Source organism: Carassius gibelio, chromosome A12 (genome assembly GCF_023724105.1).
Source record: "Carassius gibelio isolate Cgi1373 ecotype wild population from Czech Republic chromosome A12, carGib1.2-hapl.c, whole genome shotgun sequence".
Lineage (NCBI taxonomy): Eukaryota > Metazoa > Chordata > Actinopteri > Cypriniformes > Cyprinidae > Carassius > Carassius gibelio.
The window spans coordinates 7,168,108-7,456,465 of NC_068382.1; the positions used below are offsets into that span (position 1 = coordinate 7,168,108).

Sequence of the window (288,358 nt, forward strand, 5' to 3'; positions counted from 1 at the left end):
GCACCTAAGTTGCTTTGGATAAAAGCATCTGCTAAATGCATTATTTTAATATTAAAATGTTACCTTATTGTGTATAAATGTTACTCATTTTTTGTTCATTTAAATAAGCATAATACGATATTTCAAGTGTAAATACTTTACAATTTAAATAATGTCCTATTGTAAAAAAAGTATATCTTATTTATTTATTTTGACAAAACAAGCACGTTTTGTGATTATTTTATAGGCCTACGTCATTTTTGACTTTTGGAAAAATTAGGGCAAATATGTACCCAAACAAAACAGGGGAATCCTATTTAGAAGATAATCTCGGTGTTATGGGAACCTGTTGCTCACAGACTGCTTACATAGGTACTTGCTGATTTGCATTGAATTCGTTTGTTTACATGTGTGTTACACAAATCAATCATTAAATTGATCACTGATGCTTAATGACAAGCATAGCTGTTGTTAGTTGTTAGTCTGTTGTTGCTGATACTTGTACTGTTTGTTTATCTTTCCAATTGCTTACAGATCATCTTCGCACAGAATAGAAGAAAATGGCGTTTGCTGGTACAAAACGCTCTGCAACGATTTTGGATTGGTTACTTTTCAGTATGCTAATCAAAATAGCCCACTCCCATGTTTCTATGATATTTTGGTTCCAAGACAAAAGTGGGGCCCTCACACACTTCCCCAAATCCAAACCCTTTTGAAAAAGAAATGTGCTTAATTGTATTGAATGCGATGGAAGCATGTTTCCGTCACTAAATAAAAAATAAAACAAGGTAACTGCGATTTTTTTATCTCAGAATTCTGACTTTTTTTTTTTTTTGCAAGTTTTGCAAGTTATAAATTCAGAATTACGAGATATAAGCTCACAATTATGACTTTTTTAAAAAAAAGTCATAATTATGAGATACGAACTCGTAATTGTGAGAAAAAAAAGAAAGTCAGAATTGCGGCATATAAACTCGCAATTGTGAGACAAAAAACATTTTTATTTCGCAATGCTGACTTTATTTCTTAGAATTAGAAATCTGTCTATTTCTTAGAATTGTCAGACATTGTCAAACTCGCAATTTTGGAGGAAAAAAAGTCAGAATTTTGGATTATAAAGTCGCAATTACTTTGTTTTATTTTTTATTCAGTGGCGTAAATGAGCTTCCATAGAATGCAAATTTATAGTGTACCTAAAATCTTAAAAGTATATTTAAAAAAAAACAGGGTGCGCATGTTTCTCAACAGGCTAGCGAATGGCGTTGAACATTACATTAAATTTGCATGCAAGTATATTATTTTAAAGTATATTCAACTTTAGAAATATGCCTATATTATGCTTAAGCAAAGCCCAATGTTCTTAAAACATTTGTTTGTAAGAAACAATACCATGAAGTACACCAAAACTAAATGTCTCAAGTCAAAACACAAATGGATCAATGAATTAGTCATGAGGACAGTATGCTTCATTCTTTTTCTCATTTGCAGACTGACAAATGATCAAAAGCCAGACAGAACCATTAAAACCATTTAAAAAAAAAAAGAATATTTGTATTAAATGTATCATTCCAGTGACATCACAAAGCTAATCAGTCTGTCCACTCAGCATATTATCAGCATATGTCCCATCAGCGTCATCACAGGTGAAAGGTCCTGAAATCGAGGGCCTCTGACTTCTCCAGTCAACATGCAAACAAAACCAATCCATCTAGCCTTGAATAAAGTCCAACTAGAAAAGAAATGGTTGGATGAAGCCTGGCAGGCTGCCTTCGTATCTGCAGTTTGATCCCCATTCCTGTGCCCTGTGTCTGTCCTCCACATTTGCAGGGTGACCGTCCCGATCTCAGACTGCAGAGATGGACCTGCTCCACAGCTGGGGAGTGAACCTAGCCATCCATTTGCAGACGGAGTACCTGGACTACGAGAATCTGTTTCAGTGGGTGTCCTCTGTGGCCGATCTCCACACCACGTTCTTTGTGTTTTTTCCCATTTGGTTTCATCTGCGCAGAGACATAGGTGTTAAACTCATCTGGGTGGCTGTGGTTGGAGACTGGCTGAACCTGGTGCTGAAGTGGTGAGATGCTCATCAGTTTGTGTAAATAAACAGGATAAGATTATGCTGGATGAAAGAAATGACTTGGAACCAATTTGCACTCAGAAATGGCTAGTAAACTTCACAAATAAGATTAAGTAATGGCAAATAACATGTGAAATAAGTTTTATGGTTTAATAAATCGGTGCATTATCAGAAATCGAATAACTTAAATACTGCAGCACAAATAATACATTGAACACAGTTACTTTATTAATGTTTATGTAATAATGTATATACACAATGTTTAATGTTATTAGAAATAACTCATTTTTAATTGATAATTTAATTTATAATATTTCCAGTAGTTTCCACCAATTTTATTACACAGTAAAAAAAAATAAATAATAATAATTATTTAGAATTTTTTTTACAGTAAATAAATAGGGGAATTATCAGATATAATATAAATTAAATATTACAGCACAACGAAAACATAGAACACAATTTAATGATTTATAATGAATAAATATAAACAAATCATTTAAATATTAATGCTTAACTTGATAATTGAATTTATAATATTTCTGATAATGCAATTCATCCAATTTATTACACTGTAAAACATTATATTTCAAGGTGAAGAAAAAACATACATTGGAGTATGTTTTACATTATGTTATATTATTTTATTTAAATGAATTATTATTATTATTATGCTGCATGTTTTCTTTCCTATACAATTAAAACAAATGATTTTTAATGATGCATTTCCATATTATTTTATGATATATTCATAGGGTGCTGTTCGGTGAGAGGCCGTACTGGTGGGTACATGAGACTAGGTTTTATGGTCCTATAAAACGTCCTGAACTGCAGCAATTCTCCATCACATGTGAAACTGGACCAGGTATATTACAGTATTTATTGCACAACTATCTGAAATACTTGATTTTGATGGGTCTGTCACAGCCTTTTGTGCTCAAACGGGTTTGTATAATGGCTTTTTACTCTACAGACTCTTTTTAACTCACATAATAAACTTATTTCAACTAAAAATCATCATTTCATGTCTGGTAAGCCTAATCTTTTGGGGTGTACTTCACAAATAAACCATGGTTGATTGAATATTAAATCTCCTTCTTATTACGTTCATTATGTTGTGCATGAATCTCCAATTAAAACCTGCTACCTTCTAAATGGGTAGTTATGCAATTTAAGCAAGGTAGCAGTTTTAATCTTTCATGTGGAAACGGATCCGCCTCATGTTATCGTAGTGTTCCAGTTGAAGGGCCGCCTTTGAATGAAGTCATATGTGTTACTTACTACTGATATTACACATGTTGGCAAGTATCCACTCATTCTTGAACTGAAATAGTACCCCGCATCAATTAAAAAGGCCCATAAATGACATGTCCTGAACTGATATTTTATCTAAATAGCTGCTGGTATGTTGCCTAGGCTGGTTTGCTGGTCTTATCTTGTTTAAGCTGGATTTAGCTGGTCTCCCAGCCTGACAAGTGTTCAAGACTGTGAAACCAGCAGCCCAGTTTAGGCTCCTGTACAGATGTCTAATCAAACAGCGTTTGCTTTTACCACACAATCTCTGATTTGATATTTCTAATCTGTTATTATAATTCACGTTTGTTTAAATTTTGGCAGGAAGCCCGTCGGGTCACGCCATGGGTTCTGCGGGTGTTGGGTATGTGATGGTTACAGCAGTGCTTTCCATTGTGGCTGAAAGAAAACCACCTCCTTTACAATATAGGTGAGTTTGAGACATCTGTGCTTGATCATCTAAAGAAGACCACTGTTTTAATACAACGCCTGCCTCCAGATGTTTGCAGCTGATGCTCTGGATGCTTCTGGGTTTGGTGGAGTTACTGGTGTGCATGTCTAGAGTCTATCTGGCAGCTCATTTCCCACACCAAGTTATCAGTGGAGTTTGTTCAGGTAGGTATCTCCTTTATATATATATATATATATATATATATATATATATATATATATATATATATATATATATATATATATATATATATATATATATATATATATATATATATATATATATATTATTTATATAAAGTGGAAAATAGAAGAGAAAAAAAATATATAGTTTTTTCTTCTATTTTTTCAACTTTCCTTAAATTGTAAAGTTTTCTTTATTTGTTTTATTAATGTATTTAATGTATTGTATTAATGTTTTTCAGTTCTAGTTATTCAAGTACATCGAGTTGAATTGATATGAGAAATGTTGCTTTGTCATCCATCTCGATTTAAATTAGAAAATGTTTTTACATTTTATTTTATATTAGTTTATGTTTATTTTACTTCAGTAACTTTTTTTTAATGGTTTTAGTTTTAGTTAAATATAACATTTCTTAATTTTATTATTATCATTATTATTATTAATATTATTATTATTAAGGAATGAGGCAGTTTTATTAAAATTATTTTTTTAGAAATACTAATACACTATTTGGGCGTTTCTTTTATTTATTTTTATTTCTTTCTTTTCTTTCTTGTTTTTTTTTTATGTATTTATTTTATTTTATGTATTTATCTTTTATTGCCCCCAAAATAAATATCAAAACGACTTTTAATTCAGATATTAAAAACATGCTCATCTGAAAGATAATTGGTGTAGGATTTACTTTTAAACAATTTGTACTCATAAATTGCTTGTAAATTTCACTAACATAAAAAATTAATTGCAAGTAACATTGAACATTAAATTTTGAAAGTAAAAGTCTAAAACAGAACCTTTCATGTAAAACCTACTACAATAATATCTGTTTTATTTACAATTTGGAAAAGCACAATGAAAATGAGCACAACTATATCCACTTTAGTGCATCAGTGCTCACATAGATGGTCTTTTATTCCCAGGTATAATTGTAGCAGAAATATTTTCCAGAGTGCAGTGGATCTACAGCGCTAGTCTGAAGAAGTACGTCTGCGTGACTCTGTTCCTGCTCTTTTTCGCCGTGGGTTTTTATGTGCTTCTGAAAGCTGTGGGTGTGGATCTGCTGTGGACATTGGCTAAGGCCCAGAAATGGTGCATCAATCCAGATTGGGTCCTTTTGGACAGCACCCCCTTCGCCAGCCTGCTGAGGAACATGGGCACACTTTTTGGTCTGGGGCTTGGTCTTCACCTGTCAGGCTACAGTCAAACAGCAGGCCAGAATCACGGCAGCGTCTCGGTCAGGACAGCATGCATCGGCGTGTCATTGGTGCTGCTGCAGCTCCTGGACAAGATGACGTTTTCCTCAAGCAACATGTTACTTTTCTACCTTCTGTCATTCTGCAAGAGCGCTGTGGCCTTGGTGCTCCCCACTGCACTCATTCCTGGAGTCATATGTTGGATTTCATCAAAAAGCAAGCATGAAAAGGACATTTAATGCTGATTTAAAGTTAAATGCAGTGGCTCAGCAAACATTTTTGCAGTGCGCTCTTTATAAAATACCTCATATGGCATGTACAGGATGGGAAGCTGCAAAACTGCCCTCTGACCATTTATCAATTTAAAAGGAGAGAGAGAAAGAAAAGATCTTAGAAATGTAGTTCTTTGAAATGTACTTTGTATTCATATTGGTTCATTTTTTTGGGAGTCGCACCACATTACTTTCACAACCTCAACTTTTTTTTTTTTTATAATAGGTATTTTTCTGATGCAGACAAATGATTTTCAAATATTAATAAGCAGTGTAGCAGTTTTGTGAAAAATAATTAGAAAATAAAAAATAGTTTTATACAAGATTATGAGAAAAAAAGAACTTTCATAAAGCATTTCATCCTTTTAGTGATTTTTTTTCCCCTACAGTATGTCATTTAGAAACATTATTAAATATGAAAAGTTGGTCAGCATTATATATAAAAAACCTTTTTAAGGTATAGTTTTTAAATATTTTAGAAAAATGTTCTGCAATACATTTCATAAAGCAAGTGAAAATGTATTTGTTCATGAAAAAATTAGGAAATATTTTTTATTTTAACTTTATTTTTTATTTTATCTTTATTTTTTATTCATACATTAATAAAGAATAACAATAATAATTCATACATTTTTGGGAGTTGCACCATATGACATTTTACAGCCTAAACTAATCTAACATTTGCAGAGGTTTATTGACCTTTACATAGTCAGAGACAATTTTCTTTTTTATATCAAAAACCCATAGAAATAATTAAAGGTTATGCTAAACTGCTTAATAATTCATTTGAAAGAATTGCATCCTTTTAATGCAATAATGAGCTTGTCTTTTAGAAATGTTGGGTTCTGTACATTGTTCATATGACGGCTGTTAAAGGGATTATTCAGCTCAGTAACTTATATAAGATTTATAGCACCATTCATCTATGTATTATTTGGAGCTACACTTTAATATCCTACCAAAAACTGGCTTTAGATGAACAGCAGATGATTCACATTAGATTGCATTTTTTATTTTTATTTTTTATTTTTTTTGCAAATGGGTATTTAATTTTTTTAAATATATTTTTCAATTATATTGTATTACTTCAAATATTAAGATTATAAGTGATTGCATGCAGTAATAAATGTTGGATATCTCTTGGTGTCTTTTTATGACTTTAATTATGAAATATTGTGTCTGGGATAGATTTTTGTTTTTTTGTTTTAGTTGAATGAATGCATGCATATCTTTCAGATTGACTTACTAACTACTTTAACTGCACATGATGTTGAATAATGAAACAATGTTTGCAGTGGTGTTTGCTTCTGGTTCACTGATACTTTTCAAGCTTATCACCTCTTTCCAGTTCCAGTGAGTCCAGGTGCAGAGGCTTCCTACAGTAGTGCATTGTAAAAATGATTTTTTCACATTTGTAAATAAAATCATTATTTTACATTTTATAAGAAAATAGTAGTTTAGCCTTTAAAATATTACTTTTACAAGTGTTACTTGTGGTTTCTTAAGTTTAATAGCTTAATGTAATAGTTTCTGAGTAAAAGTGTTTTAAAGTGAAAATAAATCAATGCATCGTATTTAAAAAGTGAGTTTTAAAAATTTATTCAATTTATTTAGAACACTTTTTTTTCTTTGCATTTTTTTCATATTCACAGTGATTCATTTTCCCTTCTGAGGCCTACTTTTAAATATTAACTTGCATTGCCTACTTTTCACTAACCTCTTATACATGTTTAAAAATGTGTTCTTCTGTAAGGGTTAGTGACGGGCGTAGTAGGCCAAAGTTCAGAACATTTTGTTTATGCGGCTTGTGGCCTGGAGAATCTGTCCGGCCCGTTACATCACAGACTGCACAAACATCCTTATCAATGTTTTTCACTCCTTACTGAAGGTTACAGGTGGTACGTGTGCTGCACACAGCGCTGTTCTGTCCCAAACAATGCACCACTTGCTATTTGGCCATGCATTGGCTGAAAAAAAAAATATATATATTAGTAAATGCAAACATGTTTGTATTATTTGCACCCTCATATCATGCCAAACCTGTAAAACTTTTATTTCTTCTATCAGACGGTGAGATGTATTTCCATGCACTCTTGTGAAAAAGAAGTACACATTAGAATACTAATAAAAAAGTTATATACTTTTCAGTGTGAACTGAATAATGTTTTCATGTTATTTACAATTCAATAAATATGTACTACAGTTTAAATTTATATTAAATGCAATTAGTTTTCTGACCCACTTATGTAGGACGTCAGTACATCTTTATATGTCAATTAATAATTACATTGTTTTTGAAATACAGTAAAAGTGTACTGCCCCATGTAATGACAAGCATTTATGGTAAACTAAAATATACTTTAATGTAACTTCTATTGAAATAGGTCATGTATTTTGTAATTGCACATTTGTAATGATGAAGATGCAATTTTAGATCTTTAGATCAAATAACATTTATATATATATATATATATATATAAGAACCATCAAAAATAATTAAGCAGCAAATCAGCATATTAGAATGATTTCTGAAAGTATCATGTGTCAATGAAGACTGGAGTAATGACGCTGAAGATTCAGCTTTGATCATAGGAATACATTTCTTTTCTAAATATATTAAAATAGAAAATAGTTTTTTCTAGGTGAGCAGCTTCATTAAAAAAAAAAAAATCATAATATGTACACATTTTGGTAAATAGTGCACAAGATGGATTTGCTGCTTTCATAATACATTGATGCTGGCTTTGTGTCCTTAAAAGCTTCAGTTTCCAGTCACTGTACTGTAAAAGTTGATTTATGTAAAAGCACAACCAGTATATTCTTCCAAATATCTTATTTTGTATACTATAGAAGAAAGAAAGCCATTCAGTTTTGGAATGATATGAATGTAAGTGAATGATGACAGAATTGAAAAATTCTGCAAGAAATCACAATACACTTGCACTGTAATGATAAGATGTTTTGCTTCCACCTCAGCAATCATTCCCTCCTTATCATTTTTTTTTATCACTGTAGTACAGAGTCTTGAGTGGGTCTCTTCCTCTTTGTACGCACTGATAAACAAGATTTGGCCAGTGGACTTCTGCATGAACAATGATACCAAGAGTCATTTAAAGAGAGGTAAGGTTAATGACTGCTTGAGCTGTTTTCCGCTCCACTGCATGAATGAGCTGTAATAAAATGGCAAAAGCTTATCCAGACACACACACACACACACACATCTTTGCATGTTCTCTCGGCCTAAGTCAAGGGGGTCACTTTTTCCAGCTGACGTAAAGGAAGATGGCACAATCCTGTTGAATAAAAAGAGTTGAGCAAGTGCTGTCCATGCGTAACAGTAGTGAACGCTTGTGCTTGCAGACCTGCTGTGCATGCAAAAAACTAAAGTGGGCCTCTGATGCAAACTGTCCCATTTTCTTGTAGGAAATACCGTATATTCAGTGATGATTTAAAGCAATAAATTGCCTGTTGTGAGTGAATTAGCATTTATTAGCATTTTTTTTTGGGGGGGGGGGGGGGGGGCGTCAACAAACATAAAAAAAAAAATTACACTCAGAACATCCAAGACTTAAATTTGTTTGTCTCTTTGGTGGAACAGATTTGGAGAAATTTAGCATTCCATCACTTGCTCACCAACGTATCATCTGCAGTGAATGGGTGCCGTCAGAATGAGAGTCCACACAGCTGATAAAAAGCTGATATATAGTATAGTATAGTATATATAGTAAGATATATAGTACTGATATATAGTATAGTATAGTATATATAGTAAGTAATCTCATTTGAATAAGGAGAGAAATATGCACAGATCAGCACTGTTACAAGTGAAAACAGTTCTAAACAAATATGTTGATGTTGATGTGAGACCTTTTCACTAGAGGTTTTATTGATTATAGATTGTTTTTTTAGCCAGAGGGGATATCTTAAAGTTACTGCAAAATGCCTTCATGATTGATTTCTTAGAAACTGGCAGCTTTTCACTTCACAAGACAGTAATTGATGTACTGAGTAAAATAGAAAAGTTATATGTATGGTGTGTATATATATATATATATATATATATATATATATATATATATATATATATATATATATATATATATATATATATTTATATATATTTATATATATATATATATATATATATATATATATATATATATATATTAAACATTATAAAGCATCTGAAAAAACATTAAACATTTCCTTAGTTGCATTTTTTTTAATCACAAATAAATACACATCTAAATTTGTTTCTGACAAAGCAAGGATGATTTGTGACACTGAACCACACAACCAGTCATATATGTCAATTTTTCAAAATGAAGATTTATACATCTGAATAAAAAAGCTTTCCATTGATGTATAGTTTGTTAGGATATAACAATATTTGGCTGAGATACAACTAAAAAATTCTAAATATTTAACAAATTGCCTTTAAATTGGTCCAAATTAAGTTCTTAACACCACATATCAGAAATTAAGTTTTATATATTTACAGTAGGTAATTTACAAAATATCTTCATGGAACATGACCTTTACGTAATATCCTATTGTCATAAAAGAAAAAGCTATAATTTTTGACGTATTTTTGGCTATTGCTACAAATATACCCCCAGCGACTTGAGACTGCTTTTGTGCTCCAGGGTCACATTTGTTTGTAACAAAGGTTATAAAAGACAGTTACATATTACATACACTTACATGAGTCATTCATATTACACACACTAGTGTGTCTAGTCTAGCTCACAATGGCAAATTTATTGGGGCTATGTGAATTGGCTTTTACTGCTCATATAACATTTTAGAAAACTGTCCAGGCTCATCATGGGCAGTGGTGCTCTGTCAGTCACTCTATAAAAAAAGAACAGGTTTCATATGATGACCTCGATACAGAAAAGAAATAACTAAAGGCTGTATAACCATATGATACTGTATCAGATGCTTACAAGATTGTCCATTACATCCATTGCAGGAGGCTCTCTTTTGTACTTCGTTTTATTAAGCATCTGCATTTCAAAAGAGTCATTACATTTTACAGAAATTATTTAAATTTGTCATAAACTCAACATGCCACAAATTTGTCAGTGCATGAAATGATAACAGGTTGCATCACCCATCAACAGATGAAGTGACTTACATCCACATACTGCTTATATTCTGCAATGCCATCTTCCTCCTCATGTTCCCAGTCTCTCCAGTTAACAAAGTCTAACAGCCATGCATGCTGGCTACAACCACAAGGAAACAATGATCAGAGGAATGACATGGATGGATGGATGACAGACAGATAGATAGAGGTTACTGAAACATGTTTCATGTCATTAAAAATGTTCTCGTTGCACATGTAATATGCCTGCAGCGCCATCTGTAGAGTCTGTGCACGTTATATCAATATTTTGTAATTTACAACTAAATTCAAATGCACATTCAAAGTTGCATCATTGTTATAAAGTTTAAACCTTAAAATAAAGTACTGATTTCATGAGAACAGAAGAGGATATTCGTGTAAACATAATAAATAACCTTTTGAATTAAAAAAAAAAAAAAAAAAAAAATATCAGCCATTTTAACTTGTGGAAATAATATAGAGTTAAATAAAAAATAAAAAGTTTAATAAAATAATCACATAAAACATTGCCTCTAGTCTGAAATATTAAAAACACATTTTCGCATAACATCAATACGTTTTTGTAGGCTACACAAAACTTGGCAACAACATTTGTATTAGAACACTAGGATCAGCTGCATAAAAGAAAAATAAAACTTTTTTTATTATATTAGGGCTACTCTATGGCAAAAAAAAAAAAAAAAAAAAAAAAGTTTAAATGCATTTTTATTTCACATCATCTTTAGGGTTTTTGTAGTTTAAGAAAATAAACTCATTGTGAAATGAGCAAAACGTAGGTTTCACGCTGAAATACTTATATTTGCGTAATGTTCTATAAAATCCACAAATAAAGATGTTATTAACCAGAAAATCATGGTTTGTAGCCTATTTGTACGAGTATCGCTCCGTCATAACAAGTCCAAACTTATTTCTACACGTCTGTCCTCGCTGCTCGCGGCTCTACTCGCCGTATGCCATCGCTAGCACCCGTGAATGCCGTATGGGGGCATCATGTTTTTGATTCTGACGTCACTTCCGCTTTGGTTCGGTGTGGCGCGAGTCGCGAGAGAGTGAACAGTCGGGGAGAAGAGAACAGAAACACACAAACTTCTGAAAACACAGCTGCTGTATTACATCAGACAGAGGAAAACAGACATTTCCATTTGACAAATTTGTGTAAAGTGCAGCGGTTGGACTCGAGGAGAACATGCCGCGGAGAAAGGTGAGAGAAAATGCGAGAGCTGTGTCAGTAAATTAGCCTCAGCGCGCGCTAACGGCTAACTCAGTGTTTATTTACATTTTTGGACAAATATAGTTTCAATTAAAATATCAAGAATATTTGTCAACAGTATTAGCAGTTAACATTTTATCACGGAAGAATCGAAAACCACCGAAGTGGCTCCGAAATTGTGTGTTTTAAGCTTATAGTGAAGCTAGTTAACATTAGCTTGTTTGGCTTTAGGTGGGGATGTATAAAAACACATTTCAGACTGTATAATAGTGAAATATTTCTGTTTGCTTTTTATGTTTTTGTCTGTATTTATGTTTTCGGCAAATTTAATTATTCTATCTAGTCTGACTTGCTTACCTGTGCGTGGTGATATAGCTGTTTACATGGTGTTTGCAGAGAACAGCAGGCAGTAGTTCAGAAGGGACTGCTGATTCTGATGACTCTGGGGATCATGAGAAGACCGACAGCTCCCACAGTGAAGCCCATCAGCGCAATAACACCCGTCTGACCCGAGCATCACTGCGCCTGAGCCAGAGCTCTCAAGGTAGAAACACTGCTGATGTATTAGCACCTACAACAGTTGGTCAGTATGTAGATTTTGAAGCACTTCGGAGTGCCAGTTGTCCAAAACGCTTCAGAAAGTGTTGACTCTGATACTCTTTGGATAAATGTATGTGTTAAAGTAAAACATGTTAAAGAAAACGTATTGTTTACTATATGGTTAAAGAGAATAGACATTTGTGCCTGCAAAATTTCACCAGCATTACCACACCCTTAAAAATATTTTGATGTTGATTTACTCTTTAATAAATCAGAAAATCACAAAATTGGATGCTGTAATAATAAACGAATGTGTCCTGTACATTTTTTTGTAAAATAAATGTGTGTGTGTGTATGTATGTGATATATATATATCACACACACACACAGATATAAATTGCAGACAAATCTATATACATGCATATATACACGTGTGTGTGTGTGTGTGTGTGTATGTATATATATATATATATATATATATATATATATATATATATATATATATAAAAATAAACTTCTCAACAAAAAAAGGACAACGCTTTAAAATCAGCAAGAAAATGTCTAATCAGTTTATTAGTTTATTCACAAAGTTGGATGCTTTAAACATGAATGTATCCTGCCCAAAAAAAATTATATACATACATACTGAACATAATACATTACTGTGATGTGTTTTTCTTCTTTTATTCATGAAGATTACAGTTGTATTAAATTCCATGCTGCCAAGCTTTTATTCTTTTCTGTTTGACATCTTTACATGTTTATAAGATGTTCTTTCTGTTCCTAGATGCCCCACCAGATGTGAAACAAGTAGCAGAGAGAGATGAGTCTCCCCCCAGGACACCCACAGGAAATGCCCCCTCATCCGAATCAGACATTGACATATCCAGTCCCAATGCATCCCACGATGAGAGCGTGACTAAAGACCAGAAAGACTCTGGCAGCGATCCCTCCCATCGTCCAAAACGCCGCCGCTTTCACGAGAGCTACAACTTCAATATGAAGTGCCCCACACCTGGGTGCAATTCTCTAGGTAATTGCTCTTCAGATTAATTTCCTCTTGCATCTGCTTAATAATAAAATCCAGTGCTAATGGTTTACAAGAGCTTAATTGGAAAACAGCAATGTTCACAGTTTTTTAAAACATTTAAAATTTGAATGGATTATTTGTTGTCAGGTTTAAAGCTAAAATCTGTTTACTTTTCTGTATTTTTTTTTTTGTACAGGACATTTAACAGGCAAACATGAGCGACATTTCGCCATATCAGGATGCCCTCTCTACCATAACCTCTCAGCAGATGAGTGCAAGGTGCTTTAAGCCCAAAGTATACTTTTTTTGTCTGCTTTATTTGCTGTTATTTTTTATTTTGTGTATTTCTTGGATGGAATGAGCTTCGACAGTTAAAAACATCATTTTGTCAACCACTAAATTGCAGTGATTATTTTGCATGGGCATGTGTGGTTTATCCTTTTCCGTGTTGTGTAGCACGGTCTCTGTTGTTTATGTCTGTGTGCTTGTCGTCCTGATCAGGTGAAAGCCATCGAGCGTGAGAAACAAGAGGAAGAGCGCAGTCAGGGACAGAACGAGGAGAACAGACACGCTACTCGACATCAGGTGCTCGCCAAGCAGATGTTCACTCAACACTAAACAAACATCACACAAGTGTGTTAATGCCTCTTAAATGCATGCGTGCTTTTGTACTAAGATGACACTTGCGTGGAGGCCTAACATCAGCAGCATGGTGCCTTCTATTTTTAAGATGGGTTGTGATTGTTTGCAAGCCATAAATTCTGTGGTATCCACAGAGAGGTGATGAATGATGAGCTATCCATGAAGAGCTTTATCTGGATGAGACACAATGTACCTTTTAGGAAAGTGGGATGTAATATTAATTTGCATTACTCTTCCACAGGCACCAACTCCAAGACAAGTTCGATATAAAGAGAAGGTCATGGAGATGAGGAAGAGGAGGGATTCTGGACTGACAAAAGACCAAAAAGAGAAGTACATGGTAATAGCATCCATTCAGTGTTATATTCAAATGTTTCTAAATGCAGGGATGCAAACTTGTCACCTTTTGACAAAATTTGCCATTTTGATTCATGTAGATCTGGTGAGTTTGAAAAATTGTTTTGGGGGGTGGGGAGGGGCAGTATTTTTATAGAACCAGTAGTACCAACTCAATTCTGAACCCATTCGAAGGCAACCACTTTCAAATGATCCTGTGTGTGTGTTTTGGTTTCGAGTTACAAAACCAAAAGATTCTATTTATGTGTTTTTGCAGTGTTGCAGAGTATTATAGCTAATCACAGGCATCTCTGTTGAAAGCAATGGCCAGTCAGAGGTGTTTGCTGTAGGTTAGTCAGAATTCACTCTGAAATCATTTTTGTTTTCCCAGGTTCACAGAGTCCTACACACTAGCAGATCTTCCCATTATATTGAGGAAAAAAAGCAAGCACATGGTAGTCATTGATTATATCAATATAAAGATAAAACTTAAATCACCCTTTTTGATATGTCCTTTTTACGGCAAATAAAAAAAGTTTTTAAATTAAATCTAAAAATATTTTAAAATATTCACTACATTATTTAATTATTGTACCATTAATAACTTAATTTGTAATTAACTAGTTAAATATTTGAATAATTAACCATTCTAGGCTTATTGAACTTGCTATACTTTATATTTCAGTACAGTAAAAGTAAAAAAAAAAAAAAAAGTTATTATAGTCATCTTATAAGATTTTTGGATATCTTATAAGATGACTATAATAACTTTTTTTTTTTTTTTTTACTTTTACTGTACTGAAATATAAAGTCAAGACATAAAAAAAGCTAGGGAGTGGAAAGGAAACTTAGCTAATGTGTGATCCTCTGCTGCCATCTACTGGTTATAATGGTAATATCCTTTTCATCTTTAAAGTCTTTGTTTTCCACCAGGAGAGATATTTTTTTCATTTTATCTTTGTGAATGAAAAGTGAATCTTTAAAGGGGGGGTGAAATGCTCGTTTTCACTCAATATCCTGTTAATCTTGAGTATCTATAGAGTAGTACTGCATCCTTCATAACTCCAAAAAGTCTTTAGTTTTATTATATTCATAAGAGAAAGATAGTCTGTACCGATATTTCCCGGAATAACACGAGAGGCTGGTGGCATGACGTGTGGGCGGAGCTAAAGAATCACGAGCACCAGTAGGCTTTTGCGTTTGAGAGCGTTTGGAAGCTGTGACAGCTGTGAAGGCTGAAACTGCACGAGAGCAGCAGCAGCAACGACTCGCTCCGAGCGGGGCTCGAACCCGAGTCTCCGGGAGGGGAGGGGGACGCACTAACAAGGAGGCAGAGATATTTGAAGCAGTTTTACTCACCGCATGCGGTTCCAACACACGATCGTGACCCTTTTTCGTTGGGATTGCATCATCCTTAAGAAATAAACGATGTGCAAATCCGGCGTCAAACTGGGCCTTGTTTGTAAAACAAGCAACTTCGAAATGCAGGGAACAAACACTTGCACAACTCCGTTGATGCTCTGTAAAATAAACTCCATCCACTGGTCCCTTAATGCTCTTTCTCTTTTGGTAATCTGTGCAGGGTTGTCTTGCCCTGGCAACCAAAAACACACTCCTTTTGTGACATTTCGCGACGCTCTCGCTCTGATCAGTGAAGTCTGTTGTGCTCTCAGTGCTCTGCTATACGGGAGCGCGCGCTCTTTCAGCAGAAGTGCGTCAGGACCCATATAAGGAAATTCTGCTCCATCTAACGTCACACAGAGCCATACTCGAAAAAAACTTTCCGAAACTTGTGACAAACCGGAAGGAGTATTTTTGGAACAGAAATACTCCTTCAAACGTACAACTTAATTTTTGAAACTTTGTCCATGTTTAGCATGGGAATCCAACTCTTTAACAGTGTAAAAAACTCAGTATGCATGAAATAGCATTTCACCCCCCCTTTAAATGTAATTTTATTGCATGCCTGTAAGTTAAAATATATAAGTTAAAAATAATAAAGGATTAGTGTTTAAAAATACTTGGTGAGTATGCATCCCTGAATAATGTTTTTTTTTTATTTTATTTTTTTTATTTTTTTTTTTATAATGTGCGCCAAGTCCTGCAGTGATGTATTTTTGTGGGCCAACCCAATTTAGCTCTTGTTAAAACTTGTTATCTTTTAATTAATATATATATAATTCCATTATATTTTATGTGTTGGTGGTATTAATGATGTGTTTGTATATGTGATTGATCTACATCTCTTCTTTTTTGATGTATCAGGAACACAGACAGACACACGGAACCACGCGTGAACCACTGCTGGAGAACATCACCAGTGATTATGATCTGGAGCTCTTCAGGAAAGCTCAGGCCCGAGCAGCAGAGGATCTGGTATGAACAGACATGTCTCGTAGTTTACACACTTCTGACATAGCAGTGCATCTCTGCAGCTCAAATAATAATAAAAAAAGGACTAAAATCTCACCCTTTAGCTTCATCCCATCAAATTGCAAATGAAGATAATAGTCATTTTAGATGTCATAATTTAAGTATTTAAATTATGGTCATTGCAGCTTGGTTGTGTGTGTGTGTGTGTATGTATTTTTATTTTATTTTTTCAATATAAATAACCATATGATGGTATATTGTTACTGTGATTACTAGATTTTGGTTTCACCGCCCAAGCCTAGTTCTTATGTGTTATTTTAGCTAAATTAGCTTTTGTATAAATTTGATGTCTGAGGTTTTTGTTGTTTGTAGGAGAAGCTGCGTCTGCAGGGTCAGATCACAGAGGGCAGTAACATGATCAAGACCATCCTGTTTGGCCGTTATGAGCTCGACACTTGGTACCATTCTCCCTACCCTGAGGAATACGCCCGTCTGGGGCGTCTGTACATCTGTGAGTTCTGCCTCAAGTATATGAAGAGTCAGACCATCCTGCGCAGACACATGGTATAAAATTAAAATTTCCTAAAAAATCTGTTATGGTTGCATGTCTAAACATTTAGTTCAGTGGTAGTACTGGCTGAATCTATACAGGGGTTAAATTTGACATGTTGTCATATGTGATCTATGCAGGCTAAATGTGTGTGGAAACACCCTCCTGGGGATGAAGTCTACAGAAAAGGTGCCATCTCCGTGTTTGAGGTTGATGGGAAAAAGAACAAGGTGGGCAAGTGATGTTAATGTAATTGATTGGTTGTGGCTGTTTGACTGTAAAGAGTTCTGGATGCATTTGTTGATTTGTGGCATTGACTGTTTCCACTCTTACATGAACTTCTAGGCTCTTGATGATAAACATGAATTTTATTCCTCCCCTCCCCAACAGATCTATTGCCAGAACCTTTGTTTGCTGGCCAAGCTGTTTCTGGACCATAAAACATTGTACTATGATGTGGAGCCTTTCCTGTTTTATGTCATGACTGAAGCTGATAACACAGGCTGTCACCTCGTGGGATATTTCTCAAAGGTAAAGAGGTGCTTGAGGCTACTTGTTGTGAATTACATGATCTGGTCTGAAATGCACAAAAATATAAGCACTTTGTCAACACATTTGCATTTCAACCTTAAGATTAATTTACATAGTGTGTGAGCCAGCACAAATAATTATCTCCAATATAAAAAAATAAATATTCCTGCAGTACGTTAGTTTGATGAGCATCACATCAAAAGGAAGTGTTTTAAACTGTTGCCCCTCTTTCATTCTTAATTTGTTAATTTTACAGACCTCAACAAAAACTGTTGGTAGCTGTAACAGCTTTGACTGAACCATTGTTGGATGCAGCTTTAAATTAGGGACAGTTTATTTAAGACATCTGTTTTGATCTTTGAGGTTTTTTGTTCTGAATATGTAAATAAGGAATCAGGGATGGAGTGCCAGTGTAAGGACCAAATTATGTGAATTAAAAAATACAAATCTGAACCAGTCTTAAGTGTTTTGTGGGGATACTAACCAGACAGAAGAGCACTTCTTCACCCTATTGAGTACTGTACGTCTCGTGACCCAGCAGAACATGCTAATATAATGCTACTTTTATGAACATTTTTGAGAAATGTTAGCCTATGGTGTCTTTTAAGTCAAGACAGAAGAGTTGTTGTGTCATATGCATACTCTCCTCTCTTTGCAGGAGAAGAACTCATTCCTGAATTACAATGTGTCCTGTATCCTGACTATGCCACAGTACATGAGGCAGGGCTACGGCAAGATGCTCATTGATTTCAGTGAGTTCCTGTGTCATCTCTATATGAGCTCAATTCAGTGATATGAAGATCTAGATGGTAATCTAAAAGCATGTCGAATTAATTGAAATCATGAAACTGATACGGTGTAACAATTTAGTAAAAGTTTAACAAATTCATTTTAAAGCCCTGTATGAATATTTGTTTCCTCCAAAATGTTGCTTTTCCCAAATTAGTTTTTTAATTGTAATATTTCTGAATTTCATTTTAATGTTTTCAGTATATTTTAATAATCAAAACATATGTCTAATCAGTCAAAGTAATAAAATTGTAATTTATTATTTAGTAATTTATTGTATTATAAATTTGTTACAATAATAGGGCCCTATGAAAGATTTTTTTTTTTTTAAATTCTGTGTTGTCTGTTTCAATTTTTCTGGATTTAAACATTTTAAACCAATGTATAGTCAAGATAACTTTAGGCTTAAAACATTGTTTAACATTTTAAAAAGCAATCAAATTAAAATCAAACAGTTTTATTTTTTGGCAAACAAAGAGCCACGCAACACAGATTTGCTATTCAGATGTAAAATTCTGTGACATCCAATTGTATATCTGCAGTCTGCAATACCATCTGTGTTTTCACCAACACAGATATCATGAGCCTCTATGGAATCAGTACTTGACATAACCATTTGCAAGTTAAAACTGTAACCGTTCCCGTTAATATTGGAGTTATTTCAGAACAGTTGCAGTTGTGATGTCATAATCTCTGCCGCTGTTCTTCCTCAGCACTTGCATCACAGTCTTTGTTTGTCATGGTTCTAGGTTACCTGCTGTCAAAGGTTGAAGAGAAGGTGGGTTCTCCAGAACGTCCTCTCTCAGATTTGGGTCTCATCAGTTATCGCAGCTACTGGAAGGAAGTGCTGCTGCGGTATATGTGCAACTTTAAGGGCAAAGAGATCTCCATCAAGGGTAAGTTAAGTTGCCCCTGTCCCACAAGGAAGCGTTTGAAGACATCCATGTCACAGCTTCTTTTTTTATTTCTGGTCGTCTTCAGAGATCAGTCAGGAGACAGCAGTGAATCCTGTGGACATTGTCAGTACTCTGCAGTCACTTCAGATGCTCAAGTACTGGAAAGGGAAGCATCTGGTCCTGAAGCGACAGGTATCAGCAAATTTTTTCTTTTATTAAAACCACAGATGTTTACAGCCTGTAATGTGTGTGTGTATATATATTTTTTTCATTTATTATTTATTTTCTAGGGCTATTGTTTTTATAGAATGAACTACTTTGATGATGATGGATTAATCTTTCAAAATGTTTTTTTTTTTCATTAAAGTTTATTTAATAGCAATTACATTACTTAACGCATTACGCTGTTCTTGCAGAAATATTGCATTAAAATAGACATTACACATTTGTTTAATAAATAAAGAAATATTTAGACTAAGTTATTGTGTACACATGTTCCTGCTCAACCAATTTGACCAGTGATACAAATTTTTTATGACTTCCTTGTTAAAGCATTAGGTAATAATGAACTGTAAATAGTTTACCACTACAGTATGTCATTTTACAGTAAAAGTCAAATTTGGCTAGACTTAAGTGAAAACTATGAATCACAATAGAAAAAGGAGATTCCAAGAGGTCCCTGTGTGATTATATTTGTAGTTCTTCTTATTTGTATAATCAGTAAATGCACATTTGGGTGTTTTGTTGTTCAGTGAACGTTTATTGGATTATTTTAGTGTTGTGTGTTAGCCTAATGTTGTCTGTGTGAAGGACCCTGTGCATGTTTTATTGTCATAAAATGTGAAATCTCTGGCAAATATTAGCAGGATATTTTTTGCCAGTGTATGTTTGCTTTGTTATTCTTACTCTGGTTCTCTTTTGTTTCTGAATGGTACAGGACCTGATTGATGAGTGGAAGGCCAAAGAGACCAAAAGGGGCAACAACAACAAGACCATAGACCCCAGCTCTCTGAAATGGACCCCTCCCAAAGGAACCTAATGGACTTGCGTGTTACATTTCTTACTGCCGTTATAACTTTTTTTATGACTCCGTCAACAATGTCTTTTACAATGGCTTCAGCTGTTAGTGTCATTTTTGTCTCTTTATATCCCCCTTGTAACTCTGGAATCTCTCACTTTTGTTTTATACAGTGCTTTTTTTTCATTCATATTTTTATTTGGCCAAAGTATTGTCTATGCCCCAGAATGTATTTTTTTTAAGTACAATTATTTTTATTTTTTTTTTAAGCAAAAAAAAGTTTCTCATCAATAGAATGTAGTAAAATAAGGGGGGCCTCACACAAAAAAAAAAAGTTTCGGTTTGCTTTAATTACACACTTCAAAGTTTATTTCTTCACTTCTTTGTGAAAATGATTTCATTTAAATCAGAACTGGAGAAAAAACTCCTGTTTGATACTTTTATTACATCACATTTGATACCTGAAGCAAGACATTTCCTTGCTTAAAATTACTCCCAAATGATGTTCTTCTGAATTCTAATGTTGGTGCCAGCTAAGAGTCAAGAATTATTGTATATTGATTCACGAAGACTGGTGGAGTCTGTAATAGTGCTGGATAATGTCATCAGTAATACTGCAGTCTGTTCCATTCCTCTCGCTCATCTGCCGTGTCAAAAACATCATGATTTCACCTTTATATAAACTGCTGGTTCATTTCATCATGTTTGCATAAATACAGTTCTTCTTTCAGTGTTCTACCTGTTTGTTTGTTCAGATCTCCAGATTTGTCCATGGCTGTGCTGCTCTCTGGGATTGTTCTTCTGAAATCACCTGCAGATTAATATGAAAATCAGTTTTTCACCTTGAATCTAGCAGTGCTGTGTAAATCTGTGGGTTTTTACTTTCTTTGACCAACACCTGTAAGAGAGACTGTCTGAAAACATTTACTACCTGTGTACGTAGAGCAGAGGAAAGCCATACCTCCTGAAGATCTCTTGCCCATGAGTCCCACAAACATGTCCCCCTTATGCCCTTTGAGGAAATAGAGCTGGTTTTAATCAAGACATTTAGACCATGGCAAAAAAAAGTCTGTTGGGATGTATGGGTTTTCTGCTGGTCTTAAAAAGTCTTTGAAGGCTTTAGAGAGGTCTCAAATAGAAGCCAAAAATCTCAAATTCATAGCCATGGCATTAAATGTTGCGTACACTGCAAAACTTAATATCTTCCTCAATATTTTTGCCTTGATTCTAAGAACATCCTTAAATCAAGATCCATGCAAAATAAAGATATAACCCCAGTTTCACAGACAAGGCTTAAGCTAGACCCGAACTAAAATGCATGTTTGAGTGGTCTCGACTGAAAACGTCGTGCTCTGACATATCTTAAAATACGTCAGTGTCATTGTTCTGTCAAGATGCACAGCTTAATGTTTTCTTCTAAGGCAATTTTTTAAAAGTTGCTTAAATATCTTAAATTAAGTAAGGCCTAGTCCTGGCTTAAGCTAAGCCCCGTTTGTGAAACCGGACCGTTGAGTCTTGTTTTCTGAGAAATTGCTTGATTTTACGCTTAATACACAAACTATGCATCTTTCCTATATGCCATTTTGTATGAATATTGATTTAAGAATCGTTAGACATTTGCAATTTATGAAACATGCAATGAGGGTTATATTTTCAAACAGCGTTACTAATACAACTCCGTGTGTGCTCCTTAGACGTTTACACTTAGAGAACATTGAAATACTGCGTTCCCTTTATTTTATTCCTTAAATTTTCTTAATAAAAAAAGTTTTCAGTTTGCCCTCATAAAACCTGCACAAACCCTGCGTGTTGATATGTTATAAACATGATTATTATATATATATAGTAATCTAAGGAAGTATTTAATTTCAGTGAATTTACTCACTTCTTCGTTCCATTTTCACAGGCTGGAAAACTTCTAAAAGGTAAGGGACATAAAATCAGGTGGTCAAAAAAGTTTTTTTTTTTTATAGATATTGTAAATATAATAATTTACAAAGTTATTTGAGTAATAAAACAGCGAGTTATGCAAGAACAACTGAAATGGCACACTAATAGTTGATTCTTCTTAATTTTTAAATCTTAATACTTCTTTGAGTTGTTTTATCTTTTATTTTAAATTAGACACCAGTTTTTTTTTTTTTTGTTTTTTTTTTGTGGTGGTGGTAATAAAGTATTAGTAACTACAATGCAACACATATAACAAACTGACCAATGTGGAACCACCAGTTTTTTTTTTCTTTCTTTCTTTTTTTTTCAGTTCTTTTTTTTCTCTGTTTTGCACCCCAGAGCCAACAAAACCAAATCTTAAATCTTACTGGAGCGTTTGCCCATAAGTCCATAGAATGGATGAGATTTGGATCTTTTGAGTAGACTGGCCACTTGGCTGGCTAGTGTCTCCTCCACTGGTTCATCCTGTTAAACAAGAAAAGCATTTTGATGGATGTGAATACGACACTGTATATTTTGGCTTTACGCTGGAATAAAAAAAACAAACAAGTACCAATATTTGTAGTGGATAAAAAAATGCAGTAATTAGTTTATTAATCATAACCTTTATGATTCCTTAATAATAAACGAATCAAATAAAACCTGACTCACCTCCCAGTTATCTGAGATCCAGTGGTCTCTGTTAAGAGTGAAAGACAATCCTTGAACACTACAGGCAAGAGCAAGTATGGTGAGCATAAACGCTGAGAGTTTCCAAATCTCCATAAGGAACCAAAGTGTGTCAATAAAATGATTATGATAAGTAAAAACTACTGAAAAATGAGCTTAAAAGACAAAAGAAAAATCTTTCTCAGCTAAGAGATTTTTTTTTTCCCCCGTCAGTACAGTCTGTCCAGCCAGCAGGAGGGTCTTCTGAAATCACAGATCTTTTCTGTTCTTCAGATAGTGGCGGCTGCATTTATAACCATACGGCTGCCAACCCCCTCCCAGCTCTCAGACCCCAAAACCACCCTCGTCACACCATCTCTCTGCCATAATCAATTCACATAATGCATTTATTGCAAAATAACCGCCACTTGACTTGAGTGATCAGTGACTCCATTTGTTGTAGGTTTCCCAGGTTTTGATTTATCGACCCATCACACGTCAATGAAGATGCAAAATAATTCATGAAACAGTGTTTTATTTTTGATGTGTTATTTAGTCCATTATTAAGTAAGATTGGTAGTGGATATAATTTAAGAATACAAACAAATCATTGCTTCCAAATGAGCCTGGATTTACAAAAACTGTAAACTCTAATTGTTTTTTGCCATTGAAGAAACTGCTGCTTACTGTAACTTGTTATACCACTTAGTAGAATGTGATCTGTTAAAAGGTGGTTTAAGGATATATTCTGTTTAACACACTGGAATAAAACTGACTTACTTTGCTTACTTACACAGGGTATGCCAACTACCCAAAATGACTGGCCTACAAAAAATGTGCTTATGAATGTATCAGTACGCTTTATTGTTACCAAATACTGGATCAGTCTTTTTATCAGTCTGTTTTCTTTAAATTAGCACATCTCTTTTGGAACTGATTAGTCATAGTCCTTATTTATCTTACCCTTAAAAAAAAGAAAATAACTCAAAAACTTAAGCTAAGCTGAGGTGCACAAGCTTAGACCAATGAGGGCTAAGATCAATGACTTCTAAAAAAGCAATGCTAAACCTGTGCTAACCGAAAGAAGACAAGTTGCCGGAAATAGTCTATTCTATTATCTATAGGTAACTTTGCAAGTACTTTTACTTATTCTACTAACCCTAACCTAACAGTCTACAAATGTTCTTATTCATGCCTAAATTACATATAATAATAGCTTAAAGCCACTGAATGTAGATTTTTGAGTGGATCCACTGTCGAAAATATACCACTGTCGTAATTAGCATGGATAGCTCCCGAAGATGTGCATAAAAAGCTTTAAAAGGTACATATTGTTATCTAAAGTGTACATATTCGTACAAGTCTATGAACTGGTACTGTAGCTATTAAAATTAAGAAATTAGTGTTTGATTACGTCAACGTCTGAGAATCGTCTGGGAAACCATTAATTGTGGTTCTTTGAAGCAATTAAAATTCACTTATACAAAAGTACTTCAAAAGCTTGATGCATTGTTTGTGTTCGGTGGACAATTAAATGTGAAAGTTTTTTTTTCAAATGACTAACGTATCGTGCTTCACACAAACACCTCTCACTGAAACCTAGATGACACATAGGGTTTGTGCTCTTTGATCTCACCACAGGTGCTTAACAAAGCAAGAAACCAATTTTCGATAATTTCACCTGAACGCCACTCATGCGCTTCCAAGCCCACAGAGGTCTAACGTTGAGTGCTGAATCAAAAAGATTCAGAGGCTCTTCATTTGCATATGAAAACCGTTCATTCAATGGGGTCCGACAATGCTGACACCATATTACCATGTAATACTCAACTGTTTGCCCATAGTAGGAATAGATTTATGGTGGAATATACCATTGATAGTAGCTGATCAGTATTTTGACAAAAAAAAATATACAATAATAATAATAATTACACTTAATTTGACATTTATGTATTTGAATTGCTTATCAAATTTCCATCTGTTGAGATTGCAGTTTTTTAACAAAAACAGTTAAGAAACATGTAAGACTTCTGTAACAAACTATATTAAATTAATAATCTGAATGTGTTTTAAATATACAATAACCAGCTTTTGATATGTATTTTTAAATCCAATGAATACATTTCATGTATTAGTTTCATGTATATATATATATATATATATATATATATATATATATATATATATATATATATATATATATATATATATATATATATATATATACATATACATATACATACACACTGGTGCTGGTCATATAATTAGAATATCATCAAAAAGTTTTTTTTATTTCACTAATTCCATTAAAAAAGTGAAACTTGTATATTATATTCATTCATTACACACAGACTGATATATTTCAAATATTTATTTCTTTTCATTTTGATGATTATAACTGACAAATAAGGAAAATCCCAAATTCAGAATCTCAGAAAATTCAAATATTGTGAAAAGGTTAAATATTGAAGGCACCCTGTGCCACACTCTAATCAGTTAATAAACCATTAAAACCCTTTAAATGGTCTCTCAGTCTAGTTCTGTAGGCTACACAATCATGGGGAAGACTGCTGACTTGACAGTTGTCCAAAAGACGACCATTGACACCTTGCACAAGGAGCAAAAGAGGCTGGCTGTTCGCAGAGCTCTGTGTCCAAGCACATTAATAGAGAGGCGAAGGGAAGGAAAAGATGTGGTAGAAAAAAGTGTACAAGCAATAGGGATAACCGCACCCTGGAGAGGATTGTGAAACAAAACCCATTCAAAAATGTGGGGGAGATTCACAAAGAGTGGACTGCAGCTGGAGTCAGTGCTTCAAGAATACGCACAGACGTATGCAAGACATGGGTTTCAGCTGTCGCAGTCCTTGTGTCAAGACACTCTTGAACAACAGACAGCGTCAGAAGCGTCTCGCTTCAAAAAGGACTGGACTGGACAATCCACATTGCTTGAGGTCCAGTGTAAAGTTTCTACAGTCAGTGATGGTTTGGGGTGCCATTTCATCTGCTGGTGTTGGTCCACTATCAGAGCATCCTGGGCTCTCACAACACCTGAGCAGTGCCACAGACTGATCTACCCCGTAATTCAGGCAAAAGGAGCCCCAACTAAGTATTGAGTGCTGTACATGCTCATACTTTTCATTTTCATACTTTTTAGTTGGCCAAAATTTAAAAAAAAAAGCCTTTCTTTGTATTGGTCTTAAGTAATATTCAAATTTTCTGAGATACTTAATTTGAGATTTTCCTTGGTTGTCAGTTATAATCATCCAAATTAAAAGAATTAAACATTTGAAATATGTCAGTCTGTGTGTAATGAATTAATATAATATATACGTTTCACTTTTTGAATGGAATTAGTGAAATAAATCAACTTTTTGATGATATTCTAATTATATGACCAGCACCTGTATACATACATACATATATATATATGTGTGTGTGTGTGTGTGTGTGTGTGTGTGTGTGTGTGTGTGTGTGCGCGCGCGTGTGTGTGTGTGTGTGTGTGAACTATATATTGATTTCAATCGAAGACAATATATACAAGAAAAATCTTGAAAAACAAAAATATAAATTGAATTGATTTCACTGTTAACCTTTATTTAAATATATATATATATATATATATATATATATATATAAATATATATATATATATATAATTGATTTCACTGTTAACCTTTATTTAAATATATATATATATATATATATATATATATATATATATATATATCATTGTAATTATATATATAATTGTATAATTGTATAGCCCTGCTAAAGCAAATGAAAGTAAGTTTAGTCTTAAAGTAAGGCTTATACTGGGGCTAAGCTCTTCTCGCTCTCTTGAGGAGTGTCGTGATCTTGGTGGGAATTCGTGACTGGGAATCTGTATTTCTTGAGTGCATTCACTTTGACCAAATGACATTTCCTTAAGATCTTTCTTCCTTTGTGAATCATGCGATGGCTGATATTGTTGCTCTTAATAGATGTGACGAGACGTTTCTTGCTTTTGTATCTGTAGTTCAACTTGTCCTGTCTTTTCTGAAGCCTTTTTTGAACCAAACAGTTGAATCTGATATTTGAAATCTGTTGAAGATGAAGTAAGGTGATTTTTTTTCTCCTGTTGCAGGTCCAGGTTTGCATTTAGAGGAGCAGAACAGCATGTGCTGGAACAGGTTTTGTCAGCCTTTAAAACGATTCATTTTCGAGAATAAAAGCTATGGAAAGCTTTAAAGAAATGGACCAGCAGTTTGCTCTGAATGTCTTCTGTTAACTCAATTTGAGTGTCACCTTGTGCAAGTAGATCAGATATCTCTAAAATATGACGTTTGTTCGTTAACCGTTAATTGAGTTTTCAGGGGAAATGATTAGCTACAATCTAAGCAAAATATTTTTGTGTCTTTAGTGTTAAGCACAAATTTGGACAAATTCTGTTAAACCAGTTAGAATGGTTTGTGCTTTGAAGGAGTGACTGCCGAGTTGCCATATCCTTCATACTGATATTATATTATATTATTACATGATTTCTTGTTTGACTATTAATCAAGTTATAGCAAGAGTGAAATGTGTAACCTTATGTGTGCTGTATTTCTTTTCCTCAAGATTAATGTCCACATATTATGTGTGTGTATCCAACCGTAATGATAAGACGCTCGCCAGTGCTAGAAAGCCTTGAATTTTAGATAAGTTCTCTGTGTACGTGTGTTAGTATCTGTCTGTACAGGGAGAAGCTCAGACAGTCCCAGGACAAACGATCAACTGCCAGTGTCCAGCATATCAGATATACGTCTTTGGAGAGTTTTATCTAGGTTTTGGAACCAATCAGAATTTTGTTGACTCATGTATTGACGCAATTAGTATCCTCTGTCAGGGTATAACTGTGGTTGATTTTGTATTGTACTGGGGGCGGCCTGCGAACTCCTTTGAGAGTGTTGAAGCTGACTTCTGCTGATGAAATTGCAAACTATTTTCTTCAAGTAAAATTATTATTATTAATTGAACTCATCTCTGAGTCCTGGTCTTCATTGCGACATATCTGGTCCTTGGGTTTTAACTGTATATTCCCCTACAGTTAATGGTGGAGGATCGGCGGGCAATAGTTCTTTGTTGACATCCCTGATCAATCATCAAACCAAGGTAGGAAAGATTTTAGATTTAATATTATTGGTTAGGAACTGTCTGTAAGTGGAGGGGGTCGAGAGAAGGAGGAACGATAGACTCACTCAGACGTGAGGGGGTAGACACCAGCTCCAGGGTGGAGTAGGTAAATTGGTGTCACAATATACCTGTAAATAAGTAACCTTGTGAGTATAAGGGGTACAAGTACACATCGGTAGGTCTTGATATAAGATATTTAGAGATGTGTACAGTTACAGAGGGAACAGGTGCACACCTATAGGTCTTAGAGAGAGACGTAAAAATTTGTTTCTAGGTGTGCACAGTCCAGGGGGGGACAAAAACGCATTCTTAACAGGCATGTGAACCCGTAAAGGGCAGTGCTGGGTCAAGCACCGAGGGACAAGGGACACATAGGGCCGTAAATAGGCAGTGCTGGGTCAAGCACAGAGAGCCAAAAAGCACGAGAGGCCATAAAGGGCAGTGCATTTACGGCCGGGTAAGCCAAAGTAGGGGTATGGGAAATCCCGAGAAGAATGTAAGACGCTAGACGGGGGTTCTAGTCGTATCTCGCTCTTCCAACTCTCGATCACCCACCATTACAGACAGGGGCGCCCCGAGCTTAGAAATAGGCCAGGTCAGTGGTTAGGGAAAAGAGTATCCAAAATTAGTGTTTAAAAATAAATAGTGATAATTCATATGTGCACCTATAAAAATATAGGGATATATGCAAAGGGAAAGTATTGATTGATCTGGGATGCCTCAGGAACAACCCCAAAAGAGCTAAAATGTAGTTTTCATGACCCTGATTGGATTGGACCAGTATATGGAAATTCTGGAATATACTTTGCAATTTCATCACGCAGAAGTCAAGTGCTGTTGGTAAGATCGCCGCCTCAATATGTTTTTGGTTTATGATAGAAATATGACTGACAAATTAGGTAACCTGGTCAGCCCTGATAGAAATAATGAAACAGAAGAGAGCAAATGCTGTAAACAGTTTGGCTCTGAAGCTCTGACTTTAAAAATATATATATATTCTCTGAATTCATTTAAAGAATGATCAGTCTGAGCTTTAATTCTGATTGTAATGTTAAAACAAAAACTTGATTGGCTTTAAACTTAGAAAGAACCTGAGAAATAAACATTTATAAATGTATGTGCCGATTTATTAAAAATAATCCCATAAGTAACTGAGTGATGATTTAATCTGATTCTCTGTGCATAGAAGGTTTAAATGACAAAGAATGATATCATAAGACCTGTTCCAGCTCCTATATAATTGTTGAAAGTCCTGACAAGGAATACTGAACAGAATTCTGGGTTAGTGAAAAAAAAAAACTGTAGGCACACAAATTGGCAGTGGCATTTTGGAAAAACTTAGAAGCTTATGTTTTGTTAAAAAAGATAAAATTACTTTGACTACAATGAAGCCGTTGTTTTATCTCATGCTGGCCCCCACCATGACTCTGGCTTAAGCTTTGAAAGTACCAGAGACATGTTCTGAGTAAAAAAAAAAAAAAAAAATGTAATTCCTATATTTACTAATGTTTGGCCAAAAGAGTAATTTTATTGTTGGATTGCAAAATTGTAGTCACGCAGCATCATAAAAAAAGAAAAAAGAAGAGAAAAGAAAATTATTTTTTGTTTATGAGATGATAAAGTTGTAAACAAGTAACATAAACGGGGGTTTCAAAGTAACTTTGAAGACAGCATGCTAGCAAGACCCAAAGTAATATACCTGGGTCAGATAACCTCTGACAGATTTAAAACCAATGTTGAAATTCAGAAGCCATGGCCAGAATTAAGTGAATGGATAAATACAAGTTGATGTAAAAGTAATGACAATGACTGCAAAGAACTTTGAGAAACATTTGAGTTGCGAAAATAAAGTAAAAATACAAATATAAAGATGTTTATTTTTAAAATGCATATAATTTCTGACAAGTTTTAAACTAGGCTAGAGTAAAATGATAGTACAATGAAATTATGTTAAAAATGAATGAAAATGCATTGTTACGAGTCCTGAATCCCTCAGAGTTCTCTCTCTCTCATTCAAAGTAAGCTAAAATGCCGTTATCTGAGCTTATGTTTAAGTGATAAGATATTTATAGTACAGCACAGTGTTTCAGTCAAATCATAGGCACTGAGATGCTAAAGGACATGATAAAAAGAGTTCAGATTTAATGCATTAAGAGGGCAATTGGTAGTTAAATGTTCAACTGCCCAATGCATGTAAGAAATAAGAGATTATAAAAATAATGAATAACAATTTAGGAGCAATTGTTGAAGAGACATGAGGTCTTTAAAATCATAATACAGACCCTGAGCTATAGATGTAATAATTTTGAATAGTTAAACAGTTGTATTGCTATTTGTCCTATGACCAGTAACTTATCTGTCTTATTTTTAGTCTCCACCATCATACAGGGCCTGATGGCTGCAGCTACAGAAGCAACAGAAAATTACAATGAATGGACGGGTGTGAAAAATAAATTCACTGAGTAATCTCAGCATGATAGTTTGGAGGTATCCAATTGAGTTTAGCGATTAAATATTAGTTTGATTAACCTTTTTCAATGTTTTAACACTAGTAGGTGCTGTCAATGGCTCTCATGGTTCTTGAGTGCACCTTTCCTAAGCTGCAGGAAATACTGGATTCTGGAAGAAGACTGTCGAGGATGTTGCAACGGGAAAGAGTGGTTACCAGTGTGCATGAGGTGATTTCTCAATGACGGGTAAGATCCTCTTCTGGCCAATAGGGGACAACCTAAGGCAGGGGGTCACCGCCACTGGGCACCTGCCCTGAAGGGAGGTGTTATATGTGAGATGGTAGTGGAGTTGAGCGGATGCTTGATAGGCCTAGAGCATCATTAAGAGGGGAACTGTATGAAGTACAGCAATCTGCCTCAAAATGTGAGCTCCTCCAGACCTGATCACCAGCAACCGCATTCCTTGACTGATTGTTGTGACAAGCGTCCACAACTTGATGCAACTATGCCAGTGGATCACACCCTGAGGACAAGGAGCTTATTTATAAAAAGTTAATGGCAATGGGCTTTCAAGAACCATCTGAGACCATGTGATGACAGCCATTATTTTGAGACAAAAATTTCTTATGAGGCTAAAATGATATTGAAATAATATGTCTATATCATAGTCTTTACTCATGCAGGTCATTAGGCATGACACAAGATGATAACAAGATATGGTGGTGGCTAAAAATGAAGACTGCTTCTGCTTAATCAAGAGATGGTTTAGATAACAAAGGTTAAGGGAATTAAGCATGTAAGGTAAAAATAATTTTAAAGAAATGTTCCTAGCATTATGTATTTTAAACAGTTTAAACTGAGATTTTAGATCTAGAAACTTTGACATTTTTAACTTATTTGAATAATTTAGAGTTATATGTTGTAATGAATTTTATATTATAGTCTAAGTTAAAGTTTGGCAAAAATTGTCAAAATAAATAAATAAATAATATTTTGCACAGTAAGAGAGAGAGAGAGTGCTTGAGTGGAGGCAGGGATGGTGCTCTTCTTCTATTATTGGCCTGCTAAGAAAGAGTAACCAAAACAGAGCAATAATTTTAAGACCAAAACAACCCAGCTGATTTTTCTCAAAATAAAAATCATTAATGAACAGGCAAACTTTGAGATTAGATAAGAGATTAGGTACAAACTTGGTAAAATGCACAGACAATGTTTGAGTTTAAATCCTTCCGATTTAATACCAAAAGGAAAACCTTAAATATGAGCTGTTAAAATATAAATGTGTTAAGTATGTGCATGCATGAGGATGGCTATATATATATTATTGGGGGACAATTCTGTTCCTGTTTTGTTTCAATTGAGTCACTAACCTCTGGAATGAGTGTTTTATCATTACAGATGTGTTAAGTGAAATTACTTTACAGAAGTCGATAATTCTGAGTGAAACTAATGAAAAGACAATGCCAAACATGGGACGAGCTTTAAGTGGATTGGTTATCCAGCTCTGTCTGCTACTGGTAATAATGACTTGTTTTGTCTTTTATAATACTGATTTAAATCACTCTCTGGATTAATATGTTAAAGAGTGTTTATATGATTGGATTTGTGAAATTTAAGTTTGCCGTCCAAAATGGGTTTAAAATCCATGCCTAAATTTAAATGAGGGTCTAAATTTTAACAAGTTAACACTTTGTTGTTTGAATGGTGAAGGTAAATATTTTAGACTTGACGGCAGAAAAACAGTGACAGATTGGCTACGTCACTAACCAAATTATCCAGAGAGCACCCTCACATAAAGAAGCCTGGTGGGAAAACAAAGGAGTGAATCCTGCTTGTGTAATATAGTGCAAAAGCTTTATGTAGTGGTTTATGTAGAACAGAGATAAGTTGAACAAAAACATGTGGATAGCCCCTTAATGGAGCAAATCCATAACAAGAGGTTTGAATTAATTGAAATAGCACAGCAAAAAAAAAAAAAAAAAAAAAAAAAAAAAAAAAAAAAAAAAAAAAAAAATTTTGTTTGAACAAAACAATTGTAATAGGCTCTATGGAGCTGCTTATGAACACCTGTCAGGTCAAATCAAATTAATATTGTGAACACTGACAGGGCTTTTTGATAATGTATACTGTTTCAATACAGATTTACAGAAACTGAGGATGTCTCTTTAATAAATATTTGGGCGTTTAGAACTAAGTAATAGTATTGTTCATTTAGTAATAGTATTGGGAAATCTATGTGCTCTTTTTCAGTTTATAATAATTTTGAGTAAATAAATATCACTGCCAAATGACAAACATGAACAAGGGTTTTAAAGAAATTGATCACGTAGCTGATGTGTAAGCATTTATCACTGACAAAACAGTGAGAACTAAATTGACTTAATACGAGGTATTGAGGATTTGCTTCTGAATGTGTCATTAATATAATCGGAGTACAGTAATATGGTATGATAATTGACAAGACTTACATTTAAAAAAAAAAAAAAAGGGTAATAATAAGGCAATGAGTATGGTTAACAGTAATGTCCTGGTATAAAATACATGCATGACAATAAGTGGATAGGTTAGTTGTATTTTTGAAGTTAGACACTTCGATACTTAAAATGTAATTTTGATCAAATGTTGTTAACAATGACAAGTTTGGGTTAATGGTTAATGTATGTGTAAGCAGCATGTGAACTATGATGACTGCAAATGGATTCGTGGTGAAAGTAAAACTTAATAAAAGGGCTATTAAGTAATAAACTAGGAACTGCTCTAGGTTTTCGAGGAAATAATGATTATGATTATGATTATTTTTATTTTTTTAAGATGGCTCAATATTGATCTTACTTATTTTTGGTTTGTTTATTTTTGTGTTTTTAACACCAAGTTTGGAATGAAAGGGTAAAATGGATAATCAATCTCTATAATTGTACCATTGATGGGGAAAATTATAGATTTTCATAAAATAAGGGTATCTTTACTGGGATTTAGGTTATAAGCAATGTCTATATTTGGTATCTGTGAGGTGACTGAGGGTCTGACATATGTCAGGAATGCAATAACAGTGGTTATTCATTTAGCCCGGCTTCCAGAGAATAATATATATACGTTTATTGTAATGAGTTTATTTTAAGATATGACCAAATTAACTAAAATTCATCATAGTTGTATAAAACATGCTAAAAGAAAACAAATAAGGCAAATATCCTTCTTAAGGGTTAAAAAAAAAAAATGAATTGGTTATAGTGTATGCGGTTTTCTTTAATGATTTGTTAAATCTGGTTAATGAATATGCAAATTTAGTCTTGAGGCTGTTGGATAAATGTTTTGTTTTAGAGGGTAAGTGTGAAGTAGCTGTAGTAGGAAGAGAGGTATTTACAAAGATATGTTGATGAAAGTATATATGGATGGAGGACACTTTTCCAGGTTGAGGGACACACAGAATGATTCACTGGAAAAGACATTATGTGAAGAAAGACTAGTGCAAGTGCAGATATTGTGGGTTTAAGTAAGTAGATGAATGTATATGGGAAATAAAAATGTATATGGGAAGTATTTTGTACAAAATAATGTGTTTATTACTAGAAATGTCAGCCAGTACCAGAGATCTTAAGTATGCACATGTTTAAGTTGACCAACAGTCTGCATTCTTAGCATGCATCACAACTACACCTGACCTCATTTATTAGACCAGATGTGGGGTATTAGACCCCACATTGATCTAAAACGGGGGACTGAAGGAGTGACTGCCGAGTTGCCATATCCTTCATACTGATATTATATTATATTATTACATGATTTCTTGTTTGACTATTAATCAAGTTATAGCAAGAGTGAAATGTGTAACCTTATGTGTGCTGTATTTCTTTTCCTCAAGATTAATGTCCACATATTATGTGTGTGTATCCAACCGTAATGATAAGACGCTCGCCAGTGCTAGAAAGCCTTGAATTTTAGATAAGTTCTCTGTGTACGTGTGTTAGTATCTGTCTGTACAGGGAGAAGCTCAGACAGTCCCAGGACAAACGATCAACTGCCAGTGTCCAGCATATCAGATATACGTCTTTGGAGAGTTTTATCTAGGTTTTGGAACCAATCAGAATTTTGTTGACTCATGTATTGACGCAATTAGTATCCTCTGTCAGGGTATAACTGTGGTTGATTTTGTATTGTACTGGGGGCGGCCTGCGAACTCCTTTGAGAGTGTTGAAGCTGACTTCTGCTGATGAAATTGCAAACTATTTTCTTCAAGTAAAATTATTATTATTAATTGAACTCATCTCTGAGTCCTGGTCTTCATTGCGACATATCTGGTCCTTGGGTTTTAACTGTATATTCCCCTACAGCTTTAAGTGAACATCATACATTTTTAATATAGAAATGTACTTAGAGAGACTATAAATGTACAGCTATAGACTGTGTCTATATAGAATAAAGACAGGAACCCTGTCAACAGATGAAAACTGCCTCCTTTGTTAAAGAAGACACTGTTAAATCTTTGTGCTTTAGTTCTGTGATGACAGATTCCCTGTCAAATCGGCCAAATGCCAGTTTGGGCATGTGTGTGAGAACAACCATCGAGTCCATCAGACTCCATTTAACATTTATAAATATAAATGTCATATTTATAAATAAATTTATATGCCAATGGCTGAAATACAAATTATGCATCAGTCTCATTACTTACTGCTCTTGAAATAGATGGTACATGCAAATTCATTTTAAATAAATTATTTTATAGATTTACATAAATTTGTATTTAATTTTAATATAAATTTTATATTAATTTAATTTAAATTAATTTCCATTTACTGCATTCATTTAAACTTTATATATATATATATATATATATATATATATATATATATATATATATATATATATATATATATATATATATACACACACACACACACATTGGCATCGTGTAATCCACTTAGATAAACATTAGCTTCAGGTTCATCTCTAAAAATATAGACAAACAAAACACCCATGCGTGTAAGGTCAATAACCAAAATTTGTATATTTAGAAAGAACATTATGTACAATAAACACAGGATTTACATATACTCGTTATTATTCTGCTAAACCGGTTGGTAAATCGCTTTTCGTTTTGCTCTTAGAGGGATGAATACTTCAGCTTGTTTTTATTCATTTGATTTGACCAGGTATAATTGTTCACAAGATTTTCTGTGCCTTTCATGGAAATCAGACACCACTCAGATGCAGCTGTTGTGTATAAAGGCAGGATTGTAAACTTTTGCTTGGGGACAATTCCTGTCTGACAAGTTTACTTGGTCCTTGACCTTGGAAGATTTTTGAGGTCTCCTCCCATGGAGTCATCATATAACCAGGCTGAATGGACAAAGTAGCTTCAACCAATACCTTTTATCTTAGGTGTGATCTTACCAGGGTGAGGCCAGTATCTCTTCAGAGATGACACTTCGTTTTAGTCACGCAATTCATCATTGTCTTGACTTGTGCTTCAATAACAGCAACAGAACTGAACACTGTTACGCACAAACTATTGGTGTCTAAATTTATGAAAATCTTTGAAACCGCATATTCTTGGACTATGTCATACATGGATTATATTAAGTCATACAGGTTGGGTTTACACATTAAACAACGTTTCTATCCTGGAGTCCCACAGGGTTCAGTACTAAGCCCTTTTTTAATTTCTGATTAAATGGTTTCTCCTGCTGGTAGCAAACTCATTAAGTGTCTTAGTTTGCAACTAAAATGTTTCAACTCATGGGGTAGAGATCCTTATTTTCAAAATATATATATGCTTATGAGCATATGTGAGATTAAAATACTGTCAAGTATTAAAGGGCTAGTTCAGTATATATATATATATATATATATATATATATATATATATATATATATATATATATATATATATATATATATATATATATATATGTATGTATATATATATATATATATATATATATATATATATATATATATATATATATATATATATATATATATATATATATATAAACTCTGAAAACATCATATTTACCTCTCAAACATGCCTAGAAATTCTTTTATTTTTCCCTTTTACTAAAACCTTTAAAAATCAAGTTGCTCTTAGGTGACAGATTCTCATTTTACCGTTAGAGGGCAGTCTCGTTTCATTTGTGAAATGGTAAAAGCGTCCTGACAGGTCCATGTTGCCTTCTTTTTTTTCTAGAGAAGTCATGCTGTGTTTACCAACATTAGCTTGACTTGCAACCCATATTTAACATTTCTCTCTATCTGCAGATACACATTAATAACCAATCATTATCTTGCATAAACGTTAAGGACACACTTCAAATGGATTTTGCATTTTCAAAGAAACATGGATTGCATGTGATTACCTTCGGCTTAATTGTGAATGCTTGTGTAATTCCCAATCAAACTTCTTCTGTGACAACAGTGGCACAATCCCAACATTTTGATATATTAGACGTTCATGTTTGGATCATCTCCTGTAACTGTTAAAGGATGCATGGAAATATCCAGCAATGCTTTCATAAGAAGATGACTAGTCAGTGGCATTTTGACTGTACAGTTGTGGCTTATTTATGGTTGTTGTAGTTGTTTGTGATTTTACGGACTCATAGCATGTTTATGTCCTTTCACATTCACAGGCCGTTGACACTAAACTTATGTACTGGCAAGAGGCTAAAATGTGATGAGTGTAAAATTAAGCACAACCACACTTTTATGTAAAAAATAAAATAAAAACCACCTTCTTTTATCCTATAAGTTACTATTAAGACTCGTTGGATCTATTTGTTTTCAAAGACCCAATTCAAGCTGTTCCTCACTTCCATGTAATTTCACACCAAAAACTGCTTTTAGTCTTTCACCCCCATGGATAAAAACTACATGATGTTATGTCAGGTAATGGTGCCAAAATCCTCTCGGTGCCACGTTATTTAATGTTCTGGATTGCTAGCATGGTGCAGACAGTCTTAGTAAGTCACAATAGCGGGCGTAACATAGCACAGAGCTATAAATTGTCATCGAGAGAGAGAGTGTTCTATTGCATATTTGATCCCAAAGGCCTGATTCTCATGTTCCTTGAGTCATTTGTCTGTGATTTTGAGGCCCATGGCACATTATGTGGCCTATGAGAGCAGAAGGAGGCAGTGACATTGGTTTTTTATTTCACCAACGCAACCCAGAAAACCTCCAGATCCCACGAGACAGCTGTCATTTTTTTATTAGAATTTTTGTTGTCACACGAGAAAACAATTTACTGATGTTGCAAAGCACAAAAATACATTGTGCCTGAGAAACACATGAAGCAGATCCAAGACATGCAAGCACGGTCTTTTGATTATAAATGGCATTTTGTAGTATATATTTAGTATACAGTATAATATGTACTATATTGTATACTTAGTGTAGTATAAGAGCACCATAAAAAGGGGATGTGTATATATATATATATATATATATATATATATATATATATATATATATATATATATATATATATATATATATAGAATATAATTTAATACAGTTATTGTTAACAATAATTATAAAGAAATAGAATATACGTACATACAAAAAAAAATATTAATAAAGATAAAATATACATAAAACATATTAAGTTATAATTAAATCTTATTTGAAATGGAAAACACTGCGAATGTTTGGTCCTGAGAAAGACCTGGTGAACATATTAACCTATTTTGGTTATTTGGCATTAGTATTTACATGCCCACCACTTTACTAGGTGCAAACCAGGATGTTGTGCAGAGAACGGTTGCTAATTCAAACAAACATCAGACATGGACACAATGACATTTTCTCACAGACCTTGTGTGTTGATGTGGGTGCCTTATAAACAATAACCCGCATGCACTGATATACACACTCGACTCGTACACTATGTCATTAACAACAAATTCTCTTGCCAGCAATATAACAGTCATCACAAGCGGTTATTTACCATTTTTAACAGTCACTGACTTCAATTTGTCAGGCAAGCTCTTAGCCTGTTAGAGCTGATCACACAGCTGCATGCAGAAACCAAACCTGCAAGCTTGTTATCATGGTTATGTCCTAACATTTTTCCTTTCAACAGTTTGGAATTTCAATAGCATACATAATGAATGAAGTAAAATATTTTTTTCAGTCCAATCTTGTGGCTGCAGTGTTCACAACACCCTACAGTGCTCTGCTTTGCATGGTCAAAGTTGCTTACTTTGTCTTGCAGCCAATATCTAGCTTCTTTGGTGAACCACAGAGGTGCAAAAGCCAAGAGCATAATGGGTAGACTGGGAGCGTTGTACAACAGGACAGATGTCCACGATGTTCATAATGTGGCATTGTGTCAGTGATGTCAGAATAGATTAGTTCTTGACGTGTCCCTCATGTCTATTTGACCTCCTCTGTAATTATCAGATCTAGTGTGTTTAAAGTGCTCCTACAGTTACTACCACAGAGCAGTCATTAAAATGGATGTCACTGATTTAAACTCTAGGACAGGGCCATTCAGTTAGTTTCATTTGGGGGACGGATTATAGAATTGAAAATTTGAAGGGGGCCAAGGGCATCCCGATCTCTTTCTGAGGGGCCTATAAAATTAGAAATTTAATTTAAATGGATATTCAGCAGTAAAATCAACTAATATTACCAACACAAACATCTATAAAAGGGTAACATTAGTGCTGTCTGTCAGTGGTTCAAAATAATAATAATAATAATAATAATAATAATAATAACAATAATAATAATAATTGGACGTTTCTGTAATTAAACGTGATTATAGCATATTAATATATCGTCATAATTTCACAGTGAACCTCCAAATTAATGTAGAAACACACATAAATGTGCTATATTTTAAGTATGTTTAATGGGATCTCTTTAATTTATTATTAACAAAGGCCAGTATTTTTGATACCAATTCTGCAACTGATGTCTTATTATTTTAGCATTTAATTTATAGCCATTCAGCAAACTGAAAGCCATTATTTTTTAACATTTAATAGAAATTATAAATATAAATATAAACTGTAAATGTAAGTGAACTTAAAACAATCTTCACATAAACTACAAATTGTAGTCTATATGCATAAACTACAGAGATTAATCTTTATTCAAGCAACAAAAATGTGATATGTTTATAAGTCAACTTATATATCAATTTATATATGCTGATTAAACAATCGTGGAATTGTCGCACAATGGAATATTTTAGTAAAAGCAGTGCTAAACTGTATATTTGAACATTAAGCTACTCTTACATCTACTGCATTCTGTCTGACAGTTTACTTAAAAATAGGATTGTTTATATATACTTTAAAATAATATACTTAAGAGTGAACTGAATGTAATGTTTTCGGACATGGATTGCATATTTACAATAGATGAAAATGTATTATAGTTTAAGTTTATATTAAATGCAATTAGTTGAACTTTTGAGTTCTTTTGACCCACATAAGTAGTTTACATTGGCTTTAGTATGTTAGTCAGCACATCAAAACGAAAAGATTATTCAAAGATAATTATTTAAAATTAGAAATTATTACAAAGTGCACTTTTTAAGTGAATTTAAGTGTTCAGAAACAATTATGAAAGTGTACTCTCTTTAATTACACTTAAGTGCCCTTTTATTTAATTAATATTATATTATCTGCAAGAACAGTAAAAAAAAAAAAAAAAACTTAAATAAATACTTTTTTTTCCCACCAGATTTTTCACATCATTAGCAGTTATAGTAGCTATAGCTGCACTAAGTAATGCTAAATTTTGACAGTTAGCTATACTGACTTCCACATTAATAATAACTAGTGTCAAAATAATAAGGCTGTAGTGTCTGTCATGCTGCTAGGAGGATTTTTCTTTGGACTATTTAGCCTATTATAATGAGCCTGGATGTATGTCACAGATTAATATTTGATTTATGTGCTGTCCTTTTACAATTAGGTTGGGGCTTTTTATGAATAAATACATCCTGATTTTATTTTTTATTTTTGTAAATGCAGTGTTTATAATTTGCAACCCTGGTACAAAATATTATGACCTGTCAGATCGTATTTAAAACCTTGATATGTGTGCTTCATAAACATAAAATTTTTATATACAAAATTATAATATTATGAACATTAAACAGAATAGTAACAATACAACAGTGGTGAATAGTTGAGCTTGATGAATGCACACATCAATATTTGTAACATTTGGAAAAATAAATCATTCAGAAATAATTCTAATATTCCGATCCGCAAAAACGGTTTTAACCCTGATAATAATACTATGTTTCATGGGCAGCAAATCAGTATATTAGAATCATTTCTGAAGGCTCATGTGACACTGAAGACTGAAGTAATGATGCTGAAAATCATCATACATATTTTATATCAACATATTTTCAAATAGAATAGAGTTCTTTTGAATTGTAATAATATTTTAGAATAAACCTATTTTTACTGTATTTTTAATCAAATAAATGCAGCCTTGGTGAGCAGAAGAGACTTCTTTGAATAATATAAAAAAGAGTAGTGTAGTGTCGAATGACATTATTGACCCATCTTCACAACATTACATATAAAGAGTCTAAATTATGGCCTTGTGCAGACTTTTATGTGTTTAAAACGAGCTACCGTTCATGCTGTGGTAATGGCTGGATAGTAGATTATCTATGTAATGGTTCTGACTAATAAACACAACCAGGGCACCAAGTGTACTAGAAAACTATACCTGATATCTAACTATTGCTCACAAGCATGCACAGATTCACAGAGTTTGATGCCGTCCGTCGACTTTACAAGGCTTGTTTAATACATACGGTAAGTTTCTTCCCCTCCTCCGCTGCCTGCTGTATTTGCAGGCGGCTTTAGCGCCAGACACCCTGAGGCAGCGGTAGCGCCAGTGAGTCTTCCCACCTCTGTTTTTGTGGTGGAAGATGACATGTCGAAGCTTTGAAGAGCTGCAGAGGGAGGGAGGGAAGGACTGAACACATCACTCTGCAAGAGCACAGAAATGTCATGTGGCCAGCAGTCCGCCCAGATTCCCTCACTGTCTTAAGTGGGCCAGAGAAATGTAGACAGGAAGTACAACTCTCTCTCTCTCACACACACACATACACGCACAATTAAAAACTCTTGAAACCTGCAGTCCCATATTTCCGTCAGTTGTGCTGTTTGTCAGCATGGCAGTGCGATGCTTCAGTCAGCTCAAAGCTGTGCCAGAACCCACACCTTACACTCAGAACTGCTGCAACACATCACAGCTCCTTTAAGAGAGAGAGAGAGAGAGAAAAAAAAAGAAAAACTTGGAATGTTGAGTCTCTTTAAATACACCAAACAAAAAAAGAGACGCAGCACAAACAGACCCAGACGATCCACCCACCCACAGCACCTACACCAAAATAAATGAAGACACCGGGACAAACACAAATTCTTCTTAAGTATAGCACAATGCTTTCTCTGTGTGTGTGTGTGTGAGAGAGAGAGAGAGAGAGAGAGAGAGAGAGAGAGAGAGAGAGAGAGAGAGAGAGAGAGAGAGAGAGAGAGAGAGAGAGAGAGAGAGAGAGCGTGTCTGTTTGTCGCACTTGTAAAGTCATTTTGGGAATTTCTGGTGTTTTCTGGCGTTTTTCTGGCTATAAACTCCACAAACGCTCAGAAAAATGTTAAAAGTATAAAGTACGGCCTGTGTACTTCAGAGCTGTGACAAATAGGATCCCCCCTCGAATTTGGTCTCTCAAAAGTTTATATTTGTCAAGTACATACAAATGAAATTCATCTAAAATATAAAATTATATAGTGCATTATACAACAAATTGTAACCTCTTTCACCTGATAAACTGTTAATTATAACAATTATTGAACACCTTTATGTTGTTCTTTTTATAACTGAATTATTGCAAAAAAAAATGTAGGATAAAGTGCAAAGTGATTAAGCTAAGCTACCATGCTAATTGGGTATCTGTATGCTATGCTACAATGTAAGACATTAATGGACATTATAAATTTGTTCAAACATCATAATATGGTTTTGTAGGAATTCTAATCAGGCACTAAAGGAAGTACCCAATAAAAGTTATTTGAGCCAGTAGGATTGCTTGGGGTCCTAATGAAAATTTTGGTGGAGAACTTGCTTTGTTGTGACAGTGACTCACTGGAATACTTAATTCTGATTGGTTAGTCTGTATTCTGCAGTCTAATATTTTTTAATAATTCCACTAATCTGACCTTTGTCTCATGCAAATGATTTTCAAATGCGCTGTTTGAATAGATTAACCAAGTAGTGCTGTTTTGAGACTGACATGACTACAAATCGAATAAAAAGCAGATGTCTTAACTGTAACACGCACTTACAATAAACTGAACATTATCATCCGATGATGTGGACGGTAATGTAGTTATAGTTATAGTTATCAACCTTGGTGTGAACAGCCCTTTATATTGACACCTAGTTGCATGGATGAGGTGTTATGCAAAAGTGTTTCTTATCAAAACCATTATATAATGTAATGCTCTGTTCAAATGGTTCTCAAACAGGTGTCCAGGTCCCACTAGAGGGCCTCAGCAAACCTACAGGGTTATGCAGAATAAATATTGCGAAATAAAATGTAATACATCACTGGTTTTATTTTATGCTTTGTTTAAATCATCTCTTTAATATTTCTAATTCATTTTTGAAGAAACATCCATGTTTGTTTGGTGAGTTGGATGTGGGTACACCTGTACACTGAGACAGCAGACAGAGAAGTGCACCTCCCTCAGCCGTGCCACCAGCCCACCTCCGCATGGATCTCCTGTCTGCAGAGCCGACCTTCATTTAGAGAGAGTGATTAGAGAGGAAGCCCTCTGCATCTCTCATATAGAGATCAAACAGCGCCAAACCCACGTCTCCCATCATGCACTGCTGCAGTCTGGGTTACTAGGAGTTGTGCGCAGTTTGAACCACACACACACCAAGACAAATAAGCCATAGGATGTTTATACACAGAGCAGCAAAGACTCAGTGAGAAGACAATGCTAGCATGCATTTTCTGCATTTCACTTCTGCTGTAGTTTGTGTTCTACTTTAGCTTGACCGCCCGGTCCAAGAAATTGCTCGTAATGTTCCTCATTTGTGAGTTTCTTGGGTTAAACAGATGAAACCGTACATATTATGCAAAGATAAGTTTAAACCGTAATATGCTAAACTTTTATCACATGACCTTGTCACTTTGCATTCATTTTTCATTAATGCAAAGTGAGTGGAGCTAAATATTTATCCTGAAAAAAAAGAAAATCTATCTATCCATCAATCCATCCATATATAGCCTATATATGCACACACACATACACCACATTTTGGTCATGTGGCAATTCAGTGCAAATTTGCAAATTGTGTACATATTGCAGTAATAATAAGTAAGAGTAATACGGTAGTATGTGATATTAAAATTTTTATTTTTAATTAAATTTGTATGGCTCTTGTCAAAATACACATTGTTTCAATGATTTTTACATAAAATAATATCTTCATATCTTAAGATGTCTTATAACGTTCCCTTTTAGTTTGATTCAGACTTTTATCTGAATGTTTTCGTACTAATTACATCATATGAATACATCAGCTCTTTAAACATGTATGCTTTCTCATGGAATAAAAGTTGGCTATTCCAAACACTCAATGTCTGTGTTAACAAAGCACCAGAGAAAACCTACAGTATGGGAAAATGGCTGTGGAAATTGGCTGGTTTCTGATTTTCTTCAGATACCTGTTTGATTAGCTGTGGTTTAGTGCAGCTTTCATTTTGATTTGACAGTGAGTGATTAAGGAACTCTATTGGAAGACCTCCAAACTGTGTTGATTAGATTTTGATTGCCATCACCATCAAACATTTTGATAAGCTTCCAAGAGGAGGCCGACAGACTTGTGATCTCGGCTCGACATCGACCAGTTGCGTTTGAATTTTGAGTGATGGCTCCATCAGTTTCTTATCCGACTGAATCACTCTTTGACTTGCCACAGAATCCCAGACTGGTTTGTCTGCACCTGCAATTACTGCGAGTCTGAAGGTTCTTTAATCAGGATCTGGAGTGACCTCATCTGTAAACTCCGTCATAAACAAGCCTCGTATTTAAACGGCTTCTTCATAACAGTTTACTTTTCCTACAACATATTATTCTAAACCAGTTCATACAGATGTAAAACCATTAACTGCTATGAAATCTTTCTGAAACAGTTTGGCCGTGTTGAAACAAGTACATTAAGAGCTGGGGGGTGAAAACTTTTGAAGATCAAGGTAAATTGTACTTAATTTGTGTACCGGGAAACATACAAGTATCTTCTGTTGCTTACGAAGGGCAGAACTAAATGGAAAAAAATATATATTTCAACAAAATAAGACAAATTTGGCCATCTTCATCGTGTTCAAAAGTTTTCACCCCCCAGCTCTTAATGCATCTTGTTTCCTTCTGGAGCATCAGTGAATGTTTGAATCTTTTTAAATAGTTGTGTTTGAGTCCCTCAAATGTCCTCAGTGTGATAAGATGTATCTCAAAATCATAAAGTGACTGCTTGACAGGGTTCAAATATGCAAAGATGCTGGAAAACTGAAGAATCTGCAGGACCTTAAAGATTTTTCTGAAGAACGCTGCTCAGTTTAGCCCCACTGTATGTGTTTCACAAGAACCCAAATGGACACCTTTTAAAGAAATATATTGTAGACAGATACAGATCAGCATCTATTTATACCTGTTTGTGATATGTATTTATGTATTTAATTTTTTTCCTTTCTTTCTAAAGTTCTTTTCTTTCTTTGTTTATTATGAAATATTATAATTATTTCTTTATTCTCCGTTGTTATCAGTTTTAATTAATCAATCAATTAATTCTAAGATCAGTTATCAATATTTATTTGTTTGTTTATTATAAATTATCAGCTTTCTTCTAAGCTCTGATCAGTATTGATCTGTTTACTTATGTATTATAAATGTTTACCTTTTTTCTTTCTTGTTATCTGTATTTGTTTGTTTTAAAATATTAGCTTTTTCGTTTTTCGACGTTGTTTGTTTCTTTCCTTCTTCTTTCTAAGTTATCAGTATTTGTTATTTATTTATTAGAATAAGCATTAATTTATTTATTATTATTTGTTTCAGCATTTATTTGTTTGTTTTTCTTTCTCTTTCTTTCTTTTTGTTTGTTTTATTTGTATTTATTTAAGTTGTTTCAGCATTTGTTTGTTTTTATTCTAAACTGTTAGCTGTTCTTCTTTCATTCATGCCACTAGACAATACTATTAACATCATGGTGGAGAGTTTAGCACTGCTAAAGCCACTAAAGAAACACCACACACAAATGCAAAATTTTATTTTCATTCTATATGCCAGATCCTCGAGTGCGTATTGACGTAGTATTGCTGACGTGTAAAATGTCATGTCATTATAGTGAAAGGGCCGTAGTAAATAAACATATTACACACATCATTAGAGTGAAAGACTGTCATTATACGACTGGAAGTCAGGTGGGGTGTAAAAATCTAACTTACCCACTTTGCCAGATCAGCAGTATGTAATTTCATTAGATAATTATAGCACTCAGCAGCTGAATACTACATCAGTTCCCCTGAACGTGGCTCTCGGGCAGCCTACTTTACATGTCGCCCAACATGACGGTGTGCTGCGTTTGGTTTCTGTTCTCTTGCTCAGGTGAATTTGCCCATGAATGGAGCACCTGGACAAATGACTCAGCTTTAACGGCCACAGCAAACAAAGAAACCAAATGAGCAGAAACGACAGTTATAGATTCCTCAAGGGACGCCAGCTCTAACAACGTGTTGAAACCTTTAAGAAAATCACGAGCTGTCAGAAATGCTTATGAGCGCATGAAATGAACCCCTCGCAAGGGGGGGTTAAAAACCTCAGAAAACAAAATAACACCTCCACATCTCCCTCTTCCTGGTTTTTTTGGTTGCGTCTACATTTTCCATGGCTGCCGGCCCAGCTGCTGAGAGAGCTGTTCCTTGAAGCCGCAGTGTATTTAGAAACGAGGTTGAAGGAGAGCGCTTAGGCTCCGTGCTAGCAAACACAGACCTCTCAGTTCTGGGCTAAGGCTTGGCAACAGACCTGACCAGAGAGGCCAGGCATCCAACACTCCCCACAGCATGTGAAAGCAGGCCAAAGAATGAGCCATGTGTGTGTGTGTGTGCATGTGTGTGAGGGAATCTACCTCGGGGCAAGAGCTTCATCCAAGGTGTGCCAAACAGCAGAACCTGTCTGTCCTTGATTTACGGTTGCATGCATTACTTGTCCGGCTGATCTGCATTTGGAAAGAGTGACTGCCATAACTGTTTAAGACTTTGACCTCTACACTTTTCTGTATAATAATCATAATTGTCCGAAAGTGCGATGTGACGTGAGCGTGAACGCATGCTTGGGATTTTTGTCCAGTTGTGAGGCGTTCCTGCCCATGTTTTGGTCTCATTTTTGCTGTCTGCGTCAGGCTTTTGCGGTTTCTCAGTTTTTGTTGTTTCATCTTGATATGTAGGGGTCTGGTTGTTGTAAATCTGGAGGAGGGCCCAGATGTGTGCAGATTTGACACATCCGCACAGGAAGAGGAGAGGGGAGCGCGTTAAATTGGTTCCATACGTTTCGCTGACAGTGAGGTCATTACACTGTGTTACACGGGTGACAGTGTGTTTCTGTTTAGTGTCAGTATTAAAAAAATCGCAGCTTAAAAAGATGAGCATGGGTATTTGGAGTTGTAAACTATAGCTCTGTGCAGGAAAATACTACCATCTCTACCCAAGTCACAATGTTTGTCACTCTTTCGAAGCATGGGAATGACGTTAGTGATTTCTACCTTCATCACAAAGTCAGTCAGCTGTCCAAAAAAAATAAAAAATATTCAGCTGTCTAGTAGGAATATCCTCCATGGGGTCTGTGTGTCTGGGCCGCAAAATGCAAAAACCACTGAGAAGAAATAAATACAAATAAATGGCCTTGATTTGTCTTCTGTGCCTTTGTCTGTCTGGCACATTCAAGTCCGCAGCGGAGCATCTACATCTGGGTTTGGCTGTTCTTGTCTGCGAAAACCACAGGAAAAGGAAATGTAAAGCCCTCTAAAAGCTCAAAAAACATTGGCCAGAGTAAAAATGACTGTAAAAATGGAAACATAAAGTTTATACTAACATTTTCAAAAAAAAAAAAAAAAAAAAACTTGATGTGTCCTCTTTTTACATTGGTTTAGCTGAACCCACTGTTTTCATAAGGAAAATTCTGCCATCATTTATTCACCCTTTTTTTGATTGCTGTATGACTTTCCTCCATGGAATACAAAAAAAAGTTATTTATAACTGAATGCTGCTGTATTGAATGCCAAGCTGCTGTTTCCATACGGTAAAAAGTGAATGTTCAACACAACTGTCAAAAAGATTTTCAAGACAAGACATTCAGTGAATATACAGAATAATACAGTCACACAGTGGCCGCAGAAAATCTAGTCTCATTATATATATATATATATATATATATATATATATATATATATATGTGAAAAGAGCAACATGAAACATCTTCTTTTGTGTTCCATAGAAGAAAGTAAGTTTAGAATGACATAAGAATAAGAATTGTCTTTTAGCTTTCATCCCTTAAATGTCTTAACCAGGCGTCATTCTTTTGTGTTTCACACACATTTCCTCTCACGCTTCACACACGTCATGTATAGCCTCACTCTGTGTTCCCAACTATATTGAGTGTGTCCAACAGTCCTGGTGAATCAGTGTAGAGTCTTCGTGATGCTCCAGCGAGGTGGGCCATCTGGTCACCGCCGCCGGGCCCTTGAAGTGCTGTGAGAGAAGCCGCTGCGGTCGGCCATGGAGACTGGAGGTTTGCAGCACAGCACTTCCAGCCCTTGCGCTGACCTCAGAAAAGGAAATCTGGGTTGGAGAAACAGAGGGGTTGCTCCTGAGCTATTTCCAGAGCACTCTGCCTATCCAGTGCCACCCACGAGATTCCATATGACAGAGGAAGAGTCTGAGTGTGTGAGTGTGTGTGTGTGTGGGTGTGTGTGTCGAGCCCCTTAGTTTGTACTAATTAGGAACACTTGCATATGTCCTTCAGTAGGATAACATTTAGAATTTGATAAAACAAAACTTACCCAGGTAGTTTGGAAAAAATAAAAATAAAAAATGCCTGTCTGTATTTTTTCAATTTATTTTTGTTATAAGTTTTTGATAAAGTGGTAAAAAGCCATGATTCAAGCCAACCAGCTAACATTACAAACTTTTATTTGAAGAAAAAAATCATTTGAAAACTGGCCAAAAATATGTATTACATATAAGTCTTTCTAAGTGTTCAGCTGTGTCCTGTTGCATTAATTCTTCAGATATTAAAAGCAGGGAAAATGTTATAATTTGCTTCTGCATTCTAAGTCTTGAATTCGATAATGACACACACAAAATAGTATGAATATGAGGAAGCCGACATTCTTTGAAAGAAAAGCAAGCATTTGGATGCTAAAAGAAAAGATGAAGTCATTTAGAACTAGGAAAAACAAAGGCATGGAGAAATCAAGAGTTTGGAAACTACCGTCGATATCAGCAACCAACGACGACTTGATCAGCTGAGAAAAACAACAGTAGTTGATAACAGACAAATCATAAAAGCTGTGAAAATGAACCCTAAAATACATGTCTGTAAAACCACCAACTACCTCCAGAAAGCTGGGGTGATGTTCTGTCAATCTACAGTCCGCAGGAGAATTTGACACAGAATTACAGAATTACAGAAGCTACACAGCGAGATGCAAACCTCTGATCACCAGCAAAAATAGAAAGAAAAAACAAAAGTAAAAAGAAGTAAGTCACTTGATATTAACTTCTTGTTCACTGAACTGTGTATAAAAGCAAATGTCACTCTCAGTCAAGCAGTTCGACTGCAATATCTCAAAACAGGAGTCTTGCCAATAAGATTCAAAAATCTGTTTTTCTCTCATGTAAGGACATCCCTATTGCACAATTAATATGATTTGTGAGCACACTATCATGGAGTTATAAAAAAAAATGAGCTAATGTACGATATTTTATTCATATTGTCATTTTTACCATTGCCCAGTCTGTACTGTAATGCCCAGTTCTGTAGTCATGCTCTCCATACTGAATATACTGAGACTCTGTCCTCTGTCGTTTCACTCAGTTGCTTTGCACATACTGTAACAACAAAACCACAAAGTGAGTCTCAGCAAGTAACCATAAATCATAAATCACAGTCTTTTTTTGACGCTACGTTTTAGTCTGCATACCTTAACCTAAATTTGTAGGTTTGTATTTTCTTTTCCACAACTGTATAAGCAGTCGCTAGTCCCTACTGTTGATGGATATGCAGAAGGGGAGATCACGAAGAGAAATATGAGGCTTGTGTTACAAAGCACGAGACACACCGCTTGGTTCAGATGAGCTCATGGGCATCTCTGTTTCAACAGACATCAGTCGTATTCTGTGGTTTTGTGGTTACTTCTTAAAACTACCTTTTTATAATCAGTGGAAGTCTGACTGTGAATCTGTAGCTACTTTATATTTAGAATGAAAAGGCTGAGTATGCTTTTAACATAAACATGGACAGAAGTGACATTTGAACAGAAACTGCAAAGCAAAGGCAAAATCATATTTTTTTAAATCAAATTCGTTAAATCCCAAGATCAATATTTATACTCCTTTCAGTTGACATGTAAACAAAACTTTGCTTTGTTACAGAATATGAAACAAAGTCTCTGCTATGAATCAAATTCTGTCAATAATACATGTCAAACAATAAATGTTGTTCAGGTGTTCTTTAAAGCACAGTAAATAAGTTGGTTTTATTTATTTATATATAATATTAAACAAAGTCTCTGCTATGAATCAAATTCTGTCAATACATGTCAAACAATAAATGTTGATCAGGTGCTCTTTAAAGCACAGTAAATAAGTTGGTTTTATTTATTTATATATATAATGAAATATTAGCTTCAAAATCATTGTGATGGTTCACTGACTTCTAAAACGAATGATTTTTGTTTCTTTCCAAACATCTTCTATCTCAGTTTGTAAGTTCAGTGATAAAAGACGGATTGCTTTACGGCAGCAACGCCGTACTCTACCCATTGTAATAATTACGACAGTGGATTTCACTCACTTAACTGTAGGGGGCTCTAAAGTCAGTTGCTTTAATGAGGCGTGGCAGGTCGCTGTGCCATGTATCTATTTTCCTTATTAGTTATTGCACGAAAAAAATATGAATGAACATCGGAAGGTATGTTGAAAGAAACAGTATACAATTGACAGAAATGTATCGTGTCTCATGTAACGTTAATCACCCAGTTCCTGTTTTAACAGCGTAAATACGTCATGTATGCTATTACAATTAGTCACTTACCTCAGGTGTCCAAAGTTAGTTAAGTTAGATACGCACACAGAATAACATATTCATTAGCCTATATTTTTAACATGCTGATGTTTTATATAATGTGTTGTTAAATAATTATTGTCATGAAAATAAGTTTGTATGATAGCACCGTTTATGTTTACATTTCAAAAGCGAACCGGAGTAGTATAGAAATATGTTACACGTATATATCAAGTTATTATGTGCAAATTAAACGTGCCAATACAACTTGGTTTTTATTTGAGTGTTGATTATTAAATGCAATACCATAGGCTGATATCAAACTTACCTAATGGATTTAAACGTTTGGAATGTTGTTGTTCATTTTAACCTTTAATATTTTAGCTGTGTACCAATTGACAAGGTTCCCTGTATAGTTTACACTATTAGTTGAGAGTTTATTTTTCCTAAAAAAAAAAAAAAAAGATCTGTTCTCACCTGATGCATATCCAAATCAATCAACAAGATCAAGAGCTTGAAAATCGTATTTGATTCATGAAATCCTTCCAATTTCTCATAGACATTTATAATAAAATATGTTTTAATGTAGTTCAAAAGAGAATAATTTAAGAGAATTTCACTGGGGTATTAAATGGTTAATATTTGGCAGCCTAGATAGTGAATTAGATTTCATATGAATGAAAACAAGGCTGTGAGCAGACCTACAATTTACAAATAAATATTGAAAATACTGCCAAAAAGACATTTTCAGTTCTTTGTCAGCAAAAAGCCAGCGGTTGCTCTTTTTTTATTTTAGACATGTACAGGTGTCTTAGTAATTTTTTTATTTAAAGTATCAACTTTGTCTCAAATGTTGCTCCTAAAATTAATTGGAAGATATAAAAATTTTGTGAATTGTTGATTTAAGAGATTGTAAGATTTTTTTTAATCTCTCTTTCTATCTATCTATTTATTTATTCATTTATTTATTTTTGCAGTGTGCCAATCATAATTGCCAACAAATGCGTGACACTGATTCTGGAATCATGGAAATCATGTTTTTTTTTTTTTACGTGTCTTTATAGTCAATCAGGAGCCACCTCGCAGCTGAATGAAGTCCTGAATGAAGCGAGCAAGCCACCCAAGAGGACCTCCAGGAAGTCCTGTAAGTCTCCGAATGGAGATTTTTAGGTTAAAGTTATTTTAGGTAGCTTTGCTTAGAGGAAATTATAGCAGCAGTGGTAAATGAAGAGAGAGAGGAGGAGGAAGAAAAGGACAGGCGGTCAGTAAAGTGTATAATTTTCTCATTTCTTTCTGGAGGATGAGGTATTCCTCGAGAAGGCTTCATTAGATTTATGAAGCCTGTAGCCCAACCCACTGTCCCTAAATAAACAATGTCGGTCTTCTTTAGGCTGTGGAGACCGCGGTGGGGGCTCGTTGTCTCCTGCTGTAACCCTTTCTGCACGCCTGCGTACATGTAATATAAACTTCACCTCATATTGTAAAACTGTCAATACTGTTTACCAGTTCACCCATCATCATGTTATCTTATAGGGTCGCTCTATCATCATTGTACTATAATTTATATGTAGCTTGCTAACTACTCTCAAGAGAGGCTTGAATACATTTAGAATTTTGGCATAATATCCATTAGTTTACCACTAGAAAATAATTTCAGCTAACTCGTGTGAGCTAAAATCTACGGAAGTTCTAAGCGGCCATGCATTATAATTTTTTTTCTTTTTTTTTCTCGTTATAACGACTTAATTTTCTCGTTATCTCAACATAACGAAAGTCGTTTTTTTCATTATAACGACTTATTTTTCTCGTTATCTCGACATAACGAAGTTCGTTTTCTCGTTATAACGACTTAATTTTCTCGTTATCTCAACATAACGAAAGTCGTTTTCTCGTTATAACGACTTATTTTTCTCGTTATCTCGACATAACGAAAATTTGTTTTCTCGTTATAACGACATGACAGTTTTACTGTTGCTATAGTAACGAACTCAACCATGCAGGCGCTCTTACTGTAGCCTATATTTCAGCTAATTTAGCTTCGCCTAGGTAATAACGTCTACAGTACTGTACATAAATAAAGGCTGATCACTCACTGTTGATTTTTCCAGAGACAGTACAAGGAACGTTTTGTTTTTGTAATTAACATGTTTAAATGGCAACACCGCGAAATTAGAGCTGCTTGGATTAAACTCACTTTTCATTTTCCCTTTATTTGAAATAAAATTATATAGAATTTGTAATTTGTAGTAGTCATTATATGATGTGGCAGATATCATGTGTGTTAGAAGCTTCTGTTTGAAAAGAGCGTCCATGTGTACGTGTAGTGTGTGTGTGTGTGTGTGTGTGTGTGTGTGTAGAAAAAAACAATTACAACATTATAGAACAAAACTAAATTAGCCTATGGATTTTACATATACATCACATTTCTCATCAATATGGTTAACAGTAAAGAATAGTAATAAGGAAAAGAAGCACATCAGCCTACATCGTTAAATCCCGTCCTACTGTAGATAAACAGAATACAGTGATGTCAACCTTGGTTTTGATAAGCAGTTATTTTATGACACAGAACGCGTTGGTGAAACTCATGCATCTAGCAAGAACTTAATACACAAAATATTCATATTGATTCAAGCATTTAACATTTATGAATTAATTAAATGTCAGTAATGAAGACTGCACAAATTATAGCGATCACGAGGAAGGTCTGCGTACAGTAAAGTGGATAGTGTGCAACACCCCATCAGTTATATTCAAAACTATAGTGCCACCTGCTGGCGCAGTTTTGTAACTTCTTAGAGAAAATTAAGTCATTATAACGAGAAAACGAACTTCCTTATGTCGAGAAAACGAACTTCGTTATGTCGAGAAAACGAGAAAATGAAGTCGTTATAACGAGAAAACGAACTTCGTTATGTCGAGATAACGAGAAAATTAAGTCGTTATAACGAGAAAATGAACTTCGTTATGTCGAGATAACGAACTTCGTTATGTCGAGATAACGAGAAATTAAGTTGTTATAACGAGAAAACAAGAAGAAAAAATATTATAATGCATGGCCGCTTAGAACTTCTGTAAAAATCACTGTTACCGTAACACAACAATGAATTCACTACATATTTCTGCTTTTAAGCCATGCATTAGTCCATTTACTACAATTGTAAGTGCAAGCTGTCACTTTTGCTTTTGTAAAGAAACTGAGGGACAAGTAGAATAAAGTCATAATGCTCTAAAGGGTGTTCCTAGAGCTATTCCTAGAGTTATATTGAACCTGAACATTCCTTGATCACTTAGCATCATTATGCTGTCTCTTTCAGCTTTAATCATAGCCTTTACAGGGTTTACGTTCTGTCTCTTTTTCAGTAATGTTTTTTTTACTGAGTTTTTGCTTTGATCTCTATGACAGCTGGAATTAAGCTCATCAGCCTCTTGAACGCTATTAAAAGAAGAATAAATTTAACCCTTAATCAAAAAAAAAAAAAAAATGATCTGCTGTTATCCATTTAGTACACATGTCCAAATGCACTGAGCCTTAGTGCTCATGCAGACAACATTAGTTCTATCTATCTATCTATCTATCTATCTATCTATCTATCTATCTATCTATCTATCTATCTATCTATCTATCTATCTATCTATCTATCTATCTATCTATCTACCTATCTACTGTATATATATATTGAACATCCAATGATATAAACATAAAATATAGGGGAAGTATTTTATGCTTTTATGATTTTATTGTTTGTTGCAGTTTATCATGAGTAATTAGAAACCTGCGACACATTTTATTTGGCCATGACCATGACCAGTTGAATACTATTGCTGTAGGAGATATATAAGATCATTTGTGCTGTCAAACACATGGGGCTCAGTTTCTACAATTCAGATCGATGTTTTGGCAAACAAAAACTAATAAGCAGTTATTTTAACAAGACTTTTCTCTTTCCCACAACACACTGTGCTATGCGACTCCCAGTAGCACATCTATAAAACAGCAGTGAATGACATTAATAATGAGTACTGAATGTCTTTGGCTCTATTCCAAATCTAGCGAGCTGTCTTTGACTGATTTATATCACTCTACACGGGTAACAACTCAAGCAGTGGCACATGAATAGTGCTTTTCACTTGAGGCTTAACTAACAACTGAATTCAATAGAGTGGTACAAGGATGGCGTATATTTGTAGGCCCAAACCTGGAAATGAGTTAGCAGTTTAGTGATTCCAGTTCCATCGTCATTGGGATTTTTGAATGGGTTTTTGGTTAAATGTCTGAAATCAGGTCTGTGGTTAACACAAGCTCAAGATATTTTCACGTTTTATTTGATTATATAAGATACATCACTAATTCCCCCTTTTTTTAGTTTTTACTTGTCTTGAAAAAGCCAGTTGATAACAAGTGCATAACTAATTGGGACTACAGAGCTTGTTGGGGACATTAAACATCATCACACCGAAGAGCTAAACTGATTCACTCACAAACCTTGTTGTGTTTATATCCGTGCTCTTGTGTAATTCTGCAGTATTCCAGAAGCCAATGGAATGTTGTCAGTGTTGAATACTGCAACGCTCTATAGGGTTTGATATTAGAATTTTGCTAATCTAACGTCACAATACTCCAGCATTGTTTCCTAATCAGAAGCAACACAATAAAAAAAGTTTGTCCTAATCCATACTCTTTTAAACTTTTTTTTTTTTTGAGAACGTTTACTGCTCCTTACCTTTCTACAAAAACTGACTCTGAGAAAGGCTCAAGAATTCCAGTGTTCTTGTACTCAAATGTAAACATTTCAAATTCAAATCAATTAGAATTTTAATCAGTGGCAGTGCTGTCCCCGCCCTCTTTAAATCATCATTGGTCCAAAATTACACTTTTTATACACAGTGCATAACTTTGCAGTGTGCCTTGTTATACACATTCTTATAAGACCAAAAAAAAAAAAAAAAATATATATATATATATATATATATATATAAATATATGTATATATAAATATATGTATATATATATATATATATATATATATATATATATATATATATATATATTTACCCAATGACACTAGTGTCCTCTATTCTTTAATAAATTGAGCCTCTAACACTAGCTCTTTCTATCCCCTTTTTATTATTTTTATTTATTTAAATAAAAAAAGTGTCACAGCACTTATATGCTTTTTTGTTGTTTTCATTGCTTCTATTGTCCTCAAGTCGGTCTGGATAAAAGCATCTGCATATACAGTAAATGAAAATGACAAAAGACATTTTATGTTTTTGTTGTTGTTGTTGTTGTTATTTGCCTTGACTCATTCACTTTTTTTTCGCTGAGTTTGTTGCTGTACATAGACAAAAAAAATGTAATCAACTTAAAAACCTCAGTTGCTGCCTTATTTTTTGATTCAAATTACCTGTACAAGTCAACTGCACAACTATTTTTTGTTTTTCAGTTATAATTATCTTTTAAAAAAAATCCAGTTGAATCTTATTGAAACTCAAGTTAAAATTATTTTATGAAACAAATGAAAAATCTATACTTTTTTTTTTTTTTTTTTTTTTTTTTACAATATAATTGTATTAGCTTGTATTTGTGAAGGTTACAAAAAGTACAAAACTTAGGAGTGGAGAGTGCTCGTGTGTTGCCTTAAAATGCTGTCTATGTAGGCAGCTTACTAAACAGATGAATGAGCCCCTGCTGGAGGGATCATGGAGAGAGAGAGAGAGAGAGTATGGGGGAGAGCTGTGTAATTATGGGCCCTGTGCTGCAGCTAAACTGGCCTGGGCGGTCTCTGGAGCCAGTGGGTCTGGCACAGGGAGGTCTGGCCACAGACCCCAGTGGTGACGGCACAGAGTCTGGGACGAGTCGCAACACCAGCCCGGGTTTGGAGCATTCCTCACATAACCCTCCTCCTTCCTCTTCTCTCATTCCAGCCCTTTCCAGCCGTACCAGACAGAGAATTCTGCTGCGTGTTTGTGTGTGTGATGAACATTTATGTGTGTGTTTTGGCATGCAGGTGTGAATGTTTTTCATTTGCATGCACATATACACACACACACACACACACACACACACACACACACACATATATATATATATATATTTATTAGTTTTTAAGGTCTATGTGTCACATGTCTCTCGGGTATTAGATCTAGACTTGCCTGAATTTTATGGGGAGTTTGCTGGGACAATGGTAGAACATACCGCACAAATGGATTCTGTTGAAGTCAACATGAAATCGTATTTGCATTTTTATTCAATGATGTCATTTTCTGAGGATATGCAGTATAAAATGTAAGCAGGGCAGGGCCTTAGTTTTATTTATTTATTTATTGATGAATGGGATGCTGGAAATTATGGTCACTTGATTTCTGGCAATATTGTTGGCTTTGCCCAGGGACTATTTGAAGATAACTGATCATGAGTTGGTTGATGACATCTATGAACTGACTTTAACTGAAAAATTGACTGTTTAGTATTGTCCTCCTACATTATCGACACACTTTTTTCCTGTTTAACACTGTAAAGCTGCTTTGACACGATCTGTATTGTATAAAACACTATATAAATAAAGGTGATTTGAGTTGACTTGGTGTAGAAGGGGAGGGGCTGAAAAAATAATATATATATATATATATATATATATATATATATATATATATATATATATATATATATATATATATATATATATATAAATAAAAATGTAGAAACACAATTTGTATTTATTTAATTATTTTTGCAATAATTTACACAAATAGACCCTTTTCACGTGGTGTGATGGCATGTCATTAATATTGTTAATCTAGCATTTCATTTTTAAAAAGATTAATGTTAATTTATAGCACTATAAATTGTTTTATAACCATGGTGAATTACAGAATACTGGTTATTGCTGCTGTGTTGTATTTTTAGTGACTGAGGGACTGACAACAAATTTTACATCTTTCTTTCTTCTAACCAATGTATTCAATTTCTTATTTTTATTTATTTCTTATTTTGTTTTAGAAAATCATATACATGTGTGATCATTTTCTGTTGCTATTGGTGTAAATGGGAATGCAAAAATTATATTGGTTGTCATTTCCATTCAACCCAACTATAGCAACTTCTATTTCTGAGAACCCTGGAAATGCAAAAAGGGTTCATACTTGTGTGCAGTGAGACTAATACTGCATCCGGATATGCATACTTGCTGAGTAATTGGAAAAGCAGTGTGTTAAGAGTGGTTTGTTTGAATTCCCAGTATTTAACAAAATTGCCTGATTTCCTAGTGCTTTCTACATGATTCTGAGCTGTCCATCCAGTGGACACTTTACTATCCCATGTGGCATGAGAGCAATTATTACCTAATAAACTAGGATGTTCATTAAAAAGTAAAAGGGAATTGTATTTAACCTTAAAACTTTAATGAATCTGGTGATGTTGCTATAACCTTGCAGTGCATGAGAAGTCAGATGTGTGGAAGCTGGCGTTAATCCGTAAATGTCATAATTCATATTTTGTATGCTATTTTCACAAATTATTACAAACATGGTGCAGTTCAAGTGTGTGCGTGATAAAACATTTACAGTGCAGCTAGCATATGTGGCAGGTGTGTGGGCCATGAAGCTTGGTTTCATTCTACACGCCAAAAACAAGATCAAACAAGGCGACCCGTCAACAGTCATCTATTCGTGCACAGCTCATAGCATTCTTATCAACACCTTCTCTGTCCCATAATACCAAAACACACTCACATTGTTCTTCTTATTCTTTAAATGTTTAAGCCTGTGGGAAAAGAATACAACTCAACAAACTAGAGCTGGGCGATATGGCCTAAAAAAAATCATACCATATTTTTCACAAAAAATCAGATTTACGATTTAAATTGATCCCCGCTAAACATTCGAGCCCTACTACAAACTCAATTCTGCTGAGACATTTTCACGTTATCTATAGATTCAGGAGCTTGTGGTTTACCAATTCTGCTCAAATGTAGGATAAACGTCTAGGTCGAGATCAAAAATCCAACCCAAATGCTCTCTGTTGGAGACAGGCTGGTCATCTTGAATCTTTAATTGGGTTGTGGCAACATGGTGTAAGAAACACCTTACAGCTCATGGTGGGAGAGTAGGAGAAAGCATTGCTAAAACTGGGCAGATAATATCTTGCAAACTTTCCAACAACGTGTATTGTTGTTGGCGATGAGGGAGAAATTAATAAATAAAGCAAGTGGCAGTTAATTGTGCACAGCGCACAGCTCAGAATACACTGTCCTTAGTTCAAAACATATTTATGCGGGTTACACCAACATGAGTCAGTGATCCATATCATTTGTTGTGGCAACAACACTACAGTCCTTTAAGTGATATATTTTGTGGTTCATCATCAAGATCTGATGACTGTATACTGGTCACTTTCTTAGGGACACCTTGCTAGTACCGTGTTGGACCCTCTTTTGTCTACAGAAAAGCCTTAATTCTTTGTGGCATAAATTCAACAAGGTGTTGGAAACATTTCTTCGAGATTTTGGTCCATATTCACATGATAGCATCACGCAGTTGCTGCACATCCATGATGTGAATCTCCCATATATCCCAAATCTGCTCTATTGGATTGAGATCTGGTGACTGTGGAGGCCATTTGAGTAAAGTGAACTCATTGTCATGTTCAAGAAACCAGTCTTTGTTACAAAGATCATTATGCTGGAAGTAGCCATCAGAAGATGGGTATATGTAGTCATAAAGGGGCTGTGGCGTTTAAAAAATACTCAATTGGTACCAAAATTGTGCCAAGAAAATAGCCCCCACACCATTACACCACTACCACCCTGAACTGTTGAGACTATAGGCAGGATGGATCCATGCTTTCAATTCTCTTTACGCCAAATTCTGATCCTACCATCTGAATGTCGCAGCAGAAATCGAGACTCATCAGACCAGGCAACCTTTCCAAACTTCTGTTGTCCAATTTTGGTGAGCCTGTCCAAACTGTATTCTCGGTTCCTGTTCTTAGCTGACAGAAGCGGCACCCGGTGTGGTCTTCTGCTGCTGTAGCCCATCTGCTTCAGAGTTCGATGTGTTGTGTAATCAGAGATGGTATTCTGCATACCTTAGAATATATTATGTTGCTAACAAAACAGTTGCCGGTAGCCGTTGACTTCCATAGTAGGGAGAAATATACTCATTGTCAACCTTTAAAAATTAACATACAATTTGGATGAATTAATAGGTATTTTAATCTAATTTTTCTTTATTTCTTTTTCTTTCTTTTTTTTTTTTAGTTCAACAATGCAAAAGTACCCCTAAAGCCCACCTAAGAACCCCTTGTTGGGAGTCACTGCACTAGGCAGCATGAATTTAAGACCTCAACTAAAATGAGACTCCACTGATGTAGTCACGTACTGTACCGTTTCCTCTCTCTGCACATTGTGTGGTCTCCCTGATATGGAAAATTTGAAGTGGAACAGTCACAAGACTATTGGTAAAATCGATTCCTTACTGCCTGTGTAGAGGAACAACTCGGTTGCAAATCTTGAAAACAATACTGGAAGAACTGCATTAGCACACTGGCTGCTTTTCCATACTGCCTACGGTCATTGTCAATACATTATCTATTGTGAATAAGTAAACTGCGTTGTAAAATATCAGACAATGGGTATTTTGTTTTCACCAAGTCATGAAAATTAATTAAAAGATGCCTGGAGCTGTTGGTGTTAAAAAAGGTCTCTGCTTGCCAAAAAAGTTCACTATCACATGTGTTTTTGGATACGTTTGCACAAGGGATGAATTAAAAAAATAATAATATGCTGCTTCCTAGTGACTTCAGTATTGACACATTATAGGCCTAATACAGGAACTTTTCTACTCAATAAAGAAACATATTTTGCTTAGAAACAATTTAGCCAAGTCGTGATGAAATGGCAGTAGTAACAGTTCTTGTCTTCTTTATTGTGATGCACATCCAAATGTAATATTTGGATGGATTATTGAAAAATAACAAATGTAGGTCATATTTATAATGTGCATTTAAAATGTGACCTGAGCATGTTTTAATGGGTTTGACCCACAGACAAATGAACACTTATGTTTTGCATTTATGTATATGTGGACGTCTCTTAGCAACCGAGCACATCTTTTTTTAAAGGAAACCAGTCTGAGGATGCTGCAGCACACATAAGCAGCCAAAATAAACCCTTATACTGGCAGGCGGATGCCACAAAAAAAGAGTCCCTGTTTCTTTTTTCATAAGGTTCTTTATTTTGACAGGAACGGGAGAAATGGGTATTTATATCCCTGGCTGTGTGCTGTGGCCTCTCCACAATTACAGACTGTTCATCCCAGACTCTGAAGAGGGAGGGGCAGAGGGATGCAGGGAGGTGTAGTGAGATGAAGGGAGGGGGACCGCGGGACAGGAGGGGACACTGTGGGGACATCTCAGATGTGCATTGAGAATCTTTGTTTTCTAAATTAATGTATTTATTGACCAAACAAAATTTTTTAAGTGTCAAATTTATTCAGCCTCCGTATGACTTTATTCAGATTTACAATAGGCATTAGTGAATGTACTGGTTTCAGTGCAGTTCAGGACATATAAAAAAGAAATAAGTGAAGTCTAGAGCTTTTGAATTAAAAAAAAAAAAAAAAAACATACAAATATGCCAAAACATTGTCCATATGACTAATATACAATACAGAGTTATCTGAAGAATAGCTTAAAATTTAAGATGCTTTTCATTAATAATCTTTTTTTTTCCAGTGAACTCTTAACCAAATCAGTGGGTGAACTTAAAGAGACAGTTCACCTTGATGTTTATCTGTTTACCCCCATGGCATCCAAGATGTAGTTGACTTTGTTTCTTCAGTAGAACACAAACCACAATTTTTAACTGAAACCGTTGCAGTCTATCAGTCTTATAATGTAAGTGAATGGAATCACGGCTAAAAAAAAACCTTCACAAAACTAAATTAAACCCTGCGGGCGGCTCATGACAATACATTGATGTGATGAGGCTTCTTCTTCTCTAAAGTGGACCATCGACACTCCTAATTGAGATTGTAGATAGAGTGTCAATGGTCCATTTGAGAGATAGGTGGTGGTAATGCACTTAAAAGTGTGCGATCCGACATAAAGCAAGGAGAAGAAGCCTCCTCACGTGCCTGCTTGAGGACGCACTCAGAAGGATGCATCAGGAGAGTTCTAACAATTCGGACATTGCTTGAATCAGAGGTATAAAAAAAGATTGCACAGATCGATCGTTTTGTGTCTTTACACATCAGTGTATTGTCACGAGCCACAGGTTTTTAATTTGGTTTTGAGTATGTTTGTTTTTTTGTTTTATTGTATTGTATATTTTAGTCATGATTCCCATCCACTTACATAATAAAACTGATAGACTGCAATGGTTTGAGCTAAAAATCATGGTTTGTGTTCTACTGAAGAAACAAAGTCACCTACACCTTCAATGCCCTGGGGGTAAGCAGATAAACATCAAATTTTCATTTTTGGGTGAACTATCCCTTTAAGAACTGACTCAAATCATGAATTATGATTTGACTAAACAAAAAACAAAACAATTACAAAAAAACATTGTTACATTGATGTCATATGGCATCTGAAGATATATTATATGTTGATACTTTTGCGTCAGTTTTTGAAGTTTGACCTCAGGCTCTATTCATTGTAGATACATAGAGAAGAACAACTTGTGCCATTCTTTACAATTTCTCCTTTTGTGTCCCATGGAAGAAAGTAAGTCTTTCAAGTTTATTATGAAAGTTTTATTTTGATTCGCTATGCAGTTTATTAATACTAAACAATTCTCAATTTTCTGGCCTTTATTTAGGACTATTCAAACCTCCTATACAGTACAGATTGAGGACTTGTTTTACAAGAATATTTTACAAGCATGCTTTACAAGCATGTTCCCAGCAACAGATTACCAAAATAAATGTATTTAAATAGAAATGTATTTATGTGTACCTTTCCTGTATTATTAACTTGTGGCTGAGGACACCCCTCAGGTTTGCACTATAAAGATTGTTGCATATCTTGGTTTTTGGGACCCGACCCGACCCCATTTTGTTTGATGGTTTTGAGGCTTGATGTATCCAGTATGCCTGATATTTTTTTCCGGGGGCTGAGGTTTTACAGTTTGGTGGGGGTGCCTGAAGCCAGGGTGGTGTCTGAACCACCTTCTCTCCGCTGGCCATGTGCCTAGTGTTGCAGCTTTACAAGCATTGCTCCACCTCAACTATATCACTGCAGCCAAGCCTGTGTAGGGCAGCCAAGAAGATGGCGTGCAAAGCAACAGGAAATACAAGACAGCCTTGTTTATGAGTACAGTGTGTGATGCAATGCTGGCTGCACTGGACTGACGGGTGCCTTTGAGGCAGACATCTTTCATTGCTGCCTGTAGTTGTCAGCACTCGCAGCTGCAGCGAGGAATACAGAAGACCCAAATTTCACCAGTAAAAGTTTCAAATGTCCTTAAAGGACCATAAAGTGTTTTATATAGAGTTGTTGAATTTGTAATCCAAAAACCCCAAAGAGAGCTAGGATTTTTAAACCAAGGGTTCCCTTGGGAGTTTCTAATGGCTTTTTATTATGGTAGTTTTCAATTTATGAGTACAGTAAGGTCTGTGTTGAATTTAATTTTCTGTGCTTCAGAAATTTAATTTGCTAAAATAAAGATTACAAAGGATGTGAGTTTACATGCTTATTGAGTTGGACAAAAGTTGTAGTTATGTTTTTAAAGGATACAATGGTTTTAAAACACTTTTGTGTGGAATTTAAAGGGTTAGTTCACCCAAAGATTTAAATTAGGCTGCGTTTTACTCACCCACAAGGGATCCTAGGTGTATATGACGTTCTTCTTTCAGACAAATCCAGTTGGAGTTATATAAAAAAAATTGTCTTTGATCTTTCAAGCTGTTTCATGGGACTGAACAGATGTTGCATTCCTTCAGTCCAAAAGAAGTGAAATTAAAAGCACCCTTCCATAAAAAAATGTCTCACGTGGATCCGGTGGGGTGAACAAAGGCCTCCTTGTAGTGAATCCATGCATTTTTGCTCACTGTTGTAAACTAAGAAGTTTGGGGAGCATGATGTATGGAGTCAGCATTGCACATGTGCCGGTAAGTCTTGTGAAAACCAACGTTTGTTTACAGGACCAAAAGAAGCAAAGTTTCCTTACTTTAACAAAGGAAAATCAGTCTCCTCTTGGCTTATATAGAAATCCTCCGACATTCTTCTTTACAAAAACTTGTTTTGTACTTCTAATTAGTGACCGTTGTTTTTGATCTCTGCGTCACTTCTGGGCAGCGGATGCGCAAAGCTGACCTTGTTCACCCCCTGGAGCTGAGTGAGACATTTTTTTTATGGAAGGGTGCTTATAATTTCACATCTTTTGGACTGAAGGAATGCAACACCTGCTGAGTGCCATCAAACAGCTTGAAAGACAATTTTTTATATAACTCCGACTGGTTTTGTCTGAAAGAACAAAGTCATATACATCTAGTATGTCTAGGGGGTGAGTAAAACACAGTCTAATTTTCATTTTAGAGTGGACTAACCCTTTAATATCTGGCAATGTGACTAAAAATATGATTAAAAGTAAGCACGAAATGGAAATTGTGATCCATATAAATTGATATACATCACAATAAAATAATAACATTAGTCAGTTTGGATCTTATGGTTACTTGCGCTTTGTACTCTGAAACGTTTTCTCAAAATTGTATAACTATGTACGACTTTATTACTCACAGTGTGACTTCTTACGCATATCACAATGTGGCTTTTTCTTATTTGTTTCTTTATTATTATATGGGCTTCCATACTGTAAATTTGAGATATGACCGTGTCTGTTTTTTAATTAAATTTGAGTTACTTTATCTAATGTATAAAGGGTTCATACGACGTGTGTGATTGGCCGGATGCCTCAAGCATGTGACAAAATGTTATGTCCCTTAACATACTGTGATGCCGTCTCCCAGCAGGACGAGTCTCAGTCCAGCTGCTCTGCTCGTGCACATACCATCAGTCAATGTACTGTTAGGAATAACGGAATAACTCGGGATATAGGTTTATTTTGCATCAGAGGTAGTTTCAGATACATTTATAAAACAGATTACTTAAAGGGATAGTTCACCCAAAAATGAAAATTATGTAATTAATAACTCACCCTCGTGTCGTTCCAAACCAGTAAGACCTCTAGTTATTTTCGGAACACAGTTTAAGATATTTTAGATTTAGTCCGAGAGCTCTCAGTCCCTCCATTGAAGCTGTGTGTACGGTATACTGTCCATGTCCAGAAAGGTAAGAAAAACATCATCAAAGTAGTTCATGTGACATCAGAGGGTCAGTTAGAATTTGTTGAAGCATCGAAAATACAGTTTGGTCCAAAAATAGCAAAAACTACAACTTTATTCAGCATTGTCTTCTCTTCTGTGTCTGTTGTGAGAGATAGTTCAAATCAAAGCAGTCTGGATATCCGGTTTGCGAACGAATCATTCAGTTGAAGTAACCAGATCTTTTTGAACCAGTTGACCAAATCGAACTGAATTGTTATAAACAGTTTGCGTCTCCAATACACATCAATCCACAAATGACTTAAGCTGTTAACTTGTTTAATGTGGCTGACACTCCCTCTGAGTTCAAACAAACCAATATCCCGGAGTAATTCATGCATTCAAACTGTACACTGACTGAGCTGCTGTGAAGAGAGAACTGCAGATGAACACCGAGCCATCACAAACCGGATATCACAAACTGTTTTGTTTTGAACTGTCTTATAACAGACACGGAAGAGAAGACAATGCTGAATAAAGTTGTAGTTTTTGCTATTTTTGGACCAAAATGTATTTTCGATGCTTCAAAAAATTCTAACTGACCCTCTGATGTCACACGGACAACTTTGATTATGTTTTCCTTACATTTCTGGACATGGACAGTATACCTTACACACAGCTTCAATGGAGGGACTGAGAGCTCTCGGACTAAATCTAAAATATCTTAAACTGTGTTCCAAAAATAAACTGAGGTCTTACGGGTTTGGAACGACATGAGGGTGAGTTATTAATGACATAATTTTGCAAATTGGGAGAACTAACCCTTTAAATTAAGGATTAGTGCACACTGGAGACACTAACTGTTTCAAATGATTCTGTCAGATTATATCAATGAACACGCCATCACAAATGATCAGATGCCTGTTAAAGTTGCGTTCATTACTATAGCAAGTCACCCCCCCCCCCCAAACACACAGACAGACACAAAATTGCAGAGGGCCTTGCATTTCAACTTTACACAGGGCCTCACAACCCCCACATCCCCCCCCGCGACGGCCCTGATGGGGAGTCTGTCAAAGGCTTCATAGAGAGTCAGGTTGCTTTTGATATCACTTTCTGTATGTGAGATGGATCACACTCTGTGGAACATGTGTTTATGTTGATGGATGTCTCAGCGGTTTGTAACCTACTAACAGTGAAGTGTTGGCACAGCAGCTTGGACTATTTGCTCTTTGGCTCTTTTGCTGTTCTAATACATCATCACCTTGACATCTACAACTTTGTTTGCTCATCTTTCTTTGCAGATACGGTTGCCATAGCAGCATAACAAATTCTTTAAATGTCTGCTAGTCAAAATAAGTGTCGCACACATTGTTCCTTGGTAAAGCATCATAAAACAGAAAGACAACATGGTAGCATTGTTTCTAAATTGAAACATTGAAAAAATTTTGAAGTTTAATTTGGGAAGAACTTGTTTAAAAAAATAAATAAAAAACATTTTGGAACAAATTTGCAACTTCTAAATTGACCCCTGGGACTTTAATACTGTGACTTCAACTTTAATTTTGGAACTTTAACTAAATTAAAATAAACTTTTGGAATTTCAAGTTTTCAACTTCTACATTTTTAAAAATTAACTTGAACTACTGTAGAACCTCAAGTTTGGAACTTTAGGAATGCCATTGGAATGTCAATTTTAGAACTTCTAAAAAAAAAAAAAAACATTAGAACTTCAATTTTGGAACTTCTAGATAAAAAATAAACACTTTTAAAACTTCTAGTTTGCAACTTCTAAATGTAAAAAAGTGTTGGAAACTGTTTTTTTTTTGTTTTGTTTTTTTCATAGTGGAAGTCATAATATACCGTATATCATGCAATAACAGGCAAATGTGTCCCATAAGGCCAACATATTTGGTTGACAACACATCGTTCCTCTACCACTTGACATGATGACAAAGTGTCTGTCCTCTGAGATGTGGGTTGTCCCTTGTTTTTTTTTGTTTTGTTTTTCTTTCTCTCTTTTCCTGCTCACTCTACACTTGAAACAGATCAAAGGCGGCACATCGTTCACCTGTCCCCGGAATCCACCTCCTCCTCCATCCATCAGTGTGTCTGCTCTCCCAGCATATGGCAGCAGCCCAGGCCGGATCAGGCCTTGGGAACATTTTTTGATGGACAGGTGGCACCACCGATGCCATCCGTGTTTATTTGTGTGTTTTTGGGATGGCACTGGTTGGGAATGGGGAGGGGGTGAAGTGGGAGAAGCCAGGGTGTGAGCCTGTGCAATCAAACAAGTCACAGCTTTGCTTAGGTGGATTTTCTAATGTCTGCGGTTTAGACAGGGCGTTACACGACTTTCACAAGAACTTTGAGGAGAAAAAAACAGAAGAAAAGAGAGGGATTCGGCATGCGTCAACATGCATACTTGTTGCCGTGCAGAGAAGGCCCTGTAGGCACGGTGAGAGTTTCTCATGAGTGTGATGAGCCAAGCCCAGACAACAGGACTGCGAGAGCACTATGCTCACCTGAGCCACACTGGCTTAGAGTGGCGTCAACCACCAACACCTTCACATTCTTCTAGGGTTATTTTTTCCCCTCTGCATCATGTTTGTGTGGGCCGCCGCTGACTGCAGCACACTTTAAAGGTCTTGTTTTTCTTATGAGTTTGTGGGTGGTAGTTAGAAAGGCAGGTCTTAATGCTCTATGATGTCTGTGTGACTATACTGTATTCTGCACGTCACAAAGAGTGGATAATGCGACTGGCTCCAAGCACTCACCATGATTGTCACCTTCATAAAAGGATATGAGATGAAGGCTTACAAACGTCCTGCAGTCAGATTACTTTGTTGGCTGTTGGGTCAATGACTTTAAGTTTTTTTTGTTTTTTTTTTACTTTTGCAGACCTATTTTCTATTTTGTACAACATTTTCTACAGCCTGTAAAGTTATTCAACTACACATTGCATGCATTAAAAGCAGTTTAAGTGCAGGTAAAAAAAAGTCTCATTAAAAGGCTGGCAAAAGCAAGTTTCTTAAAATTATGTAAAGTTGGTTGAAAATGTGTTTTTGATTGCAAATTCATCAATAACATTTTATTTCCAAAAAAGAGTGTTTAATTCAAAATACTGGAAATGCAATAAATTGCAATTTAAATGTTAAATAATTTAAAAGAAATAAAAAAACATTGGAGAGCAAATTCATTGACAAATCTTCCAAAAAATCCCCTCCTCATGCAGTCAGTAATGTTTTATTTCTTTCTTTTTTGAATTAATATTACTAATTGAGTTCTCATATGCTTTTACAACATTCACACACATCTTTTGTTAAGTCTTTGTATTTTATGTACAGTCTTGAACTGACACTGCAATGATTCAAATTAGAATCTACACCCATTTACTACTGTGCACAGAAAACAAAAACAACCTGTGATTAGTCACTTTTCCTGTTCTAAGTGAGCGGCTCTTGGCTAGTGTGTGAACTGGACCAGACTTTATGCCAATAGTTAAAAGTCTGGCTGTGCAAAAATTATATTAACAAATGCGCGTAGGTTTAAGAGGTCACATTTGCAAACAGCACTGTGCTGGCAGGCATTCTGAAGGCATATGAAAATTATTAGAGGCCTAAATTAGATCAAGCACATGCTCTGATTTTGTTATGTAGTTTATAGCCATAAAATTTGCCATAATTCATGCTAAAACTAAGCACATAAAATACTCTCTAGTAAAATGCTGGTGCAAGGCCACCTCGCTTACAGCCTTATACCCCCATCTGCGATTAACAGGGAGTATTCTGTATCATTTCCGCATCCGACATCAAAGAATCATTGCTCTGTGAAAGGTGAAGCTCAGATCTCTGGAGTTAAGTTGCGTGCCACACAATGTTAATGATTGCAGCAGTCTCTTATGACAAACAACGTGAAAAGGTTGCACAAGACAGACCGAGACAGAAGGAAGAGGCTGCTTGCACATTCCTGTACTTCTCTTTACCTGCTTTGTTTTACTTCACCGACAGGTAACAGACACTGACAGCCACAGTCCTCAATGTTGCAATAGTGATCTAACAAATGAGAAAAGCGAAATGAGAGCCAGTACAGTAGGTAGGCAAAAGTGTCTGGAAGGGGGGACAATAATTAGTTTTAGGTTACAGGCCCCATTTACCAGTTTTGTCATTTGAATCACAAAAGCTGTAATTAGGTTGTAATTGCCTTGCCATGAGTTGTCAATAATTTACATTAGTCTGTGTTTTGGCGCATGTGCATGAATGCAATGGGTGCATCCATTAAAGTAAACCCTAATTGAAGGACAGCTGATATGATAATTAAGATAAGCTGGTTACAAGGCCCCAGGTGCCAGTTTCTGTGTTAGCACTGTGATACAGCAGGTTCTTCCAGAGCTGAATCAGTAGAGATATCCCGGTGTGGATAATTGCTGACATTGTCATTTCGGGGGGTTCTCCCATTCAAAAGAGTGGCATGCTGTTGGGTGATAGTGTTGTTTACATAGATATAGCTCGCTTCAGGCGCTTGTTACGTTAAATGGCTCTTAAGACGAGCTTTAGGCTTTAGATGTCAGGATCTTGGTAAGGGAGGAACTCAGGTGCAGACAGGAAGTGACTAAACACAGGATTTATTTAACAAAAAGGGAAAACAAAAACCCACAAGGGGGAAAACACTGACTAGGGAAATACAAAATAACTGAACAGGACTGAGTTAACGGGATAAACAAAGACTCAAAGCACGGGAACACTAACTATAAACAAACACTCACAGAAATACAAAACACTTCTTCAGGAACAGGTACAATCACAAGTGATGAACAAATCTCAATGACAAAGAACCGACGCAAGACAGAGCACACTAGGAGATCTAAATAGGGGTACTAATCAAGACACGACAGGTGTTACAGATAGGACAATCACGACACGACTAGGATAACAAGGGGGCGGGGCAAGGGAACGAGACAACACAAGCACATGGCCCAAAGACAAGGCCATGCGCTTGTACACAAAACATGGGTCTGTCATGATCCTGCCTCAAGACTAGGAAAAATCAAGGACACGAGGGCAGAATCATGACAGAACCCCTCCCTTAAGGAGCGGCTTCCAGACGCTCCTCAAGGGAACATCAAACACGGGACACGACTGACATGACAGACTGGGACACAGACACAAACCAACAGGACATGACAAATAACAACAAAGGCAAACATGAGTACACAACGGCAGGGTTGGGGTGACAAATCAAAAAAAACAAACAGGGAAGGGGAGGAGGCGGGAGTACAAAGTTCATGGGGGACAGACCAGGGTGGGTGGGAGGGGTAGGGATCTTAGAAGGACAGGACGAAGGCTGACGACGGGGGGTACGGGCAGGTCTGGGTGGTGAGGGGCGGGGAGGGTTCTCGGGATAACTGACAGGAGCAGACACAGGACGCGGGGCAACACTTACGGGACGCGGGGCAACATCAACAGGACGAGGGGCGACTACATCTACAGGACGAGGGGCGACTACATCTACAGGACGAGGGGCGACTACATCTACAGGACGAGGGGCGACTACATCTACAGGACGAGGGGCGACTACATCTACAGGACGAGGGGCGACTACATCTACAGGACGAGGGGCGACTACATCTACAGGACGAGGGGCGACTACATCTACAGGACGAGGGGCGACTACATCTACAGGACGAGGGGCGACTACATCTACAGGACGAGGGGCGACTACATCTACTGGGCACGGGGAGACAACATCTACTGGGCACGGGGAGACAACATCTACTGGGCACGGGGAGACAACATCTACTGGGCACGGGGAGACAACATCTACTGGGCACGGGGAGACAACATCAACAGGACACGGGGCCACATCAACAGGACACGGGGCCACATCAACAGGACACGGGGCCACATCAACAGGACACGGGGCCACATCAACAGGACACGGGGCCACATCAACAGGACACTTAGGACTTCTGGGGACAGGGTCAGGGGACAAAACAGGACTGACGGGGACTTCTAAAATTTGGACAAGACGGGACAAATAATCAGAAAAAGCTTTAGCAGCTAGGATAATAGGCAGCTCCTTATGGGATGAGACCGACTGTACAAGAGTCTTTGCTGCAGAGTCGGCCGCGGCTCTCTCCTCCGCTCTCACGACTGCAGCTCTCTTCTTTGCCGGCTCGGGCACGCTCACTGTTGCTGGCTCGGGCACGCTCACCGCTGCTGGCTCGGGCACGCCCACCGCTGCTGGCTCGGGCACGCTCACCGCTGCTGGCTCGGGCACGCTCACCGCTGCTGGCTCGGGCACGCTCACCGCTGCTGGCTCGGGCACGCCAGCTCTCTCCGCTGCTGGCACGGGCACGCCAGCGCTCACCGCTGCTGGCACGGGCACGCCAGCTCTCTCCGCTGCTGGCACGGGCACGCCAGCTCTCTCCGCTGCTGGCACGGGCACGCTCACCGCTGCTGACTCGGAAGGAGACAGGGTCACAGGACCGGCAGGCCCCTTCTTCCTCTTCCTCCTCGGGCGCGGTGCAGAGGCTACAGCTGGGTCAGAGGCGGGTTGGGGGAGTTTGGTCTCGGACAGGGCAGACTCGGACGCCGAAGACTCTGAAGCCGACTCCCATGAAAACCGTCTCCCTCGTTTCATGGGGAGACTGCTGGCTGAGGAGGGCACCTCAGGACTCTGGGAGGGGCTTGCCTGACCCCCCAGGGTTGCCACGGCCAGGACACGACCCTCCGGGATCGCCGGCAGCTGGGTAGGTGGGGACCTCTGGGGCTCCTCCTCTCGCCCGCTCACTCCGGAACGACCTCCCCTGGTCCCCCGGAACACCACAAGGCGAGAGCCCTCAAAACAATCTCGCTGGCTGGCTGATGCCATCCAGCATTGCCTCCTGTCTGCGGAGTTCCTTGGGGGTCGGTTCATTCTGTCAAGGTTTTGGTAAGGGAGGAACTCAGGTGCAGACAGGAAGTGACTAAACACAGGATTTATTTAACAAAAAGGGAAAACAAAAACCCACGAGGGGGAAAACACTGACTAGGGAAATACAAAATAACTGAACAGGACTGAGTTAACGGGATAAACAAAGACTCAAAGCACGGGAACACTAACTATAAACAAACACTCACAGAAATACAAAACACTTCTTCAGGAACAGGTACAATCACAAGTGATGAACAAATCTCAATGACAAAGAACCGACGCAAGACAGAGCACACTAGGAGATCTAAATAGGGGTACTAATCAAGACACGACAGGTGTTACAGATAGGACAATCACGACACGACTAGGATAACAAGGGGGCGGGGCAAGGGAACGAGACAACACAAGCACATGGCCCAAAGACAAGGCCATGCGCTTGTACACAAAACATGGGTCTGTCATGATCCTGCCTCAAGACTAGGAAAAATCAAGGACACGAGGGCAGAATCATGACATTAGAAGTATTATAAATTAAAAAGTGACCCTCTTTATGTGCTTTCCTGTTTTTATTGCGCAGAACTTTTTTATTGAAGTCTAATAACTTACACTTTCTTCCAGCTAACTACTTTGGACTTTGGCCTGGTACTCGGTGTGCAGGAACCAGGAACTAAATAAAGTTCCGGGTAAAAAAAATGCCCCTCAGAAAGTCCCTGCTGGCTTGGTGGTACTTTTTCAAAGTTCCGGAACTTTTAGGGGCGGGGCTTGGGCACTAAACATGCTGATTGGTTGAGTTCACGCAGCACTGGTTGGGTTCAACCTCCATTTCTGATCATTTTCAAAATATTACTTTTATTGTGTCATGAAATGTAATTTTAAAAGTATTTCAGGTGAGAATGTAGTTTAAACCTCAAATCTGTGGTTTATTTATAAAGATGGCGCCTATTTAAAAAAGAGTTTTGCCGATCTCAGAGGCGGTCAGCTCCACGCAATCAGCGAGAGCTCAGTGATCATGTATCCGCCGAGAGCAGCTTCACCTCGGCTAGACCTTTTGATATATGCCGCTGGCTCTGATGTCTCTTTAGTGGTTAAACATAAAATATAATTCGTTTTGGGTAAATATAACAGGTTATATTTGGTCTGTATTCAATTGATCTATATGTTAAAATGAAAATAAAAAAGGCAAATTTATATAATATTTCGTTTCACTGTAATGGCTGTATATATACACACATCCCTGAACTAAGTACATTTCTGCAGCTGTTATTATGCTTAAATGAAAACGAAAGGAGGCAGTGGTATTTTATATCCTATTTCTTTTTATTGTAAATATACAGAGAGGAAAATTGCAGTAGCCAAAGCGAGCTGACTGAAGTTATGAAGTACGCTGCTGTTTGCAGATTTACCGGACTTGCGTCGTTGCTGACATCACACTCCCGAGTCGAAATTCCTGGGAAAAAAGTTACTGGTACAAATGTTCCGGGCAATTTTTTTTGGAAATGCGGCATAAGAAATGCTGGGTTGCTTCAACTCAGCTTTGGGTCAAGTATTGACCAACCCAACTTTTGGGTTAAACATTTTATTAGTTCATACTGAGTAGCATTTGAGTTGCAACAACCCAGCATTTTTTATTTATTTAATAACATTAGTTTAATTTTTATTTTTTAATCAGTAGCTCTTTCAAAAAATAATGGTATCTGGTGGTAATACTATTGTGTTATGATACATACCATGGTATTGGATGGTTGCTGTATTTTCTACCATGGTTTTCCATGATACCAGCTTCTCAACAAAGACAGTCTGCATTGAATCTTGAGATCAAATTCAGCCTGTCAGAGCACTTCTGAAGTGCCAAGTCAAAACACATGGTGAAAACTGTGCATAAAAATGAAACGTTGAAAGTGCCACTTGAGTTGGGTGTCAAGAACAACAGCATCAGTGTCATCCCTGCTGTCTTAGGTTTCCAGCATACCACATGGGCACCAAGCCATAAAGTTTCTCTCACGCAAACAGTTGGCTGATCCACATGGCTCAGCAGCTTAACAACAGGAGCAAGGTGTTGTGGCATTAAAGATACCATTACTTCACTTGGAACTATCAGGGTGACCTTACAGCTTGATGAATGAATTCATTTACACCATTCAGGCATGTGAATTTAGGAACTTCTTAAAAATGTATATCTCAGATAGCATGGCTTCAGTTTCCACTTGTATAACTTTCTACAGAGTTGTCAGACACACAGACAAAGATATTTTTTTATTTATGTCTCCATTGGATTCAAAGACCTTGTTTTGTGAGATGAGTGGTGACAGGCCACATAAGGTCAGCCTGGTTGTTGCAAAGAGCATCATTGATCAGATAGGTGACACACTTGTCTTGTCTTGCTCCGTAGGTGCTCATTGGCTCCGGCTCTGGTGTGAATAAGCATGTCATGTGGGTATTAGTCAGGCTCATGCTGCTGGTGTCTATAATTGATGAGTGGTTTATGACTCTTTCAGGACAACCGGAAGATTTATGCCCTCCCAGATCGGGACACTGGCTCACATCTTAATTAAGTAAATGGAGACAAAGTACACATGAGAGCTTCTGAACAGGACCAATAGCTCTCCACCACTCCACAATGTTTGCCTCACCTCATTTCTTAACACTGTCCCGTCTTCCCATTTTACTAGACCTTTTTTCCCCTCTTATTATGACAGCTTTGTGTCTGTTCTTGGAGTGATTTGTGTCATTTGAGGCTGGTTTGAATCTTGCATAAATCACTTGCATTAAACTTTGGTATATATATATATATATATATATATATATATATATATATATATAAATATATATATATATATATATATATATATATATATATATATATATATATACCAAAGTTTAATGCAAGTGATTTATGCAAGATTCAAACCAAAAACAACACAATTACTAAACCTACCTTAATCTAAAATTAAAAACATAATAAGATAATACAAATATAATAAAACATATACTCTGAACAAAATTAAAACGACAACATTTTTTTGCCCCCATTTTTCATGAGCTAAACTCAAAGATCTAAGACTTTTTTCTATGTACAAAAAAGGCCTATTTCTCTCAAATATTGTTCACAAATCTGTCTAAATCAGTGCTAGTGAGCACTTCTCCTTTGGCGGGATAATCCATCTACCTCACAGGTGTAGCATATCAAGATGCTGATTAGACAGCATGATTATTGCACAGGTGTGATTTAGATTTGCCATAATAAAAGGCCACTCTAAAATGTGCCGTTTTATTACACAGCACAATGCCAAAGATTTCACAGGTTTTGAGGGAGCATGCAATTGGCATTCTGACTACAGGTATGTCCACCAGAGCTGTTGTCCGTGAATTGAATGTTAATTTCTCTGCCATAAGCCGTCTCCAAAGGTGTTTCATAGAATTTGGCAGTACATCCAACCGGCCTCACAACCGAAAACCATGTGTAAGCACACCAGCCCAGGACCTTCACATCCAGCATCTTCACCTCCAAGATCATCTGAGACCAGCCACCCAGAGGCTACTGCAACAGTCGGTTTGCATAATCTAAGAATTTCTTCCCAAACTGCCAGAAACCATCTCAGGGAGGCTCATCTACATGCTTGTCATCCTCTTCGGGGTCTCAACCTGACTGCAGTTCATCGTCGTAACCAACTTGAGTGGGCAAATGCTCACATTCGATGGCATCTTACACTTTGGAGAGGTGTTCTCTTCATGGATGAATTCCAGTTTTCACTGTAGAGGGTAGATTGCAGACAGCGTGTATGGTGAGTGGTTTGCTGATGGCCCATGGTGATGGTGGGGTTATGGTATGGGCAGGTGTATGTCAAGGACATCGAACACAGGTGCATTTTATTGATGGCATTTTGAATGCACAGAGATACTGTGACGAGATCCTGAGGCCCATTGTTGTGCCATTTGCCCATGACCATCACCTCATGTTGCAGCATGATAATGCACGGCCCCATGTTGCAAGGATCTGTACACAATTCCTGGAAGCTAAAAACATCCCAGTTCTTGCATGGCCAGCACTCACTGGACATGTCACCCATTGAGAATGTTTGGGATGCTCTGGATCGGTGTATACGACAGCGTGTTCCAGTTCCTGACGATATCCAGCAACTTCGTACAGCCATTGAAGAGGAGTGGACCAACATCCCACAGACCACAATCAACAACCTGATCAACTCTATCTGAAGGAGATGTGTTGCACTGCGTGAGGCAAATGTTGTTCACACCAGATACTGACTGGTTTTCAGGCCCCACCTGGAACCCCAATCCCTTTGAGTTCAGATCATGAAAAATGGAGGCAAAAACAAATGTGTTGCGTTTATAATTTTGTTCAGTGTAAATATACAAATAAACATTTATTCTAAATATGAATAAAACAAATACAAATATTGACTTTTCAATTTTATTTATTTTTTTTTTTGTATAAAAACATTGTGACAAGCTTGATTTTTTTAAAGATTGTCCCTTTCTGAAAAAAGATATTTACAGTTTGCCATAGCGTTTTTCTGTTTCTGAACCAAAATGATTCCACCTAAAATCTTATTTTTGTTTCATTTATTTTATAATATATGAATATTGTATTGTATTTTTATTTTTTTAATACAAATATTAATTGGAGAAATTAGTGAAACAATGGAAACAAGTGACAGTTTGTCCTTAAGGATTCAGGACAGGTAAACAAAATAGAGTTTTATGTATATAGTGGTATACAGGTGTATCATGGTATAACAAAATTCCATATTAATGTATCTGCTTCCAATATGGACCAAATCAGAGCGACAATAAACATTTTAAAAATATCATGTTAAATTCAATGATAATTCAAGAATGAAGTATAAGAAAAAGTGTACACAGAATAGTTGACTGAATCTTCCTCAGTGTTGCTTTGACGGCAAAAACTTGTTTTCAATAAAAAAAGTCACTTCAATAAACCAGTTGTCCATTGAGGTAAGACAAATTCAAGATACATCAAAACGACTTCATTTAAGATATTATGATATCTCTGAATACAAGTTTAATGATCTTAAACAAAGTGCAGATGAAGTCAATGCATTTGTTTCATTTTTGCAGTCCTTGTCTTACAGTCTTTATATATTGTTGCTTATCTGTACTGTTGACTATCCAGTGTGCCAGAAAGACAGCAAATACGAGGCGTAAGGCCAGAGGTCTCGAGCAGGGCTAATGGAGAGTGTTGTAGTGGTCCAGTGTTACTGTGAATTATTGAAGAAGATCAGGTTTCCTGTGGTAACACTCTCTCACACTATGGAAAGAAAGCCAACACCACTAATCCTGGCACTTTGTGTGTCGACTTCACCCTGTACAACTTTGTGTCTGTGTTTGCTTTTGCACGTTTTTGTGCTCCAGTGTTTGTTGTTTTAGTGCACGGCAAGATTTAACAAATCCAAACACATCAGATTTGGATGGATTTTCTCGGTGTATGCTAATGCTAACATGTACTTGTCGACTTTAGAGTAGTAGCGATTATTAATGTAGTTTGAATTATTCAGTATCCTTTTGGCATTACAAATAAAATCACCCATTAGAAAAACATAATTGTAGCGTCTGGTACTAATGCTGATTTTAAGTCATCAGAACAATCATATTTACGACATCTGTCTATCTGAGTTGTGGACTTTTCGGTTAAAACAAATCATGAGCATTGGTGATACGTTATTACAGACCTTAGTCAGGTTAGATACCATACTGAATTTTACAAAGGTGAAAACAAGGTTGTGAGGGTTAGACTTACAATATTAACAGTGGCACACACACTGTATAAAGGACAATTTCAAAACTGTCGTTTTTGTCTACTGGAAGTTTTTTGTAAATGGGGAATAGTGATAAATACTACTAATTTAACTGGTTTATGAGGAAACGTGGTTGATTGACAAAACCGCTGCACAGAAGAAGCTATGTATCAGTTACACAACTAATGAGCAGCTTTATTAGCAGCATTAAAAAAAGCTTATTGCCATTTTCAGCAAGTAAATTAAAGAACGGAATTCAAAACATTTTTTAAACTGTAATCACTTTTTTATCTTGGTGGCTTAATATAACAGTATTGTTCCTGGACAAATTCCACATTTCTTCTAAACTTCCACCTCAAGGGTCTAAATTTGTAGGCTGTTTGATGGTAATTTATTCTTAAGTCTTTTGCTGCACTTTGTTTAGCTGATGAGTGCGAGTTTATGTAACTCCGCTGATAATCCTTCATAGTATCCAGTCTTTGAGTATTGCCAGGTACTTACATTCCCACACACCCATAAGACTAGTATGCAAATTCTTTCCAGCTCTTTAGGACTCCCATTGTTTATTGGCATCACAGGCTACCAGGAAAACACTGGAGTGGATGTTTCTTTCTGTCCACCATCCCAAAATACCTAGCAACGTTAAAAATCGAGTTTTAATTTAAATCTTTGTGAAATGTCTTTAGGAAAAAAAATTTGAAATGCAAATGTATTTTATATATATATATATATATATATATATATATATATATATATATATATATATATATATATATATATATATATATATATATATATATAAATGAAGACAGGTCTCCCTTTTCCAGTGATTTTAACACAGATATACATGTTTAACATGAAATCTTAAAGGATTACAATGACTTCCCTTTTGGGTTTCTGTCTGTAATTCAGCCGTACACTTCTTTTTATTAGCATGCAGTGTAACAGGAGGGTCTGAGCATTCTCACACCACAGTGCAATGGAAAATCCCATCCCATTCTTTGTGTTTCCCTTCCAGTGAGGTCATCTCACTAGCCTAACCACAGCTCACCCACTCCAGAGAGTGAGAAGAAGCAGAGGAGCACTATTTACATGGGACTTTTTGAGGTTTGACCGCTTGGTGGCAGTGTTGAGCCTGTGTCTGTCTGAAACCCAAACAGCTGCATGCACAACAAAACCACTGGAGAAACCCGAACTTATCTTTTGAGCAGTTGGGGATATGTTTTCTTTTTTGGAGTAACTATTCGTTAAGTTTTTTTATGGCTTTAAAAAAATTATATATATATATATATATATATATATATATATATATATATATATATATATATATATAAATATATATATATATATATATATATCCCTGTACTTTAAACCATTATCACTACTGCTATTGTCATCCGGCAATCAGAGGAAGTATTGTTCCTGTTCTTTCAACCAGACTGACTTGTCACTGAACCGTATCCTGTGTTTGGCTTCTGGGACAAGGTTGGATGATCAAACATTTTGGGAAAACATAAACTCCAAAGAGATAAATAATCAATCATCGATCTGCCAAACAGGGATTCACTTGTGTTGATGGAGGGGTCATCGTTGCTGAAAAAATAATGCCTCCAGATGGGAAATGCTACTACTGTCAATCAGACTCATGCAGCCTACACAGCGACAAATACTGTACCCATTGTATTTATAAATTATTTCAAAATATATTAAACGTAAATTCCACATATCAAGAAGTCTGAATATCTTTCTTATCTAATCTAACCTAATCTATTGAAAAAAGTTAAAGTTTTTCCCTGAACAATTTTACTTAAATAACTATAAAATGTGAAGTTGAAGCTCCACCTTTATACTGTGTGTATATATATATATATATATATATATATATATATATATATATATGTATATGTATATATGTATATATACATATATATCTGGGGAAAAAACACTATATTCCAAGATCTAGACTATAGTTGAAGGGCACATTGGAGATTTGTTATAAATGTTGTGTAATCCCTTAATTTGCTTTTCTAAATATTTAAGCACTCATGAGTGTGTCTTTGATATTAGTATTACCAATCAATGGTTTGTTTTTAAATGTAATTATAGCAGTGTTGGCTTCTTCTATTGCTGTTTCATGGAGTTGTTGACTACAGTAGTTCTCGCTGTACCGGTAAGTGTTTTGCTCGAGGGAAACATGTTTCCACCTCAAGGGTCTTTTGTTCCACCTGCAAGCTGGAGGAGTCAAAGGTCACCTGCATCTGAGGCCAGGTCCAGTCTTTTCTTCTTTTTGCTTTTCCAAACAACCACTTCTTGTCATGTGCACAGAGCACAGGAACACAATGGCCTGACTGGAATGTCACAACAGCTGAACCTGCGGGGTCACTTTATATGCATTAAACCTAATTTATGGATCACAATATCCTTCAGACTGTTTCGGCGTGAGTTCTGCATTTGTTCATTAGGATGTTTAAAGGTATAATCATTTTGGGCTTGGCAGAAATTCAATGGGGATCTTTCAAAGGCTGCCCATTGTTTTCAAATGGAGAGCTGTGCCAGATTTCACAGGTTACGCAATTTTGGAGGATTTCGGATGCTATTGGACAGGTTTCCTTGTGTTTGCACCCAGTGAAAGGAAAAACAAAGCTCCTTCCTCCTGGCCTCTTCCTGGTTCCTCGGTTCTGCAGTGGGTCTTCAGCCCATTTGGCACCAAGTCAAGGCCAGCAGATGGGAGTCTTTATCCCTCGTGTTGTGGGTGTCAGGCAGATCCAGAACTGTCAGATTGGTCCCTGGTGAGAGACAGAGCCGTTGATCACAATGGGCTCAGGTAGTGCCTGTTCAGACATGAGTCCGCCAGGTGATGGGGGTCTCAGCGGCACAGCAGGTATTGAGCCCGCCCCCCTGACCCTCTGTATTCCTCCCCACATAAAGCCTTCCACCTGGGATGGGACACAGCAGGTTCCTCACGCTTCCCACCCTTCTGCTCTCAGAAATGCATGCTTTTGTTCACGGGAACTCGCGCCTGATGGATACCTGCTCAGAGTCCTGGGAGTGTCTGATGAAGAAGATGAGGCTCTTCTTTTCTAATATCTACACTGACTTACATGTCTTATACTTCAGTGGAAATTGATCAAAGATGCTCAAAAAATTATATTCCTTATGTTAAGGCACCAACACAAATACACAAATGACTGCTTCATATATTTGTGATGATTTTAAAGAGAGAATGAGACTGTCTCATCTTTTGTATAAGTTTGTCATTTAATACATGGACATAAGCACAACTATTTAATCCAGTTGTCATAAAAATACACACACACACACACACACACACACACACAAATATAAACATACACACACACACATGACAGCACTGAGATGCACCTGTGTGTTTACATGTTTAATATAAATTAGAATGTCATGGAAAAGTGCATTTAGTTCAGTAATTCAACTCAAATTGTGAAACTTGTGTATTAAATTCAATACACACAGACTATCTAAGACAGACTAAGTAGTTTAAGTCTTTGGTTCTTTTAATTGTGATGATTTTGCCTCACATTTAACAAAAACCTCAACAAAAATCTCAACAAATTATAATATGGTGACATGCCAATCAGTTAATCAACTCAAAAACACCTGCAAAGGTTTCCTGAACCTTCAAAATGGTCTCTCAGTTTGGTTCACTAGGCTACACAATCATGGGGAAGACTGCTGATCTGACAGTTGTCCAGAAGACAATCATTGACACCCTTCACAAGGAGGGTAAGCCACAAACATTCATTGCAAAAGAAGCTGGCTGTATACAGAGTGCTGTATCAAAGCATGTTAACAGAAAGTTGAGTGGAAGAAAAAAGTGTGAAAGTAAAAGATGCACAACCAACTGAGCGAACCGCAGCCTTATGAGGATTGTCAAGCAAAATCAATTCAAGAATTTAAGTGAACTTCACAAGGAATGTACTGAGGCTGGGGTCAAGACATACAGACGTGTCAAGGAATTTGGCTACAGTTGCTGTATTCCTCTTGTTAAGCCACTCCTGAACCACAGACAACAACAGAGATGTGTCTTACCTGAGCTAAGGAGAAAAAGAACTGGACTGTTGCCCAGTGGTCCAAAGTCCTCTTTTCAGATGAGAATAAGTTTTGTATTTCATTTGTAAATATAGGTCCCCTATGTATTGAGTATATGTACAGTAAATGACCATACTTTACAGAAGGCCAACAATTCACTAAAAATGTGTTATTTTTTTATTTTTTTATTTTTTATTATTATTCTTAAGAATTTTTCTAATTTGTTGAGATTTCGTTAAATGTGAGCCAAAATCATCACAATTAAAAGGACCAAAGACTTAAACTGCTTTAGTCTGTGTGCATTGAATTTATTTAATACACAAGTTTCACAATTAGAGTTAAAGTACTTAAATGTACTTTTCCACGACATTTTAATTTACTAAGTTGCACCTGTGTGCGTGTCTGTGTGTGTGTGTGTGTGTGTATGTATGTATATATATATATATATATATATATATATATATATATATATATATATATATATATATATACACACACACATTAGGGATGGGCAAGTTAACGCGGCTCTCAATACACATACAAACAAATCTTGGGTCACAGGAGGGGATGCTCCCGATCAAATTATTTAGGCTAAGCATCAACATTCACAAACCACTGTTATTCTTAGTAGAAAAGAATGCAACAAGCTCGTAATCATGACTAAATAAATGGGAAATAGGAAGTTTCTGATAGCACGTGAAGACAGCAGAGAAGTGCTTTTTCAGCACAGTGGAGTGCATCGTTTTGTTAACTTTGTGGTTTATTATTTTGATTTGTATTGGACGCGGTTAGTCACAATATATTGCTTCATACATGTACATCTATCCCTTTTGCCGCTCAGAAATATTCACGCAATCATGCAGCAGTTATTAGAAGATCTGTTCTCTGGCGCTGTTAGTGCTCACACTAACTGATCTATATGTAACTGAACCGCGCTCTTGCCCACCTCTTCCAACCGAGCCAGGGACTGCTAAACGGAGCGATCACACTAGTCAAACGAACCAGGTTTTGGGGGTCAAACACGTTCAAGTACAGTTAAGATTTGTATAGTGGGAGCAAACACTAATTATTCGCACGAGTCTCTACCGCAGATCAAGTGTTGTCTCGTGCTACTAATAGCAAGGTGCCTGTTATAATGTTATGATCAAGGCTCTGGACTCTGAGCATAACTTGTTTTTCTATAATAAACTATAAAATATTTCCTATAAAAATGTTAATGTCCTGGCAGTGACAAATAGCTTGTTTTATATTTGTTTTATATTTGATTTAATTACATCTAAGTTAAGATTTACAATAAATATTTTAACTGCTACTGTGTAAAAGGAATACTGCTGTAAAAAAACACCTTATTTATATAAGTGTTTGCAAACCAAATGTTATCACACATTTGTTCATATAGCATATGTTTTTTTAAATAAATTATGCTAAATTGCTTTTTTTCCCACAAAATTAACTAAATTATTTTTGTTGCCAATTGTTGTTGTTATGATGATGATAACCGATATTACTGATAATATTTGCACTAGTATTCTGGTATTTACACTAGAGTTCTTACCAGTATTATTTTTTTACTTTTATTTTTATGTCAGCTCTTATTTTTTATTTTTCGAATTTTTTCCAATTCCAATTCTTTAATTAACCAAAAATAATTTTTACATTTTGAAGTTTTTTCAAGTCAGCAGAAGAGAGCAGGTACAGGAGGAAATGCCTCTGTGTATCTGGAGGTCGTTTGGGCTGGGATGATGCATTTGGCCGGAGTGACTCAGCAGCTCGTCAACATATTTAAGAGGCGTTCCCAAAACTCCTGTCTGCTTTGACTCATTTCTTAGCAGCTGCATTGCTAGTGTCATATCAGGCCTCAGCTGTCTTTCTAACTTGAATTATGATAACATTAAACTCGGGTTTAATATGAACCTTTAGTTTAGCGTGTTCCCTGTATTTAGACCGTTGCACCTAAACATTTACAAATACATCAATGCTTGGCACAGCATTTCTTCTCCTAAATAATGGTGCCCTTGTTTGTGTGCATTGGTTCTTTGCTTGCAGACTCCACACACTAAGTCACCTCCGCTTGTGGTTGTTCAGGGCATCGTTGGCATCCCATGTCAAAGCTTTAGTGTTTGTTGTTTTTTATGACTTTTTTTTCTTTCAAGACTCTCAAGGATTAAAAGTAAAGAGCTGCTCCCAGTGTGCCGGCAGCCTCAGGCAGGACTGGAACCTTTACACACACACACCCCAGTCACGCAAGCCAACATAACAGACATGTACACGCAGTCCCAGAGCAGCTCCTCTTGGTATTTTGTGGTTACCAGTTTACTAATAATATTTGTTGAAGGCTATTATGAACTTCTGATTGATAATTGGGTCCTCATGAACATTACACAAATTTATGCTAATTGGTTGTACTAACATTGTTGTAACTTCACATAACCTTGCATAGTTTAACCTTGCATGAACTTCAATAGCATTTTTTTTTTTTACAAACAAAAGTTATTTTTATATATATAATTTTATTATTTTTTCCATGAATATCCTATATATATATATATATATATATATATATATATATATATATATATATATATATATATATATAGCACAAATTAGCAAATAATTATTATTATTTCAAATAATGTGTGTCTGTGTGTGTTCACTGGTTTGGGTGGCTTATGAGGATACGAATTTGTATAATGACATAGGTAAAACACAGGTATTTCTACACTGTGATTAAATCACTCATATGTAATTAATTAATAATAATAATTAATGCATTTAGCAGACACTTTTATCCAAAGCAACTTACAGTGCATTCAGGCTAACATTTTTTACCTAACGTTTGTCATGGGAATCAAACCCACAACCTTTTGTGCTGTTAGTTTAATGTTCTACCACTGAGCCACAGGAACACTAACATATGTGACTAAATAATATATAATATATTATAGTATATATCTTATTGATATTAGATATGTGATATTACCCAATGGCTAATAAATTCTTAGGTTTTACTCAATGTGTCAATTTACTTACAATGTGTGAATTAGAGGCTAAGTATAAGTTTAGCACAGATAGGCTATATTTTCACTCGCTGACCAATAACTGAGCGCTTCAGACTGAGCCCTTTCACTCAACCGATCTGTGATATTTTTTCAGTTCTTCTGAAAGAATGTGCAGCAGTGTACACGTATTTGACGTACCGTAAACTCTAGTGTGAACGTGCACGACTCGCTGTTGCTTCATCCCACACTCATAGAGCGCGCGAGAGAGAGTTGACGAGCTACATGTAAACAATATTCATTGTTGTATCTTCCTGTCAAAATTACAGTGTTCCTTTGGAATTCTTTAGCTTTTAAGAACTGCCGGTAGTGGGCGGAGCTAATGCACAAACAGCAATCGCATTGGCTGGCACTCACCTATTTTCGGCCCTGTTTTGATTTCAGAAAATCAGTTCGAGCGAATGCACACAACCTGATTAATATTCATAAAGCCAGCAGCTCATTAATCCTTAGTGTGTTTTATAATGTTTTTATTAGTAAAATTTGTATCATTATTATCTTATCAGTATTTTTGTTAGTTTTTAAAACATTTTTATACAGAAACACTGAATGACCAGAAAAGCCACCACCAGTTCAGTTAAAATGACTAATATACATTCATTCATGGTTATCAAGTGTGTGTGTGTGTGTGTGTGTGTTTATATATATATATTGATAAAGAAAAGCAAGTAAAGAAAACACGGTACTTATTAAAATAATCACCCTTTACCTAAATATATAAACACAGAAATCCGCTGCTTACAGGTTAATATAATGTTTCCCATTCTATGACTAGTTAAATAATGCCAACTTACTCTGATGAACACAGCTCTCCTCAGAGTAGCTGTGAGTGCTGCGTCGTCTTCCTGTGTGACAGTGTCAGCGGTAAGGCACAATACTGCCAACAGGGATCTCAACCAGGTCCTGGTGCTGGAGTTTTTACATGTGGTGTTATCATAAGAGAACTGTTCATTTTAAATATTGTGGTTATCGCAACACATACAATATTGTCACACACTAAATTAACACAATAACGATAATTGTTGCTTTGAATATCACAGTTATCATCAATACCAGTATATCGCAACACCCCTAAAAAATATATATATATATATATATATATATATATATATATATATATATATATATATATATATATATATATATATATATACAGTAGGGATCGAAAGTTTGGGCACCCCTTGCAGAATCTGTGAAAATATGAGTAATTTAAAAAAAATAAGAGAGATCATGCTAAATGCATGTTATTTTTTATTTAGTACTGTCCTGAGTAAGATATTGTACATAAAAGATATTAACATTTAGTCCACAAGACAAAAGAATTGCTGAAATTATTAAAATAACCCCACTCAAAAGTTTTGGGAATCCTTGGTTCTTAATACTGTGTTCTGTTACCTGATGATCCTCGACTGTCTTTCTGTTTTGTGATGGTTGTGCATGAGTCCCTTGTTTGTTCTGAACAGTTAAACTGAGCAGCGTTCTTCAGAAAAATCTTTAAGGTCCTGCAGATTCTTCAGTTTTCCAGCATCTTTGCATATTTGAACCCTGTCAAGCAGTCACTTTATGATTTTGAGATACATCTTATCACACTGAGGACATTTGAGGGACTCAAACACAACTATTTAAAAAGATTCAAACATTCACTGATGCTCCAGAAGGAAACAAGATGCATTAAGAGCTGGGGGGTGAAAACTTTTGAACACGATGAAGTAGCCAAATTTTTCTTATTTTGTTAAAATATAATTGTTTTCCATTTAGTTCTACCCTTCGTAAGCAACAGAAGATACTTGTATGTTTCCCGGTACACAAATTAAGTACAATTTACATTGAATGTTTGAATCTTTTTAAATAGTTGTGTTTGAGTCCCTGAAATGTCCTCAGTCTGAAAATATGTATCTCAAAATCATAAATTCACTGCTTGAAAGGGTTCAAATATGCAAAGATGCTGGAAAACTGAAGAATCTGCAGGACCTTAAAGATTTTTCTGAAGAACGCTGCTCAGTTTAACTGTTCAGAACAAACAAGGGACTCATGCACAACCATCACAAAACAGAAAGACAGTCGAGGATCATCAGGTAACAGAACACAGTACTAAGAACCAAGGGTTCCCAAACTTTTGAGTGGGGTTATTTTAATAATTTCAGCATTTCTTTTGTCTTGTGGACTAAATGTTAATATCTTTTATGTACAATATCTTACTCAGGACAGTACTAAATAAAAAATAACATGCATTTAGTATGATATTTTTTGAAAATTACTCATATACGATTTCACAGATTCTGCAAGGGATGCCCAAACTTTCGATCCCTACTGTATACTGTATGTATATATATATATATATATATATATATATATATATATATATATATATATATGATCGGTAGTTTTTGTATTACTCAGATCTTGGGTCAGACGTACCCCAGCGGTTGAGTTACTTATTGCGGGGATTTTGCTTCTCTTCTGGAGATAGCAGTTCTTAGCACCATCGAATTGATGCATTTGTCTGTAAAATACAGGTTTGTATACATTTTATTTTGTCTATAAAATCGTAACTAATACTACAACATACAGGCACACGTAAATTATTTTTATTTACTTATTGCAAATTTTTTTTTTGTTTGCATTTAGTGGTGTGTTCTTACAACATACAGAACTACCAAATTTTGTTTTAAGTTTGAATACATCATATAATATAATTGCTGTTAATATTGTTCATCGTCTGTGTGATTTCGTCTTTAATTGATTTTTTTTATACATTTATGCCTTATGTACATAAACTGACAGTCACCTCTAATAAGCGACTACTAAATATTTTAGAAACTTAATTTTCTGTAAAGTTGATTTGCAACAATTTGTATTGTAAAAATCGCTATATAAATATACTTGAACTGAATTGTGTTCTTAATCACAGCTTTCCTAAAAATATATCCTATTCCTAAAATAAGAAATATCCCAATATATCGCCTTGCTGACAGTATCGCATTGTATCGCAATATATCATATTGGAAGCCATATATCGTGATACGTATCGTATCGCCAGATTCTTGGCAATACACAGCCCTAATAAATATAGCATAAATTCTGCTATTACTAATTTAACTAATAATTACTATTGAAAACTGTAGTCTTTTATTTTAAATGTTGTGTTTGAATCATTTAATATCAATTTAACCCTTGGTTTTTAACCAATATTGTCATGGTTATGGATAAAATCATATCTCCTTTTTTTGGGGGGTTTTCCTGGGGGTGGATATATCCCATTTCACTAATGAATTGGTGTCATTAGAGGATTCAAAAACGTGAATATTTAATGCTTACTTGATGTGTGAAAGATTGGAGAGTCTAGTTCTCTTATTGGCATTTTTGAGAGGGAATGTGTGTACCGCTTTAATTAAAGGATAGTATTTTGGATTCAGGATAGAGCCACCTAACTTTTGTCTAGTGAAATGATGTCTCCTGTGCTCCAGAATTAGGCTTGTGTTTGTGAACGTGTTGGTGGGGCTGCCATAAAAAGAATATGGGAGCGTTAAAGCATTTGATATTGTCCAACAAGTGGCCTGTCAGTTGAAGCAATTATGCCGTCATGGAAACATATACAGTATTCTCTCCACTTTTGTTGTGGCACTTATTTTAAATAATGTAGCACTTTTGAAAAATTATAATTTGCAAATAGAATGTAACTGAACAGGAATATTTACTCCCATATTTGTGAGTCAATAGAAACTGGGCTGGTCAGGTTCCTGAGACTACAGGTCCTAAATGTTCTTTGGAACTAAGCCGGGTTGTGAATGTGTGCCAGCCTGACAGTTTGACAGCAAAAGAAACATGCTAGAGGGCATTGCTGAATGAGAAATATGAAAGACGCCGGCCCTTTCACCCTGACTGCCATGACACCTTGTGCGATAATAACAGTGTTTGTGCTACACTGCTGTTGTGAGCCTGCACATCTCACAGAGTTGCCTTTATTTCATGTTAGTATTGTTTGTTTAATGGGTCAGTGACATGGCACTCATTTTTCTGTCCTGACCTGGGCCGGGTTTCCCGATAACAATTGATCTAGGCACTTATGAACATTTTCTACAAGTAATTTTAGGATCGTTCGTTATTGTTTCACGTGCGTTTCCCAACAATGCACGTAAAGCAATCGTACGTAGCTGATCTTAAAGTGCTAATTAGGAGACGCTATCCGTTTGTCAAGTGCTGAAATGTTGCCTTAAGAATGGCTCTTAATTGTTGTACACTATGGTTTATTGAAATGTTAACCTAATGCTGCATTCCAGACAGACAACTAGGATATAATAACTATAAGACAATACAATTTTATATTATATTATAGTGTACAATATTATACTTTACATAATAATATATAATATACTTTATATACTTAATATACTTATATATTATGTTATGTAAAAAAATGTTTATTTATATACAGTATATGAGAGCGAGTGAGACGTTACTTCTGGGTCCAGTACATAGCTGGTTTCCGTGCACTTCAGCAAGTCAATCACTTTACGATTACTCCAGAGCACCTATAGATCAAAGATGATTTTCAAGTGCTACTTAAGTTATGATGCTTTTGGGAAATAGACCGTAATATTAAAGGGGGGGGTGAAATGCTCGTTTTCACTCAACATCCTTTTAATCTTGAGTACCTATAGAGTAGTACTGCATCCTTCATAACTCCAAAAAGTCTTTAGTTTTATTATATTCATAAGAGAAAGATAGTCTGTAGCGATTTTTCCCGGTAAAACACGACCGGCTGGAGGTGTGACGTGTGGGCGGAGCTAAAGAATCACGAGCGCCAGTAGGCTTTTGCGTTGAGAGCGTTTGGAAGCTGTGACATTACCATGAGGAAAAAAACATCCAAAAGAAACCATGGCTAACAGTCAGATTCAGCATATATTTATGATCCAGAATCAGATCCAGAGGCTGAAATTTAACAAGAGCAGCATCAGCAACGACGTCTCTATGTGGTATGTACTGAAACTGTATATATTTGCTTATATTTGCAACAGGATAAAGTACCACTCCGTTTTTTTTTTTTTTTTTTAAGCTGTACATTTGGAAAGTGCAGTTTGAGGACAACATCGCATGTTGTTTACTTGATGTGCTTACGCGCCGATAGCTAAGTTAACAACACAGAGATATTTGAACCAGTTTTACTCACCGCCTGCGGTTCCAACACACGATCGTGACCCTTTTTCGTTGGGACTGCATTATCCTTAAGAAATAAACGATGTGCAAATCCGGCGTCAAACTGGGCCTTGTTTGTAAAACAAGCATCTTCGAAATGCAGGGAACAAACACAAACACTTGCACAACTCCGTTGATGCTCTGTAAAAATAAAGTCCATCCACTGGTCCCTTAATGCTGTTTTTTTTTGGTAATCTGTGCAGGGTTGTCTTGCCCTCGCAACCAAAAACACACTTCTTTTGTGACATTTCGTGACGCTCTCGCTCTGATCAGTGAAGTCTGTTGTGCTCTCTCTGCTCTGCTATACGGGAGCGCGCACTCTTCCGGCAGACGTGCCTTGGGACCCATATAAGGAAATTCCGCTCCATTTAACGTCACACAGAGCCATACTCAAAAAAAAAACTTTCCGAAACTTGTGACAAACCGGAAGGAGTATTTTTGGAACAAAAATACTCCTTCAAACGTACAACTTAATTTTTGAAACTTTGTCCATGTTTGGCATGGGAATCCAACTCTTTAACAGTGTAAAAAACTCTGTATGCATGAAATAGCATTTCACCCCCCCTTTAAAATCAGTCGTACGATCGTTTTTACGAACTTTGTAGGCTTACGAAGCTTTTGGGAAACTCAGCCCTGTCTATGAATTTATTCAAAAACACATGTAAGTTGCAGTTGCATGCAGTTCATACAGTAAAATACAATATATAATACACCATTTATATACAATTCATATAACTTTACATAATATAAAACATCTTTGGGCAATACAACTGCCCTGATGTCATAATAATAAAAAAAATTAAATCTTATTATCTTAAAGTATAGTGCAGCCAGTCTCTAACAATATTTGATATAAGGCTACATAATTTGGTCTTTTTATAAGAAAAAAAAAAATTCTAGGTTAGTTTCAGGTTATAAAATGTCATATTAAATGATACAATTTTTTGTGCTGATTTGGTATAATTCTGCACAGTGGATTTGAATATTGGGAATTGTGTTCAATGGAGTTACACACTGATTAGTACCTGAAAGTAAAATTAAATCAGCTGAATTAGCTGAAACAAACACCATGCATACAATTCCACATTGGGGGCTTTTCTTACAGGCGTCGTTTATATTTAAAGAACAGCCTGGACGACTACCATGTTTGTTCATCCTAGAACACCCAGAAAGCTGTAATGGGAAACAAGTTTATGACCCTTGGTAACTAATGGATTCAGTAACATGCTGCAAATCCTGCCTATGCAGATCTCGTCACTCACTGAGAAACAAAAGGTTTTCTGTAACACTCATCGGCTACACCCATTGGCTCTAGTGAAGTACATGAGCGCTGACACGCCACGCCAACTGCCCAGCCATCATCACGCCACTGACAGACTGAATCCTGGCTTAAAGTCAAAAGAGCAACAGCGCTTTGTGAAATGACATAAGAGTTATAAGGAAGTATGAAATATTATTCCCCTGAATCGCCAATCCTTCACAGGCGAGCCAGAAGGTTGCCCTTCTTGTGCCTCTCCCAGGTGTGGAGCCAGGTTTATCCCTTATTTTAAGGCTTGTGAGAATCTTCTACATGCAACTGGGTTTGCATAGGGAGGAGCCAGTTAACCTGAGGGCTTGAGTTGAATGTAGGGCAGCAAAGTTCTCCACCAATACCCAAGAGAGTTGGAGAGGGGTTGTAAGGGAGGCCGCTGTCCTTCACTGAGTCACGGTTCCCTGAAACAGCATGTCGCCTTTATGATTGACTGGATTGCCCAGAAAACAAGTCAAGTTGTGAATCAGACACAGTCAGACATGTCACAGCATGTGCAAAGTCCCGTCTATGATTCCTCTATCAAAATGAATAGTGCTTCATGAACTTTGGTCTCCATGTGAGCTTTAAGAAGCCCAAGACCAGTGGTGGGTGCCTGCAGCTGTACATCTGTGTGTACCATGAGCGCTCTGACTGACCTGAGAAATGTTTTCAGTGCGAATATTTCAGCAATCATGTGTATTGTGTATTTCTGTTGACTGAACCAGTGATGACAATCATTTGTGAATGAGGAGGCGGTTCTTTCCTTTCATTGTATTGGCCAAACGCAATTGAGTCAATTAATTAGTCTCTCTACACACTTCCCATTTGCACAGTTGGTTTTGTGTCCACCTGCACTGTTTTTAATTTTTTTTTTTCCTGTTGGACATGCATTGGAGGGATGTTTTTTACCATTTGGTTGCTTTTTGCCATTTTTGGGTTTCACAGCACACATGTCTGTCTAGAGACCCTTCTTTCTTCTCAGCTGTACTGTTTTCACTCTCTGATCATTTTGTCCAAAGAATCTTATATAATTGCATAAAACTTACACGAAACTACGACTTATGTATAGAAAAAAAAAACGTTCATTTTTAATATAAGCATATGTTTTGTTGTTGTTGTTGTTTTTTACTTCTGAATGTTTTTTTTGCCCAACAAATGTACCCTCTATTCGTACCATCATATGAAGTCCTGTTTGCACCTATGCCTAAGACTGCCATAAAGCGCTTAAAGCTTGGCTCAGGCATCCGTCTGCCACCATTCGGTGAAGTTCCCAGCACCAGAGACGCCAGTTGAAGCCAGACAGCAATTAAAGTCTGTCTTGCTTGTTCCTCAGAGATGCTCAAGGAATCAGCCACAACACCCTGAAACCATGGGATCTGTGCATCTTATCGCAGCCTCTATCTAATGACTTGTGGAAGGTAGTGGAGGAGTAACCACATCTAATGGCCTCCCCCTGCTTCCCCTGTGTGGCAGTGCAGCAGTTCACGTACAGTGTGCAGGAAGTGATTAAGTGGGCGAGATCAAAGACACTGGACACGATAAACATTCCTCCCCAGGACGAGTTGCTCGGGGCAACAGCTTGCTTCCTCCTCTCGCAGACTTCCACCACAGCGCACACATTGTCACCACATGACCATCCAGGATGTGTAGAGCGTCTTTGTTGGGGCGTCGAGAGTTTCAGAGGCAGAGGATGTGAGTGTGCTTTTGTGAATGGGTTTGAATGGAGTGGAAAAAGGCATAAATACTGAGGGCAGAGAGTCTTTATCTGAGGGATATGTGTGGGTCATCGATTTTAATACAAACAACTTGTCTGCTAAGAAGATCTACTGATGCTTAAAAGGAAAAAACTGTCCATTTGAATGATTTCTAGTTTTGTCATGAATATACTTGAAGAAATGTAACAGGGTGGAACTGAAGAGTTAAAGAAGAGGCATATGAAGTCTGTTTTATACTCAAACACTTTTTTCCTAAATTCTGTTTCTTCCACTTGAATTTTTTGGGGCTTATTTTTTTTTATGATTTAATAGTTTTAATACATTTAAGCAATCAAAAAACATGTTTAATTCATTTAAAACATAAAACAATTAAACATTGATTTATTAAGTTTAACAAAAATGACATTTTAGGCCCCTATGAAATCCATTATATTTTTTAACAAGTTCCATTTTATTTTTCCAAAGTTAAGTGTTTTCTGAGTAATGTGTTTTTTCTGGATTTCAATTGCTTTAATTTAAAGTGAACTTTAATTTTGATGGGTTAAAACATTTGCGTTTGTGTGTATGTGATGATAGTTCTTTTGACATGTTCATAATATCATACAGGTTTCTGTAATTAAATAAAACAGAATAGAATGTTTTAAAGTAAAAAAACAAAAAAACAAAACAAAAGGGAAAGCAGTGGATAGCATAATAGTTGAGCTGTTATTTTCCTGTAAAAAAGGTTGTCACTTCCTGGAGAATGATGTCATTAAAGGAACTTAAAATGGATTTACGGGATATTGCAAAAGACTAACCAGATGGAAATTGAAAATGTATTAAAACGCATATGAAAAGCCTATGAACTGATTCAAAATGTAAACAGTATTCCAAAATAATATTCACAAGAATATTTCTTAATAATTTAGAATTTTCCATGTTAGAAACTAGTTCAGCACCAAGGACATAGCAAAAAAAAAAAAAAAAAAAAAACCTTCTATGACAAAAAAGGCCACTCAAACCAAAGTATTCGTTTAAAATTCAGCTCTTTTCCTTCTTAAAAATATTTTATTCATTGTATTGTGACATCTATGATAGCAGGCACCTAATGATTGTCCTAATAGGTCTTATTATCTTTAGTCCAAATAAACCAGGCTTGGTCTCAGTTTATAGGGATATGTGTTAGTGTGTGAGTAATGTTCGTGTTAGGCACATAACAGGACCTGTAGCATGCTAATTTCACACATGGTTCTGTTGCTGTTCTACAGCTGGCCTGTTAACGGACTGCCATTGGGAGTTTATTAATCAGACCAGCTGCAGGTATGTGTGTGTGCGTTCATGTATGTGTGTGCATTTGTGCGTGTGAATGCGTGTGTGTGAGAACTGCTGAAGCAATTGCAATGAGGGGAAACCTCTCTATTCAGATGACGTCAAACAGTTTGGAGCTAAACGTTATCACAAGTTTAGACTGGAATCATTTGTAGGTGCAGTGCCATCGGTTAGTCCACCTCCTGTGCATTGGGAAGGCTTTTGTTTCAGTTCGATTTTTCATTTATTTATTCATTTTAGTTTTATTTTAGTGTCATTATTTATTTATTTATTCATTTAAGGATGCATGCCATTTTATTAATAACATTGCATAAAATTAATTTATAATTAATAAAAAAATTATATACAATAAATATATTGTATAATTTTATATGCAATGATAAAAATATAATTAATAATAGTATATGAGGAATATAAATATAAAATAAATACATTTTTGATTTTTTTTTTTAATGTAATTTATTAATGTAGTGGTTTAAGAAATTCCACTGGATATTAAATATATACACCATGCAATCCAATATATTAAAACAAATAGTTAAATAGTAAAAATGTCCTTCCATAAGACATTCTGAATATAACACTGGTTAAACCTTGAGAAAAAAGGGTCTTTGGCTCCTTATCTGTTTGTGTTATGTGAAGTGGAACTCGCTCCATTCACATGAGAAAGAATCCATCATTCCTTCAACTTCAATGGATGGAGGATCACACAAGCCCTCAGTGATCTGAAAGAGACGATTATCTACAACTGAGCTCTTTCAGGAAGAACAAACCTGCCCTTAATAAGCCTTGTGTGGGGGTTCTTTACTGTTTCAGATAGTCGAGTGTCCTGTCCAAAGACAAGGTCCCAGGTGAGTGACGAGGTTGCCCCTCGGCTAGGGTCCTGAACCCCTCCCCTCTCTCTCTCTCTCTCTCTCCACTCCACATGGTTGGGTGATCACAGGTAGAGGTCCAGATCCAGCCTGTGCTCTCACCTGTGTCTATTTAATGAAGAAACACCACTGGAGGACAGTGTCTGTCTGATCTAAATGACCCACAGCTCTTTGTGGGAGCATCACTTGACCTTTCCGCAGCTTTTCAAAAGCTTCTTTTGTGCTGCACTAGTGATCATTGGGACCTTCTTGGGCCACAGGATTTTGGTGTAGTTTTTGTCTCTTGCCATAATTAGCATTTTGTTTATACAAATAAAAGACATAATGATTCATTAAAGGATCAAAGCAATTTTATTAAATATAAGTATGGTACACAAATGTTTATATATTACACTAATATAAAATAAGCAATGAGCAGAGACTAAGGACATAAGGGGATGTTTATATATATATGTGTGTGTGTGTGTGTGTGTGTGTGTGTGTGTGTGTGTGTGTGTGTGTGTGTGTGTGTGTGTGAACAAAACTTATTTTGGGTTGTTGTTAATAAATCCATTTTGATTAACAATTGATCCACATATGACAGCCTCTGACCTTGGTCAATACTAGTCAGAACAGTTTATTTTTAAACAGGCACTGGACTAAAAATGCATCCATCAGTCATCGCTTCCAAAAATGAATTCAGTGGATCATCTTGTTAATGCTAGAATTTAATTACAGCAATAAAATAAAATTTAATCAAAAACAAGAACAACAATATCACATTAGACCACAGAAATTCCAAAATGACTTTTCCCTTACATTCAACTTCCAAAAGTGCATTCAAGTGAAGTCAAGTTTGCTTTGTCAATTCATCCACATGTACAGTACATACTGAGAACTGCGTTACTCCCAGACCCTTGGTGCATACAGATAACACTAACAGTAGAACATTAAATACATATATATACAAATATACAAACAGGTCATGTAAAAAGAAAGAAAGATAAGTAAAGCATCTTTCATCTTTGCCATGTCATATTCATTTAGCGCTATGTGCTGTACTAAGAAAAACGTTAATGGCATTCATCAAAACACTAACACTGACAAGTTACGCAACATCATGTTCATAATCGAATGTGATTCATCTAATGAGCGCAATATACTGTAGCGTAGCTTCTGTTCATCTGAATAATTTCCATCTGAAAGGACGTGATGGAGATTTACCGGTACTATTAATCACAGAACTGGCTTTACTGACAAGATGTGGATGACAAACACATGTGATTTATTACGCAGCCCTTGTTTTTTGATCACAAAGTACAAAGTAGATGAGTAATATTAAGATGCAGAGTATATTTTAAGTGGCAATTACTAAATTGCAAATACTGTCTAGAGTGCGTGGAATGATGCGCTGTGATTGGTTGTTACCGTTTACAGTGTGTTGAATGGTGCGCTGTGTTTGGTTGAGCGAATATATCGTAAAAAATGCATTTCCTGCTAGCATTTTGAGTGTTGTTCAGATTCTTAAACCACCTCTGATTGGCCATTGTGTTCACTTGCTCAACAGATAGTATGCCTGTGATTGGCTACAATGATCATCGCTTCACAAACATAAATACACATCTTTCATGCTCTTCTCTGAGTACACACACAGATGCAAACGGGAGCATTTGAAAGCCGCGTCAATCGGTGGATCCTGAATATATCTGTTCATTGACGGATCCACTGATAGATGACTGAAGGGTGTATTTAAAACAAGTTTTTGAAGCGATGATCAATGTAGCCAATCACAGACACATCTGTTGAGCAAGTAAACACAATGGACAATAATAGGCGTTTAAGTATCTGCTAAAAATGCTAGTGGGAAATGCTGGTATCATTTCAGTAGTGAAGCTGGTACTTTTGACAACCCTACATTTGATATTCTCCACTATGATTCAGAAAAACTTTGCTCTAGTTTTCGCAAATCAGAAGTTATGGACACTGTGTTGCAGGAGACATATTTCACAGTCCTTTCTTTTACTCTCCATTATCAGTCCAGTTTAATTAAGTGTGACATGATTTGGACGCTGTAATTCTCAAGTGGTCTCCATTTCGTTCTGGAAGGAACAATACCATGACTTATTGTGTCTTAGTTCCAGTTTGCCTTTCCTTGACATTTTCAAATGTATTCCTCTGCTTCAGATGGAATAAATGACTTGGCCGTAGGCAAGAACGCTAAGAGTTGGACTTTGTCTAACACTACAAAGCTCTGCTGTCATTACACACAGTGCATCTGGAGAAACAAACAATGCAGATTGCACACGGGGCCCCTGTGAGGCAGAGTGGATTACAAATTAGAGCTCATTTTGAATGATTATCAGAGCAAATCCACATATGGCTTCTAGCAGGGTTCTCGCTGACTTTCTCCACATGCCATTAAAAAACATTTAATCTGATATATTCATTTATCTTTGTGTCTGGGCAGGCAAAGTCAAGGGCAGGCCGGAGAGATCCAATTGGTTGAACGATACATTGACATCACCAGGGGTGAAAGGTTGAGTCAGGACAAGCCTACAGCTTCTGGGATGCCAAGTTTTGCATTGAGACTTGCCAGGTGTGAAGGGTTCTCCTTGTTGTTCTTGGGCTTATTTGAACATCTGTTCTGGACTACCGGTCAGGGCTGGCACTCTGCCTGAATCTGGCTGCGAATTCCATTTAAACTAGAGGGAAATTTAGCAGAAGAAAGTTTCAGGGTGGACATGGAAGGTAGTGCTGCAACAACGCGTCGACGTCATCGATTATGTCGACTACAAAAATACGTCGACGTGCGTGAAATGCGTCGACGCGTCACACTGTTTCTTTACATCTCGTGTAATGGCAACCTGGGAATGGAGAAAGTTGCATTCTATCACAAAAACAGAGACCATTGTTATCAAAATTATGTGAATACTTTAAACACAGGACAAATAAAATGGCCCTTTGTTCCCTTTGTAAAACTGATATGGTGAACCACGCAACACAACTGCGATGCGCGAGCACCTCAGAGGAAAACATCTTGGCGCTCTCCGGTGTTACGGTTTAACTGGTTACTGTGTGATCTGTGTGACTGTGATATTCTTGCACTTACGGCATTCTGAAAAGTTGAGATGTTTTTAACTCGATGCGGTGCGGAGTCTGCGGACGCGCCTGAAAAAAATGAGCGTGTCGCACTGCGTTGCTTCCATTATGAGCGCGCTTATCGCGCGCCTACATTGGAAATAACGAACTTGAGCGCGCAATAGACGTGAAATGTGAACGGCCCCTTAAAAGAAAGCGCGCCGTGAGACAACAGTCACAAACCACCCAGCCACCCCAAATCAGCTCCAGATCTCTGGAAACCATGCTAAACCATAGCAGAACCCTGACTACATTTTTTGGTTTGTGATGCTAAAGAACATTTCATGACGTCTCAGACAACTGTAAATTTATGGCTACTGTGGTTAAATTATAAATGCTATCATAAGCTCATATTTACCATAGTGAAATAATTTTCTTTGCCTCTTATTTATTTTATACTGTAAAAACTTCAACCACATAAGTTGAAATGAATAAAGGTTGAAATATTATATTAGAAGTTGTACTTATATTTTTTTTTTGGTAAAGTTATCCAAAGGATTCATGAGCTAATTAAAAAAAGAACATTAGATTAATTATTTATTGTAATAAAAATAATCGCTAGATTAGTCGACTAATCGAAAAAATAATCGTTAGATTAGTCGACAGAAAAAATAGTCGTTAGTTGCAGCTCTAATGGAAGGTAATTTAGGGAGTCCCATGTGCAGTGTGCCTCCTGTTCATACCCCATCAAACCCTAGATCTAGATAGAGATCTGGAACCGGCTTTGGAGTATTACACTTATCCAAGTTTAAGAAATCCAGCATAATTGCTATGGTAAAACATTGTTTTTTTGTGGGCATTTTTATCTTTTTAACAACTCATTTTTTTGTAATATATAACATCATGTCAAATAAATTGAACCATCTTAAAAATAACATTTTAGGTTCTATAGAGGAAAAAGTGTCTTTAGATTATGAAATCTTCATCACACTATATTCTTAAAAAAGTAATGGTTCTTTATTGGCGTCTGTAGTTTCATTAAGAATCTTTAACATCCATGGAACTTTTTCCCATGCAAAAATGTGCACAAACAATGTGGAAAGGTTCTTTAGACTATTAAAAATGTCTTCACACTAAGAAAAAAAAATGGTTCGGTAACACTATTTTAAGGTCCAGTTTTCATTATTACTGTATTTTTCGGACTATAAGTCGCACTTGAGTATAAGTCGCATCAGTCCAAAAATACGTCATGATGAGGAAAAAAACATATATAAGTCGCACTGGACTATAAGTCGCATTTATTTAGAACCAAGAACCAAGAGAAAACATTACCGTCTCCAGCCGCGAGAGGACGCTCTATGTCTTCTGTCTAGACTATAGGTGCACTGAGCAGCATAGAGCGCCCTCTCGCGGCTGGAGACGGTAATGTTTTCTCTTGGTTCATTTCTCTCGGTTCATTTCAAATTAATTTTGATAAATAAGTCGCACCTGACTGTAAGTCGCAGGACCAGCCAAACTATGAAAAAAAGTGTGACTTATAGTCCGGAAAATACGGTAATTGTCGTGGTTCAGGGTGCTTCATCGGCTGCCCTGTGGTCTGTGTCCTGTCATTTTCTGCAGCTAGTGACCTGAGCAATCTGTCAAACCTGTCGCTTGTTCCCATTCTACCTTATATTCCCTGCTGTGTCTGTCCCTTGTAGATTTTGTGTTGTCATTGTGCTTGTGCTTGTGCTGGAGTTCTTTTGGTTGGCCGTGTATCCATGTCCCGTTGGGCATTGCACCTGAGGTGGTCTCCACAGCCTGTGTCCGCAGGTGTCTGTACGGATGGCTCTGGAGTTGCTTTCACGTTGGATTATTTATTTATTTTTTTATTGTACCTAATAAACTGTTGAATTTATCCTCTGCATTTGAGTTCTCTCTCTTCATGTTCCTGACATTAATTAGTTGCTTATTTGCATGCATATTACTAACATATTGGCTGTATATTAGTACTAATAAAACACATATTAATGCCTTATTCTCCGTTTTAGATTCCTTAATCTAGCCCATACCTAAACTTAACAACTCATTTACTAACTATTAATAAGCAGCAAATTAGGGGTCTGTTTAGAGAAAACACTTAGTTAATAGTAAATATGTGTTCCTAATGGTTCTTTAAAGAACTGTTCACTTGAAAGGTTCTCCAGGGAACCAGAATTGGTCCTTCTGTGGTGTCGCTCTGAAACCCTGCTTTTGAAACCTTTAGTTTTAAGAGTGGACTGATTGTGAGGTATTTCGCAGCGATGTGTGCAGATGGTGTGGAAGACATTTCTTCTGGATTTGAAAGGATGTGGTTTTGGGCTATGAACATTACGTTCCATCTGGGCATCCAATTTTGGCCAAGGTCAGAGTCCATGCTCCTGAAATGACAGTCCCCACAGCCCTAAATTGGCCCATTTATTTTTAGTCTAAACAGGGCAATCCAAGCTATTAAAAGAAAGGCCAACATGAGGCAGTATGCTAATTGCAGCTGGTCAGACATGGCTTTCTCTCCTCAATTGCTGCCACATGTTCCCATCGAGACACGTCTTTTCGATCAAGTGTCCCACTCACTTTCACTAAGGAATATTTTGACTATTGTCAAGTGGTAAAAAAGCAAATTCAAATCATCTAAATCATGAAGTAAAATAAAATCTTGATATGAATAAAGAAAGAAAAACTTGGTTCATTTGCTTATTTGAAAAATTGTCTGAAACTGTCAATATATAATAAAAACAATGATATAGAAGTTACATTTTTAGAATCATTTAAACTAGTCATTTAATTCTGATACCAACGCGAGTACATTTCTAAGAACTTGGCAAATGTGTGTATGTTTTTTATTCCCATTCTTTCTTTCCTATTTGTCATTGACCCATGTGCTTTTCCTTTTTTTTTTTTTTTTTGCTTATTCATTTGTATATTCATTCATCTGGCTCATCTATGTAAATAAAAATCCTTGTTATTTCTACACTGGCTATGAAGCAGAACATACAAATAAACCAGTTATCAGGGTTTTAGCGCTGGAAAGTATCAAAGGATTGGGGACGTCCGTTTTGGACAAGTAAAGTAATTGGTTTGATTAGAGCCTGGTTTTGGACAGACTAAGTAATTGGTTTGATTCAGACCTGTTTGTGGTCAGAGTTGGAGTGAAACAAACAGCGTGATCATTAATGCTTGTGGTTGATCGAACACAAGGTGCACGCGGTTTACTCTAACGCATTATCTGAAGGTTTTACGCAGGAATCCACATGGATTTCCACAAACCAGTCATGTTCTACACATCCCTCGTCCCTTTCGTGGTTGTTTATTTAATGTCTTGACCAATTTGATTATGATTTGAGATATATTTCAAAGAAATCAGCATAAAATGACTTTTCAACAAACATTTGATCACTGCATGTGAGGTTTTCTGACCTAGAGACATGAAGAAGAACGTTTAGACTTGGTTTAATGGTTTTGAACTTGTGCAGCTGATGTTATCTTCTACTTTAACTGCTTAATGGCCTCTTTATTTTACGCAATGTAATCACAGGTTTGTAGTGTAATGTGCACTTGACTTTAACAGCCAGGTTTTCTTTCAAGCCTTGGCTTTCCTTCAGTCGGCCAGACATTCTTGCTTTTCTGTTTCTGTTCACTTTTCAACTCTTTCCTTTATTTATTTTTGTATATTAAATATACCATTCTTGTTTCAGTACACCTGTGTATGAACATTTATTTTGAGTGTTTGCATGAGAGAGAATATGACTTAAACTGCAAGCTCTGAGGTGCTCTGGTTTGTATCAGTCCAGTGATGGGTGGACACCTCAAGCCCACCCGCCTTGAACCCACCTGATTTGACTGATTTTCCACCTAACTTCCTCATTAGCTGCATTCATCTGGAAAGCAGCAGTTCCAGACATGATATTTATCATTGCCAAGTTTTGTAACGGTTGCCTTCACACATGCAAAAAAAAAAAAAAAAAGGTACTGGTTTATATCACAGACTTTGTGATATACAAAAAGTGCACCTGCAAGAGCTACACTTTTCAATCAAGTGCGCAAGTGTGGGTGACACTTTAGAATAGGGAACACTTATTCACTATTAACTACGACTCTCCGCTCAATTAAATCCTAATCTGCTACTTATTAGTAGTTAGTAAGTTAGTTGTTAAGTTTAAGTTTTGGGTAGGAATTTGGATGTAGAATAAGATCATGTAGGAAAAGGCATAAATATGTGCTTAATTAGTACTAATAAGTTGCTAATTTTCTATATGCATGGTAATAAACAACTAGTTAAGAGAATAAAGTGTTAACCAAGTGGATTAAGTATCTTATGTTTTGTTTTTGTTTTTTCTAATTTTATAGTTTTTTTTAATTACAAATTGTATTGTTAACTAGATAGAAATTAACATTTAATTAATGAATTATTGTTATTATCATTTATTTTATTATTACATGCAAGTCCATTTGGATCAAAGCATCTGCCAAGTGCATAAATGTAAAAAGTAATAAATCTGAGAAAACCTGATGATCCATTCATCCAGCATAATTTGAGAATGGTAACACGGTCAGTGTTAGAAATGTGCTTACACTTGATTGGTGACCTAGAAAAAGTGCTTTTTTTTTGACACTTTCTGTTTATTCCAGGTTATATTGCATTTTACATACCAGATGTTCAATTCCCCTCTACATGCAATGAACTATGGATCACTGAGCACTGAACATAACATAATTGCGGAATTGCTTCATAATTAATTACTGCTATTAATTCACTGGCCCATGGAAATTGCACTTTAGTATTACATAAAGGCATAAAAGCATGGTGAGTAATGTAATAGTTTAATCTAATAACTTTAAAACTTTCAACTTTTTTTTATTAATTTTTTATATATTATTTTTAATTATAATTATTTATTTCAGCTAGTTGCCAGGGCAAATTTTTTCTAGCTAACTGTAGTAAAATAACTAAAACTAAAACTTAAATAAATAAATAAAAATAATAAATACAGAAACAATATAATAACTAAAACTTAAACTATAAATAATTATAATAAATAATAATTATTAAAAACGAATAATATTCCAAATACAAAAAAAGAAAAAGAAAAAAAAAGAGATATAAATATATCATTATGCTAAAATAACATCGACAGAGATTTGGTGCAGCAAAGCACACTTCAAATTTGCAAACAATATCTCACTAATGCTCACTGCCTAAAATCTTAAATCCAAAAATAGCTCTTGATTCGGAACCTTTTTTACTCATTAACTCTTTTCCTGAGAGCATAATATAGGTGTTTCAAGATGGTGGTTTTGGGCAGGGTCAGGTGGGTGGGCTAAGGGTCTGCTATTAAACTGCCAGAGGCTGTGCCCCCACCCGGCTGTCAGTCAGGGTGATAAAGCCCAGACACCCTGTGTGCCCCATACCATGTGGTCCCTATCCCAACACCCCTATCACTGCACAGCCCTTTGACTGTGAGGTTTACTGATTCACTCAGTCAATGCATTTAAGAGAAACAGGGTTCTTCTTTTTTTGACTCTGCGGACTGGGACCTAATTTCCTGTTTATTTATGTGATCCTCAGTCTACGGAGTCAGTTTAGTTGTTTTCTTTTGTTGTTGCTGTTGTTTTGTTATTTCCTCTGTAACACAGTTTGATTTTACTGGAGGGCAATGCTTGAAATGTGGCTTGCACATGTACCTACAGTATAGACACGGATCCAAAATACTTTCCCACCAATCCACTCTGCACATTCTCACTTACATTATGTCCTAATAATCATAAAATGCTTCAAAAAAAATGCTTTTGAACAGATTTGACTTCCAAAATGTGAATTTTAAAGCTATCATCCCAAGTGCTGAGGTTAGTAGTGGACCAGATCTCAGTCTAGAGAGCCACATTTATGATCATGATGTTATTTTTCAGCCAATGGTTTCATGATAGACATCTTGAAAATCATTAATATCAAATAGCAGTGGTTCTGAAATACATACTTATATACAAATTTGATTTGAGAAACACAGCATAGACAAAGTTTTTCAGTGAATAATGATTTAAATTAGAGTCTGCTGTAATCGATATGTTTATCTAAAGATCCTTCCGGAAATCATTTTAATATGCTGATTTGTGCTGATTTAGTGATATTGTACTCAGGAATTAATAACGTTCTTAAAGGGTAAAAACAGTTTTTGCTACTTAACATTTCTGTGGTATTTTTGTTCAGATGTTTTTGTTGTTGTTGTTGTTGTTGTTGTTGTTGTTGACATGAAATAATCAAAACAACAGCATTAATTTAAAACATAAATATTTTGTAACATTAAAATGTTTCTTTATTGCCACTTTTGGTCAATTTAATGCATTCTTGCTGAATAAAAGTATTAATGAATTTATTTTTTTAATTCAAAAAACTGTTTTCATCTCTGATAATAATAACATATCAGCATATTAGAATGATTTCTGAATGATAATGTGACACTGAAGACTGGTGCTGAAAATTCAGCCTAACCATTACAAGAACAAATAATGTAAAATAATAATAAAAAAAAAAAAAAAAAATATATATATATATATATATATATATATATATATATATATATATATATATATATATATATATATATATATATATATACGTATATATAATATTTTCCAATATTACTGTTTTCACTGTATTTTTTTTTTTTTTTTACAAATAAATGCAGCCGCATAAGAGACTTCTATCCAAACAAACAATACTTTTTTTAAAATCTTCATTATTTCAAAATGTCAACAGGTAGTGTATAACGCAACATATTATAATAAAACATAATATATTTGTACTTTTGTTGATATAAAATCTCTTCAGCGTTTGACAATAGTTTATGATTATAAAACAACGTGTCTTTTGATTATATCAGTGTTATTTATTTAAAGTGGATGTCACTATTAAGTGTTTAATTAGGTTCGCCGCTCATATTTACGTAAGAAACAGCTGGAGTGTTTGATGGGAGTCTAGCACCCCTCCAGTTTTATAGCTAATCTCCCTGAGAACTCGAGGAGTGGCAAAAACACAAAAATCAGCCAGCTCTTCAGGCATTCCTGAGTCCACGGGGGGCCACGGGTTGGGTTAGAATTGGTGATTCAGAGGCAGCATTGTTTGAGAAGGGGCGGGTACACAGGTGGGCAAGCCCTGGTTTTGTTGTTGTTGTTTTCATTGTTGACGAGGCTCAATAAACATTCCAACCCTCAATGCTGGAAGGTAACAAGTTGGCCAAGAGGGGGTGGAATCGATAAAGTGGGGGGAAAAAGTTAAAGTTAGAAGTTAAAAAAACAATAGAGGATGAACCTCCGAGCCATGTGACCCCATGGGCCCTCACATGCATTGATGCATGACAATGAGAAGGGCACTGTGTGGTCCGTTGCCCCAGGCTAAACCACCGACTGAGGTCCAGGCCAAGTTCCCGTCGAATATTTGAATGCGCAGTACAAAGATTGGAGAGATATGTGTCCCTGATGTTACTGGAGCACGGCAAGGCAGGCATATAAACATCTGCGATGTCATGGATGCAAAATAATGCAGGGTTATGATACTGCGATTTTAGTTAGTTTATCCGCTTGGGTTGCAGGCCACACCATCCCCACCCTTCCTGACCACAGCTCCGAGGACCGATGAAGAGTTTTCTGTAATCCCTTAAAGCCTTGTGCTTTGTATCCAATGTTTAGTTGAAGGGGCAGAGCAGAACTATTCATGTGTTTTACCTGTACCAGGTGAACTAAAGCCTTACCTGAGGATAGCTGAAGAAAGACCAGCTATTGTTGGAGTTCTTCTGAAACACCGACAGGCTGTTCACTCTGAAATAATTTTATAATAATGACAGAGTCTGGAAGTAACACACTGAAAAGATTAAGAGTGAAATAGTATTTACTTGCAAAACATATTCCAGTAATATGTTTTATTTACAATTTACAAAAACTAATAATAATTATTATAATGTATACTAACAATCCAAATAAATAACATTTTGGAAACTTTACTTTCACAGTCAATTAAATCTAACTCGATATAAAATGTAATAGCCTCTACTATTATTATTCATCCTTATTTAAACTTATAAACTGTGTTTTTTAATAAATATTAATAATTCCCCTTCACTGGAAAAAGCTGATTCAAGTGCACTCCAATGTAAAACAATTAAAAACTTTTACTGTTGAATTGAAATACTTAGAATGTCAGTATGTTTAATTTAGCATTGTATAAAGGATAAAGGTCAGGGTATATATATAAAAAAAAAATATATATATATATAAATATATATATATATATACATATAGTATACAGACTAAATACGAAGTCTTATCAACATTTCTTCAGTTCCAGACTCTCAGGCATTTCCTTTGCTCTAGGATCAGCATTTCTCATCAACAGTTTGGTGTTCCTTGAAGGTTTGGCTTTTGTGTGATGGATGTATCTGAAATACATGCTAACGGGTATGATAGAGAGCTTCAGAATCTCAAAACACGCTCCATCTGTCTCTTGGCAGCTCAGACCAGCAGAATCCATCATTTCTGAAAACCTCAAAGCTGAATTCCTCAGCCTAAATTGCCATGGGCTATACAAAAACATTGTTCTTCCTATTACTCTCTAGTGTAATTTATGAACTCTCTCTGGCACAGATACATCTTTTGCAGCTCAACTAGCATCTCGAATTGTTAAAATGCACAAACATGCAAAAACAATATGTTTGCGTAATACTCCTGCATTGCAGCACTCATTCCAGAGTACTTTATTGTGCTTTTTGCTGTGGGGACTTGCTCATATGGGAGGTAAAATCGCAGTAGAATTGAATTTCGAGAGGTCATAATCTCCTGCAATGTAGGGTGAAACAGAACTGTTCTGCATCATTTAGCTCTTTTTTTTTCTCTCTCTCTCTCTTTCTTCCAACTTCAAGATTTTAATGCATCAAAAAACGCTCAGCCAGTTAAACCGCTACAGCAAAGTCAATCAGATAAGAGTTTTTTATAGACATAGAAAGCTTTCTCCAGCAGATTTTAAGTTACCCTCTGTTGTTTTTAAAGTTTGGCCCTTGGGAGCTGATAATGGGTAATGGGGCTGTGTTGACGTGACCAAGAGCAGGACCGTCAAAGGGGAGGCCGAAAGCTTATCAAGCGATCACGCTGTAGTCCGAAAGAGGAACATGACAAACCCTCATCAGGGATATCTTGATGGTAAACACAAGCAATGTTAGGAAAGGGAGCTAAGACCCTGATACCACACACATACTGTAGTTTATTTACCAATAGAAAGATTTCGATCCATGCCCCTTGATGTCTTTCCTTAGAATTAAATCAACATTTGCATCATGTAGTAAACCAGCTCACCTCAAAGAACTGAAATAAAAACGTTACACTCACAGTCCGAGCTGTTGCAGGTCATCTTTTCCGTTTGCCAGAAGCATCTGTGTTTATTTCTTTGTGCTAACCGCTGAATTAGCCCTCGTGAGATTGAGAGGTGACATATGTCAAGGGGCTAACAGCCTACATGTGGGAGAGGGGCGCAGAAAACAGGTGTTGGGTTTGATTGGAATAATTATCACGGCCAGAAAACACCTGTCGACCCTTTTATTTGGCCTTTGGGAAGACAATGTGCCCGATATTAACAATTTCTGTGTAAAGTTATATTCAGTTTTATACCTTTGTTGTCATGATGATGTATAAAACCCTCAGAATATCAAATAATACACAGAAGAATTAATGTAAGGATTATGTAATGTAATGTAAGGCTTTTTATAAATGTATAAGCTTTACATTTCTGCTTTTAAATCCTCAAAAAAAAAAAAAAAGTCCACATTCAATTTCATTATAAGTGCTTCACTATAAACTTTTTTTATTTTTATTTTTTAACAAAAGGAGGGATGAGTTGAAATTATTTTTGTGGTACTCAACATTATGCCACAAATATTGTAAATTGTTTGAACTTTGAGCTTTGAACTCAGAACATTCCTGTAATGCTGTATATTATTTCTTGTAAGGATGCACAACTAGTTTTTCCAACTCATGCTCATTGGAAAATGTTCCTGTTGCTAAATTTCTGAAAATGATATTACATTGTTTCTTGCTTGTTTTGCCACACTTCCAAAGTGAAATGTCCAGTTAGCATTTTGAAAATATATTATGGCAATATTTTATTACATTGGTTGTTGCACGACTGAACATGAAATATCTAGTGAGTGGTTAATACAAAAAAGTAGCACCTACACAAAACCTGACCGATTATGTTAACAAAATCAGATTCGAAATTTGTGCTACAAGAAGTACATTTTGGATGTCTTTTGAAGTGTTTTAGTTCTTTTGAGTTTTTGTTTTTATTTGTGTGCCACATACTGTAGCAAATACAGCGCTGTACCAGGTGAGCTACCGAGCTAGTTTACTATAGAAAAGCCACACATATAGAGTTGGTCATGTGATGCAAACATCAACATTTATTCGTTTACAATTCATGCATTATGGTTAACCAGTTTTGAGATCATAACATAGTATTGTGCAAGGAACCAGGCAAAAATAAGTGTTTATTAATTCAAAATTTGCCCAGTGATCATAATTTGTGTGAAAAGGAGCAAAAGTTTCTAGTGCTTTACTGCCACTGGTGCTCATTTCAACTGGAAACTGCAATGATTTTTATTTTTATTTTTTTATTTTATGAGTTAGGCAAAAATGTAGGTTACAGTAGATGCACATTTTTCCGATGAACTTCTTCTCAGCCCAGAGTTCAATGCAGTGTTTGTGGCTTTCCATCATTTTTTAAAATGACACCCTGGGAATTTTCTTCATGCCTTTTCTCCTCATACTCAGCATACTCAGGTACTTTGTTAGCTTGCAAACGTACAGTATTATCTCATTAGTCTCGTTTGTGGTTTGTGGCTCTCTTACTCTCTCTTACGGTCTCCACCACATCCCTGTGATCTCCCCTCTTGATAGATCATTAAGACTAATCAAAAGCCACAAAGACTACAGCAACATTCCTCACTTCTTCAAACTGCAGGATTTTCTTATCGACGAAGACAATGAAAGACGACTTCCTTTATTTCGAATATAAAGCATCAGATCTATAATCCAAGCTCTCCGATGTTACAGGAAATGTGCTTGCTCTTATTCCTCCATGCTAAACCCATGAGGTTATGTTTATGAATTAAGCACACTATTGTGTGTGATAATGATTTTTTGATCTACCACAAATAATTGTGTTGACTCGAGAGGAACAGACAACAACAGGTCCCACAGCCCAGGATCATTTGTCTCACAAGTATCCCCAGTCAGCATCACAGAGAGAGCATTCACAAGAACTTGTGGGAAAAACAGGTGTTGGAATGATGTAAACACATCCCAGTTTGCAATGCTTGTATCGCTGGCCTCTTTAAGAGACAAGCCACTTTGTCTGACTAACAGCAGAGCCGTGCGATTATGGCATTAACACTCGGTGGTTGCACAGTAAATACAGCGCAACTACTGAGACCGGCAAATATGGATCTCTGACGACTTGTTCCCACAGGAAAGTAATCCAGCTTAGAGAGATGAGGTCTCAAGGGCTCTTCTGTATGTGTTCTGATGTTTGTTTCATACAGTGAACATTCTCAGGAGAGCCTCTGCACTATTTCTCAAAGTGATCTTTGTTGACTAGGATTATATCCCAGTGCACGTTTGAGGAGCTATTATTCTGAATGAGTGCTTTATCATTACCCCCTGGAAGCCGGTGATTGGCAGGCAATGGCGAAGCATACCAAATTATATTTCCCCAATTTTGGTTTTGTTATACCAATTACACAGTCAACTGATTCTTGGCATAATTCCTAAGCCCCTTAGCTTTCATGGCCAAGGTGCTACCAAAAAGGTTGAGCTGGTTTTGGGGTCCAAAGAAGATGATCTCTTACTGAGTCTCATAAGTGAGTTTCCCTGGAGGAATAAGTAAGAAAAATTGTAGATTATTTGCATTTATGTATTTATTTATTGCATATGAACAAAATGGGAACTTCAAATTTTAAATATATTTTATATTTTTTTGTTTTTCAGGCCCTGTTTATGACTTTTTGTAAGATTAGCCTTAATGAATTAATAGGAAATATTTTTTTCTATAATGCCAAACTGTGCATTTTACATGTTAGTCACACTAGATATATTCCTGTTTATGAAGCCCAGGCTTTATTTGTAACATCAGACTAAATGTGAAAACATTATAAACAACAACCCCAAAAAGACACTTTTTAAATGCATAAGTGAGACAGAAATCTATGCTACCTCTCACTCACACTCTAATATGTGAGGAATATGAGGCCTGGTTTCCTTACTGTGCTTTTATTGTGAATGATTCATCGGTGCTTCTGTGTTTCATTTATTATTATTTTTGCCACTTTAGATTTGCAACTATTTTGAGTGCAATCCCTATCTCATCCAATGGACAGAACTAAGTTTCCATCATACTTTTGGTTCTCTCCTTGTTTGATAATCTACTACACACTAATGTGCGTCACAGCTCAGATTGCAATTTTGGGGTAACTAACACCCTTTGACCACTGTGTTATTTTTGCATACTTTTTTGTATGGTAGGATTTCTAATGTAATCACACTTAAAACCAATTATTACCTAGCCTTAAAATATTATCTTTTTATTTGTAAGATCATGATATTTTAACATATATACATTGTATTAATAATGCTATCCCCAGGTTTCACAGACCATTCTTAAGCCTAGTCCCTGATTAAATGCATGTCTGACCCAGTAATTACACCAGTAATATTTTTGTGTCTAAGGCTTATTTATAAAATTTACTTAAATGTCCCAATACTATGGCCTTATATTGGTTTAATCTTAGCCCTGACTGTGAAACCAAGCCTATGTAATACTTTTAAATTCCCCAAAAATCTCCAAATCAATCCTGAAAAATCCTTTCTTTATTACAGTAGCTCAATGTGTATTTTGATCACAGCCATTTTTCATAATGACTGATCTCAGTGGTTGCATGTAATTATATCTCCAGCATTTACAGTGAAACCCGACTCTAGAGGGATATGAAGTTCTCTGCATTCCTGGTGATGTGTGGGACAGTGTATCACCCCAACTGGCTGCATGCCTCAACATCACCTGAGGTGCAGGCAATAAGAGAAACATGCTTTGATCTGCTGCCCCACCCTGACTGCCTTCTCCAATAGACTAATTCATTACTGGACCAGTCGATGGCTCAGGCCCACCTCTTCAAAGCGTGGCCTTATTTCAGATGAGAAACTCTACATTCTGAGACAGACTTTTAAACGCTTGCCCTGCCTTGGGCAATATAACTGGTATTTAGCGTGAAAGGTTAAAGTGAAACACCTACAGTTCCTCAGGTTGAGGAGTTATTATTGTAAGAGCAGACTTGGGTTCGTTCCCACGGGTAATAAACTTCAGTTAGATGGACTTCCAGCTTCAGAACAGTTCGGAGGCTTTTTTTTTTTTCTTCTTTTTTTACTTTTCATTTTCTGTAATTTGTTTTTATGTCTGCATGACTTCATATTGGTTGTTCATTGATTAATTTTTCCCAAAACCCCCATCTAAATGGATGGATAAAAACATCTTTTTAAAACATTTTATTTTCTAGCATTTCTATTAGTTTTATTTTTGGGTCTGTATAGCTTCTCCTTGGTGGTTAGTGATTTATTATTATTAGTTATTATCTAATAATTATTATTATCATTAATATATTTTTTATTATTCAGTTCTAAATAAGTAAATTCAATAAAACATACAGTTTGCCAAAATAATTAAAAATGTAGTATTGAGTTGCCTCCATTTTTGAGTGTGCTGTATAATATAATTTATGCATAGTTTCACATTGGTCACTCATAGTTTCTTTTTTAATACTTTTTTATTCTCCAAATACTGAAAAGTTTGATCTCATTCAATTCATGCAATTAGACAAGACAAAGGGCTCCAGAATGTGTATAATAATATGTATAATATTTATTCATGAATAAATAATTATTTTTAAAAGAGTCCATCAAAACAATTCATGAAACAGTGCTTGCATCAGGTTGAAACAGAATCAGTCAATGAATCATTCAAAGCCATTACTAAATGAAAAAAGGAAAAAATCGGGGGGAAAAGGAAAAAACGTTTTTAAAGGGGTCATATGATGCTATGTCTGTACACATATGACTGTGTATTTGGTGTAATAGAATATGTTGACATGCTTTAATTTTGTAAATTTTTTTCAAATTCAGTAAATTATTTTAGGTCCTCTATACCCCGTCTCTCTCAAACATGTTATTTTCTATAAAGTCCCTCCCTCCGACAAGCGCAGTCTGCTCTGATTGGCCAACTGACCCAGTGCATTGTGATTGGCCGATCATCGCAAGTACTCGTTGGAAATGGCCCTTTTCAAAATTGCGATCTTCATCTTTCAAAATAAATGTAAAGACAGTTAATAATGTCCTTAGTTTTACCATCAGTTCAAGCCTGAAAGCAGAACAGAGACGTGTGACAGACACAGTGATGAAGCTCATATGTGTTTGCAGTACATAAGACACGGACGGTTAAGACAGCGGACTCCACTGTGTGACTGTCTCTCTCTCTCTCTCTCTCTCTCTCTCTCTCACACACACACACACACACACAAACGCGATGCGCAAAACTCTGCATTTGAACAGTCAATAGCAAATACTTTAACGAATAACAAAACATACTTACAGTAGCTGATTCAAAAGTGCCAGATTGTCGTAGCAAAGTCAGAATGACCTCCTCTCCTAGGTTCATGAAATTGTTGTACATAAAATGCGCTGCCGTTCTGTAGTAAGTAATCTTAAAGATTCCTAAATGCATCTACTTTCCTACAAATAAATTGCTTTTGCTTTTCCCTACATACACACATCATCTCCCTGACATGCCTGCTTCAACACTTACTGTGATTACTGAAACCACGCCTTCTTTCTTTGCGTGAACATTTGGGCGGCATTATGCAAATATTTCTGCATAGTGATGTAGACATGTGGGGGCGTGTTTACTTTGATAATATCTCTTTGGATTTGAGACTTTAGTCTATGCAACTTTACAGATCTTTTGTATGCACCAAGAGCTTGTAACACTCCAAAGAGAAAAGAAAAACTGAAATCACATCATACAACACTTTTTAAAATATTTTGATCACGCTGTAGTTTGGGAGGTAGTTTCTCACTATCAACTAACAATTAACTATGACTTTTGCCTCAAACCCCTAATTATCTGTTTATTAGTAAGGTAGTTGTTAAGTTTAGGTATTGGTTAGAATTAAGAGATCTACAATATGGTCATACAGGCATTAGTATGCACTTTATAACTACTAATAAACAGCTAGTAATATGCATGCCCATAAACAACTAGTAAATAGCAATAATTGGACCATAATATTCAACAGTAACAATATTATGAACTAAAGTGCTTTGTAAGAACCATTTTTCTAGGGTAATTCTGTAATATGTCAACTGAAAACTCATTTGACTCCTAAATGTTTCTTTCTTACACTCTTACTTTCTTTATTGGCATGAAGAAACGTTAAAGGGGCTGTGAACTGAGAAATCAACTTTCCCTCGATCTTTTGACATATAACAGATCGATGTACTATTAAAACATCTTGTACGTTTCAAAACTTAAAACTTTCTTAGTTTAAAAATGGCTTTTATTGAAACCAAGCTCAGAAAACAGCTAGTTTTGTCACTTTATGACAAAATAGTAAAGTCTTCCTCGCTCTCTTTCAGGTCAGAAGCAGTGAGAATGCCTTGTTTGCTGTCGTAGATTTGCTGTGTCAATCCATGCCACATCCAGTGTAGAAAAAACTTGCAGATTATATTCGCATTGCACCACGCGTGTCCAGTGTTTACAGGGGGTAAAATTAGCAGAGAGCTCCAGATTGTTTGTTTATTTGCATTAATTTACTACATATTAATCTTTAAACAAGACTGTATGAGGCTTTTTAGAGAGACTGAAAGTAAAAGAGGATTCAGTGCTGAGTCTACTTTGGATCCAACAATAATGTTGCAACACATAAGTGTCAGTAAACTTTTTTTTTTTTTTTTTTTTACTATTATTGCATTGTCTGTTCCAGACCATTTAAGTATTTATATGTTTTTAAACCAAATGACCCATGTTGTTTTCAGAGTATGTCACAGCGGCGTCTATTTAATAAGCAAAACTGTTAGCCAATCGCAGCAGTGGGCGTTTACTTGTGATTCTTGAATGCGCCTGGCCAATAAAAACAGACCATTTTGCAAAGAGGCTCAAAAACAGTATAGAAAATAGCCTAATACCTCTTAATGATGATGTTTTTATGTAAAATTACACTAAAAATATATGTGAACTCAGAGAACATTATAAAATAATAATAACAATCCAGTTCATGACCTCTTTAAGATTTACACTGCATTAAAGGTTCTTGAAAGTGGTAAAGGTTCTTTAGATTTTTAAAATGTCCTTCACACTAAAAAATGGTTCTTTTAAGAACTGTTGACTTAAAGGCTCTTGGGGAACCAATTCAACCAAATTCTGTTGGATTGCTGTGAAAACCCTTTTTGGAAAGCTTTATTTTTAGTGTAGGAGCCAGTGGCTCTTTCTTTTACTGTGGAGTCATGCCTAAGAGACACTGATTTTTGATCTAGCAGTACTAATAGAGCTTTTCTTCTAGTTTTTGTCCTGATTGTCTAAAGGATGACATGGAACAAATGGTATTCTTAAACATTGATCAACTTGTGTGGAATGTCTTAACCTCAGGCGTCTGGACCACAGTTCATCATTCAAAAGTGCACCCCCCTCAAACTCACCCACGCAGACCCACATCGGCCATAACACTTGCCAAGTCTGATGTCAACCCCACTGCACACAAGTCCCCATGCTCATGTTCCATTTCTGTTTTGACACCAGGCCCTAATTACTGATGTAAATGATTGATCACCTAGATTACGCTGCAAGGGTGGATGGAAGTCTTCTGCCTATCAAGTGAGACTGAGTCTTCCGAACTAGTATAGACGTAAACAGATACCCGGCCCATCCTAAGAGATGGGAGATTAGGTTCTGAACACCTGCAAATTGGACCAAAGGCTTTTCCCATTAGCAGACACTCCACTGGCCACAGTACCCGCACAGGTGTTGGAGGATATCTGTGACCCTTTTGTTCACTCTAATCCTACTCCATTCTGCTCTCTGGTTCGCTCCTCCAGGTCTAAGCCTTCTTTTTGACACCTGAAGGATTTGACCATTGGCTGGTAAACTCAAGCACTTTTGAAATGTGATTTGGCTAATTGGGTTTGGAGTGGAAGGCCTTAGGCGTTAGAGTGCCTTAAGGGAAATGCTCCAGATGGCTTCGGTCACAGTGCAGCTGTATGTCCACAGACTGCAGCATCTAAAGGAATATGAGATATCAAAGTTCACTTCTAAAGTGAAATCACTTCCCTGGCTTTTCTTTATATTTCTAGGTTGGTTTAAAAAAGGTCTTTGTGGCTTTTCTTTTTTGAATCATAAAGTAACTGCGTCCTAATATGCCTACTATCACCCTACATAGTATATTTACAAAAAGAAAAAGAAAAACAGCATGACAAACATGACCTACTACTTCCACTGAGATTCTGGCATGTGCATTAGATGGACACTTTAATATCCCATGTAGCCACCCGAGAGAAGTTTTCAGTGCTAGTGAAGTGATGGATCTGATATTGGTGATAACATGCCAAATGTAGTATGTCAGAATTGAATTCAAACTAACCATATTCATACTATATAGAACTTTTTTAATGGTTGCAAAGTAAGTTTCAGCCTAGATTTAGAACCTACTAGATGTTATGCAAATTTGAATTCAGCTTAACATTCTCAGAATGTTTTGCTAACCAAACCTGTTAACTGGATATAACTAAACTTTAGTGGTTAGTTCAGGTCAATGGCTGAAGGGATCTTACATTTGAGTATTTTAATCTCATACCTTAGTATTATTTTTACATTTAAGTTTGTCATTATTACAATTTAATTATTTTATTAAATGAATTGCATATGCCAATTAATTATTAAAATTAATACCTTAATATATTAAATGCATTTATAAGTAATTGCCCCCAGTTTAAGGTTGTTGTAGCCGACGTGTAAATTGTTTGATTTACAAAAAGTGTCTTTAGTAAATAGGGTAGCTCTTTTATTGTGCAATCTCTAAAGTAAATGTTTTGTTGTTGTTATTGTTGTTGTTTGTTTGTTTTTTGCATAGGTGAGTTTGTATTCATCATTCTTTCCAGTGGCGTCAAACATTTACATAATATTTTAAGCAAGGCCGTGCACAGAAATTTTGAGGAGTAGTGGCCGAAATCACTGGGGGTGAGGCTAGTTATTGCTCAGTATATGTACAGTATATGTATGTATATAATACGTGTGTGGGTGTGTGTGTGTGAGAGAGAGAGAGAGTATTAGGGTTGAGACAGTGATGAAGTTTTCCCACCATTTAATCGATGTGTGACAAAACTGGTAATACCGGTTTCATGAAGGGGTGGAGTTCTTTGGGGTTTTCCCTCTTTTCCTTAGCTTCTGAATGCCTGTGCACATTTAACTTTCACTTTCAAATAAGCAGCAATTCCACGTCATTTGCTTGTATGGACAACAATAAAACGGTACAACGGAAATTTATATTATACATAGAACTTTTGTTAACAAACCGAATAAAAATACACCATGCAATAGGCCTAATATAAAAAAAATACTTGTATTAGATTATGTATTTGTATATGTATACATTATTTACACTATAATAGACTACTTTTTTGTAAAAGTTGACATATAAAGGTTGATATGCATGGCAAGCTTTGCATTATTTTTGTAGTCAAATCTAGACACAGGGAACTCATTTTGTTACTCATACTAGCTACATATAATAACTTGATGAGTCACATGAAAGTAATCAGAATACATATTGACTCAAAGGGAACAGGGCGATATTCCAAAATATATTACTGAGTGGTTTACATGCCATATGAACAGAGATGTGGTCGTTTGAAAAACTCCACATCCACATCAGTTGAGCATTATCAAATTTTCAGGTTGTAATTGACAACGCTAGGATCCAGTGGCATTAGACATTGTCAGATTGACAGTACTCTAGCCCAATGGTGTTGAGAGGGCTCCTCACCGGGCCACCCCCCGTGCATGGCCCTGATTGTAAGAAATACATAATTACTCAAACTGATCCAAACTAAAACTCTGTTGACACAATTATTATATAAAGTTATACTTTCAGTTCTACTTAATTTCATAGCATGATTAAATTACCCGAGAAGGTGGAGAAGACTCAGAAGAAAAAATATGATAAGATTAGCAAAACTTATAGCATGTACTGGATCATGACACAATATGACAAAATTATACAGTGTTGACCAACACCCCATCCTTATCCCAACTCTGTGCACACACACCTTTAAGACAGCCAGACTTGAAATCCCCATTCATCTGAAACAGGCATGAAGACAATCTTGCCAATCTTTTCTCCTAGGGGCCAAGCGAGGTTTACCTTAATCTTCTCATTTTCCCAGATGCACATGGCCCTTGCAGCTGCAGTCCAATTGATCTAGGTGCTGCGGGGAGATAAATTGGAGAGGAAATGGCTTAATTGACCTCACTCTCACTGCTGGAATGCAATAGCTCTTTGTTACCCACCAATGATGCCAAGTCTTCGCACGTTTAGGTTGCTACTGTTACGCAGTCAACAAGAACTCTAGTGTATTGCCTGCTGACAATCTGCTCTACACTCGTAAAAGTAAATGTTCCAAAAGAACCATTTTTGGTTCCCCAAAGAATAATTCAGTCAACAGTTCTTAAAATATATGTATATATATATTTTTTAAATAACCAACTTTTTAATAATCTAAAGACACTTTTTCCACTATAATGAACCTTTTGTGAAATGGAAAGTTTAACGATTCCTCGTGGAACTATAGGTGCCAAAAGAGAACCATTTTAAGAGTGTTTCAAACAGGTGGATTATGTTCTAAGCCTGTTTAATAGCAACTCAATTAGTTGGCTTTTTGTCAATTTCTCTTAAAGAAAGTATGCAGGTGCATCTCTCATGCTTCCAGCAGTGCGCTGGCTAGATAAACAGGCTTGGGTCATGACTCCCTGAGCTGCATGAAGATGAAAGCGTTAAACAGGCAGACGTATGTAACCTGTGTGGCTTTGATCTTCTTCAAAGGTCACAGATCCATTCACATCAATCTTCATGTAACCCTGAGCCACTGTAGAGGGCGCTGTCTTTCACCTGAACAATAGGTTAGTTCTTTGTGTAGACATATTAAAATGTGACAGTGGAGACATGGAGATCACAATGAACACTATCACACAGACATGATAAGAGATCAATCAGTGCAAAATTTCTAGTTTTGGTGCACATCTACCTTTGCAATAAACAAAACATAACGGCTCAGTTCCAAAACCTATAGTGAGCTGTGATGCCTTTAAATACAGCTGCCTTCGAAGATAGCATCCTAATAACACAGAACCACATAAAACACACAAACAACAGAAATATTGCGTGCAATTCAACTTCCAAATATTGTGTGAAACACTTAATTTTTATTAAAAATATAAATAAAATAAAACGTATTTCATTTAAATTCAAATCAAATAAAATTATGTATTTTGCATATTATATGAATAATCAAAAGAAATCATAAATAAAATAAAATGTAGAAAAAAATACAAATTATAAAAAATAGAGCAAAAATCAAATGTTAAACTACTTCATTTTTTAACTAATTACAAATAAAGAAAATGTCAAATAAAATTAGTATAACAATTTTTTTAATTTTTTTTTATTTATTTTTTCACTTTTTGCTCTTCACTATTGGCCTTCACTGTGAAGCATGCAGTACATTATAATTAGGCTTAAAATGCTGTTTACATAGGCACCTCACTAGATTTTGGAACCTAACTGACATAAGCTGTCTGACTCTAGTGCTTGAAGCTTTAAATAGTGTAGTTTACAGGTGGGAAGAGACGGATGCCTCTTTTCTGTCTTAGAGGTTGTCTGAAGTGTCTCATGTCGTTTAAATATGACAGCAGCAAAAATATGGATTCTTTGAAGTCAGTGGTTGTCCCTCAAATGGCAGACAATCCGACGCTTAGTAGACACAGAAAGAGGAACAGAGGGAGGGGAATAGCATCACCTCTCTCCTTCTTCCTCTTCTTCTGCCCAGGGCCTGGCAACAACTTCCCAGATATGACACTCTGTCACGAAGTCACCTGAGGCCACGAGAGACACCTTTAACATTGCAGTTTATTTTCATTGTTCTGTTATTGTTGTTGAAAGAACATTTTGCCCCTGCATTTATAGTTATGTTGCACATGTAGTTCTGTGATTCAGAAATGCCTTCATCTGTTATATAACATAGCACAACCTGGACTTTTTTTTTTTAATCACCATTAGAACATTTTATTGACTTGAATGCTGAATTAGATTTTCTGTGTTTGGGTGCAAAATCCTGTTTATTCCATTTTATGGATATTTTTCCTAGCCTGTGCACACTATATGTGTTATACTGTATATAGTTATATACTATATTAATGTTCAGCTTTGAGATTGACTTGATATTACAAGATGTCCCTAAATACAATACAATATCTTAATTTGAATAAAATAAAGAGAAAATAATATGAAATGGTAGATTTAAGAACATTCTAGAAGTCAACTCTGTTTAATTAAAAAGTAAAATGTTGTTCTTTTAAAACTGGTAGAGATATTTAGTCCCATGTTTCAGTGAACTGCTAACCTGTCCACGTCCTGGGCTCCTGTGTTATTCAGCAGGGACAGCCGGGGTGCTGCGAGGGCCATTGTGTGCCATTGTAGGTCACAGTGGAACTTAACACTTGACAGAGCCGGGGACTTCTTGTCAGGAGCTGAACTTGATCCCGGTGGTTTGCTTCTATTGAGAAGCTCTGGAGACAGGGATTTGACCTTGGGCCAGGCACTTTCTTAATATTTGATTCATGGGAGTGAAAGGAAGGACAAATCATATTGGTTGATTAGGTCTCGAGATGTCTAAAGTATCAGTCGTCATAGAGAGGCGTTCGATGTTGAAACTCAAATAAGTGTGAATGTCTTTCTCGTGTTTCCCGTGCAGGAAGTGCTCTTGTTTTGCTTAGACAGATGTCAGGTTTGCTGAAGCTGGCTGTACAGATGGACTAGGCCGAGATGGTTAATCATAATGCTCTGGGCATAGTAGACCACAGGCTAGAGCAGGTCACGTTACTGAGGGGTCGGGTAACCCCAGAAGGATAATCCCTGGACCTGGTAAACCGGTCTTTAGAAATCCCTGTCTATACTGGAAACCTCAGGCCTTGTTGCATTGTCTGTTGATTGGATGTGCATGTGCTGTGCTCCACTCCCTTGGGATTAGACTTCAACCGAAGTTTGGAGCGTTTCTCTTCCCGTGTGCTATCCTCATGTCCTTCATTCTGCAATAGGACAGCACACTAGTTCAAAAAGTCCCTCTTAAAGGGATAGTTCACCCCAAAATCCACCATCATACTCCAAACCTGGATGACTTTTTCAGCCCAGGTTCACTGGAATAACTTTGCTTCACTTTCTAAGTGAGCTGTAAAAAAGTATTACAAATTAATAAATTAATAATAAAACAATTATGAGAAGCAATGTCTTCAAAATCATGAAACATAAACTTTAACTGTGGAAATAGGCACATTTAGGCAAATTTTTTTTCAAAATATGTGTTTCATAAAAGATAAACTTTTCAGTGTTTGGTGAAGTTTTTCTTTAATTCTAAGATGCAAAGTAAAATATGGAATTGTTTATCATGATGTTTAAAATGAATAAAAGAATATTTTCATCAGGGTCATATGACATAGCTAGAAGCTATCACAGTGTGCTGTAGAGTAGTGTTTCAATGTAAACTGTAACCTCTTGTCTCAGTAGGTAGCACAACACTGTTTTGGGTGACCTCAGCTGAACTGTGCCCATCTCCTCCAGCAGCTGCATCTCAGACACCCCCAGTCTCTGCAATCCACACTGCAGCTTTTAGCTGATCTCAGCGCACTTTGGGGGTTTTTTGTGGTCCATGGTGACATTTACAGTGGAAAAAGCCCAAACCCCCTCCCCGGTGTTGTCTCGTCCTCTGGAATGTGTCTTCTGCTCTGCTTATGTGTCAGAAAACAGCTCAGCGCTACTTCTGCACTCGCTCCAGTTCAGTTTTCCTGCCATCCAGATGTGAATGTTTAGTGAGTTGGATTAAATACGCTCTATCTGTCAATCGTTCTGCTTCTTTCTCCCTTTTTTTTTCATTTTTTTTTATTTCTCTTCTTTACATCCTGTTATTTGATGATGAAATTAATTGTGCGTAGGATTTAATCTTGTTATGTTTTGTCATTATAGAAACATTAAATTTAGTGAATGAAAAAATAATTTTCCTTAGATTCATTTTCTAGTTTATAGCCTAGCCAAAACATGCAACATACACACACACACACACACACACACACATATATATATATATATATATGTGTGTGTGTGTGTGTGTGCATGCGTGTGTGTGTGTGTGTGTGTTTGGGCATGTTTTTGTGACAAATCAGGACACAACTCTGTATAATGACATGGTATGACACAGGTATTACAAGGAGAGGGTGACTTATGAGGACATAAGCCATGTCCCCATTTTTCAAAACGCTTATAAATCATACAGAATGAGTTTTTTTTGAGAAAGTAAAAATGCACAAAGTTTCCTGTGAGGGTTAGGTTTAGTGGTAGGGTTGGTGAATGGCGATAGAATATACAGTTTGTACACTATAAAACCATTACGCCTATGGGATGTCCCCACTTTTCACAAAAACAAACGTGTGTGTGTGTGTGTGTGTGTGTGTGTGTGTCATATCATATAAAATGTGAAAAATAAATTAATATGAATGAACTTTTGTGGAGACAATATGGTCGACTGAATTATCTAGCTGACCACTTAACAGTCCTATAAAAACTATACATTACACCTGGTTCTCTTTTTTTTTTTAATCAAATCTCAGAAACTGTGGTCACACACATAGACAGTCATTTTACAATTACCGTAGTCAAGTCATTCATGCAGAGAGATTCTAGCAACTTCCCTCACATTTCTGTCTGGCAGCAATTACAAGAGAGGCTTTTTTCAATGGGTTCTCAATGCCTGAAAGATTTCATTCTGATTTTCCTACTCTTTTCTCTACCTCTGCAGGTGCCGTTGGCTTTTTATCACTGGAATCAATTAAATGAAAATCTGCATTTAAGGAACTTGATATAACTATTAGAATAGCTTTCATTCCAGTAATACAATGTATTCAGGTAGATTTTCTTTCATATTAGATATTTTGACATTTTAACTTAAAATAGTAATATTGTGGAATGTTATTGCAATTTGGAGGAGCATATTTCTAACTGAATATATTGTAAGATGTCATTTATTCCTGTGATGGAAAGCTGAGTTTTCTGAATCTTTCTCCTGTCTTCAGTCACATGATCCTTAAGAAATTATTCTTATATGCTGATTTGTTGCTAAAGAAACATTTCTTATTATTTTTAATGAAAACAGTTCTGCTGCTTAATATTTTTCGGAAAACCATGGAAACATTTCGTTTTTCAAGATTCTTTGATTAATCGAAAGTTCAAAAGATCAGAATTTACTTGAAATGGAAATCTTTTATAACATTATAAAATATCTTCACTGTCACTTTTGAACAATTTAATGCATCCTTGCTAAATAAAAGTATTATTTTTTTTTTATTATTATTATTAAAGGTATAGTATATCACGGTTCCACAAAAATATGAAGCAGCACAACACAGTGTCATTTTTATTTCAGCAAAATCAAATTACTTTTGAGTCTCAATTATCTGACTTGAAAGCTTTTCAGAAATGAAAGTAAGTAACAATAATATATTTCCAAATTCCCTCCAAAGGAATTTGATTGATCATAGGTTAAGAGGGAAATGTATTTGATATGTGGTTCTGCAAGAGTCAATTTATAACAAAACTGAGATACATGGTTATTCAATAATGAACATACTATTTGGATTAGACAGACTATTTCTTCTGCCATCTGATCATCTCTATTAGCTTCTCTTCATTTCACAAAGGTTTTAGACATGTTTCATAATTACGCTTCAGATTGTTCTCTGTCATTCTCTCACTGTCATTTTTTCATTTTGTGTCTCTTGCGTCCCGTCAGTGCTGAGTGAAGCTTTGATGATTCGAGCTGATTATCTCAGGGAGTGCTGGCAGCTAAAAGTGTGAAACATGAATTCTAGATCAGTAATCTTCAAGATCTCCCTCTGAATAGTCACATATGCAGACCCCATGCAAAGCTCCCTGCCAGCATGCACACGCCATTGATAACCTTTAGGATAAAACGGCGAGTGTGGACCACAGAAAACAGTCCTAGGTCTTCTAGTAGCCTGGAGCACAGATTAACAGACTTTATCCTACAAAGCACACCAACCGCTTCCTCTGACCCAGAATCCCCTCTGGCCAAAACATGAGTGGAAGAAGACAAATCCTGTTGTAAACATTGCTGTTTGCAAGACACAAGCACGTACACTACCTGTCAAAGGTTTGGATTAATTATGATTGTTTCATGTTTTTGAAAGACATCTCTACTGATCACCAAGGCTGCAAAAATACAGTAAAATCAGTAATATTGTGAAATATTATTATAATTTTAAGCAACCGTTTTCTATTTGAATATAATAATTTAATTTATTCCTTTGATGGAAAACGTTTCTATTTACTCCAGTCTTCAGTGTCACGCGATCCTTCAGAAATAATATAATGTGCTGATTTGCTGCTCAAAAATACTTACTGTTTAAAATAGTTGTGTTGCTTATTATTTTTGTGGAATCACAAATATAAATAAAATTGCATATATTACAATAGTTGTGTGAAATGTTTATAGCATTTCATAAAATAGTTTTTACTGTAGTTTTGATTAAATAAACAGCCTTGGTCAGCATATTTTTTTTTATACATTCTGAAAACGATTATGCTGTTTAATATTTTGTTGAAATAATTTTTACAGGATTTTTGTATGAAAAAAAAAATTATGAACAGCATTTTTTTGGGTAACATTATACGTGTTTTAACTGTCAATTGGTCAATTTAAAAGTAGTAATAAATAATATATATATATATATATATATATATATATATATATATAAATACAATCTTACCCCCAACTTATGGGGTATGGTAGTGTATCACGGTTTCCACATAAAAAATAAAGCAGCAAGATCACTGATAGTGAAAAATGTTTCTTTAGCAGCAAATCAGCATTTTAGAATGATTTCTGAAGGATCATGTGATGCTGAAAACTTGAGTACATTCACAGGAATAAATTACATTTTGAAATATATTTTAAAAGCAAAAATATATTTCATAATAAATCTGTTTTTTTACTGTATTTTGATCAAATACTATACATGAAGGCATACACGAAGAACATATACATGAAGAAATTGTGTATATCCACTTCAAATTCACTTCAAATTCAGATTTTAAAATGTAGTAAAAATACAAAAAAAATATATGGAAATATTAACACTTTTCTAAATAATTTTTCCCAGATTCCCAGAGCAGTCTTTTGCCTGTGAAAGACCCCATAGATGTGAAATTCCAGTTTTCCAACACATTTACGAAAAGATGATGAGATAAGAAGCGACATAAAGATGGAGCCAGAGAGAAAACTGATTTAAATAAAAAGGAATGCCGTCACTCCACATCACTGGACAATGATGGACTTAACAGGACTTTAACACGTCTAAGATCCACACGCACACTTACCTAGGAAGGTTTTCCTCGATCTTTTCTCGTCTCTCACACACACACATTGACAGAGACGTACGTGTGCAGGGCAGCAGACGCCAGCCAGTCTGGGCCACGTTCTGGTGTATTGTTATTAACCTTCAGTCTCGTGTGTATTAAGGCACTGTGAGGACACATCCCTGCACTATGACTCCAGGGCTCTGCTTTGTTCTTCTTCATAACACAGGCATAATTACAGCCTTAAAGAGCGTCTACCTTTCCTTCTCACCCTCTCCACTCTGTCCCACACCCAGATTCACAGAGATCTGCTCTGGCTACAGCTTTGCTGCATTGTACTGCTGCATGTTATCTGTGAAATACAGTCTCTTGCATATACTTCTATATAGTGCCTGTATGAAAGGACATGTCCAGGTTTTTGGACATGTAAGAAACAAACAAATTATAATGTATAAATGTCATTGCATTACACAATAAAAAATATCAAACCAAATGGCATTTATTTTGGGGTTTTGAATGATAAATGAACAACCATACTGTTCAAAATTAAGATAAGGTATTTGGGCATAAGGTCATCATTTAGTTTGATTTTTTATTTTCTAATACATACCAAATTCTTTCATTTTAACTTATGTTAATATATATATATATTTTTTTTTTTCAGCAGTCAATTTAATGCATCTTTGCTGAATTTTTATTTATTATTATTATTTTTAATTGACCCCAAACTTTTGAATAGTAGTGAATCATGGTTTCCACGAAAATGATAAGCAACGCCACTATTTCAAACAGTAAGTATTTTTGAGCAACAAATCAGCACATTAGAACAATTTCTGAAGGATCGCGTGCCATTGAAGACTGGAGGAATGATGCTGAAAGGTCAGCTTTGCATCACAAGGATAAATTACATTTAAAAATATATTAAAATCAAAAAAACGTTATTTTATATTATGATAATAATATGCTTCCTTGGTTAGAATAAGATACTTTTTTCAAAAACATTTAAAAATCTTAATTATTCCAAACATTTGAGTGGTAGTTTGAAAGACTTTTACTTGCGATAGAACTGATAAAACTCTCCTCTCATTGAAATTGTCATGTCACATCCTCACTGTAATTTCAGAGAATGTGGTCTAGCCATGACAATAATTTGTGGGTATGTTTTGGTCCACTGGGCTTGGAGACCATGAGCTGCCATGGCTTGGATCTTAGCCCATTGTGGTCCCCTACAGGAAATCTCAGCAGAATGAACAAGTGGCACACCAGCACTTCTGCAACATATGGAAGTAGCTTTGCTTTAATGATCATACTCTGAGACAGATGAAAAGAGAGGTTTCCCTGCTGTGAGTTACTTATGATGGCTGGGATTTTCAGGGTGTGATTAACAGTCACATGTATTGCAGGCTCTTCTGAAAGGATGTAAGATGCTGAGCAGTACAGTAATTAATAAATCAAACTGGGGTGCTTTTCCCAAAAGCATAGTTACTAACTTGCAACCAACCTGTTAAATTGTATTGCAACCAACAAAGTTGCTAATTTAGTTGGCAACTAGCTTTTGGGAAACGCTCCCCTGGCACGTTTACAGGGCAATGACTTTGCTTATATATCTTTTTTTGCTTACTCTATTTTGTGCTTTTATTACATGCATTTACTATAAGTCAGATCCATCATTATTACTGATTTTGGATAGTGCATGATTTTCTGCCATTTTATAATTATTATTATTAATATATAATCTGATGTAACCCATAAAATGTAGTTTTGATGGTATAAATTTATACATTTTGATTGATTCAGCGATATTAAATAAAATAATATTTTTAACCATTTACTTGGATGTTAACATTGTCAGGTTTAATTTTTTTTTCCAGTTTACACAGAAATGCACAATCCACTGCACATATAAGTCTTACTCTCTGTTATTGATAAAATTAATTAAATATACTTATCAATGCATTTTGCACATTTTGAGCATAGTCTACATTTGTTGTGGTAATCGATGTTCTTGTTAAAATAATTGTATGATCATAGCCACCCATCCTATTTTCATTTTTAATTCAAAATGTTATGAAAGTCTTAATTCAGTAGAGGACACAGAATGTGCAACTATTAAAATAAAAATAGATAACATGTTGTTCTGTTTATGGGTGTATGGGTCTTGTACAAGGTGTAACCATGATGATATTTGATATATATATATATATTTGTGTGTGTGTGTGTGTGTGTGTGTGTGTGTGTGTGTGTGTGTGTGTGCGTGTGTGTGTGTGTGTGTGTGTGTGTGTGTGTGTGGATATTTGGCTACAAATTAAATTAAATAAGTAGCAGTTCTGTCATTTAACACCCAATATGATCTCAAATCCGGGCATGGGATTTTAGTTTATTTTGTTATTAATTTTTACACAGAGACCTAACACATCTACTGACACCTCATGTGGCCTGAATTCAAACCAAAACATAATAACAACCACTAATATCATATGGGTCTTAAAAAGAGCTTAAAACAATTCTGTCTGAATGTGAGTATGAATTGGTTGTTGTTGTAAGTGTGTGTGTGTGTGTGTGTGTGTGTTTGCGCGCGCTGTCAGACGCTCAAAGGCTTGTCGGGCTCTGACTGTAGTATGAGCGGGATCTCGAAGCGCTTTCATCCTCCCGCCTGTAACCGCACCTCCACTCTGACTGACTGCTCCAAGAAAACGTCATGGCATGAAATACATGCATCGCGCAAAAAAAATACCAGTAGCTATATTATTCGTTATATTCACATTTTTTAAATACATTTTACCCACAAATATTCATATCTTAACTTCATTTTACTTTTAGATACCGCTTGCAATAGACTTTATAGTATAGCCTGATCCTCAAAGTGGATCTGGACTTCTTTTATCTTTTATTTTACATTTTATATACCTATAACTTAATTAACAATTTAGCCTATTTTAATTGATTCTCTGGCTCATGATTATTAAGTAATGTTTGAAATATTTCCATGCCGACGTGTTTGATAAGGGGAGTCCACATCACGTTGTTACATCTTAATATAAGATGTAACAACATTATATATATATATATATATATATATATATATATATATATATATATATATATATATATATATATATATATATATATATATATATATATATCAAATTCGCTTATGAACCCAGTAAAACTAAGGGTTGATTTAGGATTTCAGCTTTAAAGGTCACTGGTTCACTTAAACACTTTTGTAAAATAAACTAACCGTATATTTATTTACAACGGTTTATCAGATTTAAAAAAAGCAGCTTTTGGTTGCATTTTGTGATTTCAGGGTCAGATGAGCGAAAACAGCTGCTAGATGGTGGTTCTTCAATTAAAGGAACATTTTGCCAACTTGGACGATTTTAAAAGTAGCTAATATATATATATATAAATAAAATAAATAAATCATTCTAGTATTCAATTATTGATTAAAATACCTTTTAAATAATTTAGTTTATTTGTTTTCTTTTGTCTACTTGATAACTTTTTCCTAATTTAAGTAGGCCTAATTGTTTAACGTGAAATTTTCCGGAGTCTCTCTCTCTCTCTCTCTCTCTCTCTCTCTCTCTCTCTCTCTGACTTATTTCCTAGACCTTTAAACTTAAATGTAAATATTTAATATAAAACCTAAATTCTACGTTGACATTTTAAACTTTTGTTCACACACTCCAGTTCATTCGATATTTATGTGTAGGCCTGTATACAATTCGTATTTTAAATGTGAATAATCGCTGTATCAAATACTTTATTACGAGCATAACATATATTTAGAGAAAAATTCCGAGTTTCTCCTTGCTAAAAGAAGCAGGAATGCCTGTACAGTGTGGAACAAACAAAAACTGGACCGGAGGAATGGAATGGATTAACAAACAACTTCCGGTCATTTTAGTTTCTGAATAGAAGGTGTGTCACAGAGCGCAAACCACTGTATTGTGAAACGTTTTGAAAGAAATCAATGCATACAACTAGAATAAGTGTATTCAGAAGATTTCACTAAACATGGAGAAATGTCACATAATCACATTTTAAGGTGGCTGAACCCCCAATATACACTGAAATGCATTAACGGACGCAGGCATTATTACACTGACACTCATATTCATATTTTAATATAAGTCTCGTAGTTCTTTTTATAATCGTTGCCGTTTGTAATAGTACAAATTATTAATTGATTTGTATTATTACTATAATGTCATGCAATAAAGGATGTATTTAAATTGATCATTATTATGTGACATGATCGATATCAGGGCTCACTATCAGCAATTCGATAGCAAATGCTCATCAAGTGCATTTAGCGCTCCACGGTGTCGCGTGACGCACCAATCATCGCGCGCTCTCGCGGAGCGCGAGTCAGTCAGAAACACAGGAACTCGAGCCCGAGGTGACTTGGATATTGCGCGGTTTTGTCATGATTTGAGAAAGATAACCTCGCATTCACCTATGAGATTCACTGCAGTGACTTTGGGAAATAGGTTTTCATTTAGAAATCCGTGGTTATTTGTTTTGTCCCAGTTTATCTTGGGATGGATCCGGTTCAAGGTCTTTTTCGAGCACAGTGAATGTTCAATGCAGCACTCAGACCATCCTCGGGCTTTATGGACTTGACTGTCAATTATGTCTATGAGTTTCATGCCTGATACGCTGAATAGTTTAGATCCTTCCAAATCAGCATTTTTAGAATTCGGCCACGGACTTTCAACCAACCAGCAGCATTTATCCGGATACGCACACAATATTTACCCGGTACATGGATTGCACTCAGGCGGACACCGCCAGCACGATGCTCCATACCCTTCCACCGCGTCCCATTACAGGCGGCCGCTGGGATACGCCTACCCCGGGCCGGTGAGCGCTCCTGCTCCCGGTGCTTACATGCCTTACCAGCCAAACAACCACAGCAGTACTCTGGCGCACGCGAGGGCTGAGGAGACGAGTGAGTATCTTGATAAAACATCAGAATGTGAGGTTTTGACGTGTCCTCGTTGTTTCCTAAAAGATTCTGCATGCTTTCTGCATGTTTGCTAATGCATTTTTTCTGTACAAAATGTAGGTTACAAAATTAGAAGCAAACTTTATACAGGGATGTGTCATTATTTGATTAATATCTGCCATGACTTATGCCTAATACAAATTTATTGCATTTATAACAGTAGCTAATTTAACTACATTCACATTTTTTAAATAAATAGGCAACCAGATTTGGTAAAAAAGAAAATAAATTCACTTGGCCTATTTATTTTTAAAGACCAAGGGTTTCAGTGAACTTGGGTAAATCAGTGGCAAATGGCAAACACTCAATTGTGTGGATTGCAAGGCTTTTTTGCAAGAATTTGTTTTTCGGACTTAAACTTTATTGCGTGGGGGAGGGGTGGGTCTTATTTAAAGGCAACATTAAAACGTTTCATACCTTTTCTTGACGTAACGCTTCTCTTAGTGATAATAAAGTTAATGCATTCGTCAAAAATATCATTAATGTCGAGATAAACGTTGCACATTTTAGCAATTCATCGACAGAGCAATGCACACAAACTGAAGCTAACACTAAAGTCGGCCTGTAAAATTGACTTTAAAGCGACGTTAATTATGGTTTCCTGTTCTTAAATGATGACCCATTAATGTTCCCCCTAAACACCAGATAAATCTCCTATTTGGCAACTGTAAATCAAACAGACAGTAACAGCTCTTTAGCAGGTCATAATTTACGATTTCTCTCACAGAGTTGTAAACTGCTTGTTTTAAGACATTTATCCAAAGCGTTTACTGTGTCATAATGCTGTCGTTTTATTTCGTTTGCATGCCTGAAGACCACGAAAAGCCAGCGGTCATTGAGAATGGTGAACTTCGCCTTAATGGCAAGGGGAAGAAGATCCGCAAACCGCGAACCATTTACTCCAGTGTTCAGCTGCAGGCGCTGCACCAGCGCTTCCAGCAGACCCAGTACCTCGCGCTGCCCGAGCGCGCAGACCTCGCCGCCAAACTGGGACTGACGCAAACACAGGTAAATGTCCAGCATCTCCACTTCTGTGTGGCACCATACAACTGCAGCGTGTTCTTCCTGATCGCTATGAGGCCTAGTCTTCAGTGAGTAGTATACGGCAGGACGAATTGCTAATTTCGGCGAGCAGGTGTGCAACAAGATTATGGGTTAGGCTTCATTTTTATTACAGTAGGTTATAGGCCTATACAGTATGATCTTTTGAAGAACCTCATTAGAGTGACGTAGGCATTTTGGCATTTGTCATGTGCCCAGTTAACACAAAACTAATTTTAGTATTTTCCATTTTTATGTTGTTTTGGGGTTGTCTCAAAAATATTTAGACACTTTGAAATCTAGCCTCACTAAACATATGTTTAAAGTATGGTTGTTGTTGTTATTATATAACAATTGTTTTAAATTAAAATTAAAAATTAAATCTATGCATTTAGCAGACGTTTTTATCCAAAGCGACTAACTGTGCATTCAAGCTATTTTTACCCCGGGGAATCGAACCTCCAACCTTGCTACTACAATTGCTCTACCAATTGAACTACATGAACACTTGTTCTAAAGGCAAAATATTAAAATGAGCAGGATTTATAAAGAAATAACACCCTTACAAACTTTTGTTAGCTTTGAGATTATTTGGTTATTGAAAAGTATTCGACACTTGGTAGTGGAATATGTTCATAGTTCATGTTGATGTGAAGAACTATGCTTATGATTCGATTTAAAGTGACCTTACTACTGTGATAAAAGTCTAGTGTAACTTGCAACTGCAAATGTCATTTGGTTTGATATTTTCTAATACAATAAAATCCATGAAATTTTGTGAGGCTCAAGTGCTGAAATACCTGCAAATCTGTCTGAAAGTAATTATCTGCTGAGGTGAGGCTTTAACTCAGTATCGTACTGGATGAACATTCAGGCGAGACCATGATGAATCAGTCAGTGCTGGTTTCTGAGCATTTATGTGCTTTGTGTCATGTATACACAAGTAGGCTGATTTGTTTCAGTATTGTTAAATCTAAGTGAGGATTTTGTTTAATCCGACCTTTACTTTCATTTTTAAGTTAGCACACTCACTTTTGTGTTCCTACTCTTTACAGTTTGAGAGAGTCTTTTTCCAGAACTTATCCCAAGAATAATTTATTCTTGATTGCTTTAAGCCTTATGCTTAATAATAGATATCCAGCCGCACTCATGTGATTGATTTAACAAAATACATTCGTTTCTGGGCCAGTGGATGAGATAAATGTCTTCTACACTAGACTCACATTCACTAGTGCAAAACCCATCTGCTATCCCATTTTAAATATCCCATTTGCAAAGCATGTATGTTTTGAATGCATTCTCTTAGGGAAAGCTAATTGATTAACGAGTCATATGCCTGTGCTTGTTATGTTGATGTCACACCCATTAATGAGTTCCTGTTGGGTGGTGTTTTGGACATTGATTTATTTTTATAAATCCCTCTTGTTGACACACACATGCAGGAATGAACAGTAAAATATTGATGCATGCATCAGAAATGTGTATGTGTGTGCAGAAACATGGAACCCAAACATAAGCCTGGGTGCAGCCATATGACATATACTGTAAGGCTTCCCATCATTCTTGCTCAGTTTTTCATTTCTTTCCCTTCCTCTACATTTACGCTATACACTTGCTGCCCTGCGTGTGACAGGTTGCACCACACTTTTAGCCATGGAGAATGAGTTCAGTCTGTCTTTCAGCTATAAGGAGCTGTTACGCCTTGGTTTTCATCAAAGCACATCTAAGTTTTCCTGTCATCGGTTGACGAATGCCTCTCACATTCACCTCAGACAGTGGTTGCAAAACTACAGTGATACACAAAGTTATGTAATATTGGTGGCAATGATTTGAAATCCAGAGCATAGCTGACAGTTTGCATTTGATCCATAAACCTGATAGAAGGCGCATAAACAAGTGCCACACAGCACATGCTTTTGGCTTTTCCGAGTCCCTCCTTGTGCGTATAACATAGGTCTGGAATCCATCAACTCACCATAAAATCTGTTTGGCAAACCAATCTTTGGAAATAAAAAAGAAAATCCTTTTTTTACGTGTGTTTATTAAATCTGTTGACAGCCAAACTAATAACTTTGTGTAAAGATCCCCTTGCATGGATTTTGATTGTCTGAGGTTATGGAAACTCCATTAGGTGGGCTCTCTGACTCAGTCTCGCAGTGTGGCTGGTGTTTTTCATGCAGGCGTTTAGCTGAAATCTTCCAAAGGCACAATTTCAGGTCTCCAAGGTCTCTAAATTGAGTGCACATTCTGGCAAAGGAACCATAAACTCCTACATCAGTGAAGGACACTTCTCAAACATTTGTGTGCCAAAGTATTTGCAGTGAAATAAATGAATTTTAAAGCTATTTTGTAATTCCAGAGTACTCTCACCACTGTAACTGTCTGGTCATACATTCAAATAAATGATGTTTTAAAACCACAGGTGAAAGGGGGTAACATTTTTAACTAATAGATATAGCCTAGCCATACTTGATTAATTAAGAAAGTTCTGAAATATTGTTTAAATATGCAGATTAGGCATTAATTCATTCAATCTGAATTCTTTTCCAGAAGAGAAATCTGAACATTTATATTTCATTTTGTTGAGATGCTGGAGCAAAAGATTTTAACTGAGGGGATCTAAATATCAATTGTATTGTATCACTCCTTATATCAGAAAATACTGCTAACAGCGAGAAAACTGTTTTTAAAGTAAAATATATATAAATATTTATAACAGTAAATGTAATAATAGCATTGTATTATATAAATCGAATGAATGAACAAACCCCTCTGTAAAAACCTTCAGAATATAGATAGGAATAAAACTGTTAGTGCTGCTGAAGTGAGTAAATGATGAGCTGTGCATGAAATAAAAATGTTTTTATGCATAATTAACTCAAAAATTATTTCATCACTGTTAAGTTGTTCCAAACATGTATGAGTTTCTTTGAAAATGTTGGTACACATTGACATCCATTATATTTTTCCATACTGTTGAGTTCAGTGGCTACCGGCAACTGTTTGGCTACCAGCATTCTTCAAATTATCTTCTTTTATGTTCAACAGAAGAAAGAGACTTATACAGGTTTGAAGATGAATACATTTTAAGAGAATTTAATTTTTTTGCGAACTATCTCTTTAAATATGTTTGGGTGGCTTTAGCATCAATATGTACTTATTTCAATGCCAAATGTGTTCATGATTATTTTATCAGAGTCTACCAAACAAGCTCTCTGGAAGTCATTTCAGTTCAACTAAATTCAAACCTATTTTTACGCTGTGATTGTTGATGTCAGACACATGCTTCACTGCCTTCATGAAAATGGCAGGGCGGAACAATTGCTGAATGTGTGTGTAATGAAACGCAGCAATGTCACTGAGTCCATCTCAGCAAAGACTCTTCAAGCTGCCTGACAAATTCTTCAGAGTGTCAATATCATAAAAAATAGACCTCTGATGTCTTGAAAGCGATTGTAAGAAGTAGCATGTATATTTAAAAAAAAGTAACATGTAATTTTTTTGCATGTATGTTAATGTTCTTTTTTCTTTTTTGTTTACTGAAGGTGAAAATATGGTTTCAAAACAAGCGCTCCAAGTATAAGAAGATCATGAAGCATGGCTCCAGTGGACCTGAAGGGGAGCTTCTTCACACCACCTCCTCATCCTCTCCTTGCTCTCCAGGTCTCTCTCAGCTCTGGGAGGCCTCTATGGCCAACAAAGTGCCACCCATACATCCCAGCAATTATATGAACAATTACGGGCACTGGTATCCCCCACACCACCAGGATCCTGTGCCCAGACCTCAGATGATGTGACTGACATCGGAAAAACAGAGCCAGAGAGACTCCAATCCATGTTGACACCTGCCTAACCTGTGAAGGCACTTACCTTCACATATTTAGTGTGTTTGAAAGGACTGTGTTTTTCCCATATTATAATTCAGTAGCTTTTCAACGTTTTTCAGATATTTTACAATGTGCTTGAAATAAAGGATTTATGAAAACATGAAAGTGTTGCTATGTTGTGAATGATTTATAGAAATATTTAGAATGTTGATATTTAACGATTTCCGTAAAACTGAGGTAATAACTCTTGTTCTCATTTTAAGAAGATCTGGTACAAATAACTTGGTAGCCTACAAAGCTTATTAAAAAAAAACAATATAAACTGTGTATAATAGCCTAATGCCAGTCATGTTTGAACAGACATTTTAATAATACTTTTAATAATAAACGCGAGTGAAAATAGGCCTGTAAATTAGCGTTCTGGAATAAATTAAGCAAGAATAGCACAGAATGAGATCGTCGAGATTAAACGAAGCTGCGTAAATATGTAATTACATTAATACATCATTTATAAATTCATAGATGTCCACTCAGTGTCCATGTTGTAGAAAGTTTGCGTTTTTTTCCTTTGTCCAGGTGTGGGAAAACTAGAGGTTGAGATTTATGAATTATTTATGATCAAGCCACATCGATGTAAGATGATCTGTTTTTATTCGCCTCTGACTAGGATTTTTTTTAAATATATTTAAAGATATTTATTTTTAAACATCGTGTCACCTGAAGCACGTTATTTGTCGGGTTATGTTCGCTTGTTATTTTAATTTAAATATAAATGGAATTGTGATTTGTTTTAAAATGATGCAATGATTTTGTATATAAATGTTTGATTTTATCTCCTACAAAACCAATATATATATATATATATATATATATATATATATATATATATATATATATATATATATATATATATATATATATATATCAGGCCCAGAGGGTCAAATTTAATTTAGGAAATATTGCCCCAGAGTCTTATTTTCAGTGTTGCTAATCGTTCTGCTTTTTGCACAAGTAGGCTAATTTCCGCGAACAGCTGGATATGAGCTAACAGCCGAATTATGAATAATAACAAATATGCTCACTGCAGCAGAAAAGTTGGGTTTTAAAGTATAGCCTACGTTTTTCTATTAAAATACCCTTGATATCTTATTTAGTCAGAATCAAAGGGATAAAATTTGATCCATGCAGTGATAAATACGCGGCTATATCGAACTTCAAGACGTTTTGTATCAAATAAGAAAACATCTGCTTTTCCACAACCTTTGTGTTCCTTTCTTTTCTAATGTAGTGGTAAAATACTGAATGAGTTGATGTCGTGATGCCACCATGATAAATCACCACAGAATTCAATCAAACGCTGGAGAGAAAATGGATAATTAAACGCACATTTCAATGCTTAAACTATCTAAACACCGTGAACGAGATGTTTGTGTTAATTACGCATCCCAAATTACGCTGATGTCCATTTAATGTGATTCACAGTGATTTATGGTCTGCTTATTTCTTTCGTGGTTATTTAGCAGGAGATAGATTTTGTATCGATGGAGCCTGTTTTTAGGTCGAAAACGCTACTCGACTTTTTGTTACACACTCGTAAATAAAGGTTCCAGAAAGGGGTTTTCGTATATAATATCAATTTCAATCAAAAGTTATTGAAATAACCTTCTTTTTTTTTCTTTTTTAGTATTTAATGTATAATGCACAATTTCAGGCAATAGACACTGCTGGATTAGAACTGAGCCGAGCTGGGAGATGACATCGCTGAATCAACAATGAACTGACTTTAACTGATAAACTGACTGTTTTCGATTGTCCTTCGATTGTTATAGACGCTTTTTTCCTGTTTGACACTGTAAAGCAGCTTTGAGACAAGCTCTATTGTATAAAGCGCTGTATAATTAAAGGTGACTTAGCTTGACTTGACTAAATAAAGGCCTTTGCAACACAAAAACGCAAATATTTAATGCAAAATATTAAAAGCAATGGGGATGAATAATAATCAGGAACCCTCGCAAAATAAAGGGTGCTCTGATGCCCACTGTAATAAGATGCCACCTGGAGGAATGTGGGGTCCACTTGACCTGACTTTGACCTGGCTCACTCAACAGGGTCTTGTCTAAACAGCCTTATTTAAACAGGCATATTACAAAGCACCTCTGTCATTTCAAACTCCTCAGACCCAACACAATTCCGCACACTGTGGGGTTTTTCAGCTTGGAATAAATCTGTTTTAATCCACCACAAACTGCAGTGAGGTAAATTAAAATGTTGAGTGGATTTTATTATATGCCATATTATAAGATAAAATAATGCCTGCCACATGCAACTCTCATGCACAGAACAATAATGACAAATTCTTCCAAAACCTTTTACTGCTTGAAACTCTAAGATTATGCACAATAATACGCATTTATGAGCCTCCGCAACATCTGTGGGAGATTTACAGCAATGACTCTACAGTCCCACAATCAGTTATTTTCTTATTTTTCACAGTCCTCGTTGAAATCACAAGCGCAAAGTCACTTACCTGCTTTCCCTCACTAGGTAACAAACCACGCTTAAAAATCCATCACACTTCTGGAAATGGAAACCATCTCTCTGCACTTTAAACATGCACCTCTTTATATACTCCCATCCCAGAGTTTGATTTGTGGAGTTTATGTTGCTCCATTTAGATGACAGTCATGGGAAGAGAAGACAAGTGATTTTGAATGAAGTAGCGAGCTCTCACAAGGGAAATTATGGGCAATTTTACATCTCGAGATTAGAATAATGGGTGCTCAAGTCGGACAAGCAGAGAAAAGGGGCTTTCAAACAGGGCAATTATGTGGGAAGCTGATTTGGGAGCACACTAAAGGGTGATGGGATGGACTGATAGCAGTTTAAAGAGATTTCCAGCACTTTGAGGTGCCTGGTGAGTTTTAATTATGGCGCATCAGCGTGTGCGGAGAACGAGTCTTCGCTGAATGGATTTAAAGGCCTGGAGGAGATTTGAAGGACAAGGACGAAACCGGTTCCCAAAATCTTCCCCAGTTTGTGGGGTGAAAAAGAGTTCAGTGGTTCACAGCTGTCAAGAAAACCTCTCATTTGATCTTATTTACAATTGGAGCAGAACGATGCTGCTGAGTGAAGCCTGTGGACTCGGGCTCTGAGCGGGTGTCAGGCAGCTGCCCTCTGTCTCTGCATGGCAACATGTGCATGTCCCAACCGCAGTTGACCTCCTCTTCAACCACCCCAGAGGCCTCCAGTGCCATTTTTTGGATAAGGTTTCTCATCAAACATGTAAAGATTGGCCCTGCCTATCTTTATTTAGGTGGTATTGTGCACTGAATCGTAGTATCATGTTCAAGTTCAACAGTTCAGGCACCGACGGAGCACACGGGTCGAGGTGACCATGTCAGCCCACACACCCAGCTTGGCTACGGGTTTCTCTGAGTGAGCGATGTGTCCCAAGACGATGCCACCTAGATCATAGCCCATAATTGAAGGCCACACACCACGAACAAGCCCAAACGAAAGCAGATATGTTACATATGGCCCAACTACAACTGCAAATATTGTATCAAACAGATAACAGCCGTTTCTTTATGGACCCTATGGCATAACTACCTCAGATGAAAATGGTAAACACATTAGAGGGGATAAAATGTCTTAGGGTTTGAGCTATGGCCATTGTACACAGATCACGGGATTATCAGGTTTTGAAGAGAACTAAGTGGCATGACAGGTTTTAGGTGTGAATATGACTCTTTCTTCTCTATTGGAGGTAGGAGAGTAACCCAATCGCATGCAACAGCCGAGGCGGGTATTATAAGATCTTCATGACTAATTCCACAGCTATGAAATGACCAGAAACGACTCGCAGTTCACCAACCAACAATCTTAACCATCTGGATCTATCATGCTATAAATCGAACTAGAATGGCAGCTCACACATTTTTCTTTTCCTCCCTGTCAGCATCAGCATCCACATCCACCTATGCTTTGGATATCACAGCGGTATTTTTGGACGCAAGATTTACAGTGCTGGTCACGCAGATGGACTGTTTATGCATCTTGTTACTAAAGCTACAATGGTTGCTGTTAAACAAAATTGAGATTTCTGTGTAAAACATATCCGAATATTGAAAGAATGACTTTATTTCCATTAAAATTACAAAAGAGGGTTTTCAAAGAACCATTTTTTGGTTTATTGAAGGACGTTTAATTGAAAAGTTCTTTAAATACCTAGAGTGAAGAACATTTTAAAAATCTAAAGAACCTTTTCCAGTCTTTTGTGGAATGGAAAGGTTCCATGGATGTTAAAACGTTCTGCTTGAAACCATCAATGCCAAATATATATATATATATATATATATATATTTTTTTTTTTTTTTTTTTTTTTTTTTTTTAAGAGAGTATTTGTTTTTTCCCAACGTTTTGTCCTAAAGAGAAACTCTAGCCATGAGGTCCTGTGTGAGTGCCTATAAATTACCCATCTCCAGATTAATATTACCAAGAGAATGGTGGATACATTGATATTCCAGGACTGAAATTTACCAAATAAATATGGTCCAATCTTAAAAAAAAAAATGTATATGTTCTAAAATACATCTCTGATGAATACAAATATAATATAGGCGATAGATCTGTATATAGCTCTATTAAGGATTGCAGTCATGAACACTGAACTCATTTTCATTTTGGATCATGTTGTAGTAGTCACAGCCCGCATAAGGTCTTTGAATGATGAACCGCATTAGCGGTTAGTTTTATGATTTCGGCATGAAACCAGATTATTTATGGTTTCTGTGGTTCAAATTATGTTTTTGCGCCCGTTCCACGTAAAACCAAAGGGCATCCTCACGACCTACAAATTTAAGCGAAGTCTGCTTTCTATTTTTCACAGTCATGATACAAGAAGTCGAGACTTGTCATGTTTCTACCATCACATATTTAGAAGACCGTCCCTTTTTTTGTAAAGTACCAGACTTGGTTAATTAGATGCAGCACAAGGTGTTCAGACAACACCTAGCAATTAAACATTTCGTGTCTGTTTTTTATTATATTTAACTGATAGGCTAGTTGTCATTAAAAGCACAAAAGCCGAAGCTAAACAAGCGGTCAAAGACATTAAAAGCACAGCATAAGACGAATTAGCCTAATGGTTTTTAAAGAACTCTACGTGCTGTAGGGCTACATGTGTTTAATTGTGCGGTTAAGAAAAACAGCCATATGACGTCGATATAATTTTTAATACTGATTTTAGTCAGTGTAACACTTTATGCTGTAATATCTTTGAAATATTAACCATCAATTTTACATCCATATATGGTTAACAGGTCGTTAATGTACACTAAAGTAATTATAAATGTCATAAAACTTGTCTCCGTTTTCATAAATTAATGTAGGCCCAGGCTACATGAAAGCCTTGTTATGGTCTTTAATTAATTTCTTGTTACCCAAAATTTCAATGGTCAGTTATGAGTAAATAACAGGGCACATAAAATGACCATAGTCTATTTTGAAATTTTTATTGTATTATTTCATCTGATTTTTGGCATCTAAAAAGCCTTATAAAGCCTCATGATATAATTTTTCACACCTCATTTCTGCATGATGAAAATTTGCATCGGCCGGACGACTTCTAGACAATTTTCTCGTATTTTCAGCAGGACTTTGGCTACAGGAAATACATTCTTCCAGAAAACATCAGATGCTGGTAAACACCCGAACACCAGAAACACACCAACCCTACGTGAGACCGCCAGAACCTTTTCAGATTCTAACTGAAGTTGTTGTCTAAGAGACAAAAGCGTAAAATAAACTAATCATTAAACAATCTGGACGCATTCTCATGCTTCGTTCGTTAAGTTGGTGTTTATGTAGCCTACACGGTAAAAGTCGAGTTAAAAATACTCTAAATTCTAAAGTACAGGAACTTTGATTGTGTTATGCGGATATTCTACGTAGCTACATAATTACACAACTTTATTACACTGCCTTACAGACTGATATTATGTATTGGTATGAAAAAGAAACCAAAAGCGCGGGAAGGAGGAATCTGGGAGGGAACGGTTTAAAAGCCGCTTTGAAATACCTCGCTATGTAATTTGCATATACCTGTAGGAACCTCTTGGGGTTTTTCTAGGCCTACATCTGATGCCTTTGTTTGCCCTGTCTATTCTTGTTGTGACCGACTATCTCTAAAGCTCAGGGCTTTATTTCAGAAGTCACCTCCTCATTTGCTGTAGTCTCTCTTGTTATCTGCCAACAGAATACTAATAAAATCCAGTGACTCCAACATGTCTGCTCGCCTGTCGCCTCCTACAGCCTCTTTGCACGCAGCCCTACCAGGCTCAAGCATGCAAACACATCACAAAATAACATCTGTCTGACTTAACCCTTTCCTAAGAGCCCAAACAATGAGATGTCACGGCAAACTTCAGATTTGTAAATAATATCAAACGGAATTTTGCAACTCGACTCAGGGAAGCCGCATGTGGCAGAAATGTTTTCAATTCGCATTTATTTAGTTTGACAGAATAACAATACAGCTATACTTACAGGAATATAAAATGGTTCAAGCACCACCGCGCAGTCTCTGCCTTTCGAAGTAACTCGAGTTTAGTGGTTCAGTTTTATTTAAACACGTATATACAGCTTTCAACATTTTGTACAAGTCTAAATAACTTATGTCCTGAGTCTCTGACGCGCGCGACACCGGCCCACATTGTGGGAGGTGAGGCTGATAACGACACAATTTGGGGTTCCATCGTTCTTTAAAACATTTTTAATATTTACCCATCAATGAACAAAACATGAAGTTAAAGGAAGTCATAAAACATAATAATTTAAAACCACTCTGAACTTCCTTTACATTGTTTAACCTACACCTATGTGCATATGAAACAGGTCTGGGTAGCAGGGACACATTGAAACATTGTTATTAATATTACACTACTGTTATTTCAACACAAAGCATTCATATCGGCATATATGCGTTTAAACAGTCCACAAAATGCCAACACAGGTTTGCTGTTCCACTCCAGATAGGCTACTTGTGAAGCATCTCTCAGCTTATTTATGTTGAGTTTTTCAAAAGTCTTTTCCCACTTATATTAAACTCTTCCGTCAGTGTCTGTTAATACACGGCCCCCACGCTCTGAGGGGGTCCTGGGTGGTGCACTTGGTGCTGTAAATGTGATCCCTGCTGGTACCAGTGATTGCTGTAATCTTCCATGTAGGGGGGTGTTGAACTGAGGGGTGGCTGGGGGATCTGCCCCCGGTTGACCTGGCTAGAGTGCGCGCTATTGTCCCAGACAGCCGGGGATGGAGGCGAGTTGCAGGCCATGGAGTCGCTGGCGTTTGGGCTGTGCTCCAGCGGAACCTCGCCGTTCTTGTAAAGTTTCTTGAACTTGGATCTCCGGTTCTGGAACCAGATTTTGACCTGTTCAAAAAGGAAAACCACGTTCACATCAGTTTCCTATTGGACATTGTAAACAACAGTAGCATAGAAAAATGTAATGTAATTGCTACCTTGCTTTTCTTTAAAGAAAAAAAAGTGCTGCTAAAGTAGTCTAGTAAGTATGTCTACTTTGGAAGAGGTTTGGAGATTTAGAAGCTTGAACCCATCACAGAGGAAAAAATGTTTTGATATTTTGGTAAATTTAAACCTGTGCATATATATATATATATATGTGTGTGTGTGTGTGTGTGTGTTACTTTTAATATAAAAACAACAGGGTTTGATAATTTTATTAATAATAATAATAATAATATGTAATTTCAATAATTTTTGGATCATTTACGTAACGAATGTATTCGATTTAGTAAGCAACTTTTGAAGATCACTTCAGTGTTTAAAAGTCCTTTAGGTACGTGAGGAATTATCTCGACAGAATGCACCACGAAAATAATTTAGGCAACATTTATAATGTATCAGACTTATGAAATCCTTAATAAAGCCTAAATATTTCAAATCGTCGTTGCATTATACACTGACACTTATGAAGAAAATTGAGGAGAAAAGATTCTTAAACACGAAGACGTTGTTAGAACATGATGACTATATTTTTTATCTATCTTTATATATCTTTGGAAAAATTATAACGACATAAAATGATACAAATATTTTTGTAGAAAACAATGAAAATAAATAACAATTATTCATTTAATAATTGTGATGGTAAAAATTTGAGCAACAACGTTTCAACACATCTCACATGAGCAATGTTTTATGAGCTGATAAGCTTGCTGCTTATCTCAGTGTGCTCTGTGTTAGCGATAGAAGTGTAGGAAATCGCTTTAAGCTGTTAACGCAGTCCAGTAATTATGTTAAGAGTGTTGTAAATGAATTAGCGCTCCAGTGTTACCTGTGTCTGCGTGAGCCCCAGCTGAGCGGCGAGCTCGGCTCTCTCCGGCAGCGCCAGATACTGCGCCTTCTGGAAGCGGCGCTGCAGCGCGGCGAGCTGGTAACTCGAGTAAATGGTGCGCGGCTTGCGGATTTTCTTGGGTTTTCCGTTTACCATCCGAACTTCAGTCTCTGGTTCTTCTTTGACTGGAAAGAAAAAAAATATAGACCACGTTATGGCAAAGTAGGATTATTAACAGAAGCTAAAAGAAAACCGAGAACCGATTGGTTTCATTTGGGGATTGTGACGCATATTAAAAAGTCACTCCAACTCATGATATTCTCTCGTTAAATGAAACAAATCTGCTTTTTGAAAATTAAACAAGTCATATTACATGAGTAACATAAAATGTATGTCAGCATCTAGTTATAGGCAATATCAGATAAAGAAATGCCAGTTTGAGAAATAAATACGGTATAGTAAAATCATCTTCAAGTTTGAAAGAATGGCTGTATCATGTTATGTGCAGGCCTATTTCAATAAACAAATATAGCGTGACTTCTAGCCTAGACTGATCATCGAGAAATAATGACTAATCGCGTTACAGATGCAATAAAAATGTCATAACTGTTTTACAGCGACCGCAAATCTGATGTGATAAAGTAGAGGCAACTTTCTACCCTGCTTAAATTAATTGTATGCATAACAATTCTTTAAATAAATGACTTTAATGAGCTAATAATAGCCTATAGAGTAAATGCAAAAAAAAAAAAAAAAAAAAAAAAACATGTAACAGCTAACTCGATTTCTAATATTGGCTATATTATTATTTTTTCTCATGAGAAACTCGGAACAAAACACAGTTTTACAAACTTTAGAAATTGTTGTTTTATACCGATATTAACATGACAAATGTTGCCGATTTAACAATGCATATACCCTACCTCTGGCATATTTTAAAAATGCATAAATATCTCACCTGCGCTTTGTGGCGGCGTCTGCAGCTCTCTGTTGTATTGTCCGTATTGTCTGTAAGTATTGTAAGGGTACTCTGTCTTGGTGGGGTAAGGTCCGGGTGATGCCCCCATCCCAGACAGATTAAACTGATGATATGAGTTCATTTGCTGAGAGTATGGTGCACTCTGGTAGTACTCGTGATGGCTGCTGTAATAACCCATGTCTGTAGCCGAAGACTCTGGAAGAGTCGGAGAGTCCTTAGAGGTCGGATGGCAACTCATAGAGCCTGAAAGATCAGATGAAACACCGTGTATCTTCCTGTCAAATGTCGGTCCACTCATCCTTTAGAAAGAAAAAAACAACAAAAATCGTCCACTTTATTTCCAAGGCAGACGTGAACAAAACATGCAGACGTTTAGTTCAGGACTATGCCTGTAACACAAAATCCTAGATGAGCTGCTGTCTCGAACTCCCTCGGTTGAAGCACTGAAGGGATCTATGAGAAACTGGGAGTTATAGGGCACATGGGTGGACGCTTGGCTCCAATTGGCTCCTCGCCTCTGTGTTTTTTTCTCTCTGCAGCCCTGAGGGCGAACCAGAGACTGTTCTCCGCCTCGCGCCTTAACGTCTCCAAACTTCAGCATTTGGGGATTTTAGCTGTTAGAGTGATAATGGAGATGCGAAATGTTGCAGACATTTTTGTAGAGATGAAGTAAAGAAAGTTCAGCTTCTGTGCAAGTTAGAATTAGGCTACTCATGTTTTTTTCGTTGCATAAAAAATAAAATAATATATATATATATATATATATATATATATATATATATATATATATATATATATATAATATATATATATATATATATATATATATATATATATATATATATATATATAAAATCTATTATTAGTCCTAGCCTTCATCGTTTTAATTCTCATAAATGTCCATTTTAAGTAGGTTTAATATGACTGAATCAACAGTAAGGTTCTTATAGCTTAAGTTATAATATAGTTAAGGTAACGCTTTTTTAAGTTAAGGTCGAAGCATAAACAATTTTTTTAAAATAAGTTTCACGACAAATTAGTAGAGTGAGAAAAACTATAGTGCACAAGTGTTTTTAATAAACCAAGAAACCAATAAATGTATCTGAAGAATCTGTAATGTAACTTAATGTAACTATCTAGCTCACTTGAGAAGCTTAGTTCTTGACACAAAAATGGTTCTTTGCTGAACCAAAGCTGCTGCAAAGAACCATTCAATATTATTTTAATATGTATGTCTAGTCGTGTCTGTGGAGGGCGAGACCTGGCTGTTTTAAATCTTAAATGCATAAACAATAATTAATTTGTAAATGTAGCGCATGTTTGGCCAAGGTTGCCGAGGCTATACTGTTGGAGACATTTTGATCTCATCAGTTCACTCTTTTCTGATTCAGAGTGACTGGGTCATGAGAAGCTGGAGGACCTTATCTGGCCCGCTGATCACCCCTGCGGCTCTCACTTGGGTGCCCTCTTTATTAGACCAAGGCGTGGTACCAGAAGTACGTCTTAACCTCTAGAACCCAAATAACCTTTATCAGCCACTGGCCTATGAATGTAAACGAGGAACTGTGTGCTGCTGCTCTTTATTTACTGTCGGTCCCTATGCAAATGCTGCGCACCGGAACGTGCTGTTAGACGAGAAATGTGCTCCTCCGTGTGAACACGGTAAGCAGCCGCAAGACATCGGTTTGTAACATACCTGATGTGCACAGTCGTGGCATGTAGTCAAATTCCATGGAGTCTTTTGAGAGACATGCAAACCATTCTTGAGATCTGGGACATTCTGTGCAATGGCAGCGCCCGGTTTAGTTTTATTAGACATTAAAAAAATAAAATAAAAATTTCAAGCATGCAGGCAAATAGTTTCTGCAGAGCTAATGCATAAAAAATCGTTATTTTTAAGTTGAATCGGTAGCTTATGCATACATTCTATTTTAAGAGTAAAAGCTAAATTAAATGGATATATAATGTGAGTTTAATGCTGTTTTGTAGCAGCTGTGTTTCTATTTCAGAGCCCTAGGGTCCAGACATGTTCCAGAGCTGTGCTAGTTTTTGGTGTGATAGTGCCTCCTCGTGGCTGCAGTGCCTCTCTAGCGATCGAGATGGTAATGAATGAGAACTACATTCCTCACTGTAAAAACAAACAAGCTGATTCACCTTAAAATGATTTTAACCTGGCTGCATTAAAATGTTATGTTAAATAAAAAAATAAAAAAAACCTTTGTTGTTTACACATATATTCAAGTTCCTTAAACCTAGAATCAATAATTGGGATAAGAAAGGTGAAGCTGAAAAAAAGCTGAATAAATTTTATACTTTGTCTAACAAATTTTATTTAGCCCAACAAGACAAGAAAGTTGTCCTAACCTAAATCTGTTGACACAACATAAAAATTAGTGAGACCAACAAACGTTTACTGATATTGAGCATTTTGTTAAATAAATGTAGATTGTTAAGCTATTATAAATAAAAAATTTATTATAAACAAAAATTGGGTTAACTAAGCATTTTATTTAATTAACTTATATTTTAAGGCAGCCAAATCAAAAACATTAATAAAACTAAATAATATCATGACAGTTATAATAAAAGAGCACTGTTCAAAACTGAAACAGATTTTTCAAAGCAATAAAAAAACAAAACAAAAAAAAAACATTGGAATTCATTATACAAGAAAATATTATTTATTTCTGTCTATGTCAAAATTTCCCATTTAATTCAAAGTGTTAAACTGCAGTTTCTTTGTAATTGTGAAATTTATTAGTATTTTAAGAGTTAAAATTAAATCAAAAGTAAATTAATAATTAATGTAAGTATGACTGAGAGCTCTCGGACTAAATCTAAAATATCTTAAACTGTGTCCTGAAGATAACCGGAGGTCTTACGGGTTTGGAACGACATGAGGGTGAGTTATTAATGACATAATTTTGATTATGGTGTGAACTAACCCTTTAAGGTTAGATCAAACTGAAATAACTCTTTAAATCAACAACTGCCCCTTTCTTAACATGACAAAACCACTGAGATAAAAAGGAGTATTACTTTAAATTCATTTCCAGTTAACTGTCAGCCTTATATATGAGCAGGTCAAGTTCATATTTAATAAATATTTATTTAGTTAGTTAGTAAGTTGGGGTTTTAAAAGTTTTGCTAGCGTTCCATTATCTAGATGTATTTGTTTAAAAGCCTACTCTTGTATAGTCAGCAGGTGGCGCCAGTAACATCTCTGTTATCTCACATGCACTGTTTAGACCAGGGTTCCTCAAACTTGGTCCTGGAGGTCAGGTGTCCTGCAGAGTTTTGCCTGGAAGTTTCTACTATGCATAGTAAAGACGTAATGGTCTAATTATCTACAGCAAAATATAGAGAGCTTTGGTGATAACTTTTTTTTTTACTACAATATTAATTTCTCACTAGAAAGGACATACAAAGTGAAAAACGTTGATCAAAAACATGCATTTACACATAAACTGATCACTGACCGCAACTTTCAGACACCATCTTTATTTTTTGGCTTAACTGTCAAAGAATGGAATGCATAGGATCGTGGGTTATCAAAGGCAGCGAATGATACATTCATGATGCCTTAAAAAATCAGCCAGAGTAAAGCATCTCAGGAGACAGGAACTGAATCTAACTTTGAATTCAGACTTGCCTTTATGCCTCCCTTTTTATTTTCAGGATTGAGCCACACACACACACACACACACACGCACGCACACACACACACACACACACACATACGTTTGTTTTTGTGAAAAATGGGGACATCCCAAAGGCGTAATGGTTTTTATACTGTACAAACTATGGCCCTACACCAACCATAAACCTAACCCTCACAGGAAACTTTGTGCATTTTTACTTTCTCAAAAAAAACTCATTCTGTATGATTTATAAGCATTTTGAAAAATGGAGATATGGGTTATGTCCTCATAAGTCACCCTCTCCTTGTAATACCTGTGTCATACCCATGTCATTATACAGAGATTACACACACACACACACACACACACACACACACATACCTGGAATCAGACTGGCAGAGGATTAAAGATGCATTGTTGACACTTTTCCTTTCTCAGCAAACCATGGCTGGGCATTTCTTTGATATATCGTGAGCTATGAGAGCCAGAGCCTTCAGTACGTTCAAAATGACACAGACTCCTTTGAAAGTCCAGAGCTCTTGTGGACTTTCTTTGTTAGAAGTGTTTAAACCTCACATTTGTGGCCTGGCCAAAGCATTGAAGTTCTTTGGAGGAGCCTGCAAACAGTGTAAAGTTCCACTGGTCCGCCAGGCAGAGCGCAGTCTTTTTTTTTTGTGGTGATTACTAAATGGTTCCGTCTTTCTTCAAAGTGTATAATTTCTATTAAGCATTCACAAATCCACTGGAAAATGTGCACAGCTGCAGCTTAACACTGTGCCTTTGGCAGGTGATAGGTGTTGAACTGTTTATGAATTAAGAAATGATGTTCAGATGAAAACACTGAAACAGGGTCTGAGTGCTATAGAAATATAAAACTTTCACAAAAGTATGTAAAACATGCATGAAAATGAGCTAGCTCAGCGGTTCTCAATTCCAGTCCAGGGGTACCTCTGCTCTGCACACTGTATGTCTTCCTTATTTAACGCATCTGGTTCAGATCATCAGAGATCATCCATGAACTGAACCAAGGGTGTCAGATAAGAGAGACATACAAAATGTGCAGAGCAGTGATATCCCAGGACAGGAATTGAGAACCACTGAGCTAGATCACTATGATAGTGACATATATGTGTATGTTTGGCTGTTTCCCTATATGATGTGTTAAAAAGTGTGTAAAAAGTAGACGTGCACATGTTCTTCCTTACATCACTGATGAAGGGAGGATGAGAGGGAGTGAGCAGTTTCATTAAGGGTGGAGAGGCGGGCAACAATAATCCTTCCACTTGTGTTTTTCTCTCTCTTATTGTGTGCTGCGAAACCAACCCAATTTCTTTGGGAAAAACATCAGAGAGCACTCTGGGATAATGAAGTTCAAGGTTCTTTACACAGACTAAACAACAGAGGCTCTGCATGTCTTTAAGAGGGAAGCATCTTTCAGTCTCTGAGTAAGCGGAACTGAATTCAATCACGATGAAGAAATCTGAGAAATTTATACAACATAAAAGATGCGAAATGAAAAAAGTCATCCATCCATCCATGCCTTCCATTTTTTTATTTATTATTAATTTAATCCAGTTAGAAAACAGCATTAAAATTACTGAAGGTTTCCATTTTTGTCTTATAGATGAAATTGATTTACTCACTGTGTGTGTGTGTGTGTGTGTGTGTGTAACATTTGTTTTTATCAAAAGTAAATCATGACACCACATAAAATATAAAAGGTGTAACAATTTATCCAGTTTAATAAAATAAATGAACACTAATAAAATAAAGTAACAAACTGACTCTAATATGTATCATGCTAAAGTTTTCAGACTATGAGTCATTCACACTTCCCATAAAGGACTGATTATGGAAATGGTATATGGTTCGTTTGTATTAGAAACATGAAACTTGACTCTGTACTGCTGCTAATCATTATTGTTTTGTTTATAATATTCTGACCATTGGTGCCTGTCTCACAGCTAGATTGTGTCACTTCATCATTTCATCGTTGTTGTGTTTAGGGCATGCATGCGAGCGTCGCGACACATGTTTACGTTAATCTACATCCCGGCCTCCAGCAGCGCGGGGGTGTTGGAATGCTCAGAAACAATATTCCGTTGCTCAGCCTTTTCAAACTCCTTTAGCTAGTGCATATATTTAGTTTTTCAAGGTCATAAATATATATACATATTTTTAACGTTTCTCATCTATGGTGCCATAAAATATAATTTCCATTTTCCATTTAAAGGAATTTGATGAAAATTGACTCACCCTTAGGCCATCCAAGATGTGGATGAGTTTGTTTGAACAGAATAGATTTGGAGATTTATTTATTTTTTGGTTGAACTTTAAAAGTTTTAAATGTTGACATGCAATTACAAACCTATAAAATGACGGAAGATATAATAACACAAGAGATTACAAGGGTACTATAAGCTAAGAAATGGAAGACCTCTTTATTTGCTTCCCATTACTGAGAAACAAATAATATCTTAAGGAGATCATATGCTCACCCAAGGACGTTGCACTGCCGTCACAATTTTATTTAAAGATATTTGATATGCATCTAATCTGAAAGTCTGTTTATTATAAATATCACATTGCCTCTGTTCAGCAAGAATAGAATCAGCTGTGTTTTCTCTGAAGTGGCACAGAAGCAGCTGTTTCTCTGGGTGACAGGAGCAGGCTTCACAGGAATGTGTTCATTTCTGAACAGCTGTGGTGGGAGTGAAGGGGGTCCCTCTTCTCTTAATTAACTCCGTCATTGCATTCAATCTCTTCTCATTCTTCAACGCCCCTCAAACCCTCAGCAGCTACCATGGTGGAATTCTGTGCAGCAACTGCTACATTGAAGATCTCAGTGTTCAAACATTTTTAAAAAATCAATCATCAAAAATGTGTGTAAATTAAAAGCTAGTCTAGAATAAAAATGAAGAAGAATGATTGGAAGTATCTGTTTCGATATCTAAATGCTAATTTTATTACAATGCAAAAAAATTGCAGTTAGAAAAATATAAAGTTTTTCCCTCTAAGGTTTAGAAAAATCAATTTTCATTTGGGACAATGTGGCAGACGTAAATTATTTTTTTTAAAATCTGTCAATTTCATTGCTCCATTAATTTCCTTTTGTGATGAAATAAAAATTATTATTAGCACATTTATAGACATTATGGTGTTTCTCTAAATAAATAAATAAGTAAAACAAATGTAAATCGGCATGTATTAATGTTTATATCATTTGCCTTGTAGAATCAGCTGTAAATGAAAAAGTAATAAATACATTCAAATAAAATAATGAAAAGTTATTTGTAGCGTGCAGGTAACATATGGCATCCCAGTCTGCTCTGTTGTGCTTGCTTTTGTGCCAGTCTTTGGTTTGTTCTCCTGTGCTTATGAATGGACATATAATGATCTGAAAGAGAGATTCAATTGAGTGTGTTTGTAGAGCGCTGTTCTCCTCGTTCAAAGGGAACAAAGACCTGTTCTAACAATTTCCTTACAGCTTCGTTTATTTGAGGGTCAGTCAGGCCAGAATAATATGTTTAGCTGGTTGTTCTGTACAGAGAGTTTTATATGAAAGCCTGTTTCTGCCATGGTAAGTTAATAAATAAACAGCAACTTTTTATGCACCTCACAATTGTAAAATGTAATCTTAATTTTCTGAAAAAGGAGTCAGAATTGTCAGCAATAAACTTAGAGTTCTGACTTTTTTCTTGCAATTCGTTGAGTTTCCATCTCACTATTCAGACTATTTTCTCTAAATTCTTGCAATTATTTGTTGCCAGCCACAGCTGCAGCGCCTTGGGAGCAGTTGGGGGTTCTGTGCCTTGCTCAAGGGTCTCACCTAAGTCGAATAGTTGAAGTGATGTGCTTGGTGCAGTTGCACTTATTATAAGCGCAGTATGCCGTGAAAGGAAATTCAAGTTTACACTTGCACGTCAGGCAATTTTTGTGTGGGTTAAGGGAACGCAACAAAGTAGGCCTAGACTCTTTCCTTAAATGCCTTTTAACAAGGGATGCAGCAAGCAGAGGTATCACCACACAGCTTCACAGTGCTTGAGCAATATGGTCAAGGCCTCTCGGTCAGATCTGTTTGTGTTTCACACAGTGTGTGTCTCTTCAAGCGGAGAGGATCCTGGCCTGACCTCCTTGTTGTAAAACATTGCAAATGTGGATGGCAAGGCAAGGCTCAAATATCCACAAATATCCACAATGGACCCCTCGCTGGACCATGCCCAAGACGAGGTGATGCCTCTGGTACAATGGGCCACCTAGCGAAATGGCATCAACTATCCATCTAAAGAGTCTTTTCATCATGACCGGATGCCCTTTGGTGCGGTCACTGAAGCTGACAAAGAGTTTTTCGATGAGGTGCGGAACGCTCAATATAAATTCTCAAAGCTCTGACAGGGCTTTGTCCTTTTCAGAGGGATGAAGTGCAGAGAGTGTAATGACTAGGGGTGTAACGATACGTGTATTCGTACAGGACTGTTTTGGTACGGGGCTTTCGGTACGGTGCACGTGTGTACCGAATGACCGAATGCAATATTTTGTACGCGGAACGTTGGCACATTTTCGTGTTTCCAAACGAACATATTAAGTGGCGGAAGTCTCCGTGTTCAGTGCAAATCCCGCCCTGCAGCTGATTCTAATGCCGGTGACACACTGGCTGCGTGGCGTGAGCGTGGCGTTTCTGCTGCGTGTCAGGTGCGTGATGGCTGCTTTGCGTTTTCTGTCTTTTTACACGCCAGAATCGTGCCTGACGCGGTGCTGGCGTGCTTATGCTACTGTAATATGACATAGAGGGAGACTGCCGAGGTGCAAAATAGACTATGTTTGACAGGTGCAATATGCCAGTGTGTCACCGGCCTAAGGATTTCAAAAGGCATCACGTGGGTTTGAACATCATTACAACTAGGAAAAAAAAACGATTGTTATTCAAACGCAGCTCCCGTCTGCATTTAAACAGACCTTTGCTCTTAATTCCGATCGGTCCAACGCAATAACGAAATCTGAGCAGGTCTAAAAACTGAAACTGTTAATGCTGGAAAAGTGATATATATTTTTTTTAAATATGAGCAGGCCTACAAGCTGGGTTTGGGAATGCTGCACTGTAATCATAGTTATTTATATTTGTCATTATATTTGATTATATGAAATTGGTTTGAGACTGAGAGTATTTTATTTAGTGGAGAACTTTGCAGCAGTATTTTATTTCTTATTCTTTTTTTTCTTTTATATATATTTTATTAAAAAGTATTTGAAAAAAGTGTAAACAAATTGTAAAAAAAAGTTTATAGTAATAAACAACCTGCAGTTTAATGTTTGCATTTCTTTCCCTTACTGTACCGAAAATGAACCAAACCGTGACTTTAAAACCGAGGTAAGTACCGAACCGTGATTTTTGCGTACCGTTACACCCCTAGTAATGACCTGTGCTCTGAATGGAGTGAAAATCACCTTTGCTATGTAACAATACCTTGGTTTCAGGACTACCTTAGATAGGCCTGAATTCCAGGCAGGCAAGGCTAATGGAGAGCGCCTGCAGGTCTCCGTTTCGCTTTGCTGATGCTAGTGTCAGAAGCACAGCAGTCTACACTGGCAGTGACCGAATGTTGGTAGACTGCAGCGGCTCAAATGTGGGCAGATCCCATGAAGTGATGGTTAGGGAACAAGGCGGATTCAACCTCCTGGTCCCCATTAAGAAGCGTTCAACCACACTCTCTATGCCCACCAACTGGCCCACAATAGGGGCATAATGAGAGACTGCTAAAGTCAAGTCAAGTCACCTTTATTTATATAGCGCTTTAAACAGAATACATTGTGTCAAAGCAACTGAACAACATTCATTAGGAAAACAGTGTGTCAATAATGCAAAATTATTGAATTCAGTGATGTCATCTCTGTTCAGTTTAAATAGTGTTTGTGCATTTATTTGCAATCAAGTCAACGATATCGCTGTAAGTGACCCCAACTAAGCAAGCCAGAGGCGACAGCGGCAAGGAACCGAAACTCCATCGGTGAGAGAATGGAGAAAAAAACCTTGGGAGAAACCAGGCTCCGTTGGGGGGCCAGTTCTCCTCTGACCAGACGAAACCAGCAGTTCAATTCCAGGCTGTAGCAAAGTCAGATTGTCCAGAAGAATCATCTGGTCTCCTGGTCTCCACTGTCTTTCAGGGGCCGGTTGCACCAGCTAGACGTAAAAAAAGACAGGTCAGAAAGGTTGTGTTGGCGCAGTGGATAAGACACATGCCTTTGGTGTGAGAGACCCGGGTTCGAATCCACTTTGAAACACCAATGTGTCCCTGAGCAAGACACTTAACCTCTAGTTGCTCCAGAGGCATGCAACCTCTGACACATATATAGCAATTGTAAGTCGCTTTGGATAAAAGCGTCAGCTGTAAATGTGGAAAGTCAGAATTATAATTATAAAGCAATTGTACAAGTTGAATTGCATTCATAGATCATTTTCAAAATATGGTGATATTTTAAATGTCTACTTAAGACAATTTAGATATTCAAAAAAAAAAAAAAAACATGTACAACATAATTGTTCATAAAATAATGTGCAATAGTTTGAATCTATATGTTGTTTTTCACTTGATGCTTGTAAATTTATCAATTTAATTGTAAATAATGTTTTCAACAATGTTTTGTATTTTCAAATGAAATTTTTGTTTCACAGCAAATACATACATAAATAAAAAATACTACTACTACTAAAATAATCAAGGAAAAAGCATTAGCTATTGAGCTTACTAATTACTTATTTTTATTTAAAAAAACAAATGCTGCATTTAAATGTTTCATTGTTGTTACATTTGTTTAATGTTTGTTTGAAATATGTGCACTGAAAAAATATTTTGTTACAATTTACTGAGGCAATATTTTTTAGATTAAATTAAGGTAATCAAAAGTATGAGAATTTAATCAGAATAAATTGCAGTTGGAGAATGATCAGCTTGGGTTTGTTTGTTTGTTTGTTTGTTTGTTTGTTTTGTTGTTTACACACACACAAAACAGAAAGGAAATAGTGGTTAACAGTATTTCCAGATTGTCTATTGTCTATGTGAGAGCCTTTTGTCAGAAGATGGAATATTTCTTTTTTTTCCAGAGATTAATATTGCTCAGTCAGAAGTCCTTGTCTATAATTTATTGTACTTATTAAATTTAATATCACGTTTAAACTTTTAACAGTCACCACTTCTTAGAAACAATCTTAATTTAAATAATTTAGGCCACAAAAACTATATATATCCAGACATTGCCATACAGTTTCTCTGATACAGAATGGTGCAGCAGTAAAGGTCACATTAGAGCTGCAAAACTGGGCGGGACTTAGAACTCAGTGTCGTCCTCCCCTGACACACATTTGGAGAGCATTGCGCACATAGCAACCAAGGTCTCCATGACAACGACAGGCCTTGTCATCTAGGTGCAGACAGGAGTGGAGCTGCTGAGTGATCCTGAAAGTGTTATGCACTGCAGACTTGCTCAGTGAATCTGCACAGTAATGGTTTATAGTCTCTCCAGCACTTCATCTTTGGTTTACCTCTCTGTGCGGAAGTCAGGTAGATGTCTTTTATCAGTCAGGTTATTTGCTCTTCCACTGATCCAGACAATGTTTGCTATTCTCTTGTTTGGTGGAAACCACAATCTGTCTTTCTTTTACTAGACATTATATATTATTAGCTCAAATATTTATTGTGGCAATGAATAATTGCTCCGTCTCGCATACTTTTGTCAGTATTCATACTCTTTTGTTTGGACAGTGTTTGCCCTGTTTAAGCCATCTGACAAAGTCTGAAATGGATTTATAACTGATAACCCTTAAAGACCCGAAGAAACAGACAGAGGTCGTGGGGTTCAAGAGTCAACAGGACTATGCCATTGAAGAACAAGACTGATCAGAGATCAGATTTCTAACCCACTAATGTTCATTTATCTTAAGTGCCTGAACTGGTGAAATAAGAGAGAGACACGATGGAAGGAATTCTCTGGCAATCCTCAGGGCCTTTTCTCAGTCAGGGGTGCATTTCCCAAAACCATAGTTGCTAACCTTTTAGCAACTTAGTTGGTTGCAATGGGAAATTGCATTGCAACCAACAAAGTTGCTAACTTAGTTAGCAAATATGGTTTTGGGAAACGCACCCCTGACTGAGAAAAGGCCCTGAGGATTGCCAGAGAATTCCTTCCATCGTGTCTCTCTCTTATTTCAATGGTTCACCCAAAACTCAAAGTTTCTGTCATTATTTAATCACCCTCATGTTGTTCCAAACTCATGGAATGTATTTTTTTTTATAATAATCAGAAACAAGCTTTTTTTAGCAGGTCCGAGCTGTAATGACAGCAGCTCTATTCTGGAAAAGGGGATGGGGAGCAGCCGCTCATTTGCATTTAAAGAGCCGGAGCAGAAAAAAAAAACAGATTGTTTCAGCATCCACTCAAAATTATATAATAAATGATCTGTGGGGTATTTTGAGTTGAAACTTTAAAGACGCATTCTGAAGAAATTTCCAGAAATATTTCAAAAGTTTCAGAAAATTTACAAAATCCAGACAGAAAAAAACAAAATCCCGAAAAGTTTCTGGAAATGTTTTGCCATTTTGCAACCTTATATATAAGTATTGATATGTGATTCCACTGAACAGTTCAGCGAGGGGGGAAATCTTGAGTTTCAACTTCAATATATTAATACTAATAAACACACTCTCGTGGCAATTCTTAACTATTTCACATTTTGGCGAATTCATAAAATCTCATTTGTATATTTTTCACCAATATTCCTACGTCATACTGACCGTCATGTTGAGGAGATTCTTTTTTTTTTTTTTTTGAGTACAAATCATCAGGCGGGCTGAATAAAAATGCTGTTTTACTCTGACAGTAGGCGGTGCTTACAGAAAAGCCAAAATATCTTGTTGAATCCAGAAACAGTCTGCTCCGAGCATGTGACTGTGACGAGTGGGGCATGGCCAAGAGCCGTGGCCGAGCGAGGCCGGTGGAGTAAATGACCACTCACCGGTCTCGGGTCCCATGGAGGACCTCCGGAAGGATAAAAGAAGGAGTGACGACAGTGCAAGACGAGATAGGACAGGCCTGGACTTTATTTTATTTTGATTATGTTTGTGCGCGGCAGTCGCCGTGAGGGGCTGTCAAGCTATTTTAAGTGTTATGTTTATTTTATTATTAAAGTTTGGTTTAAATATTCGACCGTTACCGCCTACTCCTTCCCGATCTATGAACTTTGTTACAGTGATTAATAGAGCAAATCCTAATGGTTGACCAGCATTTTTTGCAGTTCTGTCACGGTTGGTGAACCGTGATCTTTGGGTTTTGCACGTTGTGGGTGAAGTCTGTGAGTTACGCGACAGCACTGATTAGTTTGTGGGCGTCTCCGTTAATCATCATCATAAACAGCTGTCACTCATTACTCATCCCTATATATTGGCTTGTCTAGTGTCTTGCTATTGTGAGAGCATTGTTTCATGTTTGTGACCTATGTTTTGCTTTCTTGTGTGTTTCTGCGTTGGATGTCTACGCAACCCACCACCAAGCAACACCAATTACCTTCGGCTCGCTTCCCCGCAGTTCCTGTGTCACCTTCTCCTCCTGCCAACTCACCTCCGCCTTCGGGATTCGTCGCTCATCGCCACCATCCTGGACTGTGCATTCCTCCCAGCCTCATTTGTGTATCAGTATCATTGTCTTCATTAAATTACATTAATCTAGCACTTGCTTCCGACCACTCCTTCACCCAGTCGTTACAAGTGCGATGTAAAATTAATTCTGAAAAGATATATAAATGAAGATTCGAAATGATTCATTCGTAAAAAAAAAAAAAAAAAAAAGTTTATCGCTCTAAATTTGCAATTGAGCATTTGTCTTGGAGTAAACAGGACTTTATGGTGATGTTTTGTCACATTTAAATGTGTGAAATTATAAAAAATATATATACTTTTGAGTTCCTTTTGCGGATATATAATGGGGTAAAATGTATTTGTTAATTTATAGGCAAAAAAGAACTAGCCTATTGCATTTGCATAACAAGTTTTTGTGTTAAAAGAGACCTTAAATAAGAAATAAGGCTTTAGGGTATATTACTCATTACATGCGAGTATGCACAGTGGTTGGACTAATTTTTTTCTGTGGTGAACTTCAGGGCACTGGGGGCTTTGTTTCCCATGGTGTTGGCTTACTCAGGGTCTCGGCCTGGGAAACAAATACAACTGACACGTCTATTGTCACAGCACTGTTAATGTACACTGAATAAATGCAGGAGACAGATCTATAGAAACTGACAATAAATCCATTAATAAAACGTTATTAATATCCCACTTTTTATCTCTTCCCACAATTGATTCAAAAGTCATTTGTGTGGCTATGTCTCATTTGCTGTGTAATATTCACACTCACAGATCCAGCTCAGCGTTCCCTTCATACATATGTAAAAATGTTCTCTTCATGAACAAGAGCATAATGTGTCCATAGAGAGAACAGATCCCGACTAAATTCACAGAGCTCACATTATCATCTGTCAGGATGAATGGATAGAGATATATATGTGTGGTTGCTTCAGGTGTGCTGAGGAGCTGGAGTGGGTGTAGAAAACATTTTACAAGGTCTTACTGACAATGACACTGGAAATGCAAAGCCAGAGGATCCAGTATGGGGGGAAATCCCACCTGGAGAAAAACAGTCAATTAAACAAGATTTAGATGTGTTTGCTAAGGAAAATGTAATCATGGCACCACAATGATAAGGTGGCTGCAAAGGCATTGTTAAGGTGTTCTGGGTGGTTCAACTCTCTAGGATATTCATGTCTCTAGATATAACTCATGTTCAGTCTGTTGGATATTTACAACACAATTTTTACAGCTATTCATAAATATTTGATATTGTGACAAATTGGTTTCTAATTTGATGAGTACTACAATCTAATTTGTTTGCTATTAATAAACTATGAACTGATTTTTGCCTCAATAAACTCCTAATTTGCTGCTTATTAATAGTTAGTAGTAGTTAAGTATAAGTATGGAATAGGATTAAAGGATCTAACATACGGTCATGCAGAATAAGACATTAATATGTGCTTTTTAGTTTATGTGCAGTTCACATTGTACAATATGAAATCAGCACTTCTTAAAATAGGTGTTTTCCTGTGAGATCGGGTCGGGTTTTGTTGCTTATTTTATCATTTGCCAGTCAGAAACTGTAAGTCAAACTGCTTTGAAAAGTATAGCATATCTCTCACAGGTCATGCAAATTTGGGTATGATTTATGTCTGTAGAACAAATGCATGAGCAATAATGTTTGTCACTAAGTACCACTAATTTATTAATGTTTAATAATATTGTAAATATTTTAATTATATTTAAATCTGGTTTTGAAACCTGTTGGATATGGAAATCTTTACCTCAAACATATTTTCTGGAGCTGGAAAGTATCTGCCTTTGCCATTTCCATTTTGCCCAAAAATATTTAGTGTTTTCATTTTATCCCCCTAAAAATAGTCAAATGATTTTCATGGGCATACAGTTTAAGCCTTGGGGAAAATCTGGAAAGTTCCAAGAAAGCACATTTATAGGGAATAATATAAATTGTAATTCAGTAGCAAAACACACACACACACATTTCCAAGCCTTTTTTTTATATATATATATATATAGATGCGGATCTGCTTGGAGACTCATATCTGCTTCTGTGTTTTCCCATGAGCTGGAGTCTTCCTCCCTCTTACATAAGCTGGGGCAGTCTATCATTTTCCTGCAATCTTCCATCTACAAAACTATTATTTTAGTTCAGTGGGTGCATTTACCATCCACACCTCCATCCCCCACCTCTCGTGGAAAAAGGGAGGAGAAACTCCAAGGCATGACAAGGCAAGCGTGGGAGGGTGGCATTAAGGCTCCATGAAACAAGTGGAATCAAGCCTTGACCAAATGCACAGACAGGCAAAATGAATCATAAAACTAAGATAAATCTCTGGTAATGTTATTTGAATGTTAGAACAAGCTTATGTGTGGTTGCTGATTCATTTCAGTGCACTTCCTTCCCTGGTCTACATTCAGTCGATTCATGCTGTGTTGACCTGGGGTCAGTCGTTTGTTGGTGATCTGTTTTGAGTATTGCTCTTATCAGGAATCTTGTGTAATAGCAGTTCTGCTCCAATTAGCTCATCTGAGGGAGTAAAGAGTCTTGATTCCCAACAAACACTGATTCAGACTGATATTTAATGAGATAATCTTAAGAGATTTTACAACAATCTGTGAAGAGTTTAGGGGGCAATGGATACATTTTTAATAAGTTTGTTCCAATTAGCAAGTGGGTAAAAAAAAATACATAATATATATATATATATATATATATATATATATATATATATATATATATATATATATATATATATATATATATATATATATATATATATATATATATATATATATTTTTATGTCTACATTTTTATTATAACCTCTTACACACCTGCAACGCTGTAGTGGTGTCTGATTTGTCAATCACTTGAATCATTTGTTTACTTGAAAATACAGTTTTGCTTGAAAATAAAACCTAATTAGGACAATTCCATTGTGGTATTTTATTGACAATTAATCTGATTCTGATTACATCAGTGTAGAAAACAAATAACATTACTGGAAAAAATAAAAACAAATTAAAATCATTGCCATGTGACCCCAAAATTATCGCTTTTTCTTTTATGTCAAAAAACAATAGGATATTAAGTAAAGATCATGTTCCATGAAGATATTTTGTACATTCCCTACCATAAATATATTAAAAATTTATTATCATTAGTAATATGCAATGCTAAGGACTTAATTTGGACAATTTTAAATGCAATTTTCTCAATATTTTGATTTTGGTTTTTTTTTACACCCTCAGATTCCAGATATTCTAATAGTTGTATTTCTGCCAAATATTGTCCTATCATAACAAAACATACATAAATGGAAATATTATTTATTCGGCTTTCCGATAATGTATAAATCTCAATTTCAAAATTGACCCTTATAACTGGTTTTGTGGTCCAGGGTCACATATTATATGAACAGTCATGGAAACTAAGTCATTAAAATTATATTTTGTTGATTTGGTTGTGAAATGTGACCTGGACTTGTTTTCTCGGGATTCTTTCGCACCAATGTGTTAAAATTTTTATAACAAAACCTTCAGAGCGAAATCTTATGTGCAGCATAACAACAAGTGAAGGTTTATGTTTAACAGTGTGTGTGTGGGGGGGGGTGTGTGTGAGCGTGTGTGTGTGTGTGAGAGAGAGAGAGGGAAAGAGAGGAGGGAATTTTAAGAGGAAGCGCATTTTAAACTCTCTCTCTCTCTCTTATCAGACTTGTGGGATATATTATCCAGTCCTCTCTGTTTGGGAAGCGGGGCTGGTGAAGTGTGGCGGACACGGGGCAGGTTGGAATTCGCTGAGGGTGTGTGGAGGCGGGGAACAGAGAACAGCGACAAACACCTTACAGCTCCGAGCCAGAGAGTGAGAGACGAGGCTTTTCTATGGCGTGTGACTGACCAATCCAGACTCATTGGCTTTGCTTGTGCAAGTGATAGAGAGAGAGGGAGAGAGAGTGCCAATATTAAAGATGGCAGGAAAGTCTCTGCAGTTGTGCGTGTTTGTAATTTACGCGATTCAAACGAACTCTGGATTTAACATTGACGTGCAGTTCCCGGTCATCAAAGAAGGAAAAACCAAGGGCAGCTTATTTGGATTTTCTGTTGCATTGCACAAACAGACCGAAAAGACAAAGAAGAACTTGTGAGTACCTATCTCAGTTGCCCGACATGATTTTACATAAGTCGAAAGTGTATTTTTTATTTTTTTTCTGTCTTTCTGCCCTGGTCCAACACAGACTACAACAAGTAGGCTATTCGACAGAACAAATATTTAACTTTTTATGTTCCTTGGATGGATTCGTTCACATGAATTAATATCCACTTTTAATTATCTACATCGACTAAAGCTCTCTTTCGCACCTGCAGCGCTGTAGTAATGTGCGGTTCGCGAATCATTTATTTGAATCGATTCTGTTGAATGATTCAGCTGGTTTGAAAAGCGTTTGTAGCCTAGTAACTATGATTAGAGTAAATTGGAGTATTATGTTACTAAATATTATTGGTAGCTGAACGATTGCCTGCTTTGGCATTACCTGGCGCAAACCATAGACCAACATGCAACCAGTACACCAGCGCTGCAACCTTTAAAATCAATCGTATTGAATATTCAGTGAATCGGTTCATTGAAACGAATCTCAGTGCTACTGACAAACGTAACCTGTTTTCATTGTAAGCGTCCTCAACTTTGACAAACTGCGCAGACGACATATTTTTGTGTTGTCCTGCTTTATATTATAACTGAAGTTTTCTTATACTGAATGTGCTATAAGAACACTAACAATACCATTTTTTACTACTGTTATTTTATATCATGGTAAAACATTGCCCCCAATGTCATGTTGTTCATATATAAAATTAATTCTGCTCTATGCTACAGTATATGTCACAATCCTGACATCTGATGCCATCACTGTAAAACCATATATTTTTTTTTATATATATTTGCTTTTAAGTTGTTCCATACTTTAGCATGACTGAAATTGGCACCATTCTATTATACAGTAAAGGGTGTGTAAGGTGTTTTTATGATCTGTATCTGTTTACAATTTCTACAGACTTCTAGTTACCCTCTGAGGTCATTTCAATACAAATCTGGTGAAATAGGACGGGTGTTAACACGCCAACTGATGCCAGGAACAGTCAAAACAATAGGATTGTGTTCAAAGCATGTAGCTGAAGAAGGCAGGACAGTAGAATACTGCTGCTTTGAGAACACTGCATTATCTTTCTCTTTGTTATGAGAAATGAGAGATACGTCCAGATGAACCTGCATTAGACTGATTTACTTTAGCCTCTGGCTATGACAAAGAACACTAGGCCTACACCTCCGGACATGGATTTATAGCTGAATGTGGGCAGTGCTTTCATTTCAAAGACAGGAAACAATCGGATATAAACGTAATCCTTTCTTTAGGCTTTTACAGTTGTTATAAAATATCTCCTGTTATTAGTAGTACAGTTCTGTTTTCATGCTTTAAAGTAGATATCTTCAAAGTTATCTGCAGGTTTTGTATGACAGAGCTTTGTCATGCCCTCATATCCTGTGCCGGTATAACCTGCTGCTGCCTGTAGACTTGTGTATGCTCCTGATAAACCTCTTAACCTCTCAGCGGCTGCTTTCAAAAGGAGAACTCTCAACTCTCAAAGTGTGTAGTGCCAAACTTAGCAGCACAAATGTGGATCAGCACCTCCCTTTAGTGAGAAAATTGATTGAATATGCTATATATCATTGTCAGTGATGTATTTTGTGAAGCTTTCAGCTATGCCTCTGTTGTGGGATGGAAGGGAGTTCCCCCAAATTGCTCTTTTCGTCTTTGTGATTTCCTGCTAATTAAGAGCTTCAGCCTCTGTAAGATGCTTCACAGATTTTTTTGTAGAGGTATGTCATTATATGATAATACATTTATTATATAATAATATTGAAATAAATATTATACATATTAAAAATGATAAATAATAATATTTAATTTAATTATTTATACTCATAAAGAGTAGAACCCTCCCTTCCCTCCGTATGTCCTGAGAGATGGAATGTGTTGGAACAAACTGAAGCTTTTTCAGTGAAAAGAGAAATGCATTTCTGCTGTATGTTTTCAATGCTTTTCTGCATTTGTCAACCAAAAACTAAAGGTCTGCACTTTTTTTTACCACAGAGACCACAATTAGATCTGGTTTTAGTCGAGCATGAGGAGTGTGAACATTTAAATAATGCAGAAGTGCAGGCAATCACACACTTACAGCATGCATTAACACTGCTTTAGTGCTTTTAGTGTAAAAGGAGAAGTATTAGTTTGGAAGAGAGAAGGGAAGAGAAGGACAAGCCTTTTAGGCCTTTTTAGGGAATAAAATGTCTCATTAACTAAAAATAAAACCATGAAAAAGAAACAAACAAAAAAAGTGTTAAGTGTTAAAACTTAATTATGGTAAGACTTTAGAATAGGTAACACTTGTTAACTATTAACTACGACATTTCTCTCAATAAATTCTTAATTTGCTGCTTATTAATAGTTATTAAGGTAGTTGTTAGGTTTAGGTATTGGGTAAGATTAGGGATGTAAAAATAAGGTCAAATAGAATAAGGCATTAATATGTTCTTAATTAGCACTAATACATGGCTAATATTCTGAGAAGGGTCTGGCTGCAGGCTTGCACTTGCACTCTCAGACTTGCATTCTCAGGCTTGCACTCTCAGACACTTGTGCTTCCGCTAGCGACGTCAATTGCAGTCTTTATTATTATTATTTTTTTATTATTATTATTATTTCTATATATTGATAGAAATAATAGATAGAAACAACTTTTTGTTTGAATCTTTCAACATTTTACAACATTAGCCAGGTGGTGAAGATAAGAAAAAAGAAACTAAATTACAATGTCACTTGCAATCGCTACTTGCACTCTCCGCTACCTGTGACGTCACTTGCAATCAACACAAATCGTGCTTGTTGCCAATGGAGACAAGAAGCTGTGGTGGTGATTGATTAAATGATTAAAACTAAATTAGTAGGCCTACTACTATACACAAAGTTTTTCGTTAAGCGTTTTCCTCCTGTATAAAAAAACAAACACCTAATATGGCATAATGTGTTAGGATACGTTAAGTTCAATTAAAAGACCGAATTCGATATATCGTTATTATTTAATGTACAATAAGGCAAGCAGATGGCTATGAACACAATGCGAACACTTAATGTGGCCTAATAACAGACTAAGATGATAAAGACAATTCAGTAGGCCTAGCCTATATGTCTTGTTGTTGACTCAAAGTATATACAGACCAGCAAATATGAACGTGCATAATGAAATGCATTAAGTGATTTTAAAAGGATCAACTCCATACAGGCAAGCAGACGAGTACAGAACGCAGTGCGTTAAATTGTACATTAAACGTTTTCCTCTTATAGAAAATCATTATAAATAAAACACATATTTTAGCTTAATGGACAAAGACAGTGATATAAACAAGTTGTAGACAGTTTATTCTATATGGAAAAATGCTTAACGCAAAAGTGCTTATTCACCACCACAGCTTCTTGTCTCCATTGGCAACACGCACGATTTGTGTCGATTGCAAGTGTCGCAGGTAGCGGACAGTGCAAGTAGCGATTGCAAGTGACATTGTAATTTATTTGTTTATTTTTTTATTTTTTTTGCCACCTTGCTACTGTTATAAAATGTTGGGAAATTCAAACAAAACGTAAAAAAAAATTTATAAAATAAAAAATAAAGACTGCAAGTGACGTCACTAATGGAAGCGCAAGTGTCTGAGAGTGCAAGTCTGAGAATGCAAGTCTGAGAGTGCAAGTGCAAGTCTGCAGCCAGACCCTCTTGAATATTCTAGTAATATGCATGCTAATAAGCCATGAATAGGTGTTACCTATTCTAAAGTGTTACCAAAATGGGTAAAACAAATAAAAAATGGAAAAATAACATATATTTAAATACTCATAAAACATATAATTATTAACTTATCGCTAACTGAAACTAAAAACATTACAAAGTAAAAAATTGTTAAACCAAAAATGTATTACTTGAAAAAAAAAGAATAATAAAAAAGAATACAAATGAGAAAAACATATCAATGTATATCAGTGGTACTAAAATAACACTGGTTCCCCTTCTCTGATTCTTTTGAGTTATAGAGAACCATCTCATAACTGTTACAGGAAGGACATTTGAGCAAAAAAGAACTTGAACTGGAAAAGCTGTTGAAACTCTTTCTGCTTTTGTAATCTGATGTATTTTACTTGATTTTATCCATTATTAATGAGTGGATGATGAGAAGTAATCTCTGATAGGTGCTGGAGGAAAGAGGTTGCAGAGTCACATAGAAATGTATTATACTTCAATTAAACTGCACTGCACTGCACCAATGAATAATGCACAATAAGACCAAGATTATGCTTTAAGAAAGTAAAAGGGGTCAGATTCAATGTCAAGCCAATTTTAACCCTTGCAGAGTAAACTCTTCATATCCCGACTTGATCCCTTTTTGGAGATGGCAGCCTTTCAAAGCACAAAACAAATATTCTTCTTTAAACAGCTCGTTCAGCATGAAGTGCCCAGTGCTGCTTTATCTTCTCTTCCTGTGCAGGAGCTGGTGGCATTGTGTTCGGCTCTTTGATTGGTTCTTCCAGTCCTCTGACCCTTTGGAATGCTGGGAATTCCTCATCCTGCCCTGCTGGAGTGGACCTGCCATGGTTGCAGGGTGATACAGGACTTAAACAGAGGCAGAGTTTCTTGGTAACCTGCAGCCTCTTTAAGAGAGGATGATTACGGTGCTATTAGAAGCCTGCAAACTAGACAGACAGACAGACAGACAGACATGCATCTTGTGCCTCAGAGAGAAAGAGCTTATTAAATGCTGTGCTTTTGTTTTTTGATGGAAAGTAAGAACAGATCAATGGGTCTGATTCCTGTGAATCACACATTTAATTAAATGAAGGAAAATGTGTTGCTGGGCCAGACCTCTTCTGTCTGAGAACTGTTGTTCTGGCAATGTTTTTTTATTATTATTATTTGATAGGCATCATATTTTCTCTCAAAATACATCCGTTAATGAGAGTTTAAACATTCCATGAACATTTCAGCTCCCTCTTATAAAACATCACTCTTGCTCCATAAATAATTCAAAATCTTTTTCAGTTTTTTTCCTTCTGAGCTCCCACAATCCTCGCTGGCATACCTTCCTTTTTCTGATTGTTTATGTACGATGAGATAAAAAAATAATTAATGACCTCTAGTGCAAATGTTTACAAGATTAATTTTGTGTCACTATGTTTAAATGAGAAAATGCGTATGGAAAGCATTGTTTATGAGTGAATACTCAGAGAATGAGCTGTTCACTTCACTTCAGTGCATGGCATGAATACATGAGATTTGGCAACCCTGCAGCCTTTTCGGTTTTCATCCCAGGCGTTCTTCTGTTTGCTTCAGGTGTGATTCTTTGAAAGCTCCAGCTGTGTACCGTGATAATACCCTGTAGGATTTTGTGCTGACTTATTGACTGATGAGCCTGTGTCTCCATTACAATACAATCTGAATTTTGAGACATTCGAGACATCGCCAGCATAATGAAAAAGCATTAAAGGGGGGGTGAAATGCTCGTTTTCACTCAATATCCTGTTAATCTTGAGTGCCTATAGAGTAGTACTGCATCCTTCATAACTCCAAAAAGTCTTTAGTTTTATTATATTCATAAGAGAAAGATAGTCTGTACCGATTTTTCCCGGAAAAACACGAGCGCCTAGAGGCGTGACGTGTGGGCGGAGCTAAAGAATCACGAGCGCCAGTAGGCTTTTGTGTTGAGCGCGTCTGGAAGCTGTGACACAGATCCAGAGGCTGAAATTTAACAAGAGCAGCATCAGCAAAGGCTTCTCTATGTGGTATGTACTGAAACTGTATATATTTGCTTAGCGGTTTTGGAAAATGACTAAGTTCCACTTTGTCGTCTTTTTTTTTTTTTTAAGCTGTACATGTGGAAAGTGCAGTTTGATAACAACATCGCATGTTGTTTACTTGATGTGCTTACGCGCTGATAGCTAAGTTAACAACACAGAGATATTTGAAGCAGTTTTACTCACCGCCTGCGGTTCCAACACACGATCGTGACCCTTTTTCGTTGGGATTGCATTATCCTTAAGAAATAAACGATGTGCAAATCCAGCGTCAACCTGGGCCTTGTTTGTAAAACAAGCATCTTCGAAATGCAGGGAACAAACAAAAACACTTGCACAACTCCGTTGATGCTATGTAAAAATAAACTCCATCCACTGGTCCCTTAATGCTGTTTCTCTTTTGGTAATCTGTGCAGGGTTGTCTTGCCCTGGCAACCAAAAACACACTCCTTTTGTGACATTTCGCGACGCTCTCGCTGTGATGAGTGATTGTCTGTGCACAGCCTCTCTCTGCTCTGCTATACGGGAGCGCGCGCTCTTCCGGCAGACGCGCCCTTAGCACCCATATAAGGAAATTCCGCTCCATCTAACGTCACACAGAGCCATACTCGAAAAAAACTTTCCGAAACTTGTGACAAACCGGAAGGAGTATTTTTGGAACAGAAATACTCCTTCAAACGTACAACTTAACTTTTGAAACTTTGTCCATGTTTAGCATGGGAATCCAACTCTTTAACAGTGTAAAAAACTCAGTATGCATGAAATAGCATTTCACCCCCCCTTTAAGAAACTAATTTTAAAGCTAGTTTGTCAAAAAATTTTGCTTAACCTCACATCATTCCAAACCAGTATGACATTTTTTTCTAAAAGTGATTTTTTTATGGATATCTACTTATATACTGAATACAAAATGTAGAGATGTCATTTTTGTGTGAACTATTAAGTGTCAGGACTCTGCATTTTGGCAGCAATGTAATTTGGCAGTAACATATAGAGACCTCAGCTTGTAACTATACTCTAATTACCATTTTGAATATTATGACGCGTTAGATTACCTCATTACTAAAAAAGTAATCAAATTACAGTAAAAATTTAGCATTACTGCCCGACACTTGTTATAAATAGTATTTAGGTTTAAATAATAATGACAAAAAAATAATAATAATAACTTTCAGAATTATTTTTTACCTCCTTATCAACAATAAAAACATTGAAAGCCAAACAATATCTGTTTAGCTTAATAGCACACACTGCAAGAACAACTAGCATTGAGCTATGAATAGACACAACATTATAGTATGTTGGTGTTGATGTAAAAATAATTATCATTACAGTCATTATTATTGTATTACTGATATAATTTTCATTCTTGTTGAGAACAGGTAGTTTCATTTTGACTGAAGGTTTTTTTTTCATCTTATTCAGAATGATGCAGTCTTCTAAGAGATGAACAAAATAATGACAATCGCCAGACTAGCTTCTTTTGTTCTAAGAAATGGTTATAAACATTCTGATTCTGGAGTTGTTCTTGTCTATTTAGAATTTGTCATCATGTTCTTATATTGTTTATATTGTTGCTAGGGTGTTGCTAAATGTTTGCTAGGGTGTTCTGGATGATTTTGTAGCAGTAATTATTCTAACAGCATTAGTGGTTTACAATGTTTGGGGCTAAAGTCTGTTTTACAGATCATCTTAAGCTGAGCTTTAGTGTATCTGGCCATCAAAAGACCCCTGATGGGAACATCATGGAGTCCTCACCGCTCTGAGCAGATTATACCAGATGAGAAGGAGTGAAGCTGTCTCATGCATAAATGAAAATGATCACCCAGGGAGCTGGATACGACTGCTGTTTTTCTGCTCATCATTACTCAAAGCTCTCAGGAAACGTATTACAATAAGGCCCACCTTTCAACACATAAGCCCCTTTCACACTGCCATTCTGGCAAATACACGGGTAAAGTGTTCCGGCAATTGTTCCCGGGTCGCTAGATTGTGCACTTTCACACTGCCAGTGATTACCCGGGATATGTGCGTGCTTTCACACACAACCCGTAAAGATCCCGTAACGACACGTGACATCAGGGCATGACATGTAATGTACGAGTCGAAAACATTAGGCACGTTATACTTTCACTGAAGCAAGCGAACGATCTCTGCGTCAGCGCGGAAAGTGACGAACTAACTGATCTCTGCTTCTTTACAGATCTTCCTTCAAAACAGCCAGTAAAAGAGTCGCGCGATAACGCGCGTCATCACTTCGACACAGCATTACACCTGGCTTTTGTTCACACAGTGCTCATCCAGGGTTGAACCTGGCAATGTTACTAGGTCCCCGACCCGGGTTAAATCCCGGAATCAATCCCGGGACATGTTTGCTTTCACACAGAAGGCGACCCGGCAATGTTCTGGCAATATGCCAGGTCCGACGTGCAGTGTGAAAGGGGCTATAGAGGAGAATAGAATACAAATTAGAAGACCCCAGAGTCTCCCCTGAGCACAACACAAATGCATCATGAACCATGTGGCTGATTTGTTCCACATTTGATTAGAATGAAATGATTCAAGGCCTGTTATGGTTTATTAAGATGTTAGCAGCTGGCGAGCGGGATTTCACCAAGTTCAACATGTTGAACAAGGATGTTGATCCAGAAGCAACATTTAAGTCAACCAATCAGAATGGAGATATAACTTTTTAAGAAATATCTGTTTTAGGCTTACAATCAGGTGCTTCTACAGCCTTGTTAATCAGCTATCATTTCCCACTGATTTTAGGAATAAATTATGGTTAGGGTTAGGTTTAGAGGTAGGGATTGGGTTAAGTCTATATTTTTGGAAAATAATGTTGATCCAGGATCATCAAAAGATGTTGATGCAGGAAAATGTCTTACATGGCTAAATCACAGCGACGGTAAGCGGCAGTATACTATACTTAAAGTGTTAGTTCACCCGGGAATGAAAATTCGTCCATCATCTGCTCACCCCCGTAGCATCCTAGGTGTATGTGGCTTTCTTCATTCAGAATAATCCAATCGATGCTGTATTAAAAATTGTCCTTGTTCTTCCAAGCCTTTCAATGGGGGTAAGTGGGAGATTTTTGTCAACACTTACGAAGACGTGAAATAAAGTGCACACATCTGTAATAAAACAGTCCTCACACAGCTCCGGTGGGTGAATAAAGGCCACCTGTAACGAATACATGTGTTTTTGTAGGATAAATATACAGATTTCAAATGTAATAAACACTTTCTTTCTTACTTTTGGTTACTGTGGGGAACCGGAAGATTTCCAGATGGATGTCGTAGTTCGTCAGTGCTGTGTGGTTAGTGACAAGCGCGGAGAGAGAACAAAATGCTGGACACAAATTAGAAGCACAATTTATGAAGAAAAAACATCTGAGGATTTCGAAATAAGACTGGTTAACCTTTGCTAAAGTAAGGAAACTTTGTTTCCTTTGCTCCTACATTTCTCAGGGGCACATGCGTGATGCGTACATCTTCCATCTTCCGCTGCACGTCTTGAGGTTTTTTTCAGGATATTATAATTGTCCATTGGAGGTGTGTTCATTGGAGTCTCTTCTCTTCTCTTCTCTTCTCTTCTCTTCTCTTCTCTTCTCTTCTCTTCTCTTCTCTTCTCTTCTCGCGAGATGTAGGAGAGTGGTGGAGGGTGTGGTGGGGAAGAATGTTTCAGTTTCAACTGTCCGCTTAAAAAACAAACAAAAAAAATCTTTACTTGTTTTTCTTTATTTTTTCTACTTTTCAAAAAATATTCTTATTTTGTTAAGTTAGTTTTTGGTTTGTGTCGTTAATTAATTGGCGAGTGTGAGAATGACGTCGCTCCCAGGTGAGCGTGCGCCATCTCCTTCACTCTGCCATGATGTCAGGTGTGTGCCGGAACAGGGAGTTACGGTGGAAAGTGTGCTATTAGCAGTGGCACAAATGTTCTGGACCCTAGCTGAGGGTATGGGATATAATGATGCGGCCCTAAAGGACACTTTCAACACCGGGCTGGATGATCCAGTTCCTCGTAATGAAATGGAGCAGTTAGACGTTTATAATTTCTGGGAGTTTGTATTCTATTTACAACATACGTCTCCGTTGAATACCCCAGCCACACCTGTCTCTCCTGATGTGATGGCCGATTCTAGACTGGGTCTACAAACAGGAGGACCGCCAGCCCAGCGCCACTGCACAAGATGGCCACCAGCCCAGCGCCAAAGCACATGGTGGTCGCCAGTCCAGCATCACAGCGCAAGATGGCCGCCGGCCCAGCGCCACTGCCCAAGATGGCCGCCGGTCCAGAGTCATGGCACAAGATGGCTGCTTGTCCAGCGCCTCTGCCACAGTTGACCCTCCAGAGTCGAGTCAGGTTCCCGTTGACCCTCCAGAGTCGAGTCAGGTTCCCGTTGACCCTCCAGAGTCGAGTCAGGTTCCCTTTGACCTTCCAGAGTCGAGTCAAGTTCCCGTTTGACCTTCCAGAGTCGGGTCAAGTCACCGTTGACCCTCCAGAGTCAGGTCAAGTCACCGTTGACACTCCAGAGTCAAGTCAAGTCACCGGTGTTCTTCATGGGCAATGACAAGTAACCATTGATATTCATGGCCAAAGGCACCTCACCGTTGATCTTCATGGGCAAGGGCAAGTCACCAATGATCCTCACGGGCAAAGTCCAGTCACCAGTGTTCTTCATGGGCAAAGGCAAGTCACCATTGATGTTCATGAACAAATGCAAGTCACCAATGATCTTAATGAGCAGAGTCAGGTCACCAATGCTCTTCATGAGCAGAGTCAAGTCACCATTGATCTTCCTAAATCCAGTCTAAACACCACGGAATTACCAGAGTCTCTCCACGTCTCTGCAGAACTACCAGAGCCTCCCCGTGTCTCTGCTGAACTACCAGAGCCTCTTCGTGTCTCTGCTGCACTACCAGAGCCTCCCCACGTCTCTGCTGAACTACTAGAGCCTCTCTTGGTCTCGGCTGAACTACAAGAGCCTCTCCTCGTTTCTGCGAAACTTCCAGAGCCTCGTCACGTCTCAGCCGAACTCTCTGAGCGCTCGACTGATCTTGTTGTGGCCACGGAGGCCAGCCTTAACTTGTTCATGTTCTCTGCTTCAGACTTGCCTAACCAGAATTGCTCTCCTGTGTCATCAATCCCACTGTGGTGGTCTTATGCACCACCCGGGTGGGGTTCTGTCTCGACCGCACGGATGTGATGGTTTCTGCGCCGCCGTGGTGGGCTTCTGTCTCGACCGCACAGAAGTGGTGGTCTTCTGTGCCGCCCTGGTGGGCTTCTGTCTCAACCGCACAGATGTGGTGGTCTTCTGCGCCGCCCTAGTGGGCTTCTGTCTCGACTGCACGGATGTGGTGGTCTTCTGCGCCGCCCTGTAGGGCTTCTGTCTCGACCGCACGGATGTGGTGGTTTTCTGCGCCGCCCTGGTGGGATTCTGTCTCGACCCCACGGATGTGGTGGTCTTCTGCACCGCCTTGGTGGCCGTCTGTCTTGACCGCATGTACCCTCCTGGTCTCTGTGTTCCTTCTTGGGTTCGGGTGGAGCATCTGGTAGCTGCTCCGTGGAGAAGGAGGTAATGTCACGCTGTCTGATCTCTGTTTTCCTGGGTGTCCACTAGTAGTCTCATTTCCCCATAGGCACCTCACCGCAGGCACTACAATTCCCACAAAGCCTTGTCCCTTCATCAGAGTAATTGCACTCCTGTTAATTGCACTCAGGTGTCTTCCCTTGATAGTCATTACCCTGCCTATATAATCCGGTCTGTTGCCATTTGTTTTCATGGAGTCCTTTCCTTCCGTCACCCAGTTTCCTAGCATTCCGAGTTTCTAGGTTCTATTCCTGTTCCTGTTCCCATTCCTGTACCTATTCCTGTTCCTATTCCTTTTCCTGTTTATTTGTTTGTTTGTTTGGATGCATGGATTTTTAGTTTTGCCCCCTGCATGTTGGATTCTGAGTTGGATTACCCAAATAAACCCACACTGCGTTTGGATCTCTCGTCTCCTGCGTTTCTCTGGTTTCCGATCGTAACAGGGTGGCGTTGTGATTAATGGAGACTTCTGTCCAATCCTCCCTTTGGCTAATATAATGTCTCAGGTGATTATTTGGAATGTGCCGCCATTTATTCCAGATGACGTTATTGAGAGAGAACTCGTTAGGTTTGGAAGAATCACAAGCCTGTTAAAAATCATATCACTGGGTTGTAAAAGTTCTGATGTAAATGAGCCGACTGGAGACAATAGTCAAATAGAACGAACGGAAACGGTAACTGAACAGGCTGTAGCTGAAGTACGTGAGAGTGATATTGAAGGAATTGTGGTTCAGGAAAATGCAGGACAAAATGAAAGTCAGTCTATAGTTGTACAAAATGATATGGATGAGAATTTTTTGAGTCTTGAGACTGCAAGCACTAGCGAAGTTGGAATGTTTAATCAGAAAATGGAATGTACTGTATAAGGTCTACTAGACAATGAAAATAAGGCAGATATTAGGGATGAGGATACATTCTCACAAATGTCAGGTTTTTCTGAAGCATGTTCTCAAATCGAAGAAGGTAATTTTTATTCTCTACAAGAGATAAATTATTTTTTTGGATGAGACATTTGGAAGAGCAGTAGAAATTTGTGACTTTTTTTCAGATACTGGGAAATTTGTGAAATCTGTGGTTAAATTACAGCATACTGTAGGGTTGGATGAACTGAATGAAAAAAAAAGAATAGGCTCTTTTTATATAAATTATCAAAATAAGATCAAAATCCGGTCTGTTTCCAAAAAAAGATATCAAAATAAAAGACCTATACTATCAGAATTTATGAAAATTAGGAAAAAAGATATTGTTATGTTACAGGAGACTCTTTCTGATAGGTCTAATGAGATAGTGCTGGAGTTGCTATTCTGTTTTCAGAGTTTTTAGCTATTGAGTTCCCTATCTGTCGGTCACTACGAGTTATGTCGACCGACAAATGGGGTCTCACTTGGGAGGCCAATCATCTCTGATTTTAAGAGAAAACGCCAATGAAATTGGCAAGTGGATTAACACACCTGAGCCACTCCCCGTGCCAGCGGGTATAAATAGGGCGACAGGTGCATCCACTCATTAGATTTTTGCTTCGGAGCCGAGTAGTCGATGAAGAAGATCACTACAAAGCCATTCATCTTTGTTTTTGGTAGAGCTGTTCCTGGTCGGTGTGACGGCGCGTTACAGTGGTGTCCCTGCGAGCGGCGATTCCCCTGGGCGCTTCGGCTAAAAGAGACAGTTCTCTAAAAGAGCAAATCACGGACGATTCGCGTCTTTTTCAAGATGCCGTTTCGTCCGTGTCCTTCTGGATGCGGTCGTTTCCTGTCTTCGGTTGACGGTCACGAGCGTTGTCTGCAGTGTCTGGGCGTCCAACACGCTGAGGCTGCGCTCGTGGATGATTCATGCGTCTACTGTGGGCGTATGAACATGGCAGCGCTGCGATCGCGTCTCTCACTCCTCAAGGGGAGTGCAGCAGACCCCTCTGTCGCCACCCGTCCCGGTCTCTCTGGCTCGAGCAGAGGGCCGCCGGCTGGCGCTCTGGGAGATCTGAGGATCACAGTGAGAGCTTCTCCGCCGGGCCACGCCCCACGGACCTCTCACTCCTCACGCAGCGACTGTCCCGTGCAGCTGCCGATTGATTCTGCTGGGCCGTCTCACAGCGGTCCCAGCGTGTCTTTCGGTGCGCCGCCCGAGGACCAGATGTCGATTGCTGCATCGGGGGATGGGTTATCGACCTCTGAGGATGAAGGTTCGGCGGGGCTGCCCCCCTCGGGTGTTGTCGCTACTGCCGAATCGGACTTGGAGTTGTCGGCCATGCTTGCCCGGGCAGCCGTGAGTATCGGACTGGAGGTGACTACACCGCCCAGTCCCGAGCCCTCACGGCTGGATGATTGGTTTCTCGGCGCGGGACGCGGCTCACAGCCTCGTTCTGCTCCGGTGCCTTTCTTCCCGGAGGTGCATGAAGAGGTGACGAAGTCGTGGACGGCCCCTTTCACGGCCAGAAGCCGCTCTTCTCCCTCTTCCATCCTCACCACCCTCGATGGCGGGGCAGCCAGGGGGTACGTAGAGGTTCCCCAGGTGGAGAGGGCGGTTGCGGTGCACTTGTGCCCACAAAACGCCGCCACTTGGAGGAATCGTCCGCGCCTCCCGTCCAAGGCCTGTAAGCTGACGGCCGCACTCGCTGCCAAGGCTTACAGTGCTGCGGGCCAAGCTGCCTCTGCCCTGCATGCCATGGCTATCCTGCAGGTACACCAAGCCAAGGCACTCAAAACCATGCACGAGGGTGGTACCGACCCGGGGTTGATGCAGGAGCTGCGCACGGCGACCGACTTCGCCTTACGGGCAACGAAGGTCACGGCGCGGTCCCTCGGGAAGGCGATGTCCACGCTGGTGGTCCAGGAGCGGCATCTCTGGCTGAACCTGGCTGAGATGAGGGACATGGACAAAGCGCGCTTTCTCGACGCCCCCATCTCCCAGGCAGGCCTGTTCGGCGACACTGTCGAGGACTTTGCCCAGCAGTTCTCGGCGGTACAGAAGCAGACTGAGGCCATCCAGCACATCCTGCCCCGACGTGTCTCTCCGGCTGCCACCGTTCCGTCGCGGGTAGCGCCTCAGCCTGCTCGTCGCCGTGGGCGCCCCCCTGCGTCCTCTACGCCAGCTCCGCCCCGTGCTGAGAGTTCTTCGAGGCCGGCGCGTCGAGCCCCGCGCAGGAGAGCGGCGCCCCCCGTGTCACTCCCGGCTGCGAAGTCCTCCAGGAAGTCGACCAAGCGGCCCTGACACGGGCAACTCGGAGATGCGGAGAACTGCTCTTCAGGAGATGGCGAAGACAGCGCCACTCCTTCCCCCGGAGGAGGGCCGGGCGGAGAATCTTCAGTTTCTGTTTTGTTCGGCTTCTAGACGGGACGCGGCAGACCTAAGTGATCTGCCCCCAGCAGTGGTAGACACTATCACTCAGGCTAGAGCCCCTTCTACGAGGCAGGCCTATGCTCTGAAGTGGAGTCTGTTCACGAATTGGTGTTCTTCTCACCGAGAAGACCCCCGGAGATGCCCGGTCAGAGTCGTGCTTTCTTTCCTGCAAGGTAGGCTGGAGCGTGGGCTGTCACCCTCCACCCTGAAGGTGCATGTGGCTGCCATTGCAGCACATCACGATGCAGTGGACGGCCGGTCCCTGGGGAGGCATGACCTGATCGTTAGGTTCCTGAGGGGTGCCAGAAGGTTACATCCTCCTAGGACACCCCTGATTCCCTCCTGGGACCTCTCTATTGTCCTGGCGGGACTTCAGAGGGGTCCCTTTGAGCTGAAGTTCCTGTCTCTCAAGACAGCGCTCCTGATCGCGCTCACTTCCATCAAGAGGGTCGGGGACCTCCAAGCATTTTCGGTAAGTGAAGAGTGCCTTGTGTTCGGGCCGGCCTACTCTCACGTTGTCCTGAGACCCCGGCCTGGATACGTGCCCAAGGTTCCCACCACTCCCTTCCGAGACCAGGTGGTGAACCTGCAAGCGCTGCCCCTGGAGGAGGCAGATCCAGCCTTGTCGTTGCTGTGTCCCGTAAGAGCGCTCCGCATATACGTGGACCGCACCCAGAGCTTCAGAAGCTCTGAGCAGCTCCTGGTCTGCTTTGGAGGTCAGCAGAAGGGGAAGGCTGTCTCTAAGCAGAGGTTGGCCCACTGGATAGTGGACGCCATCGCCTTGGCTTACCATTCCCAAGGCGAGCCGTGCCCCCTGGGGGTGAGGGCCCACTCCACACGGAGTGTGGCCTCCTCCTATGCGTTGGCGCACGGCGCCTCTCTGGCAGACGTTTGTCGAGCTGCGGGCTGGGCGACACCTAACACCTTTGCGAGGTTTTACAACCTCCGTGTAGAGCCAGTTTCCTCCCGTGTGTTGGGTAACAGGTAATTGGCGGGAAGGGCTGGCTGGGTGTCTCGCTTGCTGCGCCATTCCCCCTAACACGGGGATGTGAGCGCCTTCTTCTCCCAGTAGAGTTCCCCGGTTGGCGTACCCTGGTCGAGCATCCTCCAGCACCCTCGGCGTCAGACTTGGCGGAGCAGTCTGTCGCCAGGCCCAGTACTGGCGTTAGCATGCCCGGAGCCGGTCAGCCCCCGTACTGGGCTAGGTGTCCATATGGCTGGGTTCCCTGCGGGTAATCCCATATGTGTATTCTTCCACGGTAAGGTTTCCCTCTTGGCAAACCCGTGTCTTCCCTTGACAGATCGCTCTGTCGGTCTCTTCTGGCAGCCGTCCCATCCCTACTCCAAGGTAGGACCTGCCTCAGAGACCCCTTCCATATGTAGTACTGCCCCCTGGGTCAGTCCATATCAGTATATCCACATGTCACCTCCCTACGGGTAGGATGTGGTCTCCGTAGCGACCCTTCCTAAAGGCTCGCTTCCCCATTGTCTTGCCAGCTGAAAGAACAAATAGGGAAGATTTGAAGCAATCTTTCACTGAAGGTTGAAATCCCTTCCATTTACTTTATGTGGGCGGAACAGCAGCATGGCCTTCTCCAGCAGCGATGTACTCACCCTTTGGCCCCTTCGGTACCAAGGTCAGTGAATTTGCGCTGGGGCTTTGGGAAGGTTACGACCTTAAGCGTAGCTTTTGTGGCACGCCAAGGCTTGTCAACAATTGCAGCGCCTCAGGGTTGTGACAAGGTTCAGGTTATGGCGTTTTCCATAGGACCCCATTTGTCGGTCGACATAACTCGTAGTGACCGACAGATAGGGAACGTCTCGGTTACGTACGTAACCCTCGTTCCCTGATGGAGGGAACGGAGACGTTATGTCCCCATGCCACAACCTTGAACCATTCGCTGTTGCCGGGACACGTTCTCGGCTCCTCAGCGTAAAACCTAATGAGTGGATGCACCTGTCGCCCTATTTATACCCGCTGGCACGGGGAGTGGCTCAGGTGTGTTAATCCACTTGCCAATTTCATTGGCGTTTTCTCTTAAAATCAGAGATGATTGGCCTCCCAAGTGAGACCCCATTTGTCGGTCGACATAACGTCTCCGTTCCCTCCATCAGGGAACGAGGGTTACGTACGTAACCGAGACGATTTTCTAAATTGAAGAAGTAGTAGCTGGAAGGGTGTTATTTTTCCATGTAGAGGTTGAAAGAATAAAATTTTTATTAATCAATGTTTATGCACCAAATGTTGGGTCAGAGCGGATTGAGTTATTTTTAAAGATAAAAAGTTATATCTCAAAATTAATAAAACTGTTTGCATAGTGATGGCGGGAGACTGGAATTGCACTGAAAATTTAAATTTTGATAGGAATAGTGAAGAACCACATTTTCAATCAGGTGTAGTGCTGTCTAAAGTGATTCAAGAGCATGATTTAAATGATGTATGGAGAAATAGGAATAAAGGGATAAAACAGTATACATGGATTCAAGTATATAATAATGAAGTTAAAGGGGCTATATTAGAAGAACAAAAGAAAGAACATTTGATTAATTATTTATTGTAATAAAAATAATCGTTAGAGTAGATGACTAATCAAAAAAATAATCGTTAGATTAGTCGACAGAAAAAATAATCGTTAGTTTCAGCTCTATTGTAAGCATGGTTTGGTTTTTACATTTGAATAAAAATGAAGGCAAGATGTCATGAATGAGGATTTATTGTATTAGTAATGATATATTGAAGGAAAATTGTAATCAATAAAGTTGTGTTAAACCTCTCTTCTCTTCATTTCTCTGTTGCCATGTTTCTTGCACTAATTGTGGCTGGTGCCACTCTGACAGGATGTTTGCCTGCTGGAGATGCCATTGACAGATGTGCCTGTAATTATAGACACACACCTGAGAAACACAATAGCAGCTCTCAAGTGATGGAGATGTTGCAACAGGTATCAACATTGGGATGGGATCATTTTGACCAGTTCATTAAAGAACTACTTTCCTTTTAGTAAATATTGTGTTGATATATATATATATATATATATATATATATATATATATATATATATATATATATATATATATATATATATATATATATATATATATATATCAACACAATATTTACTATTTAAACTTTTTCTAAATTATTGAACAGTTGAATGGCAGTAGTGTTGATAAATGTTTCATAATCAGCTTGTAACCTTCCTGCTCAGAGTAGTAATTATACCATTTACAAAGAGCTAAATAGATTAAAGACTTTGTTCCTGGCTTGTATTGTCAAATTTAATATGCCATCTGAGAGGTTGTGCTAGCCTGTTTACAGTATTTGTACTGAAATGAGAATGTGGTCAGCAGGGAACTTCACTGAATAATCCAATCACCAATAATCTAATCCACTGAACAATCTATTTATAGAAAATAATCGACATCAGAGAGGAGTGGAGAAGAAGCCCTGGTGTGATTGTGCTATTTAGTCTTGTCTGAAGTATTGTTGTTCCAGTCGATTTGTCGTCCATTAGGGCTGTTGATGTCTTTCAGGCTATATTGAATAATATTTTATATATTGTAATATATAAATAATATTAAATATATTATTATAGATATGTTATATTATTATATTATGTAATATATTTGTTCAATGAGTGAAATGTAAAAACATATATGCAAAAATCGAAAATACTGAAAATACATAATTATATTAAAAAAAAAATCAAAACACATTCAAATGCTTGCATTGGGCCTGTAAATCACACTACAGTATATCGTGAAGCTAAAGCTTGTCACCGTGTTGGCTGTTCTTAATGTCAGTTTAACAGTTCACTAAACACGCCTGATTTTAGATTAGCATAGCATGACATGTCCTAATTCCTCACAGCATTACGACAAACTGAGGTCATGTTTTATGTTTCATTTTCCCACAAATTGCTGTGGTTGATGGCAAGAGTTTCCACTGATGTTACATTGCACAATTCCTTTAAAAGGATAGCTCAACCAAAATTAGCATTCTGTCATCATTCATACAGCCTCATGACTTTCGTTGTTCTGGGGAACATGAAAGAAGATATTCTGCAAAATATATCTTCTTTTGTCCATAAAATTAAAGTCAATAAGGTCAATTTTTTTGAAACCGAAAAAACTAAAATCATAAAGAATGACATGTTTTGTCGAGTGCTTTATTGTCAGTAAAAGTAGGAATCCTGGAGGACAGCAAGTTTGTTCTTTCCTATTTCTTGGTAACTGAGAACAGGCAAAATGTAAAATAACATCATGCTTTTATGCTTCTGTAACACCTTCTGTGGCTTTTGAAGAGTTTCAGTTGATGAGCTAGATATACTGGGAGTGTTCAGGAAACCTGCTAAAATATTATAGTGTTTGGTATCCCTAGTGTTACGTTGGGGTATGGGGAATAACATTTAACTGTCGGGGTTTGACTTCGATCCAATAGCAGTGCAGGCAATGAAAACCAAAGCGCTGAATGGCAGAATGTTTTCATCAGTTGGTGTGAATGCTAATATAGTTATTGTCGGTGGTGTAATGTAACTAAGTAAAAATACTTTGTTAAAGTTTTTGGGAGTATCTGTAGCCTACTGAGTTTTCATATTTCAGCCAACTTTTAGTTTTACTCCACTACAATTCCTAATTAAAATGTATAATTTTATTCCGATACATTTGCCATAAGTATATTCATTACTTAGTACAAAATATTTTGAACACCACATACTGCAGGAAAGCAGGTTTGACAAATCAGTGTTCTGGCATTTGCAAGTTAGACTCATAAAAACACCTTTGCTCATGTGCAAACAAGTGCACTCTGCACACAACCGCGGATGATTTCATTTCCCACCCAAGTCCAGTCAGGGGTGTGCGATATACAGCATCATGTGTGATAATATGGTAAGTGTTGTTGTAATGATATGCAACCTGACATTATCAAGTGCGCACCATAGCACATTCATTTATTAAAACTCAATATTCCAGGCATTGTAAATTGTAGAAGGAAAAAGTGCTTCTGTATGCTTTTTATATTTATATAAAAAGGCCTAGTTAACTTAATCTAGATCACACAAAGAGTACTGTTTTCTGCAGATGCATGAACACATTTAATAATAATGTTATACAAGTTCAATAAAGCAGTAAGTGACTTTTTTTAGACATTATATTGCTTGATTTTGCTCAATTTTGCCAACGAAAATAGTTCCAAACAAAGTTCACTGCACTGCTTTGCATCTTTGAGAAATAGGCGGTGTTTACTTATTGAATGAATCAGCTTTTTGAAATGAATCGATTGAATAAATGATTCCATGATTCACTTATTAACACAGTGGAATGCTTTGTTTCTGAATGAATCAGTCGTTTGAATGAATCGGTTGAATCTCAATGACTAACTCCTTGACAGTCACTTGCGTGTGTGTATGTGTGTGTGTGTGTGTGCATATTTATATATATATATATATATATATATATATATATATATATATATATATATATATATATATATATATATATATATATATATATATATATAATATGCTGCTTTTCCATTTTGCATTTACTTGTATTTACTTTCAATAATTAAGTACATTTAAGATTTTAAAAGTACTTTCGTACTTAAGTACAATAAATTTCACATACTTTAAGACTTTTACTCAAGTAATATTCTAAACTACCAAAGTCATTTTTTGGTAAGATATCTGTACTTTTACTTGAGTATGACTTTCAAGTACTTTATACACCACTGGTTATTGTTTTAATTATCTTTATAATTACCGGTTTTTGCTTAAGTATATTAATGTTTTTGGACCTTAAGTCTTTTAATGTTTGTAAAATGCACAGTAGCACATTAGTTTTCTTTGTTTCTTCCCAATTATTCTTGTTAGTTTTCTTTTTTTTTATGGCTGCTTTACAGGCTCTTTATTAAATTCTGGTCTCGATTTGATTCAATATAAATTATTTTATATTTTTATCAGGTATAGTACGTCCAAATGTCCAAATCTTTAAATCCAATTGTTCTTTATTTTTAGATATAATAATTAAATAAAAAATTATTTAACATTTAAATTGCATGCAAGACAAAGTTTTTAATTTTAATTGTATAATTATTTTTATTTATAATTGAAGTTTAATACTGAATTTTCAAAAACATGTCATCTTGGTGATAGCTGCTAGACTAATTTTCATTCAAAAAGCATCCTGAGTTAAGTTTCTTTAACTTTTTCAGTTCCTCTTTCTTTTGTCTATCAGAGCAATCAGCAATCAGCTGCTTGGTTACAGGACATTTCTGCCACTTTATTTAATTGCATTACCCTCAACTTATTCTAATGTTTAATAATATGTGGGAAGGAGAGGAAATAAAAGGATAAACCATCTTTTCTGCACCTTTCATTTCAGGTCTGGGCTTATTTAATAAAACCATACATTTACGAATTTACTCTCTATGTTCATTTTTTTAATGCATAGTGCATTGAGTGCTAGATTTTATCAGTTAAAAGTGGTTGTACAGACTACTTTTTCTTAAGAATCACTTGAGATTTTGAACTCATGCAGTTTCTTTGTTTTCATCACTCACAATTTATTTATGCTACAACCAGATAAAATGAGGAAATTGTGACACAATTACACACACAATTGTGAGACCATGCTGAACACATAATTTTTTGTACATATTCTGGTAAAAAGTGATGCGGACAGAAGTTTCTAGAGGTGGAATAAACAGACTTAAGTGATTGGAGAAGTCCTGGTCAATTTTAGTTTAAATGAAACATATGCACTGGTGAATTGTTCACAATATAATATACATTTATAAAATGGATTAATTGTATTCTGAAAAATTTAAATTTTATTAATTTGCGTTTTTCATTAAATGTTTGCTGTTCTTCTGTAGCCTCTTAGTCGGAGCGCCCCAAGAAAAAGCCCAGCCCCAACTCAGCAAATTCAACATTAATGAAACAGGAGCCGTGTATTACTGTCCCATCAGTATCGAGCAGGATGACTGCAGGAGGATGGACCTCATCAGTCCACGTAGGTATTCTTATAACTTATCAGAAATCTATGATTAAAGCAGGAAAATAAATAATAATAAAAAATGCTGTTAAAGAAACATTTATCATTTCTAAAATGGAAACGATGATAATTGTTTTTAAGGATTCTTCGATGAACAGAAAGAACCACATATATGTTAAACAAAATCTTTTGTAGCATTATACATTTTATAATGTTATGTTATTTAATGTTTCCTTACTGAAAAAGTAATTTTCTTAAAAAAAATAAATAAAAAAAAATGAATGACTCCAAACTTTTAAATGGTAGTGTAGATGGTTCACTTATGTTACATTCTTTAGAAGCTAAATCTCATTCACAGTGTTCCAAACACGTAGCGAAGAACAAGGAGGACAGGAGTACATCACAGGAGACTTTAATGGAATCAAGGGAATCAGGAAGACACGTAGTGGAAAACATCAACAAGTAGAGCCGACAAACACGGATGACTTACGGGGCTTAACTGGGGGTCAGAAGTCCTCCCTAGGCTAAACAGGGAATCAGGAGCCCTCCCAAGTGTTAAATGGTTCATCAGGAGCCCTCCCTAGGCTAAAGGGGGAATCAGGAGTCCTCCCTGGGCTTAACTGGGGGTCAGGGAAGTGTTCACGAGGTGCATTGGAATGCACTCTGGAGGAGGAGGCACAGCAAGGCGCTTTGGAGGAGCTGGTACTGGAGTGAGTTTTGGGGCTGGAGCCAACACTGGAGCGAGCTCTGGGTCTGGAACCGATACTGGAGCGACCGGCGGGCTTGCCATAGAAGTGGCTGGTGGGCTAGAGTGCTGAACGGCCGTCGGGCCTGTGGGAGTCTCCACCGGCGGGCTTGACATTGGAGCAGCCGGCAGCCTTTCTTTCTGGCTCTCAACGAGGGCGGTTGCGTTTTCTCTCACCCTCCTCTCCCTTACCTTCCCTGCTTTGCTCCTCTTGACTCATATACTCTGAAAGAATCTCTCTGCACTACTCTCCAACTAAAAAATCATGGATTTGATAACTGGTCTCTCAAAGCAATTGACACCATCTTCTCGATAAGAAGCTTGGGTTTGGGGTAACCTGACTGACCGTTCACAGCTGGCTACATGATGGATGCGTGGGGTCTGGTGGCTCTTTACATGGAGGACTTTATATCAACCTATTCGGAACCATGATAACAGGTCTTTTGCTGATTGGAGTAGGTATTGCCCTGGTTTATCGAAGAATTCAGAAAACGGTGACAGCTGTCAAAGGCTTACAAAGCTGCCCGTCATGATCGAAGCAGTGGGCAGAGCGGTCAGCATGGAGATTGAGACTATTAACTGCAATATGGATAACAACATGGAGATGAAACACAACATGGATAACATGATGGAGAAGCTTGCGGCTTTGGAAAAAGCAATTGGATCGGTCGGAGCCCAGAAATGGACAAAGAGAGTAGCCGGGAAATTGGAATGCGGCTACTCGCCCCAAGACCAAACAATCGCTATATTATCTTCTTTTGGCTTCCCCCTACCAGCACTGGTCTCGGCCAAGGCTGCTGCTGGAACAACAACAACCCTGGAAGAGCTCTGCAGTGAGACACTCTTGTGTTCCTCCCCTCTTCCACAGACACCTGCTGATGTTGACTCTGTCTGGGACCTGAACAAGGCTGTCTCCATGGCAACTTGCTCTGATGCTATCACAATCTGAGGACTGAAGCACCTAGATTAATCGCAACTCTCCAGGCCTATAAAAACACACACACTCTAACCTACACACACACACACACACACACACATATACAGATATGCACCCCCCCCCCCCCCATTTCCGTCCCCAGTTGCAAAGTCGTGTGTTTTTGGTGATTATGTGCTTTTGTTAATGATGTGTTTTTCATGTTCCCATACTGTACTCCCAAAAGGAGCATAGTATGGGTGTTGTTGTTTTTTCTCCTCACTTCCCTAATTTTATGCTGTATTTCTTCCTCAATTCCCTGTCTTCCTGTCCTGTCTACCCCCTTGTAAGTATGTTTTGTAGGTATGGACAGGTTGATGGCTAATTTCACTGGTACTTGTGACTAGTGACAATAAAGGGCTACTACTACTACTTGATTTGGAAACAGCTGGCTGACTTTACTCGGCAAGGGCAGGTTGGTTCTGGCTTGGGGCCAGATGGTCTCCAGACACTGGAGGATTCATTCCCTCCAGCCTAGTCCCATAGTGTCGGAGAGATCCACTGGGTGATGGTAGTTGGCCCCGTGCCAGAAGTTGAGGGTGGAGTTATCTAGGGCCGTAGCCTCGGCGAGCCTACAGAGCTCCCAGGAATACTCAACAAAAAGGAGACCCAGGCGAGCTAGGGCGGCAAACTTAGCGACTTAACTTCCACAGCGGTGGGGGTGGGAAACTAGGGAAAACAAAAAACTACTTAAAAAGGCGTAAAAACAAACACGAGGAAAAGATGCCGCTCACTTTTTGTTTTGGTCGGTTCTTCTGTCACGGGCTACTGTGACGGAGGACAGGAGTACATCATCACAGGAGACTTTAATGGAATCAAGGGAATCAGGAAAACACGTAGTGGAAAACATCAACAAGTAGAATTGACAAACATTAACTGAAAGGACTGGGGCTTTTAAACACAGTATATTGAGCTGACGGGTTTCCGGCTCGGCTCCTCAGTGAAAACCTGTTATGCATTGCACCTGCTGCCTTCTTATACTCACGCAGTGATCAGCGGCATCTGGATGCAATGATTGCATGCCAATGTGCATTGGCTCATTTAGTTTACACTCTAAGTAGATTGGTCTATCAAAGCGATATCCCATTTTGCGTCGATCACCGACGCGGCATCTCCGTTCCCTCCTTCAGGGAACGAGGGTTACCATACGTGACCGAGACGATAACTAGGGACTGGAATCAAATTAGCAATCAACACGAGGGCAAAACTTGGTCACATAGAGCAAAACACACACAAAACACGAAACAAAGTCTGACAGTTACTGTAGATCAAAGGACTAAGGCATGTTTAGGGCATTCAGTTCACAGATTAGATCATGTGTGTAACATCTGCATATAACATGTGCATATATCAGGGCATATATAATTTCCTGCTCCTGTTTTAGACATAAGTGAAAGTTAAAACAATTTTCTATTTTAATAAGACAAGAGGCAGACTGTCCTTTGAATACTTAGTGTACTTGAGTACGATTAAGCAAATAATACCTACTGTATAATAATAACATTTCCCTTACAAAGCCTCAACACAGCAACCATTGAAACTCACCTGTCTGAATGATGTCTCACTCCATGCTATTCAAAAGACTTTCATCTTTTCACATTTCTAGCCTGCCTTTCTCCCTCCTCTCTCAGGTCAGCATGATTGGCTCATGTTGGAGGCAGGTATTTGCTTCAGAATTAACATGATACACTCAGCACAGGAAGCGTCTTGGTCTGTGCAGCCTTAAGGTTACTTTGAGCAGACGCAGAGCATTTCTTTCTGGTTTACACCATTTTAGTAAATCTGTAAAACCATGGACTTTTCTTTGCTTAGCCTACTAGTTAGCTTTTTATCATCATCTTTTAGATTTACATATAGAGAAATGCTCTTTGTGGGCAGACTGTGGGATAAAATCATTGTCTGATGGTTTGTTTCTCATCTAGCGCAGGCAGCAGAGACGGTGGAGGGCATGTGGCTGGGAGTGACCGTGGCCAGTCAGAGGAATGGAGGACATGTGCTGGTGAGATCAGATGCATCTTAGATTTCTTTTTTTATAATAGACTGTTTATTTGCAAAGGCAAGACCATCACTTAAAATTGGACAGACACAATTTAATGGATCCCTCCTTTGGACTCAGTAAGAGAGACAGGTGCATTCAGGCCACTGTTCTCTCAGTGTACTGTATTTCAAACTCTGCTTTTACACTGCTGCCTTTAATGATCAGCTAATCTTGATTAGCTGTTTAAGGTGTTGTATGTTGATAATAAGCTTGAAGTTGTTTTCAGGAATAAGGTTCATTACCTTAGTGGGCCCCCTTTCGTTACGTGGGCTGGGACAATGTTCATGACTTGTTGTGTACTTCTACAGTTTGTAGTAATTAAGATATTTTTATATTTTTGAAAGAAGTCTCTTATGATCACCAAGGCTGAATATATTTGAATGAAAAATACAGTTAACCCCTTTGCGTGCAAACATCGCTGACGGCCCCAGTTTATTATTGTTTCACTTTCACAGCACATTAAACATCACTGTCTTACTTCATCTGGACAAACTGTGCATCAATGGAAAGTTTAAAGACTCAAGCTTCGATATTTGACCAATATTTTGATAAAACATTGTTGCAGTGACAGATATTTAGTGATTTATGTCAGGAGTGCAAAATAATAAATCCGTATTATGCCACATTTTGAATAGAAATTCACAACTCACTCATATTCAGTCACGTCAAGAGCGGTTTATTTGTGTTCACATAGACTCACTGAACAGCGTCAATAAGGATTTACAGACCAAAGATGCATATCTGCGGAGATATATGGATATATTTACTAATGTTTACTTCATATTTCTTCAGACAGAATCGTCATTTCTATTCATTTTCCACGGATTTACGCGATCAGATGATAAACAGCCTCTCCCAGCGATCTCTGTGTGCGTGCAGTAGTCACAGCTCGTGCGGTGTGTGACTCAGACTCTGATTGGGTCTTTCAAACGTCAATCTTAGAGTTTCATATCTGGACACCGCCCCATCGTGTCACATGCTTCCTGCACACTTCCTGGTAGTTATCTGGCCAAAACAACACTGAAACACCTCTGTACACACAAAATATCCGAATAATAAACCCGCGATTACGATAGTAAAGCTTGGTATGAGAATTTCTTGAGATCTGGGGTGTTTTTATAAAAAAAATCGAAAATGTACATCGGAAATGCTAACTTGTGCAGCGATGAAAAAGGCTACAAATAACATATTTTTACAACAGTAAACGACCAAATTCCACCCCTGATCGCTAAAGGAAGTTATTATAAACACTCGATCGGGGTTTAAAGTGAGTTTTGAGTAAAAGTGTACTAATAATTTCATAAATTGTCAGATGTAGCTTGATGCTAACGTTAGCACCAATGCTACTAATAGCAGGTGCTTTTCTTCTTCATAATGCATTTTTGTCTCAATAATTCACGTAAGGTCGTAAGAAAATGTTTTGTTGTATTTTTATAGTAAGACTTTTGATAAATAAGGGCTAAATGCAAAGAGAGACTGAAGTGAGATCGCTGCTTTGTTGCTTTGTAAAGCCTGAAAAACCACAATCAAGGCTAATAAAGGTGGAATAAAAACAAAAGAATAATGATAAAAGAATAATGCGGATAGTGTGTCATACTTGGCGGAGGTGTGAAACAACCGTTTGGTGAGAACAATACAATCATGATTCGGGCAGTTTTCAAGAGTGAAACATACACAAAGAGCACAGGAAAGTTTACATGTGAGATCTTACAGAGATGACAAGGGCCATAAATCAATCTGATTAGCCTTCTCTAAAAACACACATGACATGGCCTTAGAAAATATTTCATAAAATTCACAGTTTTACAGATTCGATTATGAAATTTTTTATGAAGTCTTGGAAGACTTGTGGCCTTAGCTACACTGTGTTTTCAAACTCATTTCCTACATCAACATTTTTTTAAATACATTTAAAACATATGTTTTTAATATGTTTATTTTTGTTTTTATGTTTGAGCTTATATATCTCTATTATCATAACAGTCTGAGTGATTCTGATTCCTGAACAGTAAACTTTAAAGTGTCAGCTTTGTGAACAAAGGTTGATTATGTATCTAGTCAGAAAGAATCATGAGCAGAAACCTTTTTATTTTGGGTATGTAATTTCGGTCTCCATGCCAAAAAAGGGGGGTTACTAGTAAGGGGTTAAACATGTTAGAATATTGTGAAATATGATTGCAATTCTAAATAACTGTGTTCTGTTTGAATATATTTTAAAATGCTATTTATTCCTGTGATATTTCTGCATCATTACTTCTGTGTTCAGTGTTAAAAGATCCTTCGGAAATCATTTTCTTATGCTGATTTGATGCTCAAGAATGTTGAAAACCATTTTGCTGCTTTGATATTTTTTTGTGGGAATCATAATAGATTACCATGCAAAAGTTTGAGGTAAATAGGATGGTGCATTGAAATTCTGACTTCTACCTCGTGTTGATCTGATACGTGCTCAACAGCACAATGCTTCAAGAACAATCTGCTCACGTAGCCTTAGAGGATTTCTGACCATCCCAAATGTGGAAGTGAAACCCTCCGCAAGACATATTTGGATATTTTTGTATAGACCAGAGACATGACTTCAGCTTTAATTATAAGAAAGAATATATAAAGAGATGCAGACACCCTCCCGTCTCAGTCTATCTATCTAACTGAACTTCAGTTTCTCGTCTTTTCTTTATCCTTTATTTCTGGCTCATTTGAATACTTTGAAATTTTACAGGTTTATTCAACTCAGATACTTTGACTTTTGGATACTTTGAATTTTGATACTTTGAGTTTTGATATACTAAGTATTCTTATATACTTTTATCATTAACAGTTTGAGTACTTTAGAGTATTCTAATAATTTTACGAATTTTAGATGGACACAATCTATCATATATGGATTGCTTTTAAAACTATATTAATGTTGGATTTGCATTTTCTATATTTGAAGCTGGTTATGATACTTAATAATCTGTTTGCAAGTGATGATTTGTATTCTCACTTTCTATATTCTCTGAATAAATTTGCATTCTGAAATACCACCCACTGTCTGACCCGGATAAAAAAATGTTGCATCATAGGATTTTTTAGTTTGTTTGTTTGTTTGTTTTAATTAGTACTTTTATTTGGGAACATTCTTTTAATCAAAAAACAGTGTTGCATGGTTTTCACAAAAGTATTTATCAGCTAAAACTGCTTTCAGCAGAGATAATTATTAAAAATTGCTATTCAGTAATAATTGATAAGAATTAAGCAGCAAATCAGCATATTAGAATGATTTCTGAAGGATCATGTGAAACAGAAGACTGGAGTAACGATGCTGAAAATTTAGTTTGAATCACAGGAAAAAATTACCTTTTACAATATTCGAATAGAAAACATTTATTTTAAATTGCAATAATATTTCACAATATTGCTGTGTTTTTGATCAAATAAATGCAGCCTTGGTGAGCAGAAGAGACTTCTTTTGAAATCATTGAGTCATTAAAGACTTCTGTTTATCTCTTCTTTCATGTTGGCAGGCATGTGGTCATCGCTACGTAAAAAAACTGCTGGGGGCCGAAGAGCAGCAGCGTATGGTGGGCAAATGTTATGTGCGAGGCAACGACCTGACCTACGACCCGTCTGATTACTGGCAGTCTGACACGTATGAGCTGTGCGACTTCAACTATGACCAGAACCTGGAGGGCATGTGTAACATGGGCATCTCAGGGGGCATGACGGAGAATGACGTGTACTTTGGGACCCCTGGCAGCTTTGTGTGGCAGGGTAAGTACAGGAAAACCAGGAAAATCTGGTGTGTCAGCTCTCTATTATCACATATAAAGATCATCCTTCAGGGTCATATAGTTAAAAGCGATTCTTGTGCTCATATAGGAACTGTCCATATGAAAGAGAGAGACCCCAGCTTTGATTTTGCCGGAGATGCTAATGAAATAAGCTTCGGTAAGCTAGGAGAGGACAGACTCAACATCTACATAGGTATGTACAGTACTTTATTATTGGTTTTGAATCACGTTGACAGTGTTGGGGAGTAATAATAATAATGCAAATAAAAAAGCTCTTCTTACATGTTTCAGTCGCTCAGCTGTTTCCTAAATAACGACCTGCTTTTTCCAGTGAGTAGAGAATAACATATGAAACATCGTCATGAGGGAGATCAAAAATATTCACTTATATAATTATCTTACCAAAACTGTCATTTCATGCATTAATTTATGTTTTTGTTTTAATGTAATTGTTTAGTGTTATTAATTAATTAAGTTAGTAATAACCAATTAATTTAATTTAATCATTTATTAATGATAATAATAATAATAAATATTAATTATTATTATTCATATTAATTTAAGAATTTAGTGTTAGTTACAAATGTATCTATATTTATGTAAATGTATAGAGAGAGCGAGAGAGAGAGAGAGAGAGAGAAATAGTTTTGTTATTTAGTTCTAATTTATCATTTATTTGTAGTTTTTTTTTATCAAAATCAAACAAATTTTTTATTCATAGCATTTTATGTCATTCTTTTCTGTATAGCAAATAGTACTACACAATAATCTTAGCAAAAAATTATTAATGCATTAAGTTCAGTGTTAATTGACTGATAATCTAAATATAATTTTATTTATTATTTATTTATAAATGTATTTTTTAATACATTTGTTTCATTTTCTATAATAGATTTATATGTTTTAGATTCATTGTTAATCTGGAATCATACAATAATTTTATCAGTATTTTTTAAGTAAATTTAACTGTTTTTATTGTTAATATGTGCAGTATTTATTTGGTGATTTACTTATTGTTTGATAATAATTTGATCAAACACTGGTATATTAAATATGTTTTTATTTGCTTTTAAATGCTTTAGTATATCTATATAACTTTTCAAATTTGTTTAAGTATTTGTTTTAGTATATGCTTTTTTAAATATAAATATATTTTTTTGTATATATAAATGCTGTTTAATGTTGTCACTCTAACTAAATGTTTTGGAACCAGATATAAATACTATCCTGTAAAATAAAATAAAATAAAATAAAATAAAATAAAATAAAATAAAATAAAATAAAATAAAATAAAATAAAATAAAATAAAATAAAATAAAATAAAATAAAATAAAATAAAATAAAATAAAATAAAATAAAATAAAATAAAATAAAATAAAATAAAATAAAATAAAATAAAATAAAATAAAATAAAATAGCTAGTTTTTTCTTTTTTCTCAATATATTTGACTGAATGCATTTTGTAGTAGCTTCACTGCAGGTCACAGGTTTAAGAATCCACATCTCTTTCTTCAGGTTACTCTGTGCTGGAGGACATTAAACTGCTGGATCACTCTAAGTACACTGTGGTGACAGGGGCTCCCAGAGACAATTTCAAAGGCTCCGTGATCCTGGCAGAAAAACAAGGTTTGGTTCTTAACCCAGTGATGACCATCCCAGGGGAACAAATAGGGTCGTACTTCGGCGGCTGCTTGGCGGTGACCGACCTAAACAATGACGAGTAGGTCACTGTGTAACTTAATCATTGTATTATCTATGCTATGACTGGCTAATCTGTTAAAAGTGTTTGATGCAATATCTTAGTAGAACACAAAGTTGTGCAGTAAAAGTCAGTGGGGTCCAATAAATCACTGCACAAAAATACTAGTCATATTAGTCACACAGCTTTGTACTACTGGTGAAACTTGTCAGCATCGCTGTTTTCATGTCTAATAATCCATTATCATCACAGAGACTGATCTGTATAATGCTTCATTGAGTTTGAAAGTCAATACAAAGGAAGTAGACCAAAGAATGTTTAACTTTCCCCATGTGCCCTTGTAAAGATCCTCTTGAGCTTCATACTCAAGCATGTCAACAGATACATGGCTGAATGCTTTTATATGGCAGCTTCCTCATACTTTACTAAAGCTGTGAAAGACTTCTATGAAAATAGTCTTTCATAATTTAGACATAACATGTCATTTGTGTGGATGCGTGTTGTTATAGCTGGAACGACCTGATCGTTGGAGCTCCATTCTACTTTGATCGCAACAAGGAGGAGGGAGGAGCTGTTTACATCTTCATGAACGAGAACGGATCCTTCCAGGAAAGAGCCAGCTCGGTTCTGAAGGGTAAAAAAGGCTCAGGGTTTGGATTTGCTGTTGCTGCGGTGGGGGACGTCAATCAGGATGGATTTCAAGGTAACGCAGACTACAAACTCACTGTTGTAAATATGCAATTATTTTAATGCAACGTAAAAAAGTATAACATATTATTGTACTTTAAAATAAATATTAAAATATGCACAAATATATATAAATATACATAAATAAATACACTGCTATTCAAAAGAGTAAATAAGATTTTAGAATTTTTTATTTAGATCTTAGGTTTCAGTAACCATATATATAATCTTATAAAGTATTTATTTTAACTTTCTATTTATCAAAGAATACTGAAAAGAAAATCATGGTTTAATAAATAAATCATGCAGTGAAGCTACTACAAAAATCATAAATCATGGTTTTCACAAAAATATGAAACAGTACAACTGTTTTCAACATGAGAATAATAAATGTTTCCTGGGCAGTAAATCAGCATATTAGAATGATTTCTGAAGATCATGTGACACTGAAGACTGGAGGAATGATCCTGAAAATTCAGCTTTGATCACAGGAATAAATTACATTATAAAATATATTAAAATAGAAAACAGTTATTTTAAATTGTAATAATATTTCAGAATATTACTGTTTTTACTGTAGTTTTAATGAAATAAATGCAGCTTTTGAACTGTAGTGTATGATGTAATTGATGTTATAATGCTGCCATCTGAAGGCCATGGAGGGTCATGATGTTGCTCTGGGGTTTGTGTCTTGGTTTCTTCATTCAGATTTAGCTGTTGGTGCTCCGTTCCAAGACTCTGGTAAAGTCTTTATATGGATGGGAAGTAAAAATGGAATAACTAAGGAACCCAGCCAGGTAAAGCAAGTATCTTGGGATTTTTATAGAACACCTTTGGAAATATATATATGAGATTTTTTGGGTGATGTTTCTACAATTACCTACTGTTGCATGTCATTGATAATTGAGTGATCATACATAAATCAGCCATATTAGACATATCTGGACCTTGAGAATAAGAGGAGGGTGATTTACTCTATGTTGAACGGGTAATGTGACTATCTCTCAGGTGATCGAGGGGAAATCATTAGGTCCTAGTGGCTTTCAGACGTTCGGCTACTCTCTCAGTGGAGGAATGGATATGGATGGAAATGATTATCCTGATATTTTGGTGGGCTCCATGGATGACCGCATCGCTCTCTTGAGGTTCAGTCTTTCAGCAGTGTTTGCCATTTATAGATGCTCATATTATTCAGAGGGATTTTCAACGATTCTTTTTCCAAACACAGAAACCACATAAATATATTTTATATACACACATACACTTCTGATCAAAGGTTTGGACTCACTTGAGTTGATTATTGATTATTATACATCATTATTATGACATTATTAATTAGTATTATTAAACATTTTATTTATTATTGTTGCATAATTTAATTTCTATTTATTTGTATTCGTAAATAAATCAATAAAATAAACATATTATTACTATAACTATTGCTATTATAACATTTATTTGTTATACATTTTATTTATTTATTTATTTATTTATTTTATTAATTTAGATTTATGCATTTACAAATAAATGAAAAATAAATTGATAATAATAATAATAATTAAAATTAATTACTATATTAGTTATTACTATTAACTAGCATGCATATTGGCTGTTTATTAGTACTTATAAAGTGCATATTAATGTATTATTGTGCATGAGCATATGTTAGATCCCTTAATCCAACCCCATACATAAACATAACTGCCTTACTAAATTTACTTTTAGTCATTTTGCAGACGCTTTTACTATAATAAATGTATGTGCAGTGCATATTGCTTTTTATATATGTTCTATTTGATTGATAGATTTTTAATGGATGATTTATAGTAATAACTGCTAGTAAACAGCAGACATGTACTTTGTGTAACCAACCTGAACACCTAACAAATATGTGGTCCCTGCATGCTTGTAGGGCCCCCTGCTGGTCATAGCCATTTAAACCAATCTATCTGTTCTGCAAGCAAACCTCAAAACCTGTTATGTTTGATGGGTGTTTTTTCAGGGCTCGTCCGGTCATCCACCTCTCCCAAAACTTTACAGTAGAGCCAAAGATTGTGATTCCAAACCAGTGTGTTAACTCCTGGTAAGAGGACATGTTTTTATTCTAACAAATATTTTAGGCATTTGTTCTCCTTCAGGAACTCGAGCTGCATCAGAAAACGCTATGGAAATGCCTTCTGTGTGACCTCGCTCGGAATCACATGTGTAATCAGTCCATTGGCGAGTGACGTAGTGACCAGGAAGCTATAAAAGCATGTGAGGTGGAACCGGCAACAGCTTTCTGTCATTCAGCAAGCACTCTGTGTGTGTCAGTCACTATCTGTTTGTGAGTCTTATTTAGTGTTGTTTGTCCACTTATAAGCACCATTACGTCAAAGCTTCAGTAAAAAGAAGCATTTAGGCGAGCAGGCAGCATTCAGGCTGTATGTTCCTCCCTGCCCGTGCTATATTTTGGGTGGGGACTAGAGCTGTAGTCAAGTCTGGCTTTGTCGAGTCCAAGTCAAGTCCAAGTCCAGGACTAGTCGAGACCGAGTCAAGACCGAGTCCAAAGAGGTTCGAGTCCAAGTCAAGTCCAAGTCCAAAAGTTTCGAGTCCAAGTCCAAGACCGAGTCCAAATGAAAGAAAAAAGGGTCCTCTTCAAGACCACATACTTAACTACTGATAATGTTTGTGATGCGAGAGAAAGCATATCTCCTATTCTAAGAAAATCATTTTACATTATTATTTGTAATGATCAAAAAGCATGTGCAAAGTAACAACTCTGTAGGACAGGGGTCTCCAAACTACATCCTGGATGGCCAATGTCCTGAAAAGTTTAGCTCCAACTGGCCTTAACACACCTGGAAGATTAGTGTGTCTAGTAAGAGCTTGATTAGGTTCAAGTGTGTATAATTAGGGTTAAAGCTAACAGGGGCGTTAAACAAGATCCTGGGCCCTATGCATAGGCAGTCCTGATGGGCCCCCATGGCCCCCACCCATGAAAATATCCAGGTAAAAAATATATATTTCAGATTCATACTTTTCAAGGGCCCTCTCTTCCTTTGGGGCCTTGCTAATGAGTACTGGTTTTACTCCCAGTCCGACCCTGGGAGCTAAACTTGGATAAACAAACAAAGTTTGGAACTGTAAGGTCAAATAATTTTTATGTACTTTATTTTTTGTTGACATTATATCTGTGGTCAAAAATGTATATGACTATGCCTAATTGGCACAGTGCACAGACACACGCAAAGCTCGGGATATGACAAATGCGTGCAGCAAGGCTAGAATGGATACGTTTGGCTCTACTGGCCATGCGCACATAAATACAGCAAATTTTTTGTCCTACTGTGCTAGTGTTTGCATAGACTAGTCGAGCTCTGTGTGAAACAATCGACTACTCCAGCATGCATTAACCATAATGCATACAAAGAGTTTGCAAGTACGACGTGAATTTTAGATTTACAATATTGCGTGGAGCTGTTACTATATGACCTTATCTATGTTGCATGTAAAAATAAAATAGGCCTATGTAATGTAATAATTAGGGTTGTGCCTGAAGCCGAATACCTTATTCGGAATGGCAAGGATAATTGCTTAAAAAACGAATAACGCTCAAGGAATAATTCTGCCTGAATACTCGGCTAAAGCTGACAGAGTCTGGTGTTTGCTAGATAACAGGTGAGCCAGGGCATCAGCGCCAGAAGTGAATGAATGTAAACTTTATGAGTGAAACAAACACCGCATTGTTGTCGCCTCTCTGTGCATCTCTCAGAAATCAGAGCGTTGCAAGAGTAATTTTACCTATAATAATACATCATAGCTACACGTTATATTATTTGTATATATTTAAAAGGCAATGATTTAAAGCTTAGGCTACGGTATGATTCAAATGAATGGAATAAGCACAGCGCGCTCACCAATCAAACAGACGCGTTGCACGTCTCAGTCTCTCAAAAACCAAATCAGTTCTCTCTCAAGAGTAGGCTAATAATCAGCTTCGATACGGATACATTGTCTACTTGTCCTACATGTTTGCATCTTTACCTTTTGCTGGTTTGCGCGGAACACACACATCTGTTCAGTGAAGTTCATTAACATTAAGACTCGCTCAAAGTGTTCTGCGTAATGAAAATGTGCGCATTGAATGGATTCAGTCGTGTTCAAATGATCACTAAACGTTTGTCATGACATCTCTCTGCTTGCATGATAAATATTATTTTAGAAATTAATAATTATTTCAGTTTAACACGACATACTTGTTCAGTGATAACTACGAAAAAATATATAAAAAGTCATAATAGTCTTATCAAGTAACTGTACGATGTTGTATCCGAATGCAGATAGGAAAAATTTTGTGATTGTTACAGATACAAATACTGGCTGTTACATGAAAATGTAAATATGCAATGTCATATATATTTTAAAGTTTTTAAAATTTACATATGTAATTGTTGCATAAGGCTATGCATTAATACGCGTTTATTGATAAAAAAAAAAGGCTATCTAGGTGTAGACGTAAATCGAACACAATCTAACAAGTAGAAAATTAAATTAGAAACATCTAAACTTTTCAGGTCGCAGTAAGTGCACCACTGGTCATGCACATCCTTTCCCGGAACAATACTGAAAGCTAAGGCAAGATGGAGAAACAGATGATCATAGTTGTACAAGGATAGCCATTTTTTAAATGAATCTATTAGCAGAGCTACTGCAAGTGATTTTAAGTGCTGGAATTCCATTTATTCTTTGCTGAAACTTCTGCGTCATCATGGAGAGCGGGTCATGGTTGCCCAGCAACAGCAGACGCCACTGGAGCGCAAGAGCAGGCTACAGAGTGCTTTGGAAATAAGGAGAGCGGCGCGCCTAGCGTTTTCCACACGTTTTCAGTCGCGACATCGTGCAAATGTGGTTTTGTTTTGAGGGAGAAATTTTTTATTTTATTTTTTTGCTGGACTCGGTCGAGACCAACTAGAAGACTTGGCGAGTCCAATGGCCAAGTCCGAGACAAGTCCGAGTGAAAATTCCAAGACCGGACTCGAGTACTACAGCCCTAGTGGGGACATACAGGTACACAGTTTGTGTGTTGTCTGCTTGGGAGCAACAGTCAAGTCTCGAGTCAGCGGTTTCTTCCCCCTCTGAGTGAGAGCTCGCTACTGCAGCTATTTTTCTCAGAGGAGATTGATAATGTTTATGATTATTACATAATTTTGGATATTTGATGTGAATCTTACCACACCAAACTGTGTTTACTAGTTTTGATTGAATTTAATTCTGAGGAATAAAAAGTATTTATGCTGACTATGAGAAGTTGGATATACAGGGGCTCTTGGGATAAATGTTTCTCACGTGAGAGCACGTGTTTACCTCTTATCCTGTGAGGAGGTTGAGGTAGTCCGCAGCGGCTGCTGGACGTAGCGGTACTAAGAGTCTCGCCGCCTCCACAGATGTCTCTAGAGCAGCTGGTTCAGGTGTCCCCTGCCGGTGTGCCACTTCAGGGCACAGAGCTAGCTGTTTCAATTACACTAGAGGTCAGTCTCGAGAGATTTGCAGACCGCGTGTCTCCTGCACACTGTAGAATGAGGCTATAGAATCCAGTTCTTGTCGTCCTCAGTTTAATGGGGTTAACCCCTCTATGGTGGGTCCCGAACAGGCTCTGGTCATGGAACAGAAGTAGTTACTCGTTTGAGGAAGAAGGCCATCGTGGTGGTCCCACGTCATGCAGCAGAGTCTGAGTACTACAGCCGGTACTTCACCGTTCCAAGGAAGGATGGAGGGTGGCCCAAGGGGAAGCCTGCTTTGCATGATCAAGGTCACGCGGTGATGCCTAAATGCCTTGACCATGTGGAGATAGCATTGGTTCTTGCCCGGTGCTGGGGGCTCCTTGTCGCTGTTTAACGCTAATAAAGGATGCATTCCCCACTCGCTGGGAAGCAGTCATGAGTGGCCACCTTGCCCGCGGCCTGTGGGGTATGTCCCTAAGTTCCTCTCTGTTACACCACAGCCTATCATGCTACAGGCCTTCTGTCCTCCTCCCTTCAGGGAGCCTGACCAGAAGAAGCTTATCTGCAAGCACTGGACACATACATCCACAGAGCTGCTCTGTGGAGAAGGGCTGACCAACTGCTGGTTTGCTATGCTCTTCCTAAGAGGGGTATTCCTGCTACGAAGCAGACCCTCGGTCGGTGGATAGTGGATGCCAGTACTATTGCTATTGGTTAACATCTCCAGGTTATGTATGTAACCATAGTTCCCTGAAGGGAATGAGACACTGTGTCTCAGGTCCATACTTCCGGCATCTCTGCGAGCACTTGCTTCATTTCTTAAAGCTGATGCCGGTTCCACCTCACATGCTTTTATATATTCCTGGTCACTACTTCACCCACCTATGATGTCTCACCCTTCCATTGGATTGATTACACATGTGATTCAGAGCGTGGTCACGCTAAAGGGAATACCATACGCATTTTCCGACGCAGTGTTTCGTTCCCTTTTTAAAACCATTGTTACATATGTAACCTGGAAATGATTTTCAGTAATTTAGTCACAAACTTATCATATTATACTTGTGCTGTAGAAAGAATTAATTAAGTGATTTTTCTTTTTTTTATAGCATAAAAGTGAAGGTGTGTTTCAGCTACAGTCTCAGCACTGGAAACACAGCCTTCAAGAAAGACATCAGTAAGTGGAGCACCAGCTTCAGTAGTGTTTGGTCTGTGTTTTATTGGATTAACCGTGTGTTTGTTTCTCTCTGCATCAGCTGTGAAGTACACAGTAGATGCTGACCCCAATCGCCGTGGCGCCCGAGTTCGTTTCCTGGACAACAAGCAAAGCACATTTACAGGCCTGCTGTCTTTCTCCGCTCCCGCATGTCAAGAGCTGGAACTTTCTGTTCATGTGAGAGACCACGCTCATTTGTTTCACTATATTAGTGAGGATATGCATAGACTTTCACTGGTTTTATATCAGTTATCACCCAACCCTACCCCGAAATCAGCCCCTCACAAAAACACGTGCTAACACTAGCTTTAAATGAAGACATGTTTTGGTCTATTTATCAAGTGAGAATCAGTAAGATGTCCTTACTAGTGGTTGGCATGTTATTTGACTATATAAGTGAGGACATTTGGCCCTACCAAGTACACACACAAGCACTCTCTCTCTCTCTCTCTATCTCTCTCTCTCTCTCTCTCTCTCTCTCTCTCTCACACACACACACACACACATATAAAAAGTGTATATATAATTTATATGTATTTAAGCATGAGTAAATTAATGACTAAATGAATAAATGTGTACATAAATATATTAATAATACTACTACTAATAAAATATAAAAAATGTATATTTTGTTCACAATAGAATATAGATAACATATCAAATGTTGAAAGTGAGACATTTTGAAATGTCATGCCAAATATTGGCTCATATTGACCTTGCATTTTCCAACATGACAATGCCAGACCACATACTGCATCAATTACACAATCATGGCTGTGTAGAAGAAGGATCCGGGTACTGAAATGGCCAGCATGCAGTCCAGATCTTTCACCCATAGAAAACATTTGGCACATCGTAAAGAAGAAGATGCGACAAAGAAGACGTAAGACAGTTGAGCAACTAGAAGCCTGTATTAGATAAGAATGAAACAACATTACTATTCCTAAACTTGAGCAACTCGTCTTCTCAGTCCCCAGACGTTTGCAGACTGTTATAAAAAGAAGAGTAGATGCCACACAGTAGTAAACATGGCCCTGTCCCAGCTTTTATCAGATGTGTTGATGCCATGAAATTTAAAATCAACTTATTTTCCCCTTAAAATTATACATTTTCTCAGTTTAAACATTTGATATGTCATCTATGTTGTATTCTGAATAAAATATTGAAATTTGAAACTTCCACATCATTGCATTCTGTTTTTATTCACAATTTGTAAAGTGTCCCAACTTTTTTGGAATCAGGTTTGTATTATATTATATTATATCAGTTTTAAATGAACATGATTGCCAACATATATAATGCTTAAATAATAACTTCTTTAATGCATGTAGAAAATAAGCATAGGATAAGAATGCCATTCTGATCCAGGAATCTGTCTTTAGAGAATGCAAAGGAGCAACAGGGTTGTTTTCTCTCTCTCCCCCCTCACTAGACTCCTGTGAGGGACAAACTTCAGCCCATAGTGTTCACTCTCAACGTGTCTCTGAACGAGCAGAAAGCAGCAGCACAGCAAACACTGCAGAGTCTGGACGCTTTCCCTGTGCTGAGCGGCCAGCAGATCCTGACCAACAAAACTGAGGTACAAACCAGTCTCAGCTGAAGAGAAACCTCTGCATGAACGTTTCTGCTGATGTGAGTCTTGAGAGTGCTTTGGTGTGTTTGTCCTCAGATTAACTTTCATAAGGAGTGTGGTGTTGACAACACGTGTAGCAGTAACCTGCAGCTCGAGGCCATATTTGCTGATGAGAATAACATTCCCTTCCCCAGGTGAGTATGCTGCATGAAAACAAGTGAATGTGGATGGAAGAAAATGTGTACACAAACAGCATTTATTCACATTCACAGTCTTTTGAGTGAATTCAGTTCTCATCATTTAGTTTTGGTGGACTTTTTCATAAATCTAATGATTCATGTAACATATGTCATGTAAAATAATGATCAGAGTAGAATAGTACTGGTAATAATATAGTGTTTATTATATTGTGGCCACTTAAAAACTATTTATTTGGTTAAAATTGTTTTAATAAATGAAGTCTAAAAACTGAAAAACTTTTATTATAATTAAAAAGAAACTAAATTATTACATTTTATATTATATTGTTATGTAAATTATTGACCGCTTACCAGATTGACTCAGATTGACCATTTATATTATATTATATTATATTATATTATATTATATTATATTATATTATATTATATTATATTATATTATATTATATTATATTATATTAAATATGTAATTTTATTTTGTACTTCAATCATTCTGTGAAATTATGTGATAAAAGAAACACACCACAGAGAGATAAGACATATATGAAAACAGCACCTGGAATCAAATCCAAATTAATTATATAAAAAAACAGTTGTAATATATTTATTTCAATTTTATTTCACAAGCTACTGTCTTCTTCAAATACTACTGTTTAAATACATGTGAGAATTATGGGATGTGCTGGTTTGTTCCCAGTCAGACTATGGAGTTCAGCAGTAACATTAAGAAGCTGGTGTTGATGGTGAATGTTACTAACATGCCTGATGGAGGCAGGCAGGAGGCGGAGGACGCCCATCAGGCCACGCTGAGCATCACCATTCCTCCCTCTCTCAAATACTCAGGAGTGCGTCCTCTGGTGAGTCCACACAGAGGCGCTCTTTCACTCTTCATCGCACCTCCACAGGCTACATCCCTTAGGAAGGAAACACAAAGAAGAGCTTTATAATATCTCAAATAAACAATTGTTCTTGGTTGAGCTATGAAAGAGCAGCATATGAGCAATACAATTCTCCTGTACTTCCTGTGTGATTTTCCCATTGATTTGAGCATTTGTTTTGTACTAAATTTTGCTATATGATTTAACAGAAACAAGTTTTGATTTAAAAAATGTATTAATACATGTTGAAATTAACATTAACTATGATTAATTAATACTTTAGAAGAATTTTTCATTGTTAGTTCATGTTAACTAATGTGTTAACTGAGGTTAACTAAGAACATTTATTGTAAAGGGTTAACAGATTATATTATAAATTAATATATTATATATATTATATTATATTATATTATATTATATTATATTATATTATATATTATATTACATATTCATTGTGTTATGTACAGTAAGTCAGTCATTATTGCTAAATATTATTAATTGACCTTTTATATTATATTATATTTATGGTGTAATGCACAGATTGCTGGTCATTAATGCAAATAACCAATAAATGGAAGTAGCTCATGAAAAAAAAAAACGATATAAAGGATTAGTTTAAATAATCAATATTATTTTACCAAAATTAATCTATATTATATTATATTATATTATATTATATTATATTATATTATAGTATAGTATTGTATAGTATATTATAGTATAGTATAGTATAGTATAGTATAGTGTATTATATATCACCAAACTTTGCAAAAATGAAACAGACTTCCTATTAGAGACTCTTTCTAGTAATTTTTGTTAATTCGATCATTTCAGTGTTCTCAATGCTGTTCTCACCTTGCTTGGTTTGTCTTTATTACAGACTGGTTTAGGTATTGAGTGCAGCGCAGGCGAGACTGTGATATGTGATCTGGGAAACCCATTTAAAAGCAATCAGAAGGTACAGTAGCTGTCTGTTTTCTTATTGAGAACGTGTCCAATATTTGACTTTCTGAGGATAGTGCTCAGCTAATCAGACTGTACAGCTGATATGTCTTGCTAATTTTCTCTCACTGTTGTTCTCCACAGACCTCCTTGATAATCATCTTTGAGACTTCTGGTGTAACACTTTACACAAAGCAGATTGAATCGCAGCTTCAGCTCTCCACGTAAGTCTGGACTAAAATGGTTTCTTGTTAATATAGTATAGTTTCCCCTCAGTGCACAGTGTTGAACTAAAGCATTTCTACGGGCCTTTTCTTTTAAGCTGAGTTGTATTGTGTTTGTCTTCAGTATCAGTGAGCAGAAGGATCTGGATCCTGTTCCTGTCACACTCAGCGTGAAGAACACGCTCCTCACTTCCTTCTCCCTGTATGTGCTTTAATATGTTTTTAAAATTAAGAAAAGATGTGAACATTCACAATGAATAAATGATTCATCTGTGCATGTTAAAACACAAAAGTGCATCAAATGCGAATTTGAAGCAAAACATTTTACATTTGAATGTCCCTCATACTCAAACAGTCCTGCTGATAAAAATATTTTTAATTCTGTGATTTAATTTCATGTTCAGAGAAAAACAAGTGATTGACGCGACGTTCAGTGGCAGTGTGATTGGTGAATCTGCCATGAACAGCACCGGTGATGTGGGCAGTCCACTGGAGTTTGTGTTTCATGTAAGTGTGTAATAAATAATGACAGAATGTTCAATTCTTCTAAGCTCCCTTTAAACATTTTAAAGTGTCAAAACATTAAAAATGGTCTTTGTTTCCACTTTCCAGGTGCACATGCAGGGAGAACCTCTGGGAGATTTGGGAACTCTGATGATTGACTTTGAATGGCCATTTGAAGTAGCCAATGGGAAATGGCTGCTGTATCTCACAGAGATCGTGATCAAAGGAGCGTCAGAGTCACGCTGTGTCCCACCGGGGAAAGTTATCAACCCTCTCAACCTCACAGTGAGTCTGAGGAAATACAGCAGCCCACAGGAACTCATTTCTGATTTAATTCAACTCCAACAATTGTTGTCCTACATCGTCTCTTTCCAGCTGTCAGATCGAGGTACCAAACGGTCTAAAAGAGCGGCGGATTCAGGATATCCCAAGGCCGTCACCGTCCTGGCACCTCGTAAAGTGCCCCATTTTCTGGTGAGGCAGATGTTCGCTCTCTGAGGAATGATCTTCGTGGTGTCCCACAAGTTTTTTCATCATCCGAATGGCTTTTGTCTCTGTTCAGGAGTGTTCAAAGCAGACGGCTCGCTGTGTGACCTTCTCCTGCCCGCTGCACAACATGTCGACTCAGGCGGAGATCAGAGTCAGGTCACGCGTGTGGAACAGCACCTTGCTGGAGGTTTGTATTAGTAGATGTTTGTGAAGTACTCACTAAATGGTGCTCACTAAATGACATCTCTGTGGGTATGTGGCAGGATTACTCCAACGCCCTGCGAGTGGAGGTGAAGGGCCAGGCCACGCTGAGACTGCTGACCGATAAACCGGCCATCAGAATGGACAACCAGACCAGAGAGGTCAGAGCTGTTCGCATTAAAGTTCACCTTATATTGATTTATTTGCTCAACCTCATCATGAACTGAAAAAAAAGTAGTCTGAAGTAGTCTCTTTAACACACTGAATTGTAAGTTTTCGGAAATATATCTTGTAATTTAGTGCACGAGTCAAATGGACTGGGGCTTAAAAGACTAATATTATATAGAAAAATATTATCGCTTTGCTCTGACACTATCAAAAAGAACGAAACTTGAGCTGGATAATGATACAATTATCTACTTCACAGCTGAATTGGAAGTTGTTTCATAATTGCTGAACTTTGCAATATTGATATAGTTACTGAATTAAACTGAATCAACAGTGAACTAAACTGAGCTGAACGATAACACTTTTGTTCTGTGTAGAGATGCTGTGAATCAGATTGTTTCATTATTGATCAAATTAGCAATATCATCACTGTTGCTGAACCAAATTGAATCAACGTTGAACTAAATTGAGCTGAACTATGACATTATTGTCTTCTGTAGAGCTGCTGTGAAACAAATTTGTTTCATAATTGATCCATTTTGCAACATCAAATCTGTCACTAGCGATTCAACCCTGAACAAAATTCAGCTGTAATGACTGTTGTCTTGTACAGAGCGGTTTTACAGTTGAAACGGATTTATTAACAACATTAATGGTTATTTTCAAGTCCTATATAAATAAAAAATGACGACTTCTGAAACAGTTTTGATATCTTTATGTAAAATACAGTGCAAAATATAAGTCATTATTTAATGCTTTATATTATTTGACTAATTTCTGTGCTAGATATCCAAAAGCCAATGGGATTATTTGGCAAATAATTACATAAATTGGAATGTTCCTCACAAAAAAACAAAATATTAAATGACTTAAATGACTAAATGCTTGCAATACAGTGCAAAAGACATCTCGACTACTTTTATGGTGTTTTTGTGTTCCATTCAGAGCTTGAAAGCATGTGGTCACAATGAATTTTGAATATTTTTTTATTTTTAAAATGACATGAAGGTGAATAAATGATGAGAGAATGTGAAAGTTCGGATCATCCAATCCTTATGAATATTCTGAGTGTAACTGCTAATGCATTGCTGAAAGCTCATCTAATTGAAATGTCTGTAGTTTGCAGTAAACATTGACCCCATGCTGGGAGAGGAGACGCCGTATGAAGTTCCTCTCTGGATCATCATTGTTTCCGCGGTTGCAGGGATTCTCTTATTAGGCATCATCAGTCTCATCATGTGGAAGGTATCTGTGCTTTTATATTTGCTCAACATTCCATCCAAGATCAAATCAAAATTTGCTAAATTTCAGCAAAAAATGTGTCGTGTGTGTATACATCAGCTATTTTATAGTTAATATTTTATAAATACTGTTTTTCTTTTTTAAGTCAAGTGTAATGTGGGATTAAGCTTTGCCAATTATTATTTTTTTATAATTAGAATAATCACATTATATATATATATATATATATATATATATATAATTTTTTTTTTTTTTTTTTTTTAAATCAGTCTCTTCTGTTTACCATTGCTGCATTTATTTGATCAAAAATACTGTAAAAACTGTAATTTTGTCAACTACTATTAGTTTTAAGTAACTATTTTCAGTATAAAAATATATATTTTAAAATGAAATGTATTCCTCTGATGCCAAAACTCAATTTTCAGCATCATTACTCCAGTCATCATATGGTCATTCAGAAATCATTCTAATATGCTGATATGTTTCTCTAAAAAAATGATTTTAGGATTATTTGATGAATGCAATGTTCAAAGGAAAAGCAGTTATGTTGAAATGATGCCACTTTTGATTAATTTAACACGTCCTGACTGAATAGAAAAATAAAAAATAATCAGTCTGTCCCCAAATAGTACCATTACATAAATCTACTCATAGCATGAAATTAGATTTTGGTCATTTCTCCCACTTTTAGGGACTTTTTTTCTAAAACATTTATTTATAAACTATAACTTAACCAGGTATGGTTCATTAATGCAAATGACAAGACAGATTTTAAAGCACATGCTTGCAGTCCATGAAATTCAGTTTTACCAAGTGCACCCTTGATGTGAAATGTCACTGGCTCTTGTTATTTGAATCAGTAATTAATGTCCCGCCTTGGGCTCCGCCCCTCCTCCACAGTGCGGTTTCTTCCAACGGGCCAGCAGGAGGGAGATGTATGAAGCCAAATCCCAGAAAGCAGAAATAAAGATCCAGCCCTCTGAGACAGAGAGGCTGACGGAGGAATTCTGAGCCTGCGGGGGCCCTCGAGCCGCTTTGCAGCAACGTTTAGGGCCCTTCGGTAAAGCAGACCCTTGAGATCTGTCTAGTTACAGCACGCTTTTTCTGACTTTTTCACTTCGCAAGCCTGTTTTCTGGCATAATCCCTTCACTGTCAGAGTCAAATAACAATCTCTTCCTTTCTCATTCAGTCTGTCTTGATCACTAACCCCAAATATCCCCAGATTAAGCTCCACACTACTTCAGTTTATCAATTAATGTCTTGTGAAGTAAAAAGCTGTGTGTTTGCAAGAAACAAATCTAGTAAGACATTTTTAATGTCAAAGCGGCTAAAATATGAATCCTTTATCTTTAAAAAATTGCTTTATGCAGTGAAAAGGCAATTTCTCTGAATCAGGAGAGAAATATGCACAGATCAAGCCCCGTTTAGAAGCCAAACTCAATATGTTTTATATATTATTATATTTTGATGTGAGAAGATAACAGGGGATGGACTTTTTCTCTAAAGGTTTATTATAGATTATTAACAACTGTTTGATGTTAAAAACGTAATTTGTTTCATTGTGACTGCACCCATTCACTGCAGAGGATCCATTGGTAAGTAAGTAATGTTCTGTAATGCTATATTTCTGTTCCCATGAAGAAAAATCTCATCTACATCTTGGATGGCCTGAGTACATTTTAGCCAATTTTAATTTTTTGGTGAGATATTCCTTCCAAAACTAATTTACCCAAAAATGTACATTCTGTCATCACTTAACTCACCCTCTTGTCATATTTATTCTTCTGTCAAACACAAAATGAGATGCACAATTTTCATGCTGCTGTTTTTCAGGAAAAGTGGATTTAGATTAGTACAGCAAACTCCAACAATCACTAGAAGTGTCATAGAATTAGATGGCAGACAACGTTTCTTGTCCATCACATGACCAATCATAACGCAATAAGTTTGAACAAAGAACACAAAATGTAGCTGCAAAATTTATAAAATGGCTTCAGTAGACTTGAAATATAGTGCACAAGTCATATGTCCACTTTCATATGGAAAACATCTTGTTTCACAAAACGCGAAAGAAGAAATAATATAGGGTTGTCTTCACGGTTAATAAATGATAACATATAAATTCGTATTTTTGACTTATAAAGTTTCATTGCAAAGCATATCCGTCAGTCTTACCTGAAAGACCTGATTCTCTCGTCTGTCTTGCGCAGTGTGGTTTCTTCAAACGGGCCGTTTACTACAAGAGAATGCCAAAGTACCACGGTGTGAGAGTACGCAAAGAGGAGCGCTATAACTTGGCCTTTCAGCCTGAGCAAGAACTGAGCAAGAGACTCTGGGTCACCAACTGGACAGAGATGCAGGAATATTACTACTGACCACTTCACCTCTCTCCGTCCAGAGCCAGAGGAGCGTGATGATTGGAGGATGTCTTTTATTAACCCCACCTCAAGTCAACAGACACTGGACACTCATGCAGTGAGAACGTTCTGAAATGTTTGTTGGTCTGTGTGCAATATCGTGATTGTAGACCATTAAACCACTTTCAACAAAACCAGAGTATTGTCTGGGACATCCTCGACTTAGTAAAGAGCAACTGATATATTTTCCTAGTTTTCATGAATATGTAAATATATTGCAGTTTCTAGTGTTTAATAGCATTTTTAAATTACTTTCCATTCAAATAATTTTTTTTTTATCACTATAATAGTTTACCTGCCAAAGCCTTGGGCCATTTTCCTCATACTGATCTGATCTGAGACCAGTTCTGATTAAACAGCACTGTGGAAATAGACTTGATTTCCAAGTTCTGGTTGCATTTTCATTAGATGCTTATTTTTTAACTTATTTTTTTCAGCTACTCCCTCCCATGGAGGAAGACTACAGTTTTTAAGTGTGTAAACTGTTTGCCCAAATGACCACGTTCCTGTCAGCATTAGTTGGGTGAATCTCTAGAAGTTGGGTCGTTTCAAATTGAAAAAAAAAAAAAATCTAAATAAAATATTTGAATAAAAGCTCAATTTAGCAAATACATTTTCATCGTGAAGCAATTTTTATAACAAGCACAGTGACATTCTAATTACTGCAAAAAATAAAAATAAACATATTGTATGAGCAAAAATCAAAGATGATGTGTAACTGGTCAATAAAATATATAGCCCTCCCCAAACTTCACTTTTTTTGTTTGAGCAATTCATTTTGTTTCGTTTGATTTTGTATTGTAATATGACTGAGATTTGTTGTCAGTTTGTAAGAGTCACTCTTTAGTTCAGATTTTCATTTAATGTCTTTATTTTTGTTTTACTGTTAAGAATGTCTTTGTCTCTTCTCAAAAGTATATATTGACCCTTGGAACAGCTACGGGAAACTGCTGTCTTTGTGCAATTTATCATACATGTAAAGAATGTTGATTTTATGCTTGAACAAATTTGAATTTCTATTAAAGATGTACATGTACTGCCAAGTCATAAGGGTTGCTCAGTTTGGCTCATATCAGCCCACTTTCAGTGATGAGAATACAAAAAACAAATTCAGTGTTGAACTTGAACATGGTATGAGATTCTTAAATGGTGGATGAGGAAAGAGTTTCATATTTAAGTGTAAAGTAATATAATCGAGTGGTGGATTAGAGTGAATTGTTGGAGACTAGAGTTGGATACTAAATTACTAGACATCAACATAAATGAGTGTTTGTACACCTCAGACCTGGGTATATAGTTGAGAAAATATACTGTATGTCCACAAAAAACATGATCTGTAAGGTTTTATATATATATATATATATATATATATATATATATATATATATATATATATATATTGTACTGATATTAAAATGTTTTTTTTTTTTTTTTTTTTACTAAATGCTAATTTTTATTAAATGTTTCTGCACTCAGAAATAAAGCAAAGCCATGGCGTCTGTATAATTCTTTATATTCTATAAAGGTTTACCAATACAAATGCTCACAGTTAAGACTATACAAATAATTGAACAGCAGTCAAACATTTAAAAAACATTTTTTTTTTCTTTTTTACAAATAAATTACAAGTCACCTCTCATTGCATAGTCAAACAAATTTGACCACAAAAAATAAATACACGTTACATTCAAAAAGGTGGATTCTGTCAAAAAGTAATGACTGCATGGAAAGAATGGAATGTATTCCTATTTAAAGGATTTTACTTGAGCTCTATCTGAGACATTGATTTGTCCTGTAAGCGTTTAGTCTTCCTGTATCTGTAGGCTAAATAGATGATGCCAAGGAGGAAGAAGATGCTCAGAAGCAGGAGAATCCACTGTCCCGCCACAGCGCCTGCCTCGTCCACACTCAGACCCAGGAAACTGACTGCTTTCGGCTTCTCTTCCATCACCGAAGTGTCTGAAACAAGCAGGAGCATTTTATTAGTGCTGAAGAAACTGCTATGTTGTGGATTTCTTCAAATTGATGGTAATGACATTGTGTACTTTTTGAAGAAAAAAGTTGAATAAACTTGCTAAATTAGTTAGCGACAAGGTCATAAAACGCAAATGATTTTAAAATCTTTTAACTTGTCATTTCCATCATAACAATATAAACCTAATAAAAATTATATTTAATTTGATATGTTTTATGAACTGTATCTAATATTATATTGCATTATATCATATTATAAAATCATTAGTGTGACAGCAATATGGGGAAAAGAGATTCTGTTATAAATAAATTGTTCATATACAATACCAAGCTAATAAAAAAAAATGGTTATAAAAAAGGATGTAGAAATAAAAAAAAATTGAAATTCTGGCAAATTTCACCTTTCAGCACTCCAAAAATATTTCAATATTAAAATAGATTTAAAAGCACACATGCAATAAAAAATATGAAAAATATATTCCATCCTTGAAAATAGAACTTTTGTTGTTGTTGTTAAAAGTGTTAAAGGTCCCGTTTTCGCGCTTTTTTGAAACTTTGATTGTGTTTACAGTTTGCAATATAAAATATTAAAAAAAAAAAACAGTATTTTTCACACAATCCACCTATCTGTATACCGCTGTTTTCACTGTCATAAAAATGGGCTCAGATTTTGCCAGATTGGAAATGTCCAAGTATCGTACCAGAAGTTAAAAATTATCGTATTTGGAAGAAAATTATCGTACACGAGTCAAAAGAGTTATTTATCTATTCTAACCAACAACATTTTGACACAACCTGCAAATTACCACAATAGATAACAAGGCGTATTGTTGGACGGAAGCAGTGAGACAAAATACTATCCCATTATTTTCAGTGACTGTCTGACAGTTAACTCCACATCTGAGCCGCTGTCATCGGAATCCTGCGTATTGCCAGACGTTGAAGGGGTTCTTGCTGTCATGGACCGCAACTAGTGCTCGTTGGCTTTAAAGCAGGGCACTCTCCTGCATTCTTAACACACCCTCAGCTGCACACAAACACATTTAGGGTGTCTGTAATGAGCCGATTTCTTATATGAGTAAAGAAGCCCTATGACTGCAACTACCATCATTTAAATTTTCATAAAAATCTGAAATTATCGTACATTACAGGATTTTTTCATTATTGATCGTACATCATACAGAGGTATAAATTATCATACAAATACGATAATTATCCAGGCGGAAAGGAAGTCGACCGGAAGTTGAAGTCGGCCGGGTGCCGCCATCTTGTAGCAGAACTTCACTTGCGTTAGCATCCCATTGACTCCCATTCATTTTGGCATCACTTTGACAGTGAATAGCTTTACATCTGAGGCGTTTAAAGACTCCATTTGTCCATTATTTATTTCTAAAGATACACGACAATGTATAAAGGGCTCCATTACCTTCTATGTTACATTATGGCCCCGTAGAAACAGTTTTTGTAAAAATAGGCTAACGATTGCGTCATAACCACTCGACTCTGTCGCATTCCCGTACAGGCAGGAGGAGAAGCTAACAGGCAATTAACTTAATATGGCGTACTTCCGTTACATTTTAAAATACTATACAAAATAATTAATCAGAATACTTACTCCTGCTCACTCACGCCAAAGAACTCTCCGCTCAAGCTCACCGTCTCTGCAAGATTAACGATGGCAGTTTGCACGCACAGCTACTAGAAGATTTACATCTGGCAGACAGGTTGCTGACGTCGTCATGCTTCGTTTGAGTCTGCGCGTCAGAAACGGAAGTGCTAAAAATAGCTAAAAACGGGCTTCACTTTTCTCAATAGAGTTCCAATCGCTGTGTCCATTTCTTTTACTGTCTATGTAATTATCGTTCGTCTGGCAACACTGCTGATGACTTCCTTGTTCTATAAAGTCCCTCCTTCAGAAATACGTAACGAGTTCTGATTGTGCCAGTGGTTTTTTTGCACAGCCCTAACATCTAGTTAACAAAGCTAAACAGTATTGCCCTTTGTGGAATAAGTTACAGAAAACTGTTAAACGCACCAACTTAAAAAATAAAATACACTTACCGGTAATGGTCCATAATCAACGCCTTGTCTTCAGCAAGCTGTTCTCAGCAAAATGTGCTGCACATAGTTTTACATGTGGATTATAATTTTCGGGAACCGAGTTAAACATAAATTGTAACCATAATCTCCAAGTACAGCGTCCCTGGGAAGCCCAAACAAAGATGATTGGACTCCGAGATGAAAATAACAGCGTTTTCAACGACATGGCGACAAACACAAACGCAACTCTTCCTCTTCTCCGTCGGAGCGCAACAAGACCACGCCCCCTTTTTGTGAATTCATGTGGGCAGAGATTAGTCAAAAAACTGTTTTAGTGATGTCACTACTGCAGGAACTAGAGGGATGTAGTTCAAACTGGTCGTTTTTTGTAGGCAAATTCTGTTAAATAAAATATCTCGCTTGGCATTGAACTTTGAGCTTTAGAATTGTACAGATATTATTTATACTCTAACAACAACATTACACACTAGCTAAAGTTTAAAACATGGGATCACGAAGAACGGGACCTTTAAAAGTTTCTCTTTTAAGAATCACCCAAAACCAGTGGTTTAAATTTGAGTTGGAGCTGGTATTGGCTAACTAACATTTAAATTTTACTCTTTTTCGATTATTTTTAACTGAAATCCACCACAGTTTCCCAGCTGAAGCACTTTTGTTTTACAATAAAACATAAAATTGAGCGGTAAACTAACATTTGAATGTAAATTTATGAACTCCAAGCTTACTTTTGTAAGGCCTCCAATCGTACTCTGGCCATCCCAGGACGTCACCATTCTTTTTGTTCTCCTCCACCAACCACTCGGTGAGCGGTTGGAAGTACTCCATCAGAGGCTGGACTGACATTTTTGGCTTGCCAGTAATCAAAGTCATGGCTTCGGGCCAGGGTTTACTGGAGCCCATCTTCATTACATCACTGAGGAGGAGGGAGTAGAGTTCTTTCACTCGCAGTCAAAAATGATGAGAATATATAAAATTTTACTAAAAACTGGAACCAGTCTGAGTTCTCAGTGATTTACTGACCCCAGGAGTTTCCCTGCTTCTTTGGACTGGTAGATGTCACAGTTGTGGAGTGGAGCTGGCTGACGGGCGGCTTCACACAGGGCTTTGTGGAACTGGAACTGGATTACAAAACTCACAAAGTACCTATTGGAGCCAGACCAAATGAACGGTTAATCCAAAGGCTTATTTGAGTTGTGTAACATGATAGATGCAAGATTTTTTTTTTTTTTTGTCTACCTGACGTAGGGCACATTAGCTGAGATGTGGAACTTTGCACCAGGGTCGAAATCTTCCTCAGTGCGCGGTACAGGTGGACACAATCCCTGGTACTTCATTCTGTTACAGTATAGTACACAAATTTAGCTCTGGAACAAACTTTACATATTGCACAGCTTTAATGTTAATATAATTGATAAGCAAACAACAATAACAACTACAACAATACCTTTATATGGATCAAAGCATCAAATAAATGAAAATATGATGTATCGAAGCAACAAGTAAAAAAATCATATAGGCCTATACAGTATTTTTGTTAAGATGCACCTTTATTTTCACACTCATTTAAGCCACATGTGCATTGCCTCTGAGATGTCATTAAATATTTGAAATGTTTAACAACTTTATTTTAGAAATTATTTGATAATTATTTGTAAAATAATTTAGATTAGTTATTTATTTATTTATTTTATTTATTTATTTATTTATTTATTTTCTGTATACATTTATATTTTTGAATAACATGGATGAAAATTAATATAATATTCATATTTTTAAAATAAACTATTACTATTATACATTTTACATTTTGCTGTATAATACTAATATATTTGTTATAATTTATTGAAGTTAATCTGAACTTTTTTTTTTTACAGGTTTTTGAGAAGACTTTTGAAATAAACCAGAAATTAGCCACATCTCAAATGACACACTATGCATTTTTATACACTATGTAATAATTCACTATGAACTCAACCATGTAGTGTATGAATTATATGGAGTATGATAGCCCCTCCCCCTTCCATGCAATTAAAGCTGTGACAGTTGAGTACATCAGAGCCATTGAACCAATATTATATGTTGTATTTATTGGCCACTACTGTGCTCGAATGGTCAGTTGAGCAACAAGATCATAGTGCTTCACAATTCTCACAAAGAAGCGTTCTTGGAAGTGAGAAACAGCCTGTGTAACTACAACCAAAACTTAGCCCAAAAATGCATAAAAACAGCTTTTACAAACCCACTGCAAACGTCTTATTGAAATCATAATATATTAAATCCAATTTAAAAAAATCTTAAAGAATACCAATAAATGAAATTTTAAAACATTTCAAAGCCTCGTTTACTGAAATCAGGTGATTTTGGCAGTTTGATACGCACTCCGAACCAATGGGTCGAAATAAATGATTCGCAAAGATTTCAAAGCTTCACGAAGCAGTTCTTCAAAAGCACCCACTACGCTGCCAATAGTTTTATGGTGAGACCCTGGTGAAGTGACCCTCAGGCGCCATTTACACGACAACGTTTTAAGCCAAAAAACTGGAAACTTTACATAACAACAGCGTTTTGGGGACTGAAAAACACATAGTTTTTGAAAATGGGTTTCAAAGTGCAAGTTTTTAAAAACGCCACTGTTATCATTGCCGTGTAAACACCCAAAATGCAAACTACTGGCCTGGTACACATAATACAGCGTTTTTGGCCGTTTTCATGGATGTGTAAACTCAAATCGTTTTGAAAACGTTGTCGTATATGCGTAAAACATTTTACAAATGAAAGGGAGGAACTTTTCAGTTTTTGACTACATCGTTGTCATGTAAACGTAACCTCAGATAGGCTCTTGAGATGAAGTTAATGTGTTTACGTTCTCATATACAGTAGTAAGACGACAGAGTCTGAAAACACCACAAGCGACACGCGTGATTCAGTATGTAAAGTAGAAGAAACTGCAGAGCTCGTTCACAGAGACACGCTGTCACTTGCACGAACATGCTGATCTCATATTTAAATAGTAGTCTTTTTGCACTTTAATATTAACAGACAGTAGTCCATATTGTGATTTGATTAAGTGTGCAGTCCTACGTTTGGTTTATTTATCCACCTTTTGTCCGTCCTCGTTTCCCTCTAGCTCTAGCTACTATCCCTTTAACAGTGTGGATTAATAGAAGAACAATCACCTCAGGTTCCACCACTCTTTGTTGTACTCTGAGCTTGAGATCCTTCCATCAAATACCTTCCACCTCCACTGGTCCATCAGGTAGCCAAAAGGAAGGAAGGCAATCTTATCCAAAGCCATACTCATCAGGAAGTTGATGGTGCTTTCTACAGACCAGTAAGATACTTAGGGTTTGAACTAGCATTTCATGTGCTTCTTTATAGATGAATGAGCTGTACCTTTATTGTCCTCCACCTTGTCCAGAAGACCAATGCTCTGAAGATGTTTAGGTGTTGAAACTGACAGGGCCATGACGTCACCAATGGCCTCATGGAATCCAGGGTTGGCTCCATCGCGGAAAGAAACATGTTGATCCTTATACTGCAGGAAGTATTGAACATGGCCCATCTCATGGTGCACTGTGATGAGGTCATCCATGGTCACCACTGTGCACTGCTTGATCCTAGAGATGGTACGAGGATGGGAAAAGTTAACAGTGAGATTTACACGTGGGAAGCCAAAGGCTAGAAAGTTTTGGTTTCTGATGTCTTTACAGTTCTAACATCCTCCCTTCATCAATTGAGTTTAAAAAAATATATACTTTGATCACTTTAAGTACACTGCAAATACACATTTAATATAATTAAGAACACTTATTTTTCAAAAGGAAATATACTAATAAGCATTGTTTATGTCCACCACCTTGGATGGATTTTGGGAAAGTTTCAGAACAAACTTTATTTCGAAAAAATTTAATTTGATTTTATTGGAAGTGGTATCACAGCATTCATTGTTAAACTAAAACCTCAAACCTCTCCTGCTGTGGTGTGGATCATCTTACTTATATGATTAATGTACCTGAAGTCTTTGTGGTTGTAGAAGTCCCAAGCAGATGCATGACAGACTACTTCACGTCCATCCGTTGGCTTTTCCAGCATGGACTTGTTCCAGAACTCAGGAGGCATGGGTAAAAGACCCAGAGAAGTGAAGAACTGGTCTGATTCCTCGAACATCCGTTTGGGGTCCCAACCCTGAAGAACCAAAGAACACCTCACAATCAGAGGACATGGTTACAGACATTTACAGGTATTGGTCAATGAGTGCCATGTGTGTCCTTCATATGTCATTGCACATTACTAGAAAAAGACTTTACCAAATGATTCTTCAACAATATATTTATTTTACTTTTATTTTAGGAAATAGCCATTTACATTTCCAAACAATTTTTATTTTATTTTATTTAAATAATCCAATGATTGTTTGTATGTGGATGGTGGCTTTGTTGATATTTACACTTGGTGCAATGAGTATCTACCACTATTTGTACTCAGTGTAAACAGCATGTTCTTTGACACTAAATATTAACAGCCAATGCTTTCAGAAGAGTTCAGATTGTGGGAATAGATATAGATTAAAAAAAATGTATAGTAGTATGTATAGTAAATGTAATGTAGTTGTAATCTTACTTTGGCAATCATGGCTGGTGTGGCATCCACTTGTGTGGCATCAGGATACGGAATGACAAGATCCATGATAGTAGACCACGTTTGGGCCCACATATTTCCTGAGAAAAACCGAGCAGAGAAGAAAGGCTGGATGTGAGAGATGGTGGACTGGGATTGGAAATCCAAGCCATTTAATCTCCAGTCATGTGGAACCATTGAGTATACACATACCCAAGTACACACAGTTTCCCACACATGCAAATGTAGCTACTAAAATGTACACACACACACAGTCACGCTTGATGGTTTTGAAAGCACATTAAATCCTGTCGATTGCTTTGGAGTTGCCGCAAACAAGTGCAGAATATCAATGTAAATCCTGAGGAAGAAAAAAAATCAGGACAGAAATTATGTCGATTTCTTCTGGTTGTTCATGTTGTTCAGGTTTAAAAATTGTCAAAATTAAAAAGTGAATCACTGTATTCACACATAAAGTCGTCTGTCACGTCAGGGTGCTGAATTGAGCTCTCTTTCACAAGCTTCTTTCACTAAAATGGTCAAATACACACAAAATTGTCAAACATGCCCATCATAGAGAGTATTTCAAGTAAAAAATATTTGTTTATGCCTTTAATGAATGTAAACAATTGGGAGAAAATCAGATGTGTGAAAGTATTTGGATATTGGATTAGATTTTGACAGCAGCCTCATAAACCTGCTGATGTCTGTGTGCCTAATTTTCATCAAACAACCAAAAAAAAGGAGAAAATCTCCCACTGCTTTTTACTGAATGACTTCAGTAGCTTCAATAGAAATGAGTGTATATTTAATTTACACAGTGACGACTATCCACCAATTTAAATTTACATTTGATTATTCAGGAATACTAATGTAATGGTGATGTGTGGACATTATCTGGCTCGGCTCGGTGTTCATCTTCAGTTCTCTCTTCACATCAGTTCAGTCAGTGTACTGTTTGATTACATGAATTACTACGGGATATTGGTTTGTTTGAACTCAGAGGGAGTGTCAGCCACATTAAACAAGTTAACAGCTTAACTCATTTGTGGATTAATGCGTATTAGAGATGCAAACCGTTTAAAAAGATTCAGTTTGTTTTGGTGAACTGGTTCAAAAAGATCCGGTTACATCGAGTGATTTGTTCGCGAAACGGATATCACAAACTGCTTTGTTTTGAACTTTCTCACAACAGACACGGAAGAGAAGACAATGCTGAATAAAGTCGTAGTTTTTGCTAATTTTGGACAAAAATTTATTTTCGATGCTACAAAAAATTCTAACTGACCCTCTGATGTCACATGGACTACTTTGATGATGTTTTTCTTACCTTTCTGGACATGGACAGTATACCGTACACACAGCTTCAGTGGAGGGACTGAGAGCTCTCTGACTAAATCTAAAATATCTTAAACTGTGTTCCAAAGATAAACGGAGGTCTCACGGGTTTGGAACGACATGAGGGTGAGTTATTAATTACATAATTTAGATTTTTGGGTGAATTATCCCTTTAAGTGTAGATGCAGGTTTATAGTATTGATTGATTTTCTCCTTTTCTTTGTTGTTTGATTGACTTTAATGACACAGACAGCAGCAGGTTTATTAGGCTGCTGCCAATTTACAGGTGACCTATTATGCAAAATTCACTTTTACCATAATGATGTGTCCACGGTGTGTACACAACCACCAAATTATGATAATTTTAAATTTTCTCCATAAACTTTCTCCATAAATCCAGTTGCTGTGTCTAAATTTACATACTATCCATCCTAAATAGTATTTAAAATATGTGTATCCCAAATCATAGCATGAGTAATGAGTACCCAAAACATTCCCGGATGGTTTACTATTTCCAGTGAAAATTTCAAAGTGCAGATCTAATATTGACCACAACCCATTGCATGGATCCAATTAATATCAAATCATCAAGAAAGAATTTCTTGTCAAAGCTTAACACTTTATAAGCAACACAATAATAGTTAGTAATATATATTCAGAATAAATAGGCATAATTAGTCAAAAGTGTAATTGTTTTGTCCAACACAATCATAGTTATTTTACAGTACGTGATTTTCTATGTTGATATTTATTTTAAAAACTGTACATTTTTCTGATTCGTATTAAAATTTAAATTCCCATGAAGTAAAACGAAGCCATTTTTAACAGAACTGAATTCTGTTAGTCTTGATAGCATGTTACATGTATTACTTTTTTTTTGTTAAGACATTTACTAACAAAAGCATTTAACAATAAAAAGTAAAATCATTTTATTACGGTATGTATATTTCAGTTCTCACCGAGCAGATGAGCTGGAATTGGTCCTTTAAGGTTGATGTGTTCTGGTCCATATTTCTTGTACAGTGCCCTGCGCACATACGCATGAATGTTGAGGTAGAGCGGCTCTAGATCTTTCCACAAGGCCTCTAGATCCTCTTCAAAGGTGGGGGTCTCATAATAGGAACGCCAGAATGCCCCATTATCCGTGTGACCTAATATTGGACAACCAAACAGCATTAGAGCTTCATTAAACGCTTTCAGGAATGATTGTTAATATGAATTATTGTTTATTGCCAATTGGAAAAAGGTTGTAAAATGTAGCCTGAAAACTAAATTCACTAAAAGATATCATCTTTCTCCAGATCAAGAGATCCTCATGCAAAAAGTGCTTTATTTTCACGCACTTACCATTGCTCTTTGCAGCTAAGTTGGCAAGCTCCACATATCTCTTGTAACTGTTGCGGAGCTTTCTGCCCGAGGCGTTACGCCAACCCTGCCAGACGAACAGTAGCTCGTCATAATCTCTGGACTCGGCCATGATCTTATTCAAATCTGGAAAACAAAACACAAACACATCAAAAACAGCTTAAGGGGGTTATAGTAATCAATTTGGCAAGCTGTGATATGAAAAATAAACTTTGAAAGCACTTTCATTTTTCACTGTTCTACAATGAACAGGTTGCAGTTAACGTAACTCACACAAGACAGAAAAAAAGGCTCACTGCAGTGAGTTTTTGCGCAGCATGAGCATAACTTATAAAACATCTAATAAAACAATTTCTTTAAAATCTTGTAAAAACTTGTTAAAAATGTTTGGAGTCTGTGAGATTTTTCAATGTTTTTAAAAGTAAAAAATCTGTAAAAATAGCATTGTGAAATATTATTACATATTAGTAATACATTTTTTTCTTGATTAATAGAAAGTTTAAAAGAACAGCATTTATTTTATATATATTTTTTTACATTATAAATTTCTTTACTTTCATATTTTGATCAATTTAATGCATCCCTGTTTAATAATAACAACAATAATAATAATAATAATAAAAACAGAAGCCAAACTCTGGAATGATATAGAAAAATGAATGAAAATGAACTCACCTGGATCTAGCGGTTGACACTTTGATTCATCTTTGCAGACTGTGGCTGTGCTGTACAGGGCCCCCATGGAGGCTAGCAAATTATTGTACTATGAACAAGAATTAGAAGTCATTGTCTTTCAGAAAGCCCAAGTTCAGATCTAACAAAAAGAACTGTAATCTGTTTTCAGAATACAATAAATATCAGTGCATCAGTATCAAATCTGCCTGCCTGCCTGTGTGCGTGCGTGCATGTGAGTCTGTCTGTCTGTCTGTCTGTCTATGTGTGTGTGCGTGTGTGTATGTGTGTGTCTGTCTCTGTATGTGTGTGTGTGTGTGTGTGTGTGAGTGTGTGTGTGTGTGTGTGAGTGTGTGTGTGTGTGTCTGTCTATCCGTCTGTCTGTCTTACCTCAATGAGATCTTTTTCCGGGAGCACAGCTCTCTCAAGGTCACTCAGTTTGTTCAGGATTCTTTTCACCGACTCATCCTGGAAGTCGCTGGTGTCAAACTTACGGGCCTCTAGACCATAGATCTTTGTGTGGTTGGCCATCTCCAAGTTTTTTTGCAGCTAAAGCCAAAAATTACAGCATGAGACTCTAAAAATGTGTGGTGTTTGTAGAAAAGAGAGCCGGCCGAGCCTCACCATGATCTCTTTGTTGGCTTCAGTGATGTCAGTGTTGTAGGTCCAGGAGGCCTCAGAGTAAGCGTTCAAGACCTCCTCGGCTGTGCTGTTGTATTCCTCTAAAAACTGTTTGGCCAGCATCTCATCTGTTGTTTTACCTGAGGCATTCAGTAACGTGAAAATGAGATCTGCTCAATTTCCGAGAAGGCTTTGCAGGCCTAATGTATAAGGTAGCAGCATTGTACAATTGCTAAAAATAAATCAAGCCTGACAAACACAAAATCATGTCCAACTTTTAAATCGAAGAGGGAAAAAATCAATTGCAGCAATGGTTTAAAAAAAAAAATCCCTTGTGAAAAAATATGCATACATATGCTAAGGTAGTCTTTAAAAAAGTACTTATCAAAGGTGAAGCTTTAGATTTTTTTGTCAAGATACATTCTCTAAACCCAGTTTATTTTTCATTCACTGCTATAAGTGGTTTGAGATGCAGTTACAGTACTGCAAGCCAAAATTCAAAATGAACGGATTAGTAGCGCAGAAACAGCATATTTCACCATTAAGGAAATACTTAAAACAAAAAACGAGTGGTTAAACTAGGTATTGCAGTCTAAATTAAAAATATTTGAGATATATTTTGTTTCTTAGACTTGGTGCACATGCAAGTTGCCAGATTGATGACACCAACAGAAACTAGCACACTTCATAATGAATGAAATTAAATACGCTGTGTTTTCCGCCAACTGGCAACCCAGAGTGCTGAAATACAATTGGGTAAACCTTTGCACATTTTCAATGGAGAAAAACTGACTGTAGCATTATTATTTTAACTTAGCATGTTTCTTAAGTATCTGCAAACATATTATGGCATTTTTATGCTTTAGTAGAGTCAAAGACTTACATACAACACCTTTAAAGTAAAACTATTAAGTCCACTTTTCAAAAACCGAAAGTGTTACTCTTTAGGAACACTTAAGTGGCCTGTTATTTCATGAATTCCATATTATGTGCCAGTAATTTTTTTTCTCTTTTTTTTCTTTTTACTTTCAAGGTTTCAAGTTTACTACAAGTGCACATTCAATACAATTAAGCACATGTTTTCAAAAGCCTAAAAAAACATGGATACAGAAACTCTATAATAACACTTCCACTGGGTGCATTTATGTGCAGGTCTGAGGCATGATGACATGTGTTTAATTAATATTTAATTAGACAGTAATTAACTAAATTAAAAACCGGCTGTCCTAATAAAAATAGTTTGCACGCATTCTTACCGATGTCTTCAGGGTAGCCTTCTGGTACTGGTGGCACCCAATTAAAATCAGGCCAGCCCAGCGTCTCTCCCATTTTCGCGTTCTGTTCCTGCAGCCAGGTGGTAACTGGCTTAAAATAGCTCATCAGGGGGCTGGCGTCCATTTTGTCAGTGCCAAGAGCCTCTTTTAGCACCTCTGTCCAAGGCCTTGAAGAGCCAGTCTTCAAGACTTTCCTTCCAAACAGAATAAAATAACACTTAGTCCCAATGCACAGACTTTCCATTCATCGTGACGATGCAGTGGCTCTGTATATTCAGTACATACTCTAAAACCGCTCCAGCCTCTTTGGATCTGTAGATATCGCATTTGTGCAGAGGTCCAATATGTCCAGACTCCTGACATAATTTCTCATGGAACTGGAACTGCAGAATGAAGCTCACAAAGTATCTATGAGAGGTTAAATATAATGTAAGAGAGAAAATATTTGTCTTCTCTGTGTGCATCATACGTTTTGATTATTGACTGCTTATTTAGCATGGGCATGGTAAGAAGCCCACCTGATGTACGGTGTGTTTCCAGGAATGTGATATTTTGCTCCAGCGTCAAAATGTTTTTCTGTGCGTCTGGTTGGTGGGCAGATGCCTTGGTATTTTGTACTAATAATACAAAAAATATTCATATTCAATTTGAGAAAGTACTGTTGATTTCCAGTTGTGAACAATTACCTTAATTTAGTTGGCTGATAGCTTGAAAAAAATCCCACAAAAATGCAATGAGATTTAGCTTGTGTTTATACTAAAGGATGGGTTTGGTGAGATTTTTTTTTTTTTAAGTTGTTAAACAATTTCCTTCAGGATTGAATAAATAATAGAAATTTCAACAGTACAGCAATTGTTTGAAACAGTATTATTATTTTAAATATCTTAACTGTCATCCTTGCTGAATAAAAGTATTAATTTCTGAAAATAAATAAATAAAAAGTAAAACATCTTACAGACCCCAAACTTTTGAATGGTAGTGAATGTAGAGTAAGCAAACAAAAATATGTTGTTGTTTTTTTTTTTTACAATTGAATTGTATAAGCATTTTTTTTACATGTATTTTTTTCTTTTTACAATCAAAAGTCGTTGACATTAAAGTTACAAACAAAATGTGAAAAACACCAGTTGTGAAAAAGAAGTACACTTAATTGTATTAAATGTGTGCTAGTAGTGTACTTAAAATCTTAAAAGTATATTTTTAAGTAAAGGACAGGCATGATCCATTACTGACTCCATGTTTCATCATGAGTCCCTTACCTGAGGTACCACCATTCTGCATTATAACGTTCAGGCGGTGTTCGTCCACTAAACACACCCCAGCGCCACTGATCAATCAGATATCCAAAAGGAAGGAAGGCGATTTTATCTAAAGCCATCTTCAACAGGTAGTTGATGTCACTCTCTATGGAATTTCAAATGATGTCATTATTTTAGGTTTACATGATGAGTATCATTCTGAATGTCTTTCACCTACCAGCATCATCGGTCAGTGGATCCAGGAGGCCGATGGTGTGGAGATGTTTGGGTGTGGAGACAGACAGAGACAGCACATCTCCTATGGCCTCTTGGAAGCCAGGGTTAGCTCCTCTCCTGAAGCTGACCGGCTGCTCTTTGAACTGCAGGTAATACTCCACATGGCCCATCTCGTGATGCACGGTGAAAAGCTGCTTCATAGTCACAGTGGTGCACTGTTTGATTCTGTCAGGGATCCCACATATTGCTATATTGCTTAGGAATTTCTTTGATGGTGATTTGTGTATTTTTACATTCTGAATGCACAATTAGTTTATAGCTTGATTGAAAATAATAAAACATTTATTTATTTTTTTACATGAAGCATGTTTCCTAATTACTACAATCTCAAGCATGCTCTTAAACAGTTGTTTTTTGGTAATCAAGTGCAGTAGCTTAAACACACACACACACACACACAAAGAGAATGATAGAATACCTCAGGGAATCTTCAAGCATTAGATAACCTAAAATACAGTTTGCCACTGTGCAACAATACGGTATGATCTACTTTACTGGGGTATGATTAACATACCTGAAGTCTTTGCGGTTGTAAAAGTCCCAGGCTGAGGCATGGCAGACCACCTCCCTTCCATCAGTGGGTTTCTCCAGCATGGCCTTGTCCCAAAACTCAGGAGGCATTTCGAGCAAACCCAGAGAGGTGAAGAAATCCTCGGCAACCCGGAACATGTGAGTGGCATTATAACCCTATGGGTACAAATCACTTTATCAATCTCTGGTGTCCTCGGGATATTATTCACTCATGAAGATTTAGTTCTGTTAGCTCACTTTAGCAACCATGGTGTCCGTCACATCTACATTGGGCTTGTCAGGAAAAGGAATCATCATGTTGTAGATGTTGTTCCACCTTTGTGACCACATGTTGCCTGAAACATGAAACCAAACACAATTAGAACATCCAAACTTCCTTCTTGTTCTATATGATGTGTTTGTGTGTGTGTGTGTGTGTGTTGTTTGTGTGTGTGTGTGTGTGTATGTGTGTGTGTGTGTGTGTGTATGTATATATATATATAAATAAAAAAAATTCTTAGAAAAATAATTGAGAGATATAAACTCAAAGTCAAATTTATGTAGTGTAAACTTAGAATTCTGAGAAGAAAAAAAAAAGTATTAAAATTGTGAGATATAAAGAAAGTGTTAATGATGTACTGTGTCTAATACCAAGGTGGAAATATATACATATAATTTTTAACATTATTTGTAAAAACATCTTTACATAATAACACTTTACAATGAGGTTTCTTTAATTAATATTAGTTAATGTATTATATATTTTCATAAACGATTGTAACCAAATATGCATTATTTTATGTGTGTGTGTGCGTGTATGTGTGTGTGTATATATATATATATATATATATTATCAAAATCAATATTTTATCAAAAAAGTCAATATCGATAATTGTCATAAAAAATATAGAATCTTTCAGTTTAAAGGCAGATTTCTTCTTCTGAGTGTAAGTTGTAGAAACCAGACATTCAATTGTGATTTAGGCTATAGTGTGGTTTGAACTTTTTTTTCGTCAGCACATGACAAATAATTGCCAAACAGGTTATCATTCACAATCTATCGACTTACCCAAGAGGTGGGCAGGGATGGGACCCTTGAGGTTAATGTATTTAGGACCGTAGTAGTTGTAGAGCTTTCGGCGGACAAAGGCGTGCAGGTTTTGGTAAAGAGGTTCCATCTGTTTAAACAGATTCTCTAGGTCTTTCTCAAAGGTTGGAGATTCGTACAAGGAACGCCAGTATGCGCCTGTATCGTCAAAGCCTGAGGAGAACAGATAAGAAGAACTTGTCGAATCTTTCGTTCTTTATGTTTCTCCCCTCTCCAATCATCCAGTTATTCACTCACCATCCATCTGAGATGCCTTGTTGCTGAGCTTCACAAACTCGGGGTAGAGGGATCTGAGTGGGACCCCTGAGACATTGTGCCAACTCTCCCAGGCATACAGAAGCCTCTTATAGCTTCTTGAGCTAGCCATGATTTCTGTGAGCTCTAAAAAACACATAAATAACATGAATGCATAATAATCAAAGGTATAGTTCACATAAAATGTATTCACCCTGAGGCCATCCAAGATATAGTTGAGTTTGTTTTGTTTAGTTTCGGCTTTAGCAATGGTTTGAAGTTAAAAACATCTAAATGATGGATTTGTTCAATTACAAACACGCAGATTTTCACTTCACAAGATGATAATTTGGAGACGTATGGGTTACTTGTGGCTTATTGTGATGTTTTTATTCGCTTTTTGCACTCTCATTCTGATGGCACCATTCACTGATCCATTGGTGAGCAAGTTATGTAATGCTAACTTTCTCCACTTCTTGGTGTATGTGTATTTGGAGATGGAAAAAGCACACATCCATTGCATTTATAAGCAAGTCATGTCCACATGAATGAAACACTCTTAGAACTAACATGTGATTTCACCCAAAGAAGCAGTTAACAGATAGCTTTGGATTTTGAATATTTAGAGGGATAAATGATGTTATTAGCAAAAACTGTGCAACGGATACACTCTTAAAGCAGCCTTTTAAGATGAGCTGAACACTTCAAGTGCAATGTTCTGTTAGGGAAAAAAAAACATTAACCTAGCAGTGCTTATTTAAACAAACATTTAGTGAAGTTAAATGTTGAGAATAAGACAAGTGAGGTCAAGTAGTGGGGATTTTACAAGAATTATTTCTCAGGTTATAAAGTTAGGTCAAACTTTATTTGAAGGTCCAAGTCTATGACTTTTGCCTCAAACTCAATAAAACTGCTTACAGTAATTTGCTGCTTATTAATAGTTAGTAAGGTCATTTTTAAGTTTAGGTATAGGGTCTGATTGAGGGATCTAAAATATGGTCATGCGTTAATATGTGACCCTGGACCACAAAAGTCGCTGGTGTATATTTGTAGCAATAGCCAAAAATATATTGTATGGGTCAAAATTATAGATTTTTCTATTATGCCAAAAATCATTAGGATATTAAGTAAAGATCATGTTCCATGAAGATATTTTGTACATTTCCTACTGTAAATATATCAAATCCTAATTTTAGTTTAGTAATATGCATTGCCAAGATCTTAATTTGGACAAATTTAAAGTTGATTTTCTTTTTTTTTCTTTTTTTGTATCCTCAGATTCCAGATATTCAAATAGTTATATCTCTGCCAAATATTCTCCTATGCTAACAAACCATGAATCAAATTCCGCTTTCAGAGGATATAGAAATCTCAATTTTGAGAAATTGACCCCTATGGCTGGTTTTGTGGTCCAGGGACGCATATGTGCTTTATAAGTACTAATAATAAGCCAACATGTTAGTAATATGCTAGTTAACAGTGATAATTTATCCTTAAAATAAATTGTTACCCAAAGTTGTATACCAGTAGATGTGACAAGTGACTGTCTTTATGAGTGAATCTTTAAATAATTGAAGATGCATTCACATTAGCAACACTTTTGCTAATTTCGCAGACAAAAAAGGTTCATTGTCGGTTGTCCATAGTCTAGTGATGTATGAAGCACATTCAAACCAAGAAGCTTTCTGTTGGTCAACGCTGTAAAGTGGTGATGATGTGAACCTGCGGAATCTGCATTGGGAAATCTTTCAAGCTTTGGTGAAACTCCAGATTGCTTCAATTCTTATTTTGATTACTGCATTTTACCCTTAAAAATTAGCTGAACACTGGTGAACACAAATGTGACCTCAATGCATTCAAAACATTAATTCTTTCAGAAACAAAACAAATGGCTTTTTATGAGCGAGTCATTGAATCATTCACAACTGTATGTTTCTCAGAGATTTTGTTGGATGAACAAAAATGAATACGTTGCTTAGTATTAACTTACTTTATTATGAACTGTTGTGTAAAAGTGATATGATCATCACAATCAGGCTGCTGTCTTGATTATAGACTAAACAGCAACTTTAGCTATAAATGAATTTATTTTAAAGCTACATAATTACCCTTTGTAGAGTGTAAACAATGTTTGAATGTTCTCTATTTTAAATGTAATCTGTCTGCAAAGTTTTTTGCTACTTTTGCATTCTTTATATTGTAGCTTGATCCTAATGCATTGCAAGCACTTTTTGCGTACTTGTGTGTATTTTCACCTTAATTTTGACCCTTACTGACACACATCAACAAAGTGTCGGGAGCGTTTCTCACCAGGCTCCAAAGACCAGCATTCCTCTGAGGGGGGACACACCTTTGCAGTTGAGTAGATGCTCTCCATCTGGCTCAGAATTGTATTGTACTAAGAAAACAAAGAGAGCGATCAAAACACATCTGGATGCAATGTCAAGATCATCTTTCAAAGCTTCAGTGGTCAACACACCCTCTCTCTCTCAGAGGTAGGGAGATTGGCGGGTCCCAGAACATTGATATCCTTGATGATTTTCTTCAGGTCTGGATTAGTGAAGGTCTCCATGAGAGAATCATTGAAGGTAGCCTTTGCTTTTTGACCCCATGCTTCTTTGAAAGCCTGCTTCTCCAAAGACGCAGCAACCTTAAGGAATCAATGAGGAAGGTCTGATTATTCCATGCAAAAGTATCCACAGACTCTCTTTAAAAAAAAAAAAAAAAAAAAAAATTATATATATATATATATATATATATATATATATATATATATATATATATATATATATATATATATATATATATATATATATATATATATAATATCCATACAACTATTGTGGATTTTTGTGGAAGTCAGTTGAATTAACTTTCATGATTTAATTACATTTTATTTAATGAAAACTGATCAGATTTTATTTTTATATACCCTGTGGATTTCTTCATTAACTGTAATAATACTAATGCAAACCTTCATTTCTGAAAACAACACTAACTAACAGTGAGTAAGCTCTGGGGTGGGTTTCCCATCGTTAGCTAACTATGGTAGTTAGTTCCATTAAAAATCTATTGGTGACCACTGAACTTATGATCATAGTTGCTTTTGGGAAACGCACCCTTGATCGGTTCGGTTCAGTTAAGTAAGAGATTGTCAGGCTGATTCAAACTAAAGAACAAATAACTAATGCTCAAACATAGGGTGACCAAACATGCCATTTTCCCAGGACATGTCCTGACCAGAATTTCTATATTGCCTAAAATATTGAGGTTTTGGCTTTGGTTTCCTGTTTTCTTACTTCTCTGTAGATCCCACCTTCTCACGCACCAGGTAATCGACCAATCCTGGTGCGTGAGAAGGTGGGATCTACAGAGAATGGTCAAAGTGATGCAAATATGTGTACATATCAGTGTTGGACTTGAAGCAGCATGGAGCATACCGATCGGTGTATGACATCAAAGTACCGTGAGAGCAATTCAAAAGCACAAGAAGCCGTATGCTCTCTAGACCTCTCACGGTTCTTTGTCATACAACAATTAGTCAGTACAGCGTAAATAAAGTCAAAACGTGGATATTTTAATTAGTCTTGAACTTGCAGTTATTTTTTGTGCTCTTAATGTGATTAAATCTTAATAATTGTGTCAAGTTCCCATATCTCCTTCCCATTATTTTTCTATGCATTCTCTGTTAATAATAATTTCTGGCTTTTGCTCAGTCCTAGAACAGATTTGAGTTTATTTCATTCTTGTTATGTTAGCTTGAATTGCTTTTGCAGCAACAAGGAATGAAATTGGGTAACTGAGTTCACACCATTCATCAGTTTATTCTTTGGTTCCTGACAGGAAATGGTTTTTAGATTATTGCAATGTTTTTCTGTTAAAATTCCTAAAACCTTTAATGTACATTATTCCTAAAGATTTATTGTATCCTAGTCTTGGGTGTGTCACTCTTTCTTGATGTTTTGCAGCGTTCTGCTGTGGATAGTCTGACACCAGCATCCCTTCTCTGTTATGATAACCACAGGATGGGTTGACCCTGTCACACGCTTCCACTCATTAGTTCATGAGGTGATGCCTTTGTTGCCCTGACTGGAGATGAGCTTCTAATACTGATTAACAAGCTGGTGACAGCTCTCATCCTTCACTTGAATGTCCACGCTCTGTTTTCCTCACGGATGAAGACAGCTAGCTTCTTGTTTTTTCACCTCTTCTTCCAAGGTCCCATTTGTTCTGTCATGTTTAGGCAAGAATGTGATGATAAGTCAGAGGCTTGACATGAAAAAGTAACATCATAATGACATGTGACTGACACCATAAAAAGGGGATGAACTCAATCAAGCATGCGCTTGGCTCTGAAACATCCCTGCAAACCCCCCTAAACATTTTTGCTTCCCTCTTTCAAATCAAGTCACATTTATTTATATAGCGCTTTTAAATAGTATTAAATATGAAAAAAGTGTGCCAATAATTCAAAATAACATAATAGTAAACACTCAGTTTTCAGTTAAGGGCAGTTCATCATTAAATTCAATGTTGTCATCATCCAGCTCAGTTTAAATAGTATCTGTGCAATCAAGTCCATGATATCACTGTAGATGAAGTGACCCCAACTAAGTAAGTCAGAGACGACGGCGGCAAAGAACCAAAACTCCATGACAGAATGGAGAAAAACCTTGGGAGAAACCAGGCTCAGTCGGAGGGCCAGTTCTCCTCTGACCAGATGAAACCAGCAGTTCAATTCCAGGCTGCAGCAAAGTCAGATTGTGCAGAGGATTCATCTGTTTCCTGTGGTCTTGTCCCGCTGGATGTGTAGGAGACAAGGTCTTCATTGGGATCTGTCTCTGGGCTCATCTAGTCCTAAATCATCTAGTTATGTAATTGGCATATTGAATGTTAGATTTCAGAGCAAATTATACCCGTTTTCTACCTCATTGTGTTTTTGAAGGTTCTAAACTGCTTTTAAAGTGTGGCTGTCTTCTGAGAACATTGTTTTAAGAAGCTAATTAAAAGATCTCTTGACTGATTCCAGCCTGCTGTCTGACCTGATGTACTGACTTGTCTCACTCATTACAGAAATTAAATGATGTGCTACAGATGGCCACTCTGCCAAAGAAGGCAAGCGGAGTGAGATGTATGGGAGATGAGTGGCATGGCAGTAAAGCGGACTGTGGAATTCGCTGAATGAATAATGCAGACTCTAGGGACACATTTACATATACATTTCAGTTGTTTTTTTTTTCACAGACATCTGGCACATATTAGATTTTTGGCACCTGATTTAGGCCAATTTCAATGTGGTTCTACTGCTGCACACTCTAAAACATTATTCAGTGGCTTTGCAAGTATCGCAATAATAAATAACTATGCTATAAAATCATAAATGTAATTCAAGTTCTCACACTTTTTCAAGCTGCTTGGAAGTTGGAAATTCCAAAGTACTCATCTAAATTTATTCCCACGCAAAAACAGCTTTTCAGTTATGCTATTCTAAATCACTGCAGTCATCAACAGTGTCTGAGAGGCACATCAACATCTGCTACATTAGCATAACCTCCATCAACCATCTGTTGAATGCACACCACTAAGATGCCTACAGTCATGATGACTGCGAAAACAAAAATACCAGCTCCAGCAACCATGAGCGGCGTCCTGTGACCGCGGCCTCTATGGAATGAGTGCGACAGCTACAGCTTTGATACAATGCTGCTTCATCTTCACAGTCAGTGTGAGTCTCCCTCACAGAAACAACCTGGCCTTGCACCCGCCACCTCCAATAGAGAAGCCTGAAACAGAGGCTCTTTGATCACCTCGTTTGATGTTTCTGAAATAATAGACACACCAAGCATTGCTCAGGTTCTGCCCAGCTCTATATCAACCCTTTTACAGAATTTTTTGAGTTTGAGCCATTGATGGAGCCAGCACCCATTTGAAAAGCCGTGAGTGAGTGTTGAGACAGCTGTGAAACCTTGTTGAGACAGCTGTCTGACGGAGGCGTGCGTGTGGAGAAGCAGTTTTATTAAGTGTCTTGTTTTACCATGCTGAGGATTTATTCGCTTTTTTTTCTACCAGTATCTGATAGGGACACACAATATTCAATACCTGTTACTGGCTGATATTTTGGTAACTCTTCACGATAATGTCCCATTCATTTATGTAAGTTGATGCATTAAAGTCATAGTTCACCCAAAAATTTGTCATCATTTACCCAACCTCAAGTTGTTCCAAACCTAAAAGAACATAGTTTGAAGAGTGTTGGTAACCAACCAGCAGTAACCAAGCAATTTAAGTCCAATAAATAAATATGGAAGTCAATGGCTACCATCAACTGTTTGGTTACCAACATTTCTTGAACAGAGGAAATAAATTCATACAGGCTCGGAAAAACATGAGGGTGAGAAAATAATGGAATTTTTTTTGTTTTTAGGTAAACTATCTCTTTAACTCACAATGAAGAATACATTTATTACTGTATTTTTATCTTTGTTAATGTTAATGAATAAAAATGGTCATTTTTAGTTTGTTAACCAATATTAAAAAAAAAAAAAAAAGTGTTACCTTTTTTATTAAACTTATACGTGTTGTCAATATTTAATATTTCATTAGTTTTACATTTGGATAACTTCAGCATTGACATTCACTAGAAGTTGATTTTTTTCAATATTGCAACTTTTTAATATAGCATATCAACCTATGATTTAATGATTTTTTGGGGTGATAAATAATGTCACAAATTTGACTACCGAAACTGGAAATGTGGTCTGATTGTATGACTTGATTAAGTTAAGTTTTGGACTATGAAGCGCACAACACTAGACATCCCATAGGAAAGAAAATCCCAAATGTGATTTTAACGTCTTAATTGTTTTCCCTTCCACTTCCGCCGGTCCTGTCTGTCTTGGTGAAATTCCTGGTTCTGGCTGCTCCTCTTTTCCAATCCTGTCTGGTTAGTTAGGCTGCTCCTTGGTGTCACTGTGGTCTTATGTCCTCTGTCCTCTGAGCCTGTGACATCACACTGGTCCAGGCCACCTTCGTCTCCTACTTCAGATTTCCGATTCCAGTGATCTGCTATGGTGAACAATTCCTTGGGCTCCATCGTAGATCTCCATCCATCTGGCTCGGTTCCACCACAGGCTTCTCTTTCAATGGCTCCTCCATGAGGGTCTCTACTGTAGCTCTGATGTGTTCCCTGGCCTTCCTCCCCCTTCCCTCTTCATTATTAGTGTTACTCATAGGCATTTGTCACGTCACCATTTGGTTTAGTTCCTGTTTTTTTTTTTTTTTTACAGTAGGTGTGTCCTTGGTGGTTTCTGATTAGTTAAAGCTGCGTTATTCTAGTGTGCGTATCTAAAGCACTCGGTTTGTTCACTGAGTTGTCAGTTGTCTTTATGTGCAAAGCTGTAACATGTGCATATACCTTTACCTTTTGCATTATTATTGCATTAATTTTGTTAATTAATGAAGACCTTCTGCAATCACATCTTTCACTCAACTTCCCCTTGTCTGTATCTGTTGCAGTAAGTCAACGATTCTATTTAATTTTGTCTGAGACGAAGTTGCTTAATTTTTACTTCTGAGAATTATGTCTCAAAAGCTGTGAAAGAAAAAGGAAATGATGACACATGGAATGATTTGTCAAGTCCTTTAACACAAGTGTTACACTTCTGCTTAACATTACTCAGTAATCTCTGAGCACCCTCCCTTTAGTGAAACTTGACAGGAGTCCTAAAACTATCTACTGCAGATCATGATACACACAATACAACCCAGTGGAAGACTTATAATCTTGATGTTTTGTGATGTTTTGACATTTTTGGGAAATGGTTAGTGGTTAGATAGTTTACTTCTAACCCTAATGTTGTCAAGTTTCAAGCCCCACCATAGCACAGAAACTGCACTTGTTAAAATTACAAATGACCTGCTCCTTGCGTCAGATCAAGGCTGCATCTCATTTCTAGTCTTACTTGATCTTAGTGCTGCGTTCGACACCATAGATCATGACATACTCATGGATAGATTACAAAACTATACAGGTATTCAAGGGCAGGCTCTAAGATGGTTTAGATCCTGCCTGTCCAACCGCTACCATTTTGGTTACTTAAATGGGGTGTCATCTCATTTATCATCAGTAAAATATGGAGTGCCACAAGGATCCATCCTAGGTCCCCTTCTATTTTCAATATACATGTTGCCCCTTGGTAATATTATTAGAAAATACGGAATTAGCTTCCACTGTTATGCTGATGATACTCAGCTATATATCTCAACGAGACCAGATGAAACTTCTCAATTATCTAAGCTAACAGAGTGTGATTAAAATGTAAAAGATTGGATGACAAATAATTTTCTCCAATTAAATTTGGATAAGAGAGAGATATTAATTATTGGACCAAAAAACACTACACGGAATCTTGTAGATTACAATCTGCAACTAGACGGATGTACTTTTACTTCCTCTACAGTCAGAAATCTGGGTGTTATATTAGACAGCAATTTGTCTTTTGAAAATCATACTTCCAATGTTACAAAAACTGCATTCTTCCATCTTAGAAACATTGTCAAGCTACGAAACATGTTACCTGTTCCTGATGCAGAAAAGCTAGTTCATGCATTCATGACCTCTAGACTGGACTATTGTAATGCACTTCTAGGTGGTTGTCCTGCTTCGTCAATAAACAAGCTACAGGTAGTCCAAAATGCAGCAGCTAGAGTCCTTACGAGGTCAAGAAAATATGATCATATTACCCCAATTTTACAGTCTCTGCACTGGCTACCTATTAAGTTTCGTATTAGTTACAAATTATCATTACTTACCTATAAGGCCCTAAATGGTTTTGCTCCTGCGTACCTAACTAGCCTTCTACCACGATACAAACCATCACGCACCCTAAGGTCACAAAACGCTGGACTTGTGGTAGTTCCTAGGATAGCAAAGTCCACTAAAGGAGGTAGAACTTTCTCACATTTGGCTCCCAAACTCAGGGGTTCAGGCACACTCTCTCTGTTTAAATCTAGACTAAAAATGCATATCTTTCGCCAAGCATTCGAATAATGAATCTTTTAAATTGTGAGTGTAGTTGCATCTGATCAAATGTGCATTTTTATTCATTAGCTTGGGTTAAACTAATTTTACTTTGTTGGATCAGCAGCTATGCTAATGATGTCTCTATTTTGTTTCTATGTTTCGCCACGGGATTTACATCCCGTGGTAACTAGGATTTACACAAGCTCCAGTCTGGATCCAGAACACCTGAAATGAGATGATGCTGACCCTCAGAGGACCTCAGATGATGCTAACCCTGAATCAACAAACAGAACTAACAAATATTGCTACAAGTGTGATTGCCTCATATAATAATTATTAATGAATAATATTAATAATGTTCATTGTCTAGCTGACAACGTCTTGTATTATTTTTTTCTAAAAATCCTGTCATACGAACACAAACTGACAGTCATCACTTATAAGCTACTACTAAATATTGTAGAAACAATTTTCTGTAAAGTTGCTTTGTAACGATTTGTATTGTAAAAAGCGCTGTACAAATAAACTTAAATTGTATTGAATTGAATTGTTCGAGTTCGAGTCTTGGGTCGGCAATACCACAACTTAGGTGCCCTTGATCAAGGCACTGAACCCCCAACTGCTCCCCGGGCGCCGCAGCATAAATGGCTGCCCACTGCTCCGGGTGTGTGTTCACGGTGTGTGTGTGTGTTCACTGCTGTGTGTGTGCACTTTGGATGGGTTAAATGCACGAATTCTGAGTATGGGTCACCATGCTTGGCTGAATGTCACTTCAAGTTGTTAAAACACACGATTGTAAAAAAAAAAAAAAAAAAAATAAAAAAATAAAAACTATTTTGTGCAGACTGCTCTCTCTGTGAAGGGTGTAAAAGTTAAAAATTCATAGCCTGTTTATTTAAAATTTGCTGCAAATTATAATAATAAAAAAGCTATGAAATCTTGGTTGATTCAGCATCAAACTTGTAGTCAGATTTAATCTTTTGTGTATTTCTTGTTGTTTACTGTAACAGTTTATAACTATAATTTATATAAAAGTATTGCAAATTAGCTATAGCTACAAACACTATGATGCATGCATGGGATTACTTTGTTTTCATCTATGTTTATTGTATCTGTCCCTAATATATATATATATATATATATATATATATATATATATATATATATATATATATATATATATATATATATATATATATATATATATATATATATAATAAAAAACTTAAATAAAAATAAAATATTCAATTCAATTCAATTTGTATTGTAAAAAGCGCTATACAAATAAACTTGAATAAAATATTACAGGCTGATCAAGAGCAGTCCCATGTGCAAAAAAGGCTTTATATCTTTATAGCAGTTTTGTGCAGTTGTGCCGTGTTAGACTACAAGCAGTGTTACTGGGTGTTTGTTAAATACATAGACTTTGACAGTACCTGCAGCTGGGAGTTGTGCTCTGTCAGGTTGGTTTTGTAGTTCCAGCTGGCTTCTGCGCTGAAGTAAAAGACCTCCTCGGCGGTCGAGTTGTAGTCGCTCACGAAGCTCTCAGCCCCTGCCTCTGTCATAGGATAATCCCCCGGGATCCACTCCTGTTTCAGAGCTGCGCTCATATTGATGAGAGTCAGCAGCACCACTGCCTGGTACATAATGGACCACAGTTGTGAAGTGAGGAACGGGAAAATTGCTGGAATGGAAGTTCCCGGAGGAGCCGTCTTGACACGCTCACTGCTGGATGGTTGTTTCCTATCTGTGTCCTTCATTTCCCCTTTCCACTGTTAATCAGGCACAGGGCAATCACAGGCGGCTCTTTTAAGTGCCAGTTTAACCCATCCCTCCCTCCCTCCCTCTCTCTTGAAAGATACACACATTTACTCTTATTCTCTCTCTCTCTGTCCCTCCTACTTTATCCTTCCTTCTCTCTTCCAGACTCTCTCTCTATCTTTTGGCCTCTCCTAATTTCTTCTGCACACCAAAAATCATTTCTTAATCTCTCTCAATTGTTTTCTCAGACATCTTGCATGTATTTCAGAAAACATCTTAAAAGTGTCTCCAACTACTGTATGCTCAGGTTTTCAAGACTTTCAATCAAATGTCTGGATATAACTATAATTGTCTTCTGTGCAACATAAAAAAACAAATGTATGCTAAAGTGTACTACTTTTTCACAAGGGTTATGATGCAATCATTTCTGCTTTGTCTGTACTGAAGACATTTTTCACTGTTGTTGTTGTAGATGATCTGGCAGTCTGAGGCATCACGTAGCACAGCTGCCTAGCTCCAGCTCCTCAGTCACTGGTGATTTTTTTCTTTTTGGAAACGAGGTAAGGAGGTAAATCTTAAAGTGATAGATAAGAGAAACAGGAAGATGCAATTGAAATGGCTTCTCTCACTACAATGATTACATTTGCAATGTTGCATTGTTGAATGTCTAGTGTTTTAATATTTATACAAACTGAAACTGATCCTTTGGTCCACTTTAAGGCAAGTCCGTCATCTTGGGGGCCAAAATGATTTTTCAAAGTTGTAAATAAAAGTGAAACTGCATTGTTATTTTTCTCCACTGAAAGTTCTAAATGGGAATTGTTTTCAAAACTAACAGTATGTTATTCTTATATTTGCTTTATTAAAATCAGTGAAGATTTCACACATGTATATACCATAATGAAACAATTGGCTCTTTTACTTGAAAGTCTTGACATCCATTCTTACAGCCGCTAAAATGAGTGTTGTGATTTATCCCATTCATATTTCAACAAGTGGTCCATCTCCTACAGGAAACTGTCTCTCAGCACTGGAATGGATGTTGTGGCCAGTGTTGAGTACTCGAGACTCGGACTCGGTCTCGAGACCGTATTTTAATGGTCTCGGTCTTGTCATGGACTCGTGTGCATTTTGACTCGGTATTGACTCGGACTCGAACATATTAGGAATCGGACTTATGCCCGAGTCCACTCGAGTCCCAATCAAAATATTTCATGATTATTACTGTATGTTAATGTTTATTTAAATTGATGTATGATTGACACATCCAATGACTGGTGATTTTCTTTTGACGTGAGACGTTAGGCCAGCGACACACCGGATGTGTGGCGCAAGCATCTCAGCTGCGTGGCGTGTCTGTTTTTAATTGGGCTCCCATGTTAACAGGTTAGATCTTGCAGACTGCCTGCGTGAGACGCGCGGAAAACCCGTGCATTCTAGAAAAAGAACCGACGCCTATTTTTCAAGCCACACGCGTGCATGTTGGAAGCGTTTCCAGGCAAAATATACTAGGAAATATGTTTATATGTCATTTTGTACACAAATACATATTAATTCATGACATTTTGATATTTGAAAGTCTATAGGTTGGCATAAATTCAGATATAAATGTTATTAAAAAAATTAATTAATAATGATCGATTTTCAAATATTGCACCTGTCAAACATACTCTATCTTGCCGTCAATACTGTTGACGGTGTCCTATCAGTAGGGGTGTAAAAAAAAAAAAAAAAAAAAAAGTTGATCTTGTTGTCATGAAGACAAGAGCCTGGTTTTTTGGCGCCCTCCCTCTATGTTTCCTACAGCAGCAGCAGTGCGCCAAGCGCCGCGTGCAGGCACGCTTCTGGTGTGTAAAGACACAGAAAACGCGAAGCAGCCACCACGATTCTAGCACGCAGCAGAGACGCCACGCAGCCAGTGTGTCACCGGCCTTAAGTTACCCTCCTGCCATCCGCCTGTAGTGATCCCGCTTTCCAGAAAGCCACATTGCTACATTATTTCTCTCAACTGTGTTATTTTTTACAAAGTAGGACAAAATGGTCACAGAAAAAACAAACAAATATCGTTTAATTAAATTATATAATGAATACAGACTGACTGTCTCAACACTAAACATCTCCAAAAAATGTCTGACAGAATGCATTGAACTTATATGGCATTTCAACCAGCTTTCTTCCCCTGGCACATACATACTTTTGCATGAAATTTTCCTGGACAGTCAGTCGGCTCTTGTGTGTATGCCCTCCGTAACTAAAAAAAACTTGGACTAGTGTGTATTTTACCCAGCATTAAAACGCACCATCCAGGGAAATTAGCAGTAGATTATCCGTTGCTGTTACAGAAAGTGATAAAATGGTAAATGTTGTCAGTCCCCGCTTCCTCTGCACCAGTAGAGAGAGTTTTTAGTCGGGGTGGATTGATCATGAGACCACATTGTGCTCGGTTGGGTAGCAGGATGGTCTCCTCACTTATTTTTTTGAAAAGTAATTATGCCCACCTGTAATCTTCACAACATCTAAAGTGCACATAATCCAAGACAGTGTAAGGATATTAGCAGTCATTAGTTAAGCGTCAAGGTTAAAAGTTATGTAAAAGCTGTTACAGTTGAACATTTACAGGTATAGTGGTACAGTAATGTTACTTGTACTAGAAGTGTTATGTAGCATTACAATATAGAGTCATACAGTAATGTTACTTGTACTAGAAAGGTTATATGGATGTGTATAGTGGTACAACGATGTTATGTGAAAATGAGCAATTAATATTAACAAGTAACAATTCATAATACTAATAAATTTACCTTTACACCACATACTATGTGGCCCTTTTACCCTTTATTGTTTCCACCAAACATTTTACATACTCTTGAAGATTTCTTTAGGTCTTGTCTCAGACCCAATCTCTCTGGTCTCGGTCTTGACTCGGACTCGACCCTTTCTGAACTCGGTCTTGACTCGGACTCGACCCTTTCTGAACTCGGTCTTGACTCGGACTCGACCCTCTCTGGACTCGATCTGGACTCAGACTCGAATGAGCTGGTCTCGACTACAACACTGGTTGTGGCATTCCATACCATTTCTAAGAAGATAAACATGTTGCAATTTGCGATATTGTTCTGAATTTGGCAGGATTATGTGCAGGAAACTTTACAGAGAAACCCAGGAAAAGATGGGATGATTGTATTGTATAATTAGAGGTTCGCCATCAAAATGAGTGATTTGTTCTTGCATGTGACTTGGAGAAATGGAAGCTTTAGCCTAAGTTCTGCCAGGAAGACTCAATCACTTCGTCACTAATTACCTTCATCATTATCCAATCACGTCTTTATACTCCTGTATAAAAGATCGTACTTACACATGTTTGAGTTCGCAGATGCCGACGCGACAACAACCTCCACCCTCCCCACCACCACCAGGATGGTCCTGTCTTTACCTTCCAGGGGGGTCTGCTGCGCCCCTGCCTTCGTCTTCAGGCAGGAAATGCAGATTCGCTACCCTCGGATTACGAACCATGGACGGGGCCTTCCGCCAAAGAAATTTATAATTGTGCTCGCTGAGCTGTCAATAAATGTATGCTTCGTACATCTCCCGAGTCTTTCTGGTAGAACTAATCTCCTTGTGTTGGGAATGCAGAGGTACGTGAGCGAATACTGGAGAATCTGTCCGTAATCCTTGAGCAAACGATGTCATCGTCCTGGAATTTATGTGTTGCTCTCTTTTTTGGGAGGATGGCTTAGGGTGTCATGACCATGTCCCGAGTTTTTCACTGAGCTAACGACTGTCTGCTCTGAAAAAATCTGCACTGCATGACCTCCAGTTAGGCACTTTTAGGGCTATGAAAAATGAAGAAAACAGCATGGTTCTTTAGAGAGTCCGAGATATCTTGTGCCAAGGGCACTTGGCAAGTTAAATGTTACACATGGTGAATCTGAGCCTTTTTAATACACACTCACTCCTTTCTGTCAACTTGTACAGTCGTGTTTAACGAAAGACGTTATGGGCACAGCCATTGGTTTTTCATGCACTTATTAATTTTGAGATTTTGGACTGTTTTGCTTAAATAACTTGCCTTCTTTCAGACTTGTGGAAATAAATCATCCAGAATTCACATTTAAGTTTTTATTTTATGCCTCTAGTTTTCAATTTCAGTACATATTTGTAGAGGCCGTTTTCTCAATAACGTTGTTCTTAGAAATCTCCAGTTCAGCAGCACTTAACATAGACCAAACTTTGCAGCTTTATTCCCATCAATTCAAAAGGTTTTAGAGAGGGGTTTGTTCATATGTGTCCCTGGACCACAAAAGCAGCCAAAAAAAATTAAAAATATGAAAAAAACCTAAGTAATGTGCATTGCTAAGAATTCATTTGGACAATTTCAAATATAAATCTCAGTATTTAGATTTTTTTGCACCCTCAGATTTCAAATAGTTCAAATAGTATCTTGGCCAAATATTGTCCGATCATAATAAACCTAATGTTATTCATATTTGTCAGTCATAAACAAATGAAATGAAATACACACTATAACCAGGTTTATATACAATATATATATATATATGATAAACCCATACCATGTTCAAACTTTTTAGCTCAATAAATTTAATTGATTTCACAATGAACATTTATAGTGATTATAAGTAATAAGTAGATTTATTGTGAAAATATGATTTTTTAAATAAGATGCAAAATATATGCAATATATTGTACCATGAGTGCAGAAACCATTTCTTGTCCATTTCATCCATGTCTGACTAGCAAACATAAAATGTTTTAACTAGTCTAGTCTTGTTTCTCTCTGCAGAGATGTGTTTATGTTTGCTGTTCTGTTTCACTATTATTCATGTGATATACTCTGCTGTCACTTGTTAAAACTGAAACATAACGTAAGCAAACTAAGACAGCATTGGAGATTAAACGGGGTTCTGGTTAGCAGAATCTCCTGTTATTATTCCACAGCAGTGAAATACGCAGGCAGTAAAATTGAACGACGTTGTTGCTGAAAACACCACAACCCTGCTATTTAAACCTCATTAGGGAAAAGGGGATTTCCTCCCAAGTTCTCGTACAAAAACATTCTCTTTGTATATTTTTAAGACAATACAGGTTTTTTATAGCTCAATGTGAGAGAGCTATAAGTGTGAGCATGGTTTCCATTGTTTTTTCCTTAATGCATTGTTGGGGACATATGCCTATTCACACCAAGACCTTATGTTTATTGCAAATGCTTTCTGTTTGTTTTTACAGAGGGCAGCATTTTTTTTTTCTTTCAGCTGATGAAAACTGACTGATTAATGAGCTTTCAGTCATGTTTTCTAAGCCACTTTTGCCACACAATCCAGCACACTAGAGGAAACAACCAGCAAAAAAAATGCTAATGGATGCAGACTGTTGTTATATTTGCACAGTCCTGAAAAATGACACCAGCTGCTTAAAATGTAACCATTTATGAGCCCTTTGTGGTACAGACTTAACCTCAGTCTGTTCCACAGCATTTTTAAGCAGTAAATCAGCATATAGTTTCTGCAGGATCATGACACTGAAGACTGAAGTAATGATGCTGAAAATTCAGTTTTACATGAAAGGAATAAATTACATTTGACATTATAGAAAAGTTATGTCAAATTTAAAGAATGTTTTACAATATTACTGTATTTTTTATAAATTGAATCCTTCCATCCAAGATGAATATATTCAGAACAGAACAAAAACAAAGCTTAGGCAATCCAAAGCATCTCTAAGCTGTGTTCTGACTATAAAGATGTACTGACCCAAGAAACCTGAGCCTAGTTTAATCCGGCAATCAATCATGCATGTATGCATTCAAATATAAAATGATTATTGCTGCAGTTCAGATATAATTGTGCATTACTTTATTGCATTCATATAAAAAAATAAAAATAAAATAAATGATAAGAATCTGTACTGATATGGTCCAAAACCTTCTAAAGTAGTTTAATGTATGGCATTTATTAACTTTGGAGTGCACTTGGTCCTGTTCCCTTCCCATTCCTCTCTCTCTCTCTCTCTCCTTGGTTTCTACTACTGTGTCTAATCAATACAATGTTGCAAAATGGCCCACAAAACTAGAACTGTACACTTATGATGGTATTCCAGTCAACAGCTGTCACAAATTCTCATGCCACACAGTCTAAAGCACCCTCAGTTAAAACTGTAAATAATAGATCGTTTGCTGAACAGATTTGGTAAAGGATCCAATGCTATGTGCTACACTGTGCATTGCTATTCTTGTTGTGGTGAAAAGTTATTCATTTTGCAGCACTGCAACAGTTACGTCATTTTATGATAAAAACAGTACAAGTCATCATGACGTTAACTACAATGCATGTCCAGATGTCAGACAAAACTGATTTTTTTTAAATTATTTATAGCAAAACATGCTTATTAATAATAAGTTGTATGCCCTATGCCATGATCTCTTGCTCCCTTTTATGCACCAGCTGCAGTTGTTAAAAAAATATATAATTGATTAAAAAGCACTAGACTGTCATAAACTTGAATACAAAGGTTGACACTTTTGGGTCTTCAAAAATGTACTATAAGTGCTGGGCAAGCTACAGAAAAAAATGTATTCACCAGTCAACAACAACAAGTGTGACAGCAATGGATGAAGCAACATACTATTCATATTTCTATATTACAAATAATTAGCTGTAAGTTGTCAATTAAATTAAAACTGGAAAATAAACCACCAATGCTGTGTGTGCACTAAATGATAATCATAAACAGTTGTATTTACAAGGTATAGGCCTACTTCAAAAATACTACAGTGTTGCACACACACACAGACACAGAAACATCTTTCTACTTTAAGTGCTTGTACTATTAATATTTTGTTATAATATGAGAGCTCAATATTAACTATTTAAACATATGTTTACTTAAAAACTGTATGGTATAAAATTAGGCAAAGCTATCTTTATCAGGGCTGCCAACTGTCATACTGTACATTCAGTATGCAATAGGATATCAATGCATATGTGATCCAGTGCATATTTTTGTATGCCCTCTGGAAAGCATTAAAAGTTTCTATTTACAATAATTTTTTTCCAGAATTGAGCTACGCTACAGTATATAGCCAATCACAGACATATCTGCTGATTTCTTGAACAACTTTTAACTGGCCATTGCATTTAAGTCTGTCAACATTCATGCATCTCTTCATATTTCTTTTGTAAATAAGAGCTTGAAAGAGCATGAAATTGTGATAAAGTGAAATGAGTGAAAGCTTTTTTATTCTTTTTTGGAGTGCACTGAGGTCACTTATTCAAATGAGTTACATTAACAGAGTAATCACACGCCATGTGTATGTGCATCTGTGGATAAAGAAAAAGGTATTTCCTGGCAACAAATCTGTTGATCGTCTGGCTGACTTGGAGATACTGGAGCCGGTGAAATGAATGAATGTCACAGACACATCCACAGCTCAGTCTCCAGCTCACAAGTGACTTCAGCTGGTAATTCAATTCTGGAGCTGTAATGGAAATCTGTGAAGTGTGTCAGAGCTGTGATTGCTCACAAGACCCAATCTGCAGAGATCAGGGTAGAGCTGGCTTTGACTTTCACAACATTGAGCCAGGGAAAACCCACACCGGGTACATCTGATCCAACCTCAACCTGCTCCAACATGGAGAATATCTCTGGCTGATTTCTCCTGTTTGTGTTTGGTTGTTTCCTTTAAAGGTCTCCCTTGATGCTCTTTAAGTCTTACTGGCACAGCCCAGATTATTTTAATCGCACAGTTTAAAGAGTTTGCACAGAGCACAGAGTTTGCTTTTCATAACCCAAGAGACTTTGTTGAACTCAGTAAAGTGTCAACTTCCTCAAATTTATTAGGAGACTTTAAAGCTAGACAGAAATGTGAGTACAAAGCTATAAAATGGATGTGAACAGCAGCTAATGTCATTCAGTGAATTGAAATACCTGCAGATTTTGGTTACCTTGGCAATTCTTTTCAGAAAGATCTTTCCTTGTTTAGAAAACTTTTCTAAAACTCAAGAGGAAAAACATCAGATGAAGTTCAAGAGAAGCAGGATACTGTATCTATATCTAGGAGAAACAATACAGATATAAACAGAACAAGAAATTATGTTTTTTCCTGGAATGGGAGTCTCCTGGTTATGTAGATAATGACCAACAATCAAGAATGAATGAGTAGCTGATGTTTGCTTGGATGTATTAGGTTGATTTTAGGTGAACTGGCCTTATAGAAAGAGAACTGCTGTAACGGCTTGTCCTGACTCTCATGCAGCTCTCTTGAGTGAAAAACATAAATGCTCACTGCTTCTTACCAGTGTTTTTCGAAACCGTTCAGCTGGCAGCAATTTACGCTGTACATATTCCTGTTAAATGAAGTCATCTCAGAGCATTTGTTGGATACTTCAATGCTCTCAAGTAGTTTAGCTGTATAAGAAAATCCATTAACATATCAGGCTGAATAGGAAAAGTGATCATTTTGTAAATGCATAAACAGCAGCCGAAGCATGATCTCCAGCAGTGGTTCCCAAACTGGCCCCCACACAACCAAAAATATGTGTTTGTGCGGCCCACTGTAAAAAAATTAACTGCCCCCTTTATTGTTGGGTTAATAACTTAGTCCTCAGAAGCTAGATTGTTAACTGTCTTTATTGAATGATCTGGCAATTAACAGAAAATGACTCGGGCTGGCACCGCTTGGCACAACTGCTGTTGTTCCGCAGCATATGCAGCAAAAATATGATAAATTGACTGTTTATTCTTAAACCAATCAGTGAGCTCGAATAGTGGAAGCATAGTTACAGTTAATATTTATTTGTAGTTATTTAATTATATATGAAATTATGTTATTATGTTATGACTTAGACATGGCGGCCCACCCTGCAAAACCATCATGACCCATTGGGGGGCCGCAGCCCACAGGTTTAAAACCACTCATCTACAGTACCAGCCGGACACATGGAAAAAGGACTTGACTAAATATTGTGCTAGTTTTAGGCGTATTACAACATGACACACGATTTTTTTCAAAATACCGTGATTTGATTCGACTCCTTTGACGTCAACAGCATCTCTTCCCTTTTAGAAGCTGATATTCCCTTAACCATCACAGAACTGAGCGTGACAAATTGTGGGAGTGGTTATTTTGGGATAATGTTTATCACTATTTCATTCATTGTAATTTCGGGAATGACGTTTCCAAACTTATCCTGTCTAATCAACCATACTACTTGTCCACTTGATCCGATCCCCACTTCTTCAGTCATACCTTCACTTACTCACATTATCAACTCCTCTCTTCACTCTGGAACATCTCCCTCAGCATTTTAGCAGGCTCGGTAAGCCCACTGCTTCATCTCTAAATCCAGGACTTCTAGAAAACTACAGACCGGTCTCCCTTCTTCCATTCATTGCAAAGACACTTGAGTGAGCAGTGTTCAACCAGCTCTCTATGTTCCTTGTACAGAACAACCTCCTGGACAGCAACCAATCTGACTTCAAAAGTGGCCACTCAACTGAGACTGCCCTGCTCTCGGTTACTGAAGCCCTGCGACTGGCAAGAGCAGCTTCCAAATCATCAGTACTCATCTTGCTGGATCTGTCTGCTGCTTTTGACACCGTTAATCACCCGATTCTACTGTCCACCCTTAGAAAGATGGGCATCTCTGGATCCGCACTCCTGTGGGTTAAGTCCTTCCTCTCGTATAGATCCTTCAGGGTGTCTTGGAGGGGTGAGGTTCCTAAGTCACAACAACTTGCTACTGGCGTTCCTCAAGGCTCAGTACTTGGACCACTTCTCTTCTCCATCTACATGATGTTATTCGGATCTGTCATTCAGAAGCATGGCTTTTCTTATCACTGCTACGCTGATGACACTCAACTCCACTTCTCATTCCAACCAGATCATTCCAACGTTACTCCTCTCCTCATCAGGTTAGCCACTCGCATCAAATTCAAGGTACCGATGCTTGCCTACAAGACAACCACTGGCACGGCACCTACATACCTAAACTCACTAGTTCAATCTTATGTGCCCTCCAGAAGTTTGAGCTCTGCAAGTGAACAACGCCTTTTGGTGCCATCCCAAAGAAGTTCAAAATCACTCTCACAGACCTTTTCCTGCACTGTGCCCAGCTGGAACAGTCTTAACTCATTTTCAAAAAATGTCATCTTTTTCGCCAGCACTTAACCAACTAATACTACCACTTACCTCTTCTTTTCTTGTCTTTCATATTCTTATAAAAATAAAAACCTGGCTATGTGTTCTGTACTAGACTAACTGAGACTTCTCATGGCACTTGTATACTGCTGTTGTTCTCTTGTTGATCTGATTGCTTCTATTGTTCTCATTTGTAAATCGCTTTGGATAAAAGTGTCTGCTAAATGATTAAATGTAAATGTAAATGTAAATGTAAATGTAAATGTACAAAGAGCGCTCCCCTTGTAATCGCTGAATAGCTATCACTCGCCTTAGTTTATCACAATTTTATTCCATCATAATTTATTAATGAAACTCTACACAGTTATTCTTTTATTTACACTGTGTCTACTTTGTTATAAAGAGAGGATTTGTGAGCATGCAGAACCTTTGTGCAGTGAGTGGATTCTCACTAATTTAAACACCTCTGATTGGCCATTGTGTTCGAGAAATCAACAGACGTCTGTGATTGGCTATATTACTCAACGCTGCAAAAAAAAAAAAATAGAAAAATAGAAACCTTTGACCAGATATGAAAAGCTCCGCCTTGCAAGTTTGGGGGATTGATTAAATGTTTGTGAAATAGAAAACAGTATTACAGTTATGCAAATAACATTGAAAACATGATTTTTACCATGAGGGGGCGGGGGTGGGGGGTTGGGACTTTAAAATTAATATGAAGTTTCCAAATTAATATGAACTATTTTCAATTATATGGTGCTTTTTTGCAGCACTCTTGAAAGGCCTCTCCCATACAAAAGCAGCATTGTTTCAGGACGGATTTCTTTTTTTCACTGAACTCTCCCAATAGCTCATCATGCGGCGCAGTCTTCCGGTGGAACAGATTTCCACTTTCCTGGATAAAGCAGTAAAAACAACATGCACTAATGATATTAGTCATAGAGATATTTTTCTGTCGCCATGGGAGCAATTAACAGTCTGTAATGTTTCAGCCTTAATTTTTCAGCTTAATTGTAAATTAATTTTTGTATAGGTCTATAGCGAATATGCAGGCGGGAGGCTGATATGCACTTTATACAGCATAAAAGGGCTTTGCATGCATAATTATAGAAAATTACAGTATTTGCCTCTGTGGTACAAATGTGATGCAGGTAACTGTGATAAGTGATTATAACCAATTATCATTTTATGCCCAGCTGCACACATACTTCGCTCATTATGAGCAATCACAGGGACAAAATATAATAGCTAATCTATTAGGCATCAGTTAATACAGGCAAATAGCTGTTCCTATCAGAGACTGACGGGGCATTAAGAGCAATATAATAACCAAAAGTATCCGGTCGACAGTTCTCTGTCTTGTATCACAGGATAAAAGTCAATTTACTAAGGAATCACCAGTTTTATGGTCATGAAACAGGTTACTGTTTAATAGCATGGTTAAATATGTAATATTTGGTTTCCTGGATAGATGCTAGATTCACTATAACATTGTAAATTACTAGCTATTATCAGGTGCAAGTGTATTTTAATGCATTTTACAACCTGTGAAACAATGGAAATAGTGAATGTAACACTCGTGCTTTGCTAGCTGTATTCTGGCCTCTTGTGGCCAGACCAAGGCATTAATTACATTGTTGTATTTATTTTTTTCTCTCCCTCTCTTTATTTTAAAGCGATAGTTCAAGGGCTGTTTTATTTTTTATAAATAAAAACCTTCAATTTAAAAAAAATTATAATTCTGCCCTCATTTACTAAAGAATGCTGACATTGTTCTTTCCCATACAGTATAAGCAAACAGTGACCAGGGAACGTCAAGCTCCAGAAAGAACGCAAAAAGCATTGAAGCATTGCAAGTAATATTCATTTTAGAGAGAATTAATCATTTAGATCCCAAGTCTTCAACCCTTTCCTGCAGAGTTCAGCTCCAGCCCTAATCAAACACACTTGAACCAGCTAATCAAGGTCTTCAGGGTCACTTGAAAAGCCAGAGGCTAGGGGCCCATTCTTCATCCATCGATAACTCAGCTGGATTCGATGGATGGATGGAAGGATAGATGGATGGATGGATGGATAGACAGAGAGACAGACAGATAGACAGACAGACAGACAGACAGACAGACAGACTAAAGATTCCTGAAAAATGCTTTACAAACACACCCACTCTACCAACATGTTTGTGCCTGTCACCTTCACGGCAGTCACTCTCTAGTCCACCTTAGCTTAGTCTTACCAGAGTCAGAGGATCATTAACCAGCAGCATTCAGCAGCTTATACTGCAGACCCGCACCATGAGAGACAACAGCTGTAAAGAACGCATAGACAAAATCATGCAAGAGGCTCCGACTGCAAGAAAAGCACTTCTAGACAACCACAGCAATCTGCACAAGGTGGCTGATTACTGCCAGAACAAAAACCTCAATGTGAGCCGTTTTTCTATTTTTACCCTATATATTGAATTTGCAGTAATGCGGATTGATTCTAATAAAAAGAGTATTTTAGAGATCATGTTGAATATTATGTGATCTTTACTGTATGTCTAGATTAGGCATGAACATATATAATATGTACTGATTAAAAATAAAAAATTACAAAGTACTACATTTTAAGCAATCTAGTAGTGTAGTGATGACATGCTTTTTAAAATAATTTTAACTGGATTTAATAACTGTATTTGATCGCATTTGCTAAACTTATATATGTATCTCATTAAAATTAGAATTCACTTTACAGCTCCATACATTATATACTGTATGATTGCTGGAAACACCTTTCATTAGGCTGCACTCTTTTTTTGTCAGCTTTGTGCTGTCTGTACTGACATGCTTAGACAAGGCTGTGGTATGTGTTCCAAAGACTCTATGAAAACCTTTCTTAACATGTTTATCTTGGAATCCACATCTGTATCCTGGAAGACTGTTATTCTAACTGAATGCAGCACATTTGTCACATGTTAGTTTCATATCCCTATAAATCTGTAGATCTTTATTATAATGATAATATTCAGTAGTATATTCAGCATTATATTTATATACTATCATTTAAAAGTTAGGGGTTAGTCTTTTTTTTTACAGACATTAATACTTATACTTATGTGACAGCAAAATTCATCAAAGAATCCTAAAATGCATCACTGTATCCACAAAAATATTAAAGAGCACAACTGTTTTTAACAGTTGTGACATCTTAAAATATATTCAAATAGAAAATGGTTATAAAAATATTTCAGAGTTTGAATACTGAAAATCATGATTTTTTTTTTTACTTTAGGTGCAGGATTCTGGAAGTGTCATTGAAGAGTCCAAAGCTCTCACCACGCAGGCTCTGGCCAGTGTCACATACCAGATAAACTCTCTGGCCACGTCTATGCTGAAGCTCTTAGATGCTCAAATGGTTCAGCTAAAGCAGGTGGAGTTCTCCGTCAACTTGCTGACTCTGGTGAGCTCCACTTATCAATTAGCGGAAAGCACTAGAATCTTTTGAAACACAATGCTGGACATTACTGATATAATAATGGTTGATGCTCTTGAATAAAGGAATAAATCACTCAAAAATGAACATTTACTCATCCTCGGGCCATCCAAGATGTAGATGAGTTTGTTTCCTCAGGATTTTGAGAAATGAGCATTTTTTGAGCATTACATCGCTTGCTCACCAATGCAGTGAATGGGTGCCGTCAGAATGACAGTCCCAACAGCTGATATAAACTTCACAGTAATCCACACCACTGCAGTCCATCAATTAATATCTCAGAGTTTATAATAAACATACATCACCAAGACCTTTTTACTTTCAAACCTTTGCTTTCTGCTAAAATACGAGCCCTCTATCCATATTATTATTTATCTCTAGTAAAAAAAAAAGTATTGTCTGAGAAATATAAACGGATCAAGCACTATTTACAAGCAAGTCTAAAATCGTTTTAAACAAATATGTTAGTGATTTCGAAATGAGAGGAAGATTGTATTTTGGCCAGAAATAACAATTTATAGTTACATAAAACATCTATTGATGGATTTGTTTCTTTTAAACGCAGCTTTTCCCTTCACTATATGTTAACTGATGGACTGGAGTGGTGTGGATTTCTTATAGATCCGTTTGTAATGGTACATTTGAAACATTTTCAGCACATTAGGTAAACTACTTCCTTAATAGACATATACTCTTGGCAAAGTTGTAAATGGGTGAAATAACCTCCTAATGTCCCTATTCACATTCAGACAGTTGGCATGTACAAGGAGAAAATATCCCGGAAAGAGATTGGAGTGCTGACCAAACAGTCAAAAGTTGCCTGGACTGAAAAGATGGTTCTCCCAGCAAGTGGCCTGGAGCCGATTCGTGCGTATAGACGGGTTCCCATTTCCTACACCCGCTTAGACAAACTGGGCCACGGTCACTGGGAAGGCAGAAAAACTGTGAGCAAATATATCTAAAAAAAATTAGACAAGTTTTATAAATAATATGTGATAATAGAAATTTATAGCATTATGTATTTTATATAATATTATATTGTTTATTATATATTATATACAACCGTTCAAAAGTTTTTTTATGCAGTTATTGAATGACTGAATGAAAGAAATTAGTATTTTTATTCAGCAAAGATGTATTCAACTGAACAAAAGAGAGTTTTACATGGTTACAAAAATGATCTAAAATAAATACTGTTCTTTTGGACTTTCTATTCATCAAAGAGTCCTGAAAAAAATGTAACATGGATTCTACAAAAAAATTAAGCAGCTGTTTTCAACATTGATAATAAGAAATGTTTCTTGAGCATCAAATCAGCATATTAGAAGGATTTCTGAAGGATCATGTGACACTGAAAATGATGCTGAAAATTCAGCTTTGATCACAGGAATAAATTGCATTTTAAAAGATATTACATATATCACATAGAATTGTTATAATATTACAATATTACTGTTTTTACAACATATCTTGATCAAATAAATCCAGCCTTGCTGAGCATAAGACTTATCTGATAAATATTACAGATGCTGGTCCCAAATATTATTTAATTTATTTAATAAATAGTATTAACTAATATAAAAAATATTTTAAATAATACATGTCATTTTAAATTATACGTATGCACTAATAAAAAGTGTATTTTTTTAAATAAGAGACAACATTACTACAATAGGCTTCATCAGAGGTTCCCAATTCCAGTCCATGTTCTAAAATGAAGTAAACCCCTGCTCAGGGAGTAGGGAGCATTGAACACGGTGTAGGGATCATATCGATTGGAACACAGTTCATTCACGTAGCTCGAGTTGGTCATCTCAATCGGGTTTGTTATCTAAGCAAGGCATCTAAAATATGTGCGCGAGCACTAGAATTGGGAACCGCTGGGCTACATCACTGCGTCTACACAGCGTGCGTGAAAGCGCTAATGACGGATTCTGTTTGCGCGAACAGGGTGCGCAGAGGTATGCAGATACATGCGTTGACAGACAGGTAGGGAAGCTATTTCTAACGCTCGAACCGAGCATTTTGATTGGACGTGCATTTCGCGGTCATACGCCTTCCACAGAATATATAAATACAGATAAATACTTTTAAACCACTTAACTTAATGATTGTTATCAGGATGTGAGGAGACTTTCAACCAGTAAAACAAAAAAAAAATTCTGAAGACAATCACCTGTTGCACCTTTAACTAATTTAAATGATTTGCACAATATTTTCGACCAAAACCGAAAAGTTGAATTTTGTATATTTATTTCCATTTATTATGTTGTGACACTGAAGGAAGAGCCAAAAACAGACAACGAGGAGTCTGTGTCGGTACAACCTGGCACACAGGAGCCCAGCACCTTCAACTGGTTTGTATAAAAAGGCTTTTGCTACTGTATATTCGAATAGCTTTAGGTAAAAAAAAAAAAAAAAAAAAAAAAAAAACTAAACAAAAAAACATTTTTTAGATTAACTCATTTGTCGTTGCTGTGGTTTCAGGTCTTTTTTGGGTATAGCAGTTCCTCCTCCATCAGTGCCTGGTTGTGTGGGTTCTAGCATCTCAGCTCCTCCTGATCTCTCTCCAGCTTCACCACCTCCTTCACTCACGTCTGACCGTTCCCCTTCTCTACCTGCCCATCCCGACCTGTCCATGCTGCCTCCTCCACCTTTCGCAGATGATGAGATGGGAGATGCTCCTCCTCCACCGAGTTCTGTGTATGGAGGATCTTGGGTTCCCCCTCAACCTCCTCCACCTGGCCAAAATACCTCATTAACTTCAGCAAACCATCCTCCTCCTCCACCTTTCACAGATGATGAGATGGGAGATGCTCCACCTCCACCTTTTTCTCCTCCTCCACCGATTTCTGTGTATGGAGGTTCTTGGGTTCCCCCTTCACAACCTCCATCAGGCCAAAATACTTCATTAACTTCAGCAAACCCTCCTCCTCCACCTTTCACAGATGATGAGATGGGAGATGCTCCACCTCCCTCTCCTCCTCCACCGAGTTCTGTGAATGGAGGTTCTTGGGTTCCCCCTCCACTTGGCCAAAATACCTCATTAACTTCAGTAAACCTTCCACCTCCTCCTCCACCTTTCACAGATGATGAGATGGGAGATGCTCCACCTCCACCTCCCTCTCCTCCTCCATGGAGTTCTGTGTATGGAGGTTCTTGGGTTCCCCCTTCACCACCTCCACCAGGCCAAAATATCTCATTAACTTCAGCAAAAAGCTCTGTCTACAGTAGGACTCCACAAAATGCCTCTATAGTGCCACCGCCGCCGCCTCCTATTACTGGAGGTAAATTTGTTCCACCACCTCCTCCTCCACCTCCCCCATTTTGAATGTTGATATTCATTGTTATTTTTATGGAAAAGACTATATGATTTTTGATGAAATTATATATATTTTTAATGCTTTTTCATTAAATAATGTTTTTTTTTTTTCTTATTAATGTTTATGGTATGAAATATTAATGAAAATAATGTTTTGTATAAAGCATAATAAAGTATGTAATATCAGACATGTTTTATATTTTTTTTATGATGTACTCATAATTGAAGGAAGACATTTGCATGCTTTAGTGTGCGGTTAAAATTGAAATAGTTATTATTTAATGGATTGATACTTCATTTTTTAAAGCTGTCGTTGTCAGTTTTACAATTATGGAAGTAAAACAAAACAGGTACTGCACCGCAGATGGCAGCATCGAGTTCTTACTCACTTGAGTGTATTCGGTGTTCAGTAATATTTGCGTAGATCACATTCATTGTGATGGAAGTTATGACATCTGTTATAGTTTTTCCGTGTGCTATATTTGTCATAGCACTAAATGCGAGGAGTTCACTCATACATATAGTATAGTTTGTCTGACATTGCGTAACGTGAGATCTATGCTGTATCTCAAACCAAGTGAGCTGCCTTCCTAAATATTATTTTTGGGAATCATATTCAAACGCTGATCTCCCTCTAGGGGGCGCATGTGGGCTCAGACAAGCGAGTACCTTCTTTTACTGTCTATGGCGAGTACACAACACTGTATAAAATCTTTGTACGTTGTTTGTGTAACTACATATGTTTATGCACTTAAAAATAGATAGATATTTAAATCTAATTGTTTAAATGCATGAATGATTTGATGAAAAATGGACATGCGTTTTAGTAATCGTAATTAAAATATTTAATCAAACGTTACAGTCACAACTACAGTGATCGATCAGTCTTGACCAACGCTGAGAAAAGTAACACCTATCATGTGACAATGTCGTCTCGTCTCTTTTTGCAGCAGCATGGACAATCATTTTATATCTGAACAATAACGCTGAGAGCGGGCATTGATTAAATACGCTGTTGAGAGTGAAACAATATTGCAGAATATGTTGAAATATATACTTATTTATTTTTTAGTTATTATATATATAGATTTGTGTGTATATATATATATATATATATATATATATATATATATATATATATATATATATATACAAATCTATATATATAATAACTGAAAAATAAATAAGTATATATTAGTTCCCTATCATAGGTCACTTCGATGCTGCGGTGACGTCACCACGTATGGGAACACCTCTGGTGTGACGAATGTCTGAAGCCCTATACCATCCCGCCAATCCTATTGGCCAAATGGCGCATAGCACCACCCTGCGCATGCGCGCACATGATATACCTGGGTGCAGCGCGCCATTTCGCTCAGATTTCATTCCTTCAGGAATAGCGAATCATCTGTGCCCTATCGTCTCGCGTTCTCCAGCGATCTCTTCGAGCAGTGTTAACTCCTCTTCGCGGACGCGATGAGTTTTCGAAAATGTAAGGAGCCATGTACCAGGTACATCACGGCGGGGGACACTCATGACAGGTGCGTAGTATGTCTTGGTTTACATCACGCACAGGCGGCGCTTAGCGGCCTTTCTTCCTGTCCCCATTGTGATGGCCTGCGGCTCAGAGTACTGCGCTCCAGGGTGGAAGTTTTCTCTAATGTCGCCCTCGAGTCTAACCCCCGTCAGGTCACCTCTGCGACTGCCGAGGCACCGCACGAGGCGAGGGCCTGGGGTGACACGTGCGACATGGATTTTGTGGACAGCGCAGCGCTGGAATATTCTCCACATCGCTCGCTCTCCCCTACCCTGCTGCAGAATAAAACTTATACTGAGCCCGTCGTCTTCTCTAATGAGGATTTACTTCCCACACCGGAGGCATGCACCGCCATCTCCTTCGGTTGTGGACGCTATGACGACGATGTTTTATCCACCGCGGCCTCGGGGTCTGAGGACTTCGCGACCGACACTAGCCCTCTTCCTCCTAGCGGACAGGAGAGGCGTGTTTCCCCCTCCTACAGTGAGCTGTTGGATGTGGTTTCTCGTGCGGTGGGTAAATTGGGGCTAGACTGGGAGGTTGACAAGGCCGAGGCCCAACCTTCTTCCAAGCTGGACGACCGTTTTTTAACCAGTCGGACACCTACACAGCCCCGGAGGCCTTTGCCTTTTTTCCCGGACCTCCACCAGGAGGTTTCGAGGTCCTGGAAACAGCCATTTTCGGCGCGGATTACTAACGCCGCGGCCGCGGATTTCGCCACCGTTTCTGATATGGCGAACCATGGCTATACTATGATGCCCCCGGTGGAAGAGACTCTCGCCGAACACCTTGCGCCTAGTTCGGCCGCGGCTTGGAAGTCTCGCCCCCTTCTTCCTTCGAAGGCGTGTCGAGTCACGTCTAGTTTGGTGGGTAAATCCTACATGGCGGCTGGTCAGGCGGCTGCGTCGCTCCACTCTATGGCGGTCCTTCAGGCCTACCAGGCGGAGTTATTGAAGGAATTGGATGAAGGTGAGGGCATCACACCGGAGGCAGTTAAAGAACTGCGTAGAGCTACGGATTTGGCGCTACGCGCTACCAAACATACCGCTCGTGCAGTGGGCCGTACTATGGCCGGTTTGATTTCGGTTGAGCGCCACCTCTGGCTTAATCTCACCGATATTAAGGAGAAGGATAAATCTTTCCTTATGGATGCCCCTGTCTCCAGGGATGGATTGTTCGGTGAGGCTGTCACGTCAGTAGTGGAGAAGTTCAGGGCAGCGAAACAGCAATCAGCCGCCTTCCGCCAGCTGATTCCCCGCAGACCCAGGGAGGTCGAACGCCGGCAAGCGCCCGCGCGTTCTCGCTCAACCTCCTCTCACCGCCAGCGAGCAGCCTCTCGAGAGGAACCTACACCCATGGCGCCTCCTCGCAAGGACTGGGGCCCTAGGGTTTTTCCTCCGGCGCACCAGCGTCAACGTAAGCGTTTGAACCTGACCTCGACGGCTAAAGCCTCTCGTTCTCGGGTGCCGAATAGCAGCTCCTGATCTTTTTGCTGCTTGCCAGGGACTGTGCCCTCCGCTAGAGAGCGCTGTCGGACCGCTTTCCCGCATCCCACACTCTCATTGCAGTCCCCATGCTCAAACATTGATTGTCTCGCCGCTAACAGCGCCTCGAGCAACATTGGATCGAGCTGTAATGACAGACGCTCCCTCAGACACTCTGCGCAATCCTGCTTTCGGAGTTCGAGGGACGACTCAAGGACCCTACACAAACGGCCCGTTTATGACGGCTCGCACAGCCGCCGCTTTTTCGCTAGCGGCAGAGCCCGATGTTCCATCTGTTGGCCTAATTCCTGCCGTGGACACGTTTCAGGATTATACTCAACGGAACGCAACGACTCCGGCGCATACGCTTCCCCGGTGCACGAACACCACGGGTTTTTCGCGTCCGGTCGTTTTAACGCGTATGACGGCGTTGCTGGGAGCGGAAGTTTTGAAACCGTTAATATTGTTTCGGGCCGCGTGGGAACGCTTGCCCGGCATTCCTCAATGGGTGTTACGCACGGTTTGTCACGGATACACCATTCAGTTTCGGAAAGGCCCGCCTCCTTTCCGCGGAATTCTTCCCACTACGGTGAAGTCTACGGAAATGGCGGTGCTGCGACAAGAAATGTCAGCTCTGCTGAGCAAAGGGGCTATAGAAGAAGTACACCCCTCTCAGATGGAGACAGGTTTTTACAGCCGTTATTTCGTGGTACCGAAAAAAGACGGCGGGTTACGACCCATTCTGGATTTACGCCGTCTGAATCTTGCACTCAGACCGAGCAAATTCAAGATGTTGACGGTGAAATCTATTCTGTCTCAGATCCGACCAAGCGATTGGTTTATTACGATCGATCTGAAGGATGCGTATTTCCATATTCAGATCGTCAAGAGACACAGGAAGTTCCTCAGATTCGCTTTAGAGGGCAAAGCGTATCAGTACCGCGTTCTTCCCTTTGGCTTGGCTTTAGCGCCCCGTACGTTCTCAAAGTGCATGGACGCAGCTCTGGCCCCGTTGCGGCTCCAGGGCGTTCGTGTGTTGAACTATTTGGATGATTGGCTGGTGCTAGCGCAATCGCGGACTCAAGCACACTCTCACCGAGATCTTGTGCTGAATCATTTAAACAGCCTGGGCTTACGAACAAATTTCAAAAAGAGTGTTTTAACTCCCTCTCAACGGATAACTTTTCTTGGAATAGATCTGGACTCTCGCGCGATGACATCGAAGCTTTCTCTCCCGCGCGCTCAGTCGATTGCGTCATGCGTGCGGCACTTCAAAGCGGGTTGCACGGTGACGGTGAGATTGTGCCTCAGGCTCTTGGGTCTAATGGCAGCAGCATCCCCCGTGATTCGTCTGGGATTGCTTCAAATGCGCCCCTTTCAGTGGTGGACGAAAAGGCGGAATATTTCACCCCGTTGTCTCCCGCATCGCACGATTTCGGTGACACGGCGGTGTGTGATGTCGCTGAAAATTTGGATGTCAACCGAATTTCTCCTGTCAGGAGTTCGATTGGGAATTTATGCTTTCCGAGAGACTGTCACGACGGACGCGTCTTTGACTGGTTGGGGAGCTGTGTGTCGAGGGCGACCAGCCCACGGAGTGTGGACAGCGGCTCAGCGCGGCTGGCATATAAACAGACTGGAATTACTGGCAGTTTTTCTGGCTCTCCAGTATTTCGCGGATCTGCTGATCGGCCGTCATGTGCTACTCAGATCAGACAACACAGCGGTTGTGTCTTATCTGAACCATCAAGGAGGATTGCGCTCTCGCCCCCTGTGCAGGCTGGCGAGGCGTGTTCTTCTGTGGTCTCGGGACAAGTTTCTCTCGATCCGGGCCATTCATGTCCCCGGACGATTGAATTTCGGAGCGGATCTGCTATCCAGACAGGCTCTGGAACAGGGAGAATGGCGATTACACCCCCAGACGGTGGATCTTTTATGGCGGATATTCGGCAAAGCGAAAGTGGATTTATTCGCATCGAGCATGACTACGCATTGCCCGCTATGGTTCTCCCTGCGCTCCCCATCGCCCCTGGGCGTGGATGCGTTAGCTCACAGCTGGCCCAAGACCAGTCTGTATGCTTTTCCTCCGATTCGCTTGATCCCAGCGGTATTATGCAGATTACGCCGGGACAGAGTGGAACAGCTGCTGCTGGTGGCTCCGCGATGGCACACGCAGCCGTGGTTTGCGGATCTGATCAGTCTGCTAGCGGGCTCTCCGTGGGAGATTCCCATCAGACAGGATTTATTATCACAAGCACAGGGGCTGATTTGGCACCCGAGGCCAGATCTGTGGAAACTGTGGGCGTGGCCACTGAGCGGAGTGCGTTAGTATGTCCCGGTCTTTCTGCTGAAACTACTGAGACTATATTGAGTTCTAGAGCAGCTTCTACGAGACGCTTATATGCTTTCAAGTGGAGACTGTTTACAGCCTGGTGTGGTAATCATAATGTGGATCCAGTTTACTGCTAAGTGGCTTCAGTGCTGGAGTTCCTCCAGGAGCGTTTCTCGGATGGCGTTACACCAGCCACTTTAAAGGTTTACGTGGCAGCCATTTCAGCTTACCACGAATGCATAGGCGGTGCCTCTGTGGGGCGTCATCCATTAGTTTCTCGTTTCATACAGGGTGCGCGACGGCTGAGGCTAGAGCTGAAACAACGAATCGATTTAATCGATTAAAATCGATTATTAAAATAGTTGTCAACTAATTTAGTAATCGATTCGTCGCTAAATAAATTTTATTTGCCATAAGCGGCTCATTTCGTGCATACTTCAAATCTGCGGTGACCAAAGTGTGGCAGTAATGAGCCACCGGAGGTTTTACTCAGCCAGTACAGCAGGTGAAGAAGCGAATAGCCAATAGCTGGCCTCGTTTTATGTCACGTGCTTCCCGAACAGCGTCTCTGCAGCATTCAGCGGGAAGTGGGAGTACTTTACTTTGAGCCTTCAAAATGAAGAGTAACCTGTAAACTCTGCACTACTGAACTGTTTAAGGGGCCGTTCACATAATCGTGTCTTTTGCGTGCTCAAGTTCGTTATTTCCTATGTAGGCGCGCAGTATGCACTCTCATAATGGAAGCGACGCGGTCGCGACACGCACGCGGTGCGATGCACCCGTTTTTCCAGGCGCGTCCACACCGCATCCATTTATCCTTTGCTGAAATTTCCGGGTCTTCATGGAGAGGGCACGTCATGGAGAGAGCACGTCATGGTTGCTTAGCAAAGGCAGACGCCTCAGGGGCGCTTCTGCCCGAGCGCTTTGGAAAGAAGGAGAAAGCGGCGCGACTAGCGTTTTCCACGCGTTTTTAGGTGCGATATGTGAACGGCCCCTAAGAATTTTATTTGTGCAGATTCTCCAGTACAAGGTTGTTTGCAAATGTTTAGTCGTAAAAGCTGATTACATTGCTTTTTAACAGTTAACATTTAAAGCTTTACAAACATGTTATGTGATCAGTTTGTCGTTTACCAGTTCATAATTCAGACTTGCAGCCTAATTATGACTGAATGAGAGAGGTAAATGTTTGAGTATATTTAAAATGCACTTCTTTACTAAGTATTCACTGCTCTTTTTCACACAGCAGGTTTTTTGTGTGTGTCCCATTTTTTTTTTTCTGGACAACCTTCTGATGGATTCTACTTTTGAGTTCCATTCAGGTTTCATGCCATTGGCACTGTTTTTCGAAGGATTGTTTACAATTTCACAGCATAAGCTATAAAGCTTTTTCCCAGTAAATAATAAAATACAATGCACTGCAATTTTATTCTGTTTTATCCTTATACTTCGTGAAAATATGTTCTCAAAGATTCCTTAAGCTTTGTTTGGGATGTTAAACTACTTTAGGAGCTCTAAGGACTGCCATGGTGAAAACAATATTTGAAATCTCCTTGTGAATTTTGCTAGAGTATGGATCAGTGTTTTGATTGCAGAAGAGTTCGACAAAGGATTACTAACATAATAAAACAACTCCAGGTATATTTTTGATGAGGATATGACAATGCAAAATGGTTAAAATCTCTTAAAAATCTATGCTGAATGATAAAGACCCTTTATTAATAATTTACTTGGGGGAAAAATGGAAAAAACTAAAATATAAGTACATAAACCGATTAATCGTAAAAATAATCGACAGATTAATCGATTATCAAAATAATCGTTAGTTGCAGCCCTAGCTGAGGCCTTTCCGCCCTGTGCGAGTTCCTTCATGGGATTTATCCATTGTGTTGTTAGGTTTATCAGGGCATCCGTTTGAGCCCTTGGAGACCGTATCGGATAAAATCCTGACATTGAAGACACTTCTTCTCATGGCTTTATCCTCCCTCAAGAGAGTTGGGGATTTACAGGCTCTTTCTGTTTCACCCTCATGCATGGAATTTGCACCAGGCTCTGTGAAGGTGCTGCTGCGGCCCAGGCCTAACTATGTCCCTAAGGTCGCATCTAACCCTTTTCGCTTTCAGCAAGTGGTTCTGGAAGCTTTTTCACCTGCCGAGGCCGGGTCAGGAGATCTAAGTCTTTGCCCTGTGAGAGCTTTAAAGACTTATGTGGATCGCACAGCCCCTTGGCGTGGTTCTGACCAGCTGTTTGTCTGCTTTGGACATAAAAGTAAGGGCCATGCAGTTACAAAACAGCGCATGTCCCATTGGCTGGTGGAGGCAATTTCTTTGGCCTATGAGGCGCGCGGACTCGCTTCGCCCTTAGGGGTTAAGGCTCATTCCACTCGAGCTGTAGCTTCTTCTCAAGCTTTTCTCAGTGGCTCTTCTATGGATGATATCTGTGCTGCGGCAGGATGGTCCTCACCGAGCACTTTTATCAAGTCCTACAGTCTGGATGTGAGGATGGCCCCTGGCTCCCGGGTTCTCTCCGCTTGAGCAGTTGCTTCCTCGGATCTCAGTTATCAGGTACGTCAGGCGTTTTGGTATATCGTTCCCATACGTGGTGACGTCACCGCAGCATCGAAGTGACCTATGATAGGGAACATCTCGGTTACGTATGTAACCTTGGTTCCCTGAATAGGGAACGAGATGCTGCGGTTCTGGCCGTTCCTTACCTTGATAACTCTTCATCTTCAGTCATGAAATCTGAGCGAAATGGCGCGCTGCACCCAGGTATATCATGTGCGCGCATGCGCAGGGTGGTGCTATGCGCCATTTGGCCAATAGGATTGGCGGGATGGTATAGGGCTTCAGACATTCGTCACACCAGAGGTGTTCCCATACGTGGTGACGTCACCGCAGCATCTCGTTCCCTATTCAGGGAACCAAGGTTACATACGTAACCGAGATGTTATTATATATATAGATTTGTGTATATATATATATATATATATATATATATATACAAATCTATATATATAATAACTGAAAAATAAATAAGTATATATTTCAACATATTCTGCAATATTGTTTCACTCTCAACAAAAGCCCCGCCCATTCCAGGACTTCGTGCATTAGAATCGACGTTCCATCCGTTTATTAGATTTCTGTGTTTTGAGACACAGCTGGACTGACAGCTCTGTACAGTAACAGCCAGAGACACTCGAACTGAATCAGTAGGCTACTACTCTTCAGCAGCTGTTATTGAAAGGCTTTAACTGTGGAGATCTACGCCTCTTTCCGGCCTTCATGTCAAGCCTTTGGGATCGTGTGTGTCCCACAGTTCCCTCTATCTGCCCGTAGCTTGTCCATGTCGCTCCGGCGCTTCTCGGGGCTCATGGAGAGCTCCGGGTCCGCCTAGCCCAGGGAGCTGTTCGAGGCCTGAAGGAGCGGAGACCTGGAGCGGGTGAAGAGGCTCGTGTGCCCGGAGAATGTGAACGGGGGGACACCGCAGGGAGGAAGTCCACCCCGCTGCACTTAGCTGTGGGTGAGTAGGGGAGAGCAGGGGTGAAAGTACCATTTTTCAGAAAAACATCATTTTAAAAGATAATGTTGTATACAGAGATATATTTCTGCTGTGGCCAGTAACTCAGAAGTGTGGTCTAACAATACCAGGTGGTATTTTGTAGAAATGTAGAAAGAATTCAGTATAATTTCACTTTGAACATAAGTTGAACATTGTTACTTTAGGCCCCATCGGTTGGGACGAAAGTAACACACAGGTGGGTCAAAAGTAACACAACAATATATATTTTTTCTGTTACTCTTATTTTTCTTAAGTATACCTGATTGTGACCTTGTTAATAAGTAACTGCAAACATATTTTATCCTTTACCTTTGCAAAAAAATAATTAAATTACCTTTTCATATTTTCATTTTAAATTTAAGTTTAAGTTTCATCAGATGTCTTAAAACCTGATTGTATTTTTTTATTGTAAATTTCTATGTATTTTTATATAATAAAAAAATTCTACAGAATGCACAATATAAACATTTAATCACATTAGCATAATAAAAAAACTCTAAACATAATGTAACAGTAGGCCTATTTATGTTTCCATCCAGTTGTTTTTATGCATGAATTAAAAATGTGCATTAAAACATCTGGAAACACTGCAAATTCACAGGTGGAGGTGTAAGGCTAAGATATGGCTAAAACCTAAATATAAATGTGACGTAGCAGCTGCCCAGAGAGAGATGTTCCTCTATGTCCTGAAACACCCTCTCAAAAACATCTGGATAAAACCAGACCTCTGTCTGTCTTTCTGACCCTCGCTAAGACATATTCTTTTGGTATAATATAACATAAAAATTTGTAAGAAATGATGCAAGACACAGAAATTCACAATATAGCTTGCACTGGAACAAAATAAATACTTTTTGTGACTGTAGCGGAACAAAAGTAACAACTGTTACTTTCGTCCCGACAGGAACTCCTAACATTTAAACTCCATTTAATTTTATATATAAAAAAAAAAATGAAAATGCAAACTTTGGGATGTGTTAAAGCACTAAATAACATGTAAATTGATCATTACTGTGACACATAAAACAAGAAAAACAACACGACTAATAAAAAAAAAGACTGCTTCAACAATTTACTTTTTGTACTCGAAAACAGTTTTACGGACCTAACTTCCGGAAACGATGAGGAAATCACATGATATTTCTCAGCTCTGTCAAGGATTGCATGCTGAATATACTGTCATAGCTGGGAATGCAAATGCAGAAAGAGGCCCAGAGAAAATCACTTTGTTACTTTCGTCCCACATTACTTTCGACCCCGCTCTCCCCTAGTCTCTTCCTATTCCATTCTAGTCGTTTTGTTTTCTAAACCAAGATTCTAATTTATTCAAAAATGTCATTACATTCTATTTTTTTTTCTAATAGTTTTTGTTCTATCCTTTGATCTATATCATCATCAGTATTCATGAATTACACTGTGTTTGCATAGCATTAATAATCAAATCAATTACAAATGACAAAAGCTTAGCTTAATTCTGAATATATATTGGGTCTCTTATATGAATTAATTGCACTTTTTGTTTGTTACATTAAGTATATAATTAAGTAAACTGCTGAGAATACCATGTGCTTTTATGTGTAATATGTTATAGCTTTCTGATACACTTGAAATCACATATTGACATTGTAATTAATATATTTGCAGCATAGACATTTTTTTATACTAACCTACAAATACTAATATGGTTTATATAGTCATATACAGTAACATATAACTTAACTTAAATAATCAACGTCTGCATTGGTAATGCCTCCTAGTAATAAAGTTTACAGAATTGATTTGCATTTTGAATGTATAATGCAGCAGTATAAATCATGTTTGTCATTTGTAGTTTGCTGCAACATGGTGCTGAGCCAACCATCCGAAACACTGATGGAAGGACAGCGCTTGACCTGGCTGAACTCTCTACCAAAGCTGTGCTGACCGGTGAGCTCTCGATCCTCATGCTTGCTTCTCTGGTAATGTTTGGAATCAAGATCTAGTTCTAATCCAGAGATGGTTGCAACATTCAGTTTTAAACCCTTCAAGCACATGAAGAGGTGCGCACACACTCCGAGAGCCACATTTCAGACATTCATGTAAATTCATGAATTGATTCCTCTTTTGCGTGTACTTGCACTTGAACGAACACATGCACAGAAAATGACCTCAAAAGAACAGTTTCGTCAAGTATTCTCGTAAACGCAGTGAGTTATGTCTTCAATGAACGTAAGAAATGGCAAAAGAAATTGCATGTGCATCATTATATTGGATCCATGTATTTGGTCTTAAAGGTCTTGAATGCCTTTAAATAGCTGCTGTTCCATAAGCGCCACCTGCTGTCAGAGAGTGACATTTACATCTCATCTAGCTGCACAAGTTTTATTTGTATTATTTATTTAGTTGTTGCCCTATTTATTTGCCACACATCCTTTTGAAACACTTGCTTGTGATTGCCATAATTCCCATTTCCCTTTTCTTAATTTGTTTATAAGCCTAGTAATTAATTGCCCATTTACTCCAGACTAACATGTTCTCCTGGTGAGGCTCAAATGAGATTTCCATTTATGTTAATATACTTAATTCTTTCTTAAATCTAGGTGACTATAGAAAGGATGAACTCCTCGAGAGCGCAAAGTAATAACAATTTAAGCTCAATAATGTTCAGGATACCTGAGGAGAGATGAAAATTGCTGAGCTAAATTGCTGTCGTGACTCGCATTGTTCCTTTAATTGACTTGCCGCTCAATGTGTTTAAACAAAAGTGGAAATGAAGAAAACCTGATGAGCCTCCTCACACCATTAAATGTCAGCTGTCACGCTGGTGATGGAAGGAAGGTGATTTATTGAATTAAATATTCTAATGTTATCTCCATACCCGTATGACAGTGCTATTGTTAAAGTACAGGTCCTTCTGAAAAAATTAGCATATTGTGATAAAAGTTCATTATTTTCCATAATGTAATGATAAAAATTTAACTTTCATATATTTTAGATTCATTGCACACCAACTGAAATATTTCAGGTCTTTTATTGTTTTAATACTGATGATTTTGGCATACAGCTCATGAAAACCCAAAATTCCTATCTCAAAAAATTAGCATATCATGAAAAGGTTCTCTAAACGAGCTATTAACCTAATCATCTGAATCAACTAATTAACTCTAAACATCTGCAAAAGATTCCTGAGGCTTTTAAAAACTCCCAGCCTGGTTCATTACTCAAAACCGCAATCATGGGTAAGGACTGCCGACCTGACTGCTGTCCAGAAGGCCATCATTGACACCCTCAAGCGAGAGGGTAAGACACAGAAAGAAATTTCTGAACTAATAGGCTGTTCCCAGAGTGCTGTATCAAGGCACCTCAGTGGGAAGTCTGTGGGAAGGAAAAAGTGTGGCAAAAAACGCTGCACAACGAGAAGAGGTGACCGGACCCTGAGGAAGATTGTGGAGAAGGACCGATTCCAGACCTTGGGGGACCTGCGGAAGCAGTGGACTGAGTCTGGAGTAGAAACATCCAGAGCCACCGTGCACAGGGGTGTGCAGGAAATGGGCTACAGAGAAGCAGCACTGGACTGTTGCTCAGTGGTCCGAAGTACTTTTTCCGGATGAAAGCAAATTTTGCATGTCATTCGGAAATCAAGGTGCCAGAGTCTGGAGGAAGACTGGGGAGAAGGAAATGCCAAAATGCCTGAAGTCCAGTGTCAAGTACCCACAATCAGTGATGGTCTGGGGTGCCATGTCAGCTGCTGGTGTTGGTCCACTGTGTTTTATCAAGGGCAGGGTCAATGCAGCTAGCTATCAGGAGATTTTGGAGCACTTCATGCTTCCATCTGCTGAAAAGCTTTATGGAGATGAAGATTTCGTTTTTCAGCACGACCTGGCACCGGCTCACAGTGCCAAAACCACTGGTAAATGGTTTACTGACCATGGTATTACTGTGCTCAATTGGCCTGCCAACTCTCTTGACCTGAACCCCATAGAGAATCTGTGGGATATTGTGAAGAGAAAGTTGAGAGACGCAAAACCCAACACTCTGGATGAGCTTAAGGCCGCTATCGAAGCATCCTGGGCCTCCATAACACCTCAGCTGTGCCACAGGCTGATTGCCTCCATGCCACGCTGCATTGAAGCAGTCATTTCTGCAAAAGGATTCCCGACAGAGTATTGAGTGCATAACTGAACATAATTATTTGAAGGTTGACTTTTTTTGTATTAAAAACACTGGTCGGATTAAATAAGCTAATTTTTTGAGATAGGAATTTTGGGTTTTCATGAGCTGTATGCCAAAATCATCAGTATTAAAACAATAAAAGACCTGAAATATTTCAGTTGGTATGCAATGAATCTAAAATATATGAAAGTTTAATTTTTATCATTACATTATGGAAAATAATGAACTTTTATCGCAATATGCTAATTTTTTTAGAAGGACCTGTATGTTGTGTTTGTTTGCCACGTTTGTTTTTCTGCATCTTTTAGTTTTACAAATTGGGATCGTTTTTGGTCATCACATTAAAAAGAATATTTAAAGTGGTATTGCGTCCTTCATATCTCCAAAGAGTCTTACTTTTATCAGATTTATAAAAGACAGATACAGCTGTACCTCTTCTCTCCAAAAACAACCGAGTTGCTTTCTCCCTTCGAGTCCTAATCATGAACAGGATCTTGTATCTCTGGGACTGCTCCATCTTTCAGTATCAAATGATCTGCAAATCCAGCCTCAAACTGGGCCTTGTTTATAAAAAATGACGTCCTGAAGGGCCATACTTTACAAACTTTATGAAACTTATTTGAACCTAGAAGAAATCTATTTGTCATACATCCAATACATTTTTTGAAACTTTGCCCACGTTTAGCATGAGAATCCAACTCTTTAACTGTGTAAATACGTCAGAATGCATGAAATAGCATAGAGTATACCTGTTCGGACTCGGGAGAGTGTGTGACGTTCTGTCATGTAGTGTGAACACAACAACAACTAGATACCCCAGACAGTCGTGTAGTGTGAGAAGAGCAGCGATCATGTGAACTCATTATAGATGTTGTTAGAGATCGCACTGGTGTGATCACCACATTTGGCCAACTGATAAAATCTGCCATTTCTGTTGCATATAAGAAACCTCAAACAAAACGAAAGAGGAATGAAACTGTGCTATTCGTTTGAGCCAAGCTGCATGGACTATTTGTCAGCTTGGACAAACATGGTCTGCACGTCGAATTTCCACTAGAAATAGTAAACCATCCGGGAACCTTTTGGATCCTCATTACTCAAATCATGATATGATCTGAGACACAATAGTTCTAATTTTAAATACTACTTAGGATGGCTACTGTAGTATGTTAATTGCAATGCAGTAATGAGATTAATATATAAGTTTATGATTTATGGAGAAAATAATACCTTTTACCATGTTTTCTGTGCACGCACACAACAGCCATAATTATGTTCAAAAACAATGTCAAAGTGAATTTTGCATAATAGGTCCCCTGTAAACGGACGGCAGCCTAATAAACTTCCTGCTGTCTACAACCCCCTATGGACACCTTGCCAATTAAATCGCCATTGGTTAGTAATTTTTTCAGTTTACTTGCCAGACAGAATTATGTCAAGGTTAATGTACATCTAACCGGTTGTTCTCTCAGAAAAATGTATCCGACTTTCCAATGCCACATACTGTATATGAGAAAGATAACCATTTATCAACCAATTCACTAGAAAAAAAGAGACATTTTTTTTCCAGTGCCGCATATGTGAGAGAACCATTTAGGATAAACCAATTCAAAAGAATGAATCTGGCTTTCCAATAAAACACGTGAGAATGATTGTGACAAACCAGTTCACTAGAACGAAGCAGGCAATGCTACATACGTTAGAGAGAACCATGTAGCATGAACCGGTTCACTAGAATAAGGCCCAATCCCAATTCTACCCCTTAGCCCTTCCCCTTTCCCCTACCCCTACCCGTGTCTCGGTTCTCTTTTGGTTGGAGGGGAAGGAGTAAGGGGAAGGGCCAGATAGCCCTTCAAACTAAGATCTTTCGCGACCACACTTCAAACGAAGGGGTATGAATTATCTCGGAAACATAGCTGCTACAGTGAACAAAAAGACGCATAAATTGTAAGCCTTTTTTGGCATAAATACAGATTTTAATGAAAAGGAATCATTTGTTTTATGTTACATTCAATTGTGAGTTCATATTAATGGTCATGTTACTCAAAGACATGTTTGCAAAAAAATCGCTAATATTTGCTAACGTGATATCATTACAGACTGCATGATAGTGCCACAGCATATGTCTGATCAGGGCGATGTCTGATCTCCTGGATGTGAGAGCTGCGCGATTTCCAATCTATGTGTCATGTCATATGTGTCAGTAAGCAGCTCATTAATACAGAACGATAATTAAAGGCTCTAATGCACACCAGCACACCAGTATATGTGTGTATTGTAAGAGCGAGACAACGAATGATGACGTGTGACGTCATGGTAGTGGTGTCCCAATCCTCCCTACCCCTTGACACTCTGTTTTAAGTGACAAGGGGAAGGGGAAGGGGTATAAAATAGAATTGGGATTGGGCCTAAATCAGACTGTCCTGTACAACCTGTAGCAGCTTAGAAACAAATATTTGTAATGTGCAAATCTTTGTTTAATTTCACACAAAAATGTTTGGAGGGCTGACTGAAGTGTTGAGATTTACTAGAGGAACACTTTGTAAAGTGATTACTGATCAGTGTGAGTAATACAGTAGTCATGTGCCCAGAGGTGTGAAATGAATACGAGTCTGTGTCATTAGATAACTCTGGACGTCCTGGTGGAAATGGGCCACACAGAGCTGAAGGAGACAAGGAGACACACACAAGATCATCAGAGGGGTGGAGAGATTTATTAGTGGACCTCAGAGTAAGAGCTGCTTCTCCTTTCATCCAGAAGAGTTCATTTGAGAGAATCATTAATTAGAAACAGGGTTTAAGAATCACTTTGATCTCGTTTTCTCTAATATCTCGGCTTAACATTGGAGGTTTTTCTCTGGACAAGGTCTACTTATTATGGAAGCCCGTTTCCGCCACTGAATAAAACATTTTAAAAAGTTAATTGTGACTTTTTTTCCTCTTAATTCTGACTTTTTTCTAAGAACTGTGTGATATAAACTCATAGTTCTGACTGCAGTTCTGTGAAAAAAGTAATGTGAGACTCGCAATTCTGACTTTTTTCTCTCGCAATTCTGACTTCTCTTCTCCGAATTGTGAGATATTAAAAAAGTCAAATTCTGAAGAGAAAAAATAATTATTTTCTTGCAATTGCATGTTTATATTTGGCAATATTTACTTTTTTTCTCAGAATTGCAAGTTTAAATGTCAATTTTGATTTTTTTTTTTTCTCAAGTTTACATCTCAAAATAGTCATTGTGAGATATAAACTTGCTTTCCACAACTAAAAACTCTCAATTATCTTTTTTTTTTTTTTCCAATTGCAGAAACGGGCTTCCATAACTTTTTTTCATCACCAAAACTCATAAACTTCAAAATTCAATTCACGTTAGCAAAGTTCAAGATAAATGTGCTGGTTTATTTTTATGCTGCACATTTAAAGCATCTTTCTCTGCATTCCCTTTTTTAGCTAATATCAATGTATGTGATTTATTTGCAGCCAGTTTAATTAATTAATCGGCATATCATGTTGATGAACAAATGACAAATGTAGATGACAAACAAACTGTACAATAATTTAGTTTTTATTCATAATATGTCCTCTTAAAGAATCAAGCTGAAGCTTTTGTTTTGCAGATTTGTTTGCACTTATTTCCCCATCACAGGTTTCCCTTATGAAACAAAAATATATTGCAGTATATTGGAAAATATAATGTAATATATTAGGCATATATTCTTATATATATTTATTTTTTTCCAATATATTGCAATATATTGAAAGCGGCAATCATTTGTATATTTTGCAATATATTATATAATATACGTATCATCAATATATTCTAAAATGCATTCAAATATATAAAATATTAGAAAATAAAAAGGGAAAATAATATATCACAATATATTTTAAGAGATATATTGGTAAATATATTTTCCTTTCGTAAGGGTTAAACCCTTACTTGACCCTGAACACAAGCAACAGTGGAACAATTCTGATAGATCTGTCTCCAGACGACAAGGAGTTTCAGTCGGTTGAGGAAGAGGTAGAGTTTCTTATTGAAATGATGTTGTGCTGATTTTTTTCATGTTTAGCATTTTTCTCCTCATGTGTCATCATCTGCCTGAGCCCCAAGAGATTTTGTTAAAAATAATCACAATCTTGTTATCTAAAAGTGTACTAGGAGAATCCAGTAGTGGTTGAACATGTTCAGGTGGTTTTCAGAAGCCATACAGAGCAAGTAGCTAATTATTAAAACACCAGGGACGTGCTTTGTTTACTAGGGATCTCTTGTGTCTTCTGTTTCGTGTCTCTGAACAGATGCAAAGTACGATAAGGGAACACAGAGATGGCGGTCATGCAGGTGGGGTTTTCAACAGATACAGCATTATGAAGGTAAGTGATCTGAATGCCTTCATAAATTAACATTAATCTGCAGTAGATTAACCAATGCAGAATTTTGGTACAAAGTGGTAAAATCATTTATTTCGGGTCAGATCCAGAAGGTGTGCAACAAGAAGCTGTGGGAGAGATACAGCCATCGCAGAAAGGAGGTTTCTGAGGGGAACCACAACCATGCCAATGAACGCATGTTCTTCCACGGTGTGTGAACCAAAGCCTGGTTTCAAACCACTCCTTCTGATTAGGGCTGCAACAGCTAATAGATAAATTCAAGAAAATAATCAACAACTAATTTGATTATCCATTCATCACGTCTTTCAACTTTGCACAGAAAACTTCCACCAGTCATGTCACTCTACAGCAGCAAAAAGCTCATATATGTGCACAAAATGCATCTGGAAAACAAGGATGCAAAGTGAGCTGCTGCAGGAAAAGTGCATGACCCAAGTTATTCAGAATATGAGAATTTATCATATCAAGTGATTCAAACATAAGCCATGCATTTTATGGTTGTATCCTTTCATGCAAACATTTAAAAATCACAGAGTTGTTTCCATTTTTCATAAAGGCTCGTCCTGACAGCAAACGAGTATCTGATAGAATTCACTAATTATTTTTCTTCATTTTATTTTATTTTTTTATGGTGAGCAATCATTTTAATTTGTACACCTTTTTCCCCCACGTAATGTTTAATATTTTAATTGCTTTCAAATTGCACATGGTTTCGGGCTGGATGTGGCATTTAAAGTCGAATTGGATTTTTCATCCAATTAAGTGAAGAAATATTCATTGTTAGATTAATGGATTATTAAAATAATCACTAGTTGCAGCCCAATCCTGATCAACAGAACCTCAAGGAAATGCTTTATTTCTGCTTCCCCAGGCTCACCGTTCGTAAACGCCATCATTCACAAGGGCTTCGATGAAAGGCATGCGTACATAGGAGGAATGTTCGGGGCCGGGATCTACTTTGCGGAAAACTCTTCCAAAAGCAACCAGTATGTTTACGGAATAGGCGGAGGAACAGGGTGCTCTCTTCACAAGGACAGGTCGTGCTACATGTGTCAGAGGTGAGATCAGATCCCCTTACAGCACAATGTATTTAGTCAGCAAAGTGTTCCCGTGTGGACCTATTTTCCAAAGGGAAATAGATTTCCTTCCTTTCTGAAGTGCTCATGCGTCTCTGTCTGCTCCTCCCAGACATCTTCTGTTCTGCCGTGTGACTTTGGGGAAGTCTTTCCTCCAGGACATCACTCAGTCACTGGCCGGCCCAGTGTCAACGGTCTCGCTCTGGCGGAGTAAGTCATCTACAGAGGAGAGCAGGTGCTCTGACCTTTACCTGAAATAAAATAGTGTCAAGGCAACATTTCTAATTTTTCATTTAGTTTAGTTTAGTTTATCCAATTTTCAGCATCATTACTCCAGTCTTCAGTGTCACATGATCCTTCAGAAATCATTCTAATATACTGATTTATGCTCAAAATTAATTATTGTACTTTTTGTTATTGATGTTGAAAACAAATGCTCTGCTTAATATTTTGAGGAACGTGATATTTTTTCAGGTTTCATTGATGAGTAAAAAGTTAAAAAGTAGAGCATTTATTTAAACATAAATAAAAGTTGAATAAACAGAATAAAAAAAAAGTGTACATTTCTTTAAAAAAAAAAAAAATCCTTCAATGATATATTCTGTGAAGTGGCACTAATTGTTTTTTTTTTTTTTTGTTGTTGTCATTTTTCATCCCAAGGCTTTTCCTGAATATCTGATCACATACCAGATCATCAAACCGGACAGTTCTACAGATTAACACATGGCTCTTTCCATCTCAAGGGAGAGAAACTGCTTGATATTGCATGCATTTATTTATACAATGTATAATTATTTTCTCTTCCTACAGCTGTCTGCTTTTATGTCATTTACAGCAACTTATTAATCAGATTTTAGACACAACAAGCCTCATCGGTCCAGTCAATTACACTGATTACAAAACTTCCATTTCCTATTAGTTTAATTTATTTTACAAAGACAATTGTATATTTTGTATTTATTTATTTATTGATGTTTGTATCATAGGGGTTGTAAATGTTGGCCACTGTCCTGCAGTTTTCAGTGGGAACACCGGGTCTATTGGAGGTTATTTGTTGGCATTGTTTTTTTTTTTTTTGTCCAGGAGCACTTGTATCCTGTTGTTCACAAACATGTCGAGTTTTCCTCTTGCATTGTCATGTTAAAGATGTATTTAGTTTGTCCTACAACAACAGCGTCGCTAACATTATTAACAATTAAAGAGACACTTTTTGTAAATCTTTGGTGTTGTTTCTGTCATTATCGCACAAAGTTACACTTCCAGCATCTCAATGGATGCATTTGTGAAGCTAACAAATGTCCAACAGGGTGCACTATTGTGCTTGGCTGAAACTGAAAAGCCAAAACTTTCAACCTTAGCAAGAGTACTGTGATGTAATATTAACAAATCCATCAAGGCTTTTTAACTTTATACAGTCCATGAGACGTAGTAACGCTTCCTCCAGTGAGGATTATTGTCTCTTTTTTCTCTCACATTAAAATCCAAAGACATTTGTTTTCGCTTATAAATTGTTCTCGAGACCTGCCCTTTCATTTCTTAAGAAATTCAAATAACATTTTGTGGCTCTTTTAATGTGTTGTGACAAATCTTCATAAGCCACGCCCATTCCCAAGACAAGCCCGCCCACATCAAAGCCACGCCCCTGTCCAATAAATCACTTTTGATTCCCCTCCGTGTGGGAAACCTGAAAGTATGTTGAAGCAATTTACAGCAGTTTCTGGAATTTAAATAAAATAATGTTACCTTTCGTTTTACTAATACATGTTTTCAGATTTTTGTAACGGATGTCTAGGCTAAAACGAGACAACTTAAATCTAATATATTAGATATGTCTAATATCCTGAGCTTTTGTCATCAAAACAGCCCATAAAACTCTTGCATTGAATGATTAAATTAGGCTAATGTTACAAAAACCTATACACCTTATCTTATGTAATGAGATAAATTCACATTTATAACGATCAATTTTGACCTTCCTAAATGTATCAAATTTAAAGGGGTCATGAATTGAGATATCAACTTTTACTTGAGCTTTTGATATATAAGAGGTCATCGTACTAAAAGAATATCATGTAAGTTTTAGAACTGAAAACGTCCTTGTTACTGAAATAAAAGCTTTTATTGAGACCAGGCCTAGCAAATGCCAAATCCTGGAATGTGCCTAATTTATCTGGTTAAACACCGCCTCCACAGAAGAACATCCACATCTAATTGTGTAGCCCCGCCCACTGATTCCTACATGACATAGTGGGGAAATAACATGAGTGGTGCAAAACCGGATCGAGCAACCAAGCAAACATGCCAAGATGACAAAATATTGTGCAGTGCCTTGATGTGGAAGAACACTGTTGATGATATAATATGAATGATATGATTGACATTCTATAGAAGTAGGCTATATTTAGGCTAAATAGAGAGATTGCTTGCTTTGATAGATTATACAATAACATTGCATTGACCTTCAGGCCTTGCTCATCAACAGAACATCATATGAATTGTGTCCAGGTCCTCCACATAATGTCCACCCCCTGAAATTAATAAGAATTCGCAACCATTTCCCCAAATTGTCTAAAGTACTAAACTGTGTGCCTGTTAAAAACGCCTTGCTTTAAAAAGTATTGCTTATTCCACATTCATGGATTTTCAATGAGCTTTGGAAAACACATGATGATCCCTGTGAATATCCATAAAACATTTAAGAAGACCTCTCAAACTCTTTGTGATGCTTGTCTGACCTCCAAAATATACAATTCAAGGTGCTACCTTTGTTCTGCAGACATTTTTTGTAAAAGTCGAATGCTTCTTGAAAGAAACAGCCTGTCATAGTAACCACAGAAACGTCCCGAAGAAGCTTTGTCTGCGCTTGAATCTCAATCTCTCACAGGAGTGAACTAAAGCTATGACACAGTGCTATGCTTTTCAGTAAATCTCCATTCCCTGCTCGCCCAAACTTCAGATCATATCTGCAACATTTCTGAGAAACCCACAAATCAAGAGCCACCGGTGAACTTTATACCATCAAATAACAAAGTCTATTATCTAACAGAGCTCACAACACAAATCCTGTACTGTATAGAATGTACCACTTATTGCAATGTCATTTTTATTAAGCTGTCTGTCACATAATATCATGGACTGTAATAACTGGATTGTGTACAATGTGCATTTGTTAAAAAATATTCTGTTCAAAAGTTTTCAGAAGCTGACTATGTCCAAATTCAGCACGCTGAACTACCACTAAAAAACACATTCTTTATTGCTCCTAGAAAACTGATACACACACACACACACACACACGCAGACACACACACACGATGAACATGACACTGAGAATCCAGCAAAACTATTCTTTTGCTGTCGTTTCCCATCATGCACGATTGAGAGCGATTCCACTGAACGGCGAAGCGTGAAGCAGAACGCTGTCATTTCATACGTGACCACCAGGTGTGTGTGTGTGTGTGTGTGTGTGCTTCTCTCTCTCTGTCTTTGTCATTCCAGTCGAACGCTTCTGACAACACACCAGATTCATACTGTTGATGGATGGATATGTCCCTACTGCTAATGGAATCTTTTATTCGGTTCACTGAAATAAACATTTAATATTGCAAGCTTGATTTATTTCTTTATAGGCATAATGAGTGTATGACTTCACATGCATATGCTAGTCAGACAGACAGCCCGTGCTTTTGATGTGTAGCTATTAGAGTGGAAGTTACACAGACAAATGACATCCTCTAGTGTCCACACCTCTTCAGATAGCATACAAAGAAGTCTATTGAAGTCACGTCTCTCTCTGTCTCTGTGTTTATCTTCTTCTCTCAGTCCAGCTTTCTCTTTTGTTTGGTGATCAAAAGACTGCAAGCTTCAGTCTCAGGTTAATTGTTCCTTGCAAATGACATTTTGTTTTCTTTATCATAGTATTTACTGCATCTGGTAGTCTGTGTGTGTTCTTTGGATTGGAAACACTTGGTAAAACAAATGAAACAGGTTTAGGAAATATTAGCGCTGAAACAAACAGAAGGTAAAATATACTCTAGGTATGCAACCAGTTCAGATCAATGAGTTTCAAGTCGAGGTTTGGCTTATTGCCGTTACTGAGATGCCACAGTGTGGGCATTCAGTTATGTAGACAAAATGTCAATATGAAATGAACGCTGGCCAAAAAATCGTATTCCTTTCTTTTCTATTTTGTCTTTTCCAGTACAAATATCTAAACGTTATTAAACATTTTAAAAAAGTAGAGTTTCTACTTAAAACAAGAAAAAAATTGCCAATAAGGTAAGAAAAGGTTGTAATTAAAAACTTAATTCAGAAGCAAAGCAAGATTATTTTACTTAGCCCATTAAGCGATGTTTCTTGTTTTAAGACTTCTATAAAATAATTATAATAAATGTATTACTTTTAATAAATAAAGAAATATATATATTGTTCTCAAGTAAATTAATCTTCATACTTAAAGGAATTGGTCACCAAAAAATTATTTCTCACCCTCATGCCATTCAAAATGTAGATATGGGGGGGATTAGCATTGAATCACTTACTCACCAATGGATCCTCTGCAGTTTCTCCTGCATCAGATGTGTTGATTACGAGAACTGATTGTTTGATTACTATCTAATCTTCCCGGACCTTAATACGTGGTCTTGTTAGGAGATGATTAACGCTATCGCTTCTCCTGTGACTGGACATAATATTTTGACTCATCAGTGGCACATCAAATACGGTAAACAGAAGCACAAACTTGTTTGCTTGACACGCACTACAAATGATTCAGTGAACCAAATGAATCGAACTGAATTTCAATTTATTTCAGATCAGTTTGATGGATTAGATGAAAACAGTGATTCATTCCAAATATGGCATCGCTAGTTCTGATTCTAAACAGAAGATAAAAAACAGCATTTTTACCAGACTGTCCAGTTGTGACATTTTTCATTGGCATTTTCAGCTGTAAAATTTGATTTCAATTGTTCAGTGCTCTCATATAATCAGAAATATTTCAGGAAATGTTGGGTAGAAGGATGTATCTAATTGGGATGTGGGTTGCCGCGTGGCCCACAAGGGATTGGCAAGCATCTGTGAGTGTGGTTTCATCACCGTTATCAGTCCTTCCCAACAGATCCCGAGTCCCCTTCCTGTGAACTGCTTCTGGGGAGTCCTGTTGACATGCAAATTTAAGAGGTATGAAATTCTGACTTACCGATGAGACGAGGGAATGCTGCTGCTGTCTTCTCGCTGTCCCTTTTATTATTTGTATTAATGTGCAAGTTTCTACCAGGCTAGGTTACAAAACACATCTCAAAAGTATAGGAATAGAAGATGTTAGAGTATCATAGACTATTATTCACTCACTGTCATGTTTTCTCATGCTCATCTTTTTTTTTTCTCTCCTGTGGAACACAAGGGAATTTTCAAGCAATCTTCATGCAACTGTTTTAATGATAGTTCATCGTGGCTGTCAAAACCATTAAAAGTATGCAATATGACTATGTTCTTTATCTTCTGAGGCCTTGTTTATTTCCTTGAAAATCTCCTCGTGGTAATTTTATCCCGTCAAATAAATACTGTAAGGAACATTTAAAGAAATAGTTCAACCAGAAAATAAATAAATAAAAAATACTGAAAATGACCAAATGACCCTCAGACCAAACAAGATGTAGATGAGTTTATTTCTTCATCAGAACAGAGAAATTTACCACATTTACATTTATGCATTTAGCAGACACTTTTATCCAAAGCAACTTACAGTGCATTCAGGCTAAACAATATATATATATTTAAAAAAAATTTACCTAACATTTTTTACCATTACATCACTTGGACACGAATGGATCTTCTGTAGTGAATGGGTGCCGTCAGAATGAGAGTCCAAACAGCTGATAAAAACATCATTATAATCTACATTTGTCCAAATCTGTTCTGATGAAGAAACTAACTCATCAATTTTCATACATTTTCATTTGTGAGTGTTCTATTCCTGTAAGATTCTAAATCATGCACAATTCTAATTTATCAACTGGTATTAACTTCAGTAACAATAGCTTGCTCAAATGCACAAAGGTAATATATTTCAGAAATAAAAACAATGCACCGCAGCTGTAAGATTAAAGTCTTTTAGATTCATCATAAAAATGATGTGATGAAGTTATGCTGTGACATTCCCAGCTGCTCCAAGTCTGAAAGAAACCTTTGATATAAACTCCAATAATAATAGACTAGAATCAAACAATGATTAGAATTCAGGTAGCAACACCTGAGTTTCATTTGCATGAGAACAAATGCAGCGTGTTTGGGGAAAAGAAAGACAGACAGGGTAGAAGACAATCCTGACCAGAACGAAATAAAAATGCATCCCAGTGTGCATGAGATGGGCTCTGGTGTCCAGAAAGAAAGTGCTCAGCATCAGATTGGAGTGGGTTGGTGAATAACAAAAAACATGTGCAGGTCATATTTCACCATACTTACATTTTTGCACTGTGGTAATTGCACGTATATACAAACATAAATATATATAGCATAAAAACACACACACACACAGTATCTTTCTTTGGCTTTATTTAATTATGTATTTGTCTTTTTTCTTTACTTTGGACGTGATCTTGAGTGTCACCCTGGTTTTCATTGGGACAGTTGTGTGTTTTGCTCTGTGCATACAGCTCCAGCTCTTCTTGACCTTTGAGGAAGAAGTGACATGTTTTCTTTAACAAGAAGCCTTCTCTACAGTGTGGGAATGAATTCTAAGCGTATTCTCACTGCTCAGTTTGCTGCATTCATTTCCACTGACTGCTGTAAACATTTGTTCCTTTCTGCAGTGTTAAAATCTTTCATCTACAACACACAATGTCCATTGACCTGACCTTTGATTTACACTTTCATTTGCATATCTTCTGACATTTAATCGAGGAGATATCATGTTTTGGGTAAATAAGTCACAAGGCTCAGAAAAAAAGCATGTAAAGGTTTTTTTTTTTTTCATTATATATTAGTTTAATAATATGTCAAGGATGGTCATAGCCTATTTTATGAAATGACATATGGAATAAGAGTTCAAGTCTGCTCTTATTAGGGCTCCAGCACAGAAGATTTGCACTGCTTATTTTGCATGTCTGTATTGGAATCTACAGTATTTAGTGAATATGGTTCACTAAGTTCACTTGTTGGTGAGTGTTTCCATAACTCTAGCTGCTAGCTCACAGTTTTATTTTGCATATATTTAGGACCCAAGCCCCTAACATGCTAAAAAATTTGCACACACTTTGGAATCTGCAGTCATTAGAGCCGTGCAGAAACTGGTACACAGAGTGGCAATGCAGAGGGCCATATATCATACATACTTGCATATATACATAATGAAACTTGGTGCACATAAACACCATTTCAATAGCAACAACATGAACAATTGTTTCTGTGCATGCGCATTTTGTGGCCCAAAATTAACTTCCAGTAAAAAAAACTTCTGCAAAAAAATCAATAACAGAGTCCCTCCTATTTCTCATAACAGGCAAAATAAATAACAAGTAAATTACATTAACTAGCAAATTAATACTATAGGTGTGTTCGAATTAAAGTGGCACTGGGCAGACCAATCGGTGTGTGATATCAAAGTACAGTGAACTACAGTAGTCAACATTTTAAATGGATCAAAAAAGTTTGGAACGGTTTTGATTTTAGGCCAACTTTGATGAAAGGTTTTGATCCACTTCAAATGTTGACAACTGAAGAGAGCAGATGGCTCTATATTATTTTGAACCAATTTTGGTTCACACACAGATTGGTTTGCACAGAACAGTTTCAAGTCTAACACACCTTATGTCCTGCCTGGCTGCGAGGCTCGCCATCTCCCCTCGTCTTTAGGAAACCAAAACATTTTTACTTTTGACAAGGTATTTGTTCTAAAGGCCAGGTTGCATACCACAGCACAACAGCATTAGCCCAATTTCAGTCTACTCATTACCTTAACTGTAACTGAGTTTGTAGTCTGTGTCATATTACTTGCCACAAGCCAGATGATAAACAAACACAGACTGGGAGTTAATTTCAAGCCAGGCGTGTGGGTCCAATGAAACAGTCTATAGATTTCATCAAACCAACTTTCACAGTGCATGTCATTAGCTCCACCCAACAGGAAGTCATCTATTCTGGGTTTTGTGAAAAATGCATGCTTTGTAATTTGATATACTCCTTTTATTGCTTTCATCCAATCACCACCAAATTCGGTCAACATCATCTCAAGACATTGGGGATGCTAAATTGCGAAGGGATTTTTGATATCTCGAATGGTTTGGCCGTGACAAGGTGACCAATTATGGCGAGAAATTAGAAACAGGTAATTCTGAGGAAACATGCTTACTTTTATAAATTTATAAAGGTCAGTGTCCAACAGAAAATGTTAAAATATCAGACATTTCAGCTGAGAGATGCAGGCTGTAATACTAAGGTTGAATAATAAATATTTTAGCTTTGTTTCCTTAGGTTAGAATGATAAATACATACAATAAGTTAATATGTACTGTACTGATTGTTTTATGTAATTTTCACAAATGCATATAGATCATTTTTTAAAAATGTTTATAGATCATTACAATTTTTGGTAACACTTTACAATAAGGTCTTAATGTTAATGTTCATAAAAATATTAATGTTCAAATTAGTTCACAGTTCATTAACTATCAGATACAACTTAAAATTTTCATAGGATAATAAATATTTTAAGCCTAATCATATACTACTCTGCTTCCATTAATTAGAATGGCAAATCAATAGATAGAATAAGTTAATATGGACTGTACTGGTAATATATTTTTATATAATTATTTCACAAATGCTTAAAGATCATTAAAATAATTTAAAACAAAATTATTGATCATTAGAAGTTTTGATAACACTTTGCAATTTGTAATGTATTAACATTAGTTAATGCAACTAACATGAACTAAATGAACAATATATTTCTACAGTTTTTTTAATCTTTGTTAATGTTCATAAAAATATTAATGTTCATGTTAATTCACAGTACATTAACTAATGTTAACAGACAGAACTTTACATTTTAATTAATAATGTGTTAACTAAGATTATAAATATGTTAAATAGAGTTAATGTTAAAAAATGAAAGTTTGATTGTGTGTGTGTGTGTGTGTGTGTGTTTCATGCTATAGATTTTGTAGTTTATCCCTTTCATTGCTGTAACCCTTAAAAGCACATTATGTAATTTTCCACCGCTAGAGGACCAATGCAATCTGACAGAACTCCAGCAGAAGTCATGTTCATGGATGCGCTAATGATTTATTAATGCAGTAGAATGAAGAAGGGTGAGGATTAAAGCCGTCAAAGTGAAACTATGTTTTATGAGTGACAAAGTGTGTCTGTTGGTTGACAAGCTTTGCTGGTGTTTTAATTTGAGTGACTTGATTTGAGACACCTGTGAAGTGTTTCGTAGTTTTAGTGCATTTTAGATGATACATTTATTTCTGCCAAGCTGAGAGTTGGTAAGGACAGTTATGTGAGGAGTTTTGAGAAAATTGTTTTGAGTCATGTTTATTACAATGATATGGTGGTTTAAATTTCCACTCGACTTCCTACTTTGAATTCTATTGAAAACACACTTTTTTTTAAACTCTTCCTCTAATTTTTGAACCAGTTTATATATTAAAAAAGTTTTTAACCTTTTGAATACCAAATTGTTCTAATAACTACAAAATAGATTCTATAATTTGTCCACTCTTAGAATGTTTGCACAATATAATTGGCCCAGATCACTGACAGATCAAGCCACATAAAAGTTGCACAAGAGATTGTTGATGTGTGACATCTTGACAAATTTTAATTACTGAAGTAAAATGCTGTCTGTATCTTTGCCACATTGTCCTGAGAATGCCACATAAATACTGGTAAAAATACCTAAATAATTGTCTGAACTGACGTTCCCTTTCCTATGATTTGTGTCATGTGGTGTTTGTGTCAGGATATGAATGCCTTTGCTGCTGCTGAGATTTCCTGAGCACTTCTTCATTTGGCAAAGAGCTTCATGATATGAGAGTTTAATAACCTTTTATATTCTGATATATTGTGTTTACACCATTCATAAGAACAATAACTTTGAGGGTAAATATTAAGTGCCTGTTGACGGCAGATGCATCCGTTCTCACAAAGGCTTTCTCATCCAATTTTACCCCTATATTGGGGATCGTGATGCACTTCCAAATCCATTACAGTGGAGAGCTGTCTGAAAGAGGCTTTCTTCACATTTAACTGTCTCAAATTCTGACACAGTGCACTACATTTAAATGTGGTTTATTTCTTAAAATAACCTGTTTGTGCATTTTAAAGTAATTTTTTACAAACATGATTGATTTGTTTTTTATCATTTGAATAACATAGTCATAACACGGGGCTAATTCATAAACATTGAGGTACAGTAGTTGATCTAACAAAATTGTAAGATTAGATTAGAATCTAAGATATCAATATAATATTAATGGTAACAATTTACAATGAGGTTTTTTTTTTGTGTGTGTGTGTGTGAGGTAAATCAATACTTCCATCATTGCTTTAATGTTTACCAGATGTTTAATTCAAAACAGGCTAGTTTTGTCTTTTTATATACAAATTGTGTTGGAAGACTGAAAAGTAAGTCTTTTTTTTTTCTCTCGATTACTTGTTTTGGTGTTCACACTGTTTCAACTCAGCAATTTCAGCCAACCACAGATGCTTTCAGGCACTTGCTCTTCCAGCCCCGAAGAAGACAAATAATAGCTTTCAAAGCTGTGTGTGTTGACACAAAATATGTTTTGTGGCAGATTTGCCTTACAGAACATCACTCAAGATAGCGTGAAGTGTATATATATATAATGACACACCTTCTCATTCAAAGAGTTTTCTTTATTTTCATGACTATGAAAATTGTCGAGTCACACTGAAGGCATCAAGGGCTATTTGACCAAGAAGGAGAGTGATGGGGTGCTGCGCCAGATGACCTGGTCTCCACAGTCACCGGACCTGAACCCAATCCAGATGGTTTAGGGGTGAGCTGGACTGCAGACTGAAGGCAAAAGGGCCAAGAAGTGCTAAGCATCTCTCGGGGAACTCCTTCAAGACTGTTGGAAGACCATTTCATGTGACTACCTCTTGAAGCTCATCAAGAGAAAGCCAAGAGTGTGCAAAGCAGTAATCAAAGCAAAAGGTGGCTACTTTGAAGAACCTACAATATGACATATTTTCAGTTGTTTCACACTTTTTTGTTATGTATATAATTCCATATGAGTTAATTCATTGTTTTGATAGTCATGGTCATGAAAATAAAGAAAACTCTTTGGATGAGAAGGTGTGTCCAAACTTTTGGTCTGCACTGTATATATATATATATATATATATATATATATATATATATATATATATATATATATATATATATATATATATATATATATATATATATATATATATATATATATATATATATACACACAAATATATAAATAAATATATACACAAATATATAAATATATAAATATATATTGGGGGGGGGGGTGTATGCATTGTGTAATTTTAACACATGCTTTAAATATAGCATTAAACTGCATACATGTTTAAGAAAATATTTAACAACATACTTTCTGGTTGTGACATAAATAATGTGGCTTGAAAGAATTCTTCAACCAATGATAAACATTTGCCGAAAATGCGCTCACCCTCAGACCATCCAAGTTGTAGATGAGTTTTTTTTTTTGTCTGTATGTACTTTTGAACAGATTAGGAGAGATGTAGCTTGCCGTTACTTGCTCACAAATGGATCCTCTGCAGTGAATGGGTGCCATCAGAATGACATCACAATAATCCACGCCACTCCAGTCCATCATTTAATGTCTTCTGAAGTGAAAAGCTGCATTTTTGTAAGAAACAAATCCATCATTAAAGGTCCCGTTCTTCGTGATCCCATGTTTCAAACTTTAGCTAGTGTGTAATGTTGTTGTTAGAGTATAAATAATATCTGTACAATTCTAAAGCTCAAAGTTCAATGCCAAGCGAGATATTTTATTTAACAGAATCCGCCTACAACGAATGACCCGTTTGGAATACAGCCCTCTAGTTCCTGCAGTAATGATGTCGCTAAAACCGTTTTTTGACTAACCTCCGCCCACATGAATACACAAAAAGGGGGGCGTGGTCTTGTTGCACTCCGACGGAGAAGAGGAAGAGTTGCGTTTGTGTTTTTCGCCGTGTCTTCGAAACGCTGTTATTTTCATCTCGGAGACCAATCATCTTTGTTTGGCTTTCCCAGGGACGCCCAGGGCCTTCCGTTTTCATGCGTATCTCGTCAGTAAAAACGCTCCTGTGATTATAAGTACATCTCCAGCACATGCGTTCTTTTACTGTCTATGGTTCAGATCAGGATTGCCAGGTTTTCAAAACAAATCCTTCCCACTTGCTAGTCCAATCGTGTGAAAAATACTGTGTTTTTTACACGCGAAACATGAACACGTTATATTGCACACTGTAAACACAATCAAAGCTTAAAAAAAACAACACAAAAAACGGGACCTTTTGTCAGGAGAAATGGGCAGGATTCAGATGCGGGTTTACGCAAGGCTTTATTTAAAGCAGAGGAGGCAGATCAGATGAGTCACGTTCACAGGATTACTCGTAGTGACTGGGAGTATAGTCGAAGCAGATGAATCAAACCGATGAGTAACGTTCCACAGTTATTTGTAAGACCACTGAGACCGGAGGGATGACACTGAAGCTTCCAAGAGCTCTGCGCTGGGGAACAGGGGGCAGAGAAAACAGCTAAACACACTGGAGCCTGAGGACAAGACACGACAAAGGTGAGTGCCAAGAATAACTAGAAGATCGGAGCTATTGGTACGAGTAACAACAGTCTGACAATAGACAGAGAAACACGGGGACTGATAAGGGGATAAAATTAGAGGAACATAGAAAACAGGTGGTGAGTAATTAGGGTTCACAACACTGAAACAAGGAGGGCGGGGAAAACTCGAACAGGTAGACGCGGTGAGCTGACAAGAGACCCAAACACACACACAAAAGGCAGGTGATTAGCCCCGAGACCCGACACCTTTAAGGTGTTTTAACTGGAGTGGTGTGGATTACTTGTTTTTTATCAGCTGTTTGTATTAATTTTGACAGCACCCATTCACTGCAGAGGATCCATTGGTCAGCAAGTGATATTATGCTAAATTTATCCTAACTCATTTATTGCTTAGAGAGTAAATGTTCAGTAAATTTGAATTTTTAGAAGAAATACTCCTTCCATTTAGAGTGATTAGTCAAAGTGTGTTTACTTGTATTTTGAAGGATTACAGTAATCTGAAACACACTCTCAGCAAATAGTCATTTCACTTATACTGTGTGAAGGTAAATTTAGCATCCAATTACTTTTGTTCCTGCTTCTTTTCTCCATGTGCTTGCTCCTAAACCTTTCCTCGTCACAAGCAGCCATTACCTTGAAAAAAAATGGAACTGCAACATGAATAATTTGTCGAACTAATAGCTTTCTGTCTAAGTTCAAGAGTTTACACGGAGCACTGTGCCCTCAAAGTTTCCACGAATATTACTCGGAGTGTGTGTGTGTGTGTGTGTGTGTGTGTGTGTACGCAGGTTTCGTTGATTAGAAGCTTGAAATTTCCTTTATCTTCTTTTTTGCTCCCAAGTGGCACCTATTACAGCATACTTCATCTCTTAATAACTGTGGTAATTAAATGAGCAATTATCTCTAACAAGCCTCTTCAGTTTTGCATCTAAACACAACAAAGACCCACTCAAAGCTTTTTTCCCCGTTTTGTTTTATCAAATCTTTTAATATGGCAGAAATGTATTTTCTGATAAGGGTTTTATAATAGTATTTATAGCAGTACACAGCATTGTGATGATGATACAGTACTGGATGTGATCTGTTTGAAAAACATGAATGACAGACAATGTTGCGAAATGACTTCATCATGTGTTGTTTAGTCTCAAAGAGACACAGATTATTAGACATTTTTATTAATTGTTGTTTTTGGAATGATACGGCTCTTGTGAGTATTTGGGGAAGAGCATTTCTTATTTTACTTCTAAAGCATATTCATAATACATTGTGATACACTATGTGTGTTCCCTGGAAATTGAACCCACAACCTTTCACGCTGCAGTGCTCTACCACTGAGCCACAGGTACACACATACGATTTCAATAATTAACTGAATGTATTTTAGATACACAACCAGGTTTATGTATAATAAATCATTTCTTGCAATTTCATAGATTTTGACAAACTCTGTATTTTCCACATTGTAAACATGCTCATGTATTTTATTTTAATGTTTAAATTAAACTGATTAATTAAACTGATACTGAAGCGATTTCAACACATATATTAAAATATGAATATTTAAATAAAGTCAAATGGAAGCAAATAGTTAATAATAAGATTTGGACTGAAATAAGTCTTAGACCACACATTTCATTAATTACATTAGTTACATGTATTAGTTTGTTTCAAGTTCAAACTGCGTAATCCAAATGGACAGGGATTTTATATGCAATTTAAATGCTTATTTCTTCAATTTAGGCTTAAATATTTTTGAGTGGTATATGAAAATAAAATGAGGTCAACTCCTGTGCATATTAATTCTGAAGCTATAAACAAGTTAGAATGAAATTAAATGAGGTCAACACTCTTCAATTTGACCTGGGATCCCGCAGCAGTCGCTCAGTGTTGTGGAGGTGAAGGGCATCATGTCCAGGGAGATCTCCATCTCTCCCTCCTGCTGCTGTAAGGCCGGAAGCAGCGCGCTCCGCTGGATACGAGACGAATCAGACACGACCGAGACCTTGTCAAAGGGTAAGTCCACGTGCTCCCCGTGACCGGGGACCAGAACCAGGCACTGGGTGTCGGAAGCGCCCTGCGCGTCCTTGTGGAGCAGAGTGGTGTCGTGATGGTAGGACACCAGCTCGTTGGAGAAGTTCACCGTCTCCACCGCAGAAGATGCGCAGAGTCGGTTGCAACCCAGAATAGTGGTGAAGGCTTTGCGGAAATCCGCGTTGAATGCGTAGATGACCGGGTTGAGCGATGAATTGGCCCATCCGAACCAGACGAAGATGTCAAAAGTGGTGCTGCTCACGCACAAAGAGTCTCCAAGAGTGTCCAGGTCACAGAACGGCACGATGCAGTTGAGGACGAAAAATGGCAGCCAGCAGAACACGAACACCCCCATGATGATAGAAAGCGTTTTTAACACCTTGGTTTCTTTCTTAAACGTGGTTTTCAGCGACTGCTCGCTCGAGCATGTTTCGTGCATGTGCCCAGCCGCCCTCTCCAAAGTGGAGATCCTCCGGATCTGCGTTTGCGCGATCCGGTAGATCCGTGTATATGTTCCTATCATGATTATAACAGGGATGTAAAAGCTTATTAGTGAAGATGCAATAGCATACGTCCTGTTTAAAGTCGCAGTGCAGTCCTCCGAGCTCACGGTGAGGTTCAAGGGCGCGCTGTGATCCTCAGCCCTGTGCCAGTTCAGTCTGACCGGAATGAAAGAGATCAGCACGGAAAGTGTCCACGCCATCCCGATCATTATAAACGCCATCCTCTGGGTCATTTTACGCTCGTAACGGAACGGGCTTGAGATGGCCCAGTATCTGTCCAAACTGATGATGCACAGGTTGAGGATAGACGCCGTTGAGCACATGATATCAAAAGCTATCC

The 288,358-nt window shown here is 37.1% G+C and overlaps 10 protein-coding genes and 1 long non-coding RNA gene across 16 annotated transcripts in view; 6 read left to right on the top strand and 5 right to left on the bottom strand.

Annotated features, from left to right (window-relative positions):
• Positions 1-1,697: 1,697 nt before the first annotated feature.
• On the top strand, positions 1,698-6,898 carry g6pc1a.1 (glucose-6-phosphatase catalytic subunit 1a, tandem duplicate 1). Its single transcript, XM_052610956.1, has 5 exons — positions 1,698-2,053; positions 2,812-2,921; positions 3,674-3,779; positions 3,849-3,964; positions 4,904-6,898. Exons 1-5 carry the CDS (start codon positions 1,836-1,838, stop codon positions 5,413-5,415), a joined length of 1,062 nt encoding a protein of 353 aa, XP_052466916.1. The 5' UTR covers positions 1,698-1,835; the 3' UTR covers positions 5,416-6,898.
• Positions 6,899-9,707: 2,809 nt separating this feature from the next.
• Positions 9,708-12,289, bottom strand: LOC128025019 (uncharacterized). 2 transcript variants are annotated; one of them, XR_008186086.1, is made up of 4 exons: positions 12,147-12,289; positions 10,589-10,679; positions 10,398-10,457; positions 9,708-10,302 (listed from the first exon to the last, which is right to left on the bottom strand). It is a non-coding gene; the product is annotated as an uncharacterized LOC128025019 (long non-coding RNA). The 2 variants fall into 2 exon arrangements; XR_008186087.1 differs by lacking the exon at positions 12,147-12,289 and adding an exon at positions 11,423-11,538.
• Positions 11,556-21,229, top strand: LOC128024998 (histone acetyltransferase KAT7-like). The gene is made up of 14 exons (XM_052610938.1): positions 11,556-11,780; positions 12,186-12,333; positions 13,117-13,362; positions 13,556-13,638; positions 13,861-13,944; positions 14,243-14,341; positions 16,603-16,713; positions 17,083-17,274; positions 17,401-17,490; positions 17,651-17,791; positions 18,450-18,543; positions 19,330-19,476; positions 19,562-19,668; positions 20,414-21,229. Exons 1-14 carry the CDS (start codon positions 11,766-11,768, stop codon positions 20,513-20,515), a joined length of 1,659 nt encoding a protein of 552 aa, XP_052466898.1. The 5' UTR covers positions 11,556-11,765; the 3' UTR covers positions 20,516-21,229.
• Positions 21,005-23,355, bottom strand: si:ch211-131k2.2 (protachykinin). Of its 2 annotated transcripts, none has more exons than XM_052610966.1 (6): positions 23,096-23,355; positions 22,813-22,909; positions 22,380-22,412; positions 21,456-21,506; positions 21,234-21,305; positions 21,005-21,137 (listed from the first exon to the last, which is right to left on the bottom strand). In XM_052610966.1, exons 1-6 carry the CDS (start codon positions 23,207-23,209, stop codon positions 21,100-21,102), a joined length of 405 nt encoding a protein of 134 aa, XP_052466926.1. In that variant the 5' UTR covers positions 23,210-23,355; the 3' UTR covers positions 21,005-21,099. The 2 variants fall into 2 exon arrangements, with proteins under 2 accessions (XP_052466926.1, XP_052466925.1); XM_052610965.1 differs by having other exon boundaries at positions 21,426-21,506.
• A 27,450-nt stretch (positions 23,356-50,805) lies between these two features.
• On the top strand, positions 50,806-135,369 carry LOC128025013 (homeobox protein Dlx4b-like). Of its 2 annotated transcripts, XM_052610961.1 has the most exons (4): positions 50,806-50,926; positions 52,084-52,163; positions 131,151-131,344; positions 134,923-135,369. In XM_052610961.1, exons 1-4 carry the CDS (start codon positions 50,913-50,915, stop codon positions 135,172-135,174), a joined length of 540 nt encoding a protein of 179 aa, XP_052466921.1. In that variant the 5' UTR covers positions 50,806-50,912; the 3' UTR covers positions 135,175-135,369. The 2 variants fall into 2 exon arrangements, with proteins under 2 accessions (XP_052466921.1, XP_052466920.1); XM_052610960.1 differs by lacking the exons at positions 50,806-50,926; positions 52,084-52,163 and adding an exon at positions 129,718-130,279.
• Positions 135,370-141,961: 6,592 nt separating this feature from the next.
• Positions 141,962-144,981, bottom strand: LOC128025012 (homeobox protein Dlx3b-like). The gene is made up of 3 exons (XM_052610959.1): positions 144,517-144,981; positions 143,559-143,743; positions 141,962-142,633 (listed from the first exon to the last, which is right to left on the bottom strand). The coding sequence occupies exons 1-3, from the start codon at positions 144,833-144,835 to the stop codon at positions 142,328-142,330; spliced, it is 810 nt and encodes a 269-aa protein (XP_052466919.1). The 5' UTR covers positions 144,836-144,981; the 3' UTR covers positions 141,962-142,327.
• Positions 144,982-161,527: 16,546 nt separating this feature from the next.
• On the top strand, positions 161,528-210,423 carry LOC128024992 (integrin alpha-3-like). 2 transcript variants are annotated; one of them, XM_052610927.1, is made up of 26 exons: positions 161,528-161,955; positions 183,514-183,650; positions 187,273-187,349; positions 190,895-191,141; positions 191,250-191,354; positions 192,677-192,881; positions 193,370-193,563; positions 194,256-194,344; positions 194,556-194,692; positions 195,550-195,630; positions 200,140-200,207; positions 200,287-200,423; positions 201,679-201,825; positions 201,916-202,013; positions 202,717-202,876; positions 203,778-203,855; positions 203,984-204,063; positions 204,188-204,265; positions 204,468-204,570; positions 204,676-204,852; positions 204,943-205,041; positions 205,130-205,243; positions 205,320-205,418; positions 206,545-206,670; positions 207,568-207,727; positions 208,879-209,028. In XM_052610927.1, exons 1-25 carry the CDS (start codon positions 161,783-161,785, stop codon positions 207,676-207,678), a joined length of 3,120 nt encoding a protein of 1,039 aa, XP_052466887.1. In that variant the 5' UTR covers positions 161,528-161,782; the 3' UTR covers positions 207,679-207,727; positions 208,879-209,028. The 2 variants fall into 2 exon arrangements, with proteins under 2 accessions (XP_052466887.1, XP_052466886.1); XM_052610926.1 differs by lacking the exon at positions 207,568-207,727 and having other exon boundaries at positions 208,879-210,423.
• LOC128024991 (angiotensin-converting enzyme-like) lies at positions 202,790-237,201 on the bottom strand. Of its 2 annotated transcripts, none has more exons than XM_052610925.1 (25): positions 236,853-237,201; positions 228,874-229,044; positions 228,705-228,792; positions 226,398-226,541; positions 226,122-226,313; positions 225,311-225,408; positions 225,057-225,229; positions 224,484-224,707; positions 224,267-224,411; positions 223,526-223,624; positions 223,293-223,415; positions 222,990-223,201; positions 221,737-221,873; positions 221,503-221,661; positions 221,116-221,203; positions 220,423-220,566; positions 220,035-220,226; positions 217,741-217,838; positions 217,133-217,305; positions 216,514-216,737; positions 216,297-216,441; positions 214,357-214,455; positions 214,141-214,263; positions 213,846-214,033; positions 202,790-202,933 (listed from the first exon to the last, which is right to left on the bottom strand). In XM_052610925.1, exons 1-25 carry the CDS (start codon positions 237,174-237,176, stop codon positions 202,926-202,928), a joined length of 3,771 nt encoding a protein of 1,256 aa, XP_052466885.1. In that variant the 5' UTR covers positions 237,177-237,201; the 3' UTR covers positions 202,790-202,925. The 2 variants fall into 2 exon arrangements, with proteins under 2 accessions (XP_052466885.1, XP_052466884.1); XM_052610924.1 differs by lacking the exon at positions 202,790-202,933 and adding an exon at positions 210,598-211,044.
• A 10,985-nt stretch (positions 237,202-248,186) lies between these two features.
• LOC128025623 (uncharacterized) lies at positions 248,187-254,156 on the top strand. Its single transcript, XM_052612117.1, has 6 exons — positions 248,187-248,237; positions 249,553-249,753; positions 250,601-250,768; positions 251,551-251,745; positions 253,085-253,158; positions 253,289-254,156. Exons 1-6 carry the CDS (start codon positions 248,187-248,189, stop codon positions 254,130-254,132), a joined length of 1,533 nt encoding a protein of 510 aa, XP_052468077.1. The 3' UTR covers positions 254,133-254,156.
• Positions 254,157-262,956: 8,800 nt separating this feature from the next.
• LOC128025017 (poly [ADP-ribose] polymerase tankyrase-2) lies at positions 262,957-273,306 on the top strand. Its single transcript, XM_052610968.1, has 7 exons — positions 262,957-262,998; positions 264,869-264,963; positions 269,814-269,920; positions 271,487-271,561; positions 271,663-271,768; positions 272,451-272,637; positions 272,768-273,306. The coding sequence occupies exons 4-7, from the start codon at positions 271,487-271,489 to the stop codon at positions 272,913-272,915; spliced, it is 516 nt and encodes a 171-aa protein (XP_052466928.1). The 5' UTR covers positions 262,957-262,998; positions 264,869-264,963; positions 269,814-269,920; the 3' UTR covers positions 272,916-273,306.
• A 13,884-nt stretch (positions 273,307-287,190) lies between these two features.
• The window catches only part of LOC128025773 (D(5)-like dopamine receptor), a 1,595-nt gene continuing 427 nt past the window's right edge, over positions 287,191-288,358 (bottom strand). The window contains exon 1 of the mRNA XM_052612300.1: positions 287,191-288,358. This exon is cut by the window's right edge and continues 427 nt beyond it. Coding sequence (XP_052468260.1) covers positions 287,325-288,358 — 1,034 coding nt within the window. The 3' untranslated portion in view covers positions 287,191-287,324.

Excerpts from the sequence above, each read along its gene's own strand:
- si:ch211-131k2.2 (XM_052610965.1), bottom strand. The coding sequence starts at position 23,209 with ATGGAGATTTGGAAACTCTCAGCGTTTATGCTCACCATACTTGCTCTT. Across the intron at positions 22,910-23,095 it reads GGATCTCAGATAACTGGGAG|GATGAACCAGTGGAGGAGAC; the intron begins GTGAGTCAGGTT and ends CTTGTTTAACAG. Across the intron at positions 21,507-22,379 it reads TGTGAAAATGGAACGAAGAA|GGCATAAGGGGGACATGTTT; the intron begins GTGAGTAAATTC and ends ATTTCCTCAAAG.
- LOC128024992 (XM_052610926.1), top strand. The coding sequence starts at position 161,783 with ATGGCAGGAAAGTCTCTGCAGTTGTGCGTGTTTGTAATTTACGCGATT. Across the intron at positions 194,693-195,549 it reads GACCGCATCGCTCTCTTGAG|GGCTCGTCCGGTCATCCACC; the intron begins GTTCAGTCTTTC and ends GTGTTTTTTCAG. Across the intron at positions 206,671-208,878 it reads TCAGTCTCATCATGTGGAAG|TGTGGTTTCTTCAAACGGGC; the intron begins GTATCTGTGCTT and ends TGTCTTGCGCAG.
- g6pc1a.1 (XM_052610956.1), top strand. The coding sequence starts at position 1,836 with ATGGACCTGCTCCACAGCTGGGGAGTGAACCTAGCCATCCATTTGCAG. Across the intron at positions 2,054-2,811 it reads CTGAACCTGGTGCTGAAGTG|GGTGCTGTTCGGTGAGAGGC; the intron begins GTGAGATGCTCA and ends ATATATTCATAG. Across the intron at positions 2,922-3,673 it reads CACATGTGAAACTGGACCAG|GAAGCCCGTCGGGTCACGCC; the intron begins GTATATTACAGT and ends AAATTTTGGCAG.
- LOC128025013 (XM_052610960.1), top strand. The coding sequence starts at position 129,961 with ATGTCTATGAGTTTCATGCCTGATACGCTGAATAGTTTAGATCCTTCC. Across the intron at positions 130,280-131,150 it reads CGCGAGGGCTGAGGAGACGA|ACCACGAAAAGCCAGCGGTC; the intron begins GTGAGTATCTTG and ends GCATGCCTGAAG. Across the intron at positions 131,345-134,922 it reads TGGGACTGACGCAAACACAG|GTGAAAATATGGTTTCAAAA; the intron begins GTAAATGTCCAG and ends TGTTTACTGAAG.
- LOC128024998 (XM_052610938.1), top strand. Across the intron at positions 18,544-19,329 it reads CAAGATGCTCATTGATTTCA|GTTACCTGCTGTCAAAGGTT; the intron begins GTGAGTTCCTGT and ends TCATGGTTCTAG. Across the intron at positions 19,477-19,561 it reads CAAAGAGATCTCCATCAAGG|AGATCAGTCAGGAGACAGCA; the intron begins GTAAGTTAAGTT and ends GGTCGTCTTCAG.
- LOC128025017 (XM_052610968.1), top strand. The coding sequence starts at position 271,487 with ATGCAAAGTACGATAAGGGAACACAGAGATGGCGGTCATGCAGGTGGG. Across the intron at positions 271,562-271,662 it reads ACAGATACAGCATTATGAAG|ATCCAGAAGGTGTGCAACAA; the intron begins GTAAGTGATCTG and ends ATTTCGGGTCAG. Across the intron at positions 272,638-272,767 it reads TCGTGCTACATGTGTCAGAG|ACATCTTCTGTTCTGCCGTG; the intron begins GTGAGATCAGAT and ends TGCTCCTCCCAG.
- LOC128025012 (XM_052610959.1), bottom strand. The coding sequence starts at position 144,835 with ATGAGTGGACCGACATTTGACAGGAAGATACACGGTGTTTCATCTGAT. Across the intron at positions 143,744-144,516 it reads GACGCCGCCACAAAGCGCAG|TCAAAGAAGAACCAGAGACT; the intron begins GTGAGATATTTA and ends TTTTCTTTCCAG. Across the intron at positions 142,634-143,558 it reads TGGGGCTCACGCAGACACAG|GTCAAAATCTGGTTCCAGAA; the intron begins GTAACACTGGAG and ends CTTTTTGAACAG.
- LOC128025623 (XM_052612117.1), top strand. The coding sequence starts at position 248,187 with ATGCGGCGCAGTCTTCCGGTGGAACAGATTTCCACTTTCCTGGATAAA. Across the intron at positions 250,769-251,550 it reads CCGTCAACTTGCTGACTCTG|ACAGTTGGCATGTACAAGGA; the intron begins GTGAGCTCCACT and ends ATTCACATTCAG. Across the intron at positions 253,159-253,288 it reads GAGCCCAGCACCTTCAACTG|GTCTTTTTTGGGTATAGCAG; the intron begins GTTTGTATAAAA and ends CTGTGGTTTCAG.
- LOC128024991 (XM_052610924.1), bottom strand. The coding sequence starts at position 237,176 with ATGAAGGACACAGATAGGAAACAACCATCCAGCAGTGAGCGTGTCAAG. Across the intron at positions 223,625-224,266 it reads GCAGAATGGTGGTACCTCAG|TACAAAATACCAAGGCATCT; the intron begins GTAAGGGACTCA and ends TTGTATTATTAG. Across the intron at positions 217,306-217,740 it reads CACCAGCCATGATTGCCAAA|GGTTGGGACCCCAAACGGAT; the intron begins GTAAGATTACAA and ends TTGGTTCTTCAG.